The following is a 243,269-nucleotide window of genomic DNA, read 5'->3' as shown; positions in this document are numbered from 1 at the left end:
CCTTATATATAATGCACTACAAAACACATGAGTCACACATCCATTAATTTGGTAATGACAAATGTTAACACTACATAAATTATGAAACACTACATGCACAAGTGTAATGCCATGTGTTTGTGATGGAATAATCACACATGTGTTTTATAATAGTAGTGAATTTTTTGAACAAGAACTTACTCATGGATTCTAACTCAGCTCACTTTCTTTTCCGTACTTTTTGGGTTTGATACTTGAATTGGTAACAGATTTACAAAGCTTTACAAGTATACAGTTTTAAAATTTACCAATCAGAAACACTTTGCTAAACTTTTATTAAAAAATTTACTTAGCTTTTTATGTACAAATCTTTTTTACAACTTCACATTATTTCATAATAGCTTACAGCTCCAGATTACAATTTCTCTATATAGCTTTATATACGTTACCAATCAAATCCAAATTTACTTTTATATTATAATTTTAATGGACTATTAGTTTAGCAACCTCCAGTGAACATGCTCTTATGTATGTCGATAGAGTTTCTTAAAATTCACATCAATTAAATTAACCAATCAATTTCTACCGACTCCTTAACCCAACAACAACAATATAACCCTTACCTTTAGTTGACATTTGATTTAGAGACATGTGAAGCTCCATTCATATTCAATTTAAACCATCCAACGTGAGGTGGAGTCTATGAGATCATTCTCTCCTCTCGCCCCACCAGGTTCACATCGCTCCGTAGATATGAGCAGACATAACCTCCTTAGAAAGATCTCTAATACATCGTACCCGGTCCTGACATTTTTCATTTCCTCAAAAAAATGATCAGTCATGACTTCGGGTTAAAAGTAGTTGGCCTTCCACGTGGAGAAACATGGGAGTGGGATTGCATGAGGTGGTACTACTAGGTTTGAGCTAGGTCCTTGGTAATGGGAAAGACATCCGTTTCTAGACAGATAAATGGTCATTGAATAGGCCGTTAGCTGAGCTGGTGACAGGAGATCTTTCTGAGGGGTATGAGGATATCAGAGTTTATAAGAGGATATCTACAAGATATGTAAATATATCATAATTATATGAATGATTTGTAAATATTCTATAGGATCTCACTAGTTAGGAAAGTAGGTTAAATCACATTCCTATATATATGTTTGTATATTGTAACATTATTTTTATGAGAGTCAATATATTATATCCTATACACTGAGGTGTTCTTCTCTCATCAACCTTCAACATGGTATCAGAGCAGGTTTGCTCCCGAGTTTTGATCTAACAATCAAACTCGTTCTTTTTATTTTCTGTTAAGCTAAGTGCTTCCTCAATTCAAGTTCATCATGAACCTCTGGATCAAGCTATCAAGCTTCTTTTTATTCAAGTCTACTATCTTAGACCTCTGAATCTAAGCTATTATGCTTCTTCTTATTCCTCCTTTTATCTTTCAATTTTCTGTTTTATATTAAAAAAAAAAATCGTTTTCGTCATTCAAAGTTTTTATGAGCCTCTGGATCAAGCCATAGTGCTTCTTTAAATTAACCAAAAAAAAAAAAAACCCATCTTATTTTCCCGTTTCAATCCATGGATGCTTTTTTGAAATTTTATTTGTTTCAATTATTTTTTTTTATAAAAATACTGCTTTTCTCATTTAAAAAAAAAACCAAAAAAAAAAAAAGAAAAAAAAGAAAAAAAAGTCAATCGGCAGATTCATCACCAATCATGACTTCCATCACACCTTCATCTGCACCGCATCAGATCTATCACTATCATCGAGCCATCTCATGATGTCACCAACGCAAGATCTTTAATCTCCGTTTTGACCCATCGTATCATCGTCAACAGCAATACGAGCAACGCTCCTCACTTTCTTGAAGTCTTTACCTATGCCTAATAATCCAAATCAATCTCAAGACGCTAATTCCGTGATTTCTCATTAATCCCCTTGAGATTGAGGGGGCGTATAAGAGGATATCTACAAGATATGTAAATATATCATAATTATATGAATGATTTGTAAATATTCTATAGGATCTCACTAGTTAGGAAAGTAGGTTAAATCACATTCCTATATATATGTTTGTATATTGTAACATTATTTTTATGAGAGTCAATATATTATTTCCTATACACTGAGGTGTTCTTCTCTCATCAACCTTCAACAGAGTTCACGTTCTATGGAGGAATGGATCAGGCTGGGATCAAGTGTAGATTGCTCCGTACGCTTCAAAAATATGAGATTAAGGCTCTCATCTATGGTGGTTGATACGGTTATGGGGGCGAGGGATAGAATCTCTTGGAGATAATGCTCGAATGGAAGCTTCATGGTGAAGTCTGGCTACGCATTTTTAACGTTCGATGGGGGCATCAAAACAACAAATGGGGAGTTTTTTTTTATCGGGTATGGAAGGTGGTGGCTACTGAAAAGGGTAAGACTGTTCCTCTGGTTGGTAGCACATAGTCATAATGACAAATGTAGAGAGGTATAGACGTTATTTGGGTGATTCCGGTTTATGTCAGGTGTGTAAAAATGGGGAGGAGACAATTCTTCACATACTTTGGGATTGCCCAGCTATGGCAGGGGTTTGGCGTCGACTAATACCTCCTAGGAAGTTACTCTCATATTTTTTGAAACCTCTATTGGAATGGATTTATGGGAATTTGGGGAGTGATGCATAAGTAGATGGTTGTCTGTGGGTAATGACGTTTGCACAAGCAGTTTGGTGGGATTGGAAATGGACATGTGATAAGGATGATTATTAATTGATCGTTGTTAAATCGTTAATGAGATCGTCTCTAATAGATACATGTGCGAAGTTGGATCGCCTGACTATTTCTCTTTTATGTTGGTATTAGATAACAATGCGTTGTCCACCCATGAGGCCATACACTATATGCGCACATCAAAAACAAAGAAAAGATGTTACATGGCGGTTAAGACTCATATGAGTAAAGCATATGATATATAGAATGGAAAGGGACTTCATTAGACTAGTCTTGGAGAGAATAGGTTTTCACCATGTGTGGATAAACTGGATTATGCAATGCATAATCACAGTTTCATATTCTTACCTCCTAAATGGTTCAGCTCAAGGATTGGTCAACCTTCAGTGGGGAATTAGATAAGGAGATATCTCTCTCCCTCTCTCCTTTCATCTTCATCATGTGCAGTGAAGTTCTCCCAGGGCTCTACAAAAAAGCTTTATCAAAAGGAGAATTCACAGGCATTAAGGTTGGAAAAGAGAGCCCTAGACTATAAACCACCTCTTTTGTTTGCGGATGATACCATGATTTTATGTAAAGCGGACCAACAGGAATGCACCAATCTACTAAACATTCTCAAGAAGTATGAATCGGTTTCGAGACAAATGATTAATCCATAGAAGTTAGCCATCACCTTTTTAGCAAAACCATCAGAGAACAAGCAAAAGCTTATACATGAAAAGGGTAGAGTGGGGAAATACCTGGGACTCCCTGAATTTTTCGGTCTGAAGAAGAAGTATCTCTTCACTAGTATATTGGATAGAATAAGACAACATGATCATAGCTGGTCTTCAAAGTTCTAGTAAATTGTGGAGAAAATTGTGATGCTAAAAGCAGTTCTTGTTGCAATGTCAACCTATACTATGTCTTGCTTCAAGCTACTAGGATCTCTCTACAAGCGTATCCAAGCAACGTTAACAAGATTTTGGTGGGACTCTTCATCTCAGAAACTTAAAATGTGATGGGTGTAATGCCCCCGAACCGTCCCTACGGCCGGACAAACCGCGGACCAGCCCGGAAGGGCGTCACGATGAGGTCGACAGTCCGCGATCCGGTCGAGGTTCCACCAACGAATTAGGTTCCCCGACCAGTCCACCGGCCGCCGCCTTCTCGCTACGCACGCACCTCCGGCTTTTCAACTTTTGGTACATGCGCGGCGTTATGCTGACCCGGACTAGGCCATTTACTTTTCCACTTGTCAGAATATATATATATATATATATATATATATATATATAATATCACGATTTACTTATGTCTAAGGTTTACATTTAAAAACGAAATACAAAAGTAAATAAAAAGTTGGATCCATTTTTGAAGAAATGCATGTCAAAAAAAACAAGGATTTTTATTTAAGCAATCACACAACATAAAACATCCTATCCAGTTTTCCTAGCTGCCCAACTCTACCCACTTACTTTTCCCTGTAAGAAAAACAGTAATGGAGAGGAGTGAGTAATCCAAAATTACTCAGTGATTTGAGTGACTCTCTCTAACATGCAGTCCTCCTTATCCAACTACCCCGAACCACAACTACCCACAACAACAATCAGAATTACACAATGCAGAAGCGATTAGCAAGCAAAGAAGCAAACAAAGCAAAGAAGCAAACTACATTCAACAAGCAAGACTAGAAATGACCAAACATGACACTTCTAGACTCATAGCCACCATAGGCCATCTCAACACAACTCCCAAGACTCAAAGGGAATGAAAGTACTAGTGATGCTACCACCGTAGGCACACACTATACTCCATCTCATACACGCAACCTAGGTTAATAATCTCTTCCTCGATCTTGGTTATCCCCTCACCAAGGGAACACTGGTCTATTGTGACAATGTCTCTGCGGTTTACCTCTCCACTAATCCAGTACAACATCAGCGGACCAAACATGTGGAGATTGATAGTCACTTTGTCCATGAAAAAGTAGCCCTTGGTCACATTCGTGTTCTTCATGTACAATCCTTGTTACAGTATGCAGACACCTTCACCAAGGGACTACCCTCTCCATTGTTCACCAATTTTCGAACCAGCCTGAACGTCTGACCTCCTCCCATTCTGACTGCGGGGGAGTGTTAGTTAGGATACGTTCTCATATATTTGGTTCCTAGAATATCCTTAGTAATTTAAGTTTGGGGGAGGATCTGAGAATGTATTTAACATTGTGTTTTATTTTCTTATTTTATTATCTCAAATTTTTGCATACTAGTTTTATTCATTTGAGTCTGCATCTATTTGCATAGAAAACCCCAAAAAAATTGAAAAAATTATAATAATAAAAAAAAAAAGTGTTCATGTAGTTGCATTTACATATTAGGATTGAGTCTAGATTGCTTCATATAGGATTGTTGCATATGCATTTTAGGGGACAATGATTAAAACCACCTTGTTTAAAGTCCAACCTTAGGATTGAAGTTATAGTTCTTAATCACAGTTCATTGTTGCTAGATAAATCTCTGAAAAAAAAGAAAAAAAATGATGAAAAATCTTTGTTTAAAATCTTGTGTCTTTTGAAGGCTTCTTCCACTTGTGTGAAAATTGCTTGAACATTGTAGCATCTCTATATTATTGGACTTAACCTGAACTTAAATTATCTTGCTTATGGAACTTGAATGTTTGCTCATGGTAACTATAAATCTCGGGTTAGCACTCCATTTTTGCCAATCTTTTCCCTTAACCCAAAATTGTTTTCCCCTACCCTTGAACCCAAACCTTTCCTTTCAAATCTGGTTGTGATTTGTTGAGTGAGGCCTTTTCATGTTTTAATGGTGTTATAGGTTGTGAAACCTTGAGAGTATTGAGAACGACAAAGAATTGGCTCTTGTTTTAGCTAAGTTTAGAACCATCTGGACTAGCTAGTAGAATCGGTTTTGAAAGATGGGTGGTTAGCATGTTTATTTGGGGTTGGGTTGAAGAATAAAAGAGAAATAAAAAGAAAAGAGTCCATGAGGTTCAGTTTAATTAGCTCTAAGTCTTAAGTAAAAAAAAAAAAGAGAGAAAGGTCTTGCTATAGTCTCATATCCTAGAAGAAAAAAAAAATTAGGAGTATTAGCAAAGAAATAATTTTTTTTTAAAAAGAGAGCTAGATGTTTAAAGTTAAAAGAAAGCTAGATTTTTTTTTTTGTTAAAATAAGGAGTATTAGCACCCCTAAGGTTGGGATCCTTGCAGCCAAAAGGCGGAATTTAGATCATTCGGATCTAGGTTTTCACTAAAAACATAAAGAAAATAATAAAAACCCTAAATCGATTTTATTGAATCTCGCAATTTACACTTTGGTTCTTGAGAGGAGACAAGCTCCCTATTTATATACAAGGGAGAGGTGGTGTAACAAGAAATAATAAGTTTTTTTCTAAACCTAACCGATCTGTTCAAGCACACGTCGAACGGTGTCTTGTCCTTTTGATCTCGATTGGTGTTGGATGCGTACCAATTGGGGTTGATTTCACTTCAGGTCCCTTTTGACGCATAATCATCCATATATCGACTTCTCACCAAACAGGTCTAGCAACCTGCAAAACTCTATTTCACTAGAGAACATATTGCATTTGATACATGAGGACCCTAAAACATATCTTAAATTACCTGAAGATGGAGATGTATGATGGATCGAAGTTCGCCACACAAAGTTGCAGAACGACTTTATGATAAGAACACAAAATCAGTATCTAAGTGAATCGCACAAAAATATAAAGATTCCACTTGTTTTTGTAAGGAAGCACACATAGTAGAAAATACAAGTAAAACAGAAGCCTAAGCTTTAAAACTGAGAAGTTTTCTCTTTATTTCTTTCCAAAAATCTATATATCTTTAGTCTTTACAACGAAAAAAAACATGAGCTTATATTGATTCAATATAAATCATTATCATAAATACAAAATAAATCTAATTAATTACATAAATCAATCAAGAATAAATTTGAGAGATTTTATCAATCATCACTGATGGAGTTTGGTTCTTTGTATCTAGAAATTTCATTGATATAGCAATGAATTGATTTTTTCCTATAAACTTTTTATAATTTGATCTTGATTCTAATTGAACCAACTCGTGATGAGTCATGGATATTTCTATGATTGCATCACTAAAATGATACGGTCCAAAATAGGGGTGAGTCGATAGCTGGTCTAAGGACCTCTTTTACTAACTCGGATATGATGCAGATGAATGATGGATCGAAGTTTGCAACAAAAAGTTGCAGAATGACTTTGTGATAAGAACACAAATCAATATTTAAGTGAATCGCACACAAAGATAAAGATTTCACTTGTTTTCTAAAGTAATCACACACCATAGAAAAGACAAGTAAAACAAAAGCCTATGCTTTAAATGTAAAAATTTCTCTCTTTATTTTTTCCAAAAATCTACATATCTTTACAACGAAGAAAAACATTAGCTTATCTAGGCTCAATTTACAAATCATTATCATAAATACAAAATAAATTAAATTAATAATATATATCAGTCAAGAATAAATTTGAAAGATTTTATCAATCATCACATATGGAAATTGGTTCTTTGTATCTAGACAGCTTCCTTATATAGCCATGAATTGATTGTTTTCTAGAAACTTCTTTATAATTTGATCATATTTTCGTTTAACCAACTTTTGATGAGTCATGGATATTTCTAGGATTGAATCCCTAAAATGATACGAGCCAAAATAGGGGTGAGTCGTTAGCTGGTGTAAAAACCCATCTAACTAACTCGGATAAGATGGAGATGAATGATGGATCGAAGTTCGCCACACAAAGTTACAGAATGACTTTATGATAAGAACACAAATCAATATCTAAGTGAATCGCACAAAAAGATAAAGATTCCACTTGTTTTCGTAAGGAAGCACACATAATAGAAAAGACAAGTGATAACTTTCTAATTTACATGTTTTAGACACCCTTGTTCATCTATGTTTGCATTATATATACTCTAACCTTAGTATTTTTAGGACCTTAATCTTAGGAATTTGCATTTAGGGTGTTGCATTGTTGCATTTGTGCATTTGGATGAAAACAAGTGCTTTGGAGCCCAAAAAGAGGAAGAATGAGGTAAAACCCGAACATGTACCCGAAGGAGTGATCATGCGAGAAGAACAGTCTGAACCTGAACCCGATCAAAGAGGATCTGAGTGCAGGAAGAACAACCCGAAGCCCTACCCGAGGATCTACCCGACTCGAACCTCGTGCACAGTCTTGAGCAGATCTTAGGCAGAACTGAGCAGCTAGGTCAAAGGGGTTTCCATATATAAACCCCCTTCCTTTACTCGCCCTAGCAAGCCGCAGACACTCACGAACCAGAGAGCGAGAGAGCGAGAGAGAGAGAGAGAGAGAGAGAGAGAGAGAGCGATTTACACATTTTCTTACTTTGTTAGGATTCGATAATTACTTTTTTTGCTACTCTTCCAGTTTTGATTATGTATCCTATTTACTTTTATCTTATTTTTGATTCAATGCAACTTTCATTCGTTTATGTTTTTATGCTATTTACCATGAGATCTGAGTAGTGAATCAAAGTTTCTAAGGATGGGATAGGCAAGTATGTGTTCTTGATCGATAAGGATGTCTTAGCTTGAATGTTTATTTTATAAAAATTATTTTCTAGATTGGTATTCTTAATGCTATTTTCAGACCGAGAGGTTGAGATTAGATCTAGGGTGTTTTGCCATCGAGAGATGTTGTCGAAATGCTTGAATGAACCAATGCTAGAGATTTACTCACTTAGCCTAAGAGATTAGATGTGTAAGGAGTTTATTGACAATAATGAATCAGATTTTAATGTCTGCTTAGTTATGTTTCTCCAATGAAAGTTGGGTAGGGGAATGACTAAGGTTGATTGTTTCTATCACGAGAGTGTTTTAGCAAGGTTTAGAGATTCATTGTCTAGGGAATATTTGCTTGAGGCATGTGAGATATCCCAAATCGATCAGGAGCACTTATGAGTCAATTACCCCATCCTTAGGAGCTTTCATATTTGATTTTTTAGCCTCTTTTCTATACCTCGATCCATCACCCGAACTGGTACTCGATCACCAGCCTCGTGTATACCCTCGAGTTGTTCATCTTTTTGTTCTTGATTTCTTCTGTTATCTGATTACCCATTCGATTCAATACTCGAATGCTTGCATGGTGTGCTTAGGTCGTGTGGTTCTTGTTTTATTTACTTTTTGTTTCTTCTAGGTTGTTAGATAAAACTCCATTATTGCTTGGCTTGACTTGCATCGTTCTGATCACTTCTTATCTGCTAGCATAACAACCATTTGGATTGATAACTCTTTGTACTACAACTGCATAGGGAATTGATACCCTGGGTGAAAATCCTGTTATCAACAAGTAAAACAGAAGCCTGAGCTTTAAAAGTGAGAAGTTCTCTCTTATTTTTTTCCAAAAATCAATATATCTTTACAACAAAGAAAAACATGAGCTTATATAGGTTCAATTTATAAATCATTATCATAAATACAAAATAAATCTAATTAATTACATAAATCAATCAAAAATAATTTTTACATATTTTATCAATCATCACTGATGGAGATTGGTTCTTTGTATCTAGACACTTTCTTGATATAGCCATGAATTGATTTTTGCCTATAAACTTCTTTCTAATTTGATCTTGATTTTAATTGAACCAACTCTTGATGAGTCATGGATATTTCTAGGATTGCATCATTAAAATGATACAGTCCAAAATAGGGGTGAGTCGATAGCTGGTCTAAGGACCTCTCTAACTAACTCGGATAGGATGGAGATGAATGATGGATCGAAGTTCGCCACAAAAAGTTGCAGAATGACTTTGTGATAAGAGCACAAATCAATATCTAAGTGAATCACACACAAAGATAAAGATTTCACTTGTTTTCTAAAGGAATCACACACAATATAAAAGACAAGTAAAATAAAAGCCTAAACTTTAAATGTGAGAAGTTCTCTCCTAATTTTTTTCAAAAATCTATATATCTTTACACCAAAGAAAAAACATGAGCTTATCTAGGTTCAATTTACAAATCATTATATATACAAAATAAATCAAATTAATTATATAAATAAGTGAAGACTAAATTTGAAATATTTTATCAATCATCACATATGGAAATTGGTTCTTTGTATCTAGACAGTTTCTTGATATAGCAATTAATTGATTGTTTTCTAGAAACTTCTTTATAATTTGATCTTGATTTTCGTTTAATCAACTCTTGATAAGTCATGGATATTTCTAGGATTGGATCACTAAAATGATACGAGCCAAAATAGGGGTGAGTCGTTAGCTGGTCTAAAAACCTCTCTAACTAACTTTGATAGGACGAAGATGAATGATGGATCAAAGCTCGCCACACAAAGTTGCAGAATGACTTTGTGATCAGAACACAAATCAATATCTAAGTGAATCGCACACAAAGATAAAGATTCCACTTGTTTTCTTAAGGAAGCACACATAATAGAAAAGGCAAGTAAAACAGAAGTCTAAGCTTTAAAAGTGAGAAGCGCTCTCTTTATTTTTTTCCAAAAATCTATATATCTTTATAACTCTAACATCCGTGAACCAAAATCCCAGTTTAGGGGATTGCATCGGTCGATGCATGTTCAGTTTTCTGCGTTTTGACTTAAGTGAAACGCTGTGTTTTGGGCAAAGGGAAAAGGAAAACCCTTAAAGCGATTCTTTTGTCTCATTAGTCGACTTTGGCCTCTTTTGAGAGAAACAAAAGAGAGAAAGAGTGTTCTTGGTGTTCTTGGTGATTTATGTGGATTTGTGGTGTTTCCTGGTGAGATCTGAGGCTTAGAACGTTGTAGGAGCTTGCTAGGAGTGTTCTATTGCTTGTTTGAGGTTCAGTTTTGTCTTGGCAAAGGTAAGTGCATGACCATGGCTTATCTAAGCGAGATCTCTCTGATTTGCTTGTTATGTGTTGTTAGGCTTGTTAGATGGTTATTTGGGACGTTAAGAAGCTTTCTTGTGGCTTGGGATCGAGTTTTGTGGTTGCAGGAACAAAGATCCGGCAAGAAGTTTCGGGGAAAACACGATGCTTGGCATTGCATCGGTCGATGCACTTTGTGCGTCGGTCGATGCAAGTGCGAGGATGGCGCGTAAAACTTAGGGTTTTCATGTTATGTCGAGCATGCGTCGGTCGATGCAGTATGAGTGTTGATCGATGCAAGTGCATCTAGCATCGGTCGATGCAACCTTGTGTCGGTCGATGCATCCCCATCTGGTGTCGGTCGATGCAGAGTCCTGGTTTGTTATTGTTAATTGTTGATTGTTGTTTGATGGTTAGAGATGTCTCTATTGCTTGTGTGTATAGCCCAATAGATGGGAGGATTGCCTTACTGAGTGTCTATAAAATACTCATGCATTGCAATTTGTGTTTGTGGTGAAGGTAAAGGCAAAGTGTAACCGTGGAATCAAGGCAATGAAGAGGAGGATGTTCTAGTGGTTTGCTTGGTTGTCTGGCTTCTGTTAGGTTGCTAGAGTTGAGTCCTAGAATGTTGTTTAGGATTGATGGTTCTATGGTTTATGATTTGGAATTAATGTTGGTTATTGGATTATTATTGGTTATTTTATTGGATATTGATATTGGTTATTCCGTTGTTGAATGTGATTGTGGTTAGGTGGCTAGTGGGTATGGGACCATCAGTTGTAGTTTATTTATTATATTATACTCCCTATGTTTCAAAATGTAAGTTGTTTTGCTTGAATGCACACATATTAAGATAATTTTTGCTTTTTGTAATTTCTAAAAAAACTCATGATTTTGTCTCACCATTTAATTAAAGAAAAGAAAGATAAATGGTTTAAAAAGAAAATAAAAAATGAAAGTTTGACTAAATATTTAATTTTAACTAAGTAATTTATTGTCCTGGTAAAACGTGATTCTTGGAAACTCTCAATAGTAAAGCTTTTAATTTGCTTTTTGTCTTGGTTGTTGGAAAACAACTTATATTTTGAAACAAAAAAAAATCTCCAAAACAACTTACATTTTGAAACAGAGGGAGTATTTATTATTTATTAATTTAAAAAAAGGGTTGGGTCCTTTCAACAACGAAGAAAAATATGAGTTTATATAGGTTCAATTTATAAATCATTATCATAAATGCAAAATAAATCTAATTAATTACATAAATCAATCAAGAATAAATTTGAGAGATTTATCAGTCATCAGTGATGGAGATTGGTTATTTGTATCTAGACACTTTCTTGATATAGCCATGAATTGATTTTCTCCTATAAACTTCTTTATTATGTGATCTTGATTTTAATTGAACCAAATCTTGATGAGTCATGGATAATTCTAGGATTGCATCACTAAAATGATACAGTCCAAAATAGGGGTGAGTCGATAGCTGGTCTAAGGACCTCTCTAACTAACTCGGATAGGATGGAGATGAATGATGGATCGGAGTTCGCCCTAAACTCGGTGGAGCCATCAAGAGAATTGTCATATGAGCCTATGCAGCAGGGAAGAGGTTCAACTCGCCTAGATCAGTGAGGCGCTCGCTCATGAGTCTCTAAAGTAGGCTCCTCGGATTTCTCAAAAACAGAAGCACTCTCCTTATTCTGCTTGTCCAGGTTATCGACTTTGATCGTGAGAGACGTTATCTTGTCGTTAAGATCCTTATATATATTATCCACCTTCAAATTTATGTCGTTTGCAAATGCTTGGTGGTTGGCTTCAATTTCTCGCATCATATCCTCCAAGTTAGGACTTTGATTCGTCGGGGTTGGATTAGGAAATCCTCTTTGAAAATCTTGAAAGTTGGTGAATGTGGCTCTTTGTCCAAAATTGCCACAGCTGAATTCATGTTCACGATCCTTGAAGTTTTGACTGTAAAATCTTCCTTGGTAGTTACTCCGAGCTCCAATATAATTCAGCTCTTTGACCGTGTTGTTCCTTTTTTTGAATAAGCTTAACCACCAAACTCATCGTTTCTTGAAGTTGTCTAATATCCGAAGCTTGAATTGAATCTTTCTCTATGTCTGAAGGGCTTTAGCGGTAGTTGTTATCACTCACAGAAGATTGCAAATTAAAATCTGAGCATCCTCAATCGTCTTTGTAGCAAAATTACCATTACTTGCTACGTCTAGAGATAACTGGTTTATAGGGTCAACACCTTCATAAAATTTGTTCATCAAGCCATCATCCGTAAAACTGTGATGAATGCAGTCCCTCTCATATGCTCTGAAGCGCTCCCAAGCTTCAAAGAATGATTCAGACTTTTCTTGTTTAAAGATCAAACCCGAAAGAACCGCTCACATCACAGTAGTAGTAGCATAAAGGCCGTAAGTCGGGTAGCTCACCTAAAGTTTAACAATCAAATCTCACAGAATCACATTTCATTTTCTTTTTAAAAGATATATAAACTCTAAAACACAATCAAATCTCCTAAAAACTCACTTAAATCTTCCAAAATCCTAAAATGTTAAAATCCTACCAAATCCTTTAAAATCTAAGGTGAATACCCCTCCAAAAGAGTTGATTCTTTTTGTTATGTTTTGCATAAATTTCTCATTTCTAAATCCACGAGAAATTATAATAAGAAAAAAAAACCACCATTAATTGGTTGAATATCAGCCATTATTTTAATTATCATTAAGAGCTAAAGTTAATGATATAAATGTCATTCTTAACTATTCTATTTTTCGCAAATAAGGATATTACTATAAAATTATTATACTTATGTTTGTTTCTCTTTTTTATGCTATTACTACCCCTACCAATATTTATATCATTAATTGGCTCTTAATCTTGATTTTTCCCCTTACTTTCACATGGGGACACTTATGTAGTTTCAGATGAAGATAAATCGGATGATGAAGATGATTATTTTTTTGAGTCTGTTTGTGTAATATGTGACAATGGTGGCGAGCTTTTGTAGAGAGAAAGTGGATGCAGTTGCCAACAATGTCCTCTATAATATATGAAAAAAAAATATTTTATATAATAATGTTAAATTTCCATAAAATCTAATGTTATTTCATTATCTTTTGACATATGTCATTTAAGTTTTAAGAGATGGTATGACATGTGAGTGCATATTTTATTTGTTACAAACACATATACAAATATTTTACTTATGTTTTGTTTATATTTTGCATATATTTTACATATATTTTGCTTATTATTATATTTTTTTTTAAATTATTTTAAAAATATATATGTAGATATTACGTAAATACAAAACCTTATCAGTGAAATTAGTTGGAAACCATTTGAGAAAATTTCTCTATAAAGAAAGGATGATATTAGATACTAATTATGTAAATTAATTATAATATATATTTTAGGAATATTCAACAACATGGAGTTTGTTCTCTTCACCCACTCTTTTGAAAAATGGTTGCCTTAACAAGATTTTATTGTGAATAATAACTATATCTATTGAACATTTCAAAAAACCAAAAAAATAACTAATTTGCTGTCATATATAAACAATCAAACCTACCATTTATATTTATATAGAATTTAGTGTAAACTATACTCAATATAAGTATCAAACAATCAAATCATGTATATATATAGACACAAATCAATAAAAATATATAAAGAATTAAAGATACATCATTCACACGTATCGCGTGGACAACCATCTAATATATAATATAATTAAGTTATACAGATGATGGTATATTAGATTTACACCCAAAAATAAAAATGATGAAATTTATTTGTTTCAGTTTCTCTTAATTAATAAGGAGATGATGGTACATGCTCGCTTAGCATGCGAGAGGTACGGGGATCGATGCCCCGCATCTCCATATTGTTTTGGTTATTTTCCTACTTTTTCCAGTATGTGGCTTTAGCGTAATAAAATCCCAATTATATAGAAATACAGTAAATAACTATTGATTAGACTATATTATATGATTGGATTCCTTGAACACAATTATTATACACAGGATAAATTATTGTATCACTGCCATCTATTAGATTTTAAATCTTCAAAAATACTAGCTAGATTTAATCTAATTTTCTAAGCATTAAACAGCGATTTCGTGAATTAGATTTTAGCAAAATTTCTAAACAATAAATGAAAATTCAAATTAATAAAGATAGATTATCAATATATGGCATTCAATTTTAAGGATGTTGCATTTTTTTAGTCAAATCCGAGCTCAAAAATGGAGTATTTTAAGATTAAATTAATTATTTGTTAATATTCGCAAGTTTTCTTACCTGTAATTTCCAAAAAAAAATATGAATAAAACCTAAAAATAATGCGCATAATGAAATAAAAAATAGATCATAAACCCTCTTCATCAATTGCAATGACATACATAGTCAAGTATTCTTCCTCCTCCTGCAAACCTATTCACTTCGGGAGATCTTCATCAATTGCAGCAACATAGTCTTCCTCTTTCATATATAACAATAGTCGATACTAAAGCTGTGGAAAATAATTTTTTTAGCTGTAGAAAATGATCACTAACTTCTTCACTACTATCAGACTCTGAACTCTCATATTTCTCACTCTCACTATTATCAGAGCTAGAGCTATGGACCTCCTCTGAAGAGATGTCATAGTAGGAGAGCTTGGGACTATCAGGTCCATAACTCTGAAAATCACAATAAATTACCAATCCTTTTAAGTGATCAACCAAACAAATAGTAAAAACATGGATTACATTTTATCTGGAACTACTTGATTAAGACACTGTGAACACAAAATATTATCAACATTCTAACATACTCAACCGCCACATCCACCCAAAAGGTATAATCTGCTTGAGTGATTGATTCTTTTCCGTCCGGCGAGAAGCTATGAACTCCATATTTTTGTTGTATTATTAGATTTTAAATTTTCAAAAATACTAGAATTAATCTATTTTCTCTAATAACATCACAATTAATCTATTTATTTGAATTCATTTGTAAGCATTAAATAGCAATTTCTTGAATTAGATTTTAGCAAAATTTATAAGTAATAAATGGAAATTCAAATTAATAAAGATAAAAATCAGGCGGCTACGGATAAATTATTGTGGGAGGAGGCCAAGTCTTACTCAGTGAATTATCTGGTTCCTCCGTCTTTTACGGAGGACAGGGGTACCTCTCCCCGATGTCAAGTTGATGGTTCTTGGAAAGGTAGACCCCTACCAGGGTTTGGGCTGGTGGTGCTGCAATGGAGAGCTTACTACAATCTTGTTGGGAGCACGAAGTCATCGTCGGAGTTTTTCTCCTCTACATGCAGAATTACAAGCGTTGATCTGGGCTATGGAGTCTTTACTGGTGGCTGGAGTCGATTGTCAGGCTTTTGAGACAGATAGCGTAGAACTAACGGCGATGGTGCAGACGCCGGAAGACTGGCCGGCTTTTTCTAATCTGCTGGAGGATTTCTCAATGCTTCGCAGTTCCTTTCCCTCCTTCACCCTCACCAGGATTCCTCGAGACGACAATGTCAGGGCCAATTGCCTAGCTCGATCGTCACGATCTCTACCTTCATATTCTACCTTTGTAAACTCTTATCCTCCTGTTTGGGCAACCAATCATGGAGTTCTCTTTTAATTTTAATTTTTATAGTTTGGTTGAAAAAAAAAAAAAAAAAAGATAAATCATCAATATATACATCATTGACATTCAATTTTAAGAATCCTAGTAGTATTAATTGGGAAGTGCAATTTTGAATACAATCTGAAAAAGTGTAGATAATAACATTATCATGCCAATGGAATCTATATTAACATTTTTGAAGTACATTTTGGTTTATGCCCTTTAAGTTTTACTTATTAAATTTTTTTTTTACAACATTAACCCCTAAAACAATTCCATAAATAACATTGCAGAGAAACTCAAATACTAAACTTTCTTAAATTGACCAACATTTGTTACATTTATTGCCAAAAAATCTTAACAACATCTATACATTCTGATTTTTCCAAAAACAACTCTACCCATTAAAGTTTTAACTCATTAAATCTCCAAAACTGTTTTTATGGATGCTAGAATCTCTCAAATTTAAATAATATACAACAGATTTTTCATAACAAAAGTTTACAATCTCCATAATTATATTAATATTAATAAATTTCATAAACCGGAAATCTAATTATAAAATATCACATTAAATATGTTGAAAGACCCCCATATAATTTGGTTTATTTTTTATTTTTTGAGGAATTACCAAAAAAATTTAAATTCTATTGATTATCATAAACTATATATATTGACATGGAAAAATTATAAACTATAGAAATATGCTAATTAGGTAAAACAATTAACATAATTAAACTTGATAAAAAAACTTATTTTGATCAACTTTTTTACGCAAAAACTTATTTTGATTTTGGTGAGACGGGTTGGCATTAATACCATATAGGGAGTTAAGTAGAATTATTATTTTTTTAAACACTTTTAGATGTGTACCAGGAGATAAATGTATTACTAGACTATACATATACCACACGGGTTAAAACCTTGAAAACACTACAAAAATCTTATACTTTGAATATTTATATCAAATACCTGTAAAATTTTATATTTTTAAATTAATAAAACAATAATAAAATAACAAATAAATACAATATAAATTTTAAATTTTTAAAATTAAAAATATTATCCTGCGGTATACCGCGAGTTAAATCCTAGTGAATTATGATATTTATAATAGACGAGGAGTTTAATGTAAAATATTAAAAACTATATGATGAGATGATTTAAAATAATGTTCAACACGTGTACGGTATCCATCTAGTTTTGCATTTATTTAGTTATATCTGAATTCAGAAATGAACATTTTAAAGATAATATATTAGCAGGTCAAGAAGACAATGAATTTTCAATATATCAACAGATTACCGATTATAGATAAATATGTTAGAAAATATATTAATAATTAGTATAGTTGTAAAAAAAAATTTATTATTTTATGTAAATGAAGAAACATTTTCATACAATTGGAAACCTTAGATAGCCAAATTAATATGATTTTTTGTATAACTAAGTTAATTTTGTAAATAGCCTATTATTAAAAAAACTTTTATTACAATAAATACACTATATAAACAAGTATGTTTATCCATTTACAATAAATAAATACTGAATCATATTATCATGTAAATAATAATTATAATAATAAAAAGACCTAGAGAAAAAATTACACAAACTACTTTTTGAAACAGAGTAAACTAGCTGTATATAATTTTTTAATTTTCAGCTTATCTGTATTTGTTTTTGAGATTTTTTGTCAACCAAGCTTAGCTGTATATAAAGTTAAAACAATGACTTTCTACATTAAGATGTAGTATTAAATTTATCATAGTACAGTACTGTGAAAAATAGTATATAGACCATAGTTTATTTGCCACTTGAACTATGTGACCCAATAAACAATCACGACTAGATCATATACTATTATGAAATAAACGTTAAACAAATTACAAATAGGAGTTGTTAAAGCCTATACAAAAACGTCAAAACTATGTAAGTGTACGTATGTATGTATGTTTATATACATATATGTAGGGGCAAGAAGGATAACAATATCCCAAAAACAATCTTCGATTTGAGCAGCCATGGACTCGGTCGGAGAATTTCACAAGGGAGAAATCCATGGGAAACCATATCTCCTATACCAAAACGTTATAAAGCCACAAATACACATCCCAAACTCCTCCGAGAAAAACCCATTACCAATCAAATACGAAAGAGACTTCATGGAACAAGCAGTCAATGATTCCGGCGACAACCTCCCTCATCCACCTCTTTTTATATGCCCTTTACTACGATTCGAATTAACAGTAAGGATCGAGACTGAAATATGGGATGAAGATGAAGATGAAGATGGCGGTCCAAGACCTGATATTATGAAGCTCAAGATTTCCCATCTCCTTGGTGAAAATTTGATGTATCTTTATGAGAATCATGACATATTCCCTCTGTTTTGGTGCAACAATAAGGAAGCTGATCATCAAGGGAAGGATTGCGAGATTTGCGGATCCCAAAAGGTCGGCACAGACTACTATTACTGTGTCAAGTGTGATCAAAGGTACCACAAAGAATGTGTTGAGTCTCCACTTGAGATCAATTATCCTTCCCACCCCAAACATTCTCTCCAACTTTATTATTCTATGAAAACATCTATGCATTGCATCTTGTGCACAAAAAAAGCAGATCGTATCATTTACTATTGTGCTCTTTGTGACATTTATATGCATCCGCTTTGTGCTCATGCGGCAATACCTTTTTTAATAGACCAACCAAAAAGGCATGACCATACCCTCACCCTTTTCCCTAGACAAGCTTCCTTGACCTGCAATGTTTGCGGTTTGGTAGATAAACTTCATCTCACTTACGTCTGTCGTTCTATATGCGATTTCGTAGTCCATACAGATTGTATCCATATCCCACAAACCATAAGAATATCTCATCATTTCCACCGTGTATCTTTCACGTCTTCTTCTCTTCCATCAGGAAAGTGGTGTTGTGGAGTTTGCCGCCGAGAGATTGACAGTGATTATGGTGCATACACTTGCAATGTGTGTAATGGCTATGCAGTTCACACAAGATGTGCATTGCGTAAGGATATATTATTAGAATAGGAATACATATATGTATTCGTATTCTAATATGTTTGATTAGGTCTAATCCAATCGATGATCGGTATCATTGTATTGACAAGATTATATATGAGTCGATGTACAATATAGCCGTTGGGGCTATTAACTAAGCTTCCTTATATACACAGAAGAATATATGTATTCCTATTCTAATATCCTCCCGCAGTCGAAACGTGATGAGGATGAACCTTGAGACTGGACTTGAAATCGCGGAACAGAGATGTAGGTAGACCTTTGGTGAAGATGTCTGCATACTGATGGGAGGAGGGGACATGGAAGACACGAACCTGGCCCATGGCAACACGTTCACGGACAAACAAGATGTCTAACTCTATATGCTTGGTGCGTTGGTGTTGGACCGGATTGGTAGAGAGGTAGACGGCGCTTATATTATCACAGTATACTAGTGTCGCCGTGTTGAGAGGAAAATGAAGTTCAAGGAGAAGGTTACGTATCCATATTGTTTCGGCCACAACATTTGCGACACCGCGATACTCGGCCTCAGCACTAGAGCGAGAGACAGTGGGTTGGCGCTTGGAGGACCAGAAGATTAGGTTGTCACCAAGAAAAACGGCAAAGCCAGAGGTGGAGCGGCGTGTATTAGGACAACCAGCCCAGTCAGCGTCGGTATAGGCAGTAAGTGTCGTTGTCTTGGAGCGAGTGATGTGTAGCCCTTCAGAGATGGTTCCTTTGAGATAGCGGAGGATGCGTTTCATGGCGGTGAAGTGGGGCTCACGAGGGTCATGCATGTAGAGACAAATTTGTTGGACAGCATATGCGATATCCGGCCTAGTGAAGGTGAGATATTGGAGAGCGCCGGCAAGACTACGGTACAATGACGGATCAGCAACAGGAGCTCCGACTTCAGCGTGGAGTTTGGCGGAGGTGTCAACCGGAGTTGTGACCGGTTTACAGTTGGACATGTTTGCACGATGGATGATATCAGCCGCATAGTTGTGTTGGTTGAGAAATAGACCATTGTTGTCCCTGCGAACCGCAATGCCAAGAAAATAGTGAAGTAGACCAAGATCAGTCATTAAAAATTCAGATTTAAGAGAGGAGAGAATGGACCTGAGAAGAGCCGAGGAAGAAGCAGTGAGGATGATATCATCGACGTATAAGAGAAGATAGGCAAGTTCAGTGCCTTGGCGATAAACAAAGAGAGACGCATCACACTTGCTGTTGTGGAAGCCAATCTTGGTAGCATATTGTGAAAATCTATGAAACCATGCCCTTGGAGATTGTTTGAGACCGTATAACGACTTCTTGAGAAGGCACACATGATCTGGTTTGTCGGGATCAACAAAGCCCGGCGGTTGGTGCATGTAAACGGTTTCCTCAAGGTCGCCGTGAAGGAATGCGTTCTTAACATCAAGTTGGTGGAGAGGCCAGTCACGTGCAACAGCCAGGTCAAGAACAGTACGGATTGTCGTTGGTTTAATGACGGGACTGAAGGTCTCCTCACAATCAACACCTACTTGTTGCGATTTGCCGTTTGCGACCAACCGAGCTTTGTAGCGAGATAAAGTGCCATCTGCATTAAATTTATGACTAAACAACCACATAGAACGCACAATGTTAGTATTCACAGGACGGGGAACAAGATCCCATGTACCAGCAGATTTTTGAGCCGTATACTCGGATGACATTGCCCCATTCTAGTTAGGGTCACGAGCTGCTTGAACATGAGAACGAGGAAGAGGAGAAATGTGGGTAGTGTGAAGAGAAAGAATGCGCTTTGGTTTGATAATACCACTTTGACTCCTTGTGCGGATACGAGGAGGGGCTGGAGGTGGAGGAGGTTGTTGAACAGTTGATGGTGGTAGCGTCGGAGGAGAAGTAGGCTCCGGTGGTGACGGAGGCTCCAGTGGTGACGGAGGCACCGGTGGAGATGGAGGCACCGGAGGAGGAGGTTGTGTTGGTGATAACGGAGGTGAGGGTGGAGACGGCGGTATCAGAGGTGAAGGAGGCGCTAGAGGAGGAGATGGGGAATCGACAGGCAGTGGTGGTGAAGGAGGTAGAGGAAGAGAGATAGGAGGGAGATAAGAGGTAGGAGGAGACGGTAATGGAGAAGCCGACCGTACGGACGAAAACGGGAAAGTGGTCTCGTCGAAGACGACGTGGCGAGAAATAATAATACGATGAGTAGCAAGATCAAGACACCGATAACCACGGTGATTAGTGGGATACCCGAGAAAAACGCACCGTGTGGAACGAGGAGATAGCTTGTTCGAAGTCGTAGGAAGAAGGTTGGGATAACACAAACACCCAAACACCCGAAGATGATCATAAGAGGAAGGTTTGTTGAAGAGGCGAGTGAAGGGAATCTGATTTGCAATGGTCGTCGAGGGAAGGAGATTAAAGAGGTGAGCTGCCATATGTAAAGCTTCAACCCAGTAAGTGTTGGGCATGTGTGCTTGAAAAAGAAGAGCACGAACAAGATTATTAAGCGTACGTAGAGTACGTTCCGCACGACCATTTTGAGCAGAAGTATAAGGACAAGAAAAACGAGCATGAATACCATGGGAGGAAAAGAAAGCCTGCATTTGACGATTGTTAAACTCACCACCATTATCACATTGAAAACTTTTTATAGGAACTTGAAATTGGGTTTTAACATAGTTAAAAAAATGTAAAAATTTTGCAAAAACTTCACTCTTTTGACGAAGAGGATAAATCCAAACAAAATGAGAGAACTGGTCAAGAAAAATAACGTAATACTTGATGCCACTCACACTGGAAACAGGAGAAGTCCAAATATCAGAGTGTATTATTTCAAAAGGCAAAGAAACAGAAGACGAGGAAGAGGAAAAAGGATGACGAATATGTTTTCCTAGCTGACAAGCATGACATAAACCAGAAATATCTGTTTGAGAACAATCAAATAAACCAGAGGAAGACAAAATGCGGAAAACGGAGTGGCCGGGATGGCCTAAGCGACGGTGCCAAGTAGAAGCAGACGCGGTAGCAACGAGGGCATGAGGAGACGATGGAAGGGATGGGGACGTGACGGAGTAGAGCGGACCAGCACTATCACATCGGATGAGAGGGGTCCGAGTGCGAAGATCCTTAACAAGAAAACCATAAGGGTCAAATTCAACAGTACAAGCGTTATCAACCGTAAATTGACGAACCGAAACAAGATTTTTAAAAATTCGAGGACACAGAAGAACATTCTTAAGATGAAGAGGACGAGAAGCAGAGGGAAAAAGAGTGCTACCCGAAGCAGTGACAGGGAGAAGAGAACCATTACCGACAGTAACACGAGGTAGAGAATTAGGAGAAGAAGAGGAGAGAGTAGAGAGAGTACCAGGATGGGAGGTGAGGTGAGTTGTTGCCGCAGAGTCCATATACCAACGAGCATCCGCAGGATCCGTAAGAGTCATGGTGTTGAATGCGCCGGCAAGAGCAGTGGGTATGATATCTGTCGAAGGCGTGGAAGGGGAATGTTGTGTGAGATACGCAGAGCCATGCGGTGATGGAGCAGAGCCGAGAATGCCGGAAGAAGGACGAGACGGCATGGAAAAGTGAGGCGATGATGGGGGAGGACGATGCGAAGTAGATGAAGGAGACCACGTAGGCATGTTGGGCCATGTAGGCATGTTGGGCCATTGGGGAAACATGGGCCATTGATTTGGTTGAGGCCATGGCCAAGTAGGTTGCTGAGAAGGCCAAGACCCGTTATTCCAATTGCCACCGCCACGACCTTTGTTATTGTTGGAGTTACGACCACCACGGTTGCCTCGATTGGTGCGACCCCCACTGCGATTGGGTTGGTGAGAGGAGTAGGAGGACGCCGAGCGGGAATCATATTGGTAGGGTGAGGTAGCAAGGAGAACCTGAGGAGATGATGCATTGTCTACATGTGACGGATCAGGACGACGGAGAGTTTTGAGACGATCTTCCTCATCTTTGAGCATGGATCTAGCATCATTAAAAGAGCAAGGAGGAGATCGATGTTTAATGACATTAATAATATTATCAAATTTAGAACTCAACCCATTGAGAAGATGTCGAACAAGCGCACGATCCGTGACAGGGGCATTGACGTTTGCAAGAAGATCAGAGAGAGACTTCATTTTCTGACAATATTCATGAACAGAGAGATCACCGATCTGGAGATTGCGAAGCTCATTCTCAAGTTGAATAGCACGAGCCTCCTTGTTGTCTCGAAAGAGATTCTCGATGGTGGTCCAGAGGTCACAAGCGGTGCACTTCGTCTTCAAGACAGTCTTAAGGAGAGATTCAGAGATCGTTCCATAGATCCACATTTTGATGGTACCATCGACTTGTGACCAGAGAGTGTCCATTGGACCGGAGGGAGTGGATGTGCCGTCGAGGTGGCCAAGAACGTTGAAACTATGGCAATGAGTTTCGAACAATTCTCGCCATATGTCGTAGTTCATCTGATGCATATCCAAAATAATAGGAATATGAGCCTTGATCTGGGTGAGATTTAAGGAGCGATCAGAAACAGAGGAAACAGGAGTAGGAGCCGCCATTGTTGGGGAAAGAAAGAAATGAAAAAAAAAAAAAAAAAGAGGAGGACGTAAAAGAAGAAGAAATGAAAAACAGAGGAAGACGTAAAAGAAGAAGAAACAGAGAAGAAGAGGAGCGTGTTTTTTTTTTTTTTTTTTTTTTTATTATAAGAGAGAAAGAAGAGGCGGCTGATTAGAGCACTAGCTCTGATACCATGTTTGATTAGGTCTAATCCAATCGATGATCGGTATCATTGTATTGACAAGATTATATATGTATTCCTATTCTAATATATATGGGATGGTATTGAGCTCGAAGGAGTACCAGAAGACGAAGATGTCGAGCCTCCGTTCCGAAGGACGGATGGAATAATACTTCACTTTTCTCACGGCTGTCATATGAAATTTGAGACCAATGGAGTTAACAAAGAAAACAAGTTTTGTCAAGCTTGTGTCCTTCCAACTAACGAGGAGAATTTTTATGTATGTGTGGAGGAATGTGACTTCATTCTACACGAAACATGTGCGAATGCTCCGCGGAAGAAGGTTCATCCATTACATCCTCATCCAATTGAACAAAAGGTTGTCCATGAAAATCATGTGTTCGGATGTGGTGCTTGTATGCGTAAGAGCAGTGGTTTCGGATATGTGTGTACCGTCCAGGATTGTGACTATATGCTAGATGTAGTGTGTGCCTCGCTTGGATGCCATAAATACCCAAATCCGAGTAACCACAGTTTTCTTCGAAAGAGTAAGACCAACCGGGAAGAAGATCATCTACAAGCTTCTTTATTTTCGATTGTTTGACATGCGTCTTGATAATACCTTCAAAAATAGGTTTATTAACCCTATACCATTTTCTAAATCCATTTCAGTGACTGAAAAATATTGAACCCGTGAAACCTTATGCTGTCTCTTTGACAACACTTCCGAAAAAGCATTCTCTTCCGAGTTGCTAGACAAAATTTCAGACGAGTCTCCCTTAAACAAAGCCTATACTCAAACACATTTCTTTACAGTGTATTAATACCATAACAAAGCTAACGAATTTGACGAATAGACAGAATGTGGCATTCCGTCTTTTGATCATTGGCGACGAGCATGTTAAACTTATTTTAATAAACATATCCGATGGTACAAAATATTCAAGTAATTAAACTGACTAACCTGTTCGAGCAAAATTACAAAAAAGAAATTCTCACAATTGTTGTAGCTATCACTGTGACACAGATTTGAAATGATTTTCATGAACTCCTCTAATAGTCTTCTACCGCCGCTTCAAAGTAGTGAGGCTGCCCGTTTCTTCTTTGAAAGGCTGAGTTGACACATCCGATAAAGCTGGGAGCCTAGAAACACTTCCTTTCCCTTTTCTCGCATTTGGACCGATCACTTCGATCATGTATCTCCACCCATCAATCGGTCTTCTTCTACTGAATATGTGTTGCTTTATAAAACTCGCTATCTGCATGCACATCAATCAGAAAATTCAAGAGCATGGTGAAGAAATCTAAAAGAAAGTCTCAAGCATTTGAATCGTTTCTATTGGAAGTGATGAGACCAATGGGATCTCATTTGTATGAAGATTTGGTGTGGTGGTACCTGAAATTTGCAGAAGGCAGTCCGACGATCAAATTCTTGGAGAAGTATGTCTTCTTCTCTTTGTGACATTTCCCAGAGATTCCCATCTTGTTCCTTTGCTGTTGATTCCCAACCATCAGGCTTGTTCTTTAATTCAGATCCACTCGAAACCTCCAATTTGCCAAAATCATGGTCTACCGAGTCGAAAATCCTGAATGTTTTTAACCATCAAAAGATCAAAAATCGCCAACAACAAGTCAACCGATCGTCCAAACACCATCTTATATTATATAGATAACAAAGCATCCCAAGATAATTGAAACACCAAGATATCCCTATAGCAAAATATCTCTAACCGTTTAATATGAAACTTAAATAAACATACTTGATAGATTGTACACAAGAAAATCACAATCATTATTCAGGTCTTAGCTAAAAGTCTAAAACATGAATCACAGATTTCCAAAACATAAGCATGTAAGTCAAATTAACCAGAATTCCCAATAGCAGTCTCTCTAACGTTTGTTGTGAAACTCTTAGTACAATAATGAACATGCCAGAGAGATTGTACACAAGCAAATTCACAAATCCTGTTGAGGGATTCAGCTAAAACATTAATCACAGGTCTTCAAACATAAGCCATGTAAAATGATGATACTCTAAACGAACATAAGCTATAGAAGATTATCACAAGCAAAACACAAATCCGGTTCACGGATCTAGCTAAAACCTTAATCACAGAGCTTCAACCCTAAGCTTGTAAGGTAAAGCTTCAATCAAATCAACAGAAACCATCCTCAGAGCAATCTATAACTTTTAAATAGAACCATTTCAAGGATCAGCTAAACCACAGCCCTAGTAGTGAAGTGAAACGAGACTGATCAAACAAAAAACCCTAGAAATTAGGGGAAAAATCAGAAAACATTACTCAGAGCAACTATCAAGAAGCCGATCAATATCATCAGCTCCACCACCAGATCCAGAATCACCCAGTTTAGCTTCTTCCAATTTCTCAATCTCCTTAACCCACAAAGAAGCATGAACTCTTTGCTTCTTCAACCTATAGTCTTTCTTCATCGTCGCCAAACTATAAAGCGATGATGATGATGATGATTCTCCTCCATCATCATCAATCTTCACTTCTCTCTTCTCCGCTTTACCACTCTTCCCTCTCCTCTCGTCCCAATGCTCATTCATATCCTCCACGAACGCCTTCGCTTCCACATCGGTTTCTTCGATCTTCGCCGTCGAATCGAAGTTCACGTCTTTCTCCCATGGAGCTCGGCTCTTATCCGTGAGATCATCTGGCAGCCAAGCTGATTCCCAAGCGTCGTTCCATTTGTCTTCATCGTTTCGTGATTTCGTTGACATCAGATTGACGAGAATCGACGGGAGATTCGAACTTAAATGCGAAGAAATTGGATTTGCGGTGGTACTTCTTGTGATCAATCCTACTACACGATGAAGAGACTTCATCTTCTTCTTCCTCAGTTACGAAAATGGAAGAACAAAGCGAAGCGAGGATCAATGGCGTTTAGATTAGCATATCTCCCATAAACCCCAGCGAGATATTTAAGAGAAAAATGGGCCTTTACATTATAGGCCCAATTTAATAGTTGGGCTTTTCTTTAAAAACATCACTTTTTTTTTTTTTTTGCGTTGTTCTTATTGATATGACAAAAGAATGTGTAACTTGTAAGCTAGAGATGGAGATATCTTAGAGGACACAACTAGAAAGACATAACATTTGCCCCTCCTTACCCCAACAAAAAAACAAAAGTGACGCTTTCTTTTTTCTTGGTCGTCATAAAAATGAATGACAAACACTTAAGAAACCAACGTTGTAAAAGTAAAGTGAATCTAAACGATTCGACCTGTAAAAATAAATAAAAGGAAAGGTAAAGCAGAACAAAAATAGAAAAAGTAAGAACTATGAACAAAGGACCAAAAGATGGCTAGATTATTAGAAAGAAAGAAAAAAAAACATATTTGATTAAAATCACATACAACATTGTTAACCAGATCTGGCAAACTCTAAAAAAGCTTTCAACTTTTAACGAACTTATTGTAACCTGTTTCAGTTTTCTTTTTCTTTTTCTTTTTTGGAATCCACTTTTTCTGGTCTCTAAACAATACAGGGATGATTGTATTCAAATCGAAAAATTTGTAAGGAAAGAAAATAAGGAAGAAGAAGAAGCATAAAGGTTGGAGCTTGGGGACCTTCAACAATGGAGTCTTTCTTTTGACTGACTTGTGAGCTAACCCATCAACAAGAATCTGGAGGGTATTCAAATGGACAGTATTATAATTTGTGAGTTGTTTCAGCAACCCATCACCGCGCAATTGTACACGAAGTTGGGAGAATGTTTCCTGTCAAGCAATGTCCAATGTGGTGGACCGCCTTCACTCGGTATCCAAGAATTCAGCTCTATGAACCCACCTCCCGAGTACTTCGGTCCACCTATAACGATCAACCGCTCTCCACAAGCTCTGAAAGCAAGTCCCCATCCGTTAACCGAGCCAGCTCTTTCAGGCAATCTTCCAATAGTGAACCATTTCTTAGTCTCCTTATCATACTTCCTCACTTCCATATCAGCATGATCAGCAGCATACAATTGGTCATTTACAACAGCAACAAGAGGAGGTGCTTCTGCCGCTGGTGACATATCAGCTTGATCAGCACGGCTTCTTGGAGGCGACAAGTCAGGGACTTGAGTCCATTTCTTGGTCTCCAGATCATATTCTTCACCGCAGGTCAAGACTTTCGAATCAGCACCACCGATTCCTCCAATCACATAGAACTTCCCGTCCATGAAAACTCCCGAACACATCTTCCTCGGTTTGTTCATCCTCGGAAGAGTTATCCAGGTCTGAAGCTCAGAATTATACAACTCGGCAAAATCAAGAATCTTTCCCTGGGAGTCACAACCACCAGCGAATATAGCAATCTCTCCAAGGCTCGCGGATCCAAACAAACACCTAGGAGAGTTCATCTTCATACCAGAAGACCAAGAATTAGTCAGAAGGCTGTATCTGTATATTACATGAGAAGAAAAATCATCTTTTCCTAAGACAAGCAGGTCTGTCCCAACGGCCAGAGACTCCTTATCGGTACACATGAAGGTAACACTGGAAGGCATTGTTGGCAACTGCATCCACTTTCTCTCGACAGGATCGAACGCAACCCATTCCAAGAGCTGGCATGAGAAGTAAACCCAATGCTCAACAAACCCGTTCTGTCTCCTTAATCCATAAATCTCTCCAGTCTTCACCAAAGAACGGAAGTTCCGGTTCACAGAAGCAATTGAACCGTAATCAGACCTGGAGCAGCGGATCAAACAGTCTATGGAGTTGTCCCGACCAATCTCATTGATAAGAGAATGCGAATCAGATGAATCACCACCGTTTTCATTAGAATCAGATTGCTCTTGCTCCTGCCTCGATGATGAGCCGTCACCATTCACAGCATCTGCTTGCTCTTCCCCACTCAACGAATAGTCAGAAGAATCGCTATCGTACTTAATCGAGAAACCCATTAACTTAAGTGATTTGGTGTGTCTAATCTCACCAACAACCTCCTCCAAAGCTCGTTTACCATTAACGAGCTTAGTCTCAGAGACGACATCATCATCATCTGGATACATGTAAGACTTAGACCACTTGGATTCAGAAAGACGAGAGCTTGAGAAAACCCTTGAACTCAAACACGAATCTGGTGATCGATCTTCCAACATATCTCTTCCAACAATTTTGGCTCTTTAGATGATGATATGAAATCAGATCAATCCCGGAACCCGAATCAACAAGTCTTCAAATTTCGAATCCAAAACCATTCGTGATGGATTCAGATTGTAGAAGAATTGAATCCAAATCACCTAATTCAAAAATCAGTTCAGCAAGAACAAATCAACACACACACCCCCAAACACACGTAAAGTTTCCACCTTTACAAGATCCAGATCTCCAGATTCCAACCAATTTCACACAAAAAGAGAGGGGAAGACAAGAAAAAACCAAACCCGGAAACTCAAATCATCTTCTTCGATCCCCCGATCTGGTTCATGAATCCATCTGCTGAAGAAGAAAAAAAAAAAAAAAAAATTGATACTTTTTAAGATTAAACAAAAGAGGTTTGGTTTGGTTTGGTTGATTAATTAAACAGATTATAATAATTACGAAACAGAGATTGGAGGAAGAGAGGACTTACGAGATTTGGGATAGAAGAAGAAGATAGGAGAATTATAATAATTATAAATTATATAAAAGCTTTGAAAAAGAGCAGTTTCTGTTCTTCGCGTTTTCTTTCTTTCTTCTTCTTTCTCTCTATCGTCTCTTTTGATTCGCTCTGCGAATCAGAGTGAAGCTTTGGTTTCTCAGAGAGCTTCTCAAAGTTAAAAATCTTTGGGAGGAACAATTCTCTATTTTTCTCTCTCTTGTTTATTCCTCTTTTGTTAACTTTTTTTTCAATTTTAATATGCAAATTTTTTAAATGCAGTCAAATTTAATTTAATATTTTAATATTTTAATATATATTTAAAAACGGAACTGAATTAAATTAAATTATATAATATTTATTTAGTTCCTTTTTCATCAACCAATTATAAAAGTTGAAAAAAGAATAAAATACTAATTAGAGAACTAAAACTACTATGTCAATTATATTAGTTTTGGTTTTTCTTTTTCTTTTCCAAAACTTAGATGATTTGCTTTGGTTAGCTGTCAAAAAACTTTTAATTTTATTTTTGGGGTTAAAGAACAAAGAAAAGAGTTAGATTTGGTTTTTAATATCTTCTAAAAAGTAAAATCAGGAGACCTAAACGATTAGCCACCTTTAAATTACTACTTTTAATTTTTTTGTTTAGTTAGTAGAAAAGGCTTAATCTCCCCTTTAGTGACGTTTTTGGTCCAATTTGGTTTTTTAAAATAGTGATGAAGACGTTTTGATTCTGGATAATTGAAAAAAAAACACAAAAACATATATATTGATGGAAATAAATTGGATTGTGTGTATGTGTTAGCAGAATGAGGAAATCGGGAAAAAGAAACAATCTACTTTTCAGCGTTGAATGCAGATGGTTCAGAGTACTTCAGCTGTTAAATTTCAGTGGTCAAAAGGAATTTAATTTACTTGCAGAAGAAAAACAAAAAAAAAAGTTGTTTTACAAAATCCCACGTCATTGAATTTTATTATCTTTATATCTATTTCACATCCTTTATATCATGAAAGTACATTATATTTTCATACAAATTGACAAATGCTTGTATACGATCAGAATCATAATATAACTGATAAATACATAGAAAATAAATGTCAGTGACAAAAGGAAGTACCATTTCTTCTTTTACAAACAAAAAAAAAAGTACAATTTTTTCTATATCCAAATGTATTTGCATTATATTTGACGATTGTTGTTATATGGATATAGTCGGAAGCTTTTAACTATAAATTGTTATGATCAGAAATATATTATTTTTAAGATTACCGATTAATGACGTAATTAAACATGATGACGGAAAAAAACAGAAAAAAAGACCGTTATCAACTACCTAAACAAACAAAACGGTAGATAACTAACTTTTTTTGTTTGTTATTATTGGATCATAACTGACCGGCCCATTAGCCAAATCCTTATATTTATATTTTGAAGACATATATATTTATTAATTTAAAATTATAGAGTTGTATGATATTTTAATTATTTTAGCTTATAAATTTGGTTTTTTATTTTTATTATTTATTATTTTATAGTCAAATTTACTACTAAATAACATATTATTTTGATCCTCATTACAATATTTATACCATTATTTTTGTCAATTTTTTCAAAAAAATATATTTTAAAACTATTTTCTCCACAAAAGCTGAAAATTATTAACTATCTTAATTTAATGTGATACTATTGTTTTAAAAATCAGTATTTTATACCTTTTATATGACTATTTAGTTGATTAAAAATTGTCGTGGCATTTTAATTTCGACCAAATCGATTATCAAACAATAAGAAGTGTTTTTGTTTACACAATAGATTAATTTATTTTTATAATTTTCGTATAGAAATTGGTAGCTAGATATGAATCTTTTTATTCAAATGTTGTATTCCACAATTAACATCAGATATTTAACCTTTATATTACCTAGAAACAAATACAACGGGGATAACCAAAAATATTATCCTCAGGTATTTAATTAGCTGACTCTAAACCCTTTCCAAACTTAAAAGGTTACTAGCATTTTATGTGGTTCCATTAAACAACAATTTTAGTAGTACTATTTTGTTTTAACGAGTTTATTTACAGCATATTGTACGGGAAAGAGAATATTTGTTTCAGACTCACTGGAACAAAGCTAAGGGGATGTTAGAGGAATACGAGAAAGCTGGCGACGAGCAATCTAGGGGCCATGAAACACGTGCCTACGCACGTGAGGCTGTCTATATATTACATTATCATGTTACAATTATCATGTTTTTAGTTTTTACATGTTTCTAAGTCTTTTTATTATTACTATTTCGTCACCAGGTACCATTTTACTGGTTGGTTCGTTAATATAGCAGAATTTGTAAAATTATTTGATTCCAACTCCTGATTATGCTCCGTCAATTATAAGTTTAATTAGTATATAAATAAATATAAACACTTTAGGTTGCGCCGAAAGATTCTACCGTGCACTAATGGCCACTATTATCCAATGAAGAATGGGCACGTGTGAGTTGTCTGTGTGTGTAAGTCTTAATATGTCCATGTGAATTGTGAAGTATTATTGGACGGTGCTAAAGTGATTTTACGACTAATCTTAAAGATCCATCTTTAAACCAATCATCTCAATTTTTCTATTTACTATTGCTAGTCTATCCTTACTAAATTTCTCGTTAGTTATATAACTTTATATCATGAACTTAAAATCATATTGTCCCATGACATAGAGAACTGAAAAAAACTATTATGCGACAATACCAAAACCATGATGTCGAGAACAAATACCAACTATAGATTATTTTTGTTCTTGTGGTTGATCTTTATATACACACCCATCATTAACTAAAAACTATCTTTAAAATATTGTATTGAGCATTTGCGATAATCAACGAGTTTGATATAGAGAGAAAAAAAAAAGAAGAATTAATGTATTTATGACAAGACGACATATTCATTTTTTTTTAACAAGTTACAGTTTTCAGTTTATGTTATCTATTTTGGAGATAGTTTCACAAATCTAATGAGTTTAGAGTTAGATTTAAGGTTTCATAGTTTCACAAATCTATTTTTTAAACTTATAAATTTATCAGTCTTCTTTTGCTTATAGCTAGATGTAACTAAACATCATGTTTGTGCACCATATTTCTTGTGTTTTTTTTTTTTGTGGATTTCCATATTGTTTCCTTTTTACATAGGCTAATAACATTTTCAGTTTTAACATCTTAGCTGATCGCACAAAGAGCAAGACCATCTTAAACTATATATTAAATCACACAAGAACGTCTAAGAAAAAACAGATTTACGTTAAGATTATTTTCAAAAAAAAATTACAAACCAATATATGAACAAATCGGATTCGGACCCAAAAAAACAAACAAGATGATGTAATTTTTGTTGTTGTTGGGACAATTAAGGTGTTTCTTCTAGTTGCTTTTTAGATTTCCACTTTTTAAATGATTTAATGAAGTGAGTGGATATAAGAGTTCGTAAAAGAGCTGTCTCCACGTGACGTGATTCTTTTTAATTTCTTCACGTTCTTCCCACATTTCTATATCTATCTTTCAATTCGATGGTTACATTCTCATCTCTCAACATATGTATAATGACCATTATTTATATAAATTAACTTTAAACAGTTATACGTGAAAGCCCCATCCTTACGTATCTGTTAATCACAACTATCACCTATCGACAGAGAAAGACAAAATTGCCAACCAATCACTATTAATTGTTAGAAACACTATTTATTTAAATAACGCATATCTCTTTTTATTTTTTTTACAATATAGTATTTTTTATAAAGTATAAATTTTTGGATCTGTGGTTTGAGAAACGACGAATGAGTTATTTTTAGGCGTCAGCCATTCGACGCGCTCGGCGTTAAGGAGATGACGTGTTAAGTTATGGTACATATGTTTTTTTCTTCTCTTTGTTTTGGTCGTCATAGCCGCCGCGTTCAACACGTGCTCTTTGTAAAATGTACTTAATTACTAGTAGTAGTTTCATACTTACTAATCTTTAATTAACTTTTTTTTTCTTTAATTAACTTATTGATTAAACCTTTGATATATTTCCAATAACCCGAATCCGAAACCAACATTTGATAATAATGTTATTGCACAATATCATCACTCCCCAAGAAGAGCAGAGAAGATAGGGTAGCAAGGGAAGCTATATCATTTGAAAATTATGCTCCTAAGCTTTATTCTATAAAGCCTATTTGGTTAAATAATATAAGAGTTTAAGATGCAAATTGTAAGAACTTTGGTTAATGAATAGTTGATGTTGAGCCAAACAAAAAAAAGAGTAGAGAAGATTAAACTGAAGGTGTAAGGTTTAAAGTTTTTGGAGAAACCAAGTCAACGCTATCAAATTTTGTTTTGTGGTAAATTAGAAAGTAGTATGTTTTGTAATTAAGCTTCAGATTTTGGGAACAAACCCAAACACACATGCTATGTATACATAAGCAAGCAGTTATCCCTACTATTATTTTGAAACACAGTTTATGGACTAAACCTTTGTTTTGTAAGAAATTAAAAGAGTACGCCATTGGAGTTATAACCAAATATTCGATTTTTTTAAAGGGTAACGACGAAATTCCACACCCCCTCTAAACGGATAAACACGCGGGTCGAAATAACCCGGTAATCTAACCCGGTTTTATGTTATAATCTCAGTCGTTCATTGCCTAATTTTTTTAAAATCCTGACCGTATATTTTGAGATCTTTTTAATCTTAGTCGTCCATTACTCTGTCAATATTAAAATAAGAAACAAAACCCTAACCCGAAATTTCTTTTTCTCTGTCGCCTCTCTCTCCTTTAGCAGAAGAGTGGACGATGATGTTCTGGGATTGAGCTTCACCAAGGAGAAAGCAAAGGCAGCAAAGCAGTACGTAAAGATATCGACACTCTCTCTTTCTTTTTTTCTCCCTAATTGCTTCTTATTCTATTGTACGTCCACTAATAGATATGTAAGATCTATTTTGATTTCAAGTCATTGTTTGGGCGAAATTAGATCTTTTGAGCTTGATTCTCTCTCAATTTGAAAGGATAGTATGTTTGATTTTGAAACGATTAGGATGAGTATGATTTGTGATATTGTCGTTTGTTCATTGGATGTAGTTTTTTTATGATGATGATACAGGAGATTTCTTGCTATTTTGATCTGGAGCTTGGGAAAATCAAGACTAAACGTTTTGCTGCAAGAGAGTGTAATGGTGGACGACATGATTGGCACAACAGGTGAGTTATAAGTCTGTATCTTCTGCATATAAATTTGTAAACACTCTCCGTTCTGCTTAGATACTTATGTTTAAACATATTAGGAACCATAAGCAAAGGTGCGGCTCTGTCACTTATGCTTAAAGATAGCTTACGGATCTGATCCTCATACTGTGGTAAGTGTAATCTTATTGGCTTAGTGTTTGTAAACGTTTTGTTCGTAAAATTCATTTGTTTAACTTAAAAGAAGATATGAAAGTTTTATTTATGATGTTTAGGAACAGGAAGAGGTAGGTCAAAAACTTTATCCCAAACAAAAAGCGGGTCTTCTACTAATGTTTTTGATGAAGTTTGGAATCAATGGTGAGTATTGGATCTGTTGATGATGAAATTCAGTTAGTGATGTGAATTTCTTTAAGTTTGTTAGTCTTGGAAAGATTGATCGAATGAATAGTTATCATCATAATCACTTAAGATATTCCCCCACATTCTCACTATATTTGATGCTTTGTTCCTTTGAATAGGAAAAGCATGCGTTTTAAGAACTCAGTTTCGGATATGTTGATTTGGAGGTGATAGCTATACAACAGGTCAAGAGTTCAATTAAAGAGAGGTGTTGACATTGTTGTTAGAATCCTTGGTCGTATGAAGGTACGTTTCTCTCTCTCTCTCTCTCTTCTTATGCAAACATAAAAAATTGTAATTTAAAATTTTTAAATTTTGGTTGATATATGCATTTCTCCACTGAACGTCTTATATATGCTAAGTTGAGGTTCTCTTTTTACTTGCTGGTGGCTGTAGTGGATGCTTCAAATTCCTGGGGTAACCAGTTACATGGGATCCATTGGAAATGATAAATACAAAGAGGCAATGAAGAAGGATGTACAACAGCTGGTGTCAATGTAAGTTGATTCTCTGGTGTTTTTTTTTATTATTTGAGTCCATGTACAGCAGGTGGTTGGTTTCTCTATGAGGATAGTATAAAGTTATCGGTTATAGTAAAATTTCGTAATAACAGTAAATTAAGATGACATATGTTTTTTTTGTCAGGTTCACCATCATGAAGATGAGTCGTCATCAACCGGAACTTGCGGTATTTATGTTGTTAATGGAGAAAAATCTTTTCAATGGTCTTGGAAAACCAGCAGAAAAATTGAAATGATGCACTACGCTAAGTGAGTTTATTTTTGGTTGTTTTAAAAGTTATTGTAAGTTTGAAGCAATAATAGGTTGTTTGGTCTTAAAGTTAAGCTTAGATAGTAGCTATATTGTGCCTCTAAGATTAACCGCTGAACTCAAGATCAGAGATGATACTTCTCTATTCTGTTTTCCATATTATCCGCTCTGTACCTCAAAATTAGAATTTTAGTAATTTAGTCAGTTTTGTTTTCTAGAATTTTAAATGAGCTTTACCTTTATCAAAACTTTTTGAGATTTCCAACTGATGAAAGTATCATTAGCTTATCGATCTTGTGGTCACCGAGAGGTTTGCTCTACATGTGTCGTTCGTCTCCGTTTCGTCCTTAGGGATCCTATATGTTGTATCTGTAAGACCGAGTCTCCTATCTTCTTCGTCACCAAGGGTGATTAATCACTGTTTACTCTTCAATTGTATCTATGTTACCAATGTTATCGCAATTATCTTTTATTTTCATCTAATAATATAAAACTTTGGCTGAGATTATTTCTTCTATTACAATTACTTAAATAGTGAAGAACTTTTTGTAAATTTTTCAACTTTGTCTAACTCAATAGTTCATCTATGTCTCCCACTGAATTGCTGATAAGGGATTTTATGATTACAATTTGCAGGCATTGGGTGATTATACAAGGACAAAAAATGATTCTCCACATTGCTCTTCATTTGAAGTTACTGTTCTTTAACCATTTTTTTTCCTTATGATTATTCTCTTTCAGGTAAACTGTGTGACTGTGTTTCCCAGAAGTTTAGAAACGGATCATAGAGAGATGATGAATAACTCGGTGCTGCTTTGATTTATCTCAAGAGATTTTAGTTACTGTATAAGCTCTGTTATGCAATGGGATAGTTTGGAGGCGCTTGTGAAATTGTGGAAGAGAAGGATGATGAAGTAAGATTGCCAAAACATTCCGGGAGATATGGTAAATCTGTTATGGGATCATCGAGTAAAGATTCGGAGCAGAAGCCGCGAGAGTATCATGGCTCTCTTGAGTATGACATTGATAAGCTTTTTCAGTCTATTTCTGTGAAACCATCATCAACGAGGTTGATGAGTTCTTCTTTCCATCTTTGGAATGTTACTGTCAATCGGTGGGATGTGTTTTAGTCTTGATGATGTGAATAAGGATTTCTTCTTAGTCTAATGCAAGACTATTGTTGCTGGCCTAGAAGTTTTGTAGTGAATCATAGTTAGTTAAGGGGATAAAGGTGTAAAGCTGAGCTAGGTGAAAGTGTCACGGTATTGGTTGGCGATTAGGTCAGATGACTAAGCATATGTACTGTAAAAATTTCAATCTTTGATAAATTGCAGGCGATGGAAGGAAACAAACACATGAAGAGCATTGCCTGTTTGTTGAATCCTTTTTTACTTTATATGCTTAGCTTGAGCATAATGTTACGCATAAACTCTCTTCTTTTTCTGTAATTCCTAAGGTCCGATTGTACTTTCATTTACTTTGTACTCTATGTAGCTTTGAACCAAAAAGAACTTGATTATTTATTATTATCACACGTTACGAAGTGTTACGATTGTACTTTCGTTTAAGTACAATGTACTCTCTTCTTGACATGTAACATATGTTTTTTATGTATTATTTTCTAGCTCTAAATATATCTAATAAATTAGAAAGAGTGATTTATTCATATGTAAGCGGTATGAAGCAGACATACTATTTACTCACGCGAACGCATGACATATTTCATATTTGACATATTTAACAGTTTTACCTTGAGGCTTGAGCCACTTTAAAATGTACATTTTGGGGAAAATTAGAATGTATGTAGAAATCTTATCCCACATGTCAATCTTTTAAAATGTTTAAATCATTTAATTTGCATAAAAACGACAAAATTTCAGCCTATGCAAGTATATTAGAGGATACGAAATGCAACGGAAATGGACGGGATGAGACGTGAAGAGATGGGACAAGACGTGTTTCCTGTTCCAAAATCTAACTAAAATCAAAGTGAAATATGATATTCTAATTTAATAGCTCTAAGCAAACTATGAAAGATATTTTGATTAGTTTGAAAATATATAAGTAAATCACTTAACATTTTTAACAAACACGGGATGTGTTTGGTTTTTATGGATATCATAAAAACACTAAATAATTTCAACCAAAATCAAATCAAAAGATTTAAAAAACACTAAATAATTCCAACTGAAATCGAATCAAAAGACGGATTGAAAATCTTTAATCATAAGATTAATTTTTTCTTACAAATATACTCTTAATATAATCAGAAACATATTAATGTTTATGCACATAATTTCATATCAGAACATGTTAATAAAATTATGATTAAAATTTCAGTCTATTTGTGGAATTGCGATGAGAAATAGGGGAGAAATGACAGAAATGGGTAATTCATATAATAGAAAACATTGTACTTAAACGATTTTCAAAAAATAGTTGAGTATATTTCATGTAAAGAACTACTTTGAGACTGGTATTTTGAAAATATTTTGAGATTTTTTGAGAATTAGAATTTCTACTAACTATATAAATTAAACATTCAAATGGAAATACATGTATTTTGTCTAAATTTCTTAGCTAAAATTCAATAATACCATTATTTTATGGGTAATTATTTAAAAGAGAATGGTTATGGGACATAAAATTTCTAACGGGATGGATCGGGACGGGATGGGATGGGATGGGACTGGACAAGATTTAACACCCTGTAACAAGATTATTTCAACATTTTCAACAAACATGAGTTGTGCTTGATTAGTATGAATGTATTGTAAGAAAATTTATATTTTCAGCTGATGAAAATGATGATAATGTTTATTTTCGGTATTGATTGTGGTATTCTACATATACACTAAAATATTGAAAACACCGTAAAAGAATAGCCAACTAATTTTTATGGAAAATACTAATATTATACAATTAAAAATTTTAAAGGGTTTATTATTTAACTTAATATATGTTTTATCACTGTTTTTGAAGTAATTTAATTTACTAATTAAGTACATATACTTTAAGAAACAATAATTAAATTTTGAGAAAAAATCCGGTCTATTTATAGTAGTAAGACAAGAAATAATATAGATAAACTGAAACGGGTAAGTCGAATAATGAAAAAAAAAAATTGAACATTTTTTTAAAGGGACATAAATTTTGGATAAAAGTATGAAATAAAAATATAGGTAGAAAAATTCAAAGGTCAAGCTTTCACTAATTTGGATAAGGATTGACTATGCAACATGTGATTAACCACTTTGGAACGAGCACATAGAAAATTTTGGTATTTTTGAAAACAATTATATAGTTTTTGAAATTATATTTTTTTTGGATAATAATCAATGGAGAACTCTGGTATCCCGTCTAAATTTCTTACCCAATCTCTTTTAATAAATATTGTCTAACGAGAAATTATTTAAAAGAGAAAAAACATAAGACAAAAAAAAAGCTGATGGATACAGGATGAGACGAGAGACGGGATGAGACGAGATAGGACGAAAGGAGATAAAACGGGACACCAAGAGATGGGTTGGGACGGGACGTGTTTCCTGTTCCAAACTAAATACGTCTAAGTTTAAATTTTAATAATTTACAAGAAAATAGCTTACATGTGCTATAACGTCCGGGTTAATATAATTCTTAGTCATTTTACGAATTTAAAATTTATATTAAAATGTTTTGTCCAGTCATCTGTGCCAGAGGTAATCAGACAGATGTATACGATGTGAAGTAGAGGATAGAGATTAGAGGTAATTAGATATGAATGGAAGGGAGTATGTGTCACAGTCAATATCGTGCTCACTTAAATTAAATGTCAAAAATAAGTACATAGTACCAATAATTTGTTGAAAATGTGTAATAATCTGAATATAACTAATACAGTATTATTAATTTCAAATTATAATAAACATATTAGCCCGTGCAGTAGCACGGGTTACTACCTAGTATCTTCATGAAATTAACAACATTAATAGTGTTGTTTTAAAATTGATAGATTAATTTTTATGTCATGTTACGAAACCGAAAAACCTAAGACGTGGGTTCGATATTTTGTTATAAAATATGTCAAGATATCTTATAATTTTGATGAATTATTTGAATGATTGATCTATGTATTATTTACGACCAACCTACTTTTATATTTAACTAGGTTGAGTCTCGTGCGTTGCACGAGATTATTATATTAATTTGTTTTCTGGTTAAAAGTCATTAAGAATAAATTAATTTTTTTTTAAAAATTTCGAGAGACTTTACAATTTGAAGATCGTACCAATAAAGTTTATTTGTATCGAGAAACTTTGTTTTTTTTGTTAAAAGTTATTAGGTTTTGGAATTGTTTTATTTGTATTCATTAACTATATAGTTAATGTTAAATGATCAATTTATCCTTTTCTAAATTATGAACAATTTCAAAAACCTTTTTAAAAGTTTAAATTATTATATTATTTATGTTTTTATTGAATTTTAAATAGTATTATAGTTTATACTATTTGTATTCTATAATTAGGACATGTTATTTTGTGATTGCAAAATAGAGTGTCGATATTTTGAGTTCCTCGTAGATCTTGAAGACAAGTTGATTGTTATTTCTAGGTCTTAAATTACTGCTTCCACATCAAGTGTTCTTGTTGCATTGGATTGTAGTATTCGCTTTCAAAGAAGACGTTGAGTGGTTGTGGGTTAGCTGGTCCAAATGATAGGATAGATGCGTGTATAAAATCTATCAAATTATTCATGAAAGGTAATACAAAAATTGGTTATGTTTATGAAATGTGGATTGTTGGAATATGAGATTGTGTAGCTGATGTTGTTTTTTTGTCGATATTTGAGCTTTATATTAAAGTGTGAGTTTAGAAGAGTTTAGACATTACTATATTTTATGGAAATCTTTGGTAATTTAGTTTGGGGATAAGAATAAGGTAGGACTTCAATTAAGCATAGATGCCATTAGAGAAAACTTTTTAATTTTAAAATCTAAGATAGTTGTATGTAAGTTGTAATAGGTTGATTATGAAAATGTTTGTTTTAGGGATAATAGAGATGTATCTTCAAAAAACAAATGTAAGATATATATCATATTGTATCTAAAGTTAAAATTTACAATTAAGCTTTTCTAATAATATTAAATTTTGTTTTTTTTTGACACATACAACAATAACAACCAACAAAGAAAAACACAAAAAATGTATAATATTTAAGAAAGAGTGAAAGAGCATGAGAAAATGAGTATTCATAGGATGGGAAGTCATGGGAGTTATAATTTAGAAACAAAAAGTATGGGAGTTAATTGTAATTTATTATTTGTTGAAAAAAATTGAATAGAGAAATAAAGTTAATACAAATTTATTTTATTTCAGTTTTAATATAAGTGTGAGTTAAATGTATATGATAAAATGTGTTTTATTTATGGTTTAATTTGAAATAATTTTATCAACTAACTAACTCCGAATCAACCTCCAGCTCAAGCCGTGTTACTCTCTGTTCCCAAGCAATATGGAGACCGTAATACACTCCCCATAACTCCGCTAAAGGCGCAGAACAAATTTCTATGTTCAAAGCAAAACATCTGCACCATTGCCCCATCCTATCTCGCAGTACTCCTCCAGCTGTGGCCAGACCCGGATTCTCATGTGAAGCCCCGTAAGTGTTCGGCTTCACCCATCCATCACCCGGAGGTTTCCAACAGATCATTCATTCCACTTGTTCACCCCCGCGGTTTCCTACCTGAGCAGCCTTATAAGCAGATTCCACTTCTTTTGCCATACTTTTAACAAACTTCACTTTGTCCCTGTACTTGCTCACTTCGCCAAAAACATGCGAACATCTCTACTTAATAATATTTAATTTGTTTTTTTTAACACAAACAACAATAACCAACTAACCAACCAACAAAAAATCGCAAAAAAATTATAATAGTTAAGATGAAGTGAAAGAGAATGAGAGAATGAAAAATGAGTATTTATGGAATGGGAAGTGATGAGAGTTATAGTTTTGAAACTAAAAAGTATGAGAGTTAATTCTAATTTATTGTGTGTTGAATAAAATTGAGTGGAGAAATAAAGTTAATGCAAATTTATTTTATTTCAGCTTTAATATTAAAGTGTGAGTTAAATGTATATGATTAAATGTGTTTAATTTATAGTTTAATTGGAAATAATTTTATCAATTTTATATTAAAGTGTGAGTTAAATTTATATGATTGAATGTATTTTATTTGTGGTTGCATTAGAAATAGTTTTTTAGTTTCATATGACAAAATATGTGTTATTTATGGTTTAATTGGAAATATTTATATCTTATTTCAATTGTAATACTAAAGTATGAGTTAAATGTATATGATTAAATGTGTTTTATTTATTGTTTTGATTGAACCGTTTTAGCTTTATATTAAAGGGTGAGTTAAATTTAAATGATTGAATGTGTTTTATTTGTGGTTTAATTGGAAATGTTTTTTTCAGTTTTATATTAAATTTTGAGTTAAATATATAAGATAAAATGTGTTTTACTTATGGTTTAATTGAATTTTCTTTTAAGGTTTCTATTAAAGTTTTAATTTTAAAGTGTATGATTAAATGTTTTATTTTTGGATTAATTGAAAATATATTTTTTTAGTTTTACATTTAAAGTGTGAGTTATATTTATTTAATTTAATATGTTTTATTGGTAGTTTAGTTAAATTTTTGGTGAATAAGTTTTTTGGACAAGTGTTAGTTTTACAGTAGTTGTGGAAGAAAGTTTTAGGAGGTATCCTACTTTATTATATAAGAAAGTTTAATTTTAAAGTGTAAGATTAAATGACTTATTTGTGGATTAATTGAAAATATATTTTTTTAGTTTTATGTTTAAAGTGTGAGTTATATGTATTTGATTAAATGTGTTTTATTGGTAGTTTAGTTAAAATTTTGGTGAACAAGTTTTTTGGACAGATGTCAGTTTTATAGTTGCCATATGTCAAGCTGTGAAAGAATGGAGATGTCGAGATTCCCTTCGACTCGGCTGATTCAAAATCTCGCAGAATTGAACAGATAAGGGGGGAAGGGGTGGGGAAGAGAGAGATGCGAGGAAGAGGAGAAGTCGGAAGTCATAGATTCTGTCGGTTTTTATTCGAGAAGTCGACAAAATTATGTGGCCCATTAATGATTTACATATCAATTGGCTTAAACATGAGATAAAACATTATTAAAAAAAACAGAGAATTCAGAAGTGCCACGTGGCAGATAGATAGAGCTTGTTAGAGGTGTAACCCTACTTTATTATATTAGTATATAATAAAGTAGGTTTACACCCTCTAAGAAGCTCTATCTATCTTCCACGTGGCACCTCTGAATCTTCTGTTTTTTTTCTAATGTTTTTCATGTTTAAGTCAATCAGTAATGGACTGTAAATGGTTAATGGGCCACATAATTTTCTCGACTTCTCAAAGAGAATTCAGAAGTGCCACGTGGCAGATAGATAGAGCTTGTTAGAGGTATAACCCTACTTTATTATATTAGTATATAATAAAGTAGGTTTACACCCTCTAAGAAGCTCTATCTATCTTCCACGTGGCACCTCTGAATCTTCTGTTTTTTTTTCTAATGTTTTTCATGTTTAAGTCAATCAGTAATGGACTGTAAATGGTTAATGGGCCACATAATTTTCTCGACTTCTCAAAATGTGATTCAACAAATAAATATAATCTAATTAAGTTATCTATAAAACACTTTTTATCAAATAAATGTAATTAACACTTTAAATATAAAACAATATATATATATATATATATATTCAATTAATCTAAAAATATGACATTTAATCATATAGATTGAAATCAAAATTTTATATAAAACCAAAAAAAGTAATGGGCTGTAAATGGTTAATGGGCCGCATAATTTTCTCGACTTCTCAAAATGTGATTCAACAAAAAAATATAATCTAATTAAATTATCTATAAAAAACTTTTTATCAAATAAATGTAATTAACACTTTAAATATTAAACAAAATATATATAGATTCAATTAATCTAAAAATATGACATTTAATTATATAGATTGAAATCAAACTTTAATATAAAACCAAAAAAATATTTCTAATTAAACCATAAATAAAACACATTTTGTCACTGAATAAAATATATTTTCAATTAAACCACAAATAAAACACTTTTAATCATATAACTTTAACTCACACTTTAATATAAAGCCAAAATAAATCAATTAAAACATAAATAAAAGGCATTTAATCATATACATTTAACTCACAATTTAATATTAAAACTGAAATAAAATAAATTAACATTAACTATATTTCTCTACTCAGTTTTATTCAGCACATAATAAATTGCAATTAACTCTCATACTTTCGGTTTCTAAATTGTAACTCATGACTTCTCATCCTATGAATACTCATTTTCTCATTCTCTTTCACTCTTTCTTAAATATTATACATTTTTGTGTTTTTTTTTTGTTTGTTGATTGTTATTGTTGTATGTGTTAATAAAAACAAAAGTTAATATTATTAGAAAATCTTAATTCTAACTTTTAACTTTAGATACTGTATGATATGTATCATACAATAATTTTTGTTTGGAAAATCTATCTCTACTGTCCCTAAAACAAACATTTTCAGAATCAACCTATTACAACTTACATACAGTTATCTTAGATTTTAAAATCAAAAAGTTGTTTCTAATGGCATATATGCTTAATTGAAATCTTACCTTACTCTTATATCCAAAATAAATTACCAAAGATTTCCATAAAATATTGTAATGTCTAAACTCTCCTACACCATAAGCAACACATCCACTTCTAAATCCTAACAGATCAAGAACCGATGCTCTATTAGGTGATTTAGTCTCATATTTAAAATAGATTTTATATAATAAAGTAGGGAACCACTCCTAAAATTTTATTTTAGAGACTGTCACATAAGCAATTGAGAGACTGCCACTTATCCAAATTTATGTTATTTTTTTTTGCATTAAAGTAATCTTTTAAAATGTTTAAAGTTATAACTAAATCAAAAACAAAATTAAGTAAATAAATGAAATTTTAAAAGAATAAAAACAACATTATGATTTTTTTAGTAATAATAATATGTTTAATAGTCCTTGGGATTAAGAGGACAAAATTGAATTCACATTCATGTCAATAAATTATTCATTTGTTACACCACCTACACACAATAGCTACAAACTGATAGAATTAAACTCGATTCATTGAAAAGTAAATTACAATATTTGCCAAAACAATATACAACCCATAAAATACTAAAAATATATAACAACTAATAACACCATTATCAAGTAAGATAAACAAAAATAATAATTACAATTAATATTCAAAACCAAGACAAATAAATTTTATAAACAAAAAAACATGAAAAGCATAAAACAAAAGACACCCTTTCAGGTAAAAAAATAATTCAATTGCACGAATAGAATGAGAGCAAAACCAAACTTAATAATAGAACAGTAACGTGTTTGTTTTTTGCTTCGTAATCAAATTGTATGCTTAAATTAGACACTGAGTTTTGAAGGGTCAAATTGATTACGCAATAATAAAAACTAAATATATCAATATTCTTAACAACACAAAACAAATCAACGATAATATTAAAATTTAATACAAAGAATATTGACAATTAAATGAGATATAATTACAGTAACAAATAATAACATTTCTCTACAAATAAGTATACCAAATGCATGACAAAAAAATCAAACGACTACGGAAGCAAATCTTATCTCAAGAACAAAACCCAAATTGATTACATACTATATGCAAGCAATACAACCACACAACCAACTCCTGCTGAAAATCAAACAAGTATACATGACAAGAAAGCAACATGAGCTACACAATCTCTTTCTCCAAAGGCCACATACTACAACCAAATGAGTCATAAACATGAGATATGGCGCCAATTAAGCCAGGATCTTATATAATATGAGAAGGTTTTTCTCAACTTTTTCTAAAGACATGACATTTGGCATGCTGTCTATCTAACACATAACATTTGGCAATCAATCAAAATTTAAATAATTTATCTATATTTACTAAAACCAACTTAATTTAAAATAAAAAATTTATACTTTAACCAAATAAAACAATATATAATCCGTATAAAATATCACAAATACAAAAATTTTAAAAGTATTAAGTAAAGTTATTAAGTAAATATGAAAACTATAATTAGAGTTTTAAACTTTATTTACAATAAATCATTATTCAAATATTAGAATCAAACAAAAATATTAACAATAAAATATAAATATATTTGTTTTTGGGCTGGTCTGAGTCCTATCGGGTTGAGCCAAAAAACTCTATAGCCCGAACCCAATTTTTTTAAAATATATATATATTTAAGCCCGATCATGATGTTTTTCAGGACAGGGCAGGGCCAGCCCACGGGCTTTGGCCCTAATTGACATGCCTAGATCTTACCAATTTTTTTCTATAAAAGAAAAATTTATTCCGTTTTTCATAAAGTTAGAATTCAATCCCTAATTACTCTCCTTTTAAAATAATTTCCACTTATTATTATTTAATTTCAGTCATTAGGTTCCTTATAAAGAATTATATTATTTTTATATATCTTTTCAAATTTCGATAGGTATTCTTGAATATTTTTTAATTTTCTTTTTGTAGGTTATCATGTTGGTTGTTCACATTAATATTACACTACGTAATAACCCGCACTATGTGCGGGATAAATTGATTTAAACAAAATATTATGAGTAAAAATAATATAGATATAAATGAAGGTTTCTTGTCTATATTCGGTTTTTACATATCAATTGGCTTAAACATGAGATAAAACATTATTAAAAAAAAATAGAGAATTCAGAAGTGCCACGTGGCAGATAGATAGAGTTTGTTAGAAGTGTAACCCTACTTTATTATATTAGATTACTACTAGTATTATTTTATAGCACTGCACAAACAAACCAAATACACCATAACAACTAAAACAAATCTAGAACGTGGAGTTTCACACCATAACTAACAACTCAACTCAAAAGGATTTGTTTTTGAACTTTTGATAAAAGTGCATTTGGTAATTAAGAAAAAAGAAATGGATTGGACATAAGAGCTGGGATCGAGGTCATGTGTACGTGTAGAGAAGGAAAGGAGCAGAGAGTGACAAGGGGGAGAGATGGAGAAAGAGAGACGTAAGTATTTAATTGTGTGTGTGCTCTCTCTCTCTCTCTCTCTCTCTCTCTCTCTATAGCTTTCATTTTCCACAAGCAAAGCAAGAATAACAATAGTATCTCATCTTTGCATTTTTTTCACCAATACATCATATGCATTTGTTAGGCACACGTCTTTTTCTTTTTTTTTTCCTCCTTTTTTATTTACAACTTTCTTCTTTTATTCGTTTAATCCGGCTCTATCACGTTCACACACATTTATGTCATAATGTTTTACAAACATGTTTACATTAGTTATTGAAAAATATACATATTCTTGTAACAGTGACATTGGCAAGAAGAAAATAATGAAAAAATGTTTACAAATCTCTTATTAAACATTACTTTTTCTTGTTAGCACCTAAGTAAAAAAACAGTTTACGAAATCATATTGTTGTTAAGTTAGTAACACATGTTCATATAAGAACTTATGTCCCTATATGATTGTACATAAATAGTTGTTTTTATTTTATATATTATCATGACTATTCCTTTTTAAATAGCATGTAATTGTGAGAGTTATTTGAATTTGAATGGCAACGCAACTGACGATATTAGCATATACCGTTTCCAGTAAAGATGAATCAAACTTGAACCAATGTAAACTACAATCACAGTGCAAGCTCCATCAGTGTGTATTCTTCTAATAGGCTTAATATAATGGGCTAAATGTACCACAGTTATAACTTTTGAGTTTTCTTACAATATGGGCCGAGTTACAAAAACTACAGGCCCATTTTAAAACCCCATACCGATTCATTGAAACGACATCGCTTTCTCTTTTACAAAAAAGCTTTACACTCTGGTTTTGGTGTCGGTGACGGTGAGTTTCGTCCGCTATTTCTTTGAATTGAAGCAACGGTTTTGATCCGATCAGAACAAACTCAAATCCAACGGTGGTGATTACGTGAATCCCGAGACGCAGACGTTGACTAGTAAGTTACGACCAGTAGGTATAATCTCAGCCGTCCAATTTAACAGATCGACGGTTCCTGTAAAAAAACGAATCTTCTCCTTCACATTCTTCTTCTTCTTCTTCGTCACTTAGCGCGTCTCAATCACAACACACACCAAAATCGATCGCATCAAAAAATATTCACCCGCTCGAATTTGACTCTCCGATCGTCTTCCTCTGAACCGAATCCCTAGAATCTAGATCTTTTGATAAATTGGGAAATTTTTATTGGATTGGGATGAGATATTATTGTTGATTACGAATTACGAAATTAGGGATCTGACGATGAGTGACTCGGTGTCGATCTCGGTTCCGTACAGAAATTTGATGAAGGAGATCGAACTCGAGACCGTGACGACGAAGCTTAATCATCATCAAAACGAATCTGGTTCTTCGTCCTTCTCTGATTCTGCTGCTTCTCCTTTGAATCATCCTGATTCCGCTGATGGTGAATCCGTTTCGAAGAATTGTAGCTTAGTAACGTTGGTTCTTAGTTGTACAGTCGCTGCTGGAGTTCAATTTGGTTGGGCATTGCAACTCTCTCTTCTTACTCCTTATATTCAGGTACTAGTAATCTTGTACACTTGTGGCATTTCGAGGGTGTAGCTTTGTACGAGGAAGTTGCGTACTTTTTTGTAGGTGAAACAATGAAGTCTAATAGTTTTGGTTAGATAGTTGTTGATGCCAGTTTTATTTGGCATTGGAGTTTGGCTAGATTGCTTACGTTCATTCGATTATATAAGCATTTGTGAAAAAATTACAAGAGAGTTTGTAAAGCTTTTTTTATTTTGAGAACCAGTGTATGTTTATTCAGAGTGATTATCATAGGGTTGAGTTGTGTTTAGACATGTGTGTAATATTTTGTACTGGTCATTTATGTATCAGGTGGGTAGTTATTTTGGTAGATAGAGCTGTTCTTAGAATTTTGTTTGCTGGCAGTACTTTACTTTGAGTTACTCTGAGTTTTATCTAACAGTGTTGCTTTTTGCTGGTTTATGCAGACCCTTGGAGTTTCACATGCTTTTTCTTCATTTATTTGGCTATGCGGCCCAATTACAGGCCTTGTGGTAGGTTTGCAATCAAATTTTCTTTTCTTAGTTTGATCAAGTTATACTAACTTGCACGTTAGGATCTCACGGGATTTTCAGATTTGGCTTCTCTGTATAGGATAAGAAACTATATTTCTTATGTGGGCATACGTTTATCTGCCCCATTTTGTTAGTACTTATTTGTTGTTTGTTGGGTTTTAGGTCCAGCCTTTTGTTGGCATTTGGAGTGATAAATGTACTTCAAAGTATGGAAGAAGACGACCATTTATTCTCGTTGGATCAATCATGATCTCAATAGCAGTAAGGGCCTATAGAAGATATGATTTCTTTTTAAATTCCTAATATAATTGTGTGTTTATATAAGCTAAACAAAAGCTTGCAATTTAGGTGATAATAATCGGGTTTTCTGCAGACATTGGGTATCTGTTAGGAGATTCGAAGGAGCATTGCAGGTTGCTCTCCTTCTCCCTTGCCTATGGCATGTTTTGTATGGAATGCATACAATTAATGTAACTGACGACTTGATTTGTATCTGTAAATGCAGTACTTTCAAAGGCACGCGAACCAGGGCAGCTATTGTCTTTATCATTGGGTTTTGGTTGTTGGATCTAGCAAACAATACAGTACAGGTTCATATCTGCTTTATCTAATCTACTAGAGTGGATAATATTAGTCACTACTTCTGTACCAAGGAATGATGTTTTTAGCTTTTTTTGTCAGGGACCTGCTCGTGCTCTTCTAGCTGATCTATCAGGTAATAATGGAATATTATACCATACATTCAAACTCTAGAATCAGATTGAAATGCTGTGTATCTAGTTCTATTAAAAAACACTTAGGAGATGTCTCTTCCTGTCCTTAGGTCCTGATCAGCGGAATACTGCAAATGCTGTGTTCTGCTTGTGGATGGCTATTGGAAATATTCTTGGGTTTTCTGCTGGTGCTAGCGGACAATGGCAAGAGTAATCTTCGAGATCTTTATTCTCAAAAACTTGTATTCCATTTCCTCATTTGCAATTTTTCCTTTTTCGTCAGCTGTTTAATGATCCGACAATTTCACTGAGCAGATGGTTCCCGTTCCTAACTAGTAGAGCATGTTGTGCTGCATGTGGAAATCTCAAAGCAGCGTTCCTTCTTGCAGTGGTAAGCAGTATGTTTAATTTTCTGACACATGCATCTTACTAAGCTTTGTACAAATGCAATGGAATAGTCTGATCTTTACCAAACCTCACATGTTTATATATTGCGAGTCATATGTCGCAAAACAAGCATTTTGTTTGCATGTCATTATGATTTATGAGGTGATTTTGAAATTTAAATATATATAACTGCACCTAGTGACTTTTGTTCTTGTTTTGTTGTCTGAATATATTGTTCTATATGTTTAAAGAGTTTTATCATTTTTTCAGGTCTTTCTTTGTATATGTACTCTTGTCACAATCTATTTTGCCAAAGAGATTCCTTTTACAAGCAACAAACCCAGCCGCGTACCAGATTCTGCACCATTGTTGGATGATCTCCAGTCTAAAAGCGTTGAGCACTCAAAATCCAATCATGGTACTGCCAATGGGATCAAGTATGAGAGAGTGGAACGTGATGTGGATTTACAGCTTGACAATTCAAAGAGTAACCATCAAGAGGAGACTTTTGTTGATGGCCCTGGATCTGTTTTAGTGAACTTGCTAACTAGTTTAAGGCATTTACCACCGGCTATGCACTCAGTTCTCATCGTAATGGCTCTTACATGGGTGAGTGCCAAAGAAACATTATGATCTCTTAATCTCAGTTTTCACCTTTCTGAAACTGTTTCCTGTTCTTAGATTCTTTAGTGATCTTTATAATTTTTTTCTGCTGTTGTAAATTTGGTTGTGGTATTGTACCCTTGCAGTTATCGTGGTTCCCCTTCTTTCTGTTTGATACAGATTGGATGGGAAGAGAAGTTTACCATGGGAATCCAAAGGGAGATAGTTTGCATGTGGAACTCTATGATCAAGGTGTACGTGAAGGTGCACTTGGTTTGCTACTAAACTCGGTAAGAATGGTTATAATAACCTTTTCTTTAGTTACTCTGCTTGTCAAATTCAGTCACTCGCCCGTTACTGATTTTTATTTCCGGTTTCCGTAGGTGGTTCTTGGGATCAGCTCATTTCTCATTGAACCAATGTGTCAGCGGATGGGTGCACGGGTTGTATGGGCTCTGAGCAATTTTACTGTATTTGCCTGCATGGCCGGAACAGCTGTAATTAGCTTGATGTCTCTCGGTGATTACAAAAATGGAATCGAATATGTAATTGATGGGAACAAAACAACAAGAACTGCAGCCGTAATCGTCTTTGCACTCCTTGGTTTTCCTCTAGCTGTATGTGTTTTCTTTAAACCGTAATTATCTTTTATTATTTTCCTTTCGCAACTTTTATCTAAATATGTGATAAACCCATATTCTTTTCTTCTTTTATGCAGATCACATACAGTGTCCCTTTCTCTGTCACAGCAGAAGTCACTGCTGATTCCGGTGGTGGTCAAGGTCTGGGAAAAGATTCCATATCCTCACTACATTCATAGTTTGTACTTAAATCTTAAGATTTCAGGAATCCCTAATGGTTTTATCTTCCTAACGTAGGTTTGGCTATTGGAGTGTTGAACCTCGCAATAGTGATTCCCCAGGCAATCTCTCAAATCTAATTACAGTGATCAAATCCATTCTCTTGTATAAAGCCACTCACTTCGAGTGTAGCCTTGACTTTGTAATTAGTGTCTGAATATGTTTTTGGTTTTAAACAGATGATAGTATCACTTGGAGCGGGTCCATGGGATCAATTGTTTGGAGGAGGAAACTTACCGGCCTTTGTTTTGGCGTCTGTGGCTGCTTTTGCTGCTGGAGTTATCGCCTTGCAAAGGCTTCCGACGCTATCAAGCTCGTTCAAGTCCACCGGTTTCCACATCGGGTAAAATCTTTATATACCAGGATCACCAATACAAAACCGAAACACAGGGTTTTTTCCGACAGTATAGACATAAAAATTCCGATTTAGATCCAATCGATTCTTTTTGACCCCGTTCTCCTCTTGGCGTATATGTATGTAGGTTTTTGTACATTTAGTTTTGTTATATTTTATACACAACAATGTGACTCTAAATTTACAGTACCTCCTCTCACTTTAGCATAGTGATTATCTTCGTTATTTTGAATCATGTGTTGTCTTCCACAAATATAGAAACTTGAAGCAACATATTCCAAACTCAAGAGTCCAACCTATAATACTATTGGTTCTTTAATCTATGATGCGTACGTTTTCCCAACATCACCAGACTAATTTAAATCATCTTTTGTTAATATTTTCGTATAGGAAGAACTGTACATATGAAGCAATATAAAATTTAACATCGTTAGTAAATCAACATTTGCATCTCAAGTACATAATTATACAACGACTTAATGACTCCTTGTACCCAAGTTTCTATTTTAGGTGAAACAAACCCATTTCAAAAGAAAGAGAACACTAATTCATACTAGTTTCACCTATACACACAATGTATGTACGAAAATCATAACCAAACTAAATCTGCAATAACAATAATAATAAAAAAGATGTGATATTTGGTTTTTTGTGACAAAACGTTCGTCTATAATCAATTTATAGAAATAATGTGTCCATAAAATAATAAATGCTCATATTAATATTGTGGGTTGCTGATGGCAGAGTCTGTGTCTATAACGTTCCTATTATAAGCATTTCAAAAGAAAGAAACAAAATTCAAGTCTAGTTAGTTTCACGAATATGTAAACAATATCAAAAACCAAACTCTATCTTCAATAATAACGAGACAAAACAAACCGAAGTTAAGTCTAAAAAATAATTTACGTAGACAATGTGGCCAAAAATAATAATGACCATATATCGTGGGTTGTTGAGACACCCATAACAATAAAAATAAAAAACATTGAATGCCTTTGGTTTCTCCTCCTTTAAATACCTTGTGTACATTTTCTTCTTCATCAACTCATCCTCATTATAATCTCTCCCTACAATTTTTCTCTTACTCTCTAGATCTCTCTCTTTCTGAACTTTCGCCAAAGATCGATCAATATGTCCGCCAAGGGAAGAGGCAGTGCATCATGGTCCGTTGGAGCTATCGTGGTTCTTATGGCTGTGTCAGTGTTGTTGCTTCATGCTGACTACGCTCAAGCTGCGACGTACACGGTCGGTGACTCTGGTGTCTGGACCTTTAACGCTGTGGGTTGGCCTAAAGGCAAAAACTTTAGAGCCGGTGACGTTCTCGGTATACTTCACATCCTTTTTAATCAAGCTTCACTTATTACTCTGTTACTCATATGCAAGAAATTAAGTTTTCTAATCTTCATGGGTTTTATAATTAGTTTGTTAGACAAGGTGTGCTTTTGTGTACACGACAAATTAATGGCTATTCATCCTTAAAGTTCATTATGTATGTTTTAAGGTTGAAATAGAAGTGTTTAGCATATAAATTTATAGTATAATTAATTAGACTCAATATTCTAAAAAGCGAGTGAATAGACAGCCTATGATGTCTTTTACTTAATTTGTTTAAATTAGTGGAACATTAAGATTTTTTTTCTTAAAGTTTTGATATGGTTAATGAACACTATTATCGTGGTTAACCTATAGAATTAAGAAGTGTATGTACTTTTTATATTTTTAAACTCACATGATACAGCCATTTAAACAAGCTAAATAACCCTTTTGGTCATGCACATACAAAATCGTATTTTTAAATTTGACTTTTGTAACGAAAATTCCTAATACAGTTACAACTAGCTAGTTTAGATATCATAGTGTAAATAATATGAAAGAGAGCGGTTAAAGAAGTTAATTCTATGATTTAACTTTAAAATTTATTGCCTAAATGTGTTGCAGTGTTTAACTATAATCCGAGTGTGCACAACGTAGTGAAGGTAGACAGTGGAAGTTACAACAGCTGCAAAACCCCGGCAGGTGCGAGAACTTACACTTCAGGCAAAGATCGTATAACTTTGTCTAGAGGACAAAACTTCTTCATCTGCAATTTTCCAAACCATTGCGAAAGCAATATGAAAATCGCAGTCACCGCGGTTTGATCGATCATCGAGCAATCAAACTAGTTTGATCACATGCATGTTATGTTCTTAACAAAAATATTAAGTATGCAATAAAGTTCGTGTTATAATGTATTTCTTTTGATATGTTTTCTGAAAAATATCCGGTGCGTTCTCTGTTGAGAACCAGAGTCGTCGATTTAATTAGTGATCCTCTATTTTATGCAATATGCAGTATCAAAACAGTCCTCTTTCAAAAAGAATGAAGTTTCCAAGTGCCAACCATAAGCCTGATATAAAATCTTAATCTAGAACAAGTTCATATTGATATAACTTTATTTTGGGCTTAAAGTGATGGCAGAAGCCCAAACATTACAATTGCTCACTAGCCCCTTAACTGAGCTAGTTAACTGTTTTGAGGGTTTTTATTTTTATTTTATTTTTTTTAAGAAAGAGAAGGATATATCTCTTTTTTTATATATACTATAAGTACATATTTTCATATGAATTTATATTTCCCTGCGAGAGTCTGGGACTAATAATGATATTGTCGTATATGATTATAATCAGACAATAATGTGACAGCTAAATTTAAATAAAAACAAAAAGGAGATATTATAAAATAACAGTTATGTTACCGTTTTGGTCCTACTCCAACACACACACCATTCAAGATTCGGGTCACGCCCTCTGGCCTCTGCATATCAAATGAGTACTGCCTCCCTACCTCACACTGAAAAATAATATACTATATTACTATTAAGGATTATTTTAATTAACTTTTGACATTATTCTACACATATGAATACAATTCTGATTATCGATTTAATTAAATACAAATTTATTAATGATTTGCATTTCGATTTAACTTGTAACGTAAATTGTTATCTGGCTTATATAAATAAAACACTAATCCGGTTATTATCATTCCAACCCTAAATTAAATTCAGATCGTTCGTTATATGCAATGTTGTTCATATTTATCAAGTTTGATTTGAAGTTTTGAACCATATAAAGATGACGTTAACCTTCATTGGATTCCAATATGATATAGAATTAATGGTAGATACTGAATACTATATAGTTATGTGTTAATGTGTGTAGAAGAAGTAAATAGGTTAGGTAGGTCATAGGTTAATATTTAAAAAAAAACATAGAGCTTATTAGTAGTTGAGCCTTTGCTTTGATGTCTGACACATTCTCACCAAATCTGAGACAGTCTTCTCCGTTCCCATGACTTTGACCATTATTCTTCTTCTTTAGTTGTTCAAACTATAATAGAATATAATGAACTACAATTTATTTCAATCTTTCTGTTCTATCTGATTTCACAAAACCAAAATAAAACCTTTACCGACAAAAGTTTGTACCGACAAAAGTTTGTACCTATCCACAAATGAAAAATCCAAAAGAGTTTGACATATAATCATTGTAATATCTTTGCAACTCCTAACAGATTATGAAGTGAAATCCAAAACACTTATATATAATAAGTTGATAACCAAATAACCATAATTGTGTTTGTGATTGATGAAGTCAATATCAACTTGCTGCTAGTTCTTTTGCGTAAAATGTTAAACATTAGTGGACTACAATTACGAGTACTGCGTATACACACACACACGTATTGACCTATACGCACATACATGCATGTGTATATAGAGTGGATGGGCGGTGGGATCTTATCAAAAAGAAAGAAAAAATGATGGAAGATTGATTTAACAAATTGTAACTGTAAAGAAAGAGAGAGAGGGAGAGATCTCTCCACTTTCGATAAAGACGACATGCTTGCAGAATTATATCATGGTTTAAACCTTTAAGCCACATGCATGGCCACATTGCGTACGTAGGTACGTATATATACTTTAACTTAACTTTATTATATGATATATAATCTGTTTTTATACGTATACATATAAGTGTGACGTGCGGTACCGTACATATAATATATATTCGTACGTACGCAAGTCAAATGCATGCAAGTAATTGTGAATTTCTTTTTTCATAGCAAAAAGAAAAAAGTAAATGTGAATTTTCAATAGCAAGTAATATATGTTCATATTTTTATAAACTACTATCGTGTTTTAGATTTCCACACTTAATTATTGGCACAAATCATTGGTTATATGCGTATCTTAATTCAACAACAAAAAAAATCTCTCTGGTCAAGTGGTCAAACTGACAACCAAAATATTACTTATCCTGTTCATTTCCGTTCTTAATCCGACAAGTTTCTATATTATATCTTTTTGATAAAAATGTAGTATGAAAGATATCTTAAAAATGCTGAATTTTTGCTAATTTTATTTTTAAATAAAGAATAATTCTATAATTGATATCTAATTTATTAAAATCCATAGCCTTCAACACACATTCTCTTCATCCCTTGGATCATAGCCAAATATTATTGTTGGATGTAATTATAATTTAGGCCCAATTAACCAAAACTAAATTTCATTAAGCAAGGGGCTGAGAGAAAGATAAGCATCGGATTCCTAGAAGCTTGGGGTCGTAGGGAGAGCGTGCATGAAGAAACATTTTAAAAGCCAAAATAAGCTAAAAAGATTAGAAAAATATACGAAAGAAAGCAAAAAAGAAGGTTTAGGGTTTTAGAAAAGTCGGGTTCAAGTTTCTAAAGTGAGGCGCCCACACGGTTGTAGGAATCCCAAGCAATTCAACATCTACAAATCCATTTTGACATTTTTAATCCAGATTCTAAGAATGATCAAATTCTTTTCTTTGCACACGTGGGGCAAATTTTAGATTTTTCTTATTGCTTTTCCTGAGAAGAAAAACTTGTTAGCATGATAGTTTTGCTTTGTTTATGAATAGTTTATCACTAAATTTTTAAAATTGAATAAAAGTGTCTTCTTTCTAATATGTAAAATTTATTAACGGATTTGATGCTTTAATTTGGTTAACTTTGTACAATGAATGGGTTCGAAAAAAAATAAAAGACAGAACTAATGATGATAAGGGGAGCGGCCTAATACCCAAAAATCTAGAGCATACCTTCTGTAGTAGATAAAAGTGTATATAAAATTTCCATTTAATATATTTAGTCAAAAGATATCAAATTTTATTAGAAAGTACAGTGGACAATAAAAGTATAGTTAATTTCTTCTAGAAAACCTTTTCTGCTTTAGCATTTGTCCATATTAAAACATTAAACGATTTACATACTGATTTAAATGCAACTCTCTCTATCTATCTCTATACTCAACTTGCGAACAAGCAAATCCCTCGTTTCCGAACCGGTGGGTTTAAAATGGCTCCATTTATGTCAATTTCAAATAACCATATGATTTGGGTTATCCAATTATTTTGTTCTTTCTGTCAACAGTTATCCAATTAAATGTCTAATAAACTATACCTAATTGTTTGCCCAACCAAAAAAAAACAATACCTAATTCAACACATAAATCCTAGTATAGAGTGATTTTTTTGGGCTATGATCATCATTATCTAGCCACCGTATTTTTTTGTATTTTGAAAACTTTTGAACTTCTTATAAAGTTTCACACGTTTCTCACGCAATATTTGATTTTTTCAGCTACATAATAATATGGATTAGTGGAACTTCATAATTATCCAATACCTTATTATTTTTTTTTTTTGGACAAAACATATGTTTCATTCTATTAAAACAGAACATAATACAAAGTAAAAAACAGAGTTTAAGAGACAACATAGAGAGGCAATCCCCAAAGCCAAGACAATAAAGAGATAGAGGTAGATAGATGTAATCGAGATTGTAGTCTTGAGAGCTATGAGCCAAAACCTTGCAAGGGTTTTGGATCCTGTGAGTTCAAGCAATAACGATGCATCTTCCAAGAACAAGTCGATGGAAGAAGAGGTGACCACTGTCTTGTATCGAAGACCAAGTGGCGTTGAAAAAGCCAAAGCTGAGATACTCACCGGAATGAGGATGTCTACCCGAAGGTTAGCTTTGTCAGGAGGTCGAGCAGGGTTGAGGGTACTCTGATTTAGGGTAAAAGGAGAGGTAAAAGATGTGACTGGATTCTGTGTAAAGCTCTGGAAGTTGTATTGGTAACACCCACTCCCTGGAGATGGGGTCATATTGCCACGGGACTTCAAGAACTTAGGAGATAAAGAGTTCACAAGTGAAGCTAGAACCAGGGTACTCAAACAGAGAAAGTGAAGTCGTAATATAAAAGGTGGATCCTCTCTGCCATGACAATGGTGATCAAGAATTCCACACAGATTACATCTACGGTGCTGCACTGAAGGATAAAACACAAACCTGGGCTTCAAACGGGACGATGGTTGCAAGTTAATGGGAGCGGTAAGGCTCGCCAAAGAAGCTACTAGCAGGTGCAAAATAGATGTGTAAAGCCGCAACAAACCAGGTGGATCCTCTCTGCCATGAAAATGGTGATCAAGAATTTCACACAAGATGTTTAAAAAGCGAGACACGGACAAAGGGACAAGTGACCTGAGCTTCATACAGGGGAAAGGGTTCGGGGGTTTAAGTAAAGCTTGGTAAAACCAGGTTTTGAATCCAACAGACAAAGTTACAAGCTTTGCAAGTACGTTAGTTCTAGCTAATCCTTTGAATATCCCAGACAACCTAGCTAAGTGAGTTCTCTGATGCAGTCTTCGGACATCGAGGGTAAACAAATAGACTAAGCAATGTCGATAGGATGACAGGGGATTTGAAAACGAGAACCTGGGCTTTTGGAGGTTGGGCAAAATCTTGTAAAAGCGTCAGTAGTCCAGTAGCAAAAATAGGTCTGTCGAGCTCCGGCTGTGACTTGGATTCAAGGCAGCAGTCCAAAATCGGAGAAAACGCAAGTCTCTGTAGATATCCACACCAGACGCCGTCTCTGTCTCTGCCTGCCAAGGCTCGGGTGACGTTGTAGTAGAGGGTACTGTAGGGACAAGGACCATTCCGGATCGAGAATTAGAGAAGCATCGGGACTTGAAATCCGCTGGTAAAGAGGCTTGGTCGGGGTTACAGATAGGGGAGTTTGTTATTCTCCTCCGACCTCTGTATTCGATGATGTGCGAACCTCTACCTGGGTGTGGTTGGGTGAATCGGGTATGCGAAGGTTTTAAAAAAGGACTCAAAAGGGGAAAAAGAAATTGCACAAGAGATCTAAAGGAGCAACGAAAGCAGAGAAAGAGATCTACGGTCGAGATGCCCTGACGCCGGCGAGCAAAAGCCCCACCGGCGTCGGAGAAATTTGGGGGTGGCGGCACTTCGATAGTTTAGCTTGGGAGAGAAAATTAGGTTTTTTTCTAATTATCCAATACCTTATATGCTTTCAATAATAAATAAAATTCAACATAATGTGATTAGTTTTCAATATATTATCACAGGACCACGGCATGACATGTTGGTTTCTATTGGTATTCTCGTTATTTTATAACCCGAATTCAAGTCCCATAAAATACATATTGTTGAAAAAGAAAGTTACAAACTAGCAGATTTTTAATAGGCCTTTCACAATTAGATCCACTAAAATTTAACCCAAAAAATGCTACAAATTCTGTTAAATATGATGTCAAAGAAAAAATAAATTTATGTTAACACATATAGTATAGACATACATTGATAACACCGATAATATATCTCGTAATTCTCTTATTTCTCATCAACCCCCTAGAAAACAATCATAACATAAAGCAGTTGTGTTGTATTTAGGACACTAATTGCGGTATAAAAACGTTTTTCTCATAGTTTTAATTTATGGACATTCAAATCCATTTATCAAAAAGTTAATAATATCGTTAAGTTTCTCTAAATTATGTTGTGCAACGTGGCGAGAGCTGAAGTGGGAACACAATGGAACACGATGACACGCGGGTCAAAATGATTGGAGCAAAGGCCGCTCTGCTTGGCATGATGAGATCATGTTAAAGAAGATGAAAGTAGAAAAAGAAAGAGCACACACACATCTTTCATTCTATCAAGCATTTATATAATACTATGCAATAGTAAAAGATAAAAAACTATAAATCTCTTTTGGAAATTGGGCCATTCCTCCAACAACAAAACCCACCTATTCCCACTTAACACTAGTTCTGTTACATAACCAATCATTTCAATATATATGGATTAAGCTTTTTTAATAGTCTCTTAAGTAGTCATTTTTACTCACTAATCTTGCCACCATCTTCACTGGACCACTCCCTCATCAAACCAATAGAATAGTAGAACGTAATTATATCCCAAGATATATAATGTCCCACTGGCTACATTTTTGAAATAATTAGAGTACTTAAGAAATAAAAACAATGGCTATATGATAAACAAAAGAAAATTATACTGTATATTTTTCTTTGTCACAATACACATAAGCTCTCTGCTCTATGTATATTTCTTTTTGTTACGTAAATATTTCGTTTAAATGCTTGTTAATAAAATGTGGACTCACCACTATTCATTATTTTCTTCCTTTTTCTTTGATAAGCATGCTAAGTAGACCATACATAAATAGTGTTGCTTTTTTTTTCCTATGGGGCAGAGGATGGAACTCTTTAGAAAACAGCAATAAATATACGACCCGATTTAGTTTATAAGTGTTTTCGAAAATTTGTGGGGGATTAACAAGGCAAGTGTCTGGGGTTTAGTCAATTTTTTTTGCTGCGAAGTCCATAAGAGTTGGCCATAGCCTTGAAAAAAAAACCCAATCAATCTCTTTCCACATCTCCTTTATATTTCCAACTAGAATTTGTACCCTACACGCGCAGGATTTTAATTTAAAATATTTCTTATCAATAGAAATTGTTGAGCTCAAATATAACCATTCCAACTTTTGAGTATAAATATATGTAAATACTAAACTTACTTTACTCAGTGATATACAACATATATATTTTTGAAGATAATATTTATTTGTTATATCTATTTGTGATTTTACGTGAGATTTTATTTAAAATTTTTATCAATAAGAATCATTGAATATGAATATAATTTGAAGATTAAATGATAAATTTATATGAATGTCGTACTTATTTTACTAATCTATATATAACATATATTGTCTATTGTCGACAATCTTCTGACACTTTATCTTTAAAAGAGTTCATTCCATATTCATATCCCATGAAAACATAATTTTAAAAGTTCTAACGTCAATGTCGATCATTGACCTAATTATAGACACCATTTAAATATACTGATATCCTACATTAAATGCGAATATACAAAGTTTCATGAACAATTTTAGTGCTATGTCGCTACAGTGAGGTTGTCCAAATGCATCATCTGCCGTAGTAAAATTTCCGACTAAGTCAAGAATGCTTAAATGATGAAACGTTTAAACTCCACAATGAATATATATTCACTAATCCAAGTTACATATTTTTCTAAAATCTCATATGTTATTTGCAGATGTTAATTTTATGATGCAACCCCAGCTTCGTCTTCTAAAAAAAAACATAGTGTACTTTAAATATGTTATTTTTGCCAATGTTTTGGATTAAAAGCATTTGATAATATATATATATGTTATAATTGTTATATATCATGTTATAAAATTGTAGCTCCAGTTGATAATATACCTTATGAGATATGCTACACAAATCACATGCCACTTTTTGTAACGGTTTACATATCATTTTTTCTATATTTCCTGACCATTAATTTTGCTTTTTTAGATATATTATTTTTTCAAAATTCTTTTTCATAATTTTCCTAAAAAGAAGTGTGCCCCTTACAATGTCTTTGTTTTAGATCAAAACTTTTAAGTTAAGTTAAGTTAAATAATTAATCTTTTCTTTCTTATAAGTAAAATTTAATAATAAATCTTTATGGTATATGTTTCTTAGAAACTAATGTTTCACTTCAATTTTATTTTCATGTTTAGATTTTTATAAATACAATTACATAACTTGTTTTTTTACTCCACCATGCATTAAAATCTTACTTACATTCTAAAACTCATTAACCCATTCTAAATTTTGGAATAGAATCATTTTTTGGTTATAATTTTAATAATAACATTATTACTAAAACAAATTTATAGTATTATTTTTACTATTTTAAAATTTTCATTTATTTCACCTAATTTATTTTTAGACAGTTATTATTTTTATTATTTACTAAAAAATTATATTATTGTTTATACTATCTTAAAATTTAATTAATTTTAGTTAATTCGTTTTTTATTTACTTTTTACTATTATTAATTATAAATAATAAATATGCAATGAATGAATATTAAAAATAGTATTTTTTATGCAAAAAAAAAGAAAAAAATTGATTAGGTGGATGCTGATGTGGAGGAAGGAGAAGTGAGCAAAGTTAACTTTATATATATAGATTTTATCTTTTAACTTCTCCCATCATCAATATGAAACCCACCATCATCATGAAATATGTGTATGATAAATTTATTTATGCAGTTATAGTTGAGTATATATACAGCGTCTTAGATATGATATAGATTTTTGATTTGGTTAAGGTTTGTCTAAAAAATTAGCTTTTTAATTTGGTATTTTGGTGTTTAACATGTCGTAAAAGTAAGAGTTAATTGATGAGTTTTTTTTTTTTTTTTTTTTTTTTTTTTTTTTTTGTCAACAGTTATATTATGAGGTTATGGTATGCAACTATTAGTGTAGTGAATGGAAATCTTACGAGATTGATTGCTTAGGAAACCTCGAAGAATAAGATGTGAAATTAATTTAGTATAGTTGAATTACATAAAAATAAAGAAAATGCATATCGGTATATAGTTGGTGTTGGTAAAGTTGCATAATAGGTTTAGAAAATAGGAAGCTACATCCAATAATTTATCCAATGAGAATATTATGTAGAAATGATGAGAAAAATGTTCAATCTCTGTCAAAGTAGAGCCCAAAATCCACAACATGACAATTTTTTGTGGCATAAAGAATTGAGAACGACCCATGTTATGGACTATGGAGGGAATCCTTTTTCCTCTCTTTCCTTTTTTTTTTTTTTCACAATAAACTTTTAAGTAGTTATAAACAAATAAGTTGTTATTATTAACCATTAGTTGGTTTTGGATGTTCAATTTTATTTCCATACATAAGTAATTAATAGATAATCTAAACCAGTACTAAACCATTACTGGTTTGTGTTCTATAAAATTAGTTCCTTAGTTTTGTTTATTTTTATTTTAAAAATGAAAAGGCTTATTATTTAGATATTACCAAATTGATGAGTTAAAATTTAGTTAATTTATGATGATTCGTTTATAATAATATATCGTACTTAGTTGATGAATTTCAACACATAGTAAAAAAATAGCAAATAAAATAATGCGAAACCATTTTACTTTTATAAAAGTTTATAAAATATAGAATAAATGTATATTTCGAAAGGGGGAACGAATATTGTAAAGACTATAATTTTGTTGGCAGATAGAAAAGAAAGAAAAATGTAAACTTTAGTGTAAAAAAAATGTGAAGCTTTAACAACAACAAAAAAAAAATGTGATAAAATGAGAGGAGAAAGGAGTGAACTTTTTGCATTGGGTTCATTTTTTATCATAGAGTCGGCCTTTTTGTGGCTGCTTGTGGGCCTTTCTCATTTCACCGACCTTTTTTACTTCCATTGCATCTACTATATATATACACTATAATGTTTATTTAACAATCGAACTTAAATTATTGAGATACAACAGTGAGAAATGATATACTGTTGATCTCTGTTTAATATATGATGCGCGAATTTAATTGCAATTCTCATTTTAGCTCACGATTAAAATTTCCATTTTAGCACAACGATTAATATGCGCTTAGTGTAACAATTTTATGGGGCATGACACTAATTGATGAGAAAATGTCCAATAAAAAGACACGAGCACTATAGGGTTTCAATAGCGTACCGTGGAACGAGTCCATCGTTCTGGCGGGAGAGTTTTTGGATTGTGATCAGAAAGAGACATTAATATTTTTAGTTCTTAACAGCTGCAGAAGTGAATTATTGATGTGGAAATGCAGAACACGGAATAATATTAACCAAACGCATGCAACTATACTCAAAGGTAAAATTAAAACAAAAATAGTACAAACTAGACTTTGTGAATGATCAAATATATTTTGACGACCAGAAAATAAAAGAAAAATATAAGAATGGTCAAATAGATACATGGCTTTTGTATATATTAAACTACCATCCATCCACATCGCTTTGGATACATACAATCAAACGGCTATGAATATGATACATACATACGTATAAGCTTCAACATGAAAGGTACACATGTACGCGTGCATTATTATACGTGTAGGACGACAAAATTTTTACGATGTCTCATGTGGGATGGATGCTTACATCATCATTCCACCATATTTTATATATTAGTTTCCTAGTTCCTTTTCTTGATCTCTACAATTATCTATTCTTCATTGTATTCATATTCACCATTTTCAAGTAGCATACAAAAAAAAAAGAATTAAATTTAGAAGTAAATATATGATTATAAATATCCTTCAAAACCCATTTTTTGTACCAAAGAGAGAGTTGAAATAATGTAGGAAGATCTCACCTACTTTTTTATAAATACTTTCTAGTTTCTATATTATATATGTTTATATCTTTCTACAACACTTACTATGTCTTAGAAACTTACTTTCAATAATAATAGTAACTTTTTTTCATACTAAAATTTCACATGTACAAAGCAAAAAGAAGATGAGAAATAAAAATAATATGGAAAAATACACATTAAAGAAGAAGTAAACAGTATTATTACAAAAAAAAAAAAAAGAACTGTGATTTGTCAGAATGCTTCGCTGTCTTAAAAATCCGTTATGACTGAATCTGAAACATGACGCGCTTACATCTCACGTGCACTCCAAACCTTCTGGTCAAACTTTGAACTAATTACTAATCCCCAACTAATTTTTATTTAGTTTTTATGTTTTTAAACGAACTATGGATGACTAAACTAATACAGTAATTAATTATCTTATCCCATGGACTATGGATGGCATTTCCCATACTAGACCACTAACATAAGTCCAACTGTCCAAGTATCATAAAAAAAATATATAAATACTTATATTTCATTCTCTCGATTAGTTTAGTACTGTAATAACGGTTTGAACTACTACTTATATGTACTTGCCAAGAATAAGTTTTTATTTCAGTTAAAAACAGCTCGTATTGCATGAATTTTTATGTTCAAAATTTTGATAAAAAAAAGAAGAAGTCATATTTTATAAGAAAAAAAAGACACAAAAGAATTGAAACAAAAAGGAATGGTCGATGGTTGAGTCACGTAAACTGTCGTATACTCTTTTAACAAAACAACAACAACAACATTGTCAAATCTCATTGCAATAATTGTTCAATTCCATATTCATTTTATTCACTTTTTTTTATATATACACGAGATAATTAAAATGGGAGTGAGAAATCCTGTCTTGTATACTCTCATCTTTCGTTTATAGATCGACTTATCATTGTAATATATTATATTTCAAAAATTATCTTATAATGTATACAATGGACTCAATTAGATAGAGAAGGAATCATAAAAAGCAATCATATTCCCCACAAATACTCTAGACACTACTATTACCGTAATATAATAAAACTCACCACGTTCGTTTGTGTGTAACTTAAGCCAAGTTTTTGAATATTCCCCACAATATACTATACTTTTCTTTTGTTAATCATGTATTCTATATTCTCTTCTTACACATTTTGTAATACATAGATCTAATCTTCACCATCTAACCCCAATAAATAATATAAAAAAATACATTCATAATTCTTATATGTAATCATATTTCTAAAAAATGGAGAGAAGGATGATGGGGGCATTAAAGAGTTAGGGGGAGACACATGACATGGATTTCAGCGTTATTATTTTCAAACTTCACTTCATACCCGCGCACTAACCACACACCCATCCATCCATCCATACGTTGGGGTTGGGCCTTTCTCTTTTTTTTTTTTTCTTTGGAGTGTGTGTGTGAAAATAAAACCTAGAGAGAGAGAGAGAAAGAGAGTTCAAAAAAGGTATCATGTGAAAGAGAGAGAGAGAGAGAGTAAATGTGAGATCAAATTCATTTTCTTATAGTTAGTTCCAATTTCCAAATAGGTAAACGTAACCAAAATGTTCATGAATCGTTGAAACTGAGTGACAATTCAAAAAAAAAAAAGATTTCACTGTTTTGGGAAAAAAAATCTCAACTTTTTTTTGTTATTTCTTTCTTTGTTTAAGAATCTCTTTCCCCTTTTACCGTTTCGGTCCAAATTCAATCTCCGTGAAGGTTTTATAAAAGCAGAAAAAATTTGCAGAGCAGTGATGAATAAAAAAAATCAGTTCTTTTTTATAATTTAGGGGGTTTCGATTTCTTTTTTTTTTTTAAAGTTTTCTGGAAAAAGTTTGGTTTTTTTTTTTTGTGGCCGGATAAGAAAAAAGAAAGAAAAAAAAGGTTGGAGGGGTCGTCTCTTCTTCTCTTGTGGGATAGAGATAGTTTTGGGTTTATAATAAAGGAGAAGGAGCGTCGAAGCAAATAACATTAGAGTAAGATTTTTTACAGACGAGAGAGCGTCAGAGAGAGAAAAAAAAAAAATTGTAATGGAAGAGACAACGAAGCAGAACAACAAGAATAAGAAGAAGATTGTTGTTACTACCGATGATTCCAAGAAGAAGGAGCGTCATATTGTTACTTGGACTCCTGAGGTCTCTCTTCTCTTCTCTCTTCTCTCTCTCTCTCTCTCTTTCTTTATATAATATTCGATCAATCAGGGTTCTGTAATCGAACTTAGTATTGATGAATCTCTCTGTTTCAGGAAGATGATATACTAAGGAAGCATATCAGTGTACATGGAACTGAAAAGTTAGTTTTTTTTTGGGTTTTTAATTTCTGGGTTAAGTTTCTGTTCTATTGGGTTGATTGATTCTGATGTAAAGTTTTGATTTTTTTTTGTTGTTGTGATTGATATTAGTTGGGCGATCATTGCATCCAAGTTTAATGATAAGAGCACAAGGCAGTGTAGACGAAGGTTTGGTTACATCTATGATTGTTTTTTTTTTAATGTGGAGTTTTTTTTTCGTGTTTTGATCTGATTGTGTGGGGGTTTTGTTGATTTATTGCAGATGGTATACATACTTAAACTCTGATTTCAAGAGAGGAGGTTGGTCCCCTGAAGAAGATACACTTTTGTGTGAGGTTAGACACTTTTTTTGTTTGTTTGTTTTATCACATAGAGATAATAGAGTTTGTGACTGATCTTGTGTGTGTTTGGTTTTGAAGGCACAGAGATTGTTTGGGAATAGGTGGACTGAGATAGCGAAAGTGGTCTCAGGCAGGTATATTGGAAACCAACAGATACAAGCTTTAATGGTGGACCAAGTTATTATTGATATGAAATTAGAGACTTCATTCTTGTTCTTTGTGGTTTGTTGTGTAGAACGGATAATGCTGTGAAGAACAGGTTTACAACACTTTGCAAGAAGAGAGCTAAGTATGAAGCCATGGCTAAAGAGAACAAGATCGCTTGTTGTGTGAACTCAAACAACAAGAGACTCTTGTTCCCTGATGGTATTAGTACACCGAGAAAAGTCGAAAGTGAATCTCCTCTTACTAAGAAAATGAGGTGAGAAACCTTGTTTTGGTTTCTCTTGATTGATTCCAAAGAAGAAAGCTTTTTCAACTGTTATATTGACATATATAGTGGTCATGTTCATTTATCCAGGAGAAGTCACATTCCGGATCTTACAGAGATCAAGAGCTATGGGGATAGATCACATATAAAGGTTGAATCGGCTATGAATCAACAGACTAGACCCCCATTATCGGTAGTATCCCACAATGCTGCAGGTATCAATGGCATGAAAGAGCAGAAACTAACATGCAATGCAAAAGAGAGTGATGGTGCGCAAAACTCTTCTTCTTGCTTATCCTTATCTTGGGAAATAGATGTGAGTTGAAATGCAAACATAGAGAGTCTTATTCAACTAAGTTGTGTTGTTTCTGGTAAAATAGGTGAGGATAAAGGTACCCAAGAGGTGTTTCTTAAGAAGGATGATCCAAAGGTGACAGCTTTGATCCAACAAGCTGAGCTTCTCAGTTCATTGGCACAGAAAGTTAATGCAGACAACACAGACCAAAGCATGGAAAATGCCTGGAAGGTAAACAATGCACGACTCATTTCGTTCTGTAACTTCTAAAACTATGAGCTAAAATTGAACATAATGTTGCATGATCCTTTGTGAGCTTTCTAATAACAAAAGCAATCTCTCTTGTTCCTAATGCTTCCAGGTCCTACAGGATTTCTTGAATAAAAGCAAAGAAAATGATCTCTTCAGATATGGAATCCCAGATATAGATTTCCAACTCGAGGAATTCAAAGGTCTTGATGAGGACTTGAGGATTAGTAATGAAGATAGTCAAACATCTTGGAGGTTCAGAAATTACTCTTTTTTATCATATATGAATGATTGTGGTTTCTGATCATCTAACAGCCGTTAATGTCACTTATATAGGCAACCTGATCTCCATGATTCACCAGCAAGCTCTGAATATAGCTCAGGATCAACCGTCATGCCTCCTCATCCTTCTGATGATAAAACTCAGCAACCCATGTCTGATACTCAGACAACAACATCGCAGAAACAAAATGACGTGCAGTTACCACAAGCTAAAGGGATTGTGCCTGATGTAATAACTGTGGAACATGTGGATATACTCACAACATGTCAGGATGTCCTAAAGAACCCTAGTGAGATTGTGCCCATGGCGAGTGAAGAAGAGTTTCACTCCCCTGTTCAAGTCACTCCATTTTTCAGATCTCTAGCAGCAGGCATTCCAAGCCCACAATTCTCTGAAAGTGTAAGCTTGCTGCACCTTAACTAACTGAACTGTGTAGAATTTTTATTAAAGAAAAAAGAAACCTGATGGATCTGTTTCTGCAGGAGAGGAACTTTCTGCTAAAAACACTTGGTGTCGAGTCCCCATGTCCATGTCCAAGTGCTAATCCTTCACAACCACCTCCTTGCAAAAGAGTCCTTCTCGATAGCTTGTAAACCAGACCAAACACCAAACCTTCTAAACCCAAAAAAAAAAACCATCTCTAAAACTGCGGTTATGTCCTCATGGAGAGGTCGACATAACTTGCATTTTCATCCCCTCTTTTTTGCTTAGATTTTCTTCTTCTTCATAGATTTGCAGCCATATCGGCCTGAAAAGTTTTAGTGAAGCGGGCGTGCCATGATCTGCATTTTTTTTTTACATTCCTCTCTCAGTGTTCATAATCTAGAATCCTAGAATGTTAAAGGTAACATTTCTAAGTCTAGACCCCCCCCCATCTCAGAAACTGAGTTTCTCTCTCAGATACTCAGGATTCCCAATTTTCTTTTCATCATCATACCCTCAAAGCCATTTCATAAAAAAATGGCTTTAATAGTATGAGTTTTTCTTTTCCAGTCATGATTTGTGTGTCTAAGAAAAATATTCTTTCGTTTGTCCCACCCGTCTTCAAGGGTCAAACCCAGGATACATAATCCGGGTTTGTCTTCCCCCATGAATTCTTGATTTGTTGTTTTCTTGATTTCTCTGTACAGAACCTATATTGTTTACATAAAAAAAAATAGAGTTTTTGTTTCAGAGTGTACAACTAAAAGGAAACAAAGAAGAAGAAAAAAACGACTTCACAGAGAGGCATGTCGCCTTTCTATATACACAGTAATGAAAATACACAGAAGAAAAAAGAAAGAACAAAGATTTTCAATTTGGTTTTGGAGCTAAACAGAGAAGCTAAACAGGGGAGAAATTTTCCTTTTGAGTTTCTTGTTGTAGTGCAACTTCTCATTGGTGTGAGAAGAAGATGAAGATTAAAAAAAAAAAAATGTTTGTTTGTCATAAAATCCTTTCCCATATTGTTCCCTTCTCAGAAGAATCATGTGATTTTTGTAAAGAGATTATGATATGAGTGGAAATGAATTGATTTTGGTGTGAATTATAGTGTTTCATTATCATAAACGTACCTAGATTTTTCAAGATCATCTTCTCCTTCTTCTGTGACTGTGATTATAGTTGCAGAAGACAAACTCAAATGAAGACTGCAGAGGTCTATACTTAGTTGGATCTGGATCTGCTTCTCTATAAAAATGGGAGGTGTTTTAAGTGTTGGTTAGTGGAAGACAAAACGTAATCATCACTTTCTGTTTACCTTTTGGTTTTAATTTGAAAATTTCTACCTCCATTTCTTCTCTTACTGTTCTAAACCAACCCAGGTTTTAGTCCTCTTCAAACTTGTACCATACCGGTCGATCCTACTTTATAATCGTTTTCTAGACCGGTCCAGATTCTTACTAAACCGGTAAAATCAGTGATCTTAGCTGAATGAATGACTCAAAACTGCTCAACTTCCAAGTTCCCAAAATTCAAATCATGTATTTGATGTAGTTTGTAATGTTACCTACCATAGGTGGTGGTTAATCACTAGTTTTACAGTTGACTAATCTGGTTTGAGATTCACTGTATGCTAGAGAGTAGAGACAAAAGGACGAAATATAAACAACTAACAAATAACTGAAAAATAATTAGAGAAAAAACAGATCCATTCTTCAACTCTTTTGCTTCTTCTTCTCCACTCTCTGCAACTTTCTCCATTTAAGATAAATCTGATACGACAAACCACCAAAGACCATCGAAACACATCCCCACTGCTTCAACGACAATGGATTCCCGCTCATTACTGATGACACAACAATACTAACAAACTTCCTGGTCGTTGTTATGGTCGTGTTAGCTAGTGACCCGAAGTTACTTATTGTCATGAAGATGAAGTTTTGTCCCACGGCACCGCATAGACAATACTTTAGAATGTCCCATGCCGCTTCTGGATGTAGCTTACAAAACTGAATTGCTTCGAATCCAATCCCTTGTGGCAATCCAAACATGTAGATCAAGTTGTATATTGTGCCCCATAAGTTCATTCCCAGCATTATGTCCCACGCTTCGGTTTTTGGGTACCTGTAAATTGTCATTGTGTGGTGATTTAAAAAAAGATGGAAGATTATAAGTTCAATGTCCTGATGCAATGTCAGATCAATGCATACCTTGAGGCAATGGAGTCTTGGGTGGCGTTTGTGAATCCATCAAAGGCGAGATTCAAGGAGCAAAGTGCATAGCCGAGGGGAGCATTTGGATGTGCTAGCTTGCTAATTGTCTTTGAGCTTGTCTAAAAAGAAAATCCAAATCAGAATCTTGATTAATATGCTCTGATCAGAGTTTTTGTGTGAGAAGATTTGCATACCTTAAGAAGAGCAAAGACTGATACTCCTCCCGCGACAAGAAAACTGCAAATGTATTCAGGGAAAGTGTATCTTATTCCGTAAACTAAAGTTCCCATCAGCATAACTGCATCACGAAAACAAAAGCATGAATAAGATAAACAACAAGTTTATGTAAGAAACAGAGTTTCATGATCATGTTTCTAAGGAATTAACGGAACTATAGAATAGAACCTAAACATAGATAGAGATACCTTACCTGGAATCATTTTTGACGATTTTGCCAAGACCTGTAGTAAGCAAGATCAGAATTCAACCCATCGGTTTACCAAAGAAATAGTTTAAAACCATAATCTGAGTAAAAAGTTACCTGTGCTGGATAACTAATATACTTCAAGGCTTCAATACCCATGGCAGGACCAATTGTATTAGTAATGCCAGCACTCCAGTACGTCCACCATGGTGCTCCACCACTACCAGCGTTTGACCAGAGCTTGATCACTAGACATAATCAGATAACAGACATTCAAGCAACACTTGTCTGTATTCAATGATAAGGCAATGGAGATGGAATTAGAAGTGCTCACTTATATAAGACCAGACCAAGCAGACAACACTTTGAGCCAAGTTCAAGAATGCAAGGTGCTCGAACCTCTTCTCATCTGGACCAAATCTCTTCGTGGACCTAATCAAATAACAAAAAAGTTTCTTTAGTCAGTCCATGATGGACCAAAAACAAGTTCTCGTAGCTATGTCCCTAAAAATTTTAGAAACGTTCCTCCACAAGACTAACAATGCTAGACGTAAGTGCGTTCAACAACAAGTTCCGGTAGCTATGTCTATAGCAATTCGAACCACAGAATTTGAATTGCGACGAATCATGTGACTCGCTATGTAGACTAACTACCTTAAGGTTCTCAAATTAGCAACAATAAGCTGAATCGAGCAATGAAGAAGACGAGACTCGAGTCAACCTAAAAATTTACTTACAGAGTCTCCTGAAGAACGCCTTGGTAGATATAGGCGGACCAGATCCCGGAGATACACAACGCCAACAGCAGAATTCGACGGAATCCAGATCCCTGAACCTCCATCGCCGCTCCGGCAGCGTCCCCTAACACCGCCGATAAATCCTCTGCCGCCGCTTTTGATTCGAATTTGTACACCGATCGAATCAGTGAATCGCAAATTAAAATTGTTCTGCTTTGGAATTTTGGGAAGACGAGGTTTGTTGTGTGTGTTACAAAGGCGCGAAAATAGACGTCGATGTTCCACGTGGAAGCTAAACACTGGACTGATGATCTCATTTAACGTTTCTGATTGGTTGGTGGTGACGCGTGTGTAGTTTTGGAGTGCAGCTCTTGAAATTGTTTCCGTGTCTGAGATAGAAAGAGAAACTACACGCCGTTTTATTGTTGTAAAAACCACACGATGGTTAGTATAGGCTGCAACATGCTGGAAGTTTCGGTTGGTGCTTTGAAGTTGACCAAAAAGTAAAGTCTCACAGCATGATTAAGGGTCTTTAATCGTTGATTTAGATGGAGTTTTATTTGTTTAATCATTTTTAAATTATAGTAGTACTAATCACTATATTTAAGTGTTTTGATATGAATTATTCAGGGGACAAACTGAATAAGAATTTGTATCTTCAACTTATGAATATTTTGATAAATTATTAAATCGAGTTTAATTTATAAAAATCAAAGATGATAAGATATACTTTAAAATAATATGCACTCAAAATATAATTTATAAAACCATGTATGATGTATGGTACTTTTTTGTTCCATAAATATGATCATGGATGGCTTAACGGATATAGATAAAATGGTTGACAAAATATAATATACAGGTTTTGATATTAGTCAACAGATAACTATTAAAATGCTTCATTTTGTCGTGTTACTAATTCCATTCACATGCATCGTCTTTAAACCTTAGGATATTTTTTCTACAAAGTCACTGGGTGATATGATCTAATGATCATATGATATATAGCAAGTTGCAAAATACGGACATTTTAAATTTGGACTTTTAATGCTATTCAATTGCCGACAAAAAGAGATGTCATACAATTATGGTAATCTGAGCGGTACAACGGTAACAACCGTAAATGTCATCACTAAAAAGTAAACTCAAGATTGTGATGACTATATTATAATTTGTAGTTTAAAGTTTTGAACAACATATGTTTTGTAGTATCAATCATCATTTAAAATCTGCATATTAAACGTTTTCGAAAAAAATATAGTTTATTGTTGTGATCGAAAAATATACACATTTATATTAATTTGATGATTCGTTTAGTGAATCCTCTCATATATCTTTTTTTTTTTTTTTTTAATGTTTCACAGTTTTACAATTGTACGAATCGTTTTTGCGATATCGTCCCCACGTGTCAGAGTGCAAAACAGTATGTCCAAAAAAAAAAAGCTCTCAGATGTGTCGGTCAAACGTAATGTGAATAGACTTGAAAAATATTTGTTTGGGGTCAATGCATGGAATAAAGTTATCGATACACTTGAAATTTAAAAAATATATTCCAAAAGCGTGTTATTACTACTTAACTACCCTCATTCCATTAAACAGTACTTAAACTTCTGTACCCCAATTTGTATTAATTAATAAAAAAAATCTTTACATTATCTGAAAAATTATTGGAATCTTTTTACCAATCTTTAGATTTGATGCAACTTTAAAAGTTTTTTTTGCTTTTGCTTAAAGTTGAATGTAACACCAAATTAAAAAGGTTTAAAAAAGAAAACAAAATCTGACGTGGATTTGCTGACGCAAGCAAAGACGTAGCCCAGATGGTCCAGATCTTTACGAAACTATCCCTTCTTTGATGCCATAAAGATTCGCCGAAAGCAAGGGTATTATAGTCATTTACATAAAACAACGGACCACGTAGAACAAAAGCAAACAAAAACAAGGGCAGAATCATCATTTACTCCAAATTCCCCCCCACCACCGCGACTATTGTATGTATGGTGTGCTGTGCTTCTCTGTGATTCTTTACATCTCTCTCACGTTCCTCCTCCTCCTCCTTCTCCTTCTTCTTCTCTCATTTTGGTTCTTTTTTCCAAAATCATCTCTTCTGGATAATTTAAGAATCATTATTACAAATCAGCTTTTTGTTCTTTTGAATCTGTTTCGAAGAAAAAAATGGGTAATTGCTTAGATTCATCAGCTAAAGTGGATAGTAGCAGCCACAGTCCTCATGCTAATTCTGGTAATTTCTTTTTTTCCCTCCATAGTTCTTATAAAAGTTTCTTCTTTGAGCCAATTTCGATTGTTTTCTGTTATTGTTCCTTTTCTGGAAACTTTCTCCTTATTCTGTTTCCAAGCTAAAATTCTCGACTTTGTAAAGATGGTGTTCTTTGTCTGACATCTTTAAAAATCAAACCTTTCGAATTACCCATCTCTGTATATGATGATTTTGATTTGGGGGTTAAATGTTGGATCAGACTGTTGTTTGAATCCATGTGTTACTCTCTTAATGTGCAAATTGAAGTAATGATCTTTTGTTTAAAGTCTGACTTTTTAGATATTTTATTTGGATCTATTTATAGTTTCGTCGAGCTCAAGAGTTTCTTCTAGCAAGACGAGTCGTTCCACAGTTCCTTCAAGCTTAAGCATAAATTCTTACAGCAGTGTTGAGTCTTTACCTACACCAAGAACAGAAGGAGAGATTTTGTCATCACCGAATCTTAAAGCTTTCACCTTTAACGAGCTCAAGAACGCTACTAGGAACTTTCGTCCTGATAGTCTTTTAGGTGAAGGAGGCTTTGGTTATGTGTTTAAAGGATGGATTGATGGAACAACTTTAACCGCTTCAAAACCGGGTTCTGGTATTGTTGTTGCTGTTAAGAAGCTTAAAACTGAAGGCTTTCAAGGTCATAAGGAGTGGTTGGTACGTCGTTTGTTTCCTTCCTTCTCTTATTTGGTTTTGGTCATGATGTAATTGGTGTTAATATTGTTTGGTGACATATTTTTTTGGATTTTGTTTGGTTTTCAGACTGAAGTGAACTATCTTGGTCAGCTTAGTCACCCAAATCTTGTCAAACTTGTTGGGTATTGTGTTGAGGGCGAAAACAGGTTACTAGTATATGAGTTCATGCCTAAAGGAAGCTTGGAGAATCATCTTTTTAGACGTATGTTAAAACCTGTGGTTACCAAAGCAAATAATCTCATCTCCTTTTTACTTTGTTTTGTAATCCTTTGTCAAATTCTTTTTTTTTTAATCTTGCAGGTGGCGCTCAGCCACTTACGTGGGCAATAAGGATGAAAGTTGCAATAGGAGCAGCCAAGGGGCTTACTTTTCTTCATGACGCAAAATCACAAGTGATATACAGAGACTTTAAAGCTGCTAACATTCTACTCGACGCTGTAATAATCCCGAGAAACCTCATTAGTACCCTCTCTTCAACACCTTATTCTAGGGGTTTCACTTCATTTCTAACCAACTTCTGTATCAATCTTAACCGCAGGAGTTCAACTCTAAACTTTCAGACTTCGGTCTAGCTAAAGCAGGTCCTACCGGTGACAAGACTCATGTGTCCACACAAGTTATGGGTACTCACGGGTATGCCGCCCCTGAATATGTAGCCACAGGTGAGAAACTTTGGCCTTACCTTCAAAAGCTACTCTTTTAAAAAACCATTAGCCTTTGCTTTTTAAAATCACTAGCCTTTGCTACTAAAGCTTTAGCCCTTTGCTTTAAAAACCATTAGCACTTTACTAAAAAGCTTTCCCCTTTGCAACTAATACACTTCACGTCCAAAAACTCTTAAGCTCATATTTGATTTTTATCCACAGGTCGATTAACAGCTAAGAGCGACGTATACAGTTTCGGTGTGGTACTACTGGAATTACTCTCAGGACGAAGAGCGGTGGACAAATCAAAAGTGGGAATGGAACAGAGTCTAGTTGACTGGGCAACACCGTATCTTGGCGATAAGCGAAAGCTCTTTAGAATAATGGATACGAGATTAGGCGGTCAGTATCCTCAAAAAGGAGCATACACAGCTGCTAGTCTTGCATTGCAATGCTTGAACCCCGACGCAAAGCTCAGACCGAAAATGTCCGAAGTTTTGGCTAAACTAGATCAGCTTGAAACAACGAAATCTGGAACCGGAGTTGGAACCAGACAAGCTCAGATTGATTCTCCGAGAGGTAGTAATGGATCTGTTGTACAAAAATCTCCAAGGAGGCATAGTTATGATCGGCCTCTCTTACACGTAACTCCTGGTGCTTCTCCTTTGCCTCCTCACAATCACTCTCCTCGTGTAAGATAGGATTCACTGTAATAGTTTGCCTTTGTCTTTGTCTGTTGTATGCTGCTCTGTGTGTAAAATGTCTTACGTGTAACGGACGAAAGTTTCAGTCTTGCCTCAGTTTATAGATTTTGGTTTGAATATTTACTCAATGAGGAAACTTTACAAAACTTGATTGTTCTCTTTATACAAATTGCAGATCGTAGTCTTACTTGAGCTAAACCTAGCAGATGATTTGTCCATCGAGGGGTCTATTGATCTATCTTGTGTCTTTTCTGCTGTGTAAAATATGGTTTATCTAGAACGGACGAAAGTATAATTCTTGTCCCAATTTTATAAAAAAATTGGTTTGTTCTGAGTTAAATCTGAAATGCAAAATCCAACAACTGCAAATGATTAGAGACAATTTTTAAAGAAACTATTTACTCAAACCCTATTTTGTTTGTGAAGACAAAGCATCTGAAAGTAAACTGAAGACAACAACATGTCAGAAGACTAACACACCAAATCAAAACCAAACCAAACCAAAACACACAATCATAATAAAGAAACAGTTAAAAGTGATTAAAAAGGTTTCAGAGCTCTGTTCAACAGTGTAAGATGATGAGCATGCCTCTATGATTGAATTCTCTTTTGTCTCAAAAAGGTTTCAGAGCTTTCACCGTTTCCACTCAGCTTTCGTCGACTTGTCTGAAGTAAACAATAACGAAATGTGTTAAAAGGATGTAGATATTAGTGTAAACTTGTAAAGGCTAAAAATTAGGCTTTGTGTATAATTATAGCTTTAAAACCTCTTACCACCAATGTCCTTGGAAGACGAAAACGATCTGTCACTGTTCATTGATCCTTTAGCTGAAGCTATGAGAAGTCTGTGAGCTCTTGGAGACATTGTATTCAGCTTACCATTGGCTGCGGGAGGAAGAGAGTGGCGCCGTGTTGTCCCGTTTTTCTCAGGCTTCTCTTGAGCAATCCTCGGAGAACCTTGTCCTCTTATTCTTGCCTTTGCAGATGCAGTTGGAGCCATATAGCTTGGAATTTTACGCCCACTCTGTGTAAGCCCATCTTCTTGATGATGATTCTCAATCTTTGCAGGCAACGAAGCTCGTCTATCGCTTGGCTTTATGTTCTCAGAAGTAACATTTCCGTTTTCAGAAGCAACATTTCCATTCTCAGAGCTTATCTGCACGTCTGGCTCTTGGATTTCCTCTTCAGCTTTATCATCTCTCTCAGCAGTCTTGAATCCTTCTTGCTCCGGGTTATCCAGAACCGGTGATTTCTCATCTTTATCGAGATCAGACTCTTTCGATACTGTTTCAGGGATAAGATTATTCATCTTTTCATCTTCGGGAGCATCAACTACAGAAGCTGAAACCTTATCAACAGACAATTCTTTCTGCACTGAATCTACGATCTCTTTCTTCTTCTCAGCAGATTTGCGGGTAGCTTTCTCTATCCCGTTCGAATGAGAAGCCTTTTTTAGGCTAATTCTAGGCTTCTCATCTTTAACCTCCAGTGAAGAGCCTTCCTTTACGGCGCTAGTACTTTTTCTTGAAATCTGCTTAGACTTGTCATTCTCGATTCTCGAAAGTTCTTTACCAAGTGTGGAAGCCTTCCTCACAGTTCGCTTAGGCTTTTCGTTTTCAGCTGTAGAACGGTGATTGGAGCTATTTCCAGTAACTAAAGCACCGGATGGTTTCCTCACACCTCTCTTAAGTTTTCCCTTTTCCGTTTCAACTGCTTGAAAACTTCGCTTCTTTGTCTGAGATTTTGGTATCAGATTTTTAACCACCAGTGGACCAGGAGCCCAAACCTGCAACTGTGTCCAGCGTTCAAGCCACACCTTGGCTGAGTTAGGATCCTCAGGACTATACTGGATCTTCAGAGGCAATGTCGTTGGTGATGAAACCAAAATCTGAAAAACGTCACGGAAACAAATAATTATGAGCCTGTCACAGAATCACATAGCAACATGTTGATGTTACCTTATCAATCATGGAGAGCTTTGTGGGAGTCTCCATCCAACTGTATTTGGTTCCTTGCAAAGTTTCAGAATTCTCGGTTTCCTAATAGACAAAAGGATATTACAGTTTTGAAAGCAAAATCGAGTAACAGTTATCAAAGTGGAATCTATAAACTAACAGACATTGAATACCGTATATGTTTTCTGAACTTCAGCCGCGGACTCTGAGGATCTAGCTTTCTTCCCGCGAACAAGCGCTTGCAACTTCACAATTCCCCAAATGCACGAGTACGTAGCAACGGCTTGTCTTCTAACTAAGTGACCACGGATAACTGCTTGCACCCTTATGATACCTTTGAGGTTCTCAAACTCTTCACGGGCCTTCACGAGTTAAGAAAACAACAAAGTATCAGCAAAACAAGACCCGAAAAATCAGTACACATAGAATGAAGAGTAAGAATTCACCTGATGAGCTCTGACAGCAGCTTGAACCTTTGTAGCAGCTTCTTCAAGCTTCACTTCTTCAGAGTCATTCCCTGACTCAAGATTCACAATCGATGCTTCATCGCCTTCAATGTCTCCACTTGGCTGCTTCTCAGGGATTACAACATCAGGAACTACTACAGTTTGAGTAGCTGCAACTTCTTCTGATGTTATTACAGGGGGTTCGGTAGGTAACTTTGAGACATTATTATCCTTCACCCTCACTACAACCTCTTCTTTCTTAGCAGATCTCTTCCAAAATATGAAACAATGTTTATAATTACTCACCATTTAATGTTCCCACCGGAAAAAAAAACACAGAACTTTCACTAAATGCTTACCAATTTTTCGCCTCCTTTCTCCAAACTCGATTTGGATGACTTCTTCCCAAGAAGAGACTTGATCCATTTACCAGGACTTGGAGTCTTTCCCATCTTTTCTAATGGCTACAATTAGAAACTTGCTACAAAAATAGAAACCTGCATATACAAAAAAAACATTTTGTTTGTATAAGCCCATACGCCAGGTCAAAACAAACAAAGTCCTATTAAATTTACAGTACCAAAAGCTATAGAACAATCAATTTTACTTAAAGCTGAAACATATAACAAATAATCAAAAATCTTAAAACAGAAACCCTAGAAACACACACAAGACATCAATCAGAGAGTGAGATAGTAGAGAGAGATATTAACCCTAACAGTTCGAAACAAGACGAACACAAAAATCAAACTGTACAGTGATTAAAGCATAAATCAAAAGAGAGAGACGAAAAAAAAAAAGTAAAGAAAGCCAAAGGAACACATAGACCCATCAACAAAAGTGAACAAAAGCAGAGATTTTGACGATTATAAACCAAAATCCATGTAGATTTAGCGGGAAAAAACACCCAAAAACAAAACCTAATTTTCATATGAACAAACCCCAGAGAAAAAAACTCAAAAGACAGTTTTTTTCCGAACAAAATAGAGATACAAAATCGAAAAGAGAGATACTTTATAAGCAAAATCAAAGAGTGCAAGAAGATGGAGTAAGATTTGAGTAGTCAGATCTGATGAGTAGAAGAAATCAAAAGCGGAAACTTTTTTTTTGTGAGGGTTTCTTTCCTAAAATGTGTAATTAAGAAAAAGGAATTTAAAATGTCAAATCTGAGATTGAAGTTCACAATGTACCGAATCGTTACGGCTACTGTTATGTTCTTCAAAATGTGTTTGTGTTTCTATTTTTTTTGAGGCTCTTCGTCGGAGCAGTGACCTAAAAAAACCAAAAAGTGGTTACAGTAAGAAATTACAAACACATTGAGGGAGAAACGACCGTTTGTAATGTGAGGGAGAGAGAAACAGAAAAGAGAGATGGGCACAATAAAGGTCTGAAACGACTGTGTTTATTCATTTTTTTGATTTTGGGTTTATTAGTGGGCCTATTTGTGGTATAAGCCCAATTTAGGAGTTGTATTTGGATTTTACTGAATTTTTTTTCGTTTTTTAAGTTGGATTAATGGTTTTTCTAATCAAGAATTAACGTTGTCATTATCGAAGTGGTTAATCCGCTAATTCCAATTTTAAAAGGCATGAAATGTTTTTTTAATTACGTGTGTCTTATTTTTTTTTTTGATAGCCATTAAAACTGTGGTGAAAAGAGTTGGTAATCCGACAGACCATTACAAATAAAGAACCAGATTTTAGCTAAGAGTGTCTGCTGCAAAATATTAACTAAGCTTCATCTTCTGCCTGCCTTGCAGTATCAGTTTCATGGGATGAGCTCAAAGCGAATTCCCGCCTCTGCAGTGCAGAAGAGGTTTTTTTAACTCCGTCGTAGCCAGAGTAAAGCTCTTAATCCTGTAGTTTTTTTTTCCCTTTGAACAAAATGATGAATGCTGTGTCTTATTGATAAATGATGCACATACATATATACAGAGTAATGTATCTTTGGACGTAAATGCTATGATTCTCCCGAATATACAAAAGCAATGTAAGGAAACCAAATAAATCAATCCCTAAACATGTGGGATTGATTAATACTCCAATACCCTCCCGCAAACTGGAGCATGGAGGTTCAAAATGCCCAGTTTGTCCCAGAAATTGTCGAAAGGCTGCTTACCAAGTGGTTTGGTGAAAATGTCTGCCAACTGTGCTCTACTATCTACATGACAAGGTGTTAAAATACCTTGTTGTATCTTCTCGCGAATGAAATGGCAATCATTCTCGATAAGCTTCGTTCGCTCATAAAAAACCGGGTTTGTGGCAATGTAAAGGCGGACTTGCTATCGCAACAAAGACGCATTGGTTGATTGTGTGAAACACCAAGATCTTGTAGTACACGCTTGATCCATAGAAGCTCTTTTGTAAGATATGCCATTGCGCGATATTCGGCCTCTGTAGATGACATACTCACGGTGTCTTGTTTCTTGGCTTTCCATGAGATGGGAGAGTCACCAAGTTGGACAAAATATCTAGATACAGAACGCCGTGAGTTCTTACAACTTGACCAATTAGAATCACACCATCCTGTAATCTGAAAATTTGGTTGTGCTTTGAGGAGAATCCCTTGTCCAACAGTCCCTTTCAAATAACACACGGCTCGTAACGCAGCTTGCCAATGATCTAGCCGTGGATTCTTCATAAATTGTGCTAGAACGTGGACACAATAAGCCAAATCCGGTCTTGTTGATACTAAGTAGATCAACTTTCCAATCAAACGTCGATATGGTTCAGGATCCGAAAGCAAAGGTGAGGTTGAGCGTGAGAGAGTATGTGATTGCTCCAACGGAAACGCAACAGGTCTACACCCCATTAAACCTGCTTCCTGGATGATCTCCAAAGCATATTTCCTCTGATTTAGATAAAATCCTTTTGAACTGCGGGCAACCTCAATGCCTAAGAAATATTTCAAAGGACCTAGATCCTTCATTTTGAAACAAGTAGCCAAGTAGGCTTTGAAGGTATGCATAGCAGTATCCGAGTTGCTAGTGACAATCATATCATCAACATAAATCAACAAATGTATCCGTATCACACCTTTGGCAAACGTAAACAGAGAGTAATCAGAAAGAGATTGTTGAAATCCATACTCACGCAAAGCAGTCGTTAGCTTCTGAAACCAGCAGCGAGGGGCCTGCTTTAAGCCATACAAAGACTTGCATAGTCTACAAACCTTCTTCTCATCACTTGAAAAATAACCAGGAGGAGGCTTCATATAGACTTCTTCGGTGAGATCTCCATGGAGGAAGGCGTTATGCACGTCCATTTGGTGCACAGGCCAGTTGTTTCCAGCAGCAATTTCCAAGAACATACGTACAGTTTGCATCCGAGCAACCGGAGCAAACGTTTCACCATAGTATTTTCCTTCGATTTGACTGTTACCCAAAGCTACCAAACGTGCCTTGTATCGCTCAATGGATCCATCAGAGTTGAGCTTGATTTTGTAAACCCATTTGGAGCCAATGGCTTTCTTGCCTGGTGGTAAATCTTCAATGGTCCAAGTATCATTCTCCTCAAGCGAAACAATTTCAGAACTCATAGCCTTGGTCCAAACTTTACTTTTAATCGCTTATTTATACGATTTTGGCTCAACACCATCCACGATTGCAACCAAATATGCCCAGTGAGTTGAGGAAAATCGGGAATTAGTAACATAATTGCTGATAGGATACAGAGAAGTCGAATTACTCAGCAAGTGTATCTGAGCAGAGTTCGTCTGATAATCCTTAAATCGAATCGGAGGTTGTCGTGGTCTTTCACCCCTGCGAATGGGTGCAACCGGCGGTTCAGGCGGCATAGAGACAGATGGCAAAGGCGGAGTGATAGGCGAACGAGATTCAGGTCGTGACTCCGACAGTGAAGACGAAGAAGCCGATGATTCAGGGTTGATGGAGGAAGAAGATGGTTCTGATTCTGCTGATGGGCTCGTAACAAGAGGTGGAGCTAATGGGCCTGAAGAAACAGATGGGCTTATAATAGGAATAAGAATTGGTGGTCCATTAACTTCCTCATCCAATGGACCTGTCGAAGGAGAAGCCCACATCAAATCATCTTCTCGTTCTATTTCGTCTCCAGCCGACGAAGATGGTGTCGATGCAAAGGGAAAATCAGATTCACAGAAAATCACATCACGAGAGATGAAAAATTCTTCTGTTTGCATATCACATAGCCTCCACGCCTTTTTACCATATGGGTAACCGACGAAGATACAACGTCGACTACGTGAAGCAAATTTATCACCGTTATGAGATTGATTGTGAGCATAACAAAGACTTCCAAAAACTTTGATATGCGCATAACTTGGTGCGACGCCATGTAGTTTCTCATATGGAGTGAGACCGTTGAGAACAGAGTTAGGAGTGCGGTTGATGAGGTACCCAGCCGTTAAAATACACTCCCCCCAAAAACTGATAGGCAAATTGGCTTGAAATCGCAGAGCTCTCGCGACATTTAAAATGTGTCGGTGCTTTCTCTCAACACGACCATTCTGTTGCGGCGTACCCACACAAGAAGTTTCATGAATAATTCCAAGAGAACGAAAATAGCTCTTCATGCTCATAAATTCCGTGCCGTTGTCACTACGGATCCGTCGAACCCGTTGTTGAAACTGTCTTTCAGCAATCACAATCAAACTCTGTAAATTTGAGGATGTTTCTGTTTTGTCATTTTGGAGATAAATCCACACACTTCTTGAGAAATCATCAACAACCGTGAGAAAATATCTAGCACCCGATGAAGAAGGAGTTCTATAAGGCCCCCATAGATCACAATGAAGAAGTTCAAAAACAAACGATGTTTTATTATCACCAAGTGGAAAGCAAGATCTTGTTTGTTTAGCACGCATACATACATCGCATGCCATATTCGAAATTTGAGAATCAACAAAAACAGAAACATTCGGTAAGGAACCAACAACTCTTGCAGAAGGATGACCCATGCGATGATGCCACAACTCATAAGCTTTTGGATCCGTAGTCTGCACCGGTGCGGCCAACTCCATTCTACAAAAACGGAAGGTTCCTGAATCACGTTTCCCCGCTCCAGTCATCATCCTCAAAGCGTGGTCCTGAATAACAAGGAATTGATCAGCCATTTGCACTACACAACAATTTTCATCCATCAACTGACCCACTGATATAAGATCAGACTGCAATTCCTCAACAAAGAAAACAGACTTCAAAACCAGATGAGACCCTAACACAACTGTTCCTTCCTGAGAAGAAATTTTTCTCTCCCATCAGCAAGAATAACCAGAACCGGTTCCATTTGTCTCACATTTGTAAGCACATCATAGTTACATGTCATATGATGTGATGCTCCGGTGTCCAAAATCCAAGAAGGAGAAGAAAGCTTACCCGAAAGTTTTTCATTGTTTGAACCTGGTCCATTGCTGGAACTGGCGACACCATTGCCTCCACTGTTCAAGAGCTTCTTGAGATTCGCCCATTGAATATCACTCAGATCAGCAACACCATTACGATCCTTGTCTGTAATGACATAATTAGCATGCGCTTGACTGGGGTGATGAGGGACGTGAACAACATTTGCGTAGCTCACATTCCGACCACGTCCACCTGACATGCCACTAGACGCACCACCACATCCCCTGCCTTGCATCGATCTGCTTCTTGGACGCTCACCCCACCACTCCGGATAACCGATAACTGCGAAACAGCTATCCGAAGAATGACCAGGACGATTACAATGTTTGCACATTGGCATCGAGTCATCTCCACGTGCAGAGGAAGCAACACGGCCTCGTTGTTGCACAGCATAAGCTGTAACAGCAGCAACCTCATAAGCTTTGGTGACGTTGCTCCTCAAATCCTCCTCTTGTCGAACAACGTTGTAAACTTCCTCCAAAGATTGAATTGGTACACGAGACACCAAACTCGACCGTACCGTCTTAAATTCTTCATCAAGGCCAGATAAGAAATCATGAACCTTGTCTTCTTCACGATCTTGTTCTTGCAACACAGTCAAGTTACATTCACATTTCCCACATTTGCAGACAAGCAAAGGCCTATGATTTGCCATGCTGTCCCAAATGCGATTCAGCTTCCCATAGTACGTCTCAATGGTGAGACCTCTTTGCTTGCAACCAGTCAGCTCCGCTTTGAGTTGTTGGATTCGGGGCCCATTGGTGACAGAAAAACGCTTCTTCAAGTGATCCCACAAGTCTTTGGCAACATCTCGGTGTGATATGTTGGAACGCAACACCGGATCTATGGTCATTCTGATCCATGAGACCAATAAAGCCTGGATAGTCCACCAGTCTTCCAAATCAGCAGATCCTTCTGCTGGGAGAGCAATGGATCCATCGAGGAAACCAAATTTCTTACGTGAGCACAAAGCTGTTTTAATGCCACACGCCCATTCTTCATAGTTCATCCCTTTCAGCAGCAGATGAGAGATCACTGCTCCTGGATTGTCAGCAGCAGTCAAGTCATATGGAGAGATTGTACGCCTCACCTCCACAGTCGTCGGGTTCGTAGTCGTGTTCGTGTTCGTCGGGTTCGGTAAAGTTGTCGCAGCCATGATCGAATTTTTTTTTTTTTTTTTTTTAGAGGTTTTGTGGTTCAGGCTCTGATACCATGAACAAAATGATGAATGCTGTGTCTTATTGATAAATGATTCACATACATATATACAGAGTAATGTATCTCTGGACGTAAATGCTATGATTCTCCCGAATATACAAAAGCAATGTAAGGAAACCAAATAAATCAATCCCTAAACATGTGGGATTGATTAATACTCCAATACCCTTTTTGCCTCTTTCGCCTCTTCCACTTTTCTCTCCGGTAAGGAAGGAGCTGCTCCTGCTCCAGCTGCAACAAGATATGCCCCAAACATTCTTCGGGTATCAGCTGCAATCAATCTTCGGGTATCAGCTGCACTGGTGGCTGCTTCTTTTCTACCTGCTTGAGCTTCTTCTCTGCCTATTTGTACCACCGACATTACTTTCTTAACATCGTCTTTGGTAGCTGCCGTACTTTTGAAGGCATTAAGGTCCGACTGGTAGGCATCGAGTTTTCTCCCCAGCAAATGTTTTGATTCCTCAAAAGTATTGTGTAACTTATCCATATTTTTATCTAACTCCTCATCCTTCTTATCCATTGCATCAAGTCTTGTGATCACACTTTCCAATTTTTCAGCAAACTCCTCCCTCATTTCATCTAATCTTTTGCTCACCTTATCCTCTGAGGAGGTGAAGAAGCTCGACATCCATGTAGGTATGAACGAAGAAAAGTAGCCTACTACTCGCCGCAGGGCATACCTTAACGATGCATAACCAAACGCACTCGCAAATGCTATAATCAATTATGTGTGTCTATCTTACTCCTTTTCACTGACATTAAAAAAGGAAAAAAAGAATCATTTCATTTCTTTTGTAGTTAATAATGTATTATTACATAGAAATATTATTTAGTAAAGTTAACTATGGCATTTTCTAGTAAATCGTATTAGAGTCATACTTTTTTCACCCACTATCCCAATTCTAATTATATTATTAGAATGTTAGAGTCATACCATATGGTTTAACTATAAACTACTAATACTTTGTAACCATTTGAGCAATAACATTACTATCATCAACCGAAAATATTTTCACAACTTTTGTACAATTCCATACCATAAATCTTTTTATGGAGGTAAATGACATATAACATGAACAATGATCATTTCCACATATCAAAAGATTTCACATGCTACAAAATTAAATCTAGACATGAAAATTTCAAAATTTTATTACAACTCAAAAACTAAATTCAAATATTAGAATTTAAAATTAGGATACAAACAAAAGATAACCTAATTATTCAATTTCCTCTTTTCCCAATGGCTTGCAATGTTGGAAAACCATGTTTGTCGATATCCACGAACAAAGCTAGGAAGAAAGCAGAGGAAAAAATTCATTTTGAATTTGAATAAAAATGTGATTTTAGTGATTAAATGTAAATGAAATAGCAACATTTATACATAGAGGATTAACGGTAAAAATAACAACAGTTTTTTTTTGTTTACCTGTCTATTTTCCTTATATTTAATTTAAAAAACAAATAATTTATAGTTTACCCCTTTATCATGTCAAATAAATTAAAACAAAAATTAGAATAAAGTTACTGACAATGATATTCTTATGGCAACAAATGATCACTTTTCAAAGAAATCGATCAGAAATTTACATACAGGTTGAAGATTAGCAAATCTTGTACCCAATAAATCAACTTAGTGATTAACATTTGCAAGGAATAAGCATAGTAAACATGAAGATAGTCTAAGCAATTTTTTTTTTTTTTTTTTATGTATTACTTGCAACAAATATTTTTGGGCCTAAATGTAGACGTACAGGCTAAAAAAAGTTCACGTATAAAAAGCGTGAAAGCCCATAATAAAATTAAAGACCTGCATTTCAGAAAATAAAAATCGGAAAAGAATATAAAAATGTCTATTATTTGATATATAATGTTGTGGAAAATATTAAATGATACTTTCCCAGTGACGATTATTCCAAGGCCATTGCATGTGCTTCATCGTATGTATGTATATGTAATCCATAAATCTTTTTCACACTATCATTAATAAAAGTAGAAATTGTACCCCCAAAAAAAAAAAAAAAGAGAAAGTAAATGAACAGTTCATCAGAACACAAAGAAACAGCTCGACATTTGGTAGAATCTCTAACACACTTTTAAAAGATAAGACACAAAACGTAATGGCTTCGTTTTCTCATAGGACACAACACGACACACATCTCTTAATCTCATTCTCACCACCGACAAGTAACAAAATGTTGGTGCGGGATTCAGCACCCCTGACATACCGAACTAAACCAGAAGTATTAATTGATTGTTTAACCGGGAATCCAGTTAGGGGATCAATTAGGTCATCAGGAGTTAATTCGGATGAAGCATAATCCTGGAGAAGAAGGAACCGACATCCACTTCGGTGCGGCGGCCGACTCAAGGAATAAGGCAGTTTTCCATATGTCACTTCGTCCGTTAAGGAAAGTTAATATATTTAGCGATCTACGAATATGTATAAATAAGGGGAGACTTCTCCATTGTAAATCATCCAGAATCGAATACAATAACCGAGTTCTCTTTTCGTTCTTAGCAATAAACCCTAACTTCTTTGAGTTCTTCTTCTTTACTTCTAATTTCAAGGTTTAGATCTATTTTCTAGAGAGATTATCTTATTGAATTTGTTTCCCCTCTTAAACAAATTCATTGTGGAAACCTAGTTTCTACAATTGGCGCCGTCTGTGGGGAAGCAAATCGTCTCTAGAAAAGTTACTCTCTAGGAAACTCTCCCTAAAGAAGCCTTGCAATAATGTCTTCCATCGTCAACGAAGTTTCCGAAGCAAACCGCACAACTTCCGACATGCCCGATCTCACAGGCATCACACCTTCTCAGGACAGCATCGCAACACTAGGCGGTGCATCGACCAGGCCTGTCACTGCCGTGTACTCTCGTCACCGCGTGAACACAACGGCAAACCTGTCCCAAACCTCCACCGAACTCCCAGTCGGGGTCAGATCTGAAGGGGAAACCAGCCAAGATGCAGGGCGAACTCGCGAAGAGCCAGTCAACATCGACACAGAGCCCTCCGATGGACAAACCCATAACGAGGCAGACGCTCGCGCAACAGAGCAACAGCTCGGCGCAGAAAATGGGAACCTCCCTGTTCATACCACGCCAGCGGTCTAGAACCCGCAGGTCGTATCCATGGAAGACTTCAAAATCTTGTTCGGCTCCATGACGAAAGAGATCTACCAGATGATCTCCGACACCAACCGCAGAGTCGACGCCGTCGTAACCCAAACAACCCCATCACAAGTCTCCGCTGAACAATCGCCAGCACCCAACTTAGGCGGTCTCACTCGTCGTCTCGACTTTTCGGATGCACAATTCGAGCGGAGGAATCCTCCCCCTCGGACCACGTCAAGTATTCGACCGATGAATCCGAGCTTACGGATACAGGAGAGCTCGGCCGCCCCGGTCACTCGCATCGCAAACTCTGGACCTTGCCTCGAACTCGAGGAAATCAAGTCGCAGATTAGCGGCATGAACACGCTCCTCCATCGAGCTATCAGCACGGCCCCGGAGATCGATAGGATTGTCGAGGTGACTCGGCAGTCACCCTTCACGCAACGGATAACGAGGGCTGCCGTGCCAATTGTCAAGCTGAAACTTCCAATCTACCAAGGAGACAAAGATCCGGTCCAGTTCATGACATCCTTCATGGCAACCATGTCGAAGCCACGGTTCACCGACGAACAGAGGGACGCCGGTTGTTGTCAGCTATTCGTCGATAGCCTCTCCGGCCCTGCCTTGGTATGGTTCACAAGGCTCGAACTGAACTCAATCGACAACTTCGATCAGTTGTCCAAGGCTTTCCTCAAAAACTACTGAATCCTCATCGAACGAGGCGTGACAAGTTCGGATCTCTGGGAAATGGCCCAGGAACGTGGAGAGCCCATCGCCAGCTTCTTGAACAGATTCAAGGAGAAGCTGACAAAGGTTAACGTCCCGGAGGACGCTGCAATGGCAGCCTTCAGAAAGGGCCTGATCCCCGGATCACCATTACGAAAGGACCTCAACATCCTGGAACCCAAGGACCTTGACGATGCGCTGCATCGAGCTTCCAGATTCGCGCTCGATGAGGAGGAGGAGGCTCAAATAGCCGCAAAAACTAACGACGGACAACCGTCACATCCCCCCAAAGCTAAAAACCGGGTCGAACACCACGAACCCCGCAAGCACCACGAACCTCAGGATCGGAAAAAGGCGTCATCCACGCAGTCTCCAAGATGGACGATCAGGAGAAGCAGCCCTCTGACCCAAAGGAACTCTACTGCGATTTTCACATGTACCCCGGTCATTCCACACAAGAGTGCGTCCACCTGAAGAATTACTTGTACGCGAAGTATCTCTCAGGCGAAGTCGAAGCTACTTACCAGCCAAAAAGTGCCCGTGGCGGTAGAGGTCGCCAAGGGGATGGCATGGCGGACGATCTAATGGAGGCCGTGGTGCAGGCGGCGGACGAGACTACAACGGACCACCCAACTAGTCCAACAGCCGGCCAACCAAACGGTCGTGAACCACCAAGAAGAAGAGGCCCAAGTAGACGAACTACCTGGCCCTCCCAAGCGACAGAGGGGGCAAAACCCGGAGCGGGTCAATTCCCCTCCCCGTGGACGAATAACCATGATACTTGGTCCACCGGAGGACTGCGCAGACTCCGTTCGCGGACTAAAGAAGAGGGCACGACAAGTTTGCGCCCTCAAAACTGCTCCGAGTGAGCCTTCACTCTGTTCGGACCCGATATCATTCACTTTGGAGGATGCTAAAGGGATCCAACACCCCCATTCAGACCCTTTGGTTATCGAAGTCTCGATGGGCGACTTCGACGTCGAACGAGTCTTGATTGACACTGGGAGCACCGTCAATGTACTCTGCTGGCAAACGCTAGAAAAAATGAGCGTCACACCAGACCAACTCAAACCTGAAACTCGAACGCTGACGGGCTATGACGGGATCGCCAAGATGTCGATGGGCGACGTAAAACTAGAAGTACGAGCTGGCGGAGTGACCCGGAAGACTAAGTTCGCAGTCGTCGATGCACCACCAATCTACAACGCTATTTTGGGGGTACCATGGATATACGCGATGCAGGCCGTACCATCGACCTACCATCTCTGCCTCAAATTCCCAACTACCACAGGAATTTGCACACTTTACGGCGACCAGAGGGTGGCCAGAGTCTACTCTGTTATCGAAAAGAAGCAGAGGAAGACGGAGGCCGCATAGCAATTACAGAGCGGGGACCATCTCACCGGTTCCTGAAAGCCGGAGCGCGATCGCCTCAAGTCCCTGGAGTGTCGGATCCTACAGGCGAATATTGACCCCTCCGACCCCTCGCAAACTGTCGGTATTGGGGCCGAACTTGATGAAAACATAAAGACTAAGCTGATCGCTTTCCTGCAATCTCGGGCTTCCACATTCGCCTGGTCAACAAAGGACATGGTCGGGATAAGCCCCGAATTCATGTGCCACAAGCTCAACATCGACCCCACGTTCAAGCCGATCAGACAGAAGCGCAGGCGTTTGGGCCCGGATCGAGCCAAGGCGGTCCAGGACGAAGTTGAACGACTACTCAAGGCGGATCAAATCATGGAAGTCCAGTACCCTGATTGGCTGGCTAACCCGGTGGTGGTCAAAAAGAAAAACGGTAAGTGGAGAGTGTGCGTTGACTTCACCGATCTCAACAAAGCTTGCCCTAAGGACAGCTTTCCTCTGCCGCACATAGATCGTCTCGTCGAAGCCACAGCTGGAAATCAGTTGCTTTCATTTATGGATGCTTTCTCAGGCTACAACCAGATCGCCATGAGTTCAGCCGACCGCGAGAAAACGGCATTTATCACAGATAGGGGGACCTACTGCTACAAAGTGATGCCGTTCGGATTGAAAAACGCCGGAGCAACCTACCAGCGCTTAGTAAACATGATGTTCGCGGATCTGCTCGGCGAAACCATGGAGGTCTATATAGACGATATGCTGGTCAAATCTCTGATCGCAGAACAGCACGTCCAACATCTGGCAGAGGGTTTCGACATCTTGGATCAATTCCAGATGAAACTAAACCCGATGAAGTGTACATTTTGGAGTAATTTCTGGGGAATTCCTTGGGTACATCGTCACTGAACGGGGAATAGAGGCAAATCCTAAGCAGATCGAAGCTATACTAGTCTCCCGTCACCGACCAACAAGCGAGAAGTACAACGCTTGACTGGCCGGATCGCCGCTCTAAACCGTTTTATCGCCCGCTCAACGGACAAGTGCCTCCCCTTTTACCAACTTCTTCGCGGGAATAAGGATTTCCACTGGGACGAGGAATGCGAGATCGCCTTTCGTCAGTTGAAGGAATATCTGACCTGTCACCCAGTTTTGGTCAAACCGGAGGACGGCGAAACACTATATCTCTATGTCTCGGTTTCCAGTTCGGCAGTCAGCGGGGTGTTAGTCCGAGACGATCACGGAGACCAGAAGCCCATTTTCTACACAAGTAAAGCACTAAACGACGCAGAATCACGATACTCCACGCTGGAAAAACTGGCCCTCGCAGTGATCGTTGCAGCACGGAAACTGCGACCCTATTTTCAGTCGCATTCTATCGTCGTGTTTACTGACCAACCACTCCGAACCATCCTTCATAGCCCCCTCCAATCCGGACGCATGGCGAAATGGGCAGTCGAACTCAGTGAGTACGACATCGAATACCGTTCTCACCCAAGTCTGAAGTCACAAGTCCTTGGTGACTTCATCACCGAACTATCGCCCGAGCTTGACGACCCCACCCCCGCAGTGGAGCAATGGACAATGTTCGTCGACGGTTCGTCAACAAATCAAGGATCCGGGGTCGGACTCATACTCCGATCCCCCACCGGAGAAATCCTCGAACAGGCGTTGAAGCTCAATTTCAGAGCGTCGAACAACGAAACCGAGTATGAGGCTGTTCTCGCAGGACTCCGGCTAGCCCAGGGGCTTGGAGTCAAACACCTGCAGGTCTTCTGTGACTCCCAACTCGTAGTCAGCCAGTTCAGCGGCGAATTCGACACCAAAAACAAGCGAATGGGGGCATATCGACAGTTGGTCCGCACGTTATCCGGCGAATTTACGTCTTTCTCCCTGACAAAGGTCCCACGGAACGAGAACGTATCAGCCGACGCCCTCGCAGCTCTGGCAAATCGCTCCGACCCCAAGTTACGGCGTACCATTCCAATTGAATGCATCGAGGCTCCCAGCATTGATCCGGACAGCCAAATCGCCCTCATCAACGACGACCCAATCCCGATGGAAGTCGACGAGCCAATAGAAGATATGGCGGACATCACCGAGCCTCCCGAGGATTGGCAACTCGAGATCAAACTTTACATCTCCGATGGCACCGTCCCGGCAGACTGATGGGCGGCTTGACGACTGAAGGCTCGAAGTGCCAGGTACATCCTGTTGGAAGGGGAACTATTTCGCCGGAGTGCGTCGGGAGTGTTCCTTACCTGTGTTACTCGGGACGAGGCCGAACGCATCATAATGGAAGTGCATGAAGGCGAGGGTGGCAACCATTCTGGCGGACGCGCACTTGCTCTCAAAATCAAAAAGGACGGACATTATTGGCCTACCATGATGGCCGATTGCGAAACTTTCGCGGCCAAATGCGAAGCCTGTCAGCGCCATGGGCCAATGCGGCACGTCCCGCCCGAACTACTAAACACCGTCACTGCTCCGTATCCCTTTATGCGCTGGGCCATGGACGCCATAGGACCTTTGCCGGCATCCAAATCCAAGAAGTATGTCCTGGTGCTGACCGATTACTTCACCAAGTGGGTGGAGGCAGAATCTTTCACAAGGATCCAATCCTTAGACGTGACCAATTTCATATGGAAGAACATCATATGTCGCCACGGACTCCCGTACGAGATTGTCACCGACAACGGTACCCAATTCACTTCGATGATCACCAGACGCTTCCTGACGAAATGGTAAATCCGTCTCAGCACTTCGACTCCTTGATACCCGCAAGGCAATAGTCAAGCCGAAGCCACGAATAAGTCGATCATCGACGGGCTCAAGAAACGACTCGGTCGAAGGAAAGGAGCTTGGGCAGATCATCTGGATGGCGTGCTGTGGTCATACCGCACGACCCCGCGGCAGAGCACAGGACAGTCCCCCTTCTCCCTCGCATATGGTCTCGAAGCACTTGCCCCGGCAGAAGCAGGAGTCCCGACACTTCGTCGCACTATGATGGTCGATAATCCCAAACTTAACGATGAGATGCTGATCGACCACAACGATCTTGCCGAAGAATTGCGCGACAAAGCTCTAGTTCGGATGCAACACTACCAAGACGCAGCGGCTCGATACTACAATAAGACTGTTCGTCAGCGGCGTTTCAACGAAGGTGATCTGGTTCTGCGAGAAGTCTTCGAGAACACGAAGGAAGTAAATGCCGGTAAACTCGGCGCTCGATGGGAAGGTCCATACCTCGTATCTAGAGCAGTTCGTCCGGCGTTTACGAACTCGTAACCATGGCCGGAGAACGGATCAAAAACTCGTGGAACGCGGCCCATTTAAAACGTTACTACAGCTAAGTCGTTGTTACGACTCTGTCTAGGAGTTTTCGGGAATCCGAACTCCATTTATCTTTCATTTGTAATACGAACTACGGTTGGGTTGATCCCCACTTCGGGGTACATAGGCAATTCCTTATCTTTTAAAGACTAAGCGAATGCAGCTAATATATTAATAAAGTTTTTTTCAGTTTAAAAACTTATTCTTACTCAACTCGGCGACAAGCCGGTGTGCAAAGTTTCCAAAATATCCAAAATTCACTTGCATTTAGTTTCCTTATGGCGGTTTTGATAATTCCAATCAAAATTCAATAACTAAGTTAATCCCCATTACATGCTTTGGATGTTTTGACTAATAATAAAAAAAAAAGAGAGAAAAGAGACGCAAAGGGAGAGAATCCCTCTTACGACTCAGGGTCCTAGATAAAAAAAAAAAAAACCGTCCGAATTCGGAGTTCGGAACGGTCAGAGTTCCACCATCACCGTCTGGGCTGGTCCTGCAGACGAAGTGGAGGCCGTGGACCCGACAGATCGTCCGCCAGCGGTTCCTCCACCGTTACCTTATCCAGTTCGGTTCGCCAGAACTGACGAGATTGCCTCAGGGTCTCCAGTCTTTCCCTCGGCACTTCAACACCTCTTGACACCAGGTCCTCCAAAAAGGAACACGGGCCTTCAACTAAGTGCCTCTCACGGAAAATCGGGCCAGCCGACTCCAGAAAATTGGCGTACCGCCTTAACCTTTCTAGAGAAGCCCGGTAGGCCCAGACGTCCACGGTAAGTAAGTGCGCAGTATCTTTGAGAGGCTGACAGTCGGCTTCCAAAAGAATAGGCACCTCCATGTTCGCCACCAGCTCTTGGCACGCCGCACGCGCGGCAAGCAGCCCGGTCATGCGCCACTTTTCCAAATAGAAGCCCTCGGGGATTATTTCGTTCAGGACCCGAATAGTCCCGTCCAAACGATAAAGCCGACAGACTTCGGCCAATCTGCGGTGCCTCGCCATAAGGTGAGCCCCCAGCCTATAGCGGCGAGCTCGATCAAATTAACGATCTCGATCAAATTAACTATAGATGTTATAATCCAAATGCAGATGTTTTATATTAACAAAACAAAAGCACGTGTTTAATCAATCTATGTACGAAAATGAACAAAGAAAGAATCATTATTAGAGTGTTTAACTGTTGAATGTCTAGGTCTTATCATCTGGCTTAGCTGTGAACTAAATAAACCATTTGAGTTATTATTACTTATCACATGAACAAAAATACAAAAACAAACATTTCATTAAGGTTCCAAATGTTAACATGCGAAAGTCTTTAGTATCAAATTTTTTTGACATTTTGCTAAGTATTCTAGTTATTAACAAGTTGAGTTAAATTAAAAACAAATAATTAGATCAAAATATCATGTGGAATAGAAGTTGTTATTGTTAAAATAATAATACAAAAGTTTCATCTTCTTGGATTCATTAAAAAAACAGTCTGTCAAACTTAGGTTGTGCAATCTGCAATGTGCAGTAATGAACAAACAACCAAACCAAAAAAAGTATTATAAAAGTTTATGAAATGAAAGATGGCATTTATTACCTCCACCTTAATCGGCTTTTTTCTTCATCTTTCTTTTAATTTCCACACGAAAAACTTCCTAAAAAATTTATACATTTTACCCAAAAATTTATACTACATCTCTTGATCCAAAAGTTTTCATTCAATTTCCCAATAGATCTGTCTCTGTTCCACAGAAAAATATGAAAAACTTTCAATGAGTCTCTTTCTCTAAGTCCAAAAACACATCTTTAATTCACTGTAAATTTTCCCAAGAAAATGCAGAAGTCTCTTCAAATCAATGTATTTTCATTCACTTTCTTCCTTCTTCTTCTTCAAACCCATGTACTATCCGAGACTCAGCTAGCTTCAAGTAGTGAATCAAAAACTCTTCTTGAAATCCAGAAGCAACTACAGTATCCACAGATTCTTCAATCATGGACCGATACGACCAACTTCTGCCGCCTTCGTCCTTCTCATTCCTTCAGAATCGTCTGCTTCAAAGGTCACGTAACAGAGTTAAGTATCACCGGGAACAGAACCAGTAAGCTCTCTGGTAGTTTTCATAAACTCTTCACTCTGCTTACACAGCTCTCTAGCTTAAACACTTTGTCTCTTACCTCTCTCGGGATTTCTGGTTCTCTCTCTCCTAAAATCATCACCAAGTTATCACCTTCTCTCGAATCTTTGAATCTCAGCTCTAATTTCATCTCCGGGAAGATACCAGAAGAGATATCGTCTTTGAAGAATATGAAAAGGCTTGTTTTAACAGACAATATGTTCTGGGGTTTTGTCTCTGATGATCTCAGAGGGTTGTCGAATCTTCAAGAACTGCATTTGGGAGGTAACAAACTCGGTCCTGAAGTTCCTTCACTCCCAAGTAAGCTCATCACTGTTTCATTGAAGAACAACTCCTTTAGATCCAAGATTCCAGAACAGATCAAGAAGTTGAATAAGCTTCAAAGTTTAGACCTTTCTTCCAACCAATTCACCGGGTCGATTCCAGAGTTTCTGTTTTCGCTTCCTTCTCTTCAATTTCTCAGTTTAGATCAAAATATGTTAAGCGGGTCACTTCCAAATTCCTCTTGCAGCTCCTCAAAGATTAGAACTTTTGACGTTTCTCACAATCTCCTTACCGGAAAGCTTCCTACTTGCTACTCTTCAAAGAGTTTCAGGAATCAGACAGTGCTTTTCTCATTCAATTGCTTGTCTTTGACTGGCACTCCTAATGCCAAGTATCAGCGTCCGCTTTCTTTCTGTCAAAACCGAGCAAGCAAAGCAATTGCTGTGAAACCTATCCCTAAGGTTAAAGAGAAAGATTCTACAAGAATCAAACTCGGGTTAGTGATTTTAATAATCATCAGTGCGGTCATCCTTGCAGCAATTTTGGTTCTGTTGATTTTGATTGCCCTGAAAAGAAGAAGATCAAGATCAGAAGAAAATCGTTCTGAGGTAACCAACAACAACAATGAGAGACATGCCTCTGATAAAGTCTCAGTTTGCAGCACAACAACCACCAGCTCTAAGTCATTACCAGATTCAAGTAAGCGATGACTCTTATTATTTACTTTGAAATCTTGAAAGTGAGTCTTTCTCTAGCAAAAACCATTAACAGTTTCTTTCTGAGTGTAGAACGTGTACCGCATACAATGAGATCTGCAGTGATTGGTTTGCCGCCGTACCGTGTTTTCTCCTTGGAGGAATTGGAAGAAGCAACTAACGACTTTGATGCAGCAAGCCTGTTCGCAGAACAGGTAAAAAAACAAAAACATGACTTGAGACTCTTGCGATGAACCTGATTAATTAATATATTTGGTATTACGAACAGCTTTACATAGGTTGTCTAAGAGAAGGCATACCAGTGACAGTGCAATGTATCAAGCTGAAGCAGAAGAGTTTGCCACAAAGCTTAGCTCAACAGATGGAAGTTTTATCAAAGCTAAGGCATATGCATTTGGTTAGCGTTCTTGGACACTGCATCGCTATTAATCAAGACCACAATCAACACTCTGGACACACCATCTTTATTGTCCAAGAATACATCTCTAGTGGTTCATTGAGGGACTTTCTCACAAGTAATAACCTGAAAGAAAAACAGAAATATATTCAGATTTTTATAGATTCAAATGGTTATTCATTATGTGAATTTTTGTAATCAGACTGTAGGAAAAAAGAAGTACTGAAATGGCCTCAAAGAATGGCTATAGCCATAGGAGTGGCTCGAGGGATACAGTTCTTGCACATGGGAGTAGCACCAGGGATCTTTGGGAACAATTTGAAGATAGAGAATATTATGCTTGATGAAACACTCACTGTTAAAATCAGTGGCTATACTATTCCTTTACCAACCAAGGTATAAATTCTTTGACTAATTCAATTAGACTCCTATGTTCAGTAACCCCCGAAATATATTTTTTAATTGATTAGTCTAAGAAAATTTCATGGCATTTCTAGGTTGGTGAAGAGAGCCCTCAAGCCAAAAACCCTAGGAGGTTGTTCTATCTCTAAAGATATGATAAAAATGTGTTCTCTTCTATAAAGTTCTGAAACTTGTTAGTGAATTGTGTGCAGTAACGAAGATAGAGAGAAAGAAGATGTGTACCAGTTTGGAGTGATACTACTACAGATCATCACAGGCAAAGTAGTAGTTTCAGGATCTTCAGAGATGGGAAGTTTGAAGCTTCAGGTCTGTTCTGTTTCAGTCAGAACCTTTTTCATCTTAGTTAATCCAACATGGTTTATGAATTTGACCTCTATGTTATTTCTTGCAGCTGGAGAATGGTTTGAGAGATGAACCATCAGTACTGAGCAGCTTAGCAGATCCATCTGTTAAAGGATCATATGCTTATGAGTCGTTGAGGACGACAGTAGAGTTTGCTATCAACTGTCTTTGTGAAGATCAGACAAAGCGGCCTTCGATAGAAGATGTTGTATGGAATCTGCAGTATACAATTCAAGTGCAGCAAGGATGGAGACCAAGCAGCGGGAATCACGAATCATCCATGAAGGCAATAATATATGAATGACAAAATCCTCAAGAAAAAATGTTCAAAAAACAGAGAGAAAAGTGTAGAAACAGTGATAAGAGTCAAACAAGTCAATATGTAGTTGCATAGATTACCTGTAATATCTATCATCAGCTAACTTAGTAATCTGTTGTATCAAAATAAAGAGCAAAAGATCTGCGGAATGATCGAACTGAAATATATATAATAATGAGGAAGATGAATGTGGTTACAAAAATACATAGAAACATCAAAAGCAACAGATCACAGAGTTTGAAAAACACACAAAGACATAGATAGTGGGTGGAACACAAGAGAGGAGGCTTAATGTTTTCTGAAGACAAATGCTACCACAATAATATGATTGCTAGTCTGTGTCCATCTTTGCTCGACAACCTCAGGTTCTTTATCAGACAAGAATCTCTGTGCTTGGAATATAGTTACTGCTAAACTCTCACTATGCTCACATCTGCTTCTAAAAACCTCTCTGCCTCTATTACACTCCGTGTTTCCACAAATCTCCATTACAAAAGTCTTTCACTCAGCCAGCATTCTAAAAATTTCCTCTGTTTCCTCATCATGACTTCTATCGCTAGCGATAAACAAGTGAACTATTATCTTCTGTTCCACAAAACTAAACCCAGGCTTTATCCTGAATCCCCTCTCTCATCATTACCCGGTTCTCCAGATTCTCTCTTGATTCCCTCATGAGTATGGATATATATATTTTTGGCATTAATATATAGTAGCCAATATTCATGAGTTCAAACACTCTTTGCAAAAGCGAACTCTGCCATATCTCTTATGGAATTTACAGGCACCAATAGAGTTCCCCAAACAGCATCATCTTGTTCAACTGGCATTGATTCCCCATGGCTTCATCCAGTCGATCAGCTCTTCCAAGTAGATAAACTACGCAAGAGTAGTGTTCAGGAACAGGCTCCACAGCTTATACTCTCTCTCTCTCTTCATCGCACCAAACAACTCTGAACCTTTAACAGTAGGCGTTTAATGGCTTCACGTAGATAAAACCATCACAAACAACATCATCCCAGGGGGGTCTTACGCCGCTTTTTATCATATCACTGTGTACCCAAAATCAGATAGAGATATCAAAGCGTACGTGATTGAGGGTTTTTGTCGAACACCTTGCGTGCATTGCATACTCTGAGAAACCACATTTATAGCAGCAGATTGAGATCGTAGAAGTCAGAACAAAGAGCTCAGCCTCGCAATTTCCTCTGATGAGAAGCCACCGACGGTGATGACTTCTATTACCTTATATGGGCCTGGCTGGGCCCAAATTACGCAAAACTGAGGGAATAGACTTATACGTACAACCAAACAGGTTCTAATAATATGAGCTCTTCTTCTCCTCCGTCTGCTGCAAATCGTTGCCGCCGCCGCTATTTCCTCACCGGAGCAACTTCCGATCAACGGATCGGGGTGAATTAAAGCTCAGTTTATGGTAAATACTTAGAGCTGATGAGAACCAGTATCATGTCGCAAATGCAGCGAAGCTTCTCAATCGAATTGCCTAAACTGGTTCCTCTGCAACTTCCATCTCGGATGTAAGTAACTCATTGCGTATGCTAAGAGTCTTCTGCTTTCATAAGTTGCAGAGCTGGAATGCAGTAAAAAGCTTGAATTTTTAGGGTTCTCTGATGTTTTATGGAAGCTTGAATTTTTAGGGTTTGTTGATGCTTTTATGGAATGATCCAAATTGGCTAATATGATTTTGGTTTTATAGTGTTGAAGCTCATCTTTGTCAGCTTATATTGATTGTGTTCTTATTCATTTCATGTAGGGAGACTCATCTATGGTATGTTGTGCCAGATGAAGTGAAGAGTACATCTCTTCTTAAACACTACTCTCAACTTCTGTCACCACCTGAGAATGATAAAGTTCTTCAGATGCGAGGCGATAAGCTTCAGAAGAATGCTTTGCTTGCCCGCACTTTGGTTCGGACCACCATTGCAAGATGTATGTCTTCACATCTAAGTATCAATCATTAGGCACTGGAGTTTCCTATTAGGCTTTGTTTCTTGAAGATTAAATTTCTTAGTCTTCTTAAGCTGCCTTTCTGTATGATGCTGTTAGGTAGTCTCTTAGGTTATGATTAACTCTAAAACTTAGTTAGAAAGAAACTTTTCAAAGATTTATTCAGTAAAATTGCCTGAAACCGTGAGCTTATTATTATATTACCATGTGGTGGTTACCTGCAGACTGAATTTTTCTCACAGGAATTCTAGATTTTTACGAGTTTGCTGAGCATTAACTGTAACTTTCATTTTCTAGATCAAACAAACAATGGGGTCGATCCTCAGACCTTGATGTTCAAAAAGAATATGTATGGGAAGCCTGAGGTGAGACATTTATTTGGAATTATATACTAGACACATAGTCTCGGTTTAAGGCGCAATTTTCATTTATTATGGTTTAATTTTTGACAGGTAGATCGGCAGAATTATAAGAACTGTAGTGACCCGCCATTGCATTTCAATATCTCCCACACAGATTCATTAGTTGCCTGTGGGGTGACTGTCCATGTTCCTGTAAGTCTTCTAATTCAGGCAAATACATACATTTTGTCAATGCTTTCTTTTTTAAAACATTCAACAGTTGCAGTTTATTACGACTGTAGGTTGGTATCGACCTTGAAGACAAGGATAGAAAGATAAAACATGATGTCTTGACATTAGCAGAGAGATTTTACTCTACTGATGAAGTAACGTTTTTGTCAACTATCCCAGACCCGGAAGTTCAGCGAAAGGAATTTATTAAGTTATGGACTCTTAAGGTAGTTTATACTAACAACAGATATAGTTAAGAGTCTGAAAATGTTTCTTCTCGAAAGTTTAGAACTGTTGTGATGGTTCTGTTTCCAGGAAGCATATGTGAAAGCATTAGGAAAAGGCTTTTCTGCTGCACCTTTTAATACCTTCACAATCCAGTCTAAGGGTGGGACAAATGGAGGCTACAATCTTTGCGAGGTTTGTTTTATACTTTAATCATACATCCTGGAATTGAATAGGGTGTATATCAAATGCGATTTTGTTGTTGCCTTGTACACTTTCTGAAAATTTCCTTTGCAAGATCGTTTTCATTGCTGTCGAAAAAAAAGTTTTTGCTGCATAGTGTATAGAATTATAGGACGCTTGATTGTTTTCTTTAGACGTCTGAACTGTCTGTCAATTCATAGGAGGAGACGAAGAAATGCAATAGAGATTGGAAGTTTGGCCTATTGGAGTTGGCTGATTCTCATTATGCTGCAATCTGTATTGAAGATGATCAAGCTAGTGAAGGTGCAGATTCAGTTGACATAGCTCTTGATACTGAACAATCCATTTATTTAGTGCTTTCTTAATCACATATTTTTTCTTCTTGCAGGAGATCCTATGAGGGTAATTGTTCGGAAAACCATCCCGTTTGTAGAAGATGAACTTATTTCTGAAAGCAAATTTCTTTAGGTAGTGCAGCCTTCAGCCTTTAGATTTCTGTAGCATTTTGTTTTCCCAGATCCCTCTGAGTACATTCCATGCAAGCAAATTATCAAATCTTATTATCTGAGCATCTTGGAATATCACCGGTAATTTTTGCACGAGCAGAACCCATCATTTGGTTGAATATAAACTTGTTATTGAATTGGTTGCAGACTTGGAGTAGTGGAGATGGAGCGAAAGAAGATGTGTACCAGTATGGAGTGATACTACTTCAGACCATCACAGGCAAGTAGTGACTGCAGGCTCTTCATAGATGAAGTTTAAAGCTTCAGGTCTGTTCTGTTTCAGTCAGAACCTTACAAATTTGAAACCTTGATGCTATTTACTGGAGCTGGAGAAGGGTTTAAGAGATGAACCACAGTATTGAGTAGCGTAGCAGCTCCATCTGTGAAAGAATCATATTCATATGCTTAGTTGTTGTCTCGTTGAGGACAACAGCGGAATTTGCTATCAACTGTCTTGGAATCTGCTGTATACAATTCAAGTGTAGCAAGGACGGAGACAAGCAGTGGGAATCATGAAATCGTCCATGAATACAATATATGAATAAAATGTTCATAATGAGACATAAAGTGTAGAAACACTGACAAGTGTATGCCATATCTTCTATTAGCTAAATTAGTAATCTGTGTTATCATATATAAAAGCAAAAGAAGAAGAGCTACAACAATGATCGAACTGAAATACATATTATAATTATGAAGATGAATGTGGTCGCGAAAATACAGAGAAACAACAAAAGCAACAAATCACAGAGTTTGAAAAACACACAAAGACATAAAAGCGAGTGGGAGGGAGAGAGAACTTCTCTCAGAGAAGTGTGATGCTCGAATCAAATACAAGAGAGGAGGTTTAGTGTTATTTGAAGACAAATGCTACAATAATATAATTACTAGTCGGCAGTCCAGCTTTGTTCAACAACCTCACGGACTCTTCTGTTGTACTCACGCTTGCTTTCACTGAACATTCGCGCAGCTTCCGAGTTTGCAGGAGAATTCGGATTAGGATCACATAGCAATGACTGAGATAAAAAGAGGACGATAGTTCAGCCACTAATATAATCAAATTAGATCAAAGATCCGTGTAAAACGTGAGGAGAGGAAGCAGAATAACAACAATCATCAAAAGTTTATAGAGAAACAAGACATGAGAAGCATTTCGATATAACATTTCTGTATATATATATACCTGAATGGAGGTTAGTATAGCAGCGACATCGTATATTGGACTCCATTGGTTTTGGAGAATGTCCAAGCATATACTCCCATCAGCATAAACTGCATAACATTAACCAAGCGTGAGTTTCGTTTAATCACATGCACTCAGAATAAGAAAGATGATCAATGATGGTAATCTCTAACTTACTGTTTGGATGAAACATCCGCGAAACAAACCGAACTGTCGGTGGTTTATTTGGATAATCTTCAGAGAACTGCAGTGAGAGTTTGAAAGTACCTGACAAGATCATAGAAAGAAAGACATAAGACCAGATATAAAAGATTTCCAAAATCTCAAGATAAGTGATTACAGTAACAAAACTCTACCTCCATCCCAAGGGGTATCATCAGGCCTGCAAATCCACAAACAAAATGTTTGATCAGTACAGTGCAGACATCGAATGTCTCAGAAACCTATCAAGTATCAATCTTTTCTACTTTGTTTTGTTCCATTACCCGAATATAACAGCATTCCAAAGCATGATATTGTTGTCTTGAGGAGCACCACTAATACCAGCAGGTGGGTCTTGCTGCAACCTCTTGAAATCCCTCATCAATCTCTTCCTCGCCGGAGTCGACATCCTTCTCTTACTCTATCATCATAACCCAATACAAACACAACCATTACAAAATTTTCAAAAAAACAAACTTTATATCAAATTCTCAATTATGTTCTTCTAAATTGTGGTTGCACATTTCCTGGTGACTCTTAGAGAAGCACATCAATTGCAAAATCGGAAAAAGCAAATACTTTACAAAACCACAACAACCTAGGAAGCTTATATTATACAATCGGATCAATTTCACACAAGAATGATGATAACATCTGAATCTACGGATCTAGCAACGAAGCAATCGTGATAAGAAAAAGAGATCTTACTGTTGAGCAAAAAGGCAAAGATCGGTAGAGGTTCGTCGTCAAGCTAGCATCTCTCCTTGCGGATAATTCAAACGATGACGACGAGAGAAAAGAAAAAGTCTCCGATCAAAGAAGCTCGACGATCCTCGAATTATTCACCGAGCGACGATGATATGAGAGAAAAGAGAAATGATGTGGAACTTCGTATAACGCACGCAGTGGTGTGATCTTTTAGAAGCTTCGATCTAATCAAAGCTGTGTACAGTCAGAGAAATACTTCAGATATTTTTTTTTGTTCAGAGAGCCATGCGAGAGTTTAGCGCTTAACCGGGAAATTAAACCGGTTTTAACCAACAAAAAAAGAGTGATTTTTTATTTCATTTCACTGGAAAAAAAAAGTTCATTGTTTTGAATCTTTTGAATTCAGAGCTTTGATGTGTCTTTTGGTTTCGAATTTGGTTTGTTCTAGATGATAAACCTCACGAGACACCGAGTCTCGAATCTCGTCACATGTGGTGGATCTTCGCTGGATGCGGTTTTGTCTCAATCTCCTAATAAGTTCACGTTCCCGCCTCTTCTCAAATCATGTGCGAAGCTCGGTGACGTTGTACAAGGACGGGTTCTGCATGCCCATGTAATCAAAACTGGATTTTTCGTTGATGTTTTCTCGGCGACGGCTTTGGTGAGTATGTATATGAAGGTGAAGCAGGTGACGGATGCTCTTAAGGTGCTCGACGAAATGCCTGAGAAGGGTATTGCGAGTGTTAATGCAGCGGTTTCTGGGCTTTTAGAGAATGGGTTTTGTAGAGATGCGTTTAGGATGTTTGGGGATGCTAGGGTTTCTGGGTCTGGGACTAATTCGGTTACTGTGGCGAGTGTTTTGGGTAGCTGTGGGGATATGGGAGGAGGGATGCAATTGCATTGTTTGGCGATGAAGTCAGGGTTTGAGATGGATGTTTACGTTGGAACCTCTCTTGTTTCTATGTATTCGAGATGTGGAGAGTGGGTTTTGGCTGCAAAGATGTTCGAAAAAGTGCCTAATAAGAGTGTTGTGACCTACAATGCTTTTATCTCAGGGTTGATGGAGAATAGAGTTATGCGTTTGGTCCCTAGTGTCTTCAATCTCATGAGGAAGTTTTCAAGTGAAGAACCAAATCCTGTTACTTTCATTAATGCAATAACTGCTTGCGCTAGTCTTTTGAATCTTCAGTATGGTAGACAAATTCATGGTCTTGTCATGAAAAAAGAGTTTCAGTTTGACGCAATGATCGGTACAGCTCTCATTGATATGTATTCGAAATGTCGATGTTGGAAATCAGCATACAGTGTTTTCACCGAGCTGAAAGATACAAGGAACTTGATATCTTGGAACTCTGTTATCTCTGGAATGATGATTAATGGACAGCATGAGACAGCAGTTGAGCTGTTTGAACAGATGGATTCCGAGGGGATAAAGCCTGATTCAGCGACTTGGAATTCACTGATCAGTGGCTTTTCACAATTAGGGAAAACAATCGAAGCTTTCAAGTTCTTTGAGAGAATGCTATCAGTAGTTATGGTTCCTAGTTTGAAATGTCTCACTAGCATTTTATCTGCTTGTTCAGAAATCTGGGCTTTTAAGAATGGCAAAGAGATCCATGGGCATGTCATTAAAGCTGCAGCTGAAAGGGATATATATGTTTCGACGTCTCTCATCGACATGTACATGAAATGTGGGTTCTCTTTGTGGGCACGCCGGATCTTTGATCGGTTTGAACCGAAACCAAAGGATCCCGTGTTCTGGAACGCTATGATATCTGGCTATGGTAAACATGGAGAGTGTGACTCTGCAATTGAAATCTTTGACCTATTACGAAAAGAGAAAGTAGAACCGAGTATGGCAACCTTTACCGCTGTTCTATCTGCTTGTAGTCACTGTGGCAATGTCGAGAAGGGATCTCAAGTATTTAGGTTGATGCAGGAAGAATATGGATATGAACCTAGTACAGAGCACATTGGTTGTATGGTTGATCTTTTGGGTCGGTTTGGGAGATTAAGAGAAGCCAAAGAGGTCATCGATCAAATGTCAGAACCATCATCTTCTGTTTACTCTTCTTTGCTCGGTTCATGTAGGCAACACCTGGATCCAATTCTTGGAGAGGAAGCGGCAATGAAACTAGCAGAATTAGAGCCAGAGAATTCAGCTCCATTTGTGATCTTGTCGAGCATATATGCTGCTTTAGAAAGATGGCAAGATGTGGAAAGTATTAGGCAGTTAATAGATCAGAAGCAACTGGTGAAACTTCCAGGTCTTAGTTTATCTGGTTAAGCATTTGCTGAGTGGTCAAACGTGAGCAAAGGTAGGGATTTCTTTGGGAAGTGTTGACATGCTCTTGATTTGGGGCTCGTAAAGCAGGTGATACACTGATTCAGGTTTACATCCACAGTGTGGAAGACACTTAAGGACCTAAACAAACAAAGTGAAACAGCTCACTGTGCGGGGTATCACACTCTGTTTAATGTCTGATTGCGATAATCCGCACAATGATCTCTTTTATCTTTGTTTGTTTAGGTCCCTTAGTTTCTTCTACACTGCGAATGCAATCCTGTATCGGATGAGTCACCTGGTTTACGAACTCCGAAATCGAGAGCATGTCAATGCTCCCTAGGAGATGAGAGTATTAGACCCTTTGTGATCAAATATAATATGTAAAGACTAGACAAGAGTAAGAGTAACGTGATTCTTGTATTACCAAAATTGTAATCGGTTGCTCTTGAATGAATACAAATTATCTAACACAAAATATGAGTTATTTCCTACACAACAACACATCCCATTTGGTCTAAACGCTACATCTGTCTCTCCTGCTGCTATTTTTTTTTGTGTTCTCTGTCTCGAACAGCTCTTGGTGATTCATTGATTTGAAATAACAAAAAGATGGGATGGACGGAAGAACCAATTTTGCAAGGTTGCCTCGAATATCCATCATCTACTCCATTCGTAGTCTCCTCCATACTTAGGTGACGCATTGTTAAGTCGGTTAGAGTCTTCAGGTTTGATGGAGGATGCAAATGCGTTCCAGCCTATAAGGTGCGGCAAGATAAACTGCAATTCAATGTGTAAAGTTAGAACAATGGCAAAGGCTTTTCACTCAGAGAGAAAGAGAGAAAGAGAGAGCTCACGTTGAAAGCAGAGATAAGAACAGCAAACTCTGCCCTAGTGATTGGTATGTACACATTCTCATCTACATTTAAGAGCCTGTTTTGAACACCTTTATGACAAATAAACAATGGAAATTAGAAGAGCTCGACGAAAAATAAAGAAGAAGAAATAAAAGTTTGGCTTACTCAGGTTAAAGAAGCGGCCAGAACCATCTGGAAGGGGCTCAACTTTCAGCACTTTTCTCACTTTACCTTCATCACTTCTACAACAACCAAAACACAAAACCAATTACGAATCACAACTCCAAAGAGAAACACAACACATTCTGTGTAATGAAAAAGACCTCATAAGATCCCTAGACCATACCCTTTTCCCTTGTATGGGTCATGGAAGAATTCACATGATTCTCTAGGCCCAAGGCTAACTAGGTTACCAATTTCTGTAACTGACAACGAGAACACCTGCATTATTCGACATCAAAACATAAGTAAAAGTGTTGTTTCTTTCACCAAACTAAGTTTATCATTATCACAATCTAAAGAATTACCAAGTTCAAGATAAAAATTAGACCAGCAACATTTCACATCAAACATAATCTAACCAACCAGAACCATTATAGAAAGTCTAAAGGCTGTTTCTTTCACCAAATCAAGGTCACGTTCTTTATCACAAATACACAAATACACAATCTCTAAAAGTAGTAAGTGAAAGATAAAAAAAACCAAACCTGCTTCCTGCTCCAATCGTATTGACGAACACCAGCTGCAGGAGCGAACTGGAGCAACAAAAAACCTTCCTTTGTAAGCTTGAACGCACCAGACTGGATCAAATACATCACAAGAGGAAGAAATGAGATCAACCTAGAGATAAACACAGTAATGCTTTTGATCTTCCAAAAGAGAGAGAGAGACATACTTCCAAAGCCACAAACTCAGGAGCTCGTGGCTCTACCGTAAGAGCAGCTTTCCCTTTGTAAATCGAATGACCCACAAAAAATCTAGGAGAAGATCCTTCAGCTATATATACAAACCCAAAACAAACAAACCAAAACTCAAACTTTTTCTGAAATTTTCAAACTTCCCACCACTCAAAATTCAAAAACAATTGAGTGACCTACTGTTTTGCGGAGAGGAAGAAGAAGAAGACACGTCTCCGAACCTCTTCTTCTCAAAGTAATCATCTTGGCGAGACTTCACCGTTAATTTCAACCTCGCCGCCGGTTTTTTTAAAGGACCGATTTTTCCGGCGAAACCACCGGAGGTGAGAATTGAGTGAGAAGAGAGAAAACGAGCGTCTGTAAACTTATGGTTTGTTTTGGAGAGAACCGCCGCCATTGGAGGAGAAGATAAGAGCTGCGACATCGTTTTTTTGTTTTTCCCTCTCAATGCTTCGTCTTCTCCACTGGGGTTGGTTTGGATTACGATGGAGGAGCAGCAAAAGGGTTTTAGGAGAGAAGAAGACTTTTTGTTTAATTCGTTTTTTACCCAATCATATTTATAATTTTACAAATTTGCCCCATTATAATATTCAGAACCTTTCAATATTCGTAGAGTTGACCCTCTAAGTTACTTTTAAATGCACGGTTCAGATTTATTGTTTTCGCTTCTATGAGTCACTCTTAACGGCCGAGATTAGTTTAGTGGCAAGGTCAAAGAGTTTATAACTACGGTATACGTACAACAAAAACGACACCGTTCAATATAAACCGACATTGACCTGACAGTTTCTTACGCCGGCGAGCGAAACTGTTTACAGAGCTCGACGAAAGAAAGAAGACAACTTCTTTTTTGTTTTCATCCACCTGTGAGGAGGCTGCGACGACCATGGCTATGCAATCTGGAATTGGTTTATCAAAGATTTTGCTTTTAGCTGGAGCAGGTAAGGTTTCTAGGGTTTCTCCAGCTTTATGGTTTTTTCCCAATTATTAGAGTTTTTGTAAAGATTTGTGAAAAGCTTGTATGTTGTCTTTGAATCTGAAGGTTATACTAGTACGATTCTGGTTAAGAATGGGAAGATGTCTGATATTTTGGGTGAGCTACAGGTACGTTTTAGTAAAAGCTTTCTTTGTTCTTCTTCTTCTGAGTTTTGGATCAGAATGGAGTTGTAAAAAAATGTTTTTTTTGTTTGTTTCCTCCAATTTTGAAGTCTTTGGTTAAGCGGTTTGAGAAATCTGGTGATCATATTGATGATGATTCTGATGGCATGACTACTCAGGTAAAGTTTGTGTAAAGGTCAAATTTTTGTGGAACAATCATATATATTTTAATGTGTGAGAGAATTTGGTAGATGCAACGATTAGCAATGGAGGTTCGGCAGTTAGCTTCATCTCGGCAGATAACTGTAGTGAATGGAGGTCAAGGAGGTTTGTCTCTTGCAAGTTTTTGATTTGGTGTATTTGAAGATATGTTTGTTTATCTCTCTCTAACTTTCTCATTTTACTATTTTCCAGCTGACTATACACCGTTTATTGTCCCGGCAGCGACTTTGGGAGCTTTAGGCTATGGTTATATGTGGTTCAAGGTATCTTGTTTGTAGAGTTCTAAGTCTAACTACAGTTTTTTTTTGGGATTAAATTTACTCTGAAGCTGATGTTTTTTGTTTCTGTGGTAGGGGATTTCATTCTCTGATATCATGTGCATAACAAAGCAGAACATGGACAATGCTGTGGCGAACTTGACAAAGCATTTGGATACCGTTTCAGAAGCTATTTCCGTGGGTGATTCTTCTATCAACTGTTCAGGTCTTATATATGATCATTATAGGATTCTAATTGTATAGTGCTTTTCTTCTTATGTTGTTTGGTTAGAATGCTAAGAAGCACCTGAGTCAGCGGCTTCAGAAAGTGGACGATAAGCTGGATGTGCAGAAAGATCTTTTAAAGGGAGTCCAGGATAATGTATGAATCTGGTATTACGTATTTAACAGGTTTCAAGAGTTGTTTCTTTGAGTTTGGTATTAATAACTAACAAGTTTCATATCTCTATCTAACAGGTGGGTTTGGCTCTTGAGGATCTTGCTAACATTGGAGATGACTTTGACGCAATGCATAGCCTCTTTGGTGGAATGGTGCGTGGTACTGTTGTTAAAAAAAATCCTTTTTATTGGTTCTTTGTTGTCATTTCGAGCTTAAAACATGTCTGACTACAAGAATTGAGATTATATGTGACCTCCGATAAGATTTGTTCTCTTTCCTTTGCTTATAACTTTAACTATAATGAACACAAAAGTACATATCTCTGGTGGTCGTTATTGCTTACTGATTCCATCTAAATTTCCAATTTCTTAGGGTGGAAAATTAGATAGCATTGAGTACAAGCAGGTACTTACTTCTTTACTTCCGCTCTTGTTATTTATTAATGTTCTCAAAAACATTTGAAGGGATCATTGGCAGCTGATCATGGAGCCATGAAGTAATAGATCAAATTTACTTATTCGTCTTCTTTTGTTGCTGGGCAGAATATTGCAAATATGGGTTTGATGTATCTGTGCGACTCTTTGGGTGGAGAAAATCACAAGATGCCAGATATATTGATACAGGTACGTATTCTTGTAAGGAGACACATTTAGATGGAGAATTAGTATGTATATAGTCCTAAGCAATAATCTATTATTGGTCTCAGCTCTTTAACTTCCTCCATCTTGTCCATGGAATTCTATGATAACTTGCTACATGTGGTCTGGCAGGAGAAACTTCGGCTTTCAGGGAAGTCAACCACATGTATAGTACTTACAAACGAAGAAGCTTCAAGCTCAGAGGTATTGTTGGGTCAATACAGTTTATGATAACAAGTACACTCACGGATCGGTTGCAGCAATATGAATTTATTTAAAATCCAAGTGAAACCTCCACTCACCCGATTTCTCTCTTGACATGTTTCAGGGTTTAAAAGAAAGCGCTAAGATAGAGCTACTAGATGACTGCTAATTCAGATGGTGAGGTTTTGATGACATAATAATTCGTTCTTCATGAATAGGGATAAAACCAAGTCTGATTGAAACGTTTATTTCTCTCTTTTGAAGCAAGAAGACACGAGTCTGATAGCATAAACCAGACATCATTGACGAGAATGACCCTGGATTTGGGTAGAAAGAAGGTATAGGATTAATAGGAGTGATTACTTTATTATGTATTGGTGTTTAGATTAGTGTCCTTGAGGCAAGTAAGAAGATTCAAAAACAAAAAGAATATGTTTTTTCCTTGATTTTTTTTGCATCCAACAAAAAAAATGAACCTATATTCTTCTAATAATAATAATAATCCTTACTGCATTATGCACAATTTGTTACAAACACCATCCACAACAAATACAATTCTTTTTGTCTGTTATTTTTTGTTTGTTACCATAACAACACGGAAACACGAACGCACGAACGTGGAGCTTTTCTCAGCAGGACTTGCCTGGTTTGCAGCCAAGCGCACCAGCATCCTTTGTGAGTCTTCTGACCTTTGTTCCTGGTTGAGGCCGGATTGCAAACTTTCTAGGGATTGGATTTTTCGGGGCAGTGCTCCAGGCGTTTGCCTTTCCCGATTGCACAAAGTAAGCTCCATTCAAGAAATAATCTTTCTCTGATTGCCAGTTCCATGATTTCCATTCAGGATAAGGTGTGTATTCTCTTTTTGTAACCTGCATTTCAGAATCTCTCTCAGTCGTGTCTCTCAAGTGTAGTGTAGTGAAGTGTTGATTCGAGAGATTTAGTGGTTTTTTACCTGCTTGGAATCTTCATTAGGAGGAGCAATGAAACGATTGCCTTGACTTATAATGGTCGGGTTCATGTTTCCACCAATTGCATACATTTCCCAGTGAGTGTAGTCATTGTTCACAACATGGACCAAACCATATCTGACCCTTGGCATTCTTTGCTTCAATCTCTTACCAAAATGGTTAAACGCAACTGTTATCTGCATTTTCTTGTCGATCACATCCGTGTTTTTACCCCCAAACAGCATCACCTGCAGTAGTTAAGGGGGACCTTAGGCCTCATTGTTTTTGTATTCGAAGTTTGCATATACGCTATCGTGAACATCTTAAGCAAAAATGGACCACTGTAAATTTGTAAATTTGGTTTCCGAAAACAGTTTGGTTGGGTTTTATGCCAAATCTTAAATTTATTTGTAGCCTTATTTACCTCGTCGTGGTCGGTAAAATGGGAATTGGAGATAGTAATCGCGGTCGATCCCATGATGGCATCAATCATCCCATCAGAACAATCTGTCATCGAGACATGATCGATCCAAACATTGGTCGCTCCAAAAATACTAATCCCGTCACCATCACTCATTGTCCGAAGCCCAAAATGATGCTCGGAGTCTCTAATCAACCCACCAGGTCCTTTTTTAATTTGTTTGATATAAATATTATGTATTATCACATTCCTCACGTACTGCAACGTTAAACCTGCACCCCCGGTTATGTAAACACTTACTCCCCGACCGTCGATTGTTTTATCATTCGTTATGATCAGTTCTTGTTGCAGTTTTATGATCATGTGTCTTGCGAATATGATCCAGAGTGGTCTGTCTCTTGTCACGGCGTATCTTAGAGTTCCTGGTTTCGGGTTCAATAGATCGTTGTCGGATGGATCAGTGACCACGTAGATCGGTCCATTTTTTCCTCCGGTTGTTTTGCGGCCAAATCCAAGGACACAATCTGCTAGTTTCTTCCGGTTTTTGTCCCAGTTTTTGTTGCCTCTCCAGCATTTGTCAATTGCGTTAAGGGATTCATACCTTCCTCCACGTCTTTTCTTACCACTTTTGACCTGACGGAGATCCCTCCTTGTTTCGTTTGATATCCCCGTCGTCTCCATGGCTCTGAGAAAACACAGAAAACATGAGTTACTTCCGGAAGAAGTTAGTTTATAATAACAAATTAAAAACCCTACGGAGGTTAAATTTAGAGAACCCACAAGGCGGCATGGTAGTTAAAGTGGTCTGTGACATTAAGGGGCTCCGGGTCATAAGATTCCAAAGTTTGATGCAACGCTTCCGTTTGACGCTGCGTCCAGTATTCATCATATTCGGCGACGTGGGCATGAACCGATGGAACAACGACGGCGAGAGACAACGAGACAAAGACGATAACGTAGCTGCCAAGATTCACCATTTAAATCGGCAGTGAGAGATTTTTTTTTTTGTTTTTTTGATAATTAGAACCCTTGAGATATGGGTCGTCCAAAAAGTTTTCTGGTCGGCCCAGGGTTAGAAATAGATGATAGGATTCATGGCTTTCTTAAATAACAAGGAACTTGAAAAGAGAGGGAAATGAAAGACATTAATGGAGGATTAACGATTAACAGAGTAATTATTATTAGGTAACCATTAATTTTTTAAAACTCTCTCTGTTACTTTTCTTCAAAACCAATTATTGTTTGGCTGTTTTTTTTTAATTGTTCATTCATTGTTTTATCCTTCTTTTGTGGAATTTCTTCAGTTATTTTTGTCTTTCGACCTAATTTTACTTTTACTTGAGTTTTCTTATTTATTATCTTTGGTTAGCTTAAGATTTATTACAAAAGGATTTCAGAGTTATTTTTGAAAATTTAGTGTTCTCTTTAATTAGTGTTTTATTTTTAAAATTTTTGAAATAATGTGATAAACTTTAGCTATTTTATTAGATACTCCATTAAATAATTCGAGAAAGCAAATATTAATAATAATAATAAAAAATTAACATTGCGACACATTATATTGAACAGCATAATACAGCCCAATGGGCCTCCTGAGTGGAATCCATAGTAAGCGATGAGTGAATGACACATGTTACCACCGGGAGAGTAAAGTACAAATGAGAGATGCCACGTAAGCGAGGCTGCATTGATTTGATAACACACAGACAGGGACAAGAGAAATAGATAAGTATAAACAGTCAGACTTTTTGTCGTTTTCCAGCTTTTGTTTACGTTGGAATCTGTAGGACCCACACTTATAAAATAAGAGGTGAATGAATATTTAATTTTATTTTAACAAAAAAAAAACAATTTTGGCAACAAAAAGATGATTAATAGCAGAAATATCGGCTTTGTCGGTGTGATTTTAAGGCTTTAAAATTTAAATCCCACTTTTCTCATATTTCAATCTGAGCATAAATTTATGAAATTTTGAAGTAAATGACATTAGTATTTTTCAAACTTTTATAATGAAAAATTTCTAAAATTTAAGATTTTCTTAATCCGATTTTTACATTTTTATACATATGAAAAATTAATTGCAAATGTATATTTTTTCTTATTAACAATTATAAATTAATTTTAAAAACTTTGTTATTATTTTGTAGGGTTTAAAAACTATTTAAAAAAAAAAAACTCAGATCACAAAAATGAGTATTAAGAATGAAGTACACTTATTAATCTTATCCTAATTGTGTACTTATCCTGAAATCATTGTGGATAATTGTTTTACTACTAAATTAGAAAAAAAAAAATATCTGAATATTTTTACAACTCAAACTCAAACAAGAACAGATAGAGAGAGAGAGAGAGGCGACAAAATCAATCGTCCCTCTTCCGATAGCCACAGAAAACGAAAAGAATCAAAACACGAAATCAGACGAAGATCTTCTTAAGTGATTACATCAATCAATTTTGAAACCCTAATTGTTCAAATTCATCTTCTTTCTTCTTCTTCTTCTTCTTCTTCCCTCTTCTTGTCTTTATCATTATCTCACAAAGTTTCGATTTTTAATTTTCTTTTCATGAAAACATCTCTGTTTTCTTAACTCTCCCGATTTCAATTCCGTAATCTGGGTTTCGTTGTTTCGGATTCACTTTGAAGAAAAAATTCAATCTCGCCTCAAAACCCACATGGGATTGGCACTAAACAGTAGACTGACAAGAAGAAGAAGAGTAGTCATCATCATCATCATCATCATCGACATCGAGTGTTTATTACGATTATGTCCTTAGCAGAAGAATCTTTCAACGGTCGATACACTTTATGGATCAAAGAAGCGTTAGACGAGCTTCCTCACAATTTCACAATCACCGACCCGTTTCTTTCGGGTCACCCGATTGTTTTCGCGAGCTTAGGGTTTTTGAAGATGACCGGGTACTCGAGAGCAGAGGTGATCGGAAGAAACGGCAAGTTTTTCCAAGGGCCCAAGACTAATCGAAGATCGATCATGGAGATACGCGAAGCGATTCGTGAAGAGAGATCTGTTCAAGTGAGCTTGTTGAACTATCGTAAATCTGGGTCTCCGTTTTGGATGTTGTTTCATATGATCCCTGTTTTTGGGAGAGATGATGGTAAAGTCATCAATTTTGTTGCCGTTCAGGTCCCGATCTCGGGACGTGATCATCATCGGAAGATGAGAATTGGGTCGGGTTTGAGTGGAGATGATGTGTCGTTGGATCATTCTGAATTGGTGTTTGGTTCTTGTCGAAGAGAGGTTTGTTTTGGTGATTTCGTGCAGCATCGAGCTTTACCTGTGGAATGTGATGATGATGATGAACAAGGTTTGTTTCTTTAAGTAATGCGTATAACTTGTTTGATAGAATTCCTCAGAGAGTTTTTTAGAACTTCATTCTTTAGCTAAATCTTTGCTTAACTGCTTAATGAACGTACTAAGTGTTGAATTAAGAGTTTTGAAATCATTGTAGTGGACTATCTCTTGCCTGCAAAACTAGGTTATCTAAAGCATTGTTGTATTTTGTACTGCAGGATTAGAGGATTGGGAGTACTGTGAAGCGAGTGAGTCTGAGAAGCTAAGAGCTGTGGAAGCAGTTAACACTGTGTTATCTGTTTTAACACGTTACAGCGAGTTGAGTGGTAGATTAGTCTGCGGGAAGCGGTACTGCTTGCGAGGAGTAGATTGTCTAAGCTCGTCGTTAGTTATTTCTCTTGGTAGAATCAAACAAAGTTTCGTATTGTGAGTTTTATGTATTTTGTTGGTTTTATTTATGGAACTACAGTCTGGTTATTATAGATTATCCCCATGACATTGTTTCTTTTTTACTTTGCAGAACCAATCCATGCATACCCGACATGCCTATTATTTATGCGAGTGATGCCTTTTTGACATTGACTGGTGAGTGTTTTTTTGTGTGTGTGTGGGTTTGCAGAAATTAGCAACCTTTGTATTAGATTTTGGCATTGTTTCTTATTTTTGACGATGTTGGTGGTAGGCTACAAGAGGCATGAAGTGTTGGGACAAAACTGTAGATTTCTGAGTGGAGTTGATACCGATTCCTCAGTTCTTTACGAGGTACTGATTTCGTTTTTGACTTAAAGAAGTAATGTTGCCCGTGACTTCCATGGAATTGAGATTATGAATGTTTTTTTTTGGTTCAGATGAAGGAGTGCATCTTAAAGGGACAATCATGCACAGTGCAAATACTAAATTACAGGTTGAAGATTTATTTCTTCAATACATTTTTGCTGAGTGATTCTTGTTTTCTTTGATGTCTTTTGGGCTTATCATTTATGTTTTTATCAGCAACAGAAAAGATAAGAGCACATTTTGGAATCTTCTTCACATCTCACCAGTTCGTAATGCTTCAGGCAAGGTAAATCCCTTCATGACTTTTGCTTCTCCTTTGTGTTAAATTTTTTCGCGCCAATACGAAACTCTGTTAGGACATGTATAACTTCAAAAATTAGTACGGTTTTGCTAGTTTTGTAGCTAAATATAGTGTTCCAAAGAATCTGAGGTTCGTGTTGTCCAGATATGGAGAAGAAACAAGTTTGAATTTGATTATGGTCTGGTTTGAAGCAGGTTAAACCAAATTGGACTAATGTGATTGGGGATAAGTTTAAGAACAAAAATAAGCCATTTACCATCTTTATGACTGAAAATTCAGTGAACTAATTGCTCTGTTCCTTTTTTTTTTGTCTTAAACATTTTGTATCAGACAGCATATTTTGTAGGCGTTCAGGTCGAAGCAAGTTGCAGAGATACTGAAAGTAAAGAGCTGAGACCGGAGACAAAGCAACTGAGTGTGGTCGGTGCTGTAAGAGTAGCGGTTAGGAGCTCATTCATGGTGACATGCTAATATAAGCCCAGAAAGATGAAAATACCTAGGAAGTAGAAAAAGAGTATGAACTGAATTGGTCATATATATGTTATATGTATAATCGTTGTACATGAAATAAAATCTTCATTTTGAGTCCTAAAATAGTCTATAGAAATTTCCAAAACAAAAAGATGGTAATAGACGTGAGTATACCAGTCTACTCTAGTTCCCGTTTTGTTACTGAGTTCGTGTGCTCGGGAGACGTGAGAACATGAATCCACGTATTGAAACCATGTCGAAAATGGTGGGTGCTACTTCTCTCATTGATTAACGATGGGATTACAATTCTATTTATACAATTATAGTAACGATAGATACAAGAAGATTGCAATCTCAACAACAACAACAAAAAAATAGAACAAGCAAATGTAAAGTCTTTATTTATTATTATTTTTTTTTTTTTGGTCAAATAAGCAAATGTAAACTCTATAAGTGTCATTCTTGCAGGTATGCCAGATTAGCCGAGCAGGAGAATTGTTACGATGGAAAAGAGCGTCACCTCCCTCATATGAGATAATTAGACCAGGCTTCAAATATGGAAGCAAGCAAGTAATATGAAGCGTGGCACATCAATCGTTGCACCTTCTTTTCCTCCAATTGCTTCGGAAAACTCAACACCAATCTGCGCTACTTGCCTCATCTTCACGTCAAAATATGTATAAGGTAATGTTCACCATGCTTATACCTTACCATGGTAATGCACTTAAAGTTAGGCATCTCTATCTGATCTTGGATTAGAATTTTACTAATTCCATATTTTTCATCTATAATTCTGTGACATTTTTTTTAAAAAAGTTAATAAATATGTAAAATTGTTCAAATAGTAAATTAAATTAAACACAAACAAACAAGGTTTGATTAGGTAAAGAAAGAAAAAAGAAGCCAAAAATACATATTAAAAATTAAAAATAAAAACGAAAAGGGATAACTCAATCATCTCCATTCACGTTACATGCAATACCAAGAGATGACCCTTCCCTTTTGAATAGGAAAATTATTGGATACGGACGACGCATATTGCAAACATTGCAAAATAGCCGAGGAGAAGTGTTGCGTATAATTAAGCATTCTTTACCAAATGTGAAAGTTTGACCGGGCTTCAAATATGGATGAGGGCCCAGTAAACATGTCATATGAATCGTGGTGCAGCAATCGTTGCACTTATAGAATCCTCCTTCTCTTCCTCCAACTTTCAATACTAATTTTCCCTCGCATAACTCACACCAATCTGAGCCATTTGCCTCATCTCCATGACAAAATGTGAAGTAATGTTCATCATGCTTATACCTTACCATGTATGGTAAGGTAGCGCATTCAAAACATATAACAAAGTCACACTCATCAATACAGTTAAATACCTGGTTATATTTTGTTGACTTGCAAATGTGGCACATTGGCTTTACGTTTGGGCCTAACGCTAGGAATAAGGGGTGTTGATGGCCTTGATAGTTGAATGGCTCAGAAGCCGAGGCACATACTGCATCTAGTATGTAACCACAATCCTCGTTTGTACACACATATCCGAAACCATTACTTAAGTGGTCACATGCTTCACATATGAATCCGGTATTTTCATGGACAACCTTTTGCTTAAGTGGATGGGGATGCAACGGATGGTACATCTTACGAGGAGCTTCTGCACATCTTTCGTGTAGGATGAAATCACATTCCTCACATGCATACAAATTTTCCTCGTTGATTGGAAGGGCACACGCCTGACAAAACTTGTTTCCGTCGTAAACTCCACTGCCGTCAAATTTCATATGACAACCATGAGAAAAATGGAGTATTATTCCTTCTGATATGACCTCGTACGAGGGCTCAATATCACCGTCTTCATCTGGTACTCCCTCGAGTTCAATGCCATCCGATATATCCTGGCGCAATGCACATCTTGTGTGAACAACGTAGCCACTACACACGTTGCAAGTGTATCCGCCATAATCATGGTCAACCACTTGGCGGCAAACTCCACAAGACGAGTCTCCTAAAGGAAGAGAAGAATTAAAAGATACACGGTGTTGGTGACGAGATATTCTAATGGTTTGTGGGATTTGGATACAATCACTATGGGCTACAAAGTCACATATAGAACGACAGACGTAGGTGAGATGAAGTTTATTGACCAAAGCACAAACATTACAGGTTAAGGAAGCTTGTCTAGGGAAAAGGGTGAGGGTATGTTCATGCCTTTTTGGTTGGTCTATGAAAAAAGGTATGGCCGCCTGAGCACAGATCGGATGCATATAAATGTCGCATAGAGCACAATAATAAAGGATATAATCTGCCTTGCGTCTGCACAAGATGCAATAATGCTCGGATAATTTCCTAGAATAGTAAACTTGGAGAGAATGTTTGACGTGGGAAGGATAGTTTATCTCAAGAGGAGACTCGACACATTCTTTGTGGTACCTTTCATTACAGGCGACACAGAAATAAGAGTTTTGTACCGACCATTTGGGCTTTACAAATACCGCAACCATTGACTAGATCAGATTCTTTATTGTTGGACCACGACGGGAATACGACATGAGCATACGACGTATTGTCACCACAGAGAGGGGAAGTGGTAAGCTTGAAAAAGACATCAGGTAATAGCAAATCAAATCTTGAAATATTCCCATCACTCACTGTTGATTCGAGTCGTGACGTAGGACATACGAAACGTCGACGAGGTTGAATAGGGGGTTTATCGGATGAGTTTGGTTTGTTTTGGATTGATAATGGTTTTTCGATGATGGTGTTTATCTCATCGGAGGAGTTTGGGGTTTGTATTTGTGGTAATAGTTTCATAACGTTGTGGTATAGGAGATATGGTTTCCCATCGATTTCTCCCTGGTGAAAATCTCCGAACAAGTCCATGACTGCTCACTCGGAGATTAGTTTTGAGGATTTTGGGAAATGTCTATATAAAAAACATACAGACTGAAATGAGTTATCCTCGTCTTTAATTTTCAATCTTTCCGAGGCTTAACTAACTCCCATTTGCAATTTGTTTAGTATTTATTTACATTATTAGGAAAACGTCGGCAAGGAAATAGATTATATTACATCCTAATGTGGAAAGTCATTGTTTAAACTTTATATAACAGTCTACAGCTAAGCTGGTTGACAAAAAACAGATACAACCATTTGTTGTGTGATTAAAAATTAATTACAGCTAAGGTGGTTGATATACTTAAATGATTTTAATTTACTCTGTTTCAAAAAGTCTTTATGAATTATTGACATAAGTATCAATTAAAAAACTTCACATCAATTAAATTAACCAATCAAAAAAATTCTAACAACTATCATATACTCCCTCCGTTTCATAATATAGCATGTTTTAGAGGTTTTTGCTTGTTTCATAATATAAGATGTTTTAAATTTTTGAGGCAACTTTTAGACTATTTTTCTATTTTCTTATTATTTATTTTATGCAGTCTTATTTTTGATTGGTTCAACTTTTTAAAAGTAAACATTTCTTATTATGCGTGCTTTGGCTAAAACATCTTATATTTTGAAACGGAGAGAGTATATGCTACCGTATCAATTTCTACTAATTGTCAACCCAACTACATCGTGTAACCCTTACCTTAAGTGGACATTTGTCTCAATAGCCACTTTAAAAGTATATGTTTTTGTAGCATAATCTTAAATCTTTTAAAAGGAGAAGTCTAACAAGCGTTCAGTATTTCATGAGAGACAACATTATAGAAAGCCATGTTACGGAAGCAAGAACGAACATATTCTTTAATCATTTTTTTTTTTTTTTAACTCAAGGATGTACGTGTGAAATCGTGTGAGACTTATGACTCGTAACAATGGGAAGTAGTGCTATGCAAGGTGATCCAGCTGACTATTTCTCTTTTATAATGGTATTTTCGAAGTAATTGGTTGTGACCCTCTTCTCAAATGGGATTTGTTAAAATCTTACTTCAAAATAATGCAATTTAATAGCCAGCCATGTATATTGTCGGTCCAAAAAATTAAAGGGTTTCAGGCGGATGAGTGAAAAAATTGGATTGTCGAATCAATTTAGAAACTAAGGGGTGTATTCAACTTGATATTTTAATTGATTTGGGTAAATTTTACAAATCTTCTGTTATTCAATATATATTTTAAAAAGTCTATTAAAATCTACTGTTATTGAACTATTGATTTAAAAAATTACTTTAAAATCCACTGTTATTGAAATGATGATTTAAAAATTTACTTTAAAATCCGCTGTTATTCAAAACAGTTTGTGGATGTGGATTTTAATGATTTTTAGGGATTCTGGAGGATTTGAGAGGATTTGTTTAGTTAAAAATACAGAAATCCAAATTTCATGGTTTTAGGTGGAAGAAGAAGAATTTTACAAAAAATCATATCAACTTCCCAAACGAGAACTTACCTTTGTAACATCTGAGTGGGGAAGGAACTACCCGGCCAAGCCTGAATACGCCACAAATAAAATAGTGGTGTGGTGGGACATGGTGGACTGTCCCATTCCGGAGGGTTTTGATGCTACTCGGGTCCGTCCTAGTTTAGAAGGGGCGTTCAAGAACCTAGGCTACTCTGGTCCTGTTTCCATCACTGCCTATGGCGACCTATCAAAAATCCCTTATCATCTCCTGCGAAGTCTCTCTTCCACTGGAGTCTCTCTTGCACATGCCATTGACGGTTAGTCCATTTGTTATTCATCTCTCTTAGCTCGACTTTATATATATATATATATCAATAGTGCAATGCTTTCCTTTTATTGAACAGAAGTCAGATGCGAGAAAATGTTGTCCGATTTCTCGAAATGGCGAGACCTTAATCCTCCTTGTTTGTACAGAGGATTGCACAACACTAAATAAATATCGATTTTAGGGGAAAGAGAAGTTTGTTCTTTTATTAACGATAAGAATTCGAGGTCGTCACTAAAACGAGTCAAGATCGTGCTCGTCAGTTCACAGGAGAACTGGCAAGTGAGTCACGACGAGCTCGGAAGCTAACGAGAATTATACAGAAAACAATAACTATGATTAGACACAAAGTTTTGCTCTCGGGGTATTGTACGTGAGTCTGATGGATATTCTCCAGTGAGTACTGTTGCTTTATATAGCGGACTGTAGACCGAGGGTTTTCTAGGGTTTCCATTGTGAATTCCCGAGATTGCCCTTTACGAGCTACTAATGACTTTCATCCAATTTTGTCGGGCCGAAATCGCAATTATCTCGTCTTGTTGGGCCGAGTGGCATATTGGGCGCAGCCCATGTCCAACAATAGCCCCCCCTTTAGTCCGGAGAGCGTCAGTTTTTCTGCGATCGGCGGGCATGCTTGTAATGTCTATAATATGCCTGCTCGGCACAGATCGTCTCAGATTGCTCCTGGGAAATGAAATTGCTGCAGTGATTTTTCTATAATTTTTTTCTGTAACTTCTGTAATTTCTTCTGTAAAATCTTCGGACTCGTTTTTTGAGAGGCACCCGGGAAGATCCTTTGGTCTTTATTTTGAGTGCGGTTTTCAATGACATTCCCGAAAAAGAAAAGAGAGTCGCGGATTGAGGTGATGGATTTGACAGTAATTTTTCCATATTTACTTATTTATGCTCCTTCTCCCTTCTCATTTCCTTCACTTGCTCCTCCTCTTCATAAAAGGTAATTTCTTCTCTCTCTCTTATTTATTACTTTCCTGTTTTTACTTCTTTCTCTCTCTATTTTTCTCTCCATTTTCGTGTCACATCCCCTTAAACCTAGTTCGCCGGCCGCCGAGCATCTTCTTAAGTTGGGATCGCCTATGGTCGGCCCGATTGTCGGAGGTCCTTCTGCCGAGCTCGGCGTGTCGGATGAGGCTGGTGGCCATACACGGCTTATCACAGGTGCAAGGGCATCGAGTTTTAACGAGCAGAGATCTGCGGATCTTGAGGAGCAAAGGTCGGCAGAGCTTTCTGGTTCCGCCAATCGTGAGGTCGGCGGAGAAGAAATCGAGGTCGGAGTAGAAAGATCTGGGGTCGGCAGGTCTGAGTTTGACTTCCGCGAAGGAGATCGGCGGGAGGTTGATAATGCAGATCGTTTCGAAGTCGGCTGTGAGATCGGCTCGGAGAGGGATCCGAATGAGATCGCCGAGCTCGGCGGTGACAGGTTCCATGGTCGTGAGCTCGGCATCTCTCAGCTCGGCGGCGCAAGATCCAGAGATCGGATCGGTAGTTCAAACCCGAGAGGAACCGGTTGGTCCCGTCTAGTGGATCGAGAGAGTGACCTAAACGAGGTCGGCGGTCCTGAGAGCGGCGCGAACGACTTTGGTGATGACGCAATTGGGCTCGGCAAAGCTCGGGATCCCGTCGGTCATGGAGTTGAAAATGAGGGGAATTGGCGAATCGGGTTTGATCGGTGCTCTGAGGTCGCGTCTCTTGATGGTCGAGTTCGGCACGGCGTGATCGGCAACAATGAGGTTGGTGATCGGCGATTTGGAGTTGACAAGATAACTGGTCGATTCAGCTCGGGGAATATTAGTGTGGCTGAAGGCAGCACATGGGATGGTCATGAGGTCGATAATTGTCAAGTGCGGACCGTCATTCCGGGTCTCTCGAGGTCGGCAAGACTCGATGACGTTGGTGCCGACCACGGAGTTGCCACAGTGACTTGTTGTAGAAGTGAAGACGACGCTGGTTTTGATGATGGCGATACCGATCTGATGATGGGAGGTCGGCTTGCGGCAAGGTCCAGAAAAGTGGTTGAGATCGGCAGCGATAGTGAGCTTGGTGGCGATGAGCTCGGCAATGGTGGTGAGGTCGGCGTTGGTGGACCAATATCTAGACAGTTCGGACGACCTCAGTCACAGTGTCGAGTTCCCACATATGCGCGTGGTAAAACTCTCGCAGGAATTCGACGCGCTTTCTCTGAGAGGCACGATATTAACCAGCTGAACTCTTTTGATGGTGTTGACATTGGGGCAGAATGTGGAGATCTCAGTATCGATAGTTTGGGCGACGATTTCAACTTTGATGATATTCCCGAGTTTAGTGAGGGTAGCGAGAGTGGTTCCGGCGGGAGTCCTATGGATGTTGTACCGGCTGAGGATGCGGTTCCAAGTTCAGCTGTTCTGGGTCTTGGTGCCGTTCCTGTTGGTTCCGATGACGAACTCGCCGTTGGTCCGATACTATTGCTGAGATGGCGCAGTGGTGTAAGATGCCCGATGGGTTGGTATTCCAGATTCCTGAATCTCACGAGCGTCCTTGGACGCCTCCTGTAGGTTTTATCACTTTCTACACGCATTACTTCACTGATTGCGGCCTTTGGTTTCCTCTGCCGGAGTTTTTGACGCGTTACTGTGCTAGACGCAAGATTGCCATTTCTCAGCTTTCTGTGGGAGGTATCCGCAACGCAGCTGGTTTGGCGATACTTGGTACCGATTGTGGTGTGGAGGTTGACGCGCATTTCCTCGAGGAAGCCACCAGATTTACGAAAGTCAGAGGTAGTCCTGGATATTTTTATACTAGTGCTAAGTCGGGTTATCAGATCTTCACCGGAGCTGAGAAGAAGATTCGTCGTTGGCAGCGTTATTTTTTCTTTGTCAAGCTAGATGAGACTTCGGTTGAGAACCTTGACATGTTTTATGCTACTGAGTGAAATATGGTTCCCGGTAGCTTTGCTGTTTCTTATCCTTGCCTGTTGATTTTTTTCTGATTAGTTTCTAACACTTTTGTTTTTGTTGATGTTTGCAGAGCCTGTTGTTCGTCTGTGCGCTCATCCTCCAGGTTTCTTTGATAATCTCAGGAAGATCAGAGTGAGAGGGGCGATTGATTGGCCCTCGCTTACTAAGAGATCTCATGAGTTCTCTGTAAACTCTTATAACTTTCATGGTTGCGTTTGATGGTTATTAGGTTGTCATACTTTGTTTTCCTTTTCAGGTCTACCACGTTTAGGAATGGGAAAGGTCAACACCCGTTTCCCTCGATACGCCAATCAGTTCAAGAAGTGCATTGACGATGTACCTTTTGCGCGCGTTGCTGATGCTGAGGTCGCTGATCCTGTCACGGGAGCTGGTGCCGAGCAGCGGCCTGCTGGTGATATTAGATCGGCGGAGGTGGCTCCTGCTCGTACCGATAAGAGAGCTACTACTGTTCCCTCTGCTGCCTCTCGCGCACAGAAGAAGCCGCGCGGCGAGACTTCCGATGCCTTAGCTATTGTTGTTGCTGATTCTGGGCGCCGCTCTCAGGACCGCCGACCGAGGAAGAGAGCTTCTCTCGGCGAGGTGGTCGTTTCTGAGCCCGAGCCGTCCAAGAGATCTAGGAGAGACGGCGCACCGCGCGATACCACTGAGATCGATGACTCATTCTCTTTCTCCTACAAAACGAAGGACGAGTCGTTTTTCAACAATGGAGTTGCTTGTGGCGAACTCGCTAGCAAGCTTCGCGGCTCTTCTGACCCGCTTCCTCCTGTAGGTTCCCTTCACGACCCCGAGCTGTACCGATCATGGGCTCGGCGCTACTTTCAGGTTGGTTTCTCCTCATATTTTGAATTAGCACCTTCAATCATTGTCTTAACCTCTTATCCCTTATGCTTTTAGGATGGTGGTTTTGTGAACCGTATGGTCATCTCGTACGAGCGCCGTCTTGCCGAGCTGGAGAAGCAGGTCGCTGATGCTCGCCCTTCTGAGCCGCCCAGAAGGTCGGTCGAGGAGCTTCGCGAGGATTTTGAGAAGGAGCGAGGGGTTACTGCTGCTCTGACGAAGCAGGCCGCCGGTTATAGGAAACAGTTGGCCGATCACAAGGCTTCTCTGGCCGAGCACAAGGCTTCTCTGGCCGAGCACAAGGCTTCTTTGGAAGCTTCCCGTTCCCGCATCGAGCAGCTTGAGGCAGATAACGCATTTCAGAGAGCGCAGCTGCAGCAGTTGCAAGCAGAGCGGCAGGGCTTCGATACCGAGCTTGCTGGCTATAGGTCTCGCATTGAGAGATTGAGGAGACACATCCTTGATAACAGAGCGGTGCATGAATCTCTGATGTCGTTGAGTCAAGTGTCGGGTACTTATGAGTGTCTCCAGGAGCTGATAACGGGTGGCATGGTCATTCCGCCGAAGATGTTGCTTACGTTGGAGACTGATTTGAAGATGTTGGAGGACAAGATCGCTGGTTTTGATATTACTGATGTTCTGGATAGCGATCTCGAGGCCTTTCCAGAGACTGCGCTCGGCCTGGAGAGCATGCTCGGCCACGCGATCCCTCAGGTGGCACCGGTGAGCGCAGATGTTCCTGTGATTGTGGGGGGAGAGGTCGCTACGGCAGGGGCATCCGCGACCTCGGGCGCTCAGGTCGACGCCGACCAGTGACTTGTCTTTGTTTCCTTTGTGTTATTTGTGTATCTTTGGACCCTATCCCGTGATGTAGCGGATGTTGAGCCTTGTTAGGCGTTGTACTTTTTTTCTTTTTTCTTTTTGGGATCTTGCACTGTCGTTGGATTGACTGGATATTGAGCCGTTTAGGCATTGTACTTTTTCTTTTTGGAACTTTGCTATGTTTTATCCTCTGGTCTCTGACATGTGTTGATCGTTTGATGGATGTGGTTTTCGAGGATCACTGTATTGGTTATTTCACCTCGAAAATTGTATTCTTTGCTCTATAAATTGCTCCTCATATGTTCACTTCTTGCCATTCCACTTCGTTCTGTTTCTTTTTCAGGAAAGGTCTCTCTTTTGGTTTTGAGCGGTTGAGGTTGGTACTATGGCGCTAGGTGTGGACGATGTGATTCGCTCCAAACTCGAGTTTTATCGTGCTTGGATCCAGAGGTTAAGGGCCTACATTCTAGCTACGCGCCGTAAGTTCGAGCTTTGCCTCCAGTTTGATCGTGTGGACGGGACTGTTGCGTATCTCGAAACTATGATCGATGATGGGTTCTTCGTTCCAAAGTGGAGATGGGATCGTTTGCTCGAGGAGCGCTCTCGTCGCGAAGCGGCAGTGGCTGCAGTGAAGGTTCCTAAACTTGAGGAGAGTGATCTTGAACCTATCGACGCCAGACCTCTCGAAAGTAATGCGGAGATCGATGCTTGCCGAACTCGGATCGATGTATTACGTCAATACATTATTCGGATAGAGTGTATAGACAAAATCTTCATTGAGAGCAGCCGTGATGAAGGAATCTGCTCATACTTGGAGAGTATGGCTGCTAGGGGTGTAAACGTCCCAATGCATACGCTGGAGAAGTTGCGTGGGGAGTGCTTGGCTTGGCGGGAGTTTATCGACGGGCTAGAGTTTGATGTTCCCTCTAATGCCGATCTGGGGCTAGAAGATTGAACGCATATGCGTGATGCATGTGCCGAGCATGGCCTTTGTTTCTGTTCTTTGTGCCGAGCATGGCCTTTTGTTGTTTGTTTTTATTATTTTGAACTTTTGCCGAACGTGGCTTTTGTTGGTCGTTCTTGTTATGAAATAAAAATTGTGTTTTGCCTATCTTTGGAATCGAGTTGTACTTTACGATGCGAGACGTCTCTCGGCTTATCCTATTACGTATCGATTTCCAAGTGTTTAGGGTGGTAGTCAAGATGAGCTCGTCGTACCTTTTAGGTGCGGCCCTGGTATCCGGCTTATCCTGTGTGTGCCACGAGGTCGGCAAGAAAGTGCAAGTCAGAACTTGGCTTATACAGACTTAACCGCCTGCTAGCTGAATGCAAGACTGGGCTCGGCTTTTTGGTGCGGATAATTTCATCGCTGCATCCATGAGGAACGCGTTCTAAATCGTTCCCTTGGCCAGAGGGTCGATGTATGAGCTGGACATCTCGCTGAGACGGACTCGTTCGAGAGAGCTCGTTTTAGTTTTGAAATGTTTAAACTTTTGTTTTTAATTTTTTGGTATAGCTGCGCCTTTTGACGGGCTGCCTATGTACCCTCAAAGAGGGATCAAGCCATTCGTAGTTCATAGTACAAAGGGAGAGCTCATAGTACGAGCGTTCTTTTTTTTATTTTTTTTTATTTTTATTTTTTAATGAGTGACGAGTGACGCTTCGTCTTCTAGTGGTAATAGCGTTTCAAGTTTCTAGAATTCCACGAGCGGGGAATTGGGGTGCCGTCCAAGGTGAGGAGCTGGTAGACGCTGGGGGTGACGACCTTGGAGATCAAGTATGGGCCCTCCCAGTGAGCGCCCATCTTTCCCACGTTGAGTTCGGCGGTGTTTTCAAAGACTTTCCTGAGGACGGGATCACCTTCATCGAAGTGGCGAGGCCTGACTTTCTTGTTGTAGAACTTCGCGGCTTGCTGCTGATAGTTCTGGATTCCGATAAGTGCTCTGCCGCGCTCTTCTTCGAGGGTATCGAGAGTATCAAGCATCATTTCCGTGTTAAATGCAGGATCATGAACGAGCATGGAGCGTCTTAGTGTTGGCACACCGATCTCCTCTGGTGCGAGTGCTTCCATTCCGTATGCAAGGGAGAACGGGGTCCGTCCTGTAGATCGGCGAGGGGAGGTACGGTGCGACCATAAGACACCATCGAGTTTGTCAGCCCAGAGGCCTTTTTTGTCTTCAAGCCGTTTTTTGAGTCCATCGATGATTGTTTTGTTGGTCGCCTCAGCTTGTCCGTTTCCTTGCGGGTAGCGAGGTGTGGACTTGCTCAGGCGAATTCTCCATTTCGCGCAAAAGCCTTCAAATTGGATCGAGGTAAACTGCGTGCCGTTGTCAGTGACAATTTCATACGGGAGTCCGTGCCGGCAGATGATGTTTTTCCACACAAATTTTTGGACTTGCGGAGTTCCGATTTTTGCGAAGGCTTCAGCTTCGACCCACTTGGTGAAGTAATCCGTCATGATGAGGATGTATTTCTTTTGACGAGACACGGGGAGTGGTCCAACGATATCCATTGCCCACCTCATGAAGGGGTAAGGCGGTGTTATTGTCCTCAGAAGCTCGGTTGGCGCGTGAATAATAGGAGCGTGGCGTTGACATTGTTCGCACTTCGCGACAAATTTCTCGCAATCGTCGTTCATGGTAGGCCAATAATGACCATTGTTGCGTATGCGCACTGCGAGTGCACGACCTCCTGAATGATTGCCACCGGCGCCTTCGTGCACCTCTCTCATTACGTTTTCGACTTCGGTGGGACCGACGCAAGCCAAAAGGGTTCCAGATGCGCTCCAACGGAAGACTTCACCGCGGTAAAGTGTGTAATGCGCACAACAAGCTCGGAGGCGTCGGGCTTCCCATTTGTCTGATGGAGCAATTCCATCGGCGATGTAACCACGGATTTCTTTTTGCCAGTCGTACGATCGCTCTTTCGGTTCGGCACTAGTTTGTTCTTTATTGATGGACTCGTGCTCGGCAGATGCTTGTCCTACGGAATTGTGTTCGGCAGATATTTGCTCGGGGGATCCTTGTTCAGCGGACTCCTGTCCTTCAGATACTTGGTCGTTAGACATGAGCTCGGTGGATCCTTGTTCGGCAGATTCCTGTTCGGCTGAGCATTCACCGGAAGTTGATGGTGCACCGGCCGATGGTTCAGAGACAATCAGTGTTAGTATGGGAGTACCGTCATTTGTTCTTTTTTTCTTTTGAGGCTGGAACTTTGACATTCTCATCCTCCATAACCTTTTTCTTTTTAAAATCTGGAGCAGTGGGATCGATGTTCGCGGGAAGATTGATGCTCGGTTGATTGATACTCTCGTCTGGGATCACTCGACGGAGGTCGGGATCAGATGTAGACGCTAACACGGCCAGGGCGTCGGCCGGAGCATTGTCGCTGCGAGGAATTTTCGTCAACTCAAACGACTCGAATGAACCGGATAGGTTTTGGACAACTATAAGGTAAGCGTCCATTCGGTCGTTCCTGCATTCGTAATCACCGTTGAACTGGTGGGTCAACAGCTGCGAGTCGCAAAAGACTTGTAATTTCTTGACCCCAATTCCGCTTGCCAACCTCATTCCTGCGATCAGGGCTTCGTACTCGGCCTCGTTGTTTGAGGCAGCAAAGGCAAGCCGGAATGATTGTTCGAGCACCTCACCTGTTGGTGAAACAAGGTGTATGCCGATTCCAGAACCGTGTCGAGAGGAAGCACCATCGACGTGCAACGACCACTTCTCCTCGCGAGGAGCGCCTGACTCTAGTTCGGGAAGAGCTCGACCAAAAAATCAGCAAGTACTTGAGATTTCGCACAGGTGCGATTCTTGTATTCAATATCATATTCGCTTAATTCCACTGCCCATTTGGCCAAACGACCTGATTGACTTGGACTGTGCAAAATGGTTCGCAGGGGCTGCTTAGTTAAGACTTCCATTGTATGGGACTGAAAAGATGGACGTAGCTTCCTAGCCGAGATAACTACGGCGTAGGCGAGCTTTTCCAAGGTTGGATAGCGGAGCTCTGCTCCATCGAGACTTTTGCTGACATAGAAAATGGGATGCTGTTCTCCCCTGTCCTCTTTAATAAGTACCCCACTGATCGCCGAGCTGGAGACGGCGATGTACAGATAGAGCGTTTCTCCTTGGTCGGGCTTAGCTAGGACTGGAGGAGTAGCGAGATAGTTTTTGAGCTCCTGGAAGGCAGACTCACACTTCTCATCCCACTCGAACGAACACTTAGCTGGATTCAGCTTCATGTTATATCGGTTGAGAACTTCGAAACACTTAGCGAGATGTGAAACGTGATCGGCAGCATGGGTCGATTTTACCAGCATATCGTTGATATATACTTCCATTGTTTGGCCAAGCTGCTCGGCGAACATACGGTTAACAAGGCGCTGGTAGGTCGCACCAGCATTTTTCAAGCCAAACGGCATGACCTTGTAACAGTAAGTGCCTTGGTCAGTGATAAAGGCTGTCTTCTCTTGATCGTTTTTGTGCATCATTATCTGATTATATCCTGAATAAGCGTCCATGAACGATAGAAGTTCATTTCCCGCAGTTGCCTCGACCAGCTGGTCGATTCTTGGGAGAGGAAAGCTGTCCTTTGGGCACGACTTGTTAAGATCGGTAAAATCGACGCACACCCGCCACTTGCCATTCTTTTTCTTCACAACTACTGGATTACTTAACCAGTCGGGATACTTGACCTCCCTGATGGATCCAGCAGCGAGCAACTTTGTGACCTCCTCGTTTACGGCAGCGGTGCGCTCTAGTCCGAGTTTACGGCGCTTTTGTTTGACTGGTTTGAACGATGGGTCTACATTGAGCTCGTGGCAGGTTATACTTGGGTCGATCCCGGTCATACTGCTCATATTCCACGCGAAGGTGGTGACGTTCTAGCACAAAAACTTGACGAGCTCGTCCTTGATAGCCTGTGGTAGGTCGGCACTGATCCCTACGCAGCGAGTCGCGTCAGAAGGGTCAATGTTCACTTGGATGGTTAGCTCGGTGTTCGGACGGACGCGACCATCTAACTGCTCGGCGGGGTCTGAGATTGCGAAGGTGCGAGCACTACGCTGCTGTCGTTCGACGATGAAGCAAGTTTTGGCGATCAACGGGTCTCCTCGCAGCGTGAATATACCTCTTGAGGTAGGAAACTTTACGCACTGGTGGTACGTTGATGCTACAGCTTTCATCTTATGCAGCCATGGAGTCCCAAGATAACGTTGTAGACGATTGGTTTGTCAACGATGGCAAAATTGATGCAGTGCATCGTTCCGCCTACGTAGACTGGAAGCATTATCGTGCCGACCGTCATAACTGTATCGCCATCGAAGCCGGTGAGGGGTTGGACTTCATGGTCGGCTGTGCGCAGGTCGACCTCCATCTGAATCAATACGTCTTTGAAGATGACGTTTACCGAGCTGCTAGTATCAATTAAGATTTTGGTGATGATGCTTTCACCGATTGCCATCTCGACCACCAAAGGGTCGTTGTGCGGCCCTGCTAGGCCTGATGCATCGTCTTCTGTGAATATGATCGGCTCAGAGTTAGTGATGGGCTGCGTGCTTTGAGCCATCCAGTCCCGCTTGACCTCTAGACCCCGCCTGTAAGCTTTGATGGAACGAACCGAGTCTCGACAAGTCATTAGGCCGCCCATAATCATATTAATCCTTCGGCGCGGGGCCGGAGTATTTGGGTCGTCGGCCGGCTCGGGGTTCCTCTTAAGGGTTGGTGCTGGGGGAGGTGGCAGGTTCTTCGTGCCGTGCTGTGGGGCGGGACCTGTATTGTATTGCCTACTTGGGTTCTCGTTCTCAGGGTTAAAAAATTGGTTATCCCTGTGGGCCGTTATTAGTCGTCGCTCGTGCTCGACGTCAATGTGGCCTTCCTTAAACTTATCGAGCAGTATTTGCTGGAGCGTGCGGCATTCTTCAGTGGTATGCCCTGCTTGTTTATGGTAGTCGCAATACTTTTTTCCACCTTTACCCGATGGGTCCCGGACCCATTTGTTATTCCAGAGTTTTGATGACGACGCTTGGGGGTCCTGATTGCTAACAGCAAACGCTTGGGCTTTCTTTGCCTTCTCCAGCTTGTCAGCGTACTCCTTGTAGAGGTGTTGACGAGGCTCGTGATGCTCGTCCTGTACCTTCTCTTTTCCTTTGGCTGACTTAGAGGCCGGCGGTTCTGGCAACGGTCGGTTCGCTCTCGATGCGCTTTCCTCAGCCAGTTCGATGTATTTGTTGGCGCGGTGCAGCGCGTCGTCAAGAGACAGGGGCTCATGGACTATGATGTCTTCCCTAAATCGGGAATCGTGAGCGAGAGCGTTGCGGAGAGCTGATATCGCTGTATCGTCAGCGATCGAGAGCTTCGAAACTATTCTTTTGAACCTTTCCATAAAATCCCGGAGCGACTCGTTGGTTTGCTGGAACATGTTCCACAGATCGGCATTCGAGGCACCTCGAATCATAAATGTGGAGTGGTGTTGTAGGAAAGCGGTCGTTAGCCTGTGATAGCTTCCGATTGAGTTCGGTGGGAGCCGAGCGAACCATCCCAAAGCTTCGTGAGCTAGGTTCTCGACAAAGAGTTGACAGCAGCCAGCTTCGTATTCCTCTTCACTGAAGTGAGCTCGGCTTATAGCAAAACTCATAGAAGTCAGAAACGGCTTTGGGTCATCCAATCCATTGTACGGAGTGAACTTGAACTTGTTTACGTAACAAACACGAACGCGGGAGATCCTTGCAGTGAACGGCGAGCGCTGGACCTCTTCGAGTACTCGGTCGAGATTGGGGGCCGAGCTCGTTGCCCGGTGAACTCTCGAGGAGAGGTCTTGGACCATCATCTCAAGGCGCCGTATGGTTTCATCCTTGAGATCTGCGTCGGTTTGTCGGCTCGGCAAAGTTGGGGTCGGCGGACTTTTGCTTCGTCTATGCGTTCGGTTTTGGTTCTCGGATGGGACTTCTCTGGGGCGTTCTTCCATGGAGCCTACGATGATCGACGCTGGTGGGCGTCTATGGCTTTCGTAGCGTTCCTCTACGGACAACGTCGCAGGGGGTGGTGGATTTGCGTGCTGATCGCCAGGGTCGTTCTCACTCCGGCGTTCGCTTCTTCGTTGCTGGAGCCTGCTAATTTGATTTTGCGCTGCCACAATTGCTTCGAGCCGCTCGTTTGTTCGCGTTTCCTGACCATCGAGTCGATCGAGTATGACTTGCATCAGGTCGTCGAGTCCGCTCCTTTGGACGGGCAAAGCATTGGGGAGAGCGGCATTGGAGCGAGCGGTAGTGTTGGTGAGAGCGGCACTGAGGAGAGCTGCGGCGTTAGTTACCAGCTGGTCGGTGACAGGTCCGGGTCCAACGTTTGTGGCTGCTAAGGGGCTCGAGGGGCGCGTCGGGCGCTGGCGGAGGAATCGTGCTCGGCGAGGGGCCTTCGGTTGAGATCGCCGAAGAGGGTTGAGGCAGGACAGTTCGCGTTCTCGTTCGCCCCCATCGCTGCTCCGTCGGCTGCTCCATCGGCTGCTCCGTTGCTTCGTTGAGATCATCGCTAGGGTTCGTCATTGATCTTGAAACTTCGAGGAAGTGAGGACCGTCGGTATTGATTCGTCAAAAAGAAGTGTTCTGCTTTGCCCCACGGTGGGCGCCAATTGTTTGTACAGAGGATTGCACAACACTAAATAAATATCGATTTTAGGGGAAAGAGAAGTTTGTTCTTTTATTAACGATAAGAATTCGAGGTCGTCACTAAAACAAGTCAAGATCGTGCTCGTCAGTTCACAGGAGAACTGGCAAGTGAGTCACGACGAGCTCGAAAGCTAACGAGAATTATACAGAAAACAATAACTATGATTAGACACAAAGTTTTGCTCTCGGGGTATTGTACGTGAGTCTGATGGATATTCTCCAGTGAGTACTGTTGCTTTATATAGCGGACTGTAGACCGAGGGTTTTCTAGGGTTTCCATCGTGAATTCCCGAGATTGCCCTTTACGAGCTACTAATGACTTTCATCCAATTTTGTCGGGCCGAAATCGCAATTATCTCGTCTTGTTGGGCCGAGTGGCATATTGGGCGCAGCCCATGTCCAACACTCCTCCAGCTACATTGATGATGATCATATCCAGCTACAGTGACAATTTGGATTTTTTCTTAAAATTTGTTACCTTGGATCATCAAAAGAGTAAATGCAACATGTTCAAATACAACATGTTCCTGGCTTATCCATTTAGGCCTTACAAAATGTTATCGCTGGTCACCTCTGCCGAGTGGCTCTGGGAAAGCTTACTGGCAGGTGTTTATTTGTTCTCCTCTCATCATCTACTACGTAGTACTGTTGAAATCTAATTACGCTCTGTCTCTGAAGCTGTTTTTTTTTTTTCCACAGTTTCAGAGACAAGAAGACACGTTCTTCAGAGGTGCACTAGTCAAAGGGGTGAATCTACCGGAATGTTTGATTGCAAAACGTGCCGTTGTGATTGCAAAAGCTTTGATGATTTCATGAAGCATCTCTCAACTAATGAACATGCATGGGAAGTAAGCATTCTCTCTCAATACATTGTTTCATTTTTCTAAGCAACAATCTGTTTTAACTTTTTCCACTCCTTGTCAAGCAGGAGTCTTGTATTCATGAGCGTATTCGATCCAGACTGCGCATGTACCGCCTAGAGAGAAAGTACCGCCTAGAGCAGGCAAGAGAAAAGGTTGAAATAGAAAGCATGAAATTGGTTTTCCACACTTGCTGGTTTCCACAGTTTTATGTTTTCACGTTTCCAAAATACGTACTCTTTGTTTCTTGTAGGTAGAAGATTTTCCACAGAGCAAACGTTTGAGGAAACCATTCCGGACTGGTTTTCGTCCTTTTCATAATCATTTACGTCTTACTAGGAGCTCGACATCTTACTAATCGTGGAGCTCAAAAATCTTCTACCTGGAACTTGGTTGTTTCATACACTAGTGTCTACCCAACGGCGACATGATCAGCCGGCAGCTTCGAGACGGATATAATGAATTCGGGTTGAGTTTTCCATTGTCCTCGAAGCTCTTATTTTTCGTTTCTGTCTTTGTTTCAAGATTCTCTTGTTTGGACTATTTATTTGTCGTTTCGCTATGTTTGTTTGAAACTGTAGTAATTTATTTACTTTTAATTAAGTTAAATCATATTATTTAGTACTAGGACTCAGACCCCCGCGATGTTGCGGAGAAGTATTATTGAAAAAAAAAATTAAAATTTAAAATTATACATTATGAAATTATTTGAATTTAATAAAATAGTTTGAATACATAAACATTAAACATAAACTGTTACTAAAAACACAATCATCAAAATGAAAGCTTATAACAAAAAATATTATATAGAATAGACGCAACTTTGCAAAAAAATATTGTTTAAAGTATTATAAATATAAGGTTTTTTAATGAAGAACTATGATAAAGTTATAATTAAAAAAATTATTATGACAAAGTGAACCTAACTGAGAATATTGAACTAATAATTGTAATGAGTAAATATAAATTTTTATTAAATTATTATAATTAAAAACATAATAATATAAACTTTAAATATTAAAATAGTTTTTAACGAAAAGTTACGATAAATAGATGCAACTATAAATTCTATGTTAGGTTTTATTAAATTTCTATATTGCTATAATTATTTTTAAAATTTTATTTAGATTATAGAATAATGTTGAATATTAGATATTAATATTTAAATTATTTAGATTAAACATAAAACGGAAAATTTGTTTCAACGAACAATGATTTGTTAGTTATTGATGAAAAGACAAATATATAGAAAGTTCAAAAGACATGACTATTTAAATAGACACACCTATTAGAATGAAAAGTTGTGGTGAAAAAATATGAATAAATTATAGTGAAAAGACACAACTCTAAAATGAACAGATACCACTGTTTGAGTTTTAATAAAAGGAATAAAAACAATTTTCTTACAAAAAAATACTAAGCAAAGTCGTAACTGTGGTTCGTATTTATTCAGATTGTTATTCTTATTTTTAAATATTAAAATATTTTTTTAACAAAAAGTTAAAAATAGTGGCAACTATAAATTCTATATTAAGTTGTATTAAATTCCTCTACTGCTATAATCATTTCTAAAATTTTAAGGCTGAATATTAGAATATTAATATTTAATTATTTATATTCAACATAAAATGGAAAAAAAAATTTCAACGAACTTGTTAGTTACTGATGAAGAGACAATTATAAAGAGAGTTCAAAAGAAATAACTATTTAAATAGACACACCTATTAGACCAAAAAGTTATGATGAAAAGATATAACAAAAATATAGTAAAAATACACAACTTTACAATGAACAGATACAATCGTTTGAATTACAAAAAAAATTATGAAAATGTGCTAAGAAAAATTGCAAATGTTATGTCTGCACTTGATTTCACCTAATAACCCATATAAACTGCTTTTAAATATAAGACATCTTTATTACCATATTAAGAAGTCAAATTTAAAAACTCACTATATAATCCATCTAACTCTTAAAAAAAAAATCTAGTTATGTTCATGAAATTTTTATATTTAAAATTAACAAAAAGTTGTAAATTAGATTCGTCATTCCAAAAATCTTTTGTTAAATCAAGAATTGAAGGAATATTTTTACTTTTAAAAGAATGAATGCCAGAGAATAATTTAGAAATGTGTAAATACTGTTGATATTGAAATTTTATATTATTTTGTTGCATGGCAAAAAAATGAAAACAATTCAAAAAGACAAATATATCTAGATTTCAAAAAATACGAATATTCGAATAAACAAAACTCTACAATGAACAGTTGAAACTTTACAAAAAAAAATCCGTTATAATGAACAATCACAACTTTTTGTAAAACACACAATTTATTTTTTCTACAGATTTTTTAAAAATATATCCAAAAGATACGGTTGAAAGAACACAACTTTCGGTGACATTTATTCGGATTGCTATTATATATAGACATTAAATTTTTATATTTAAAATTAACTAAAAGTGGTAGATTAGATTCATCATTCCAAAAATCTTTTGTTAAATCAAGAATTGGAAGAGTTTCTTTACTTTTAAAAGAATGAATGCTAGAGAATAATTTAGAAAGCTGTAAAAACTGTTGATATTAAAATTTTATATTATTTGGTGTCATGGCAAAATAATGAAAACAGTTCAAACATATAGGTTTCAAAAGATACGAATATTCGAATAAACACAACTCTACAATGAACAGTTGCAACTTTACAAAAAACCATTACAATGAACAATCGCAACTTTTGTAAAACATACAATTTAAATTTTTTACAGAATTTTTTTAAAAATTATCCAAAAGGTACGATTGAAAAAACACAACTTTTAGTGGCATTTATTCGGATTAAGTTTAAATATATTGAAATGTCAAATCCAAAATTCACTATATAATCCATCTAACTCTTGGAAAAACACTCTAGGTATTTTCATTAAACTTTTATATTTAAAATTAACTAAAAGATGTAAATTAGATTCATCATTCCAAAAAAACTTTTGTTTAATCAAGAATTAGAGGAATTTCTTAACTTTTAAAAGAATGAATGCTAGAAAATAATTTAGAAAAATGTATAAACCCTGGAGTTTGAAAATTTAGTTGACTTTGTGTCATGGCAAAAAAATGAAAACAGTTCAAACAGACAAATATATATATATATATATATATATATATATATGTCAAAAGATATGAAAGTTCCAAACTTCATAGCAAACAGTTGTAACTTTTCATAATTAACCGTTTTAATGATCCATCACGACTTTTCAGAAAATATCCAAAATGTACGATTGAAAAAACAGAATTGTTGGTCGCATTTATTCAGATTGTTATTATTATATATTTTTAAAAATTATCCAAAAGGTACGATTGAAAAAACACAACTTTTAGTGGCATTTATTCGGATTGGTTTAAACATATCGGAAAGTCAAATCCAAAAACTCACTATGTAATCCATCTAACTCTTGGAAAAATACTCTAGGTATTTTCATTAAACTTTTATATTTAAAATTAACTAAAAGATGCAAATTAGATTCATCATTCCAAAAAACTTTTGTTAAATCAAGAATTAGAAGAAGTTCTTGACTTTTAAAAGAATGAATGCTAGAAAATAATTTAGAAAAATGTATAAACCATGGAGATTGAACTTTTAGTTGACTTTGTGTCATGGCAAAAAAAATGGAAACAGTTCAAACAGACAAATATATATATATATATATATATATATATATATATATATATATATATATATATATATATATATATTTCAAAAAATATGAATGTTCCAATCAACACAACTTCACAGTGAACAGTTGTAACCTTTCATAAAAAATTGTTTTAATGATCCATCACGACTTTTCAGAAAATATCCAAAATGTACGATTGAAAAAACACAACTGTTGATCGCATTTATTCGGATTGTTATTATTATAGATTTTAAAAAATTATCCAAAAGGTACGATTGAAAAAACACAACTTTTAGTGGCATTTATTCGGATTGGGTTTAAACATATTGAAAAGTCAAATCCAAAAACTCACTATGTAATCCATCTAACTCTTGGAAAAACACTGTAGGTATTTTCATTAATTAAACTTTTATATTTAAAATTAACTAAAAGATGTAAATTAGATTCATCATTCCAAAAAACTTTTGTTAAATCAAGAATTAGAGGAATTTCTTGACTTTTAAAGGAAAGAATGCTAGAAAATAATTTAGAAAAATGTATAAACCATTGAAATTGAAATTTTAGTTGACTTTGTGTCATAGCAAAAAAAATGAAAACAGTTCAAATAAACAAATATATATATATATATATATATATATATATATATATTTCAAAAGATATGAATGTTCCAATAAACACAACTTCATAGTGAACAATTGTAACTTTTCATAAATAACCGTTTTAATGATCCATCACGACTTTTCAGAAATTAAAATATCCAAAATGTACAATTGAAAAAACACAACTATTGGTCGCATTTATTCAGTTATTATTTTATAGAGTTAATGATTTAGTCTAATAAATCAGATGGATTTTTAATTTATTTAAAGGTAAATGCTTTAAATATAGAAATACCGAATTAATTAAATCAAACGCACACAAACAAGGTAGACGAAAAGAACCAACAACAAAAAAATATTATATACACAAACAAATGAAAACCAAAAATACATATTAGAAAAGAGATAACTCAATGGTTGTAGACTAGGGTTTCCCTACGTCAAGTGTTTACTAGAGCATAGAAAATAAGGAACCATATCCACTATGTACACGAAAACTATTGGATACGGACAACGGGTATCGCACATACAACAAGTAGGCCGAGAAGCAGATTTGTTGCGTTGAAAACGAATCTCACCGTCACCTATTTCGAAACTTTGACCAGCCTTATAGTATGGATCTCGACCAAGTAAGCAAGTAATATGAAGCGTGGTGCAGCAATCGTTGCACTCATAGAACCCTTCTTTTCCTCCAATTGCTAACTTTCCCTCACATAATTCACACCAATCGGAGTCACTTACCTTATCTCCATGACAAAATGTGAGATAATGTTCATCATGCTTATACCTTACCATGTATGGTAAGGTGGCGCATTCGTAACATATAATAAAGTCACACTCAATGCAGTTGAGTACCTTCTTAAATTTCGTTGACTTGCAAATGTGGCACGTTGGCTTTTCATTTGGGTCTAACGATAGGAACAAGGGGTGTTGATGGCCTTGATAATTAAATGGTTCAGCAGTCGAAGCACACACTACATCTAGTATGAAGTTACAATTCTGGTTGGTACACCCATAAGCGAAACCATTACTCTTACGCATACAAGCACTGCATTTGAATACATCGTCTCCATGATCAACCTTTTGTTTAAGGGGATGGGGATGTAATGGATGTACCTTTTTACGTGGAGCATCTGCACATGTTTCATGTAGCATGAAATCATCACATTCCACACATACATAAAAGTTACCTTCGTTGATTGGAAGGACACACGCTTGGCAAAATTTGTTTCCATCGTAAACTCCACTTGTCTCAAACTTCAGATGATGGCGATGTGAAAAATGGAGTATTACTCCATCAGATATCCTTTTGAAGGACTCAACGTCATCTTCTTCTGATTTTTCTGGTACCCCTTCGAGTTCTTTTCCATCCCATATATCCTTACGTAGTGCACATCTTATGTGAACGACGTAGCCACTACACTCTTTGCAAGTGTATGCACCAAAATCACTGTCAATCATTTGACGGCAAACTCCGCAAGGCTTTTCTTCAAAAGGAAGGGAAGAAATGAAAGAGACACGATGGTGGTGGCGAGATATTCTTATGGTTTGTGGGATATAGATACAATCACTATGGGCTACGAAATCACATATAGGGCAGACGTAGGTGAGATGAAGTTTATTAACCAAACCACAAATATTGCAAGTTAAGGAAGCTTGTCTAGGGAAAAGGATGAGGGTATGGTCATGTCTTTTTGGTTGGTCTATAAAAAAGGGTATTTTTTGCTGAGCACAAAGGACATGCATATAGCTGTCGCAAGGAGCACAAAAATAAATCATATAGGTTGCTCTTTCTCTACAGTAGATGCAATTGTCAGATCTATATTTAGAATAGAAGAGTTGGAGAGAATGTTTGGGGTGGGAAGGATAACTAATCCTAAGTGGACACTCGACGCATTCTTTATGAAACCTTTTATCACACGTGGCACAAAAATAATAGTCCGTACCGATGGTTTGGATAGAGCATGAATAGCACTCATCGCCTTCTTCTGCTTCTGGATCGACTTCTTTGTTGTTGCACCAAAACAAAGGGAGTGCATGATGAGTGTCACTAGTGTCATCAAAGAGAGGGGAAGAACTGTACTTTGAAAGGATTTGGTTAGAGTCCTCACCACCCCTCTCATCATCGAGAGCATTCAATAACATTCGGGTTCGGAGTCTTGGGCATAAGAAAAGAGTTTGAGGAGGGAGATCGTAGATAGAGTCAACGGATACTTTATCAAAGGAGTTTGAGGTTTGGATTTGTGGTAGTGGTTTTATAAAGTTGCGGTATACGAGAAATGGTTTTTCATCGATTTCCACCTTGTGAAATTCTCCGAACAAATCCATGGCTGCTCAATCGGAGAATTTTTTTTTTTTTTTTTTTGGTTTGAGATAGATATTGTTATTTTCCTTCTTTCCCATATATACCACATGCATACATGATACACATTACACTCAAACACGACGTTTTAATATTTCCAGCTTTCTATTTGCATTTTTTTTTTTGAATATCTTTGATAAATACTCCAATACATCTTAATTAATGTATAAATTTTATCAAATTAACTCTCTACATACATACAGCTAGGTCGGAAAAAAAAAACACAACTAATCTTAAGTTAGTTGCATTATTAGAATCATGTAGTACTAGTTGGACCAATTAAACTTCGACTGTTTGTTGGGTTGTTACGTTCACAATCGGATTTAGTGACGCCACAAGATTAAACGAAAGTGTAATAGTCAAACAAAAATGTTGCAATATAATAAGTATTGTCAAACAAAAACGAAAATATACTCGAACAATTTGGCTTGAAATAATTGAAAGTAGTGGTGTACCAGACTTTGTTTTTTATAGTATAAAGAAACAATGAAAAGTAGTGGTAGCGTTACCAAATTGGCTGGCCTTGGTTGGATGATTAAGTTGACTTCTATACCAGTCGTTGTTAGCAACAAATCCTACGTTGTTGATGAGACCGATTCTAACATAGAATACAAGGCACATGGATCAGTTTATTGCTTATTGCACATGGATGATTAAGTTCTTTAATAATAAAAGGTGTCAGCAGGTTGATTCATATGACATTATACTTTCTGTTCTGTACTGATAATTATGATATTATGAAATGATCTTATCGTGATTGTTTGTTGAGGCATATAGCTTCAGTGGCAAATAAATAACGTATGGGCTAACTAAATCCTATCTTTACAAATTACAATGTACAATATAGATCAGTGTTTTAAAGTTCACATCAATTAAATTGACCAATCAAAACATTTCTAACAATTATCACATATGCATCCGTATCAATTTCTACTAATTCTACTAATTCTGGCTCAAGTATGACTAGTTATTTCTACTAATCAGTTCTCTAAATATTGATCCTTCCTTGTTTTTTATCCCTTTTTCTTTGGCAAGGGATGTTCTTATGTATTAATTAAGCTGGTTATATATACTACAAACTTTTCATTTTAATGAAATTGAAATACTTATAAAAAAAAATATATATATATATATATATATATACTATTTCTCAACCCAACTACAGCATATAAACGTACGATCTTACCTTTGATCGAAATTTGACTCAGTTGCCCACTGTCACACGACTTAACACATCCTTGTAACTCGCACGATTTAATATTTCTGAATATTTACGCCACATGGACCATTAATTTTTGTTTATAGATTATGAATTGAAATTTAATTTTTAATAATAAAAACGATAATCGCTAATCTGAATCAAACTGCGAAATATATATCAGTGGGCGACCACTTACTTACGTTAGGTGGTTAGGCTAATAAATAAACCAAAATTTGTTTATTATAATTGGTTTCATGAATTAGGAATTTAAGAATTTTTCATACGTCAAATAATTTCATCACATATATGTTTATATGAAGTCTAAACGCTTTTAAATATGTAATATTATTTAAATATTAAATCAACTCCAAAGACATATAAGGTTGACAAACAAGAACTAACAAGACAAAAGTACAAGAGAAAGGCCAAAACTACACATTCAGAAGAAAAAAAATATACGTGCAGGTATCCACGTAGTACGATTAAAGTTTTAAAAAGAAAGGGGATAAGGATAACTCAATGGCTATCGACGTGTATATGATTTAAGCGTTAATCATGAAAGCATTTTAAAGAACAAATCACACTCTCTTCAAAACTATAAAATGTTGGATACGGACAACGGTTACTGCAAGAATAGCAAATTGGTCGAGAAGAAAAATTGTTGCGTATAACAAGCACCCCATCACCTTTATCTTCTGTGGTAATTTGACCAGGCTTCAAATATGGTTCTGGACCAAGTAAACAATTAATATGAAGTGAGGTGCAGCAGTCATAGCACTTATAGAACCCTTTGTTTTTTCCAATTCTGTTTTCGCATATCTCACACCAATCCTTGTCACTTGCCTCATATCCACCGCAAAATATAAGGTAATGGTCATCATCCTCATACCTTACCTTGTATGGTAAGGTAGCGCATTTGAAACATATAACAAATTCACATTCAATGCAGTTAAACACCTTGTCTTTCTTTGACTTGCAAATGTGGCATATTGGCCATCCATGAGAGAAATGGAGTATTACTTCATCAGATATCCTCTCGAAGGGCTCAATGTCTTCATCTTCATCTAGTACTCCTTCGAGTTCAATACCATCCCATATATCTGTGCGCAATGCACATTTTGTGTGAACAGCATAGTCATTACACAAATTGCAAGTATATGCACCATACTCAGGGTCAATCGTACGGCGGCAGACTCCACAAGACCATCTTCCTAACGAAAGAGTAGAAGTGAAAGAGACACGGTGGTAGTGACGAGATATTCTTATGGTTTGTGGGATTTGGATACAATCACTATGGGAAACGAAATCGCATATAGAAGGACACGCGTAAGTGAGATGAAGTTTATTAACCAAACCACAAATATTGCAGGTTAAGGAAGCTTGTCTAGGGAAAAGGGAGAGGGTATGGTCATGCCTTTTTGGTTGGTCTATAAAAAAAGGTATTGCCTCCTGAGCACAAAGCGGATGCATATAAATGTCGCAAAGAGCACAATAATAAAGGAAAAGATCTGCTTTGTTTGTGCAAAGGATGCAACGATCAGAAAATTTATGAGAAAGGTAAAGTTGGAGAGAATGTTTAACGTGGGAAGGATAACTGATCTCAAGTGGAGACTCGACACATTGTTTGTGGTACCTTTTATCACAATCGACACAGTAATAATAGTCTGTGCTGACCTTATGGGCTTTGCAAATACCGCAATCCATCTGATTTGGATCAGCTTCTTTATTGTTGCACCAAAACAGAGGGAGTACGACATGATCATATGACCCACTGTCACCACCAAGGAGAGGAGAAGTCTCGAGCTTGATAAAGAGATCAGGTATGAGATCCCCGTCTTCTTCCCGTATTGTAATATTCTCAGTACGTGACGTAGGGCATATGAAAAGAGGTACTTGAAGAGAGATGTCGCCGGAGGTTGTATTGTTTTGGATTGATAATGGTTTTCCGATGGTGGCTTCTTCATCGTCGGAGGTGTTTGGGGTTTGTATTTGCGGTAATGGTTTCATAACGTTTTGGTATACAAGAAATGGTCTCCCATCGATTTCTCCCTTCTGAAACTCTCCGAACAAGTCCATGACTGCTCACTCGGAGATTATTTCTTGAGAGGGTTTTAGCTTTTGGGATATTGTTAGCTTTCTTGCAAACTACATATATATATATAGCTTTCTTGAGAGGGTTTTAGCTTTTGGGATATTGTTAGCTTATAAAATCAAATATTTTGTATGTAAAATAAAATTTCATTAAATTATATATGAAATGTTCATGATATTATTTAGATATGCCTTGAAAAGAATTTAAATACATACATTTATAAGTTTATAATTATGAAGTGTGTTAAAAGAAAAACAATTTCTAGTTTTAGTTTTAAATTTAGCAAATCATTTCTAAATTCTAAAAATACTAAAATAGCATCATGCTTTTAATCTTATACTCTAAATACTAAACCATATCTCTTCAAAACTATATCCTAAATGTAAAATATAAAAATATAGATAACCATTGGAAATAGTGTAAGCTTTTTTTGGTATAATGACGGATAGATTAAGGGTTACAGGAAAATATACATGAGGTATGATTGGCAACTCAAACAATACCAATGCGATATAAAAGTAGTTTTGCTTTTGTATAGGTTAATCTACTACTCCCTCCGGTTTAGTTTAATTGTCGTTTTAGAGATTTTTGAGTAGATTAAGAAACATTATAAGTTGACAAATTTAACCTCATATATTCAATGTAATAAAGCTATGTGACTCCTCAAGTTTTTTAATTGTATTAGTTTAAATAAGGTTATTTTTGAAATTTTATTGTAAAAGTTATCTTGAAAAGTGGGAATGACAAGTAATTTAAAACACAAAACAAACCTTAAACGACATGTAAAAAAAACCAGAGGGAGTATAATTTAGACCACTTTTTTCTCTCAAAAGTGGTCATTTTTATCCCCCAAAAGAAAAAACCCTTTTTTCTCTCAAAACCCTAGTTTTCAAGACAGCCGCCGCCAAAGGTTCGATTGCCTCTCCGCCGTCCGGGGCTTCGCCGGCGGTGTGAGAGGGCTCTACTCTTTCCGTTTTTCTTCTTTATTTCTAGTTGTAGTAGTGGAAACTCGATCTCTACTTCTCTGGTCGCGCTGAGGAAGGTTCATCTGCCGGCGGCTGCGTCGCGACGATGCGGAGGCCGACAAGATGGAGTGAGATCTCAGCTCGCTTTCCTCTCCGGTAGAATGGTGGTGGTTCGAAGCAACTTAGGGCGGCCTTCTCTGCAGTTTCAAGGTGTCAGATCTAGGTTTGTTGGGTCGCGACCTCCTGCTTCTCTAACCGTCTGCCGGAGGACCTAGCTGACCGGAGTTTATGGTGGAGTCGGGGTTTAATTTTCTTTTACTGGTTGTTGGCGAGCTCTCCTTGTGCGTTGGCGGCTGAGATTTGAGGACTTCCTCAAAGCTGGCGTTTCTCGAGAGCCTCTTCTTTCCTCTGGTTCCAGTCCGGCTAAGATGCGGGGCAACAATGCAGGAGCGATGTGGTCAATCCGAATATGCACCGTTGAGGTGAAGCTATGCTAATCTGTGCTCCAACTTCTTAATATTAGGTGATTAGCATTCTGGTTGTTGTGTGGTTAGATTGGAGAAGCCTCTGTTCCTGCTAGTTTTGCTTTGTTTCTCTTGGTCGGTTCAGTCGGACGTTCGGTCCGTTTTAGGCTTAGGACCGAGACAATGAAAAGCCGGAGAAACCAAATTCTTCTGATATTGCGCTTCTGGGCGTTGATGCTATGGGGACAAGCTCTACTTGCAGATCATAAGGTTCTAATAGCTTGGATTTGATTTGTTATTCAGTATAGGATTTGGATTTTTCTGTGTTGTTAGTTGTTTTCGTGTCATAGAGTTTATTTAGATGGTTTAAGAGATGGTGTGTTATCTATCTCGTTGTGGTTAAAAAATGCAATGGTATTCGATTAGGTAGTGTTGGATCCGCCTAGTGTTCCAGGGTTGTACTTGATCAACCATTGCATTTGCTTTTGGTCCAATTCTATAGAGGCGAATGTAATGTGCCTTGGATTTGGTTGTAATCTCTTGGTTAATGAAAAGTTGATGTTGAGCAAAAAAAAAAAAAAAAAAAGACCACTTTTAATGATTGACATATGTCTTTGATGAAAGTATTGAGGTTACAATATGTGGATATATATATATATGTATATATATGTATATATTAAATATTTTACAATAGGTCTTTGTAATATTTTTTCGTGTAATGCAAAAAGATGTTGTAAAGTTTGGGAAGTGATTCCAAAGAGAGACATAAAGAAATATGTGATCTTTTGACCTTATATATATGCATTACACGGTAAAATTAAGCTCAATATTTTTATCAATATGCAAAGTAAAATATTTTTTTGTAATGGGGATAAAGAACTTTTGAAAATGAAAAACAAAGCAAATTTACAAAACATAAACTTAGAAATATATTGTAGTTGAAGATCAGAGGACTTAAGAGGAGAAATCTAAGGGACGTAACTATAATATTATAAGTGAATGTTCAAAGCCAAAGAGACTGTGCTTTAGGAGTCAAGCATTAGGCTCATCTTCATCACTTAAGACTTCCAACTATAGTTTGAAAGTTAAAAAAAATCACATTACAAAATAATGCAAAAACTTTAAATCATGACTATCATAAAACATAATCCTTTGAAAGAGGCTAATAAATACTGACAAGACTCTGATGCCAAAAAAAAAAAAACATTGACATGGCTTTGTAAACGATTTCTTCAAATAGTCCTAGAGAAATTAATCTGTTAATCATCATTCATGTTTTTTTTTAAAAACTTCATAATAAATAATATTAAGAAAAAATACCACAGGAAATGATTGGGAAAGAAAGATATATAGCTAAACATTGTTTGAAGTTTGTAAGGAATTTCATTGACACATTATTCTGAGTAATCACATTCATGGCAATAAATACAGTTATAAAGCATAATAATTGTAATTAATTTGGTCATATGCATTATTGCAACATGAACAATTTGAACAAAGGAAAACATCCACCCATAATGTCATAAAGGTAATTGATTGGGAGAAGTAAATGTAAATCTAAAGAAACTGAACAAATAAAATGTAACAAATTAAAAAATGTGTGTAGACAAATTAGTTTTAGAGTAGCAATAATGTGTCTTTTTATTTCATTAAAATTGAAAAAATGACACATGTTAAAAAAAATAGAGGGGTGCCAAAATGACAATTTTGCACAACTCTACTTTATTATAGTTTAATATATAGTAAATATTGACATGTGAAACTGATAAAAATAGTTAAGTAATAAAGTTCCGGTTGTGATAAAAAAATTAGTAAAAATTTTATAAATCGTAAAAACAAAATAGAATAAATAGATTTTTGTAAAATAGATTACTTTTTCTTTAACAAAAGTAAACTATAGAGATTTTTGCTATGAAATAATACTAAATTAAAAAACTAAAAATAATTAAAGATTTGGTAGAGGAAGATAAATCTAAGTACTTCTATATAATAAATAATGTGATTTTTAACCAATTAGGTCATCAAAGAGGAATAAAGCAGGTGATAGAATTGATGATGATGTGAGAAATGAGGGACAACTAACCATAAGTAAAACATTAATACCTTCTCAGATTATGTAGTTGATGCTTTGAAATGATGCCAAGTTCGTAGAAGCAGAGAGGCGTGGAAAAAAATATTATATTTAATTTTTTTAATTAGTCATGCTGGCTAGAAAACGGGCCTATTTTTTTGGTTTCTTTGGTTTTTTTGCTCCGTAGTTTTGAATTAAAATGGAAATGAGTTTATGTCTTATTGGCTAGAGAATTGAGATGGATCTATTCAAGTTTCTTTAATTTATAGTTGAATTAAATTGAGAATGAGGACATGTGTCAGCTATATAAGAAGTCATGTCTCATGTTATTAGAAAAAGTTGAAAAAAACCTTCTCATATTATATAAGATATATAAATTTGCTTAAACAACTCCCATTTGCAATTTGTTTAAATATTTATTTCACAGTGATATATGATCTTGTCGTAATTGTCGATCGAGTCATTGTTTTTAACTTTATATACAGCTAATCTGGTTGACAAAAACAAAATACAGCTATGGTTGGTTGATATATTTTAATTTACTCTGTTGATATATGGTCTTTTTGTATTATTATTTACACTCCTATATATCATGAAAGAAACGATGTTACTTTTTTCTATCTGTTTTCAATCTTAAATAATCACTAAATTTTCTATAAATATTTTTTTGCAACAAATATCATTTCCTTATTTGTTTTTACAATTTTGTATTTTCTGCAAATTCTAAAAAGTATACTGTAATTTAGGTAATATTTGGGGGTTAAAGTGATGAATGATAGTAAATTTTTTTGTTAAACTGAGTGAAAAATAAGTTGAACATGCTAATTAATGATTACAGACAACGAGAAGTCACATTTATAACTATTTTCACAAAAAACACTCACTCTATAATCAATTGGACTATACCATCTTATTCTAATGTGTATGATTTTATTTTTGGAGAAATTTAATGGGTGTTACACTGTTACTACTACCTAACATCCTACATATAATTATTTCATAACAAGCACTCGTAATTAAATGAGACACTAACCTTATTAAAAGTGAGCGGTCCGAGTGCGACAAGTCTTTTCCCTCTCGACAGTGTAATTGATCGTTTGACCACCGATCCTAGTAAAAAAATATAGTAAGAATATGCGCAACTTTAGTAAATCGATCAACTAAAATAGAATACAGTAATTAATAAATCTACGTTATTAACTTGAGGCTTTAGAGAGAAAAAGGAGCTCGAACCTTAAAATGGATTAATCCAAATGAGATGAGAGGAGAGACAAATAATTGTAACCTTTGAAATCGAGCACTCTCCGAGGAACATTCACCTTCAGGCCATGACGACATTCTAATTTGCAGAGCGATTTTACTGAACTTTGCTAATCAAAAACTTTTGCAGAGAGATAAACTAGAAAGCGGTTTTACAAAAATTAGAGAGATGTTTACTAAATTTTGAAACATTTTTTTTTCTTTGGCTGTGACGAGAGAATAAAGCTTGAATTTTATTATATAGAGAAGTAGAGAATTCGACCGTTGTTAATATTTTTAGCCGTTGCGCTCCTAATGATTTTTCTTAATTTAAATTAACTTATCTTCATGACCGTTGCATTTTTTTACAAAACAAAAACGTAAAAAAGGCTATTATAAATTGCGCTTTAACGCTAAAGCCACACGACAGGAAAAAACTAATAAGGTTGTGTGTTGGGCTTTTATTACGCTATATAAAGCAACATAATGAAAAAATACTAAAAAGATGGAGATGCGGGGTATCGATCCCCGTACCTCTCGCATGCTAAGCGAGCGCTCTACCATCTGAGCTACATCCCCATCGATGTCAATTGCTACAGTGTGCATTATATATATAAAGTATTATATAATGATAGAAAATTTACATTGTACATTTGTTAACCTCTAAATCTCAATGTACATTTGTTCTAACTTCTAAACTTCTCAATGAAAATCAGTATGCTAATTTACATTATTTGAATATCACACAGTAAAGATTTTATGAGAAGGGTGAATTGGAGTAAAGAAGACAACCACAAATCCCTGAAACAATATTATTAACAGTTGAAGAGAAAAAAGAACCAATAATGTGAAGAACTCTTCTTCTACAACTAAACATCTAATAACCCATTCAAGGCAGAGATGGTTTTATAGACTTCCTAATGTTCCTGAGAACACTCCACATAAATGTAGATACAAAGAAGAGAGCAATACCAGCCACAATGGCTTGTTTCAAACCAAGATTCACCAGCAAGTTCACCAACAGTCCAGCCAACACTACCCCGCAGAAATTAGACGAAACAGCAGACCAAAACGGCATGTCGAGGATCGATGCTATGATAGCTCCTGTCCACGCACCGGTTCCAGGGAAAGGAACAGCTACAAAGAGCATTAGCCCTAACCATTGGAACTCTTCCACTGGTCCAGCTTTCTCTTTAGCTCTTTTGAATAAAATGTGGAGTAATTTAGAAGCTGTTTGGCTCTTACCCGCCAAGAAAGACGCAAACTTTTTGAGGTAAAGTACTATGAATGGAACTGGAACCATATTGCTGCCATAAAACCCAAAATTAGTGTCACTTCTTGTTGCTACATAAAACTCAAATCTCATTCAACCTCATAGATTCAACTAAACAAGAGAAAGGTGTTCCTCAAACAAGACACATTGCATTTTTCACACACATGTTATTATCACAAATCTACCATATATTCAACAGAACTGAGAACACTGTTAATCTTTGTTTAAAAATATTGAATCAACTAAACAACAGAAACGTTTACCCTCAAACAAGACACATTGCCATTTCCACACACAAGTTATCACACATATAGAATCAACTAAACAATAGAAACGTTGTACCCTCGAACACATTTCAGACAAAAGTCAGACTCAAATTTCACATTTTTTATCACCAATGAGACACTTCCAAACTCTGTTCTGAGAACAAATCAACAACAATATCAAAGATGTGCCTAAACTAATGCAGGGTGTGAGAGACTAACCCAAGAACAGAGAAGAAAGTGAGAACCGTAGGCTTTAGCTGCATCCAATAACCAACGGGAATAGCACCACGGAGCTCGATAACAGGAAGTGTAGCTAAAGCAAACACAACAGCTTCGTCTGGCCAACCACATTGGCGAAGAGTGGCGGCGATTCTGAGACCAAAGCTCGATGATTTGATTGAATCAGTAGCAGCTTTGGCATCTCCAGACCTAGCAAACCAAAGCAAAGAGAACGAAGCCCACAACACAACGCATATCGCGAATTTCACAGGGTTCACACCAATTGAAGGAAGCTGTATGATTTCGTTTCCTTCTTCGTCTTCTTTGGCTTTTCCGAGAAACCCATCTGGAGAAGAAGAGAATCTGGTGAAATTGCGGCGTAATGGGTGGCAAAGACTGGAACTTTGACTCTCTAGAAAACGACGATTGTTTTGATTCAATTTGGGAGAAGTCGAAGATGATGAATAAACCCTAGTAGTTAGGAGATGGGTTTTTGTTGATGAGGAAGAAGATAGAGTGAGAGGAGAGATTGAGAGTAATGTAGAAATCGCCATTGTTTTTGAATTCAGCTTTGATGCTTCTTAGTTCATCATCTCATCTTTGTTTGTTGACTCGATGATAGATGGTTATATTATTTTCCTAAAAGAGCCAAATGTACATAAATTATTGTGCAATCCACTGTTGTAAAGTGTAAGCAGTATTAAAAATTTGGTTTAACTGAATCGAGAAATTGTGGTAAAGAATTGATTTAGGCGTAACATTATTTAAGAGGATTGGGGTTGATGCAATGCTGAGACACGTTTAACATTTTTACCTCCAATCTCAGTAAGCTGCACAGACTCAATTTGATGCCATTCAGTGCCTCTACTTCTCAGAGTGAAGTTTATGGGTATTTCATTCTCTAATTGGGATATTGAGCTGAAACAATTTTCAAACATCAGCTACAACTTACTATGTGTTATCAATATGAAATGATGGAAATAACAGGATTTAGAGGCGGCTCCAATGTTTTGTGTTGTTGGCCTTTGCCAGTAGGTTGCTTGTAAATGTCACATATGAGGTATTGAGGTTTGTGTAAACTTATACACTGATAAATTATTCACAATGACATAGTTTGAACAGAAGAGATTAGTGATAGTATATATATATATATATATATATATATAGTATACACAACAAAATCTGAACCTCAGACATAAATGAACATTTCAGATAAAAAAGCCAGGCTCAAATTTCACATTTTTTTTTATGAATGAGACACTTGCAAACTCTGTTACGAACAAATCAACAACAATATCAAGTTGTAGGCTTGTAGCTAAACTAATTCTTGTTAAAATTTATTGGTATTTTGCAGGATGTGAGGATTTAAGAGACTAACCCCAATAACCAAGTAGAAAGTGAGAACCATAGTGTAGAAATCGCCACTTTATTATATTCAGTTGTGATGGTTTCACTTATTCCTCCGATTCAATTGTGTATGAGGGGGGTATATTGAAACATTCATTTATTTTGGGATAAATCTATGAGAGTTATTAAGTATAGGGTCAAATTAAAAATTAAGAAAACGCGGCGCGTTTTCGAACTAGAAAGAATCATGAATCATCCCCATACGGTGCAAAAACGGCGTGCAGTTTTGTTTTAGAATTAAAAAAGGGTCTTCTCTTTTTTGTTCGTTCTCTTAAAATATCTTCGCGACAAACAAAGAATCATCGGCGAAGAGAGAGATCAGTGTAGAGAGCTATCAGAAAAAAAGTTATCTGAAGAGGAAAAGGAGATCGAGTTTTGTGAGTTCGGATTAAAAAATGGAAGGAGGAGTAGAAGAAGTGAGTATCGAAGAGTTAGCTTCGAATCTCTCTACGTACAAAGAACAGCTCGAACAGGTTCGAATTGTCTTCTCCTCTGTTTTATGATTTTTTTTTTGTATGTGTAATTGAGAGATTAGTGAAGAATAATTGAGTATGGATTGCTTGATTTTGATCCAAGATTATTGTTTTGTGTGATTGTTCCTTGAGTTAGGGTTCTTAAGGATGGTTTTTTTTTTTTTTTAGGGATTCGTTAATCGAGCAAGTGTTGTTAAGTCTCATTGTATCTTCTTACTTTGGAAATTAATCAGCTTTTTATGTGATTGAAACGGATTATTCACTCTACTAGGATTTCGAATTCTGTTTCAAAGTTTGATTTGTTTGTTTCTTACTAATGGGGAAGAAGATAGCTTGTGAAATTGAATGATCTTTTGGTTTAGTTTTAATAGGATGTGATCATGTACTTGCTTCTCCTCACTCTTTTGGTTCTCAGGTTAGGCAGCTTTTGTCAGAAGACCCTAGAAACTCGGAATATGCTGACATGGAGAAGGAGCTTAAAGAGGTGATCAGTCCTACTTTTAATCACTTAATCATGGTTTTGTGTGATCAATTCTTTTCTGCTGTATTGTCCGATTTCATTTTATTTGTCTCATTTAGCTTGAGTTAATAATAATCGATTTGTATGTCTTCGGCATAGATATACCATTAAATAAGATTAGGGTACTTGAGAATATATGTTTTGTGTATTGTCCCCTTTATGTTTCTGTTCCCTCCCTCTTTTGAAGGAATCATCATGTTGTTCAAAATAGCAACATCATTTTAACAGCTATCGGATACAGTGGAGTTTTGTTTGGTTTGAAAGGTGAGTATGTTTTTGAGTGCCATGTAACTCCGGCATTGGAGTGTGGTTCAGCCAAAAGCAGTTGTTGGAGTATACATGAAAGTAGGAGAGTTAGCAAAGAATTCATCATTTCTATCTTGGTTATTGTGCAGGTGTGCTAGTGTGGGTCATGATGGCCAGCCTGCTTCTGTCTCCTGATTTCTCGTGTTCGATCCCTGAAGTTTTACTTCTGAAAATCTTAAAACATATATATATATATTGTGTGATACTGTTAAAAATCCTCAATCGCTGAAACTTGTTTCTACCACATAGGTGATTGCGTTGACAGAGGAACTTCTTGCAACTGCGAAGCAAAATGAGATCTCTCTGTCCAATGCTGGAGTTAGTGCCGGGGAAACTGCTGGATCACCAGATTTAGAGGCTGCTTGGGAAAAGATGGTTGGTCTATCTCTGTCATCTAACCTCTTTTCATAACCATTTGAAGTTAGATCCATGTAGAGCTACTTCATATAATTTTGGTTATTAACATGTGATTGTATTCCGTTGTTTGTTCAGGATTCAAGGAATGACCCAATCCATGAGGGTAAGTTCCCTGTTGGAACAAAAGTGCAAGCTGTCTTTAGTGACGATGGCGAGTGGTATGTTGGAAAACTCTTGGGTCTCTTGTAATTCATGATGTATCTACTGTATTCTTTACGTATTTTCCCCCCCTTTTTTTTTTCTTTGTTTGATTAGTTAAATGTTCAGGTATGATGCGACCATCGAGGCACATACTGTAAATGGCTATTTTGTTGCTTATGATGAGTGGGGAAACAAGGAAGAGGTAATGCTTCTATTCCAGTTTTATTTGCTTTTTTTAAGATAACTAAATCGAGGTTGCCTTCTTATAATTTAGGTTGATCCAGATAATGTGAGGCCAATTGAGCACAATGCTCTCTTGGAAGCTGAGAGATTAGCTGAAGCTACCAAAAATGCTCTCAAAAGAAAGATTGAGCAGGCTGCGAGTTCTGACTTTCAAACTAAAACTGTACCAGCAAAGCTTAAAATTGATCCTAATGATCCAGAGGATGTGGTAAGTCAAGATTCTTTTTCTCACCCCTTAGCTTTTTGGTCCCATGAGGTCTTAGTAAAGAGGTCTCACTTGTTTCGTGCAGAAAATAGCAAAGCGTAAGAAGATACATGCATTCAAGTCAAAGGCGAGGCAAGAGCAACTCGAGGTTGTACAGAACAAGAAACAAAATGCTTGGCAACAGTTTCAGACAACTAAAGCCAAAACTAAAAAGGTTTGTTAAACACGGAAACTGGATTTATATGGCTTTTACTCTTTGGTATGATTCTGAGACGGGTTTTGGTTGAGCAGGTAGGGTTCTTCACAGGGAGGAAGAAAGAGAGTATATTCAAATCACCAGAAGATCCATTTGGAAAAGTGGGTGTGACTGGGAGTGGGAAAGGTTTGACAGACTTCCAAAAGCGAGAGAAGCATCTTCATCTCAAGTCTGGTAATGGTGAGGGCACTGATGAATGAGTGATTTTTTTAAATGTTTTTTTCAAGGATTTTCTTCAGCTACTTAATAGTCTTTTCAGCAAAACCTCTAAACACAAAACAAAAAAGACCTAAACCCGCGTACTTCCGTGGATTTCTGCTCTTTTGTAATATGATTAAAGAGTAGTTTCATTTTCTTATATCTCTAACGCTGGAGTTGACTATGAAATAGACCGACCAATACAGCAGTCACCGAACATTCTTGTTGTTTTTCCTCCTTCGAGTTGCAAACTGCTAGAAATATAATTGTTTAAAGTTATATAGACAAGTTTGATAGAAGTTTAAAGAATTTTATCATATGAGGTTTTGACGGTACATAGTCATCATATAGAGCAAATAATAAACTAGAGCTTTTATTAGTTAAATTTTACTTTGCCAAATTACATGTCAAATTTGAACGGAAGCTTATTTGCATCTTTTGAAAATAAAGGTCATTCCATTTAAATCCAGGGACAAGGCCAAGATAGAGTTGGACTGCTTGCTGTTTCATTATTTTGATCGATAAAAAGTGCCTTCACGTCGTTACCATCGTCAGAAATATATTTTGAGACAAAGGATGGCCTGCTATTTGTACTAAGTTAAAACTTAAAACCGCTCAAATTGTCACCCAAAAAAAAAAAAATTAAAGAAAACAACACAGAAACAAAGGTTCAATGAGGAAGGTAGGTAATAAAAATTTCCTTTTCTGTCGGACAATAAAAACCATTTTCCGCCTGAGTTATGTTATCAACTCTTTCTTTCGCTGTACCCGAAAATCATCATCGCAGTGAAACAACATACACAAAACAAACAAAAAAAAACCTACTCGTTCCGGATCGTCTGATACTTCTCCCACAATGGAACAGACCTCTTTATGTCACCCATTAAGCTCTTGAACTTATGGCTATAATCCACCCCACTTATACGATCGAGTGATGATATTGCACGAAGAGCACTTCTGATCATATCTTCATTACGATCATGCTCTTGCTTCACTGCATCTTGCTTTGGCTTGAAGTTTATTGTTTTTTGCAGTGGTTCCACTAGGGAATCCAGTACTGAAACATTCACAAGGACATATCAGAAAAAAAAAAACTCCCTTTATTTTTCGGGTCTGAAGTAATGATTTTGGAAGCTATAATAAAACATACCAGCAAGTACAGCTGAGGGGCATTTATCTGCTAGTAAGGAGAGTATAAGATGACAAAGCATCTTCAGATCATAATGATCTGCATAAAAAGGGATACATATTATATAAAATAATCAAGAAAATCGCCGAAACCTTAATTAAACATAAGAGCAAGACAGAAACACTTGCCTTCCAATCCGGATTTGAGGAAAGGAACAATGAACGAAGAAGGATTCACTTGATCAAGACAGCTATCGAGCAGAGTAAATACACACTCAAAAGCCGCTTTCCTCAGCTCAAGCCCGTCGTCAACAACATGCTTGAATGGGCCCAGATCAACCGTCCTAATTAATTCTTTCTGCAAAACAGAAACGTCTCAGAAGATGAATGAATTATATGAAAACCTTCTAAAATTAATCACTAGAGTTTCCTAAAGTTTTTTACCTTAATAACGGTTTGATCATAAAGAAGAGGCAACAATTCAGGTAGAAGTCCTTTAATAAGGTTTGGTTTATAATGAGCAAAAGTACTCAGAGCTGATACAGCTGCACGCCTAACATGCTGCATAAACCATGGAACCAAAAAGAAGTTATGATCACACAGCAATGCTTATTGATGTTTTAAGCTGTTATCATAAGAGGTTAAATTAGTTTACTTACCCGGTCACCATCTTTAATCAGCATAAGGAAAGAAGAAATCTGAGGGAAGATGATATCATCTAATTTCTCAGGCCGTTCCACTACAGAGTACTTCACAGCAGTCACAACAGTCGCACGAGTAAAAGCCGCTGGACTCGTCGTCCTCACCTATAAAATTCAGAATACAATACAATATTATTCATCACTAAGTATGACCGCGCAAATGAGTAAAAAATACAGATAGAGCAATTGTTCTAAAGTTATTCTCTACCTGAAGTGCAGGAACCAGCTTCATAGGTTCTATCAAAGCCATCTTTCCCAAGCATTCGGCAACAACATTCCGTACACCCTCTTCCTCACTTTCACAGTGGTTGAACAACAACGCGAGAATTTTTTCAACACTGGAATTCTGGAAATCCGCTTTATCAACAGACTGCCTCACGATAACCTGAAACCAAGGAACAAGATATGATATCAAGCCGTTTATATACTCTGAGAATATAATATGGATACTTGTTCAGGAAAACATACCTCCTTGAGCGAATGAAGGAGAATATATTGTTTTTTCTGTTGATTATCAATCTGGTCCAAGATAAAAGGTAAATAATTGGATAGATTGCCAACAGCAATATTTCCAAGAGCATAAGATGCTGCAGACTTTATTTCTTCGAAAGGAGATTGGAAAGACTCAATGACAATTGTTTCAATGCCAGCATGTGCACTTAGATCTTTCCTTCTCCCAATCTCACCAAGAGATAACAGGGCAAGATGTTGTTTTGCCTGCACGAGAAAACCATCAGCACAAAAAAAATAAACCTTCAAATAGCTGTAGATCTACAAAGTAAGAAATGCCTGAATCTAATCCATACTGGCTCTGAAACATAAAAAAAAAATTGAAGTGCTTACTGAATTTGTGCCACTGTCATCTTTAAGGATTTCCATAAGCATTTTAACTGTAGACGAACAATTCTGATCACCCGCTGCGAGACAAAGAACCGCCACACACTGTGCGATTGAATATAATGCTTGCTTTGGGACACCTCCAGACTGAGGTGAAGTCTTAGCACAAGATAGCAATGAGTCCAGTAAGGTGTAGAAACTCGTATTTGCATGATACACCAGAGCTTCAAAGAATTTTTGTAGATCCTGTGACAAGCATCAAAGAAAACATTGTCTTCTTATGTCTTTAACATCAGGTACAGTATTTAAAAATTCCATCAGCAAAAGAAAACTTACCAAAAGTGCTTGACCCTGGAGCAATGGGCTTTTAACTAAAGTTAGTGCCTGCGGAAGAACTTTGTTGCGAACAGCCAAACTGATATTTTCACTACAACTCTTTCCAGTCATCAGAGTGCAGCAGAGTTCGAGTGCAAGTGCTGTCATGTGCAGGTCCGAAACACTGAAAAAGACAGACGAAAGTCAACCTTTTTAATGAAAACACCAACCTAGAAAGTAACATCACGGGAATTTCATCAGAGAAGCAAACAAACCTTATCAGAGATGAAAGCTCCACAAGAATAACTTCATAAGCATCTGAACCAATTTTATCACCATAGGCTGTTACCAATGTATTCATAGTAACCAGTGTTGCTTGCCTTAGAACCCGATTAGCCTGTTTCACAAAACATTAATACAAATTGCCTAAATACCAGATATTGTCTTCAGGGAATTTTTCACTAACTATGAGAAAGTAAACAGAAGAAAACTGCATGCCTATTAAGATATGTTGGTAAGAATTCATTATACCTTACGTAAGAATCCCGTCAGTTCAGCAATTAAATGGTCCAAGACACATGATAGATCAATGTGCAGCGGAGAAGTGGCAATGGCAGCAAATGCCTGCATGCACCAACATAATCACATACATGAGCTAAAAACAAATTAATGAAAAAAGCTTCAACAGAAGCACAAGAACAACCTTTACTGCAGTGAGGCGAGTGATTTCATTTCCCATTCGATCAACAAGCACAGGAAGGCATGACCGTAATTCTGCTCTCAGTTGATCGCCAAATGTTGAAATCACAAGTCCCATGCAGGTGATAGCACACTCCTTGACCTCCTGTTGAAGTGAAGAGAGATTAAGAAATGGATATGATAGAAAATTACGAATACAAAAACACAGCAATCTGCATGCCACAGACCTGATCTTGATCTTGATTTGTCAAGCGAGACATTATCGCATTGTAGATTGGATGAACAAATGGTTTAAAATCAAAGCCCATCGCCTAAACCAGAGAAGAAAAAATATTAGTGGATGCAAAATCTGTGAGTCATGGGTAAAGTATATGGTTCAAACTTTTGGAAGTCAGTAAGTGTATACATGACATCTCAATGTATATACTCACCGTAGTACTTGGGCGAACTACTCTGACGAGTTCACCACAAACCCTTAATGCCTCAGCAGTCACTTTGTAATAGCGTTCACCAACAGCAGCTAAAACAGGACTTGAAAGTGCCTAGAATGACATAAAAGTTTAAGAGTCAGTCAAAGAAACCGTCATCAGTTTCATTTACTTTTGAACAATGGGTTTTGAAGTCTATGGACTCATCACTAGTCGTTGAAAATTTGGTCAAATTTCAATAGACTGAACCTTGATATAAGGATGAAAAACAGGAGGCGCATGTGATCCCAAGACTAATTTTGTGAAGACAAGAGCTTCAATTTTCAAGTTGGAAGTTGAAGATTTATCCTGGAGAGGGAAAAATTAGATGAAAAATGAGCACTTGAAAAAGAGTAACACTGACAGTCCATAAAAAGTGTACATTAGGTATCCACTAACATTTAGCGCCCTTTCAATTCCAGGAACAAGTGAACCAATATGATCAGCAAGGCAGTCAGGCAGAACAACCACAAGCTCTCTCAAAACGGAGAATGCACCAACCTACAGATAGGTAAGAATTTATGAATCTATAAAAGAGGAACCATGCCAAAACGAATGTTTAACACTTTCATACCTTTGTCTTAACAGACTTTTCCCGCAGTTGCCTATTAATGGATTTCACAATCTTTGAGACTTCTTGCTTCAGTAGCCATTTTGGACTGCATCAACAAAAGGTAAATATTTAGTTAGCAGGGTTTCGGTAGTGACAGAACCGTCCATACTGTTCGAGTGAAAGGATTTCAGAAAATTTGCCTTGATTCATCGGTGTCAGTTTGACCTTTCGTAACATTTCCTGTCTGCCGTAACAGATCATTGAATGTGTTGAATACATCCATCTGTAACAATAGTACCTCAGGATATCAGATCAGCGACCATGTAGCAATGCAAAATAAAGTATTATTTATTTTACATACCTTCACATTTTCCTCCCTTTCCTTAAATCTATCAATTAGTTTCGGGCAGGCCTGCAAAAGAAGAGACTAATTACTGAACTCCTGAACAATAAAGACTACTGTAGATTCTTGTTTCTTGTTTAATCAAAAAGTAAAATGAAAGAAAATCTCTTCAAGAAAGTGATTCTTGTCATCAAAGATTAAATCGTCTCAATCATTACAGAAAAAAGATATACCTCTTGATATACTTTAGAGAGCATCTCAGAACGGGACATGATTAATCCAGCTAAGCATTTAGCCGCAGCTCTCCTAACTTTCCAGCTAGCATCCTCATCATCTGTGTACTCATTTGCACTCTCGCTGTGAGAAAAAAAGACTAATGTCACTGAGATAATGGTGTACCATAAGGAGCTAAGTTACTGTTCTAATGATTGAACTAGAACTTACTCATCTTCTTCATCTTCAAGAGTCTCACTATCAGTATCTTCCTCCATGTTGTCAGTAAAATTTGGGTCATAACTAATATATTCCAAAGTGAGATTTAAAATTTCATCACAATATGGTGAGATGTCCCTTGGACAACGTAGCAAGAAACTTTCAAGTGCCTGCAGTCAAATTTCAGAATGGACATGTTATCTACATTTTTTATATCACTTTTATTGAAGCTAAGATTAAAATACCAACTTAATAACACAGAAAACGAAAAGAGACTACAGACGCCTAAGTAATTGTCTGTTTAGTAATTAGATGAGAAAACTAAAACTGCACGCCTAGTGAGGAAATAATATCAAAAGAGAATCATGCATGAGACCTGTAAGCTATACTCGCGGAGCTCCTCGTCATTTTCTGAAGCGCTGGTGCAGTATTTGATTAATACTGGCACAGTGTTACCTAGATGAGTCCCAAATCGATATCCAACAGAACGGCTGAAACAAAAACACATTAAATACCATCACAACCATAGGAAGCTTAGTCGTAGATGCGTAGGACAAGCACCACTAACAGAAGCAAACTACAAGACTAGAAATTTTAAGAAATTTCAAAACAATATAAAAGGATAGACAAGAAGTACCATAAAGCTCCAATCATTTGAATATTGGTGCGTGTAATCTCCGATTTTGCATTCTTATTACTTAGGTTTTTCACAACTTGAACTGTTGCTTTTGCGAGCAAATCATCAGACAGACTGGAAGCAAGAGATGCTGACACCACAGAAAAAATAAACTTAAAAGAGAATACATACCATCGAATTAAGAATTCTATATAAGACTGGCAAATAAAGCATCACTGAATGTATCATTTGAACCAGCATTGATATCACAAGAATTGACACAAACAACTGCAATCCCTATTTCTAAAAAATATGAAGAAAGCTACTACTAAAGCCCCGTCAGATTAAAACATGACAGAACTAGCCAGCAATATTATTGACTCAATTTTGTGAACTTACAAATGCATGTAACAGTCTTCTTCCTGACTGTGGCTTGGTTACAGCCCAATTGCAATAACAATGTGTTCAATAGCTTCTCATGATCATCCGCCATTAAACTTCCATATTTTTGAACAACATCACACATGATCTCAAGACATTCACACTTAATCCCTGCGCTCATTCCCTTCAGAAGCAAGAAGAAAACATTGTTATATGCGTATACTGTGCTCTAGTCTACAAAAGTTTATTCAGGAGTTATTAAACTGTATGAACTCCAAAAAAACATTACATAAAATCAACTCAATTTCCAATAGATCTATCTGCCTGATTTTGTCTTTTGAAATGTAATTCTACAGGCATCCTGAAATTGTGTAAGACCCTAGGCACTGTGGCATGAGCAATCTAAAAAGAGGAGCAGGCTCCCAAACACTAACCTGGCCACTTATCCCTCCTATCATTTGTGGGGTAAGAGTAACAAGAATAGAAGGAGCAAGCGAAGGAGCAACTTGGGCGACAACAGTCCTGAGAGCTATGCTTGCGGTATCACGATGCTGGTCCTTCCCATGCAGTAGTTTATCACATAATTTGCCAGTCATTTCGACAATTCGTTCTTCTCCAACCTTCTTCACCAATGGAGCAAGACTGGAACAAAATCACACATCAAAGGTCAACAACAGATCAGTTAGATTAGAAAAGGCTCACCGCCAAGAAAAACAAAGCTGCATTACAGATATCACAATACAGACACAGCAATTGAATGCCAGTTATATAACATCAGCTGTGGGTCATAAGTTTCAAAGAGAAGAAAGCTAACCATTTAACAGCCAATCCAGAAACATCACCAGCCACATCATCGAGCTGTTTCAGAATGATACTGGACAATCTCATCTCCAAGTCCGGGTCAAGTTTAAAGGACTCCTTATTCAACTCATTAAGCAAATCAGAGGTTGCCATATATCTGTAATCTTTATCTTTACCAGTCATCTAAACATTTAAACAAAAAAAAAAAAATTACAGAAATCAGAAAAGCGAACATACTCAAAAACAAAATTAAGCCTAACTTGAAACAGATGATGAGAAAAAGACCTTTTCGATTATCCCAGACACTTGTAAGTTCGCCATCTTGGCTTGACCTTACCAATTCACCCCTTCAAACTGCAATCAAACAAGGATCTCAAATCAATTTCTTTACACAGTAAAAAGAGAATCAAACACTCATTAGACAAAAACGCGTTATTCAGAGCAATGTCACTCTATCAAACTATCCACAGAGGTCAAAACGTATGAAACGAAGTCAGAAGTACAAAGAAGAAGCACCGAAGGAGGACTTCATTCTCTCCCGGTAACAAAACCTAATTAAAATCCCTAAGAAAAACTTCGGATTAATCAAAGATCACAAAGAAGAAGTTCGATAAAATCAAAAGTATCGTCGCCACCAAAACCCTAATACTTACGAGTACGACTACGAAGACCAAAAGAATTAAACGCTAAAACAAAATCATCAGACTTTTCGATGCCGCACATAAAACAAAAAGCGGAAAAAAGAAAGAAAGAGGAAACCCTAACTAAACCTGAGAAGATTGAAATCGACGGGAGAGAGAACGTCGGAGACGAAAGAGAACGCCGAGAGTTCCGATCAAGTGGTGATTGATGTTGCGGAGAGAAGAGACCTCAAGAAAGTAAAAAGATGGGAGGAGATGATACTGTAATTTTCCGTACTCGTCGTGAAGCTTGATTTCTCTCCCTTTCTTCTCTCTCTTTCCCTATGAGATGTGAAGCTGATAAAAAAAAATATATAAATGGGCCGTCGTTGTGAGATATATAAATATGGGACTAGTTAGTCGGTTATTGGTAAATGGGCTTGACCCAATTACTTTGTTTTTTTCAACATTAACCGATTACTAAAGGGGCATTCAACTTGTTTTTTTAAGGATTCTAAAAGTATTCATAAAATCTTTTATTATTCAATTGAGGATTTTAAAAAATCTCATGAAATCATACGTTATTCAACTAAAATTTTATATAAAATCCTTTAAAATAATTCAGAATCTCTTGTTATTCAATCAATAGTTTATAAAACTAACTTTAAATCTCTTGTTATTCAAAATATCATAATTTTTTTTAGAATGCTACTTTGAATGATTTTAGGAGATTTTTTTTTTTACTTTTAGTTGAAGGATTTCATAAAAAGATCGTTGTTCATAAAAAGAATTTTTAGAATGCTAATCTTCGTTGTTCTTCTTCTTTTGCATTCACGGCCTTAATCTGATTTACCATCTGGTCTTCATCAGGAAACCTTGGTTGAACTAGTCTTTGTAGTTCTCCCTCTTCTTTTGCCTTCACGGCCTTAATCTGATTTTTCATCTGGTCGTAATCAGGATGATGAACGTGTTGATTAGTTACTGCCTTTTGTCTATCCTCTTGTCCTTCCTTCTTTGATGACCTTCTTCTTCTTTGATGAGTCCTTCGTGAGAGAGAGAAGCAAGCGTTTTGTACTGCAATTTTGCATGATGCAGTGCTATACTTTTTTTTTAGATTGTTTTCATTCATGACACTTTGATTCACTTGATTATTTTACTGAGAGAGACCTAATGAGTGGAGATAAAGAGCAGGCATCAGAGATAGCGATACAAAACACTGGCTACATAGCACCAGAACATGGACAACCAGGAAGCAGTGGCACAAAGAGTGACTTATGCACTGGGAGTGCTACTCTTGGAACTGTTAACAGGAAGGAAAGCATTTGACAGGTACGCAAGCATTTCACATACTAATACTAATCATTGATAGCTAAGCTAAGCTGTTAACATATTCTGATGGATGTTGCAGTTCACGACCCCGAGGAGAACAGCTACTGGTGAAATGGGCATCAACCAGACTTCATGACAGGCGAAGCTTAGAGCAGATGATTGATGGAGACATAGCCGGCACATTCTCTTCAAGAGTCGCCTCACAATACGCAGACATTATCTCCCTATGCACTCAGGTATTCTCGCTAGAGCTTCTTCACTCAGGATCATTACATTACAACTAATCATTCATTCATAAGCAGGTCGAGAAAGAGTTCAGACCAGCGGTTTCAGAAATAGTGGAAGCACTCACTGCACTGATACAGAAACAGAACAAGGAAGCAAGCAGTAGTGTAGCAGACAAGACCGACCCTTTTAGTAAATCTTTCTGCTCAACATGCACACGCTTCATCTCCTCACCTACCTTCAGCTACCTCTCCTCTTCATCATTTTCTGTATCTCTTTTTCATGCACAGATACTTTACTGTCGATATAATAGTTAGCATATGGTGATAATACACATATTAGTCTTTGTAAAAGGATGTTTCTTAGTACATGATAGAAATAAATAAAAAAGAGTTTGAACCAAGGCAAGATCCTATAGTAAGAAACAGGGTTCACTTGGTGTTCCGAAACTAAGTTTTCTAGCCAATCCCAAAGATCAAACTAAGCAGAAACTCCAGCGTTCAACAATGTATTGATCTCTCCTCTTATATTCACAGGTCTTCCATCAAACATGGAAGAGAGACTTGACTCACAAAGCTCCTTCAGTTCTCTTGTTTTCGAAAGTGCAGCTTCATGTATTCAACAACAAAATTTGTTTACTATCCCCTTCCAATTCCAAATTTCTGATAAATCTGACACTGGTAATTCACATTTTAGCCAAAACAAAAGTAAAGTTTTTTGAAAACATGAGCTTACCTTTTTTGGCCATATAGACGAAAGTGAATTATGCAGCTCCATGCATCTTCTACCCACATCTTTCAAGCTCTCTCTTAGCTTCACTTCACGGTGCTTCTTCTCCTCCAGCTCTGAAACAAGCCTATCTAGGAATCTGTAAAACATCAAAAATACATATATCAGAAGCTGTTGCACTCACTCAGTCCCGTCTCAAAAAAAATTTTGTCCCTAGGCGTATAGATTTTTTTGGACTTTTTTCAGTATAGAAATTTTTTTTCATTTTTTTTTTGGACCCCAAATACTTAAGTTTTTCCCAAAAAATTTTTTTTGTCCCATGGCATCCGCCCCTCTCGCCCTAGCTTTAAGCCGGGCCTGCACTCACTGCAAATCCCCAGGCAGAGATTCTTTATCCTAACGCATCTTTTGGAGTTGAGGATCATGATCAGATCCCGAGATTTCTTGTTTGTTAGCAATGAAATGGCCATGGAGATATCAACTACCATGGGCTCAATGGTTTCAGGAGAATATTGCTGGAGAACCATGGGGGCAACTGCTTGTACGTGGTGTTGCAAAGACAGAGTGTCTTCATTTCTCAGTTCTATCAAGCGCTGGTTCAAAGATGCCTTGACCTGACACAAGAGAAACCATATGAAGTGTCTCTCAAGAAGCATCTCCAGGATTAAACTGAGCATTGAATAGTCAGGGAGAAGAGTACCTCATACAAATCATCAAGGATCTTATTCCTATATTCTGTGACCACTCCCTAAGGCTTGAGTTGCAGAATCTGTCGACTGTGTCTGATTTGAATCTAGTTAAGAACATCTTTAACATAAGCGGAGTAGTACTCCATTGCCCCTGTTACTGAGTCACTGTTGATAACTACCAGAATCTTGCTAAAGGTACTAGGAATTTTTTTTTTATTTTGTTATTTGTTAATATTATGTTTATGTTGTATCATTCATTTACATGTTATATAATATAGTACTATATGGTGAATTTTGATTCATATTAAACTATTAATAGGTAGGCCTGGAAATAACTACCGATACCCGTATTAGACCCGTTTTCGGTTTGTATCCGTCCCGAAAAAAGGTACCCGCAGCTTTAGAGTCGAGTGAAGGGTAGAATAATTATATTATCCATGAATAATGATCGAGTATCGGATATTAATTTAATTTTTGAGCGTCTCGTTACCCGTCTCATTACCCGTTTTATTACCCGACTCATAAATACACGTTAATATTTGGTAGAATAATGTTACCAGCGTGAGGAAATATTTATGTAAATTTGGATTTGTTTGTTACAAAATAATAGTAGAAAATTTATTAATTCTGTATATTTTATAAAATCATATATTTAATTTACTTAAGGTCATACTCTGATTTCGACCCGTAGTTGGTACTACTATTTTGGTTTGGTGCAATATCAAATTCGTTAATTATACATTCGGTAAAGCCAAAAAAATCCAACAAAACATGTATTGACCCGTGATTTGGTATTACAAATTGATGTGATCGTGTTTAGAGATCTTAATATACCAAATTTACAAATTGAAGTTATTGGTATAACATGTTGTATATTAATTTTATAGGTGAAAATTACAATTAGGTTATGTATATTATCAATATTATACACTTAGTATTGTTTATATAGTAAATATTGTGTATAGACAATTAAGTTTTAGCCAATTAAATAGTTTGTTATTATTTCCTAAGATTTATGAAACAATAAATAGAGTTTTATTATTTTGTAAACAAATCTAAACTTTTCTTTTGTTAGTTATTAGAATAATTAAAATATAATAGCATTTTCGTAATATGTCACATCAGAACTGGTTAAATTTTTAACAACATAGCTTAAATAAGTATATAGATATATTTTTAATATAAACAATGTTGTATCCTAATTTTAATATATATATTTGTTATTATTAAATGATTTAGATATGTAAATATTTAATCTTAGTTTTATAAATAAATTTAAGTTTTATAATTTTCTAAATAGTTTGTTATTGTTTCATAGATTTCTGAAACAATAAATAGAATCTGTTTAATTATTTTATTACATAATTTCGAAATAATTTTATTATTATTTTATTAAATAATTTCGAAATTATTTTATTAATGATTTCTTGTAATCTAATAAATTAATAATTACTATTTTTTAGATAATTATTTTCAGGTTACAACAAATTAATATTAAAATTCTGTTATTATATTTTGTATTAAAATACAGTGGCATTTTGTGTAATATTTTACATGAAGTAGGGTTATTTGTTTAAAGGGTTGCTTAAATAAGTATATAGATAGAAATCTATAGCAAAATATTTTAAAATCACACACAGTTTACTAATAAAATCTCATAGAATCACATTTTATTCTCTAAAAGAAAAATAAAAATAAATCTAAAACACAATCAAATCTCCTAAACATCTCCTAAATCTTACAAAATTCTAAAATATTAAAATCTTACAAAATCCTAAAAAAAAAAAGTTGAATACCCCCTAAAGTATGTCATTTTTGAATTTTGAGTTTCAAAGTTCGATTGTTACAAGGTTTTTGTTAGAAATATCGTGTTATTTTTACCTATACAGTCTACACAAGTTAAAACAGCATACGCAAAGTCGTGGCTCGAGACAAGAAGCCACATACTAATTGTGTTATCTACCACGAATTTTTTTTTAATCACCACAATACGTAACTATTGAAGTTTTAACGTACGAGGAACATAACATCTTAAAATCTGAACTCCTTTTGATGATGCATGGCATTGCATATATATCCCATATCACATTACAAGAATATATGCAAGAGCAAGAATTCTCATACAATAACTTTATTGCTTTCTTTGTTTTCCGTGCAATATATTTTCGATCATAAGATGAAATCATCATATACAGCCTAGCTAACTTTCAAACTACACAAAATAATTTACGACATAGGGAAAACAAGAACTTGGACCTTACTAACTAGACTTATATTTTATGGACATTGTTCTGATATACTTCCTCTAATAACTCTCATTAATTATTCTTAAAACTGAAAATAGACAACTCGAGCACTATTAACGAACTGTATTGAAAAGCATTGAAGTATATTTTTAGCCTACAAGTTTAACTTAATAATGCTAAATATATTTTTTTTTGGTTTTGTTATCGTTGAATTATCCTGAGATTGTGTGCCTTAGACGATCAAGCTTTCCGGACAATGGAACGTCTCTCTCGCTGGTACTCAACTTCACCTCTCTGGTGCATTATTAACAAAGCCCTCCTCACCTGCAATTTTAACATTCACATACTCAAACCCCAAGTCGGTTTACTGAAAATTAAACAACAAAGACGTTAGCTTAGGTACCATTGAATTGTTCATTCCCATCCTAGCCAGATCTTCTATAAGTCTTCTCTCTGATAACCGAGCTCCAATCCCCATTCTTCTCTTTATCTGTGTTTCAGCTTGCTGTTTTTCACACCAAAACAATCGAGTGATTACATCTCCAACCAAAATCTAAAGATATGACTGGATTATTTCTTCCCACAAGAACTAACCTTGATCTCATTAGCCATTTCGCCTGTTATGTTTATCTGTTGATTTATCCCTGATCTTGCTGCATCCATGGTTGAGGTATCAAAAAGTTTAAAGGCTTTGCCTACATCATCTTCTGTGGCCTCGTGTGACCTGACATATTTAACAATGTCAATGCACGGCACATCCCATCAAGTTTCAGGAATCTCTATGTTCATAAGATTACTTACAGTCTCATTTTTGCAAGTGACTCACTCAGTCTGATAATAGCTTCGAGTTGTCTCACTGTGATAGGTATCGGAGCAGCCTCTCCTGTTTCATGTGCACGTCTCTTCATATCCTGTTTAACGGAAAATTTTATATTGAGAGACCAATTTTTTTTTTTTTCTTTTTATCATCTTATTGTCAAATGTTCTAATGTGATGACAATTACCATTCTGATCGTGACATATTTCTGCTGCAGAATCTCAGCAGCGGCTTTTGAGAGACGAGGATGGCACCTTGCCCGACAGTATTGTATATACCTAATGTGACGACCATTAAATCTTAAAGTCATAGTTTCGAATAGAAATATGCAAGAACAAGTTGTCTTGGCGAATGAAATCATACCTTTTGAGCCAGTTATCTTCTTTAGCATCTGTGTTTTCACCCGAAAAATTTTCCGCAGATGCATGAACCCTTATAATATGGCTGGCTATTTCCTGTCAAATGATGATTCCAACATTAATCATGTAAGGAAGCAAACATTCCCACTCACAGTGATCTACGTGGTTAATCTCTGTTTCTCTCTGTACTACATTAAATTTCTGAACGAAGTGTTTCTTTGCTTGCTTACCCTGTCTTGGGAATATTTCCTGATGTCCTTGACAATGAAGATAAGATCAAATCTAGAAAGAATTGTTGTTTGCAAATCAATATTGTCCTGTGCAGTCTGCAAACCCAAAAAAACCGTCCCCTAAGAATATTGCAAACAAGAATCAGGAAAACATCATGTTGACAAAGAATATCAGATTTCAAACCTTAAGGTCATCATATCGACCAGATGGCGGGTTAGCAGCAGCAAGCACCGAGGTTCTAGAGTTAAGGACTGTTGTTATTCCAGCTTTTGCAATGGAGATTGTCTGCTGCTCCATTGCTTCATGTATAGCAACCCTAGAAAAAATATAAACAAAACATTCCATCATTCAACTCATCAAGAAGAATTGGATTCATCAACACTATGATTCAGATTTGAGTTACCTATCTTCCGGTCTCATCTTGTCAAATTCATCAATACACACGACACCTCCATCAGCCAAAACCATAGCACCACCTTCAAGATAGAACTCTCGCTGCAGAGAAAATATTGTGTAAAATAACTGAGAATCTGTTGTAAACTAATTTTGAACATCTCATATAACAGAAAAAAAGAGAATGTGGCAGAAAAACACTGGCGAACATAGGACATACTGTGCTGCTATCTCGAATCACCGACGCCGTGAGCCCAGCAGCCGAAGATCCTTTTCCAGATGTATAAACAGCTATTGGAGCCGTCTTCTCCACAAATTTAAGAAACTGGAAAGATATATATAAAAAAAAAAAAGAAGCAAATTGGGTTTCAACATGTTAGCTACAGGTGTTGAAAATACCACTGAATTTTTGTAAGGACTGTAATCTAACACTAGAACAAAAGGTTGTACGATGAATATCGGGCTAATAAGAGAGGCATAGAAAATATAAAAACACTATCACTCTTATTTTAAATCATTGATACAAACCTGTGATTTTGCAGTTGATGGGTCTCCCAGAAGCAGAACATTAATATCACCTCTTAGTTTCACTCCATCCGGCAGGCTCTGAATTGAAGATAAAAATGTATATAAAAATGTCAAAAATACATCCAAGTGTACAGAAAATGAAAACTGAAATCGCAGTCACCTACCTTCCTTGATCCTCCAAAGAGAAGACACGCCACTGCTCTCTTCACATCCTCATGACCAAAAATAGAAGGAGCGATCTTGGTGCAAATGTTTGCATATACATCTTGACTATCACCAAACTTTTTGAATTCTTCCTCCTAACGTAACATTGTGACAGACAAAACTGATTAATGAAATTGTACACAAGGCTGCATAAAGCGATGTTCCAAGCAGATCTAAATGGTTTATGCTAAACTAAAAGCACAAAAGCACAAAGTAGTTTTGCTGAACACCATCACAGTCACTTGGGAGTTGTACAAAGAAGAAAATTTCATAAGGCCAACAGCAACTCAAGGCATTTGGTTTTTAGTGATGAACTAGAATATTGACAGCCCAGGAACCAGAATAGCTCAGCTATGATGACTTCAATAGTTCATTGTGAAACCATAACAATATCATAGGCTATCAAATGAAAAAAGGAAAAAAAAAAAGATTCAAATGATGCATTACTAACTTCGTCAGGAGTGAAGTTGGCAGGGCCACGAGAACTCGCTTCATTTGTGTCTTCCAATCCAACAACTCTTATGTAAGGCTGTCGAATTGCAACTGCACCTTTATGCCTACATCAGAAGGTTAACAAAAAAGTTCATTACTATTGGTGCAACTTTACTAGAAAACAATCTACACTCTCATTTGACATAAACTAAAAGCTTACGAGTTAGATGATGATGAAGCTTGGAAAATGCTGTAGATACCCATTACTGTCAGTCTGGTTCCAGGTACAATTGTTTGTACAAGATGACGATCAACTGAGAGAAGCATATTCCTTGGAAGTTCTCCAGTAGGAACATCCTTCAAAGTCAGAAGCATTTCATATAGAACTGCTTACACTGAAAAATAATACCGAAGAGATAAAAAAAAAAAAGCAACAGATATATACCTCCGGATTCTCCTGTAGCTTTAATGTCTGCTGATCAACATACTGGCTCCTATCAGGAACCACCATCCATGGATCAAGAGGGCAAGGTTCTTCCCCAGGCTAAACAAAATCCAGTTGGTCTTATCAAAACTCAGGATAATTGCAAACATAGATTACCAACGAATCAAAGAAATCTTACAAGTAGTACCTGTGGAATATTATCACATGATCGAGGAACAATTGCCCCACCAAGACCCGGGCGACATGGAACTTCCCTTGTTTTTTTACAATTCTTACATACTAAAAATACGTAAGTGGCCTTTGCTTTCACTCTCGAAGCTGCAATGCTGATCCCAGAGATTTTAACCAATTTTGAGATGTACTGGGCCTGTGGAAAGCTAAAGTAAATCTCCAGACTAACGAGAGAAAACACATAACAGATAACATTTAAATCAGACGACACTAATAAAAACAAAGACATACCCCAAGTAACCGCATTGACACTGGATCCTCTCTTGAAGTCAGTAAAATCTGAACATCCTTTGGCAAAGGTTCCTCCATTTCCCCTCCCTCATTAGCCTCCCTCATTTTCAATCCAGCCAACACTTCACCAGCTGCTTTCTCAAACTGCAATATAAATGATTGATTCGTGCCAACTTTTCTCAGATCTATAAGAAATCTCTCATGTGCAAATAGACACTCGTAAACTGAAAAGTTATGAATCTTTCTGTAACACTCAACACACAAATGTTTTTCCCAGGCCTGTAAACATATCTATAAGAACTAAGATAAGCAGTACAGAGCTTGATTCAGCCAAAATTTTCTAAACACTAAGAAATCTCATAAAAACACCAATACTTTTAGGAACCCTAATATCTTTAATTCACAACGGTGAAGAAGAATTGCGGTCATACCACAGGGAGATAATCAGCAGGAGCGGATCGGATTAAAGACGGGAGATCAGAATCGAAGGCCAGGAGATCTTCGAGGTGGACAAGAAGTCTCTTAGGGTTATCGATGAGAGCTTCTCTGTAAGGGAAGCAGTTCTGCTCGATCTCGAAATTTCGAATGAATTCCTTAAATTTGGTTAAGACGGCATGGGGGCTGACGTTGGCCGCGTCTCCGGCCTCCGGGAACTGCGGCTGGTCGCTGAAGTAAACTGCTCCTTCGTCCCAACCTGACATCTTTGCTTCGTCTCTGTATCTCTCTCTCTCTCGAAAGTTATGAGGGAAAAGGGGTTTTTTACTCACGATGTCTTTTGGAGGGAAGAGGGTGGCGGGAAAACGTTGGGCCGGGCCCAAATGACTTGTGAACGGATTTGGTTGGTTGGGTTTGCTTATTTTGGGCTAGTATCTTATTACTATATATGACAAGGTTTTTCTCAACTTTTGCTGAGAAGATAACACTTGGGATGATATCTATCTAACACATATCTTATTTTGTTGTTTGGAACTAATTAACTAAAATCATTTTTATTTTGGACCTAAGTAACTACTAGCCCATAAAACAAAAAATATTCTCAATATTTTATTTTTCTCTTCTTCAATAAGAACCATTTGTAGGCCCTTTCTGATCTAAATCCACCATTTATCAGTTTGTAAACCCCTTTTGATGATTGTTTATTTTGAAATAATAAATATGAGTTTTAATTGTGTGTATGATTTAAGGGCAAAAACGGATTCTAAATTATGTATAAAATTTATTTTTGGGTTTCAATTTTATAAATGATTCATGGGTAAGAAACGATTCTAGGTTATGTTAGATTGTGGGATGTTTATATATTCTCAAAATTCTCTTATCAGTTCATAAACTTTTAGCTCAAAGTTTCAATTTTGGGTTTCCATTCCTACTTAGTTTCTGGCCTTGAATCTTATATAATCTAATGGTAGGATGTTTTCCGTAATTAATTTGATAATTACTTACTCATTTATTCTTCATTAGATCTTACCAATTCTTTTTCGTTAAAAGTCGAATTCATTCCGTTTTCCATAAAATTAGAATTCAATCCCTAATTACTCTCACAAATTTTCAGTCATTATTATTTAATTTCAGTCATTAGGTTCCTATGAAGAATTATATTATTTTTATATATCTTTCCAAATTTAAATAGGTATTCTTGAATAAATTTTAGATTTTTATTCAGGTTATCATGTTTGTTGTTCGCATTAATACTACAAAGAAAAAAATTATGTGAAAATGTTTGACAAATTTATTTATTCATTAGAATGTTTATGTATGACTTTTCTACTCTCCATGGGCCGGTCCGACAATTTTCAATGCCATATGCTAATGTTTTTTTAAAAAAAACCTTTTTCATTATTGTAAATAAAATTATAAAAATAATAATATAAAAAAGTATTTTCAAGTATTTTCATTCTTTACATATTGTAGTTCGTTTTGGTTGCTGACATTTTTCTTTGTCTTTTCAATGTTTTCATGCTCATTTAAACATTTATACGAAAATAAATATCATATTTCCTAATAACTCATTATTGTTTTAAAAATTTTCGAATATGGAAACTTTTTTATAAGAGTTTCAAATTTTTTTCCCTAAATTAAATTTTACAATACATCTCATTAACAACAAGTTTAATTAACATTAATCCAATGCTCATTCACCAACAATTCAAAAGATGAAATATGTTTTTACATAAACCTAATAAAATTTCAATGTAAATTGGATATCTACATGAATAATATATTGTTTTTTATATAAAACTTGTACTTCTAATTTTTTTCGAACTTATAAAAAAATCTAATAATAATTGTACTTATAATTTGTTTTTTTTCCTACATAGAAGACCTAAACTTTTGGCCTAAAATATACCCAAGAAAAATTGATGTCATAATCCTTGGCTTCACTTGCTTGACCTATGGGTCGGGCCTTAAACCATGTTTTATTTTTACTTCAGGTTGTTGTGTTAATATTACAACATATGAAAAAAATAAACTATCATAATTTAATATGTTGAACATGTTAGGTTTTGTTCCTTTCTTATATTTTTGAATCTCTATTTTTTTCTTTTTTCTTTTTCTTTTGGGCATTCATGTGGTAAAGTAGGCTAAAACTTCTTCTTATTGGATGATGCATATGAGTCTCTCCATTGTAAATTTAGTTTCATATTAATCTTCATCTTTAAGAAAAAAATGTATTTTAAACTATTATAAGAAACGAAAATTGTATGTTACTATCATATACTTAAAAACCATGTTGTTAAGCTTGTGTTGTCTTTTTATCTCATGATACGATATGAGTTGCATTTTTCTATATTATATATGATTAATTTGACTTCTATAATTTTGAGTAGTATATGCTAATTGTATATTGATATCATATTTTTTCCTACATAAAAGACCTAATTTTTTGGCCTAAAATATGCCCAAGAAAAATTGATGCCATAATCCTTGGCTTCACTTGCTTGGCCTATGGGTCGGGCATTGAACCATGTTTTATTTTTACTTCAGGTTGTTGTGTTTGTTGGTTGTGTTAATATTACAACATATGAAAAAAATGAACTATCATAATTTAATATGTTGAACATGTTAGGTTTTGTTCCTTTCTTATATTTTAGAATCTCTATTTTTTCTTTTTTCTTTTGGGCATTCATGTGGTAAAGCAGGCTAAAACTTCTTCTTATTGGACGATGCATATGAGTCTCTCCATTGTAAATTTAGTTTCTTATTAGTCTTCATCTTTAAAAAAAAAAAACATATTTTAAACTATTATAAGAAAACAAAAATTGTATGTTACTATCATATGATGAAAAACCATGTTGTTAAGCTTGTGATGTCTTTTTATCTCATGATACGATATGATAGTATATGCTAATTATATATTAGTATCATATATTTTTAGGAATCTTAGTATCAAATTACGCATTTTCAAAAATACCTATTTTCCTATGTCACTTTTTAATAATACCCTTTCATGTTGTTCATTTTCAAAAATACTCATTTTCTATGAATAAAATGACTAAATTCTAAATTTAAAACTCCAAATACTAAACCCTACCCCATCAAAACTATATCCTAAATGTAAAATTGAGAACCCAGACCTAAAAAAAATTCTTAAAATTAATTTAACATATTGTAATTTGTGTAAAAGAGGACAAAAATGAAAATGTTCAAAAAGGAGTATTTCAAGAAAAGTATTTCTAACAAATTCTCATTTTAGAAAGAGGTTCCTAAATTTCTCTACATTAAAAAATAATATTATATTATGAGAAATTCAATGGGTCTCTCATCAATGCACATGCTCTAATATGTATTGAAAATCTAAAGGGAGAAAAAACCACAAAAACTTTACTATGCAATCAAAATTTTCTCCATGTATTGAAATACTCTAATACTATATATAAAAGGATAACTCAAGTAATATCAAACAAATGAACCGAAAAAAAAAATATGATCAGTATGTTTTTAAAATCACAAAAATAATCAATGGTAAGTAAACAAATAAAAACTAATAATCTCCAAATTACTAAAATTGAACAACATTCTAAGCTAAACCCGTGCGTAGCACGGGATGACTTCTAGTATATATATACTAGCATTTGATCCGCGTTACGCGCGGAAGTTTGATGAAGTTAATTTTATTTTGGTTGTTTTGTTTGTTTTTTACCTCTTTCCGTGTGGTTATGTTGTTCGTATATTGTTCTTCATTCTTTGTTGTTTTTTGGATATTTTTTTTTCAAGTTTGTATTATGTTGTGTATTTTAGAAATTTAAAATATATTTAAATCATGATGATCTTTTTGTATTCATAAAATATAGAATTAGAAATTAAGTTTTGTATAGTTATTGTTATTTTCTTGCTCTAGTCGTTAGTTCTGGTTTATTAATATTCTATTATTAATATTATACTATTATGATTCATTCTAATTAGATTAGGTTTTAGTTTTATTTACTTTGATTTGTGTTTTTTTTTCTGTTATACGAAAAGGTTATACCAAATTTGTGGTCGGCTCGGCTACGCCCGGTATAATTCTAACATTTACTATTTCTAGAATTAATTATTTTCATTATTTTTCTTTTTCAATCATATGACCGTGTGTATTAACATTTTGACAAAAATGACCTAAAGTATGTGGTACCATGTGTTTGTGTATAATTTTTTTCTTTGCAACTAATATTTTAGAATTTGTAAATATTAATTTTCCCTGGGGTTGGTCTAAATACTTTTGAAAATTATATACCTCATGTAAGTTATTTGTTATTTGTAGTATGTTGAACTTGTAATGAATTGTAATACCAGTATTATAAATTAATTTTATTTTTATAAAGTATATTAGTTTCATTTTTCCCACTTCTATAGTTCTCTCTATTTCATTTATTTATTTTTTACACCATATCAAGTTTTTTTGTATAAAATTTTACGTTACTATTGTTACAAAAATTTTGCTAGCCAATATCTTTGAATTATAATTGTTACACTTGTTAGATCATGATTGTGATATGCATAATAAATTGTTAAATCTCTCTGAGCTTTCAGAAAATATCTTTGAATTACATATCTTTCAGCGTAAACTCACTTACTATCTTCTTACATCTCTGCGAACTTTCTTTTGTATTGTCAATCTCTTCGAAATGTGTTACCAACACTCCTTATCATCTCTTGGCGATTGGGATCGACTCTTTTCATTATCCATCTCTACTGTTGATCACCATACATTACCTATCATATAGAATTTGTTTTACAAAATTGATAATAAATATATGTATGCAACAAAGGTTAGAATGAGTTATTTATCAAAAAAGTGATCATATGTCGCTATTGATTGCATTGAGGGAATGCATATCAATACTCACTTTTATATATTTTTGTGTGTAAAATTTGTAGCTTTGATCATTATAGCTACACCATATCGAAATTCCTTTTTGACCACTACTCCCATCTGTACACTTCTAGCTTTGATATAGTTTACTTAAAATCTATTGTTATTTACTTATCTCCTTTTTTTTACATCAATCTCGGGATCCTATTTTATTGGCCCAACTTTATTTTTCCAGCCGTAAAGGACAGTTAAAAGACATTGGTAAAGAGAGAGAGGGAAGATAGAGGCTGACCTTATTGATGCTTGATTCCTTTTATTTTGGTTTATTCTGATGAGTGATGATTTCTCACTCACCACCATCTGCTTGTCCTCTCGATTCTTCAGTGCACAATCTTAGTTAGTGTGTATATATTCTCAGAAGTCATACCCATCTGGTAAAAAAATAACATGCTTGCTCGCTGCCTATGTTTTTCCCCATATAAATAGTGCACTGCAACAATTGATGCAAATGAATGAAAAATAATATTAAACAACATCTATATATGACTATATTTTTGAATGGGTTTGCTAGAGCATTTGCGCATGAAACGACACAACAAATACAATAATTGATCCAACTCCGCAAGGCATCCATGAAATTTTACTCTGCACTTTTTTCTTGAATATATTAATATTAGGATAATAGGATCAACAAAAATTCATTTACCTTGAACTTTCACATGTTTGACGAAGATACGATAGACAATATTATAAAGATTAGAAAGGAAGTACTTACGATAAACTTTTATAATGACTGTATCACCACCTCTCGTCCTCTTTGTTAAACCCCACATAGCGACGAAAATCCTCTTTTTTTTTTTCTTTTAAAGTGATTCATGCGGAGAAGCCTATGAACAAACCAATATACATAAATACAATAAAATTCAAAACAATAAACCGGTTACAAGCTATACATTACAATTACAAACAATGTGAAAAATGCAAGCAAAACAAAACTCAGTTACGCTCGTTGTTCTAAAGAGGACTTACGCCTTTTCCTGCTAAAAATTTTAACCAAGCTTGGAACTTTCCTCTTCTTCTTGATTACAAAAAACGTTGGAATCGCTCTGTTCCCTGATGATTATCTTCTCGACTTCCCTCCCTGAACCGGTGTGAACTTCCCGCTCAGCCTTGCCGATTTTCTTACCGGTCTAGGAGAGTTGATCAAGCCTTTGTCTCCTGAGTTCTCTTTGTGACTTTGATTTTCTTATAGGTTTAGGAGACCTGATCACGCCATAGTCTTCTGACTTCTGCTTGAACTTTTGAATCTCATTTTGGACCAGTCTCTTTATTGATAGCGACCTATGCATTCTGAACGATGCCCTTTCTTCTTCCACCATTGATTTCCCACTCACTCACTTTAAAGATTCCGTCCTTAACAAAATCGCGTTAGTGCTATCCTTGAGTGCTTCAACCCACGCCATTGCAGTTTCCACTTTCTTCTCTGCAGTTTCTTTCGCGTGACAAGCTTGTCCACTCAAATACTCGTACTCAAATCTTGAGATTGTGATGGTTGAACTTCTCTGAGATTTCATTTCCCGAGTTTCCATTGTCTTCTCTGCCATAGACTCGAGCTTCTCTCGAGCTAAAGCCTCTGCGTGCTTAGATTTCTCAAGCTCATCTAACTTTGAAAGCAACTCTTTCTCCTTTTCACCAATTCCTATTTTTGTGTTCTGTACTTCACTCTTGATGACTGTTGCTTCTTCTTTTAGCACAAGCTCCTCTTTCTTTGCAGCTTCTTTATCATTCTTTAGCTTCTCAAATGATGTAGTTAAATTGTCAGCAAGAGAGCTGATTCTTTCTTCAGTTGCAGATACTGCTTCTAACTGATCATTCGCAATAAGAAGCTTCGAATTGAGTCTGTCAATCATTACATCATCCTTTTGTATTGTCTTCTCAAACCGTGTTGTTTCTTGTTTGGCTTGACCGTGTACTATTATTCCTCTGGACCTTCCTCTCCACTGAAGACGGAAGAAACAACCTCTTTTGTTTCTATACATAGCCCCATCACGCAGAGCGTGTTCGGATTTGGAAAGGTGGATGACGTAAATGGAGCATTGCATCAAAGTAGACTGCAAAAGAGGGAAATAAAAACAAAGGGTAAGTAAATAATTCAGAATGAATGAAGGGGAGAATGGAGATTGAGGGCACCTTTTCATCAATCAGAAGAAAATCAACCCCCATGAGTTGTCCACCTTTTTTAAGGTTTCGAGCAGGCCAGAAATGGAGGATCCTACCTACGATTTGTTGGTCAAGTCGACCAGCTTTAAGGTCAGCGAAAGAAACGAAAGAGGAGTTCATACTTCTAAGAAGAGAATGTAAGGCCAAGTGTAGGATGAGGAAATGACAATAGCAAGAGATTGGTTTATATAGCAGAAGGACTTACGACAATTTAAGGAAGAAGTAGTGGACTGTCCATTAAATCAGAGAAGATGGAAGAACATAATTAGCAGTTACGAACGAAACCGTAGCAATTGTGATGGAAGACATGGAAGGATAAGTGAAAGTGTAGAGGACTGGAAGACTTGAATTCGCATCAAATGGTGAAACGGCATGGATCATGAGTTAAGGAGGAGAGCAACCGGTGGAGGTGGAGCGTCCTTGACAGCACAGAGGAGAGGCATTAATAGGTTTAATCTATAGGATACAAAAAAGGTGTGGGCCTGAAAACTTGGAAAACTTTGGGCTACGTACAATCCGAAAAACCCAATTTATTAAAGAAGAAATGCTGACGTGGCTGTACAAGAAGAGAGGAAAAGGTAACTTTATATGTATACATATATTTCAAATTTATTTTAAACATCAATTTTATTATTTAGTTGAATATGGCCTGTAATAAAATTTTGGATCCGAAGTTCCGAACCGAAAAATCAGATATCCAATTAGGGTAGATATAAATCTAGATAGTAATTATTTGAATCTGCCGGATATGGATCCGGATCCGAATGACATTAAAAATGTGGCCGAATATCTGGATCACATAGTAATATTCAATGTTGAGTATTATGTTTTATTGGGCTAAAATTCAAAATTGTGTTAATTTCCGGCCAACAAAAAAAAACTAATCGCCACAACCCATCTTCATCTCCTAATCCTCCTCACCTTGTCTCAATACCGACCGCCACATCAACTCAACCAACAAAGCACCAAATCATTTTCACCCTTCACCAAAGAAACCGTTGTTGTCGCCATCTCGTGTTGGAGTCGCTGAATTTACTGTTTGTGGTAAATCTAGTATGTTTTCGGTGATCAATCAAGGAGGATTCTGAAATACCCTATCCCTCGGCCACATACCATGAGGTGATACGGTCTCACCAGGGACTAAAATTTCCGGCCAAGCTTCGGGTGACGATTTAATGTCACACAAAGCACTTTAAAACACAGCTTAACTAAAGCTAAACATTACTTACACATTTTTAAGCAATAAAACATTAACCTACAAACATATTTACCTTATACATTCATAGTCTCTGAATCATCCATCTCCGAACGGACACTTACTGCTGAGGAAATCAAGTCATCATCAACCAAAGTGCAGGGAGGAAACACTTGTCTTATTTGGAACCTTTCGGTTTTAAGAGACTTCAGTCTGATGTTTGGCGTCCAGGAGAGTATCTATTACAACTAGAGACTCTTAAGAAGACCTCAAGCTTCATTTTCAGGCCTTGGATCAACTGGATTTAATCTCACCCATTTAAACTTCAACACTTTCCATATCCAGCGCCAAGAGCATTTATACTTGGAGCAATTAATCTCCAACGGTTCTTTTCCTTTCGACGACTTGACAAGCACGATTTTGAAAGAATCTACACAAACCAGAGATTCTCATCAAGATACAAGGCGTTCACTCACTTAACATATTTGGCCAAGCAATCTACTCCAACGCCCATATGCATTAATTTTGATTTATTTGTTTATATATTTACACCTTTAGAAGATCAGAATAGCATTATTTTTGAGCCTATATAAGCTTAGTTCGTTCCCCCGTGTAAAACCACCTTTCAATCATTTCAAGAAATATACAAAGTTTGTTTTGTTTTATTCAAATAGTGGCTTTTGTTTAAGCAAGTTTGTCTTAAGTTTCATTTGAGAGATTCATTTGATTCTTGAGATTACAGGATTAGGATTGTTTGTGTGATTTAAACAAGACTACCTCTCCACCGATTGAGAGAGTCAATCAAAGCATCACCACCACCTTTACCATCGTTTCCATCTTCCACCGACGCTTGTTGATCAGTTCTTAATCATCGTTTATACATAAGATTGTGGAGTGATTCTCAATCTTATATCATCTGGTATTAGAGCTTCAAAAGCTCATATCCATCAGGTTGTGTTCATCCAACCTTTTATCTCTTTTAATTTTCTGTTTTTGCTAGTTTGCTTGCAATAAATCCAAAAAAAAATATGTTTCTTGTTTTGTTCTTGTTTATTTACTTCAGTTTCTTATATAATTTTTTTTTTTGCTTCAGTTTATTATTTATTTCCCTATGTATTAAAAGAAATACCCAAAAAAATCATATTTTGTTATCTTAATTATCTTTCGTAATTTTATTTTGTTTAAATTAGAATATAAAATAAAATAAAATTTCTATTTTTATTTCTTCTATTTATTTAATTTCGAATTTATTTAGTTAAAAAAGGAAATTATCATATTTTTGTAACTTTATTTTGGTGATTGAAACTTGATACGCTTTCTTCCTTTGTTCCTTTTATTTTACGAGGTCTATTCCCTTAACTTTTTAGCAGCGTAAGCGACTCATTTGTCAGAAAAAAGCTTTATATGAGAAAAGTTGCACGATAAAGATCTAAAATTCCGCTACATATACACACAAAATATAGAAGTTGTATATGACTAAAATGATATCACGAACTACAAAGTCTAATGATTCGAAATAATAAATAAACAGTGAAATTCCCAATGCATTGGTCAGGCAACTCAGGCCGCCAATAATTTTCTTAAACATATTACTACTAGAAATTAAACCTCGAAACCTTATCTTATACACTCCAAGATTATATAGTATCCTAATAAAACACATTAGAAAGCTACCTAAACCATGATTAACAAAAGAAAGGGTAAAACATTAACCATACGATGAGCAAGTACTTTATTAAGTAGTCACATGAGTGAAGTTATAACAACAATTTAACTTAACTAGGACTAGTAGAAGCAAGATTTTCAGTAGTTGCGTTATTAACGTCTTTATTACCGAGCTGATCTACATTGTCATTAATGTTGTTGCTCTTCTTGGATAAATGGTGTTTGTTGTTGTGCATCCAAACTTTAAGAACTCTTCTCCTGATTCCAATCTCTTGACAAAGCTGTTGAACAGCAGACTCCTCTTGTCTTTGCATCTTCCAACCAACTCTCTCCGCAAAACTCATCATCTTCTCCTTTTGCTCTTGTGTGAACTTTGTCCTAAACCTCTTCTTCTGATTATGTCCGTAACTATATGGTGGCGGTGGCGGTTGTGGCTGCCAGAATGTCAAGCTTCCTCCACCGTCTTCTTCCATGAGATCTTCTGACTCTGAGTTGGATCCAGCGGTTGCGACACCAATTGGCATTATCATTTGTTGCGGTAATGGTGATTTCATCATCTTGTGGTGGTGGTGGTGAAACATGAGTTTTCTCTGTGGCGGAGGTTGTTGGTGGTGGTTGAGGTAAGGGGAAAAGAAGGTTTTTTCTTCACCTTCGACTTCTCTTCTATGGAAGTTTCTATGGCAGTTACAAGCTGAGCAAGTGAGAGCTTCAATGGAACCATCTTCACCACTTGGCATAAAATCTCCACAACCATCAATGGCATTGCCTCCCTTTGAAGCTGCATGATTCTTTAGGCATTCCTTGTACTTGATCACCACAGGTTTCTCTTTCTTGATGTTGTTATTGCCGACCATGATGTTGTAGCCCACATGATGATGATGATGATGAGAGTAGTCATGATTTTTGCCAAGACCGTTACCATTTGAGGAGACTTGTAGTGGGATTGGAGTAGTAATGTTGAGAGATGTTGGAGCAGAATTGGCATGATGATTATGGATCATATTCCCAAGCCCACCTCCACTATTACCGTAGCTAGTATTTATTGGAGTGGGATCTTCTTGACTTGCAATCTCCATTCTCTTGAGCTCTCTGCTACAGAAGAAGTCACGGTTAATTGAAACCTGTTTATTGGATTTGGAAAAGTGTTTCTTGGTTTGGGGACAAACACGACACTAGTGAGGAAGAAAATACAAGAGTAAAGATAACTATTTGAGTAAATATCATATGATTAAGCAACAAAAAAAGAAAGAGCTTTCTTCACTACTCATTAAACCCACTTCTTTAATAATTTCCTTCAAACAAAAAGCAAAAACCCTAATTTTAGAAGGTCCATAAAGATAGAGAACAATACGGAAAAATACAAAAGAAAAAGAAAAAAAAAACTTATTGCAAGCCTGCTTAAGCAAAAGCTGACAAACCCACTTGAGAAATAAAGGTCTTATTTCAAGTAGAAGAAATAAAGGTCGATGATGATGATAATGAAGAGGACTTAATATTTATTATCATCATAACAAAACTGTTGTCTTTAAAATTAGTGAAAATTTGACTGAAGAAATCAAGAGCACATACCCTCACAACCAGAAGAAGCAGCAGCAAACTTTCTCTTAATGCTCTACAAAAAACAAAAGTTTTCTTGAGAATAATCAGAAACAAGGATCTGAGAAATAGAAAGAGGGTATGGAGTGTAGATTTAATTAGGGGTTTAAGAAGTTAAGAGACTTTGAATTAAGAAAGAGGATAATGTGAGAGAGAGAGAGCTGCAGGTGGATTTTGGATGTGAAGGCACTGCTTAAACTAATAAAGGCCTAGAGTATTAGTAGTGAATGCCTAAAGCCTATAAAGCATGAGCAAGACATATGAAAGCCATAGCCATAGCTAATTATTTCCTCACTTTTCTACTGACAAAGAGAAAAAACATCATTAGTTAATTAAGTCATAGGACAATTCTACATTAATAATGCATCTACCAAATTTTAATTTGGGTAATAGTTTGTATATATCGACACCAATAGTACAAATACAGTAATACTATATATATATATATATTGGTTGTGTTCAAATTTTGAAAAAGAAAATCAAACTATAAATCATTTTAATTTAGAATTTTGAGAAACAAAATGGATGAAGAAAAACCATTAAGTTAGAATTTCATATTAACCCAAAAAAAAATATTATCAAGAGAGGATCTATAAAAGAGACAAGAATTAAGGATTATGGGAGATTGCTTGGCTTGCACTATCAGACATCAAATTTACAACAGTGTATAGAAACCGTGTCAGACAACTAGTAGGAAGAGTATTGAAGCAGATAACCAACAGAAAGTCATATACTAATAAATAATCATATCTCATCTTCGTTCTAAAACACTAAACAATTAAAATTTATCAAATAGCTAGTTACAACAACCATTAGTGTAAAACAAAAACAAAAACAAAAACAAAAACAAAAAATTATCATTTTGGTTGGTTGCTTTTTTTATATAGTTGAAATGATAGAAGGCTGATTGCAAAATCATTTCACTTTGAGCCTTTAGACCAAATTAACAAATAATATTTCAATAAACAGACACTTTAATTTTCCTTATCTTTTGGCATAAAATGCCCACTTAAGTACCAATAAAGTCACATGACAAATGCATACTTTGCAGCTAATTTAACTTAAAAAGAAAACCATACTCCTTCCGCTTTATAACAATTGTCATTCTACATAATTTATTTTGTGTATATATATATATCTATATATATATGTTGTTGAATGATTTTGATGTAAGTTTTTGACAAACAAATATCTCATTTATCAATAATTAATAGTAAAAATGTAAAACGAAATACAATTCCAATGATTAATCTATTTTGTAAGGTATAACTAAATAAAAAATTTTACTTTAAAAAAAAAAGTATTAGTAACACGACGAATGTTCAAAATATGGCTGAAATTGCTAAGCTAGTTAAATTTAAACTTATTGTTCCTTGACCCAAAATCATATCGATAATTATCCTTCACCATTAATTATGTCACGTATGATATTAGCTTCAAGAGGTTGTCATGTCTTGCATGTGAGTTTATATGGTTTACTTGAAGTTAATATTAAATATGGGTCCTACGAAATATGTCGACTTATATATGATCTTCTCTGATCCTTTACCGGAACATATAACTGTAACCAAAGAAAAAAAGGACAATTTGAAAACTATACTAAAGTAGAAAAGAAATTTGAAAATTACACTTAATCTTATAGTTATTTAAAAACTACAGATTTTAAAATAAAAATAGACAAAATACCCTTATTATTAAATAATTTTAACAATTAAATAAAAATAATAAAAACTTAACTTATATTTAAAAATAAATCAACTTTAAAAATAAATTATTTTTTAAAATTGTTAAATTCAGAATGTATTATTTAATAATTTAAAATTATAACAAAAATTACTTATTGTATTTTAAATAATGATTACATGAATAAATTTTTGATCTTAAAATTTTGATTAAAGAAAAAGAATTTAAATATTTTTGTTGATATTATTTAGATTTAAATTTATTTAAAAATAAATAATTCAAGATTATACAATTTATAATATATATATATATATATCAATATTTTAGACTTATTTTAATCAAGGTTAATTATTTATAATGTCGACTTTTTGAAAAATCGTTTTGTGTTTTTACTTCTGTTGACTTAATTATTTTTGTCATCGACTTATATTAGAACAGTCGACTTATGTTATGGATAATGGATTTATAACATAGTCAATTTTTTTAGCTGTTGACTTATTTTTTTGTTCATCAATTTATATTTGTTTTCTGTTGATTTGTTTATTTATTGTTGACTTATTATATTTTACACTGATTTATTAATAAGGACGATATTTTGAATGGTTGACTTAAGTTTAATTTTTTTCGACTTATTTATTTTTCCATCGATTTATTTTATAATTATCGACTTTTTTTTGTTTGATTGTTTTTTTTATAAAGTCGACTTTTGATGATGTTGACTTGTTTGTTTTTTTTGTTGATTTATATTTTTTTTCCCCTTGATTTGTTTGGTCTTAGTAGACTTATTTTATTTTAAGTTGACTTATTAATATGATTGCCTTTTTTAACTAGTCGACTTATATTTTATTCCTGCTGATTTATGTTTTTTCTTTGTTGATTTATATTAAAAAGTTGATTTATTCTTTTATTAATTGATTTGTTACATAGTCAATTTTTTTGATCTATTGATTTATTTTCTAAAAGCTCACAATTTTTTATTATTTTATTAAAGTTAACAATTTTCAAAATAAAATTAAAATATATAATTATTTTTCAAAACTTTTTTCTTAAATGAAAACTAATACTATCTAAAACATTTACTAAACATAAATGGAAAAAAGAAAAATTCTAATTAATTTATTTTTAATTTTTATATAATAAATTTTTAAAATTGAATTACTAAATAATACCAGATCTTTAATCGCGATTGAATAACAGATTATTGGATCGTGATCCACGATTGAATAACAGATTATTGGATCGAGATCCACGATTGAATAACAGATTATTGGATCGTGATCCACGATCTTAATTTAATCTTTTAGTTATTGATTAATATTATATATAATAAATTAATTCATAAGTTTTTTAAAAAACAATTCAGAAAAATTTCGAATATCTAGTTTACATATTATTTTTAAAAACAAAATTTTCAAATAAATTAATTTAATTATATTGTATTTAACTGTAATTTTGTCATTTTTGTATTGTTTATGTTTTATAAAACAACTTTTTTGAATCTGAATTTTAATTTTTTTTATTGATTAATACTTTTCATAATAAACTTCTTCATCATTATAAAAAAAAATCAATATCTAAAATAACAGTGATTTTTAAAAATAATTTTCTAACAATAATAAGTTTAATTATTTTGTGTATATTTTTTATTATTTAATTAATTATTAATTAAGGGTATATGTTATTTATTTTATCTTAATTTAATCTTTTAGTTATTGATTAATATTATATATAATAAATTAATTCATAATTTTTTAAAAAACAATTCAGAAAGAAATTCGAATATCTAGTTTACATATTATTTTTAAAAATAATATTTTCAAATAAATTAATTTAATTATATTGTATTTAGTTTAATTAATTTGTAACCAAGGACAAAATAGTCATTTAGTTCAATCTATAAGGTACATTTCAAAGACTTAAAAGATTTAGTATAGAGTTCAAATTTCCTATTAAGTTTGAGGTATGTATTCTAATTTTTTCTTAAATTAACTTCAAGTTTTGTTGAACTCAAAATCTCGTTTATTAAAGAAAATGAAATTAATTTAAGAAGACAAATGGTCTAAAGAGAATTGTAAAATTTGGCCACTAATTACCGAATTGTTAGTGAACAGTAACCACCATTCAGGTCTTAATTAAACAGAAAACAAAACACTTACTTAAGAAATAAGTGTAGTTCACTTTACTTTTATCTTCTTTAATTTGTATTTCTTTAATAACCACCATTCTTGATTATATTTGTTGTCTATATTCTTCTGGACTCTGGTAAATTCCTTCCATTGTGGCAGGTTTAAAAAAATCTATTGTATTTTCTTTGTACCTTACGATAACATCAAAATAATGGAAAATAATTGGGGCATTCTCAAAAATGCCCCTTTTTTCATATCTCTTTTTAAAAATACCTCTTCATGTTGACCATTTTTAAAACTACCCCTCTTTATATACAAAATGACCAAATTATCCTTTTTGAGTGACAGCAATAATGTACAATCATCAAAATCGAAAATATTTTCCCGCCAAAAAAATTTCCCGCCAAAATTGAAAATTTTTCCCGAAAAAACTTTTTTCCCGCCAAAAAAAAAAAATTTCCCGCCAAAATCGAAAAATTTTCCCGCCAAAAATATTGAAATTTATACCTTTTAAAAACCTTGTAAATGCTTTTAAAAAACTTTTAAAAGCGTTTACAAGGTTTTTAAAAGGTTTTTAAACACATTGTAAACGCTTTTAAAAACCTTGTAAATGCTTTTAAAAAGCTTGTAAATGCTTTAAAAGGTTTTTAAACACCTTGTAAACGCTTTTAAAAACTTTTTAAAAGCATTTAAAAGGTATTTAAAAACCTTTTAAAAATTTTATAAAAACTTTTACAAGGTTTTTAAAAACATTGTAAAAGGTTTTAGAAGGTGTTTAAAAACCTTTTAAAAATCCTTTTAAAAACCATTTGAAAACCTTTTAAAAACCTTTTAAAAACCTTTTAAAAACCTTTTAAAACCTTTTAAAAACCTTTTAAAAATCTTGTAAAAGCGTTTACAAGTTGTTTAAAAAACATTTTAAAACTCTTTAAAAAATCTTGTAAAAGCCTTTACAAGGTGTTTATAAGGCTTTTATAAGGTAGAAACCTTATAAAACCTTTTAAAAACCTTGTAAATTTTTTTTGGCGGGAAAAATTTTGGCAGGAAAATTTTTTTTTTCGAAATTTTTTATCAAAAGTTCCAAAAAATTTTTTGAAAAATTTTTGGCGGGAAAATATGTCGGAAATTTTTTGGCGGGAAAATTTTGTTTTTCTTTTTATTGAATAAAATAATTTTCATCTAAGGGTAAAATGGTCATTAAAAATTAAAAGAGGGTATAAATAAAAATGGCCAAAAAAGAGGGTATTTTTGAAAAGGGGTATATCAAAAGGGGCATTTTTAACAAATTCTCAAAATAATTAGATATATAATTTATTTTTCCGTCGTCCATTACATACGGTATTTTTTTTACATGTTAAGTGACTTTTTGTTTTTATTTATTTGAGGTCTAAGAAACAAATAAAATATTACGACAACCGGATAAACCGGATTTACTGGGGTGGCATTTTACCAAGTCTGGTAATTACTCGATAAAATCAGGGTACCATATGCTTCGTTTAAATCTGTCGGCCTCTCCTGCGCCGAAGGTATTTGGCCCGACTTGGTAGCATTTCAGGCCTTTGTGTGGAAATTTTGGTGTCCACCGAAGCTTTGTCACTTTATGTGGCAAGTGCATTCGGGCTGTGTAGCGGATACAGCTAATCTACGAAAAACGCGGTATTAGTTGTGATGCCACATGTGGTCTTTGTGGTTTTCGGGAAGAGACGATTAATCATACCCTCTTTGAATGTCCGCCAGCTAGACAGATTTGGGCTTTGTCGCAGTTCCCGACGGCCCTGAGTGTTTTTTCCCTTCGGAATCAATTTTCACAAACATGGATTCCCTCTTTTGGCAGTTTCCAGATGTTCCAACACATGAATTCTTCCCTTGGATTCTATGGTATATCTAGAAAGCACAAAATGATAAACTTTTCAGTAATCTGGATTCAAGTCCCCTCGCAATTTTTCAGTTAGCGGAGGAGGCAAAAGCATGGGTTTTGGCCCAGACAGAGGATAGGGTATTAGCATCGGATATTACTAGTGGGCTTGCTCCCTGTGGAAGTGGGAGAATAGGGGTTCCTAGGTCTTTGTCGAGTTATATTTGTTTTGTAGATGGTTCTTGGAAAGCAACAGATTGTTATGCGGGTAGAGGATGATTTTGCACATCACCCTGGGGGGACGTCCCTACTATGGGTCCTGCCAACCTTCGCCGTAGTCTCTCCCCTCTTCATACTGAGATGGAATCCCTTATATGGGCTATGGGCTGTATAATTAGGGCGGATAACCAATCTGTCGTCTCTTTCTCACGACTGCTCCGACTTAGTGAAGATGGTGTCTTCGCCTTCCGAGTGGCCAGTTTTTACGCCTTATTTGAAGGACATATAGGCGGATAAAGAGGATAATTTAGCACGCCGTGTTAGCACAATACCGCACTTAATTACCTATGTAAACAATATTCCTTCGTATTGACTCGTTTGAGCCAATCTTGTACTTTGTTGTAAAAAAAACAAATAAAATAAAAGGGTCCACAAGAATAAATGATTTTAGGTGATGGTCCAGAAATTGTATCAAAATTTTCAAGATAGTCGTGCCTTTCGTAATTTACTCAATTTACTTTTTTCTAAGTATAATTTTGAAAAAAAAAACAGAATAAAGGGTGAAAATGCTTGATAATAATTTAATATTCCTTCTAAAATTCATTTATATAAATTTTTCACTATATAATAATAATATTTCTTATGAATGAATAATAATTTAATAATATACCACACGTTTTGCATGGTACAAGCATTGTCACATATTATATTTATTTATTGAAATTTGTAATATTAATTTATTTTATTTAATTTTAAAACAAAATAACTTATAAGTTATGGCTGGCAGTGGCGGACATTAATGCTTGCACCTTGCAAAACAAGGATGTTGATCGGGAGGCTAGAGAATTTGGTTTACCGATATCTTTGTGTCCATATTACGCTAGATGAGAAACGGTTAGGAAAACTAGTGTTGGGCATAATTTTAGTCATGTAAATTGTAATAGATAAATTCCATTATGATTATGATATATTATGTAAATAATAGAGAATTATGCATTCTCCAAGAATATTGGATCAGTGCCGGCCGAAACGGTGAACGTTGACTCAATCCCAGCTAAAACGGTGAGCATTGACTCAATCCCAGCCAAAACGGTGAGCATTGACTCAATACGGGCCGTAACGGTAAGCAATGGGTCAATACATGCCGCAACGGGATATGGCCACCAATATCGTTAAGAGAATATTCGAGTCTATCTCTTGAGGAGAATATTCAAAACGGCCTTATCTCATGTAGAGGCGGTTACTCAAGCCCAAATCCTATGAGGATTAGGGTAAAGAGACTTCTCTATAAAAAAGGAGCGAAATCAACACAATAGGGGACGAAATCGAGAGCAGAACAAGAGACCTAAAACACAGCCACACGACTCAATTCCAAAGCATTGCTAGGATTACTCGCTGTGCCTTAAACTCTTGTATTTGAGCTCGATACTTTGATCAATAAAAACAACTATTCAATATCTATTTATTGTTTTCGTAGTCTCTAAACGAATCGATTATTCTTGCCCAAACAATTGGCGCTAGAAGAAGGGGCAGAGTAAACTACGTGAGATGACAGGAAACGGAAAGTGATACGACTAATGTCGAAGCGACTGTCGCCGCTCAACTGGAAGCTCTGACTGCCAGGATGAACGAGACGGTACAGAAGCTGACGCAGATGGAGGCCGATAATGCCAGACTACGGGAGGAGAACGCTTCGCTGATGACAGCAGGGAGAATTTTTACCGAAGCAAGCTCTAGGTTTCGCGGCGTGAATCGGATGCAAGACCTTAACTCAATGCCTAGAACCAATAATCGAACACCCACAACGGCAGATGCTCGGCTGGAGACTCCTTGTCAGGAAGAGAATGGCGGAGGAAACCCTGAAACAAGACAGGCACATGAAAGCGTTACCCGAGAAGATAACTTGGATCAACAAGGAGTTGTTAACACACCAGGCGTAACAGGAATCGAACATGAGCCATATACCAAGTCATCTAAAGCCGCTTACTTGGAAGCTTTGATCACAAAACGCTTGGGTGCAGTAGAAGCTATGATTCAACGATTACCGGGAGTGGCTCCACCGATTCGGAAAAGCAACTTGCACTTTTATGCAGATACACCGTTTTCTGATGAAATCGCACTCACTGAGATGCCGAGAAAATTCATGCTACCAACAATGAAGATGTATGATGGAACATCCGACCCGGATGACCACATAGCTCAATACAAATAACGAATGTTCACGACGGCTATCCAGAAAGAGTGTAGGGAGGCGACTATGTGCAAGGGTTTTGGCTCAAGTCTCACGGGGGCTGCGCTTCAGTGGTTTATCAACTTGCCAAACGGCTCAATAAATTTGTTTGCATCATTGACAGACGTTTTTGTTGAACAATTCGCAAGCAGCAGAAACCTCGAAAAAACAGCAGATGATCTGTATGAGGTGCGACAGAAGAGAGATGAGTCATTACGTGCCTATGTGGGACGATTCAACAAGGAGAAGGTGTCAATACCAAGTTGCAACATGTCTACTGCCATATCGGCCTTCAAAAGAGGTTTACTCCCAGATGGCGACTTATACAAAGAGCTAACCAAATACCAATGTAGAACGATGGAGGATGTACTCTCACGTGCATGGGCTCAGATCAAATGGGAAGAAGACTCGGCTTATCACCAACGACGTTCGCCACGGTCTGACCGCCTTGTGAGAAACGAAAGGTCGAGTAGGGATGACAAACCTTACCAAAGACCTAAGGACGAGAACACTAAGAGTGAAAGAAGGAACACGCATCGACCATTGAGCGGAGCAGACGACTTGAAACCCAGATCATCAACATGGCCAGATATCAGTAACCTTTCAATCTCGCATGCACACTTAGTCGGTGTACTGAAGGAGATGGGTGAAAACATGAGATGGCCTCCAAAGATGAAGGCACCTGACAACAAGCGGAACGCCTCAAAGTGGTGTGAATTCCACAATGATCACGGCCATAGAACATAAGATTGCATCTCATTGAGGATGGAAGTGAATGAGCTGTTGAAAAAAGGATACTTGAGAGAATACTTGTCTGATAAAACCCGAAATCGATTGGATGGCGAAAGCAATAAGCAAATCGCGATCACAGACGCTCCGCTTTTACCTCCAAAACATGATCGAGTTATCAATGTTATCTCTGGAGGATCAGAAATAAGCCGTATCACTCATTCAGCTGCAAAGAGAAACACTAAAGCTTTCAAGAACCCTCAAAGCAAAGGGAATGCTACACAAAGCGACATGCCAGCATGCACAATAACATTTATAACCAATGACAGCAGCGTATCAACCCCGCATCACGATGCATTAGTCATACAATTGACAGTGGCGAATTGCCTGATGAAGAGGATATTAATCAACAATGGAAGCTCAACCAACATCCTTTACATGCAAGCATACAAAGAGTTGGGTCTCGACAAAGAAGGACTGACACGAAAATCTATCCCATTAGTGGGATTCAGCGGTAAGGTCAAGCAGAGTATTGGTGAAGTGACACTTCCAGTATATGCTGAGGGGGTTAACAAACACACAAAGTTTTTGGTAGTGGACTGTGCTTCAGCTTACAATGCTATTATGGGGCGCCCTTGGGTTCACGACATGGGAGCCATCCCATCGACTCTACACCAAATTATCAAATTTCCCACCCCATGGGGAGTGAAAGAGATTGCAGGGGAACAAGAGAGTTCACGCTCATGTTATCAGACTACCTTAAAGGGTAAAGGTCAACAATTATAGCAATTACAAAGTCATTGAAGTTCATGGGTCAGGAGCTTATAAGTTGCAAAACTTAAAAGAAAAAACTCTCCCCAATAGCTGGAATGCCCTGCATCTGAAAAATACTACTTTTATTGTTTTGGGTTCTTGGTTTTTGATTATTTATTTATGGTGTTTTCAAGTTTTTCGAGGATTAACACTACATGTCTCAAGTTATAGACAATGGTTTTAATAAAACTGAGTTCTGGTCTATGTGACCTGCTTTTCAACAAATTACGCATTGAAGTCATTGATACATGGACACGTGAGCAATAGGCTCTCTACAAAAACTGGGTAATCACCTGAAACGCGAAACATTCGCTACAACTGCATATTAACGAGACGTCGCTATAGGAATGTAACAAATCTGGAATCCACCTGATGGTCGGGTTCAAATTTAGCAAACTTGACAGCAAAACACTTGCTAACAAGAAATGAGCTATGAAACACTTTAATTGGGTCACGAACCCGTATCATTTCGCCAGCATGACATCAATATTTTGCTTGTGGCAAATTCGTTAATGTGTAACCAAATCAAGGAATTGGTTAGGAACCACATTGTCTATTGAAAACCAATATAGGATCAATGTGTAACCAATTCATGAAATTGGTTAGGAACCACATTATCTATTGAAAACCAATATAGAGTCAATGTATAACCAATTCAGGAAATTGGTTAGAAACAACATTATTATTTTAAAGGCCAATGTAGAGACAGTGTGTAGCCAGTTCAGAAATTGGTTAGGAACCACGTTGTCGTCTTGAAGCCAATGTAAACCAAAATGTCTAGCCAATTCAAGAAATTGGCTAGAGACCACGTTGTCGTCTTGAAGCCAATAAATTGGCTAGGGACAACATTGTCTATATAAAAGCCAATGTAGGGTCAATGCGTAGCCAATTCATGAAATTGGTTAGGTACCACATTTAAAGCCAACACACGTACAGCCAATTCAAGAATTTGGTCTGTTGCAAAGTTGTTTTCGAACAAATGCGGACTCAGTGTACAGTCAATTCGGAAAATTGATTATGGCTGCTTTGTCGTTTAGACCAAAGGCATAGCCAATGTGCAGCCAATAAAAGAAATTGGTTATAGACCACATTGTCTATTTAAAAGCCAATGTAAAGGTAATGTGTAGCCAATTCAAGGAATTGGTTAGGAACCACATTGTCATTGAAAAGCCAATGTAGAGGCAATGTGTACCCAATTCAAGGAATTGGTTAGGAACCACATTGTCATTTAAAAGTCGATATAAAGGTAATGTGTAGCCAATTCAAGGAATTGGTTAGGAACCACATTGTCATTTAAAAGCCAATGTAAAGGCAATGTGTAGCCAATTCAAGGAATTGGTTAGGAACCACATTGTCATTTAAAAGCCAATGTAAAGGCAATGTGTAGTCAATTCAAGGAATTGGTTAGGAACCACATTGTCATTTAAAAGCCAATGTAAAGGCAATGTGTAGCCAATTCAAGGAATTGGTTAGGAACCACATTGTCATTTAAAAGCCAATGTAAAGGCAATGTGTAGCCAATTCAAGGAATTGGTTAGGAACCTCATTGTCATTGAAAAGCCAATGTAAAGGCAATGTGTAGCCAATTCAAGGAATTGGTTAGGAACCTCATTGTCATTGAAAAGCCAATGTAAAGGCAATGTGTAGCCAATTCAAGGAATTGGTTAGGAACCACATTGTCATTTAAAAGTCTATGTAAAGGCAACGTGTAGCCAATTCAATAAATTGGTTAGGAACACATTGTCATTTAAAAGCCAATGTAAAGGTAATGTGTAGCCAATTCAAGAAATTGGTTAGGAACCATATTGTCTATTTAAAGCCAATGTGCAGCCAATTCAAAAAATTGGCTAGGGACCACATTGTCATTTTAAAGCCAATGTGCGGCCAATTCAAGAAATTGGTTAAGGCAAAATTGGCGTTTTAGAGCCAATCCAGAATCCAAGCGCGGCCAATTGAATAAAGCGGATATGGCCAAATGGCGACTTAAACCAACGCTCAATCAACCGTGTTTCTAATTCAAAGGATTGGAGCCAATGTAAATCAACCATGTTTCTAATTCAAAGGATTGGAGCCAATGTAAATCAACCATGTTTCTAATTCAAAAGATTGGAGCCAATGTAAAAACGAGTTGTAGCAGGTTCAAGTAACTTGGTCACAACGGCTTTATCGTTTTACAACCGATGTGACGCCAGCTCACCAAATTGGCTAAATGGCTAATATCAAACCAATGCGGAACCAATGCATATCCCATTTAATAGATTGGTTATGGATACATTGTCATGGCAAAGTCAGTATGGAACTGTGCGCAACCATTTCAACAAGAAAACGATTTCAAGAACAATTACTTCAAGCCACTACGGAGTCAGCACGAAACATTAAAAATGGCTACAACTTTAAGTATGTCTAATTACACACAAAACGTCGACATAGACCATAACTAGAGGGATTTAGTGTTCATGCAACACGAATAACTGCTAAACGCCGAGTTCAACATTGTTCTACTAGAACTAGAGGAAAAAAGCTAATAAGTCATAACGAGGAAAGGGAGTAGTTGGTCATGGGGCAATGGGTTCTGAGTCATCTTGCCTGGAGTCACCCTGATCTTGAGCTCCGATCTGAGCAAGGGAATCCCCAAACAGGCATTCACGCAATGCCTCCCATCGAGCTATGATTGTTGCCCCATTCAAGTAAAAAACCAACTCATACTTTAGCACCGTAATTCGCTTCTTGAGAGAAGCAATCTCGTCTTGAAGCACTTCCTTTTCACCAAACAATCTCTCATTGTCGGCTTTAAGGTCAGTTATGGCCTGGTCACGTTCAACCAATTTGGCTTCCAAAGTCGCAATGTCACGGTTCTTGAAGGCAATGGTCTCGCGAGCCGAAGCAGTTTTTGATTTCTCATTGCTCAACTCACGCTTCAGACTCTCATTGATTTGATGCTCAGAAGAAAAATTTTCTCAGCAAGGTGAAACAAAGACATAGCCTGCAACAGAAAAAAAAAACAGTGAATAGCCAAAACGGCTAAGAAAAAGAAAGAATGGATGTTAGAACAGGAGTTCCATCCTCATAACTTAATAGGCCGCTAACTGAAGTACCTTGAGGAGGTCAACGGAAGTATCATCAACATTGGAGGCAGTCCCGATGTTGACTAACGATTCAAAGTCATGAGCGAGAATTCCAGATTTCAACTCTTCAACAACCAAAGAGAAAAAGACTTCACAGGTGAAGAGGAGAAGTGATGTGGCAAGCTCCTGTCAAATGTGAAGCAAAGAGAAGCCCACGAGGACTTAATGTACAGTAATCAAAATTAAGAGCACTAAGGAGTGCATACATCAGTTCTAAGGTACGTTATTCAATTTGTCATACGTGAAACTTCTATAATTATGCCTTAGACTACACTACTCTCTAAATTCTTATTAAGAAAATAAAGAGTGGGGGCAAACTGTTGGGCATAATTTTAGTCATGTAAATTGTAATAGATAAATTCCATTATGATTATGATATATTATGTAAATAATAGAGAATTATGCATTCTCCAAGAATATTGGGTCAGTGTTGGCCGAAACGGTGAACGTGGACTCAATCCCAGCTAAAACGGTGAGCATTGACTCAATCCCAGCCAAAACGGTGAGCATTGACTCAATACGGGCCATAACGGTAAGCAATGGGTCAATACAGGCCGCAACAGGATATGGCCACCAATATCATTAAGAGAATATTCGAGTCTATCTCTTGAGGAGAATATTTAAAACGACCTTATCTCATGTAGAGGCGGTTACTCAAGCCCAAATCCTATGAGGATTAGGGTAAAGAGACTTCTCTATAAAAAGGGAGCGAAATCAACACAATAGGGGACGAAATCGAGAGCAGAACAAGAGACCTAAAACACAGCCACACAACTCAATTCCAAAACATTGCTAGGATTACTCGCTGTGCCTTAAACTCTTGTATTTGAGCTCGATACTTTGATCAATAAAAATGACTATTCAATATCTATTTCTTGTTTCCGTAGTCTCTAAACGAATCGATTATTCTTGCCCAAACAGCTAGTAGGTGGGTTTGGAATTCTGAATTTGGTGTAGGTAGAAAAAGGCCAGTCCTAATATGGGCAAGAAGAGTAACCATCATTGCTATTGAAGAGACCTTCACAATCATCGTCATATTTTGATGTATGATTGAAAATGTTTACCCAAGTTTCTTTATTTACCTTTATATTAATGTGATTAAAATAACAAAAGGCAATATAACTATATATTATTTTGTTAAAAATTAGTACGTTGTTTTTGCATTGATAATATAAAACAACACATTTTGTGAACATATTTAAATATAAAAATGATAATTATTATGAAATAGATGAGTAAATACGCGATTAACATAAAATGTTGTCATTATTTTATTGAAATATTCATATTTTTAAACATTTTTAAACAAAACAAACATATGAATTTATGGAGATAGGGATGGGGATGGGGATTGGGTTGGAGACAGGGCTGGGGGGCAGTGCTTGTACCATGGAAAACAAGGAATTTGACCTGGAGGCCAGAGAATTTGGCTAACAGATATCTTTACGGCCAGGTTACGTAGACGAGAAATTGGCTCGGTTAGGGAAGCTAGTAATCGGTGTACTGGTTTTGTTTGGGTTTGGAAATTTGAATTTGGTATAGGAAGAATTGGGTTGGTCCTAGCTTGAACAAGATCAGATGCAAGAAGAAGTAGAGTAACCATCATTGCTATTGCATAGAGCTTCATAATCATCTTCATATTTTGATTTGTGATTAAATTGTTTATCCTAGCTTCCTTATTTATATTCTTGTGACAAAATTTACAAAAAACAATGTTATTATTTTTGTTGACTAGAATTAAATGCTGACATAAAAAAAAGGCAATGTAATAGATCTGTATATCCAAAATATATCAATATAATTATATTAGTTGTATATGTCTTGATCCATTGGTGAGATGTACTTTGTAAATCAATTTTTTATATATTTAATTGAGATAATTAAACCATATAATTTTTAGACATACAAATATATATATATATATATATATATATATATATATGAATTTGTGAAGAAACAATATATACATCTTTTAAAATTTATATGAAAAACAAACATATTCTTTCATGGAGTTACTTTATCATTTTCACTAAATTTAACAACCAATTGGGCGCTATATATATTGGGATTAATAAAATAGCTCATGTTGGTTTGGTGTTTCTGAATCTATACTAGGATTCAGATTTTCTTAATTCAAATAAGATTATTGCATGTTGACAAAAGAAAAATAATCATTACATAAGATTTAAATCGCAAAAATATCAGGTTCACTGTTCTACTAGGTATATAAGTTCACTGTTCTACTAGGGGACCATCCTAGCATGCATGTAGAGAAGTCATAACCACAATCACTTGGGAATAATCCACTTTGAAATTGAAAACAAATGTGATACACTTGTCTACATGAAGAATTTTCAATTTCAAATTTGAAATTTCCAAACCAAATTCACTTTCCAATACCTATACCAAATTCAAATTTCCCCTCAATCGATACACTTGTCTTTTGGGATAAGGCTTTAGATTTTAAATAAAATAAAAATGATTAACATTACCAAATAAAGAACTAAACTACTAAAAACATAAGGAACAATGTGCATTTGGAGGTTACATTGCAAGTAAAGAAAACATTTTGCCTTCGAGTGATCATATGAGCGATAATAGCGAAAGGGCGCATGCTTAATCTAAAAGTCCGTAGTTCTTTAAAGTTTATTTTGTTTATACATGCATGCTTCGCTATTGTTCCTAGCTAATACAATTGTGTTTGGTATTAACATGGCAAATCGATAGCATTATATAACCAAAGTTTTACATGATACATATAATTATATAAACCATTTCAATACAACATTTGAAACAAATGATGAAAAAATGGAAGTAACTACGTTGTCTAAACGGAAGCTTTACCGATAATAAAAAAAAAATCTTCAGTTCCCTTCTTCTACTCGTATAATTCTGTTTTATTTCCAAATTCTGTTAACAAAGTGTTTTTTTTTTTTTTTTTTTGCTTTTTTTTTTGTATCAAAGGAAGTGTTTACCTGTTTCAAATTACTCACACACGAAATGTCTACCAGCGAGCAAATGCGCGACCGCTCGAATATTTTAAATGGACTTGTTTTTTTTACGTGCAATCACTTTATTGACACTAGATTTCTGTGTGTTTTCCATCTTTATTTTTTTTTATTTTTTTTATGTATACACTATTTACATGCTAAATAATACTATGGCTGTGCGATGGTTGGACGTAACGTGTAAGAAAATACAATCCGTACTTTTAAATATATTTATAGGTCAGCTAAAAACAAATTAAGAACCAGAATAAAATATTTTCATATCTTTCTTTATACGGCAACGATCCATCCATCACTCAGTTTGCATGTGAATTTTGACAGTAGTAAAATTATATAATCAACACTTTATATATATATATATATATATATATATACACTTTTTGAATAATTTACACACAACATCATGGTGAATATCTAACAACTACTTTCGGCCTAAATACGATGGGATGATTTGTTTCCGGCTTACCTATTTTAAGTCGTTTCCGAGAGATCATTTTATAAAGCCACTCTGATGTTAATCGCAGTCATAAATAATTTAATGCATTTGGATGAAGTAATATAGATTTATGATACCTAAAAAACACATCAAGGTAAAGAAACACTAACTTACGGTTTTTTTACAATGATGGAATGGAAAAAAAAGTTATGAATCTTATTTATTCCTTCCTAACACTGGATCTCCTCCATTGTAGGTTATAATATCTCCTCCATTGTAGGTTATAATACCGGGTGATTTTACTGCTCGATGAGAGAATCTTGAGCGAGGACTCATCATGAGGTATCAATATTAGATGATATTTTCTTTTTGTGTTATCAATTTTGTGACAGGAAAATATTCATAAACCTTTTAGAGTTCACTAAATGTTCATGAATTATCACATAGCTTAATCATTGTTGATGTGTATAATCAGGGTGTAGGATGGAGTTCAGCTCTTCCGTTGGTGGATCAGTTTCGGTCGATGGGCCATGTGTTCTATTATGTAGCTTATATGTAAAGCACAAAACTAATATGGGCTATTTTGTGTATTGCTAATGTGAAAAAACATTTTAAGGTAGGTAAGTAGGTTAAAATAAAAGTAGTAGTAACCTAGGTGGATATTCATATTAACCTAGGTGGAGTATGAAAGGTTAAGCAAAGTGGCTGGCCAAAACCTTCTAATGTGAGTCTCTTCACTACTCATTAAACCCACTTCTTTAATAATTTCCTTCAAACAAAAAGCAAAAACCCTAATTTTAGAAGGTCCATAAAGATAGAGAACAATACGGAAAAATACAAAAGAAAAAGAAAAAAAAAACTTATTGCAAGCCTGCTTAAGCAAAAGCTGACAAACCCACTTGAGAAATAAAGGTCTTATTTCAAGTAGAAGAAATAAAGGTCGATGATGATGATAATGAAGAGGACTTAATATTTATTATCATCATAACAAAACTGTTGTCTTTAAAATTAGTGAAAATTTGACTGAAGAAATCAAGAGCACATACCCTCACAACCAGAAGAAGCAGCAGCAAACTTTCTCTTAATGCTCTACAAAAAACAAAAGTTTTCTTGAGAATAATCAGAAACAAGGATCTGAGAAATAGAAAGAGGGTATGGAGTGTAGATTTAATTAGGGGTTTAAGAAGTTAAGAGACTTTGAATTAAGAAAGAGGATAATGTGAGAGAGAGAGAGCTGCAGGTGGATTTTGGATGTGAAGGCACTGCTTAAACTAATAAAGGCCTAGAGTATTAGTAGTGAATGCCTAAAGCCTATAAAGCATGAGCAAGACATATGAAAGCCATAGCCATAGCTAATTATTTCCTCACTTTTCTACTGACAAAGAGAAAAAACATCATTAGTTAATTAAGTCATAGGACAATTCTACATTAATAATGCATCTACCAAATTTTAATTTGGGTAATAGTTTGTATATATCGACACCAATAGTACAAATACAGTAATACTATATATATATATATATTGGTTGTGTTCAAATTTTGAAAAAGAAAATCAAACTATAAATCATTTTAATTTAGAATTTTGAGAAACAAAATGGATGAAGAAAAACCATTAAGTTAGAATTTCATATTAACCCAAAAAAAAATATTATCAAGAGAGGATCTATAAAAGAGACAAGAATTAAGGATTATGGGAGATTGCTTGGCTTGCACTATCAGACATCAAATTTACAACAGTGTATAGAAACCGTGTCAGACAACTAGTAGGAAGAGTATTGAAGCAGATAACCAACAGAAAGTCATATACTAATAAATAATCATATCTCATCTTCGTTCTAAAACACTAAACAATTAAAATTTATCAAATAGCTAGTTACAACAACCATTAGTGTAAAACAAAAACAAAAACAAAAACAAAAACAAAAAATTATCATTTTGGTTGGTTGCTTTTTTTATATAGTTGAAATGATAGAAGGCTGATTGCAAAATCATTTCACTTTGAGCCTTTAGACCAAATTAACAAATAATATTTCAATAAACAGACACTTTAATTTTCCTTATCTTTTGGCATAAAATGCCCACTTAAGTACCAATAAAGTCACATGACAAATGCATACTTTGCAGCTAATTTAACTTAAAAAGAAAACCATACTCCTTCCGCTTTATAACAATTGTCATTCTACATAATTTATTTTGTGTATATATATATATCTATATATATATGTTGTTGAATGATTTTGATGTAAGTTTTTGACAAACAAATATCTCATTTATCAATAATTAATAGTAAAAATGTAAAACGAAATACAATTCCAATGATTAATCTATTTTGTAAGGTATAACTAAATAAAAAATTTTACTTTAAAAAAAAAAGTATTAGTAACACGACGAATGTTCAAAATATGGCTGAAATTGCTAAGCTAGTTAAATTTAAACTTATTGTTCCTTGACCCAAAATCATATCGATAATTATCCTTCACCATTAATTATGTCACGTATGATATTAGCTTCAAGAGGTTGTCATGTCTTGCATGTGAGTTTATATGGTTTACTTGAAGTTAATATTAAATATGGGTCCTACGAAATATGTCGACTTATATATGATCTTCTCTGATCCTTTACCGGAACATATAACTGTAACCAAAGAAAAAAAGGACAATTTGAAAACTATACTAAAGTAGAAAAGAAATTTGAAAATTACACTTAATCTTATAGTTATTTAAAAACTACAGATTTTAAAATAAAAATAGACAAAATACCCTTATTATTAAATAATTTTAACAATTAAATAAAAATAATAAAAACTTAACTTATATTTAAAAATAAATCAACTTTAAAAATAAATTATTTTTTAAAATTGTTAAATTCAGAATGTATTATTTAATAATTTAAAATTATAACAAAAATTACTTATTGTATTTTAAATAATGATTACATGAATAAATTTTTGATCTTAAAATTTTGATTAAAGAAAAAGAATTTAAATATTTTTGTTGATATTATTTAGATTTAAATTTATTTAAAAATAAATAATTCAAGATTATACAATTTATAATATATATATATATATATCAATATTTTAGACTTATTTTAATCAAGGTTAATTATTTATAATGTCGACTTTTTGAAAAATCGTTTTGTGTTTTTACTTCTGTTGACTTAATTATTTTTGTCATCGACTTATATTAGAACAGTCGACTTATGTTATGGATAATGGATTTATAACATAGTCAATTTTTTTAGCTGTTGACTTATTTTTTTGTTCATCAATTTATATTTGTTTTCTGTTGATTTGTTTATTTATTGTTGACTTATTATATTTTACACTGATTTATTAATAAGGACGATATTTTGAATGGTTGACTTAAGTTTAATTTTTTTCGACTTATTTATTTTTCCATCGATTTATTTTATAATTATCGACTTTTTTTTGTTTGATTGTTTTTTTTATAAAGTCGACTTTTGATGATGTTGACTTGTTTGTTTTTTTTGTTGATTTATATTTTTTTTCCCCTTGATTTGTTTGGTCTTAGTAGACTTATTTTATTTTAAGTTGACTTATTAATATGATTGCCTTTTTTAACTAGTCGACTTATATTTTATTCCTGCTGATTTATGTTTTTTCTTTGTTGATTTATATTAAAAAGTTGATTTATTCTTTTATTAATTGATTTGTTACATAGTCAATTTTTTTGATCTATTGATTTATTTTCTAAAAGCTCACAATTTTTTATTATTTTATTAAAGTTAACAATTTTCAAAATAAAATTAAAATATATAATTATTTTTCAAAACTTTTTTCTTAAATGAAAACTAATACTATCTAAAACATTTACTAAACATAAATGGAAAAAAGAAAAATTCTAATTAATTTATTTTTAATTTTTATATAATAAATTTTTAAAATTGAATTACTAAATAATACCAGATCTTTAATCGCGATTGAATAACAGATTATTGGATCGTGATCCACGATTGAATAACAGATTATTGGATCGAGATCCACGATTGAATAACAGATTATTGGATCGTGATCCACGATCTTAATTTAATCTTTTAGTTATTGATTAATATTATATATAATAAATTAATTCATAAGTTTTTTAAAAAACAATTCAGAAAAATTTCGAATATCTAGTTTACATATTATTTTTAAAAACAAAATTTTCAAATAAATTAATTTAATTATATTGTATTTAACTGTAATTTTGTCATTTTTGTATTGTTTATGTTTTATAAAACAACTTTTTTGAATCTGAATTTTAATTTTTTTTATTGATTAATACTTTTCATAATAAACTTCTTCATCATTATAAAAAAAAATCAATATCTAAAATAACAGTGATTTTTAAAAATAATTTTCTAACAATAATAAGTTTAATTATTTTGTGTATATTTTTTATTATTTAATTAATTATTAATTAAGGGTATATGTTATTTATTTTATCTTAATTTAATCTTTTAGTTATTGATTAATATTATATATAATAAATTAATTCATAATTTTTTAAAAAACAATTCAGAAAGAAATTCGAATATCTAGTTTACATATTATTTTTAAAAATAATATTTTCAAATAAATTAATTTAATTATATTGTATTTAGTTTAATTAATTTGTAACCAAGGACAAAATAGTCATTTAGTTCAATCTATAAGGTACATTTCAAAGACTTAAAAGATTTAGTATAGAGTTCAAATTTCCTATTAAGTTTGAGGTATGTATTCTAATTTTTTCTTAAATTAACTTCAAGTTTTGTTGAACTCAAAATCTCGTTTATTAAAGAAAATGAAATTAATTTAAGAAGACAAATGGTCTAAAGAGAATTGTAAAATTTGGCCACTAATTACCGAATTGTTAGTGAACAGTAACCACCATTCAGGTCTTAATTAAACAGAAAACAAAACACTTACTTAAGAAATAAGTGTAGTTCACTTTACTTTTATCTTCTTTAATTTGTATTTCTTTAATAACCACCATTCTTGATTATATTTGTTGTCTATATTCTTCTGGACTCTGGTAAATTCCTTCCATTGTGGCAGGTTTAAAAAAATCTATTGTATTTTCTTTGTACCTTACGATAACATCAAAATAATGGAAAATAATTGGGGCATTCTCAAAAATGCCCCTTTTTTCATATCTCTTTTTAAAAATACCTCTTCATGTTGACCATTTTTAAAACTACCCCTCTTTATATACAAAATGACCAAATTATCCTTTTTGAGTGACAGCAATAATGTACAATCATCAAAATCGAAAATATTTTCCCGCCAAAAAAATTTCCCGCCAAAATTGAAAATTTTTCCCGAAAAAACTTTTTTCCCGCCAAAAAAAAAAAATTTCCCGCCAAAATCGAAAAATTTTCCCGCCAAAAATATTGAAATTTATACCTTTTAAAAACCTTGTAAATGCTTTTAAAAAACTTTTAAAAGCGTTTACAAGGTTTTTAAAAGGTTTTTAAACACATTGTAAACGCTTTTAAAAACCTTGTAAATGCTTTTAAAAAGCTTGTAAATGCTTTAAAAGGTTTTTAAACACCTTGTAAACGCTTTTAAAAACTTTTTAAAAGCATTTAAAAGGTATTTAAAAACCTTTTAAAAATTTTATAAAAACTTTTACAAGGTTTTTAAAAACATTGTAAAAGGTTTTAGAAGGTGTTTAAAAACCTTTTAAAAATCCTTTTAAAAACCATTTGAAAACCTTTTAAAAACCTTTTAAAAACCTTTTAAAAACCTTTTAAAACCTTTTAAAAACCTTTTAAAAATCTTGTAAAAGCGTTTACAAGTTGTTTAAAAAACATTTTAAAACTCTTTAAAAAATCTTGTAAAAGCCTTTACAAGGTGTTTATAAGGCTTTTATAAGGTAGAAACCTTATAAAACCTTTTAAAAACCTTGTAAATTTTTTTTGGCGGGAAAAATTTTGGCAGGAAAATTTTTTTTTTCGAAATTTTTTATCAAAAGTTCCAAAAAATTTTTTGAAAAATTTTTGGCGGGAAAATATGTCGGAAATTTTTTGGCGGGAAAATTTTGTTTTTCTTTTTATTGAATAAAATAATTTTCATCTAAGGGTAAAATGGTCATTAAAAATTAAAAGAGGGTATAAATAAAAATGGCCAAAAAAGAGGGTATTTTTGAAAAGGGGTATATCAAAAGGGGCATTTTTAACAAATTCTCAAAATAATTAGATATATAATTTATTTTTCCGTCGTCCATTACATACGGTATTTTTTTTACATGTTAAGTGACTTTTTGTTTTTATTTATTTGAGGTCTAAGAAACAAATAAAATATTACGACAACCGGATAAACCGGATTTACTGGGGTGGCATTTTACCAAGTCTGGTAATTACTCGATAAAATCAGGGTACCATATGCTTCGTTTAAATCTGTCGGCCTCTCCTGCGCCGAAGGTATTTGGCCCGACTTGGTAGCATTTCAGGCCTTTGTGTGGAAATTTTGGTGTCCACCGAAGCTTTGTCACTTTATGTGGCAAGTGCATTCGGGCTGTGTAGCGGATACAGCTAATCTACGAAAAACGCGGTATTAGTTGTGATGCCACATGTGGTCTTTGTGGTTTTCGGGAAGAGACGATTAATCATACCCTCTTTGAATGTCCGCCAGCTAGACAGATTTGGGCTTTGTCGCAGTTCCCGACGGCCCTGAGTGTTTTTTCCCTTCGGAATCAATTTTCACAAACATGGATTCCCTCTTTTGGCAGTTTCCAGATGTTCCAACACATGAATTCTTCCCTTGGATTCTATGGTATATCTAGAAAGCACAAAATGATAAACTTTTCAGTAATCTGGATTCAAGTCCCCTCGCAATTTTTCAGTTAGCGGAGGAGGCAAAAGCATGGGTTTTGGCCCAGACAGAGGATAGGGTATTAGCATCGGATATTACTAGTGGGCTTGCTCCCTGTGGAAGTGGGAGAATAGGGGTTCCTAGGTCTTTGTCGAGTTATATTTGTTTTGTAGATGGTTCTTGGAAAGCAACAGATTGTTATGCGGGTAGAGGATGATTTTGCACATCACCCTGGGGGGACGTCCCTACTATGGGTCCTGCCAACCTTCGCCGTAGTCTCTCCCCTCTTCATACTGAGATGGAATCCCTTATATGGGCTATGGGCTGTATAATTAGGGCGGATAACCAATCTGTCGTCTCTTTCTCACGACTGCTCCGACTTAGTGAAGATGGTGTCTTCGCCTTCCGAGTGGCCAGTTTTTACGCCTTATTTGAAGGACATATAGGCGGATAAAGAGGATAATTTAGCACGCCGTGTTCGCACAATACCGCACTTAATTACCTATGTAAACAATATTCCTTCGTATTGACTCGTTTGAGCCAATCTTGTACTTTGTTGTAAAAAAAACAAATAAAATAAAAGGGTCCACAAGAATAAATGATTTTAGGTGATGGTCCAGAAATTGTATCAAAATTTTCAAGATAGTCGTGCCTTTCGTAATTTACTCAATTTACTTTTTTCTAAGTATAATTTTGAAAAAAAAAACAGAATAAAGGGTGAAAATGCTTGATAATAATTTAATATTCCTTCTAAAATTCATTTATATAAATTTTTCACTATATAATAATAATATTTCTTATGAATGAATAATAATTTAATAATATACCACACGTTTTGCATGGTACAAGCATTGTCACATATTATATTTATTTATTGAAATTTGTAATATTAATTTATTTTATTTAATTTTAAAACAAAATAACTTATAAGTTATGGCTGGCAGTGGCGGACATTAATGCTTGCACCTTGCAAAACAAGGATGTTGATCGGGAGGCTAGAGAATTTGGTTTACCGATATCTTTGTGTCCATATTACGCTAGATGAGAAACGGTTAGGAAAACTAGTGTTGGGCATAATTTTAGTCATGTAAATTGTAATAGATAAATTCCATTATGATTATGATATATTATGTAAATAATAGAGAATTATGCATTCTCCAAGAATATTGGATCAGTGCCGGCCGAAACGGTGAACGTTGACTCAATCCCAGCTAAAACGGTGAGCATTGACTCAATCCCAGCCAAAACGGTGAGCATTGACTCAATACGGGCCGTAACGGTAAGCAATGGGTCAATACATGCCGCAACGGGATATGGCCACCAATATCGTTAAGAGAATATTCGAGTCTATCTCTTGAGGAGAATATTCAAAACGGCCTTATCTCATGTAGAGGCGGTTACTCAAGCCCAAATCCTATGAGGATTAGGGTAAAGAGACTTCTCTATAAAAAAGGAGCGAAATCAACACAATAGGGGACGAAATCGAGAGCAGAACAAGAGACCTAAAACACAGCCACACGACTCAATTCCAAAGCATTGCTAGGATTACTCGCTGTGCCTTAAACTCTTGTATTTGAGCTCGATACTTTGATCAATAAAAACAACTATTCAATATCTATTTATTGTTTTCGTAGTCTCTAAACGAATCGATTATTCTTGCCCAAACAATTGGCGCTAGAAGAAGGGGCAGAGTAAACTACGTGAGATGACAGGAAACGGAAAGTGATACGACTAATGTCGAAGCGACTGTCGCCGCTCAACTGGAAGCTCTGACTGCCAGGATGAACGAGACGGTACAGAAGCTGACGCAGATGGAGGCCGATAATGCCAGACTACGGGAGGAGAACGCTTCGCTGATGACAGCAGGGAGAATTTTTACCGAAGCAAGCTCTAGGTTTCGCGGCGTGAATCGGATGCAAGACCTTAACTCAATGCCTAGAACCAATAATCGAACACCCACAACGGCAGATGCTCGGCTGGAGACTCCTTGTCAGGAAGAGAATGGCGGAGGAAACCCTGAAACAAGACAGGCACATGAAAGCGTTACCCGAGAAGATAACTTGGATCAACAAGGAGTTGTTAACACACCAGGCGTAACAGGAATCGAACATGAGCCATATACCAAGTCATCTAAAGCCGCTTACTTGGAAGCTTTGATCACAAAACGCTTGGGTGCAGTAGAAGCTATGATTCAACGATTACCGGGAGTGGCTCCACCGATTCGGAAAAGCAACTTGCACTTTTATGCAGATACACCGTTTTCTGATGAAATCGCACTCACTGAGATGCCGAGAAAATTCATGCTACCAACAATGAAGATGTATGATGGAACATCCGACCCGGATGACCACATAGCTCAATACAAATAACGAATGTTCACGACGGCTATCCAGAAAGAGTGTAGGGAGGCGACTATGTGCAAGGGTTTTGGCTCAAGTCTCACGGGGGCTGCGCTTCAGTGGTTTATCAACTTGCCAAACGGCTCAATAAATTTGTTTGCATCATTGACAGACGTTTTTGTTGAACAATTCGCAAGCAGCAGAAACCTCGAAAAAACAGCAGATGATCTGTATGAGGTGCGACAGAAGAGAGATGAGTCATTACGTGCCTATGTGGGACGATTCAACAAGGAGAAGGTGTCAATACCAAGTTGCAACATGTCTACTGCCATATCGGCCTTCAAAAGAGGTTTACTCCCAGATGGCGACTTATACAAAGAGCTAACCAAATACCAATGTAGAACGATGGAGGATGTACTCTCACGTGCATGGGCTCAGATCAAATGGGAAGAAGACTCGGCTTATCACCAACGACGTTCGCCACGGTCTGACCGCCTTGTGAGAAACGAAAGGTCGAGTAGGGATGACAAACCTTACCAAAGACCTAAGGACGAGAACACTAAGAGTGAAAGAAGGAACACGCATCGACCATTGAGCGGAGCAGACGACTTGAAACCCAGATCATCAACATGGCCAGATATCAGTAACCTTTCAATCTCGCATGCACACTTAGTCGGTGTACTGAAGGAGATGGGTGAAAACATGAGATGGCCTCCAAAGATGAAGGCACCTGACAACAAGCGGAACGCCTCAAAGTGGTGTGAATTCCACAATGATCACGGCCATAGAACATAAGATTGCATCTCATTGAGGATGGAAGTGAATGAGCTGTTGAAAAAAGGATACTTGAGAGAATACTTGTCTGATAAAACCCGAAATCGATTGGATGGCGAAAGCAATAAGCAAATCGCGATCACAGACGCTCCGCTTTTACCTCCAAAACATGATCGAGTTATCAATGTTATCTCTGGAGGATCAGAAATAAGCCGTATCACTCATTCAGCTGCAAAGAGAAACACTAAAGCTTTCAAGAACCCTCAAAGCAAAGGGAATGCTACACAAAGCGACATGCCAGCATGCACAATAACATTTATAACCAATGACAGCAGCGTATCAACCCCGCATCACGATGCATTAGTCATACAATTGACAGTGGCGAATTGCCTGATGAAGAGGATATTAATCAACAATGGAAGCTCAACCAACATCCTTTACATGCAAGCATACAAAGAGTTGGGTCTCGACAAAGAAGGACTGACACGAAAATCTATCCCATTAGTGGGATTCAGCGGTAAGGTCAAGCAGAGTATTGGTGAAGTGACACTTCCAGTATATGCTGAGGGGGTTAACAAACACACAAAGTTTTTGGTAGTGGACTGTGCTTCAGCTTACAATGCTATTATGGGGCGCCCTTGGGTTCACGACATGGGAGCCATCCCATCGACTCTACACCAAATTATCAAATTTCCCACCCCATGGGGAGTGAAAGAGATTGCAGGGGAACAAGAGAGTTCACGCTCATGTTATCAGACTACCTTAAAGGGTAAAGGTCAACAATTATAGCAATTACAAAGTCATTGAAGTTCATGGGTCAGGAGCTTATAAGTTGCAAAACTTAAAAGAAAAAACTCTCCCCAATAGCTGGAATGCCCTGCATCTGAAAAATACTACTTTTATTGTTTTGGGTTCTTGGTTTTTGATTATTTATTTATGGTGTTTTCAAGTTTTTCGAGGATTAACACTACATGTCTCAAGTTATAGACAATGGTTTTAATAAAACTGAGTTCTGGTCTATGTGACCTGCTTTTCAACAAATTACGCATTGAAGTCATTGATACATGGACACGTGAGCAATAGGCTCTCTACAAAAACTGGGTAATCACCTGAAACGCGAAACATTCGCTACAACTGCATATTAACGAGACGTCGCTATAGGAATGTAACAAATCTGGAATCCACCTGATGGTCGGGTTCAAATTTAGCAAACTTGACAGCAAAACACTTGCTAACAAGAAATGAGCTATGAAACACTTTAATTGGGTCACGAACCCGTATCATTTCGCCAGCATGACATCAATATTTTGCTTGTGGCAAATTCGTTAATGTGTAACCAAATCAAGGAATTGGTTAGGAACCACATTGTCTATTGAAAACCAATATAGGATCAATGTGTAACCAATTCATGAAATTGGTTAGGAACCACATTATCTATTGAAAACCAATATAGAGTCAATGTATAACCAATTCAGGAAATTGGTTAGAAACAACATTATTATTTTAAAGGCCAATGTAGAGACAGTGTGTAGCCAGTTCAGAAATTGGTTAGGAACCACGTTGTCGTCTTGAAGCCAATGTAAACCAAAATGTCTAGCCAATTCAAGAAATTGGCTAGAGACCACGTTGTCGTCTTGAAGCCAATAAATTGGCTAGGGACAACATTGTCTATATAAAAGCCAATGTAGGGTCAATGCGTAGCCAATTCATGAAATTGGTTAGGTACCACATTTAAAGCCAACACACGTACAGCCAATTCAAGAATTTGGTCTGTTGCAAAGTTGTTTTCGAACAAATGCGGACTCAGTGTACAGTCAATTCGGAAAATTGATTATGGCTGCTTTGTCGTTTAGACCAAAGGCATAGCCAATGTGCAGCCAATAAAAGAAATTGGTTATAGACCACATTGTCTATTTAAAAGCCAATGTAAAGGTAATGTGTAGCCAATTCAAGGAATTGGTTAGGAACCACATTGTCATTGAAAAGCCAATGTAGAGGCAATGTGTACCCAATTCAAGGAATTGGTTAGGAACCACATTGTCATTTAAAAGTCGATGTAAAGGTAATGTGTAGCCAATTCAAGGAATTGGTTAGGAACCACATTGTCATTTAAAAGCCAATGTAAAGGCAATGTGTAGCCAATTCAAGGAATTGGTTAGGAACCACATTGTCATTTAAAAGCCAATGTAAAGGCAATGTGTAGTCAATTCAAGGAATTGGTTAGGAACCACATTGTCATTTAAAAGCCAATGTAAAGGCAATGTGTAGCCAATTCAAGGAATTGGTTAGGAACCACATTGTCATTTAAAAGCCAATGTAAAGGCAATGTGTAGCCAATTCAAGGAATTGGTTAGGAACCTCATTGTCATTGAAAAGCCAATGTAAAGGCAATGTGTAGCCAATTCAAGGAATTGGTTAGGAACCTCATTGTCATTGAAAAGCCAATGTAAAGGCAATGTGTAGCCAATTCAAGGAATTGGTTAGGAACCACATTGTCATTTAAAAGTCTATGTAAAGGCAACGTGTAGCCAATTCAATAAATTGGTTAGGAACACATTGTCATTTAAAAGCCAATGTAAAGGTAATGTGTAGCCAATTCAAGAAATTGGTTAGGAACCATATTGTCTATTTAAAGCCAATGTGCAGCCAATTCAAAAAATTGGCTAGGGACCACATTGTCATTTTAAAGCCAATGTGCGGCCAATTCAAGAAATTGGTTAAGGCAAAATTGGCGTTTTAGAGCCAATCCAGAATCCAAGCGCGGCCAATTGAATAAAGCGGATATGGCCAAATGGCGACTTAAACCAACGCTCAATCAACCGTGTTTCTAATTCAAAGGATTGGAGCCAATGTAAATCAACCATGTTTCTAATTCAAAGGATTGGAGCCAATGTAAATCAACCATGTTTCTAATTCAAAAGATTGGAGCCAATGTAAAAACGAGTTGTAGCAGGTTCAAGTAACTTGGTCACAACGGCTTTATCGTTTTACAACCGATGTGACGCCAGCTCACCAAATTGGCTAAATGGCTAATATCAAACCAATGCGGAACCAATGCATATCCCATTTAATAGATTGGTTATGGATACATTGTCATGGCAAAGTCAGTATGGAACTGTGCGCAACCATTTCAACAAGAAAACGATTTCAAGAACAATTACTTCAAGCCACTACGGAGTCAGCACGAAACATTAAAAATGGCTACAACTTTAAGTATGTCTAATTACACACAAAACGTCGACATAGACCATAACTAGAGGGATTTAGTGTTCATGCAACACGAATAACTGCTAAACGCCGAGTTCAACATTGTTCTACTAGAACTAGAGGAAAAAAGCTAATAAGTCATAACGAGGAAAGGGAGTAGTTGGTCATGGGGCAATGGGTTCTGAGTCATCTTGCCTGGAGTCACCCTGATCTTGAGCTCCGATCTGAGCAAGGGAATCCCCAAACAGGCATTCACGCAATGCCTCCCATCGAGCTATGATTGTTGCCCCATTCAAGTAAAAAACCAACTCATACTTTAGCACCGTAATTCGCTTCTTGAGAGAAGCAATCTCGTCTTGAAGCACTTCCTTTTCACCAAACAATCTCTCATTGTCGGCTTTAAGGTCAGTTATGGCCTGGTCACGTTCAACCAATTTGGCTTCCAAAGTCGCAATGTCACGGTTCTTGAAGGCAATGGTCTCGCGAGCCGAAGCAGTTTTTGATTTCTCATTGCTCAACTCACGCTTCAGACTCTCATTGATTTGATGCTCAGAAGAAAAATTTTCTCAGCAAGGTGAAACAAAGACATAGCCTGCAACAGAAAAAAAAAACAGTGAATAGCCAAAACGGCTAAGAAAAAGAAAGAATGGATGTTAGAACAGGAGTTCCATCCTCATAACTTAATAGGCCGCTAACTGAAGTACCTTGAGGAGGTCAACGGAAGTATCATCAACATTGGAGGCAGTCCCGATGTTGACTAACGATTCAAAGTCATGAGCGAGAATTCCAGATTTCAACTCTTCAACAACCAAAGAGAAAAAGACTTCACAGGTGAAGAGGAGAAGTGATGTGGCAAGCTCCTGTCAAATGTGAAGCAAAGAGAAGCCCACGAGGACTTAATGTACAGTAATCAAAATTAAGAGCACTAAGGAGTGCATACATCAGTTCTAAGGTACGTTATTCAATTTGTCATACGTGAAACTTCTATAATTATGCCTTAGACTACACTACTCTCTAAATTCTTATTAAGAAAATAAAGAGTGGGGGCAAACTGTTGGGCATAATTTTAGTCATGTAAATTGTAATAGATAAATTCCATTATGATTATGATATATTATGTAAATAATAGAGAATTATGCATTCTCCAAGAATATTGGGTCAGTGTTGGCCGAAACGGTGAACGTGGACTCAATCCCAGCTAAAACGGTGAGCATTGACTCAATCCCAGCCAAAACGGTGAGCATTGACTCAATACGGGCCATAACGGTAAGCAATGGGTCAATACAGGCCGCAACAGGATATGGCCACCAATATCATTAAGAGAATATTCGAGTCTATCTCTTGAGGAGAATATTTAAAACGACCTTATCTCATGTAGAGGCGGTTACTCAAGCCCAAATCCTATGAGGATTAGGGTAAAGAGACTTCTCTATAAAAAGGGAGCGAAATCAACACAATAGGGGACGAAATCGAGAGCAGAACAAGAGACCTAAAACACAGCCACACAACTCAATTCCAAAACATTGCTAGGATTACTCGCTGTGCCTTAAACTCTTGTATTTGAGCTCGATACTTTGATCAATAAAAATGACTATTCAATATCTATTTCTTGTTTCCGTAGTCTCTAAACGAATCGATTATTCTTGCCCAAACAGCTAGTAGGTGGGTTTGGAATTCTGAATTTGGTGTAGGTAGAAAAAGGCCAGTCCTAATATGGGCAAGAAGAGTAACCATCATTGCTATTGAAGAGACCTTCACAATCATCGTCATATTTTGATGTATGATTGAAAATGTTTACCCAAGTTTCTTTATTTACCTTTATATTAATGTGATTAAAATAACAAAAGGCAATATAACTATATATTATTTTGTTAAAAATTAGTACGTTGTTTTTGCATTGATAATATAAAACAACACATTTTGTGAACATATTTAAATATAAAAATGATAATTATTATGAAATAGATGAGTAAATACGCGATTAACATAAAATGTTGTCATTATTTTATTGAAATATTCATATTTTTAAACATTTTTAAACAAAACAAACATATGAATTTATGGAGATAGGGATGGGGATGGGGATTGGGTTGGAGACAGGGCTGGGGGGCAGTGCTTGTACCATGGAAAACAAGGAATTTGACCTGGAGGCCAGAGAATTTGGCTAACAGATATCTTTACGGCCAGGTTACGTAGACGAGAAATTGGCTCGGTTAGGGAAGCTAGTAATCGGTGTACTGGTTTTGTTTGGGTTTGGAAATTTGAATTTGGTATAGGAAGAATTGGGTTGGTCCTAGCTTGAACAAGATCAGATGCAAGAAGAAGTAGAGTAACCATCATTGCTATTGCATAGAGCTTCATAATCATCTTCATATTTTGATTTGTGATTAAATTGTTTATCCTAGCTTCCTTATTTATATTCTTGTGACAAAATTTACAAAAAACAATGTTATTATTTTTGTTGACTAGAATTAAATGCTGACATAAAAAAAAGGCAATGTAATAGATCTGTATATCCAAAATATATCAATATAATTATATTAGTTGTATATGTCTTGATCCATTGGTGAGATGTACTTTGTAAATCAATTTTTTATATATTTAATTGAGATAATTAAACCATATAATTTTTAGACATACAAATATATATATATATATATATATATATATATATATATATATGAATTTGTGAAGAAACAATATATACATCTTTTAAAATTTATATGAAAAACAAACATATTCTTTCATGGAGTTACTTTATCATTTTCACTAAATTTAACAACCAATTGGGCGCTATATATATTGGGATTAATAAAATAGCTCATGTTGGTTTGGTGTTTCTGAATCTATACTAGGATTCAGATTTTCTTAATTCAAATAAGATTATTGCATGTTGACAAAAGAAAAATAATCATTACATAAGATTTAAATCGCAAAAATATCAGGTTCACTGTTCTACTAGGTATATAAGTTCACTGTTCTACTAGGGGACCATCCTAGCATGCATGTAGAGAAGTCATAACCACAATCACTTGGGAATAATCCACTTTGAAATTGAAAACAAATGTGATACACTTGTCTACATGAAGAATTTTCAATTTCAAATTTGAAATTTCCAAACCAAATTCACTTTCCAATACCTATACCAAATTCAAATTTCCCCTCAATCGATACACTTGTCTTTTGGGATAAGGCTTTAGATTTTAAATAAAATAAAAATGATTAACATTACCAAATAAAGAACTAAACTACTAAAAACATAAGGAACAATGTGCATTTGGAGGTTACATTGCAAGTAAAGAAAACATTTTGCCTTCGAGTGATCATATGAGCGATAATAGCGAAAGGGCGCATGCTTAATCTAAAAGTCCGTAGTTCTTTAAAGTTTATTTTGTTTATACATGCATGCTTCGCTATTGTTCCTAGCTAATACAATTGTGTTTGGTATTAACATGGCAAATCGATAGCATTATATAACCAAAGTTTTACATGATACATATAATTATATAAACCATTTCAATACAACATTTGAAACAAATGATGAAAAAATGGAAGTAACTACGTTGTCTAAACGGAAGCTTTACCGATAATAAAAAAAAAATCTTCAGTTCCCTTCTTCTACTCGTATAATTCTGTTTTATTTCCAAATTCTGTTAACAAAGTGTTTTTTTTTTTTTTTTTTTGCTTTTTTTTTTGTATCAAAGGAAGTGTTTACCTGTTTCAAATTACTCACACACGAAATGTCTACCAGCGAGCAAATGCGCGACCGCTCGAATATTTTAAATGGACTTGTTTTTTTTACGTGCAATCACTTTATTGACACTAGATTTCTGTGTGTTTTCCATCTTTATTTTTTTTTATTTTTTTTATGTATACACTATTTACATGCTAAATAATACTATGGCTGTGCGATGGTTGGACGTAACGTGTAAGAAAATACAATCCGTACTTTTAAATATATTTATAGGTCAGCTAAAAACAAATTAAGAACCAGAATAAAATATTTTCATATCTTTCTTTATACGGCAACGATCCATCCATCACTCAGTTTGCATGTGAATTTTGACAGTAGTAAAATTATATAATCAACACTTTATATATATATATATATATATATATATACACTTTTTGAATAATTTACACACAACATCATGGTGAATATCTAACAACTACTTTCGGCCTAAATACGATGGGATGATTTGTTTCCGGCTTACCTATTTTAAGTCGTTTCCGAGAGATCATTTTATAAAGCCACTCTGATGTTAATCGCAGTCATAAATAATTTAATGCATTTGGATGAAGTAATATAGATTTATGATACCTAAAAAACACATCAAGGTAAAGAAACACTAACTTACGGTTTTTTTACAATGATGGAATGGAAAAAAAAGTTATGAATCTTATTTATTCCTTCCTAACACTGGATCTCCTCCATTGTAGGTTATAATATCTCCTCCATTGTAGGTTATAATACCGGGTGATTTTACTGCTCGATGAGAGAATCTTGAGCGAGGACTCATCATGAGGTATCAATATTAGATGATATTTTCTTTTTGTGTTATCAATTTTGTGACAGGAAAATATTCATAAACCTTTTAGAGTTCACTAAATGTTCATGAATTATCACATAGCTTAATCATTGTTGATGTGTATAATCAGGGTGTAGGATGGAGTTCAGCTCTTCCGTTGGTGGATCAGTTTCGGTCGATGGGCCATGTGTTCTATTATGTAGCTTATATGTAAAGCACAAAACTAATATGGGCTATTTTGTGTATTGCTAATGTGAAAAAACATTTTAAGGTAGGTAAGTAGGTTAAAATAAAAGTAGTAGTAACCTAGGTGGATATTCATATTAACCTAGGTGGAGTATGAAAGGTTAAGCAAAGTGGCTGGCCAAAACCTTCTAATGTGAGTCTCTTTCTCATAATGTAGGCTTTAGTTACGTGAATTAGTTTATTTTTGTTACATTCGGTTTAACATCGTAGATGGTATATAAAAGCGTATAGTGAATTTCGTTTGGGTTAAAGTAAGTTAATTTTTTGTATCCATACTATATTAATTCGATTCAGAAGTACTACACAACATTTAGTCAATATCACTACAAATTAATCTAAACTAGATTAGGACTCATGCTAGAGCAAGAGATGAAATTCATTTTATTTATATTGCACTTTTATTAGAATAGCACTAATTTATATTTTTCTTCCAAATTTAGCACAAATGTTCAAATGTTCCAAAAATAGCATTATTTGTAATCTTATTTTATCTTAAATAGAAAATTAATTATAACTTTTTACTTACGATTTTGAAAGCTTAAGTGAAGTATTTGATAAGAAGAAGAAGAAGAAAAACGAAGACCAGAGAAGCCACGTCGCTATGATGTAACGGAGATGCGAGGTCCTTGTTACTTCATTCTCAGCCAAAAAATTCTTTGAGATTCCTAAAGAAACTCTTCTACGATATCAACGTCTAATTATGAGGGCATTGTTGGGTAATAAATGAAATCTGATTATGAGTGGTGGCTTGAATTGTAGGGTATTGGAATATGAACTGTGAATGTAATAGAAAGTCATATGTAATTTTGAAGCTGAATGTGTATTTGAGTGGTACTCTCTCCTCTTTGGACATCAAAGTTGTTGCATACCAAGTGTTTGATATAATATCATTGCAAACAAAGCAGTTGATAAATGTACGAAAGTTTGTCGTCTTTGTCGATGTCGATTGTTGTACCTGCGATTCGTCATATCGGGAAACGGGCAAAGGACCTGGGCCGAGCTCGACAAATGGGCCAAGGGCGTGACATTGGTCGGCCCATCAAGCCCGGAGGACGGGAGAGAGCGCGGAAGGGTGTCGTGTTAGTCAGCTCGCAGCTCGAGCTCAGTCAAAGATTCCCGCATTTAAGAGGATTAATTGGGCCGCGGAGATCATATCCTATTAATTATGCATTAATTAGGCAATAAATTGGTCTGTATAAATATGTAAGGGGGGGGGGAGTCTTTGAAAAGGATGAAACATTTTTTCTCTGAGAATACAATACATTTTTTAGCAAAACACTCTCAATTCAGTTTGGAACTATCTACGGTGATAAGCTCCTCCATACTTAAATTACTTCGGAAGGAGAGAATTGATCTCAGTTCTCACATTTGGCGCTAGAAGAAGGGGAGTTATCACCTATACTCTTACTAGTTCCGACTTTGTATCCGAACCAGTCTCCTCCAAATCACCGCTATGGTTACCAATTCTTCCAGTCAGGCAACCCTGGAGGCTATCCAGAAACTTTTGCAGGACCTGTCTGAGAAGTCCGACCGCCAGCAGGCAGCCTCGGCTACTCTTACCGAGCGTTTCGACAGTCTGGAGGGTTAGGTCTCATCCCGCCTAGAGGCAGTTACTATGACGGTAGCCGACCTCTCGGCCTCTCACCGCGCGTATGCTGATCGGGTCGATCTCCTGTCCTCCGATCAAAATCCTCGCCGACGTGCTCTGGACTTCACTGGCGTCGGTCCATCTCTCACCACGCAGCCTACAGCAGCAAACTCCACTCCGGGAAATACCTTCCCACCCCATCTGAGTGCTCAAGAAGGGCCACCACTGGTCGGGGATAGCCACACTCCGGTTCAGCCCAATATTGGTGGATCCTCTGATGCCCAAGTTCGTCTTTCTCCCCCCGTGGGCGGAAACACTTCGTCTCCTGGTTACGTCACCAATCCCTAGATCTTCCGCATGCAGAGCGAAATCCGGGACATGCGGTCTGTGATGCACAGTGCAACCACCTCGGCTCTGGATATTTTCAGCGTGATCGAGGAGTCCGAGCGAACTCCCTTCTCCAACCAAGTAGCCCGAGTTCGCATCAAAGACACCGGCAAAATCAAGTTCTCGAGCTATGAAGGAAAGGGTGATCTGACCAATCATCTCAAGACCTTCTTGTCAACAGTTAGCCGGGTGGACCTCGAGCCTCACGAAGCAGATGCTGGGTACTGCAAGCTGTTCGCAGAGACGTTTTGCGGACTGGTTCTACTTTGGTTCGCATCTTTAGCAGCCGGCTCCATAAACAACTTCACCGAGCTGTCGACCTCTTTCATTAAGCAATATTCTAGCTTAATTAAAACCGCGGTGACGGATGCTCAGCTTTGGAACTTGAGTCAAGCTGTCGGGGAGTCACTTCGGTCTTATATAACAAAGTTCAAGGAGATCCAGGTCCAGATTCTAGGGCTTTCGGACTCAACAGCTCTGGCCGCATTAAAAAATGGCCTCTGGCATGAGTCTCGGTTCCGAGAAGAGTTATCCGTAAATCATTTCCCAACCATTCAGGACGCCGTACACCAGGCTTCGAACTAGATAATTGCTGAGGAAGACAAGGCCGCCGCCGCGCTAAAACACAAAGTTCCTTCCACAAGCAAGCTTCGATTTGACGCTCCCACTAAAACAACTCCTCCTACGACTCTGAAGTCCAGACCTGGCACGTTCGCAGTCAACCAGTCTCCCAAGAAGAATTCCCCAAAGAGCTCGCCCTCTAAACCCCCATTCTCTCCGCGTTCTAAGAATAGAATACTCCTAAGTAACAAATGGGTCCGAGATGAGGATACGTATTGCGAGCTCCACAAAACCAATAGCCACTCAACTCATGACTGCAAGAAGCTGATGCACCTTCTCGCAGAAAAGTACATGGCCGGAGAAATGCCAAACGTAACAATTGAGGAGTTGGAGCAGAAAATAACTCCCGAGGTGAATGAAGACGCACCACCTTCAAAAAAGCCAAAGCAGTAAGGTGGGAACGAAGCCCCCAAAAAGCGAATAGATGTCTAATGGGAGGTTCGCGCCTCTTTCGAAACTCCATCACGGCAATCAAGGACCATCAGCGAAAGCTCACGAGCCCTCAGCCGAAGCGAGCTAAGGTCGCTGCAAGCAAACTGCCCGAAGTTACTTTCTCCAAAAAGGAAACTGAGGAGCTGGATACTCTGCATGATAACGCCCTCGTCATATCCCTGGATGTTGCGATCCACGAAGTGTGCCGGATCCTAATAGATACTGGAAGCTCGGATGACTTAATATTTCTCGAGACGCTTGCTAGAATGGGTATCGGGAGAAAGCACATCGTAGGACCATCCTCACCTTTAGTCTCGTTCACGAGCGAGACATAGATGTCGTTGGGCACGATAATATTACCGGTGTCCACGCAAGGAGTGGTAAAAATGGTGGAATTCACGGTTTTCGACCGACCCGCTGCCTATAACATTATTCTAGGGACTCCTTGGCTTTACTAGATGAAGGCAGTAGCCTCGACATACCACCAGTGCGTTAAGTTTCCAACCCCACAAGGAGTTCGTGAGATCCTGGGGAGTCAAAGGACGGCAAGGAGCTGCTATCTCGCGAGTCACAAACTCCTGGTTCAATAGCAACCACAGCTCGAGGTCCCGAAGAATCCAGTTTGGAAGCAATTAAAAGGAGACCTCACTGAGTCCATTTTCATCAACGATAAGTTTCCAGATCAAGGAATCAAGATCGGAGTTGGATTGGACGGCGCGCTCCACGCCAGTTTGGTAAACTTTTTGAGGGACAATATGACCACCTTTGCTTGGTCTGTAGACGAGATGCCTGGTATCAGCCCGGATGTAATCTCGCACGAGCTGAATCTGGACCCAACGTTTCGACCTATAAAGCAGAAGCAAAGGAAACTGGGACCTGAGCGAGCCGAAATTGTTAATAAGGAGGTAGAACGCCTGCTAAAGGCAGGGCAGATACGTGAAGTAAAGTACCCTGAATGGCTCGCAAACACGGTGGTAGTCAAGAAGAAGAATGGAAAATCACGAGTTTGCGTCGATTTTACCGACCTGAATAAGGCGTGCCCCAAGGACAGCTTTCCGCTTCCGCACATCGACAGGCTAGTTAAGTCCACTTTGGGCCATGAGCTGATCTCTTTCATGGATGCCTTTTTTGGCTACAATCAGATCCTGATGAACCCGGATGACCAGGAAAAGACCGCGTTTATTACGGACCGTGGAATTTACTGTTACAAAGTGATGCCTTTCGGATTAAAAAATGCCGGAGCAACTTACCAGAGACTTGTAAATCGGATGTTCGAGCACCAGCTCGGAAAAACCATGGAAGTTTACATCAACGACATGTTGGTGAAGTCGATGGAAGCTAGCTCGCATCTTGCAGATCTGAAAGTTTGCTTCGACATCATGAACCAGTTCGGGATGAAGCTAAACCCCACAAAGTGCACCTTTGCAGTCCCATCAGGGGAATTTCTGGGATACATCGTCACGGAAAGGGGAATTGAGGCAAACCCAAGGCAGATTAATGCTTTCTTGTCTATGAGTTTCCCTAAGACTTTGCGCGAAGTGCAACACCTTAACGGGCGCATCGCAGCCCTCAACCGCTTCATCTCTCGATTTACGGACAAGTGCCTCCCGTTCTATTAGTTGTTGAGGAAAAGGGGGAAAAACTTCACCTGGGATGCGAAATGCAAAGAGGCGTTCTCTCAGCTGAAAGCTTATCTGTCTGAACCGCCGGTGTTGGCTAAGCCTGAGTTTGGAGAGCCACTTTTTCTTTACGTTGCTGTCTCGGACAGTGCAGTAAGCGGCGTTTTGGTTCGGGAAGAAAGGGGGGAGCAGCGACCAATTTTCTATTTGAGAAAGTCATTCACTGGAGCGGAGTCCAGATATCCTATGATGGAAAAGTTGGCCCTGGCAGTAGTTACTTCAGCAAGGAAACTGCGACCTTATTTTCAGTTCCATACAATCGTAATCCTAACGATGCAACCACTTCGGACGGTGTTGCACAGTCCGAGCCAGTTTGGGAGATTAGCTAAATGGTCTGTCGAGTTGAGTGAGTATGACATCGAGTTCTGGACCCGAACATGCGCTATCATCTTCCTGATCGAGCTCCCACTATCATCTTCAGCTAGTGACACTATTGAGGCCCCATGGACATTGCATGTGGATGGAGCATCCTCTAGATCGGAAGCAGGAATTGGGGTCCGTCTCACTTCTCCTACTGGAGAGGTAATCGAGCAGTCGTTTCGCTTGGCTTTCAGTGCGTCGAACAACGAAGCCGAGTATGAGTCATTCCTCGCTAGATTGCGCCTCGCAGTAGCGATTGGTGTCCGAAAACTCCAAACTTTCTGCGACTCGCAGCTGGTCACCAACCAGTTCCTGGGGGAGTACGAGATGAAGGACGGTCGTATGGAGGCTTATTTGTCCACAGCTCTGGAGTTAGCAACTAAGTTTGAGGATTTTGAAATCACTAAGATCCTGCCATGACAAGAAAACTCCGCTGCAGATGCTTTGGCCGCTCTGGCGTCCACTTTGGATCCTGCCATGACAAGAATTATCCCGTCGAAGTCATCGAATTTCCAAGCATCCGGCTAGAGAGTTCGAACGTGGTTACCTGAGCCATTAAAAAATAGTTGGCCGCTGAGGAAGCAGCTCGCAAAGAAGCTTCGGACTCTTTGCCACAGGAGGAACCAACTCCCATCATGCCCGCTCCAATGAATACACCTCCGTCTCAGGTCGAGCCAAACGCAAGACAAACTTTGGCATCACCAAGGTTACCGGTTCACGACCAAACTGTTCTCCCGCACTCCACTTCGAGTAATGCGAGCACTAACAATTGGGGGGCAGGAAACTCAAAATTATCAGTGCACGATATTGCATCCACAACAGAGTACTCCTACACCGAAGTGTAGCTTGACCCTATCTCACGTGTGTTGCTAATAAAGAGCCCACGATACTAATGCGAGCTGTTCACGACGGTCCCAATGGAAATCATTCCGGAGGACGGACGTTGGCTTTCAAGATCAAAAGGCAAGGATATATCTGGCCTACTATGGTTACGGACTGCGAAAACTATTCTCAGACCTGTGAGAAATGTCAAAAGCATTCCCCGTCAATCCACCAGCCTACCAAGCTCCTGTCGTCAGTGTCCGCACCTTACCCATTCATGAGATGGTCCATGGATATCATTGGCCCTTTGCATCGGGGACTAGGAGGAGTTCAGTACGTGCTCGCCCTTACTGATTATTTCTCCAAATGGGTTGAAGCAGCGGCCTATGTGAAAGTAACGAGTGAAGAAGTTGAACAGGTCGTGCTTAAAAGCATAATCTATCGCTACGGTGTCCCACACGAAATCATCACCGACAATGGTTCGCAGTTCATCTCTTCGCAGTTCAAAGGGTTTTGCGCGAAATGGAAGATCCGACTCAATAAGTCAACTCCCTGTTACCCACAAAGTAATGGACAAACCGAGGCAATGAACAAGGTTATATTGGCTAACTTGAAAAAACGGCTCGATTCTCGCAAAGGGCGCTGGCTGGACGAACTGCAGGGCGTTCTTTGGGCAATCCGAACAACACCTCGCCGGGCCACTAACGAAACCCCTTTTTCCCTGGTTTATGGAGTTGATGCCATAGTCCCAGCCGACTTGGAAGTCCCTGGAGTCCGTTCCTCATTGAACCCAGTCCGAGCTGAGGAGAACGAGGAATTTCTACAAGACACCCTTGATACGATCAACGAGCATCGGGACCAGGCTTCAGTTCGGATCCAGAATTACCAAAACACAATAGCCCGTTAATACAACGCAAAAATCCGAGGCAGGCCTTTGGCGGTTGGCGATCTAGTCCTCCGAAAGGTCTACGAAAACACCGTGAAGCTCAATGCAGAGAAGCTGGGAATCAACTGGGAAGGACCGTACAGAATCATTCGCGAAGTCCGAAATGGAGTCTATCAGCTCGAGGATTCAAAGGGAAAACCAGTCCCGAGGTCCTGGAATTCTTTACACCTTAAACTTTTTTACATGTAATTTTCTTGTATCGAACTACGTTTAAATTGATCCCGATAAGGGTACGTAGGCAGCCCACCTCGGGTCCAATTATCCATATTAATAAAATCTCAAGTTTTCTAAAAACTTTTTATTAATAATGGTTCAAAGATAAAAGCCGAAGTCTGACTTCGCATATATCATCTAAAAGCCGAGGTTCAACTTTGCACATCCTAAACCGAAGTTCTAACTTCGTACCTCAACCGAAGTTCTCACTTCGTACCCAAACCAAAGTTCTCACTTCGTACCAAAGTCAAAGTTCTAAACTTTGCACCTCAACCGAAGTTCTCACTTCGTACCCAAACCGAAGTTCTCACTTCGCACCCAACTTTACTTATTAAATTAAGGTTGAGGTTTAATTTCGCGAACTCTAAACAACCGAGGTTCTCACTTCGTATTCGTTTCTACTTCTGTTATCTATGCTTATCAAGTTAAGCAAAAGATTGTGGAAATGGAGTTTGCATTCAGTACGATAGAAATCACGAAATACGGAGCGGTGATCGCGACCAAAATACTCTGAAATAAGTTCAAAAAGAAAATAAATACGACAAACACGGGGGGCAACTCATGCCAAAACAACCCCAAAATAGAAACTATTGAGTACGGAAAGAGGGATCCGATGCCGCTTCGGAGAGAGCCAAACCCATCTCTGCAAGCTCCCCTTCCGACCTGGTGCTCGCTAGAAAGTCATCCATCCCCTGATTCGACATTTGCCCAAGGTTAGTGCCGGACTCGTCGATGGTAACGCTAAGTGGGAGCTCGTTGCATAAGAGCTCGGGCGTATCTACCAAAAGGTCCGAGAATGCAGAGAGGTCGAGCTCACGGGGAGTTACCTTCAAAACCTTCTCGTCGGCCTCCTCCTCATCGGCTTTCAGAAGTCCGAGCTCAGCTTCCATGTCTTGAATTTCTTCCCTGGAGATCTCTTCGATCAGCATCCGGTTAGCCCTGATCTCAGCGGCTCGGATCTGGAGCGGAGCCAGTTTTTCCCTTTCCTCAAAAGTGACCTTTACCTCCTCAACTAGAGGACAGAGAGTTCGCCTCATTGCCTGCCTCTCCTCCCTCCGAACCCTCTCAATCTCGCAGCTGTTGCCAGCTTTGAGTAGCTGGTTGTGGAGCTCGATCTGGTGCAGCCTGTTCTTAGCCGCCTTCGCGTCCTCCGCCGCCTCGAAGTAAAGGTCCCCCGCCTTCTTCAGTTTGTCTTGGAGGTCCTCATTAGCAACCCCGAGGTCGAGCACCTCTACCTCAGCCTTTTTCATCCGAGCTCGGATCTGTTCGACTTTCACCACAGTGCTAGCATTCTCAGCCTCCAGCCTGGCATACTCCTTTACCTGAGCTTCTAAGTCAGCAATCCTCTCTTTAAGAAGGCTCACTTCGGAAGATGAAGGGGAGGCGAACAGTTGATCCTCATAGGATGCCACCGAGGAGTTAAACTCAATCATCAGCTGGGAAAGTTAGCTCGTCAGAAGTGCCAAAGGATGACTAAAAAAAAAATGATAAACCAAAGGACATATACCTCGCCGATTTTGTCTGCAAAGCGGAAGAAGTTCGCACGATTGACCTCGGACATGTCAGCGAAAGCCGGAATCCGAACTCCGGGCCAAGTGTAGCTCCTCATTAGATCAGCTTGGGACGCAGGGGGGGCTGAAAGATTTGAGCGAAGTCAAATATCAAGAACAGTGAAAGCATAAATTAAAGGCACTACGAGAAACCTTTACCTTGGGGTGAAGAACGTTGTTCCTTCGGAGGTGGCCGTCCGGAGGAGTCCCCGGACTCTTTAGTAGGAAGGATCTCCTTAGATCCCCTTTCCGAGGAAGGTCCCCTATCTCTCGAGCCTGACTTACTCCGCTCATCTCCCAATGAGCCAGTCCGGGCTCGGCTCTTCTCACGAGAAGAGGAGGAAGTTTCGGGTTCCTTTCTCTTCTTGGATGAGTCCCCTTGTTGGGAACTGACCGAAGTGGAGGTCTTCCTCATCGGCGCGAAGGGGGGGGGGGAGTCACGACCTCCCGCAGCTCGTCGCCAGAATCAGCGATGACAATCACGGAAGGCACCAGTGAGCTAGCTGGAGGCTCGGCAGATTCCGTATGGAGCTCAGAAGAGCCAGCTGGAGGTGCGGAAGTCCCGCTCACTTCTGGGGCGGATGAACTGGACTTCTTGTTAGGAATACGAGCTTTGCCCTCCGCTAGAGCTGCCGCCATGTTTAGCTTCGCCTCCTTTTCAGCAAGTCGGCAAGCCCTTTCTTCTCTGTAGTTCATCTCCGAAACGCTTAGGGGGTCGGAGCAAACAAGAGATCATCCTCTGAGCCTCACCGAGTACTCTCGAATCCTTTCGCACGAAAAGGAGTCCCAGGCGATCTGACCCTGGCTGCAAAACCTCGAGAAAAACTCCGCGAAGGTGGGGCAGAGCAATTCGCGCTCGAAGTGACCTGAGAAGGGAACAATAAGGGATAAGAAGCAAGAAAGGAAATATTAAGGCTATACCGAGCAATGAACTCCGTTCTACCAATTTTCGAGGTCCACTTTGATACGTGCGAACTCGAGAGGTGGCCAAAAGTGAGCTCGTTAACCGGGAAAAAGAAGTAGGATTTCCACCACTTCTCGTCCTTCTCGGGTAGGTCGTCGAATACCTTCAGTCCGGAAAGCGGATTTACGTAGAGGGTCCCCTTGATGCGACCTGTCTTCACCGTGTACACTTGAAGAAAGTCGGCTAGTGATAGTTTGTAATCAAACTCCTCCCCCAGAGTTTGAAGCCACATAACAGTCCAAACATAGGTTGGGCACATCTGGGGAAGAGCGAAGCCCAGCTCGAACATCATCTTTACGACGAGTTCGGGGAGAGGAAACGAGAGAACACACGCTGAGAAAAATATCTCGAACGCACAACAGTACCCCGGAGGAGGATTCTCCGGAGACTCATGAGCTCCCGGGAACCTGATTTCGATCTCCAGCGGAATCCCGGTGGATCCTCTAACCTCGGCTATATTCTCCGGGAAAAGAATCGACGGTTGATGAGGGCCGTAAACACCCGGAATCAAAGCTTTCGCGGTTTTACCCGATGAGGATTTCGGAGGAGACATGCTTTGTGAGAGAAAGAAGTGAGAAGTAGAAGAAGATCGAGAGAATTTTACGGCAAAAACAGAGAAGTTAACAGGAGAAAAGAGAGGAAAACGATGAACAAAAACAAGAACACAACTGAAAATTAAGAGTAACGGAGAGAAGTCGAGTTTACCTTTATACACGGAACCAGGGGGTAATGATTACCTGCGGAAGTGAAAGGTCTCGAACCGCTTTCCTCTCTCTTATAGTTTACACGTTACCTGGTGGGCCCCGGAGCTTGTTTGGGAAGGCAAATCTCATCATCACCACGATCAAATCGTGGGGATACGGAGAATATTCAGTTTCCCAAAACTGATCGCTTAAAGGTCAAAAGTCCCCCGACCTGCTCAGCTTGGGAGACTTGGGGGACAACTGTTGTACCCGCGATTCGTCATCTCGGGAAACGGGCAAAGAGCCTGGGCCGAGCTTGAAAAATGGGCGAAGGGCGTGACATTGGTCGGCCCATCAAGCCCGGAGGACGGGAGAGAGCGCGGAAGGGTGTCGTGTTAGTCAGTTCGCAGCTCGAGCTCAGTCAAAGATTCCCGCATTTAAGAGGATTAATTGGGTTGTGGAGATCATGTCCTATTAATTATGCATTAATTAGACAATAAATTGGTCTGTATAAATATGTAAGGGGGGGGGGAGTCTTTGAAAAGGATGAAACATTTTTTCTCTGAGAATACAATACATTTTTTAGCAAAACACTCTCAATTCAGTTCGGAACTATCTACGGTGATAAGCTCCTCCACACTTAAATCACTTCGGAAGGAGAGAATTGATCTCAGTTCTCACATTGATGTCTTCGGCTTCTACTTCGTCGATTATGGAGTTGGCTAGTAGTGTTGATGATACAGATTACAGCCGGGGATGATCTTCTGATTATGATCATCACCATTTCTGAGATTTCTAGATATTTAAGAAAATCTTCCTAAATTTCAAAAACGTCTTCCTAAACATCGTGAAATCTTTCCTAAATCTAAAGAAATGAGTTTTTGAATCTTTTAATTTATGTTTTGCCATAATGTATCACATATTACTTCACTTGGTGAGTGATATTTGATTTTATTTTGTGCACATCATGATATTTTATCTATATATAGAAGATTAATAATTTGATTTTGTGTCTTCTTAAATATTTTATGAAAGCTATCCTGAAGTTTAAGGGTTTCTTCCTAAATATTATTGAATCCTTTCTAAATTTAAATAAATGTGTTTATAAATCTTTCTTCACTGTTTTGTCTCAATATGTGAAAGATTACTCTATTAGTGAGGGATAATGATATCATTTACCAAAACCCAGACTTTCTATGAAGGTCATCCTTAGTTCCAATTTTTTTATGAAGTTTATCCTTAAGTTTAAGGACATTTTCCTAAATTTCGTTGAATCCTTCCTAAATTTCGTGGAAAGTGCTGGATGTTGGATGCTGGTTTTTCAAGTTGCAAGAACAACATAAAAGATTCTAAAAAATACAGAAAACTTAAACAAGAAAGAAAAATAGAGTAAAGATCCTTGTTAAGAGCACTTAAAAGAAATTTAATGCTATGAACATAAGAGGTACTACATAACAATAAGTTAAAGGATTACACTACTAAAACTAAACCTAAGCATGGTGATGAGATTTTCAAAGTCTTCAGCATGGTGGTGACTCCAGTTTTCTGTTTCCGTTAACATGCATTGGGATGAAGAACATTGAACATTTTCAATCAAGAGTCGAAACCGAAGACACAAGCCAAAAATCAAACTTCCAACACCCAACAGACACAAGCCTCCATAAGCGCTTATGTAATACTTATACATGTTAATATGTTATGTAAGTTGCAAATATATTTTCTTAAATTTTGATATAATAATGATTCAGTGTCTAAAATAGTCATACTAATGTAGAATTTAATACTTTAACAAATTTTATAAGTCATTACTGTTGAATATATATAAATAATTATCAAGCGTTGGTAAAAAGAAACAAATTTGTCACAATCTTAGGTGTTAGTAGCAAGTTAATCACATAATTGTCCCAAATGATTAACAAAATAGTCTCAAAATGTGACTATTTTGTGACGCTATTTTATGTGACAAACCGCAAAAATTTAAAGCCTTCAAAAAACATATGATTTCTGCAATCACTCGCTAGAATTATAAAAAGACCTCTTAATTTAACGAGTAAAAATTGATATAGTGAAGACACTTGAAGTCACAAACAAGTAGAAAATGTGGGACTACTTTTGTGACTAAAACTCCAGACTAAAACAAGTGTCTCTAATTCGTCACAAATTGCGACTATTTTAGGACTACAATGATATAGTCAGTTAATAGTCTTATAGTAGTCACAAATATGAGACCATTTGCAGACTACAACTGTTCGTCGTAATTCTGTGACTGTTTTGCCACTGTTGTTTGTGTAGTCGTATATTAGTCATAAATTCGTCCTAAAAACATTACAATTATTTGTGACCAAAAAAGAAGTCACAAACTATAGTCTCAAAATGTATGTTTTCTTGTAGTGAGCACAAATGCATGAAATCATCATTGGATAATGAAGACAAAAAATGATACACACCCAAACCTAAATCTCTAAATACAATCACAGATTCATTACTCTAAACATCATTATATTCCCACCATTGTCTTTGGTTATGTCTTCTTCTACCTCTTCCCTATATCATTATACTTCCACCATGTGACATGGTTCATGACCTCCTCTGTCGTCTCTGCACCACCACCACTGTGACAACCCATCCCGCGGATCCCACTAGCCCCCCGCTAGCTGCCCCAATGGACCGTCCGTGGACCCTGCTAGCCCCCCGCTAGCCATCCCAATGGACCCTGCTAGCCCCCCGCTAGCCATCCCAATGGACTCCAAGCTGGTCCTGCAGGGCATCGATCATAACCCATCACAGTGGAAATCCACATCCACCAGTAGGTTATTGGTGCTCCAGGCGTTCCTCGAACCCTGGTCCCCACTCTTTAACAACCTTCCCACAGAACAAGCTGTCACCAATTGATCTGTGGATTGGGATATCCACAGTGATGGGTTAGGATTGATGCCCTGCAGGGCCAGCTTTGAGTCCGTTTGGACGGCTAGCGGGGGGGGGGGGGGCTAGCAGGGTCCACAAACGGTTTGTTGGGGCAGCTAGCGGGGGGCTAGTGGGGTCCACGGGACGGGTTGTTACAACCACCACCACTACCGTAGCCCTATTATGATCTCGATTTTCCATCAACAAATCCACAATAAAGATACGGAGACGAACACTAGTAACATTCACAATTCAGAGAAGAATTGAAACCCTAATCAAAATCCAGCCAATGATCCTTCTCAATTCCAGATTCCTCACAATCATATCCCTCTGATTCCCTAGCCACCGATCCGACAGCGTACCATGACCTCATCAGACGAAGGAGCTGCAACTTTCGATCTGAATTGAACCTTCGATCCTCTTCACGCAATACGACGGATTCGGCTCCTCCTTAAAAACGTGATTCCAACGCGCCACAACTTTCGAATTTCACCTCCACACTCGTCGGCCAAAAGCTTAACCTTCGTAACAAAGTCATGTATAATTAGATTTATAATAAAAAAATTATTTAATAAGTGTGCTAAATTTGGAAAATATAAAAGTGTGTGCTAGGTTTGGAAGAAAAACTTAAATTTGTGCTATTTTTGAGAATTGCCCAAAATATAATTTATATGATTGTTTAAAAATGTTTTTTGGACAATATGTGGTTGTCTGTAACCGTACCCGTACTTCTACACGGTTAAAATCTAGTGATTAAAATCAACACGTACTCTAGCACCTTGGTGATTTAAAATTTCTCAATGATTTTCCAATTTCCTTTTGTGAGAACTTTCTTAAATTTCATAACATCCTCCTTTTTCATCCCTGCTTGAATTTTGTTACTCTGTAAAAAGAAGCATAATCGGAAATCACACTTAATCTGCGGAAAGGTGATTAAGTTTTGAGATTTTGTTACCTATATGGTTAATTAAATATTCTTTGGAGATTTGATGATATATCTTTTTTAAGAGGATTTTAAATAGAGAAATTAATAGTTACAATCCATTTAACATATAACCTATCAAATATCAAATAATTAATTTTATAATCCATATTATATTGTCTACAAAAAAAAGTTGTGTACTTCCGTTTTATTATATAGGGAATTTATTTTCGTTAAAGGTATTGATGTCTAATAAGAATCACAATTAATGTAGTTATTATTCAAATAACCAAATAAGAAAAATAATTATTTTTACTCATTCATGATATATTGGGTTATTTTCACATATAAAAACTGTACACAATTTTTGTATAAAATAAAGTTAAACCCGTATAATAGCATGGGTATTGATCTAGATGGTAATATTAAATAACGCATTTTGTGAACAAACTTATAGGAGTATCTGAAAATGATAACTTATGAAATAAATGAGTAAAATGTTGTCATGAATTTCATTTATTTTACTGAAACATTTACATTATTTTAAGCATTTTAAAATAAGAAAAAGACATATGAGTTTATGGAGATGAGGATCGGGTTGAAGATACGACTAGGGGGCAATGCTTGTTCCATGGAAAACAAGGAGTTTGACCTGGAGGCCAGAGAATTTGGTTCACGGATAGCTTCGCAACCATGTTATTTAGATGAGAAATTGGCTCTGCTAGGGAAGCTAGTAGTCGGTGGATTGGTTTTGTGTGGGTTTGGTATTTTAGATTTGGTGTAGAATAACTAGGGTCGGTCCTAGCATGAGCAATGTCAGACACAAAAAGAAGTAGAGTAACCACCACTGCTATTGCAGAGAGCTTTACAATCATATTCATATTTTGATTTATGAATGAATCAAAATGTTTACTTTAGCTTACCTATTTATATTGTTGTGACAAAAATAAAAAAGGCAATATCATTATTTTTGTTGACTAGAATCATATTACCTTCAAAAAAAAAGATAATATATTTAATTTTGTTGACTAGAATTAAATATTGTGATAAAATAGGCAATGTAGATATGTATGACTTAAAGTTGTATATCCAATATATATCCAAAATAGGCAATATATATATTATTTAAAATTGACTTAAAATTGACTTAAAATATGCAATATATATATTATTTACAGTAAAACATCTATAAATTAATAATGTTGGGACCAAAATATATTAGTAATTTATAGTGAAATTAAATTATCTATAAATTAATAATTATTATTTTATAGTGTAAATTAATAATTATTAATTTATGGATACAATTTTAATTGTTTGAATTTATAAAATTATGAATTAAGATTTTTTTTTTGCAAAATAAGATTATACTTTCAGATGTTTAAATTTTATAGTATTGAAATAGAATTTTTATATTTAGAAAACATTATTGACATAAATTACAAATATTATATAAAATTTTATAGACATGACATACGTAAATTAAAATTTACAAATAATAACTTCGTTGTTGTATTTAATAATCTACCTCATGATGCATATCTATAAATTGAAAACTGTAACAAAATTTAGTTACTATTATGACATGTTGGAGAATATTTTATATCATTATAGTTTGAAAATACAGCATAACAATTATCTTATAGGTATGAGTTTTAGGAGAAGCATACATTATTATATAAGCACATATATATATAAATTTACATGATTATTAATTTATGATATTATTGAGACCATATTTTACATGGAGAAATCAAAAAAATTATTATCTTATTATCTTATCGAATTTTGTTATTTTTTACACTGGTCCAACTTGTGGACCAGTAAAATTTATTAATTTATAATGTTCATTAATTTATAGAGTATTAATTTATAAAGGTTTTAATGTATACATTTTTCAATTACATTTGGGAAAAAACCTACAAATTTGAAGGTATTATTAAGTTTTCAATTTTTGAAAACAAGATTTTCATTGTCCACCCCTAATAAAATTTCCCAAACAATCGGAACCACTCCCGACATATTGATTTTCGATCTGTGGCGGAGATTTTCGATCTCAAATTCTCAACGCATTGATTTTCCCTACAATATATATTCAGAATCAAATATACGAAACAAATTAAAATGCCATCAGCAAATAATTCTTAAATAAACTGCTTGTTAAAAAGCGAATATCATTTACCTTCCATGAAGATGACATCCGAGATTTTTGAACTCAATGCATTGATATCCAACTATTTCCCTCCTACAATATATTTTCAAAATCAAATAATATATACAATATTAAATGTCAAAATATATCTATCCCAAGAATATTTCAAAAAATAAAGAAATTACACTTACTTTCTCCTAAATTAGTTGCATAATTGAATATCTTTTTGCGTTCACAGGTTTGTTTAGTCGACCTAAATGATCAGCCTATAAATGCACTACAACTAATCCCAATTATACATCAACGATCACAATTAGATATGTGGCCATTGGTGACCGGTGAGTTGAAGAATTTGGAAGCCAACCTTAAGCTTTATTTTGAGCTTAGTGATGAAACATGAGTGTTTCTTACTAATTCATATTTGTACCTTGTGGGGACAAAACATAGAGAAAAATTATATAGTGATTTGGAGGGACAACAAACAAGTCTTTAAAACTTTCCAGACATAGCAAACTGACTGTCAAATATGCATAGATGGACCCACAGACCGGGAGTGAACGTGGAACTCACTAAAAAAAGTGGTGAAACAACCCGACCCTTTTTTTTTCTTTTTAATAATTAAATACAATATATAATTAAGTATCCCATACTACTTAATTAAACAAACCAACATCCAATTACATGCACAGCGGAAACATATCAATAATACAAAACCAATACAATAACATTTCTATCCATTCTATCCAGCAACCTAACATATCTCTATCCAAGGTTCCATCCTAAACAATATAACAAAGACCAACAACACACAAACGAGACCCTAGTTCATCCTCCTCCTCATCGCCATGATTCCACGTCACATACCTGCACACCACAAACAACAATTGAGATGCGTAAGTATTATCATAAATACTTAGTGAGGCCGTCCTCCCATCTACTAGGTTATACACACAAGCATATGAGACCCTCAAGTTATGCAAGCAAACAAAACACAAGCAATACATCAAACCAGGAAAACAAGTCTCGGTGGAGACTAGTGTCGACCGATGCTCGAATGGTGTCGATCGATGCCATATCTGCAGACGCGAACTGCGCGAACACGAACGACCAAACCCGATTCCAAACCATCCCAAATCCGTTCCAAATTCACCCAATTACCTCAGAAATCACTGGGAATCACAAAAGCAACGAACCCAAGCAACAAAACAACACAAACAGCAAAGAAAACACACAAACAAGAGAGATCTCATGCTTAGATCAACCATGGTCAAGCACTCACCTCAAGAACAGGAAGATTGAAATGAGAAACGTGGAAGACAACACCTCCAGAAGCTCCCCCTTCGTTTCCAGCAACAACTAACCCTCCTATAGCCTCAGATCTCTCCAAAAACTCCAAGAACAAGCCCAGAAAGTCACAAAAACGTTTCTCTCTCTTTTCTCTCTTTCTTTCACTAGCGGCGACCAAATAGAACTCCCAAAACCCTCAAATTCGTCCTTAGACACTTATAACACGATTTAAGGATTTAATTGAACCAAACCGAACCAATTCGGCAATTAATCAAACCGGCCGAACCCAGAAATTAGTGGTGTCGATCGATGCCACTAGGGTGTCGATCGACACTCCTTTCAAAATCACAAAATCCGGTTCGCGGATGTTACAAGTGGTCTCATGGACCAGGATTAGACATGAGCCCACTAAAAGAGATAGCGGTCGGAGTGTTACAACCATTCTCTATAATTACCATCTTAATTGGATTAAGTTATACTTATTTAATTTTGTATTAAATACATTGTTTAAGAGTTATCTCTTTCTGGTAAATGTTAAGAAAAATAACATATGAAATGGTAAAGATACCTACAAAGTGTTGAAAGTTCTCTTGAAAGATGGCTTTATCGAAGAACAACTGTTGTAGTATTCTAGTGATATGGTCGATGCAACATCTATTTATGCTGGTAATGGAGGGATTTCTGATCAATCATCAATTTCCCAAATTTGTTTAATAAACCAATAGACGTAGAAAAGTTTAGTTCAGAAATTGGAGCTGTATGTGTTCTTGCTCAAGCTGAAGGGTCTAACGACACATATAGAGATGGAAAAAGAAGGGTGTTGATAATGGAGATGTTGTGAACAATTCAGATAGTGAGGGAAAAGAGAAAATGGTGAAAGTTAATGTCAGGTTGAAATTGGCAATATGCGCAAGGGAGTTCGCCCTAAAAATACTCTCCCAGGCACATCTCCCAAAGAGCCGCAAGCCTTTGACGAAATGAGTTTTTCTCACCGGCGTTGCTCCTCCGGCGACCAGTAGACTGAACAGTGGTTGGTTATTAGGTGAGATCTCTCAGGATTCCTTCATCCGGTGACGTTTCTGTTCCGGCGAGCTTCTCCCTGAGATGACTTTCTCCCCTTTGTTGATTTCGACATCTTCTCTTACTCTTCCGATGTGTTCGGTTCCTTCTCTCAGTCTGAGGCCTCCTGCAGCCCCACCACCGGAGCCTCCGTCTTCCCCAACCTCACCAGAACCACCGGACCCACCAGACTCCCCTTCTCACCTTTGCTTGCTCTCCGACAAATCTCTCTCTCAACCATCGTCGCTAGCCTCCTTTTCGTCTAAAGCTTTCCCCTGTTTGCTCTAGCGACTCTCCACACCGTCGCTCTTCCTCTCCACACCGTTGTTCTTCCTCTCGTCACCGTCGCTCTTTCTCTCGTCACCGCCGCTTCTCCTCTCTTCACCGCTACTTCCTCAGATTGTTGTTCTGAATTCTTTGGAAGTGCTTGTGTTGTATCCTCATCTCCCATCCTTTGTCTCAACGGCCAGAGGCTCTCTTGGTGTTGCCTTACGATGGCTTACCGCCGTATGCAGTTTATGTTGTCAGTTCCGAAGTGAGCTCGTCTCATCAAGGTTTGCTTCTGACTTCTTGCTCCTATGCCTTCCATTTACTAAATTTAGTTGGCTTTCTAAATCTAAGATAGAGAAAGACTTAACTAGTATTGTTGAATGGGAAGGTGAGCCCTGTGACCCTTGTTGGAAAGTAGTCATTGAGTTTGGTTTGCTTTTGGACTGCATTTTGACTCTCTTGGATCATCTCAATGGTGACTCCATTCTACCTTGTATTGAGGCCTCTATTAGAATTGTTCTAATATTGTTTGTTACTAAGGGCTTTGTCCCGACCTTTAGCATTGGCATCTTTGTTTATGTCGATGTAACTTGGGAAGATCAGTCTCTGCTTAGAGCTATGCTTCCTCATCTTGGCACCAACAGCCTCCTTCTCTTCCCAAATGTCCCTCTAGTGAGTGGTTTGGATGATCAAGCTTCACCGGTTTTGCAAGGATCTTCCTCCCGGTTGTTAGATTCCTCTGCTTTAGTTGTGGAGCTTGTAACCCTTTGGGTTGCACTGGATGCAGTCTCTCATGGAGTCGCTGTGATTGTTATGTTTCAATCTCGCGTACCTTCCTTTGTAAAATTGTATCTTGCATTTATCCCTGGTTTCTTTTCTTTTGGAGTTTTTGTAATCACTTCTTACCTTGTTTCCTTGTATTTCCCTTCTATTTGGGCTGTATTTCCTCTTCTGCTGAGTGAGTTTGAGACTTAATTTTGTAACATCCGTGAACTGAAATCCTGGTTTGGGGATTGCATCGGTCGATGCAGTTGGTGCATCGGTCGATGCAGGTTCAAGTTTCTGCGTTTTGACTTAAGTCAAATGCTGCGTTTTGGGCAAAGGGAAAAAGAAACCCTTAAGTCGAGCTTTGGTCTCATTCGACGAGTTTTGGCCGTTTTCGAGAAAAAGAAAGAGAGAGAGAGTTTTGTGAGTGTTCTTGAGGATTTATAGAGAATTGAGGCTGTTCCTGTGGAGATCTGTAGCTGGGATTGTTGTAGGAGCTTCCTAGAAGCGTTTCCTTTCTTTGTTTTGGTTGGATTTCGTCTTGGCAAAGGTAAGTGCATGACCATGGCTTATCTAAGCTAGAGGAATCTTTAACCTTCTTGTTTTGTGTTGTTAGACTTGTTAGATCGTTGCTATGGACGTTAGGAAGCTTTCTTGTGGCTTGGGATTGAGTTTTTGTGGTTGTAGGAACGAAATCTGGCGAGAAGCTTCGGGGAAGTCACGGTGCTCGACGTTGCGTCGATCGATGCATAGCTTGCATCGGTCGATGCAAGTGCGAGGACGGCGCGTAAAACTTTAGGGTTTTCGTGTTGCATCGAGCATGCGTTGGTCGATGCAGATTGGGTATTGGTCGATGCAAGTGTAACTTGCATCGGTCGATGCTTCCCCATTTGGTATCGGTCGACGTATGTTGGCATCGGTCGATGCCTAGTCCTGGTTCGTTGTTTGTTATTTTTTGATTGCTGTGTGTGGGTTATTGATACTCTATTGCTTGTGTGTATAGCCCAGTAGATGGGAGGATTGCCTTACTGAGTGTTTATAAAATACTCATGCATTGCAATATGTGTTTGTGGTGCAGGTAAAGGCAAAGTGTGATCGTGGAATCAAGGCAATGAAGAGGAGGATGTTCTAGTGGTTCGCTTGGTTGTCTAGCTTCTGTTAGGTTGCTAGAGTTGAGTCCTAGAATGTTGCTTAGGATTGCTGGTTCTTTGGTTTATGTTGTTTTGGTTCATTAGCTAAGATTGGAATTAATACTGGATATTGTTGATGTTATGGTTATTATATTTATTGAATATTGGTTGGTTATTTCCGCTGTTGAATGTGTTTGTGGTTAGGTGGCTAGTGGGTATGGGACCACTAGCTGTAGTTATTATTATTATTAATTTATTATTATTTATTAAAAGAAAAAAAAGGTCGGTCGTTTCATTTTGGTATCAGAGCCCTTACGATTCCAGGTTTGGGTTTGCTAGGTTTCTATTGTGATGTTTTGGATTGCATGCTTTGATTGATTATGTGAGTTAGTCAATTGTGTGTGGCATGGAGTCCTAGAACATCCTGTTCGAGCCTACTTGTGATTCCACGGTGAGTTTATATTTTCTGGGTAATAATAGAAATTGTGTTGCTTAGCCTTCTGTTCATGGTAGTGAAGATGGTTAGAGGTGATGTTGTGGCTGGTCGAGGTCGTGGACACGGACGTGATCGTGGACGCGGACGTGGTAGGGTCAAAGTCCCAGTGGTTAGTGAGACCGAGGACCAGAGTGTGACAGCTGAGGGTGTTGGCGAGTCGCAGGGAGTTCTGGGGGATTCAGTGAGTGTGGCCGGAGGGGGCGGTGTTGATGCTCCAGTGGCCGGTGATGCTAGGGTCCTGGGTGTGGGAGCCCCAGCGGGTGGAGTCCCTGGTGTTGACTTTGCGGCTATGCTAGCACAGTTGTTGGAGCGGTTACCACCTGTGGTACCGGCTCAGGCTCAAGTAGTGCCATCAGTGGTGGCGGAGGAGCGGCAGCCAGTGGCTGCGGATGCAGGAGTTCATGGACGTTATCTGTCTATGCTCAGGGAGATGAAGGGTCTGTTCACTGAGAGGTTTTCAGGTAGTACAGATCCTACTGTTGCAGATGCGTGGAGGACGAGTGTGGAACGTAACTTCCATACTCTGAGATGTCCTAAGGAGTTTTGGGTGGACATAGGGGTCTACTATTTGAGTGGCGATGCTGAGTTGTGGTGGAGATCAGTGGCTGCTAGGAGAGTGCAGCGGGAGATGACTTGGGCTGACTTCGTCATGGAGTTCAACCGCAAGTATTTTCCTAGAGAGGCATTGGACCGGTTGGAGGTGCAGTTCCTTCAGTTATCTCAGGGGACACGGTCAGTGCGGGAGCTGGACTTGGAGTTCAGTCGACTTCTATGTTATGGGGGTCGGGGTATGGAGTCTGAGGAGGCTCAGATGAGGAGGTTTTTGAGGGCCCTACGTGATGATTTGAGAGTTCACTGTAGAGGGCGGAGTTATGCTACGCGTGCAGAGCTGGTTGAGACTGCAGCAGAGATTGAGGAGGATATCCGAGCACAGTCAGTGGCGGCTAGTTCAGCAGTTCAGCCTAGTAAGGCTCAGCAGCAGGGTGGTTCTAGCAGGGGCGGTAGGCCTGCACAGGGAACCAAGAGGAGATGGGAGGCTACGCAGAAACCAAGTGGTGCGAGTTGCTTCGGTTGTGGGAGCAAGGATCACAAGGTTGCTAGTTGTCCCAAAAGGAGTGCTCCGACGGCAGGGCCTCGGGTATGTTATCACTATAGGGAGACAGGGCACATCAGGCCTTTTTGTCCCAAGTTGTAGCCGGCAGCAGTGGCAGTGTTGCAGCAGGTGCAGCCTGGAGGTCAGCAGGTGGCACGGATTGAGCAGGCGCCACGGGTTTACACGACAGTGGAGATTGGTGGAACCAGTGCTGGGGCGATCACAGGTATAATTTCTGGTACTTAAACTTTGTGAATTTTTAGTAGGTTCAGATTTTATGTTTCCTGTGATAAAGTGTTAGGTTCTCAACACATGAGGTTTGTGTAGGGACCTTGTTGGTGGGCGGGTTTAAGTCCCAAGTTATGTTTGATTCTGGAGCTTCTCATAGCTTCTCATAGCTTCATTACTCCGGAGTGTGCAGAGTGTGCGGGAATCAGAGGGGATCCCGGGGAGCGTACAAGAGTGGTCAGAGTTGCTGGAGGCAAGTTCCTGAGAGTTATCGGACGAGTTAGAGGGGTTGATATTCAGATCGCAGGAGAGTCGTGGCCAGCGGACTTGCTTATCAGTCCAGTGGAGTTATATGATGTTATTCTCGGGATGGATTGGTTGCATCGGCATATGGTGCATTTAGATTACCATCGGGGTAGAGTGGAGTTTGAGCGTCCAGGAGAGAAGTTGGTTTTTCAGGGAATTAGACCGACTTCAAGGAGTCTCGTGATCTCAGCCATTCAGGCTGGGAAGATGATCGAGAAGGGCCGTGAGGCTTATCTGGTTACTATATCTATGCCAGAGTTAGTGGGGAAGTCTACGGTTAGGGGTATTCCGGTAGTGGAGGAGTTTGAGGATGTGTTTCCGTCTTTGCAGGGACTACCACCATCTCGGTCGGATCCTTTTACCATTGAACTGGAACCAGGGACGACACCGTTATCCCAGGCTCCTTACAGAATGGCTCCAGCAGAGATGGCAGAGCTGAAGAAGCAGCTAGAGGATTTGTTGAGTAAGGGATTCATCCGTCCTAGTGTATCACCATGGGGAGTGCCGGTGTTGTTTGTCAAGAAGAAGGATGGGAGTTTCTGTTTGTGCATTGACTATCGGGGTTTGAACCGGGTTACTGTGAAGAACAAGTACCCTTTTCCTAGGATCGATGAGTTGTTGGATCAGTTAAGGGGTGCTACTTGGTTCTCTAAGGTAGATCTGGCGACGGGTTATCATCAGATACCGATAGATGAGGCAGATGTGAGGAAGACTGCTTTCAGGACGAGGTATGGGCATTATGAGTTTGTGGTGATGCCTTTCGGGTTGACTAACGCGCCAGCAGCGTTTATGAGATTGATGAACAGCGTGTTTCAGGAGTTTCTGGATGTGCCTGTCATCATTTTCATCGACGATATCCTGGTTTATTCTAAGAGTCCTGAGGAGCATGCAGTGCATTTGAGAGCAGTTATGGAGAAGCTGCGGGAGCAGAAGTTGTTTGCTAAGTTGAGCAAGTGCAGTTTTTGGCAGCGTGAGATGGGCTTTCTGGGTCATATTGTTTCTGCAGAGGGGGTTTCTGTAGATCCCAAGAAGATTCAGGCTATCAGAGATTGGCCTAGACCGCAGAATGCCACAGAGATCAGGAGTTTCCTTGGATTGGCAGGATACTACAGGAGATTTGTGCAGGGGTTTGCGAGCAGAGCACGTCCTATGACTAAGTTGACAGGAAAGGATGTTCCTTTTGTTTGGTCAGAAGAGTGTGAGGAAGGCTTTGCAAACCTTAAGGAGATGTTGACTACTGCGCCAGTGTTGGCTTTGCCTGAGCAGGGAGAACCCTATGTGGTTTATACATATGCATCTAGAGTTGGTTTGGGCTGTGTTCTGATGCAGCATGGGAAGGTGATTGCCTATGCTTCGTGGCAATTGCGAGTGCATGAAGGCAACTATCCTACTCATGATTTGGAGATGGGTGTTGTAGTTTTTGCCCTGAAGATTTGGAGATCTTATCTTTATGGTGCAAAGGTACAGGTGTTTACAGATCATAAGAGTCTAAAG

At 36.8% G+C, this 243,269-nt stretch overlaps 31 protein-coding genes, 3 long non-coding RNA genes, 1 other non-coding gene and 2 pseudogenes across 54 annotated transcripts; 18 read left to right on the top strand and 19 right to left on the bottom strand.

Moving 5' to 3' along the window:
- The first annotated feature begins 18,241 nt into the window (after window positions 1–18,241).
- LOC104710200 (uncharacterized) lies at window positions 18,242–19,395 on the top strand. Its single transcript, XM_087465189.1, has 2 exons — window positions 18,242–18,714; window positions 19,308–19,395. Exons 1-2 carry the CDS (start codon window positions 18,242–18,244, stop codon window positions 19,393–19,395), a joined length of 561 nt encoding a protein of 186 aa, XP_087321315.1.
- A 5,457-nt stretch (window positions 19,396–24,852) lies between these two features.
- On the bottom strand, window positions 24,853–27,122 carry LOC104710198 (protein GAMETE CELL DEFECTIVE 1, mitochondrial). The gene is made up of 3 exons (XM_010426758.2): window positions 26,270–27,122; window positions 25,363–25,552; window positions 24,853–25,225 (listed from the first exon to the last, which is right to left on the bottom strand). The coding sequence occupies exons 1-3, from the start codon at window positions 26,815–26,817 to the stop codon at window positions 25,031–25,033; spliced, it is 933 nt and encodes a 310-aa protein (XP_010425060.2). The 5' UTR covers window positions 26,818–27,122; the 3' UTR covers window positions 24,853–25,030.
- A 182-nt stretch (window positions 27,123–27,304) lies between these two features.
- LOC104710196 (F-box/kelch-repeat protein SKIP11) lies at window positions 27,305–29,838 on the bottom strand. 2 transcript variants are annotated; one of them, XM_010426756.3, is made up of 2 exons: window positions 29,549–29,838; window positions 27,305–29,415 (listed from the first exon to the last, which is right to left on the bottom strand). In XM_010426756.3, exon 2 carries the CDS (start codon window positions 29,073–29,075, stop codon window positions 27,663–27,665), a length of 1,413 nt encoding a protein of 470 aa, XP_010425058.2. In that variant the 5' UTR covers window positions 29,076–29,415; window positions 29,549–29,838; the 3' UTR covers window positions 27,305–27,662. The 2 variants fall into 2 exon arrangements, with proteins under 2 accessions (XP_010425058.2, XP_010425059.2); XM_010426757.3 differs by having other exon boundaries at window positions 27,305–29,412; window positions 29,549–29,803.
- A 4,444-nt stretch (window positions 29,839–34,282) lies between these two features.
- On the top strand, window positions 34,283–37,478 carry LOC104710195 (uncharacterized). Of its 6 annotated transcripts, none has more exons than XR_015566651.1 (8): window positions 34,283–34,427; window positions 34,683–34,780; window positions 34,864–34,935; window positions 35,044–35,122; window positions 35,284–35,410; window positions 35,561–35,661; window positions 35,810–35,934; window positions 36,677–37,478. It is a non-coding gene; the product is annotated as an uncharacterized LOC104710195 (long non-coding RNA). The 6 variants fall into 6 exon arrangements; XR_015566650.1 differs by having other exon boundaries at window positions 36,572–37,478; XR_754931.2 differs by having other exon boundaries at window positions 34,294–34,427; window positions 35,038–35,122.
- A 10,242-nt stretch (window positions 37,479–47,720) lies between these two features.
- Window positions 47,721–52,302, top strand: LOC104710194 (sucrose transport protein SUC3). 2 transcript variants are annotated; one of them, XM_010426754.3, is made up of 14 exons: window positions 47,721–48,625; window positions 49,063–49,128; window positions 49,312–49,410; window positions 49,498–49,562; window positions 49,655–49,739; window positions 49,831–49,864; window positions 49,973–50,072; window positions 50,178–50,253; window positions 50,520–50,858; window positions 50,999–51,142; window positions 51,236–51,469; window positions 51,571–51,634; window positions 51,731–51,774; window positions 51,892–52,302. In XM_010426754.3, exons 1-14 carry the CDS (start codon window positions 48,347–48,349, stop codon window positions 52,057–52,059), a joined length of 1,797 nt encoding a protein of 598 aa, XP_010425056.1. In that variant the 5' UTR covers window positions 47,721–48,346; the 3' UTR covers window positions 52,060–52,302. The 2 variants fall into 2 exon arrangements, with proteins under 2 accessions (XP_010425056.1, XP_010425057.1); XM_010426755.3 differs by having other exon boundaries at window positions 48,094–48,625; window positions 49,523–49,562.
- Window positions 52,303–52,932: 630 nt separating this feature from the next.
- Window positions 52,933–54,391, top strand: LOC104710193 (basic blue protein-like). The gene is made up of 2 exons (XM_087465246.1): window positions 52,933–53,391; window positions 54,006–54,391. Exons 1-2 carry the CDS (start codon window positions 53,199–53,201, stop codon window positions 54,203–54,205), a joined length of 393 nt encoding a protein of 130 aa, XP_087321372.1. The 5' UTR covers window positions 52,933–53,198; the 3' UTR covers window positions 54,206–54,391.
- Window positions 54,392–65,958: 11,567 nt separating this feature from the next.
- On the top strand, window positions 65,959–70,076 carry LOC104710191 (transcription factor MYB88). The gene is made up of 11 exons (XM_010426752.3): window positions 65,959–66,798; window positions 66,909–66,955; window positions 67,065–67,121; window positions 67,216–67,288; window positions 67,373–67,428; window positions 67,530–67,715; window positions 67,815–67,993; window positions 68,105–68,250; window positions 68,381–68,523; window positions 68,605–68,950; window positions 69,034–70,076. Exons 1-11 carry the CDS (start codon window positions 66,694–66,696, stop codon window positions 69,142–69,144), a joined length of 1,449 nt encoding a protein of 482 aa, XP_010425054.2. The 5' UTR covers window positions 65,959–66,693; the 3' UTR covers window positions 69,145–70,076.
- On the bottom strand, window positions 67,581–70,213 carry LOC147937601 (uncharacterized). The gene is made up of 2 exons (XR_015566794.1): window positions 70,105–70,213; window positions 67,581–69,684 (listed from the first exon to the last, which is right to left on the bottom strand). It is a non-coding gene; the product is annotated as an uncharacterized LOC147937601 (long non-coding RNA).
- A 280-nt stretch (window positions 70,214–70,493) lies between these two features.
- Window positions 70,494–72,607, bottom strand: LOC104710190 (UDP-galactose/UDP-glucose transporter 1). Its single transcript, XM_010426750.3, has 7 exons — window positions 72,346–72,607; window positions 71,943–72,040; window positions 71,726–71,856; window positions 71,615–71,645; window positions 71,379–71,482; window positions 71,182–71,303; window positions 70,494–71,095 (listed from the first exon to the last, which is right to left on the bottom strand). Exons 1-7 carry the CDS (start codon window positions 72,447–72,449, stop codon window positions 70,687–70,689), a joined length of 999 nt encoding a protein of 332 aa, XP_010425052.1. The 5' UTR covers window positions 72,450–72,607; the 3' UTR covers window positions 70,494–70,686.
- A 1,653-nt stretch (window positions 72,608–74,260) lies between these two features.
- LOC104710189 (putative serine/threonine-protein kinase PBL3) lies at window positions 74,261–76,801 on the top strand. Its single transcript, XM_010426749.2, has 6 exons — window positions 74,261–74,587; window positions 74,928–75,268; window positions 75,374–75,509; window positions 75,608–75,744; window positions 75,846–75,969; window positions 76,174–76,801. Exons 1-6 carry the CDS (start codon window positions 74,521–74,523, stop codon window positions 76,650–76,652), a joined length of 1,284 nt encoding a protein of 427 aa, XP_010425051.1. The 5' UTR covers window positions 74,261–74,520; the 3' UTR covers window positions 76,653–76,801.
- A 236-nt stretch (window positions 76,802–77,037) lies between these two features.
- LOC104710188 (protein IQ-DOMAIN 29) lies at window positions 77,038–80,460 on the bottom strand. Of its 3 annotated transcripts, none has more exons than XM_087467038.1 (7): window positions 80,247–80,460; window positions 79,416–79,553; window positions 79,057–79,326; window positions 78,775–78,972; window positions 78,614–78,694; window positions 77,430–78,543; window positions 77,038–77,321 (listed from the first exon to the last, which is right to left on the bottom strand). In XM_087467038.1, the coding sequence occupies exons 2-7, from the start codon at window positions 79,506–79,508 to the stop codon at window positions 77,290–77,292; spliced, it is 1,788 nt and encodes a 595-aa protein (XP_087323164.1). In that variant the 5' UTR covers window positions 79,509–79,553; window positions 80,247–80,460; the 3' UTR covers window positions 77,038–77,289. The 3 variants fall into 3 exon arrangements, with proteins under 3 accessions (XP_087323164.1, XP_087323165.1, XP_087323166.1); XM_087467039.1 differs by having other exon boundaries at window positions 78,784–78,972; window positions 80,247–80,437; XM_087467040.1 differs by having other exon boundaries at window positions 78,784–78,972; window positions 80,070–80,366.
- A 9,809-nt stretch (window positions 80,461–90,269) lies between these two features.
- On the top strand, window positions 90,270–90,872 carry LOC147937600 (uncharacterized). Its single transcript, XM_087465188.1, has one exon. The coding sequence runs from the start codon at window positions 90,270–90,272 to the stop codon at window positions 90,870–90,872; it is 603 nt and encodes a 200-aa protein (XP_087321314.1).
- Window positions 90,873–95,777: 4,905 nt separating this feature from the next.
- Window positions 95,778–98,974, top strand: LOC104710186 (putative LRR receptor-like serine/threonine-protein kinase At2g02780). The gene is made up of 7 exons (XM_010426747.3): window positions 95,778–97,274; window positions 97,364–97,485; window positions 97,560–97,806; window positions 97,891–98,084; window positions 98,186–98,223; window positions 98,303–98,417; window positions 98,503–98,974. The coding sequence occupies exons 1-7, from the start codon at window positions 96,011–96,013 to the stop codon at window positions 98,755–98,757; spliced, it is 2,235 nt and encodes a 744-aa protein (XP_010425049.2). The 5' UTR covers window positions 95,778–96,010; the 3' UTR covers window positions 98,758–98,974.
- Window positions 98,975–99,241: 267 nt separating this feature from the next.
- On the top strand, window positions 99,242–102,885 carry LOC104710185 (uncharacterized). Of its 2 annotated transcripts, none has more exons than XM_010426746.2 (9): window positions 99,242–100,307; window positions 100,544–100,719; window positions 101,035–101,102; window positions 101,190–101,291; window positions 101,381–101,536; window positions 101,625–101,729; window positions 101,939–102,041; window positions 102,127–102,206; window positions 102,392–102,885. In XM_010426746.2, exons 1-8 carry the CDS (start codon window positions 100,222–100,224, stop codon window positions 102,204–102,206), a joined length of 876 nt encoding a protein of 291 aa, XP_010425048.1. In that variant the 5' UTR covers window positions 99,242–100,221; the 3' UTR covers window positions 102,392–102,885. The 2 variants fall into 2 exon arrangements, with proteins under 2 accessions (XP_010425048.1, XP_019085926.1); XM_019230381.2 differs by having other exon boundaries at window positions 99,869–100,307; window positions 102,127–102,140.
- A 24-nt stretch (window positions 102,886–102,909) lies between these two features.
- LOC104710183 (ubiquitin-conjugating enzyme E2 2) lies at window positions 102,910–104,919 on the bottom strand. The gene is made up of 6 exons (XM_010426744.2): window positions 104,337–104,919; window positions 103,913–104,049; window positions 103,784–103,809; window positions 103,605–103,694; window positions 103,428–103,516; window positions 102,910–103,260 (listed from the first exon to the last, which is right to left on the bottom strand). The coding sequence occupies exons 2-6, from the start codon at window positions 104,035–104,037 to the stop codon at window positions 103,132–103,134; spliced, it is 459 nt and encodes a 152-aa protein (XP_010425046.1). The 5' UTR covers window positions 104,038–104,049; window positions 104,337–104,919; the 3' UTR covers window positions 102,910–103,131.
- On the top strand, window positions 104,757–107,098 carry LOC104710184 (pentatricopeptide repeat-containing protein At2g02750). The gene has a single exon (XM_010426745.3). The coding sequence runs from the start codon at window positions 104,785–104,787 to the stop codon at window positions 106,621–106,623; it is 1,839 nt and encodes a 612-aa protein (XP_010425047.1). The 5' UTR covers window positions 104,757–104,784; the 3' UTR covers window positions 106,624–107,098.
- On the bottom strand, window positions 107,022–108,948 carry LOC104710182 (single-stranded DNA-binding protein WHY3, chloroplastic-like). Its single transcript, XM_010426743.3, has 7 exons — window positions 108,575–108,948; window positions 108,373–108,473; window positions 108,185–108,277; window positions 107,824–107,918; window positions 107,643–107,719; window positions 107,478–107,566; window positions 107,022–107,400 (listed from the first exon to the last, which is right to left on the bottom strand). Exons 1-7 carry the CDS (start codon window positions 108,816–108,818, stop codon window positions 107,281–107,283), a joined length of 819 nt encoding a protein of 272 aa, XP_010425045.1. The 5' UTR covers window positions 108,819–108,948; the 3' UTR covers window positions 107,022–107,280.
- Window positions 108,949–109,058: 110 nt separating this feature from the next.
- Window positions 109,059–111,726, top strand: LOC104710181 (uncharacterized). Its single transcript, XM_010426741.3, has 13 exons — window positions 109,059–109,335; window positions 109,437–109,498; window positions 109,603–109,671; window positions 109,744–109,819; window positions 109,907–109,977; window positions 110,068–110,169; window positions 110,264–110,353; window positions 110,449–110,523; window positions 110,744–110,776; window positions 110,914–110,994; window positions 111,142–111,213; window positions 111,338–111,390; window positions 111,478–111,726. The coding sequence occupies exons 1-12, from the start codon at window positions 109,281–109,283 to the stop codon at window positions 111,380–111,382; spliced, it is 831 nt and encodes a 276-aa protein (XP_010425043.1). The 5' UTR covers window positions 109,059–109,280; the 3' UTR covers window positions 111,383–111,390; window positions 111,478–111,726.
- LOC104710180 (putative pectate lyase 6) lies at window positions 111,627–113,905 on the bottom strand. Its single transcript, XM_010426739.3, has 4 exons — window positions 113,362–113,905; window positions 112,585–113,266; window positions 112,166–112,408; window positions 111,627–112,082 (listed from the first exon to the last, which is right to left on the bottom strand). Exons 1-4 carry the CDS (start codon window positions 113,556–113,558, stop codon window positions 111,843–111,845), a joined length of 1,362 nt encoding a protein of 453 aa, XP_010425041.2. The 5' UTR covers window positions 113,559–113,905; the 3' UTR covers window positions 111,627–111,842.
- A 917-nt stretch (window positions 113,906–114,822) lies between these two features.
- LOC104710178 (protein TWIN LOV 1) lies at window positions 114,823–117,564 on the top strand. Of its 6 annotated transcripts, none has more exons than XM_010426735.3 (7): window positions 114,823–115,905; window positions 116,111–116,318; window positions 116,413–116,477; window positions 116,575–116,654; window positions 116,741–116,796; window positions 116,886–116,955; window positions 117,301–117,564. In XM_010426735.3, exons 1-7 carry the CDS (start codon window positions 115,347–115,349, stop codon window positions 117,439–117,441), a joined length of 1,179 nt encoding a protein of 392 aa, XP_010425037.1. In that variant the 5' UTR covers window positions 114,823–115,346; the 3' UTR covers window positions 117,442–117,564. The 6 variants fall into 6 exon arrangements, 4 of the variants coding, with proteins under 4 accessions (XP_010425037.1, XP_010425038.1, XP_010425039.1 ...); XM_010426736.3 differs by having other exon boundaries at window positions 114,837–115,905; window positions 116,892–116,955; XM_010426737.3 differs by having other exon boundaries at window positions 114,855–115,905; window positions 117,305–117,564.
- Window positions 117,565–118,622: 1,058 nt separating this feature from the next.
- LOC104710177 (uncharacterized) lies at window positions 118,623–120,420 on the bottom strand (annotated as a pseudogene).
- Window positions 120,421–121,268: 848 nt separating this feature from the next.
- Window positions 121,269–135,629, top strand: LOC147937598 (uncharacterized). Its single transcript, XM_087465187.1, has 7 exons — window positions 121,269–121,322; window positions 121,785–122,109; window positions 122,197–122,256; window positions 134,826–135,017; window positions 135,111–135,259; window positions 135,340–135,414; window positions 135,525–135,629. The coding sequence occupies exons 1-7, from the start codon at window positions 121,269–121,271 to the stop codon at window positions 135,627–135,629; spliced, it is 960 nt and encodes a 319-aa protein (XP_087321313.1).
- Window positions 131,930–133,204, bottom strand: LOC147937599 (uncharacterized). Its single transcript, XM_087466880.1, has one exon. It carries the CDS (start codon window positions 133,202–133,204, stop codon window positions 131,930–131,932), a length of 1,275 nt encoding a protein of 424 aa, XP_087323006.1.
- A 4,189-nt stretch (window positions 135,630–139,818) lies between the features above and the next one.
- LOC104714914 (uncharacterized) lies at window positions 139,819–142,010 on the bottom strand. The gene has a single exon (XM_087464203.1). It carries the CDS (start codon window positions 141,860–141,862, stop codon window positions 139,970–139,972), a length of 1,893 nt encoding a protein of 630 aa, XP_087320329.1. The 5' UTR covers window positions 141,863–142,010; the 3' UTR covers window positions 139,819–139,969.
- Window positions 142,011–143,646: 1,636 nt separating this feature from the next.
- LOC104710176 (uncharacterized) lies at window positions 143,647–145,286 on the bottom strand. Its single transcript, XM_087465185.1, has one exon. The coding sequence runs from the start codon at window positions 145,171–145,173 to the stop codon at window positions 143,647–143,649; it is 1,527 nt and encodes a 508-aa protein (XP_087321311.1). The 5' UTR covers window positions 145,174–145,286.
- A 2,098-nt stretch (window positions 145,287–147,384) lies between these two features.
- On the bottom strand, window positions 147,385–150,162 carry LOC147937597 (uncharacterized). The gene is made up of 2 exons (XR_015566791.1): window positions 149,923–150,162; window positions 147,385–149,799 (listed from the first exon to the last, which is right to left on the bottom strand). It is a non-coding gene; the product is annotated as an uncharacterized LOC147937597 (long non-coding RNA).
- A 272-nt stretch (window positions 150,163–150,434) lies between these two features.
- On the bottom strand, window positions 150,435–150,507 carry TRNAA-AGC (transfer RNA alanine (anticodon AGC)). Its single transcript has one exon. It is a non-coding gene; the product is annotated as a tRNA-Ala (tRNA).
- Window positions 150,508–150,683: 176 nt separating this feature from the next.
- LOC104710175 (uncharacterized) lies at window positions 150,684–152,404 on the bottom strand. Its single transcript, XM_010426734.3, has 2 exons — window positions 151,687–152,404; window positions 150,684–151,235 (listed from the first exon to the last, which is right to left on the bottom strand). Exons 1-2 carry the CDS (start codon window positions 152,238–152,240, stop codon window positions 150,818–150,820), a joined length of 972 nt encoding a protein of 323 aa, XP_010425036.1. The 5' UTR covers window positions 152,241–152,404; the 3' UTR covers window positions 150,684–150,817.
- An 896-nt stretch (window positions 152,405–153,300) lies between these two features.
- Window positions 153,301–156,021, top strand: LOC104710174 (uncharacterized). 3 transcript variants are annotated; one of them, XM_010426733.3, is made up of 8 exons: window positions 153,301–153,566; window positions 153,982–154,050; window positions 154,642–154,767; window positions 154,885–154,967; window positions 155,077–155,152; window positions 155,225–155,401; window positions 155,484–155,612; window positions 155,690–156,021. In XM_010426733.3, exons 1-8 carry the CDS (start codon window positions 153,489–153,491, stop codon window positions 155,852–155,854), a joined length of 903 nt encoding a protein of 300 aa, XP_010425035.1. In that variant the 5' UTR covers window positions 153,301–153,488; the 3' UTR covers window positions 155,855–156,021. The 3 variants fall into 3 exon arrangements, with proteins under 3 accessions (XP_010425035.1, XP_087323162.1, XP_087323163.1); XM_087467036.1 differs by lacking the exons at window positions 153,301–153,566; window positions 153,982–154,050 and adding an exon at window positions 154,482–154,535; XM_087467037.1 differs by lacking the exons at window positions 153,301–153,566; window positions 153,982–154,050 and having other exon boundaries at window positions 154,710–154,767; window positions 155,065–155,152.
- A 498-nt stretch (window positions 156,022–156,519) lies between these two features.
- Window positions 156,520–164,210, bottom strand: LOC104710173 (cullin-associated NEDD8-dissociated protein 1). Of its 2 annotated transcripts, none has more exons than XM_010426731.3 (28): window positions 163,896–164,210; window positions 163,411–163,479; window positions 163,139–163,308; window positions 162,759–162,966; window positions 162,343–162,508; window positions 161,965–162,094; window positions 161,704–161,818; window positions 161,340–161,497; window positions 161,129–161,252; window positions 160,914–160,964; window positions 160,753–160,835; window positions 160,574–160,658; window positions 160,399–160,500; window positions 160,210–160,308; window positions 159,964–160,074; window positions 159,760–159,843; window positions 159,537–159,677; window positions 159,365–159,457; window positions 159,109–159,230; window positions 158,855–159,017; window positions 158,525–158,764; window positions 158,150–158,398; window positions 157,890–158,066; window positions 157,640–157,786; window positions 157,425–157,541; window positions 157,170–157,338; window positions 157,003–157,080; window positions 156,520–156,909 (listed from the first exon to the last, which is right to left on the bottom strand). In XM_010426731.3, exons 2-28 carry the CDS (start codon window positions 163,444–163,446, stop codon window positions 156,674–156,676), a joined length of 3,654 nt encoding a protein of 1,217 aa, XP_010425033.2. In that variant the 5' UTR covers window positions 163,447–163,479; window positions 163,896–164,210; the 3' UTR covers window positions 156,520–156,673. The 2 variants fall into 2 exon arrangements, with proteins under 2 accessions (XP_010425033.2, XP_010425034.2); XM_010426732.3 differs by having other exon boundaries at window positions 163,891–164,121.
- Window positions 164,211–164,497: 287 nt separating this feature from the next.
- On the top strand, window positions 164,498–165,702 carry LOC109126334 (protein STRUBBELIG-RECEPTOR FAMILY 2-like). The gene is made up of 3 exons (XM_087463689.1): window positions 164,498–165,074; window positions 165,154–165,310; window positions 165,377–165,702. The coding sequence occupies exons 1-3, from the start codon at window positions 164,983–164,985 to the stop codon at window positions 165,614–165,616; spliced, it is 489 nt and encodes a 162-aa protein (XP_087319815.1). The 5' UTR covers window positions 164,498–164,982; the 3' UTR covers window positions 165,617–165,702.
- Window positions 165,703–169,014: 3,312 nt separating this feature from the next.
- LOC104710172 (DNA replication licensing factor MCM5-like) lies at window positions 169,015–173,575 on the bottom strand. Its single transcript, XM_087466414.1, has 18 exons — window positions 173,266–173,575; window positions 172,835–172,978; window positions 172,560–172,739; window positions 172,373–172,471; window positions 172,148–172,284; window positions 171,947–172,052; window positions 171,456–171,590; window positions 171,292–171,369; window positions 170,984–171,088; window positions 170,774–170,865; window positions 170,554–170,686; window positions 170,370–170,465; window positions 170,144–170,235; window positions 169,968–170,058; window positions 169,765–169,874; window positions 169,558–169,687; window positions 169,367–169,468; window positions 169,015–169,287 (listed from the first exon to the last, which is right to left on the bottom strand). Exons 1-18 carry the CDS (start codon window positions 173,533–173,535, stop codon window positions 169,204–169,206), a joined length of 2,184 nt encoding a protein of 727 aa, XP_087322540.1. The 5' UTR covers window positions 173,536–173,575; the 3' UTR covers window positions 169,015–169,203.
- Window positions 173,576–177,678: 4,103 nt separating this feature from the next.
- On the bottom strand, window positions 177,679–180,494 carry LOC104710171 (protein PLASTID MOVEMENT IMPAIRED 2-like). The gene is made up of 5 exons (XM_087464632.1): window positions 180,315–180,494; window positions 179,154–180,235; window positions 178,900–179,011; window positions 178,417–178,614; window positions 177,679–178,024 (listed from the first exon to the last, which is right to left on the bottom strand). The coding sequence occupies exons 1-2, from the start codon at window positions 180,462–180,464 to the stop codon at window positions 179,519–179,521; spliced, it is 867 nt and encodes a 288-aa protein (XP_087320758.1). The 5' UTR covers window positions 180,465–180,494; the 3' UTR covers window positions 177,679–178,024; window positions 178,417–178,614; window positions 178,900–179,011; window positions 179,154–179,518.
- A 2,730-nt stretch (window positions 180,495–183,224) lies between these two features.
- LOC104710170 (zinc-finger homeodomain protein 3 pseudogene) lies at window positions 183,225–185,143 on the bottom strand (annotated as a pseudogene). The gene is made up of 2 exons (XR_015565910.1): window positions 184,774–185,143; window positions 183,225–184,293 (listed from the first exon to the last, which is right to left on the bottom strand). The product of XR_015565910.1 is annotated as a zinc-finger homeodomain protein 3 pseudogene (transcript).
- An 8,535-nt stretch (window positions 185,144–193,678) lies between these two features.
- Window positions 193,679–194,428, top strand: LOC147937596 (uncharacterized). Its single transcript, XM_087465184.1, has one exon. The coding sequence runs from the start codon at window positions 193,679–193,681 to the stop codon at window positions 194,426–194,428; it is 750 nt and encodes a 249-aa protein (XP_087321310.1).
- A 16,547-nt stretch (window positions 194,429–210,975) lies between these two features.
- Window positions 210,976–211,725, top strand: LOC104714911 (uncharacterized). Its single transcript, XM_010432379.2, has one exon. It carries the CDS (start codon window positions 210,976–210,978, stop codon window positions 211,723–211,725), a length of 750 nt encoding a protein of 249 aa, XP_010430681.2.
- Window positions 211,726–220,884: 9,159 nt separating this feature from the next.
- On the top strand, window positions 220,885–221,907 carry LOC147937595 (uncharacterized). The gene is made up of 2 exons (XM_087465183.1): window positions 220,885–221,337; window positions 221,590–221,907. Exons 1-2 carry the CDS (start codon window positions 220,885–220,887, stop codon window positions 221,905–221,907), a joined length of 771 nt encoding a protein of 256 aa, XP_087321309.1.
- The last annotated feature ends 21,362 nt before the right edge of the window (window positions 221,908–243,269 follow it).

The sequence above is a fragment of the Camelina sativa genome, chromosome 9 (genome assembly GCF_030686135.1).
Source record: "Camelina sativa cultivar CO46 ecotype springtype chromosome 9, ASM3068613v1".
NCBI classification, from domain to species: domain Eukaryota; kingdom Viridiplantae; phylum Streptophyta; class Magnoliopsida; order Brassicales; family Brassicaceae; genus Camelina; species Camelina sativa.
This window is presented reverse-complemented; position numbering and strand designations above follow the sequence as displayed.

What these genes read in the sequence shown, in the direction of transcription:
- LOC104710180 (XM_010426739.3), bottom strand. Translation starts at nt 113,558, where the DNA reads ATGGTGAATCTTGGCAGCTACGTTATCGTCTTTGTCTCGTTGTCTCTC. An exon ending in TTTAACTACCATGCCGCCTT is followed by an intron (nt 113,267 to 113,361) that starts GTGGGTTCTCTA and finishes GTGTTTTCTCAG; the next exon opens with AGCCATGGAGACGACGGGGA. An exon ending in CTAATGAAGATTCCAAGCAG is followed by an intron (nt 112,083 to 112,165) that starts GTAAAAAACCAC and finishes TCTGAAATGCAG; the next exon opens with GTTACAAAAAGAGAATACAC.
- LOC104710173 (XM_010426731.3), bottom strand. Translation starts at nt 163,446, where the DNA reads ATGGCGAACTTACAAGTGTCTGGGATAATCGAAAAG. An exon ending in TCTGGATTGGCTGTTAAATG is followed by an intron (nt 162,967 to 163,138) that starts GTTAGCTTTCTT and finishes ATTTTGTTCCAG; the next exon opens with TCTTGCTCCATTGGTGAAGA. An exon ending in TTTTTCATCCTTATATCAAG is followed by an intron (nt 160,075 to 160,209) that starts GTTCAGTCTATT and finishes ATGTCATTCTAG; the next exon opens with GCACTTTCAAGTCCTGTTTT.
- LOC147937600 (XM_087465188.1), top strand. Translation starts at nt 90,270, where the DNA reads ATGATACTTGGTCCACCGGAGGACTGCGCAGACTCCGTTCGCGGACTA.
- LOC104714914 (XM_087464203.1), bottom strand. Translation starts at nt 141,862, where the DNA reads ATGGATTTGTTCGGAGAATTTCACAAGGTGGAAATCGATGAAAAACCA.
- LOC104710198 (XM_010426758.2), bottom strand. Translation starts at nt 26,817, where the DNA reads ATGAAGTCTCTTCATCGTGTAGTAGGATTGATCACAAGAAGTACCACC. An exon ending in CTTCTTGATAGTTGCTCTGA is followed by an intron (nt 25,553 to 26,269) that starts GTAATGTTTTCT and finishes AAAAACATTCAG; the next exon opens with GATTTTCGACTCGGTAGACC. An exon ending in CTGCCTTCTGCAAATTTCAG is followed by an intron (nt 25,226 to 25,362) that starts GTACCACCACAC and finishes ATGTGCATGCAG; the next exon opens with ATAGCGAGTTTTATAAAGCA.
- LOC104710186 (XM_010426747.3), top strand. Translation starts at nt 96,011, where the DNA reads ATGCAGAAGTCTCTTCAAATCAATGTATTTTCATTCACTTTCTTCCTT. An exon ending in CAAGCCTGTTCGCAGAACAG is followed by an intron (nt 97,486 to 97,559) that starts GTAAAAAAACAA and finishes TATTACGAACAG; the next exon opens with CTTTACATAGGTTGTCTAAG. An exon ending in CAAGCCAAAAACCCTAGGAG is followed by an intron (nt 98,224 to 98,302) that starts GTTGTTCTATCT and finishes AATTGTGTGCAG; the next exon opens with TAACGAAGATAGAGAGAAAG.
- LOC104710190 (XM_010426750.3), bottom strand. Translation starts at nt 72,449, where the DNA reads ATGGAGGTTCAGGGATCTGGATTCCGTCGAATTCTGCTGTTGGCGTTG. An exon ending in ATATTAGTTATCCAGCACAG is followed by an intron (nt 71,646 to 71,725) that starts GTAACTTTTTAC and finishes TGCTTACTACAG; the next exon opens with GTCTTGGCAAAATCGTCAAA. An exon ending in CAGTCTTTGCTCTTCTTAAG is followed by an intron (nt 71,304 to 71,378) that starts GTATGCAAATCT and finishes TTTTCTTTTTAG; the next exon opens with ACAAGCTCAAAGACAATTAG.
- LOC104710172 (XM_087466414.1), bottom strand. Translation starts at nt 173,535, where the DNA reads ATGTCAGGTTGGGACGAAGGAGCAGTTTACTTCAGCGACCAGCCGCAG. An exon ending in AAGATGAGACCGGAAGATAG is followed by an intron (nt 170,687 to 170,773) that starts GTAACTCAAATC and finishes TATTTTTTCTAG; the next exon opens with GGTTGCTATACATGAAGCAA. An exon ending in AATATGTCACGATCAGAATG is followed by an intron (nt 169,875 to 169,967) that starts GTAATTGTCATC and finishes TCCGTTAAACAG; the next exon opens with GATATGAAGAGACGTGCACA.
- LOC104710184 (XM_010426745.3), top strand. Translation starts at nt 104,785, where the DNA reads ATGATAAACCTCACGAGACACCGAGTCTCGAATCTCGTCACATGTGGT.
- LOC104710178 (XM_010426735.3), top strand. Translation starts at nt 115,347, where the DNA reads ATGTCCTTAGCAGAAGAATCTTTCAACGGTCGATACACTTTATGGATC. An exon ending in TGATGATGATGATGAACAAG is followed by an intron (nt 115,906 to 116,110) that starts GTTTGTTTCTTT and finishes TTTGTACTGCAG; the next exon opens with GATTAGAGGATTGGGAGTAC. An exon ending in TTCGTAATGCTTCAGGCAAG is followed by an intron (nt 116,956 to 117,300) that starts GTAAATCCCTTC and finishes ATTTTGTATCAG; the next exon opens with ACAGCATATTTTGTAGGCGT.
- LOC104710183 (XM_010426744.2), bottom strand. Translation starts at nt 104,037, where the DNA reads ATGTCGACTCCGGCGAGGAAGAGATTGATGAGGGATTTCAAGAGGTTG. An exon ending in TGGAATGCTGTTATATTCGG is followed by an intron (nt 103,810 to 103,912) that starts GTAATGGAACAA and finishes GTGGATTTGCAG; the next exon opens with GCCTGATGATACCCCTTGGG. An exon ending in TGATACCCCTTGGGATGGAG is followed by an intron (nt 103,695 to 103,783) that starts GTAGAGTTTTGT and finishes TGATCTTGTCAG; the next exon opens with GTACTTTCAAACTCTCACTG.
- LOC104714911 (XM_010432379.2), top strand. Translation starts at nt 210,976, where the DNA reads ATGGAAGTGAATGAGCTGTTGAAAAAAGGATACTTGAGAGAATACTTG.
- LOC104710176 (XM_087465185.1), bottom strand. Translation starts at nt 145,173, where the DNA reads ATGGACTTGTTCGGAGAGTTTCAGAAGGGAGAAATCGATGGGAGACCA.
- LOC104710182 (XM_010426743.3), bottom strand. Translation starts at nt 108,818, where the DNA reads ATGTCGCAGCTCTTATCTTCTCCTCCAATGGCGGCGGTTCTCTCCAAA. An exon ending in ACGATTGGAGCAGGAAGCAG is followed by an intron (nt 107,919 to 108,184) that starts GTTTGGTTTTTT and finishes CGAATAATGCAG; the next exon opens with GTGTTCTCGTTGTCAGTTAC. An exon ending in TTCTTATCTCTGCTTTCAAC is followed by an intron (nt 107,401 to 107,477) that starts GTGAGCTCTCTC and finishes ATTGAATTGCAG; the next exon opens with TTTATCTTGCCGCACCTTAT.
- LOC147937595 (XM_087465183.1), top strand. Translation starts at nt 220,885, where the DNA reads ATGCGGTCTGTGATGCACAGTGCAACCACCTCGGCTCTGGATATTTTC. An exon ending in CAAAGTTCAAGGAGATCCAG is followed by an intron (nt 221,338 to 221,589) that starts GTCCAGATTCTA and finishes ACGACTCTGAAG; the next exon opens with TCCAGACCTGGCACGTTCGC.
- LOC147937599 (XM_087466880.1), bottom strand. Translation starts at nt 133,204, where the DNA reads ATGATTCGAGGTGCCTCGAATGCCGATCTGTGGAACATGTTCCAGCAA.
- LOC104710171 (XM_087464632.1), bottom strand. Translation starts at nt 180,464, where the DNA reads ATGAACTCCTCTTTCGTTTCTTTCGCTGACCTTAAAGCTGGTCGACTT. An exon ending in TTCTTCTGATTGATGAAAAG is followed by an intron (nt 180,236 to 180,314) that starts GTGCCCTCAATC and finishes CCTCTTTTGCAG; the next exon opens with TCTACTTTGATGCAATGCTC.
- LOC147937598 (XM_087465187.1), top strand. Translation starts at nt 121,269, where the DNA reads ATGGGAAGTAGTGCTATGCAAGGTGATCCAGCTGACTATTTCTCTTTT. An exon ending in GCGAGACCTTAATCCTCCTT is followed by an intron (nt 122,257 to 134,825) that starts GTTTGTACAGAG and finishes ACACTCCTCCAG; the next exon opens with CTACATTGATGATGATCATA. An exon ending in CTGGGAAAGCTTACTGGCAG is followed by an intron (nt 135,018 to 135,110) that starts GTGTTTATTTGT and finishes TTTTTTCCACAG; the next exon opens with TTTCAGAGACAAGAAGACAC.
- LOC104710191 (XM_010426752.3), top strand. Translation starts at nt 66,694, where the DNA reads ATGGAAGAGACAACGAAGCAGAACAACAAGAATAAGAAGAAGATTGTT. An exon ending in AGTGTACATGGAACTGAAAA is followed by an intron (nt 66,956 to 67,064) that starts GTTAGTTTTTTT and finishes GATTGATATTAG; the next exon opens with TTGGGCGATCATTGCATCCA. An exon ending in GCATGGAAAATGCCTGGAAG is followed by an intron (nt 68,251 to 68,380) that starts GTAAACAATGCA and finishes TAATGCTTCCAG; the next exon opens with GTCCTACAGGATTTCTTGAA.
- LOC104710194 (XM_010426754.3), top strand. Translation starts at nt 48,347, where the DNA reads ATGAGTGACTCGGTGTCGATCTCGGTTCCGTACAGAAATTTGATGAAG. An exon ending in TTCTTACTCCTTATATTCAG is followed by an intron (nt 48,626 to 49,062) that starts GTACTAGTAATC and finishes TGGTTTATGCAG; the next exon opens with ACCCTTGGAGTTTCACATGC. An exon ending in GCTAGCGGACAATGGCAAGA is followed by an intron (nt 50,073 to 50,177) that starts GTAATCTTCGAG and finishes TTCACTGAGCAG; the next exon opens with ATGGTTCCCGTTCCTAACTA.
- LOC104710196 (XM_010426756.3), bottom strand. Translation starts at nt 29,075, where the DNA reads ATGTTGGAAGATCGATCACCAGATTCGTGTTTGAGTTCAAGGGTTTTC.
- LOC104710185 (XM_019230381.2), top strand. Translation starts at nt 100,222, where the DNA reads ATGAGAACCAGTATCATGTCGCAAATGCAGCGAAGCTTCTCAATCGAA. An exon ending in CTGCAACTTCCATCTCGGAT is followed by an intron (nt 100,308 to 100,543) that starts GTAAGTAACTCA and finishes CATTTCATGTAG; the next exon opens with GGAGACTCATCTATGGTATG. An exon ending in TTAAGTTATGGACTCTTAAG is followed by an intron (nt 101,537 to 101,624) that starts GTAGTTTATACT and finishes TTCTGTTTCCAG; the next exon opens with GAAGCATATGTGAAAGCATT.
- LOC104710200 (XM_087465189.1), top strand. Translation starts at nt 18,242, where the DNA reads ATGGACTCGGTCGGAGAATTTCACAAGGGAGAAATCCATGGGAAACCA. An exon ending in TGTGTCAAGTGTGATCAAAG is followed by an intron (nt 18,715 to 19,307) that starts GTACCACAAAGA and finishes ATGTTTGATTAG; the next exon opens with GTCTAATCCAATCGATGATC.
- LOC109126334 (XM_087463689.1), top strand. Translation starts at nt 164,983, where the DNA reads ATGGACAACCAGGAAGCAGTGGCACAAAGAGTGACTTATGCACTGGGA. An exon ending in GGAAGGAAAGCATTTGACAG is followed by an intron (nt 165,075 to 165,153) that starts GTACGCAAGCAT and finishes TGGATGTTGCAG; the next exon opens with TTCACGACCCCGAGGAGAAC. An exon ending in TTATCTCCCTATGCACTCAG is followed by an intron (nt 165,311 to 165,376) that starts GTATTCTCGCTA and finishes ATTCATAAGCAG; the next exon opens with GTCGAGAAAGAGTTCAGACC.
- LOC104710189 (XM_010426749.2), top strand. Translation starts at nt 74,521, where the DNA reads ATGGGTAATTGCTTAGATTCATCAGCTAAAGTGGATAGTAGCAGCCAC. An exon ending in AAGGTCATAAGGAGTGGTTG is followed by an intron (nt 75,269 to 75,373) that starts GTACGTCGTTTG and finishes TTTGGTTTTCAG; the next exon opens with ACTGAAGTGAACTATCTTGG. An exon ending in CCCTGAATATGTAGCCACAG is followed by an intron (nt 75,970 to 76,173) that starts GTGAGAAACTTT and finishes TTTTATCCACAG; the next exon opens with GTCGATTAACAGCTAAGAGC.
- LOC147937596 (XM_087465184.1), top strand. Translation starts at nt 193,679, where the DNA reads ATGGAAGTGAATGAGCTGTTGAAAAAAGGATACTTGAGAGAATACTTG.
- LOC104710181 (XM_010426741.3), top strand. Translation starts at nt 109,281, where the DNA reads ATGGCTATGCAATCTGGAATTGGTTTATCAAAGATTTTGCTTTTAGCT. An exon ending in CTGATGGCATGACTACTCAG is followed by an intron (nt 109,672 to 109,743) that starts GTAAAGTTTGTG and finishes AGAATTTGGTAG; the next exon opens with ATGCAACGATTAGCAATGGA. An exon ending in ATAGCCTCTTTGGTGGAATG is followed by an intron (nt 110,524 to 110,743) that starts GTGCGTGGTACT and finishes CCAATTTCTTAG; the next exon opens with GGTGGAAAATTAGATAGCAT.
- LOC104710193 (XM_087465246.1), top strand. Translation starts at nt 53,199, where the DNA reads ATGTCCGCCAAGGGAAGAGGCAGTGCATCATGGTCCGTTGGAGCTATC. An exon ending in TAGAGCCGGTGACGTTCTCG is followed by an intron (nt 53,392 to 54,005) that starts GTATACTTCACA and finishes AATGTGTTGCAG; the next exon opens with TGTTTAACTATAATCCGAGT.
- LOC104710174 (XM_010426733.3), top strand. Translation starts at nt 153,489, where the DNA reads ATGGAAGGAGGAGTAGAAGAAGTGAGTATCGAAGAGTTAGCTTCGAAT. An exon ending in ACAAAGAACAGCTCGAACAG is followed by an intron (nt 153,567 to 153,981) that starts GTTCGAATTGTC and finishes TTTGGTTCTCAG; the next exon opens with GTTAGGCAGCTTTTGTCAGA. An exon ending in CTAATGATCCAGAGGATGTG is followed by an intron (nt 155,402 to 155,483) that starts GTAAGTCAAGAT and finishes TGTTTCGTGCAG; the next exon opens with AAAATAGCAAAGCGTAAGAA.
- LOC104710175 (XM_010426734.3), bottom strand. Translation starts at nt 152,240, where the DNA reads ATGGCGATTTCTACATTACTCTCAATCTCTCCTCTCACTCTATCTTCT. An exon ending in ACTTTCTTCTCTGTTCTTGG is followed by an intron (nt 151,236 to 151,686) that starts GTTAGTCTCTCA and finishes GTTTTATGGCAG; the next exon opens with CAATATGGTTCCAGTTCCAT.
- LOC104710188 (XM_087467038.1), bottom strand. Translation starts at nt 79,508, where the DNA reads ATGGGAAAGACTCCAAGTCCTGGTAAATGGATCAAGTCTCTTCTTGGG. An exon ending in AGAAAGGAGGCGAAAAATTG is followed by an intron (nt 79,327 to 79,415) that starts GTAAGCATTTAG and finishes ATATTTTGGAAG; the next exon opens with AGATCTGCTAAGAAAGAAGA. An exon ending in CTGCTGTCAGAGCTCATCAG is followed by an intron (nt 78,973 to 79,056) that starts GTGAATTCTTAC and finishes TAACTCGTGAAG; the next exon opens with GCCCGTGAAGAGTTTGAGAA.